Source organism: Mchenga conophoros, linkage group LG1 (genome assembly GCF_057382185.1).
Source record: "Mchenga conophoros isolate Kocher_MC1m ecotype Shallow Benthic linkage group LG1, M_conophoros_male_GT1.1, whole genome shotgun sequence".
Classification (NCBI taxonomy): Eukaryota; Metazoa; Chordata; class Actinopteri; order Cichliformes; family Cichlidae; genus Mchenga; species Mchenga conophoros.
The window spans coordinates 28,419,896-28,706,119 of NC_140526.1; the positions used below are offsets into that span (position 1 = coordinate 28,419,896).

General features: G+C 41.0%; 15 protein-coding genes and 2 long non-coding RNA genes across 27 annotated transcripts; 8 read left to right on the forward strand and 9 right to left on the reverse strand.

The window, feature by feature from the left end:
- Nucleotides 1–748: 748 nt before the first annotated feature.
- Nucleotides 749–4,601, reverse strand: LOC146583540 (RNA guanine-N7 methyltransferase-activating subunit-like protein). 2 transcript variants are annotated; one of them, XM_085273296.1, is made up of 3 exons: nt 4,463–4,601; nt 3,459–3,629; nt 749–1,843 (listed from the first exon to the last, which is right to left on the reverse strand). In XM_085273296.1, the coding sequence occupies exons 2-3, from the start codon at nt 3,626–3,628 to the stop codon at nt 1,624–1,626; spliced, it is 390 nt and encodes a 129-aa protein (XP_085129422.1). In that variant the 5' UTR covers nt 3,629; nt 4,463–4,601; the 3' UTR covers nt 749–1,623. The 2 variants fall into 2 exon arrangements, with proteins under 2 accessions (XP_085129422.1, XP_085129412.1); XM_085273286.1 differs by lacking the exon at nt 4,463–4,601 and adding an exon at nt 3,836–3,961.
- Nucleotides 3,933–43,821, forward strand: homer2 (homer scaffold protein 2). 3 transcript variants are annotated; one of them, XM_085273265.1, is made up of 9 exons: nt 3,933–4,171; nt 18,098–18,254; nt 33,520–33,651; nt 34,232–34,324; nt 35,042–35,184; nt 38,990–39,146; nt 39,654–39,764; nt 41,481–41,561; nt 43,093–43,821. In XM_085273265.1, coding segments are annotated over exons 1-9 (1,065 nt in total). In that variant the 5' UTR covers nt 3,933–4,169; the 3' UTR covers nt 43,282–43,821. The 3 variants fall into 3 exon arrangements, with proteins under 3 accessions (XP_085129391.1, XP_085129385.1, XP_085129399.1); XM_085273259.1 differs by lacking the exon at nt 3,933–4,171 and adding an exon at nt 4,701–4,840; XM_085273273.1 differs by lacking the exon at nt 3,933–4,171 and adding an exon at nt 4,701–4,840 and having other exon boundaries at nt 35,078–35,184.
- A 55-nt stretch (nt 43,822–43,876) lies between these two features.
- whamm (WASP homolog associated with actin, golgi membranes and microtubules) lies at nt 43,877–62,320 on the reverse strand. 2 transcript variants are annotated; one of them, XM_085273192.1, is made up of 11 exons: nt 61,637–62,317; nt 59,818–59,991; nt 57,988–58,138; nt 57,611–57,780; nt 56,071–56,278; nt 54,753–54,937; nt 54,153–54,239; nt 53,972–54,067; nt 51,204–51,624; nt 50,660–50,802; nt 43,877–49,369 (listed from the first exon to the last, which is right to left on the reverse strand). In XM_085273192.1, exons 1-11 carry the CDS (start codon nt 62,210–62,212, stop codon nt 49,214–49,216), a joined length of 2,367 nt encoding a protein of 788 aa, XP_085129318.1. In that variant the 5' UTR covers nt 62,213–62,317; the 3' UTR covers nt 43,877–49,213. The 2 variants fall into 2 exon arrangements, with proteins under 2 accessions (XP_085129318.1, XP_085129327.1); XM_085273201.1 differs by lacking the exons at nt 43,877–49,369; nt 50,660–50,802 and adding an exon at nt 50,814–51,039 and having other exon boundaries at nt 61,637–62,320.
- fsd2 (fibronectin type III and SPRY domain containing 2) lies at nt 61,665–70,073 on the forward strand. 2 transcript variants are annotated; one of them, XM_085273217.1, is made up of 13 exons: nt 61,665–62,823; nt 62,891–63,128; nt 63,378–63,473; nt 63,700–63,933; nt 64,096–64,118; nt 65,016–65,137; nt 65,392–65,556; nt 65,692–65,826; nt 65,975–66,128; nt 66,811–66,944; nt 67,273–67,405; nt 67,483–67,659; nt 68,565–70,073. In XM_085273217.1, exons 2-13 carry the CDS (start codon nt 62,946–62,948, stop codon nt 68,812–68,814), a joined length of 1,806 nt encoding a protein of 601 aa, XP_085129343.1. In that variant the 5' UTR covers nt 61,665–62,823; nt 62,891–62,945; the 3' UTR covers nt 68,815–70,073. The 2 variants fall into 2 exon arrangements, with proteins under 2 accessions (XP_085129343.1, XP_085129351.1); XM_085273225.1 differs by having other exon boundaries at nt 61,665–62,519; nt 62,696–63,128.
- LOC146583544 (KH homology domain-containing protein 4-like) lies at nt 69,899–79,879 on the reverse strand. Of its 2 annotated transcripts, XM_085273238.1 has the most exons (14): nt 79,698–79,878; nt 78,497–78,761; nt 78,280–78,399; nt 78,073–78,149; nt 77,803–77,855; nt 77,470–77,675; nt 76,725–76,933; nt 76,132–76,192; nt 75,809–75,866; nt 75,349–75,584; nt 74,961–75,065; nt 70,711–70,796; nt 70,512–70,630; nt 69,899–70,040 (listed from the first exon to the last, which is right to left on the reverse strand). In XM_085273238.1, the coding sequence occupies exons 1-14, from the start codon at nt 79,724–79,726 to the stop codon at nt 69,910–69,912; spliced, it is 1,755 nt and encodes a 584-aa protein (XP_085129364.1). In that variant the 5' UTR covers nt 79,727–79,878; the 3' UTR covers nt 69,899–69,909. The 2 variants fall into 2 exon arrangements, with proteins under 2 accessions (XP_085129364.1, XP_085129372.1); XM_085273246.1 differs by lacking the exon at nt 74,961–75,065 and having other exon boundaries at nt 79,698–79,879.
- A 1,228-nt stretch (nt 79,880–81,107) lies between these two features.
- Nucleotides 81,108–132,714, reverse strand: pde8a (phosphodiesterase 8A). The gene is made up of 22 exons (XM_085273309.1): nt 132,081–132,714; nt 106,878–106,934; nt 102,713–102,903; nt 101,585–101,641; nt 101,383–101,437; nt 101,124–101,212; nt 100,827–100,905; nt 96,532–96,672; nt 95,883–95,971; nt 95,693–95,744; nt 95,566–95,608; nt 94,448–94,525; nt 94,146–94,216; nt 92,520–92,684; nt 89,958–90,006; nt 89,578–89,713; nt 89,260–89,458; nt 87,164–87,381; nt 86,223–86,355; nt 85,304–85,468; nt 85,053–85,182; nt 81,108–83,467 (listed from the first exon to the last, which is right to left on the reverse strand). The coding sequence occupies exons 1-22, from the start codon at nt 132,231–132,233 to the stop codon at nt 83,361–83,363; spliced, it is 2,457 nt and encodes an 818-aa protein (XP_085129435.1). The 5' UTR covers nt 132,234–132,714; the 3' UTR covers nt 81,108–83,360.
- A 14,824-nt stretch (nt 132,715–147,538) lies between these two features.
- gatm (glycine amidinotransferase (L-arginine:glycine amidinotransferase)) lies at nt 147,539–151,823 on the reverse strand. Its single transcript, XM_085273318.1, has 9 exons — nt 151,663–151,823; nt 150,588–150,806; nt 150,290–150,485; nt 149,980–150,170; nt 149,622–149,759; nt 149,248–149,412; nt 149,086–149,149; nt 148,864–148,980; nt 147,539–148,749 (listed from the first exon to the last, which is right to left on the reverse strand). Exons 1-9 carry the CDS (start codon nt 151,729–151,731, stop codon nt 148,637–148,639), a joined length of 1,272 nt encoding a protein of 423 aa, XP_085129444.1. The 5' UTR covers nt 151,732–151,823; the 3' UTR covers nt 147,539–148,636.
- A 5,050-nt stretch (nt 151,824–156,873) lies between these two features.
- LOC146583547 (long-chain fatty acid transport protein 2) lies at nt 156,874–167,089 on the forward strand. Its single transcript, XM_085273330.1, has 10 exons — nt 156,874–157,414; nt 158,125–158,334; nt 158,418–158,576; nt 159,837–159,961; nt 163,130–163,324; nt 163,602–163,692; nt 163,830–164,028; nt 165,997–166,094; nt 166,177–166,307; nt 166,417–167,089. Exons 1-10 carry the CDS (start codon nt 156,937–156,939, stop codon nt 166,591–166,593), a joined length of 1,863 nt encoding a protein of 620 aa, XP_085129456.1. The 5' UTR covers nt 156,874–156,936; the 3' UTR covers nt 166,594–167,089.
- A 2,667-nt stretch (nt 167,090–169,756) lies between these two features.
- Nucleotides 169,757–171,661, reverse strand: LOC146583548 (uncharacterized). Its single transcript, XR_014892445.1, has 2 exons — nt 171,515–171,661; nt 169,757–170,488 (listed from the first exon to the last, which is right to left on the reverse strand). It is a non-coding gene; the product is annotated as an uncharacterized LOC146583548 (long non-coding RNA).
- Nucleotides 171,613–176,841, forward strand: LOC146583549 (long-chain fatty acid transport protein 2-like). The gene is made up of 10 exons (XM_085273346.1): nt 171,613–172,152; nt 172,455–172,664; nt 172,776–172,934; nt 173,148–173,272; nt 173,642–173,836; nt 174,653–174,743; nt 174,819–175,017; nt 175,255–175,352; nt 175,585–175,715; nt 175,805–176,841. The coding sequence occupies exons 1-10, from the start codon at nt 171,687–171,689 to the stop codon at nt 175,976–175,978; spliced, it is 1,848 nt and encodes a 615-aa protein (XP_085129472.1). The 5' UTR covers nt 171,613–171,686; the 3' UTR covers nt 175,979–176,841.
- Nucleotides 176,842–177,049: 208 nt separating this feature from the next.
- On the forward strand, nt 177,050–177,774 carry LOC146583550 (uncharacterized). Its single transcript, XR_014893156.1, has 3 exons — nt 177,050–177,071; nt 177,238–177,325; nt 177,533–177,774. It is a non-coding gene; the product is annotated as an uncharacterized LOC146583550 (long non-coding RNA).
- Nucleotides 177,775–206,580: 28,806 nt separating this feature from the next.
- Nucleotides 206,581–211,415, forward strand: LOC146583551 (uncharacterized). Its single transcript, XM_085273367.1, has one exon. The coding sequence runs from the start codon at nt 208,414–208,416 to the stop codon at nt 209,974–209,976; it is 1,563 nt and encodes a 520-aa protein (XP_085129493.1). The 5' UTR covers nt 206,581–208,413; the 3' UTR covers nt 209,977–211,415.
- A 148-nt stretch (nt 211,416–211,563) lies between these two features.
- On the forward strand, nt 211,564–218,725 carry LOC146583552 (long-chain fatty acid transport protein 2-like). Its single transcript, XM_085273380.1, has 10 exons — nt 211,564–212,036; nt 212,339–212,548; nt 214,822–214,980; nt 215,194–215,318; nt 215,474–215,668; nt 216,751–216,841; nt 216,917–217,115; nt 217,946–218,043; nt 218,276–218,406; nt 218,496–218,725. Exons 1-10 carry the CDS (start codon nt 211,571–211,573, stop codon nt 218,667–218,669), a joined length of 1,848 nt encoding a protein of 615 aa, XP_085129506.1. The 5' UTR covers nt 211,564–211,570; the 3' UTR covers nt 218,670–218,725.
- A 105-nt stretch (nt 218,726–218,830) lies between these two features.
- On the reverse strand, nt 218,831–222,698 carry hdc (histidine decarboxylase). The gene is given in 13 exon segments (XM_085273392.1): nt 218,831–219,029; nt 219,032–219,750; nt 220,022–220,122; nt 220,223–220,321; nt 220,398–220,488; nt 220,618–220,780; nt 220,887–220,953; nt 221,466–221,609; nt 221,682–221,819; nt 221,915–222,037; nt 222,115–222,228; nt 222,339–222,511; nt 222,621–222,698. Coding segments are annotated over 13 exon segments (2,013 nt in total). The 5' UTR covers nt 222,649–222,698; the 3' UTR covers nt 218,831–218,976.
- An 8,176-nt stretch (nt 222,699–230,874) lies between these two features.
- On the forward strand, nt 230,875–242,793 carry usp8 (ubiquitin specific peptidase 8). Of its 3 annotated transcripts, none has more exons than XM_085273418.1 (19): nt 230,875–231,033; nt 231,709–231,885; nt 232,040–232,184; nt 232,292–232,377; nt 232,492–232,633; nt 233,490–233,532; nt 233,623–233,794; nt 233,979–234,141; nt 234,244–234,385; nt 234,567–234,853; nt 234,948–235,421; nt 236,081–236,155; nt 236,295–236,593; nt 237,008–237,229; nt 237,318–237,531; nt 238,994–239,230; nt 239,437–239,579; nt 239,703–239,835; nt 241,155–242,793. In XM_085273418.1, exons 2-19 carry the CDS (start codon nt 231,782–231,784, stop codon nt 241,311–241,313), a joined length of 3,240 nt encoding a protein of 1,079 aa, XP_085129544.1. In that variant the 5' UTR covers nt 230,875–231,033; nt 231,709–231,781; the 3' UTR covers nt 241,314–242,793. The 3 variants fall into 3 exon arrangements, with proteins under 3 accessions (XP_085129544.1, XP_085129533.1, XP_085129553.1); XM_085273407.1 differs by having other exon boundaries at nt 230,940–231,055; XM_085273427.1 differs by having other exon boundaries at nt 230,940–231,055; nt 237,318–237,528.
- A 45-nt stretch (nt 242,794–242,838) lies between these two features.
- LOC146583555 (uncharacterized) lies at nt 242,839–250,067 on the reverse strand. Its single transcript, XM_085273440.1, has 7 exons — nt 248,488–250,067; nt 247,842–248,057; nt 245,808–246,003; nt 245,480–245,695; nt 245,233–245,375; nt 244,233–244,368; nt 242,839–243,174 (listed from the first exon to the last, which is right to left on the reverse strand). Exons 1-7 carry the CDS (start codon nt 249,699–249,701, stop codon nt 242,986–242,988), a joined length of 2,310 nt encoding a protein of 769 aa, XP_085129566.1. The 5' UTR covers nt 249,702–250,067; the 3' UTR covers nt 242,839–242,985.
- Nucleotides 250,068–262,653: 12,586 nt separating this feature from the next.
- mapk6 (mitogen-activated protein kinase 6) lies at nt 262,654–277,999 on the reverse strand. 3 transcript variants are annotated; one of them, XM_085273494.1, is made up of 8 exons: nt 277,784–277,999; nt 273,154–274,065; nt 272,711–273,028; nt 266,646–266,790; nt 266,108–266,272; nt 265,776–265,971; nt 265,481–265,598; nt 262,654–265,111 (listed from the first exon to the last, which is right to left on the reverse strand). In XM_085273494.1, the coding sequence occupies exons 2-8, from the start codon at nt 273,388–273,390 to the stop codon at nt 264,014–264,016; spliced, it is 2,277 nt and encodes a 758-aa protein (XP_085129620.1). In that variant the 5' UTR covers nt 273,391–274,065; nt 277,784–277,999; the 3' UTR covers nt 262,654–264,013. The 3 variants fall into 3 exon arrangements, with proteins under 3 accessions (XP_085129620.1, XP_085129629.1, XP_085129611.1); XM_085273503.1 differs by lacking the exon at nt 277,784–277,999 and adding an exon at nt 276,300–276,629; XM_085273485.1 differs by lacking the exon at nt 277,784–277,999 and adding an exon at nt 274,836–274,992.
- Between the last annotated feature and the right edge of the window lie 8,225 nt (nt 278,000–286,224).

Below are 286,224 nucleotides of genomic sequence, written 5' to 3' on the forward strand. Positions count from 1 at the left end.
ATGTGTTTGAATACAATAAAGATATAAGCCTGGACCACTTATTGAGGAATTTTGCAGTAAGGTTTCGCTTATTTAGTGTTAAAATGTGAGCTAATCTTTAACAAAGGTCATGAACCCAGCATGAAGCATGAACCCATTACTTTCTGATTATCCTACACTGGGTTGCTCATTTGTTTCAGAACTGATAAAAAGATTTGATTGTCCGTTGGACTATTGAAGACTGGAAGATGGTATTAAGGACTGATGAATCAAAATGTGAAATCTTTGGGTCATCATGCAGGATCTTTGTATGCTGTCGGGTAGGAGAAAGGATGTGTGTTGCATCAACTGTCAAACATGGAGAATGACGTGTGATGGCCTGGGGCTGTTTTGCTGGATCCAGGGTCAGTCACTTGTACGAAGCGAGAGGCACCCTGAACCAAAACTGCTACCATATCATTTTGCAGCACCATGCAATGCCCTGTGGTATGCACCTAGTTGGTTATGGGTTCATCCCACAGCAAGATAATGACCCAAAACATAAGTCCAAGCTACAACACAACTACCTCAGGAAAAAAGAACAAGATGGTCCTCACTAAGATAGCTGAACGGGTGTGTGCGTGTATACACACACACACACACACACACACACTCTCTATGAAAAACTACTATTTATATGGTATGTAACGCAAGGTCAGTGATTCTTTGGTGTTACAACCTGAATCAGCTTAGTGCGACTAAATGAAAGAAAGAAAATAACAAAATAGCATACGGTAGAAAAATGAAATATGTTTAATGCAAACAGACCAAAGGCCAATATCTGATCTTATCAATTTTTGAACTTTTAGACACATCCCTATAAATTATCTCCAATAAATTATTAGCAACTGTTTCTGCTGGGAACAAGACTCTTTATTAAAAAAAAATAAAAATATCAAACTACATAACTCAACCCCCCCCTCCAGAAATCTCTTGTTTTTTAAATTTAGTTTATTGACAGCAGATTAGTTCTTAAGTCTACATGTCCTTGCATAACATTCTGACACAGAAAACTGAAGCTGTGTTGCTTACACGTTTTCGCTGCAAATTCTGGTTTAGTGTTTGTTACAACACTGTACCACACAATTTTATACCAAAGCATATAAAACAGTAGCAGAAAATAAACAAAACAATGCTCCTGTGAAATTTCAGAGCAATAATGTGCTAATGAAATTATACGGCAGCCCACAAACCCGAGAGAAACAGTCATTTTCAGTGTCAGTGTGAGCTCCACTGCAGAATACTGCAAATCTATCTCCTGTTAAGACATCCAAATATGACAACAGGGCTGAGCAGTGTGAAATAACATGGGAAAACATTACTGTGGTTAGGTATGACGAGGGGGGGGGGGGGGGGGCGCTAAGTGGAAGTCCAGCAGATTCACACAGTCCCATTTACCTGCCAGGAATTTTAATTTGGAGAGTAAAAATCAGTGCATCAAAAATAAAATGATAAACACAAAAGACTTTTTTTGTTTATACATTGCTCATCTTGAATCACTGAAAGAAATATTAGTTGCACACTCCTGCATATAGTACTACAATGTGAGCTGAAAGACTACAAATACTTTAAACACTTGTAACACCTGAGAGATTACAAAAGAGATCAGTAGCGATCATGATGTGGTCTCTGATGGGAGACGTATCCCTGGTTGGAGCTTGGCCGCCCTGAATAAGACCCACTTCCATGACCCCAGTGCCGGTCTCTGTCTCGGTCTCGCTCTCTGTCTCGGTTTCTGTCGTGCCAATGTTGCTGTCCACGATCATCTCGTCTCCAACCGCGGTCTCCTCCCCATCCACGTCCTCTGTGACCACGGTCATGGTACCTTGATGATGACATAAAATTAACAAACAACAGGCAGTGATTGATAGACATTAGCTTAAGTTGTCCTCATAAACTACTATGGTATTGTGAGTCGTGCTTACTGGGTTTCTCTAATCTCTCATCACAATTTAAAAATAGATTTCTCATTTACAAGAAGGTAAAAATACCAGGAAACTCCTCCAGAAACTTCCGTGTTAATGCTGGGATTTCAGTTTTATGAAGGCAGTTCACTTCTTACTGGGGTACATCGCCATGGCAACTTATTCTACCAACCTAACCTGCAGGCTATGCTCCAGATTAGATATTAACAGGTCCAAAATTACCACCTATGGATTAATCGGTTCTCTGGAAAATAGCGTCAACATTCCTGGAAGATCCCTCTGACCTCTGTGGGCAGACTGTATTGGGGCCAAGTTTTCTTAAGAGCATAAAACACAGATTTTGAGATCTAGCCTTATTCCTTGATTTTTGTGTGTGTGCCATTTTCTACAAATATTGGAGAATTTCAGTACACAATTATTAATGGGGTCACACAACACATTTATGAACCTTACATCAAATTTGCTCACAGACAAAGCTTGCATCTGAATTACAAACGAAACTAAAACCATCTTACAGACACTACATTAATTTCATTGCATAACAATTGTAATCCATCAGATGTATTCGTTACAGCAGACTTATAATTTACAGAGCCCTCATTTTCATCAGCATTCTTTTGTGGCTCCTGGAGGAGTTTAAACAGATATGCCCAGACCTCCCTTTTTTTAAGTCACCTCCTCTAGCCCTTGTGCTGCGACACTAAGGTGTTCCCAAGCCAGCTGAGAGACAAAGTCTTGAAATGACTAAAGAAATTACTTGTCCTGGGTTGGCCCTGGAAACTCCTCTGTAGGACATGCTCTAAACACCTCACCTAGGAGGGAAACTAGTCAGATGGTTGAATCACCACAACTGGCTCCTTTTGATATGTGTGAAAGTAGCGGCTTTATTCTGTGCACCACCTGAATGATCGAGCTTTCATCCTCTCTCTCAGGATGGAGGAAGTTCTTTTTCACCACTCCACAAATCACCACCTTATAACAGGGGAGGAGTTTGTGTGCTGTCTCAAGTAATTTGCTCCAAGTTGCAAACTGGTCCTGGGTGAAGGGCAGAATAAATGAGTCTGTGTTGGTTCACAGTCACACAGATCATTGGAGTCCTGTGTGGTTGGTTGGTTGGTTGGGGGGGGCTTGCGACTGGGTAGATGCTGCCAGTGCCATGCCTTTCAAAATATATCAGCGGTATCTCGAACGTACTTCATAGTACACTGTCCAGATCAATGGTATAGTGGAATACTGATCTTTAAGGACAGTTTCACCCCTCTGACTATCTTGCTGTCATTTTTCAGTGGAAAACTGCCTTACTTAATGAGAAGTCTTTTGCATTCTTCTTTACTGGTTCAGAGCATCTAAACAGAATCTCTCATTCCTTATCCCAGCTACACGATGGTTAGGGGAATTCTCCTTAATATTTTCTAACGCTTATCACCTACATTACAGCGGTGTTTCTATCATTATCGCTTCTCTCAATCGTTAGCAGTTTCGCAATGACAAAATGAAATCAATAAGCAGCCCTACCGGTTATCTCTGCCTCTCTGGTTTCCTCCCCCACGACTCCTCCAGTCCTCCACGATGGGAGGACGGTCTGCAGGACGGTTTAAGTACTCCTGGTACTCCTGATCCTCCGAGGAGAACCTGTGTGCGAACATCTCCTCGTAGTTCTGCGGGGTTTCCGCAGTTTCGGTCATTCTGTGAGCACACAAATTATTGAAATACTTAATATCACAGAAAAGCTGCTATCGCGGCGTCGTGTTTGTATTCCCTGTTGGTCTTGCTAAACCGCGTGTTCCCAATAAGATAACTATTCTGGACAGTAATAGTAGTTATCCAACATATAAACAACGAAAAATAAAACTAGATTAAAAACAGTTACATCTCTGGCTTTGAAAAAATACCTTAATGTGACAAGTACGTCGTTAGCTTTAGCGACACTTTCCACTTCTGAAATTTCAGTGTCGTACGTCGCTGAAATCCTTCCCCCCCCGGAACAAACCTCTACAAATTTTAACGGTTCTGGGAGCGCGCGCACCTGCCAGAGATTAATGAACGTTACCTGGCAGTTAGGGGATAGAAGAAAAAAGTCCAACAACCATTATGAAAAGATTCAAGACCTATTAATTGACACAATTACATGCTAATAAGTGGCGTAGCGAAGTTTGCTTTAACAGTTATTCCGCTTAATTTGGGAGAAAGGGCAAACTGGTGGAAGCCAGCACAGTGAATGGAAACATGTAAGTGCATCAGATTTTTATTTTTTATTTAAAAAACCGTCGGGTTTAACTGAAAATTATTTTATTTCTTTTTTGTTTATGACTAAAAAACTCCAGTCTGGCCTGAAAGTCCATCTAAAACCGCAGACGCCACCACAGATATGACAGGTTTAGGAAACAGTGGGTGGCTGAAAGGAGAAAGCAGGTGGAAGCCGCCCCGTGTCGCTGCTGCTGCCGTTGATATGAAACAGCCCGTTGTGGAGGAAGAAGCTCAGCGTAGAGCAGCGAAATGCAAACATTAACTTAACTCACCAGCGCCGATTGTTTGAAGGCGGCGAGGGAGAAGCCACGCCAAGGTGGGATTCACACCCGCCCATGTGAACAGGAAAAACAAAGGAGGAGAGGAGGAAAAAACTTCCTGAATTTAACGGGCTTCTGTGAGACTGAGCTTGACAGCCCGGTGAGTCGAGTTTGCGAAGAACTGCTCTCTCTCTCCCCCATATCTCAGCTCTCTCTCAGCGGCAAGAGGACTTGTTCGGAGCTGGCACACGGGGTTATGAACTCTTTGGACCGCTAATCATCTACGGACTGCGCTTTTGAAACATTATTTTTCCTCTCAACCCAGCCAATACATAACCTTCAGATTAAAGAAAAAAATAAGGAGTTGTTCCTCAAGTCCGCGGCAATGGGGTGAGTAATCCAGAAAGCGCTGCCCTTCAGAGCGCCTCTCATGACACCTGCGCTGACTAAAAATGTGTTTGTGCGGCGAAAAGACGGCAAATATGCCCCCAGAGCTGCCCGTTTCACCTGTCAGCCCTCAAATACATTTAATTCTAAATATCGCTGATTTCAAGCGCCAGGTTGTGAGAAGATCACCTCTGTTTTATTGCCAGATTGTGTTGCAATGTGGGGAAATTAATGAGGTGACTCTTGTTGGACTGTCAGTGAGACTATTCAGATGTGTGTATATGTGTGTGTGCGGTGGGGGGTTGATGCCATATTTATAATTATGGATTTATGTTTTATTTATGAGCAGAATTTCAAAAGGATCATTCTTGAGTGCTCCGCTTCTTCCTTTTCTTCAGGATAGGAATATGGTTTGGAGAGGGTTATGATATGGAGGTGTCAGAGTCAACACTGCCCACTAATGAGGAGAGATGGTGGTACTTGTGGAAGTGTGTATTTGTACGTATGTGTGTTGTCCACAGTACTGGAAGTAGTGGCGTGTACTCCCACAGTAGTTTTACATGGTACCGTACAGTATTTTGCCTCTATACTGTGGTATGAATGTTGATTCTGTGGCTCACTGCCACAGTTATGCAATCACCATCTCTCCCTCTTTCTGCACATCTACATATATCCCTGTCTATGCTTTCCAAGCAGCTGGATTGTTTTAATTTCACACAAAAAAGGGAAAACTTTTCAGACTTAAACCTCATTCTAGATCACTTATTTATTCATTTATTTATTTTAGGAATTCTTCCACTTGTAACACACAAAACTTGGATTTATGGAAACTATGATGTGAGGCGTGAATCACTAGCTGCATAAATGCTCAATTATGTAATGAGTACCACCCCATACCAAAGTGATTGCTTTTCCTCAGTATTTTAATGCGTAAGAAACCAGTTCAACAGTCCTGACTTCTTTCGCCAGTTTGGTGTACTCACCCAGCCGGTTTCAAAGGACTCAGCTGTGTTGTGTCATGAAACTGACCCATGCAGTGGATCTGTGACAAGCATGGCAGCCAGGCCAAAGCAGGAGTTCCCACCTACTCACAGGCACAAAAGTTCCCTTTTTCTTTTCTATGTTCACTCAGTGCTAAGCAGTGGTGTCACTTGTCAGCTAAATACCTTTTTAAGAAGGAGGGCACAAATGGCTTCTATGAAATTTTATCCCACAGGACTTCCTTGAAACTACATTGGCTGCCTTTGTCATTCCAATTAGTTTCGGGGTAATCAAATGTTGCTTGTATTAAAAAAAAAAAAAAAAATCTTAAAATTCCTTTTTGCAATACCTGAGCAGCAGTGAAAAATCAAAACTATGGAAGGCTGATAAATCCAATCTCCTACACTTGATTCAGTATTGTTGCTTTGATGCATTTGAATCAGCAGCTATTACAGCAGTGATTGAATCAGCATGTTGTGACTGTGTTAGATTGTCTGACCAGGAGTCCAAATCACAACTAATGAAATTTACTCTCATAGAAGGCAAACAAAATATTTAATAATAATAGTAATAGCGAATCAAATGTGAGAACTGAAACTGGAAACTTTCTCCTTAAGAAATAACTTAATGATTGTTGCTCATTACGCTGCAACTGAATGATGGAGATTACTGATGAATCTGCAGTTTTCTTGTGTGTTTGTGTAAAACAAGACCCAAAAAACAATGCCTATCACATCTTAAACCTTGAAGTAACTGGACTAAATTAAAGAAAGGGGAGGGGAATTCTTTTGTTCGCCTTCCAATAATTAGCAGATGTGTTGCTAATTCTGCAGTGTATATATTACTACCTGAGCACACCTGCTAATGATGCAATGTGTTTTGCACGAAGCAGCAAATCAACAGATAAGAATGAGTCTGTGTTTGGTGGAGGGAGCTGTAGATCATTTGTCGTGTGTGTGTGTGTGTGTGTGTCTTTGTCCCTGAAGCTCCTGTCTCCTAAATGAAGTTATAGATTAACTATAAGTCAGACAACACACACATTAACGCCCTCGATTTCTATCTTTACGTGTCCCTTTATTACCATATTTCTTTGAGCAAATGATCTATCAGTACCCTCTTGACCCTGAGACACTTTTTGTTGTTCATGCCATTTCCACACGATTTATTGAGTATATACTGTTACATATTGGTCCAAATTGTAGCATTGTATGTGTGCATTTGTATGTGTACGTCATGTGCGGCATGTCCTAAAAAAGAATAAATCAAGCCTATGTAATTAAAGACTGGTGAATTGGAGAGGGGGAGGAAATTCAGACGGTAGCACTGGGAAAGAAAGCGATGAGAATTCTGTTTCTAAGTACAGTTTTGCAGCTTAAGGGCTGCATCTCTGGAATTATTCCAACATAAAGCCTAGATTGCCTGAAAGCCCCTACTGAATAGGCAGCCACACAGACAGCAATGCAATCAGCATATTGCTATTTAAAGTAAGCCATGCTGGGAGCAGGCCTAACACAGGGATAGATGATAATCTCCTGGCTGGCCAGAGAATGGCATATAAAGGTTTAACACTCATTGATTAGGCTCTGTGACATGTGACGTGACAGTGGGTCCTTTGGCTGCCCTGACAGGAGAGTGGACTGTAAGCTTAATCTGAGGCTATGTTCTCCATCTGTGTCCGAAGGCTGGAGGGGATGGCTGTAGAGGTGCAGTTGGGGAATAGGAGCAGGTCTTACTGTTAAAGAATCATGTGTAAATGAAAGGGGACAGGCTGATGGTGGATTGGACGTCTCATCACCAGATGGTTGAAGCCTAGGAGGCCATCTGCTGCCATGCTGTTCTTCTGTGGAGACTTCCTCACTTCCTTTTCCTTGGAGCGCTCACATTACGTTGGGCTCTGTGTCCTGCCGCCTCAGTGTGGTGGAGGGAGACCTGCTGTGGTGGCTTGTTTGATTCTGGCCTGCTGCCTGTGTTGCATGGGACACTCAGTGATGCCAGACCTGGCATTGATTATGAAGGTCATTGGTAAAATGAATAAAACAAAGTTTACCACAGTCATGCCTAAGACAGAATGTTTTCTACAAAATTAAAATATCCTGCATTAAAGCAATATGTAAAGATTATTTTACTATTTTTCCAGCTGTTTTTCCAATTTGCCAAAATGAGAAACAGCCCGATTACTAAAGTTATAATGTTTCGGCCCTCAGAGCCTGATCATGATCTGTGGAAGGAGTGGGACAAAATATTAACAAGTGTTTTATCTTGAGATCATCAATCGTCGATAGCATGGAGCCAATTATAGATACTTCTATTGAATATGTAGGTGGACTGAACTAATTTCCCTGACAAAGGTGGACTGTGTATTAAAGCAAGAGAGCTACCGTAATTAACTGATTTTAATGCTAGTAAACAAACCAAGTAGCATAACAGCAGCATTTACTACTCTTCAGTTGCACAAATGTCTTGATGTATGTTTGGATAATTGCCTCGCGACGCATCAAACGTTGTATGCCTAATTGTGGATACCGTATTGCAGTACTGAGTTACAATAGGCACGGGAGTTAAATAGTATCTCTCATGTATATCAAATTTTTACTATAGCTTTATAGAGATTGGAAATTCTGGTAATACGGGAATTTTTTTTTTAGTAAAATAGAAATGCTTGTAATTAGTCAGTTTATGAGCAGTAGTGTTGAATTTGGGCTTATTTTGCTCTTCCCTCCTAACGGTTGTTTCTTCCTGCACTGGATAGTGTAGTGCAGAAGAGATGCCATAAAATAACCTTTAACAGTGACTTAATGCGAGTGGTTTTAAGCTGAGACATCATGCTCCTGTTTTGTAAATGTCAGGAGAAAGAAAATGAAAGCATAATATAGAGCTGTAGTTCTCTGCTAACTAGACCTTGAAGTCTGTTATTGCATACAGTATATATATATATACAGTGGCCTCCTTTGACCTGTTGACATCATTAGTTGAGCAAAGTGTTTGTTGCAGGGAAAGCCCAGGTGGTTTAGTAGTAATGAACCCAGAGAGAATTTCCTCCGCTGCTTACTTTGCTCATTCACACAGACAACACGCCGTTCTCGCTAATAAGGCGGCGCCGCTCTCCATCAGGACCCGCAGATAAAATATAACACCATGCCTCAGCGGTGCTCACCTAACATGCAAAAAAAGGATAATGAGAATCCAAGTTGATGATTTCTAGTGTTTTATGCTTAGCAAATTAATACACTCATTTCTAATTTTCCATATTCATGTTGCCACATTTGAACAGTACACCTTGTGACACAGTTTTTTTTTTTTCATATGGGAAAAGATGTCCTTTTGTTACTGTGCTACACTCTAAAGCCTCTTGTAATGTGGAGTGCTACTGACAGGACCAGCAGAGAAAGTGAGGAAGGATAACTGCTCCCAGTGAGTGTTTCTGCAACTTTACCGTGGATATTTGACAAGTGAATAATGCCCCATTTGTCACTAAAGTTCTTCGAGCAGGCAGCGAAATCTGCATATATATATATTTTTTCAGACCACATAGGGACAAGGACAGCACTTTATACTTACTCTATGAGTGATATAATGAGCTTAAGTAACTGGGGTAGCCTGCTGATTGTCCTGCTTTAGTGCCCGTTTCATCAAGAAAACTTTCACTGTGGTGAAATTGTCTCTAAAGGAATAAAAAAATAAAATAATAATGGAGTAAAAGACCAAAAAAATAGTTTGACTTCCTAATGTTGGATGTTTCTTTTTATTAGTGAGATGGTTGCACAGTTTGTGTTCACATCAGGCAGCTGAGCATAATGTGGTCCAGTCTCTAGAGGATTCAAAAGGAATGAAATATGAAGTCTCACTGGCAAAGAGACTAAAGAGGTTATCTTATATTATAGGTTACTATTCTCAAACATATTGTTATGCCTCTGGAATTGCACCCATGTAAAAGTGACTACTTTATTCATCTCTTGCACTAGAGCTGGGCGATAGAACGATAACGATATGTATCGCGATATAACTTTTACTGATAGAGAAATTAAGCTATCGCGATAGACCTCGCCGCTCTTGTCCTCAAAAAAAAAAAAAAAAAAAAAAAAGGTCAGCCAATCCAAATTCAGTAGCGCAGAGCCGAACCAATCACAGCCGCAGCGTCACGTCGCGTGACTTGTTACGTACAGCACAAGTGCCAAGCCGCACGTGTGTTTGTTTGGGAAGCAGCCAGCGGGTAATGGAGCCAGCGCGTAATGGAGGAAATGAGTGTGCCGACTAGAAAAATCAACCGAGCGTGACCGAAGAGAAAACAGATGATGGTTCCAATGCCGGAGAGATTGTCAAACGGAAGAGCCATAGAAGTTCCGTAGTGTGACGGTATTTCAGCTATTTCAAGTCTGACAAAAAACAGAGTAGCGTGCACTGTAAATTGTGCCGAAAGCAAGTCTGGAAATACAATAAACTGGTGCATGCGTCACACTGCGCCACGTTATTGTTTCGGTGAAATGAATTTCTACAATACTGTTAATTGTACTCTCTGCAGTGTTTAAATGCTTACATATACACACAGTTACTGTCCGTCCACACATACGACTCGGTTCTGCTTCTATGCCCCAGCTTTGTTTACTTTTTCCCACCGAGGCTTCTAGACTTCTGATTGGCCAACATTTAGGCACGGTTAGGAATCTAGCGCCACCTGCTGCTTTGGCATGTTCATAGCAGCGTTTTCCTTCATTTCTGCCTTTATGTGTGGACGGGATTATTTTTTAAAACGAAAATGGAAAATCTCCGTTTTCAAAAATACCCGTGTACGTGTGGACGTAGCCTGAGTCTCTGACTGGAAGCGCTAATTCGTCATTCGGCTTTTGTCAGACTAAAGTAACTGTTAAAACTGTTTGAAAAGCTAAGCTATACAACAAGGAGAGATTGAGAATTTCCTTTTAGTTCTCAGTTTATTTGATATTGACAAAAGTTAGTCAGTTTTGTCTGTTCTTCTGTAAAACAAACTAAGATTTATTTTTAGAATTAATATTTTGTTTCTAAGTGGAATTGACAATTTAGTCTGTTTCGTTTGTTCTATTTTGAAACTTAAACGCTTTAGCGGCTGCCTTTTGTGTAGTTTGCAATATTTGCCTTTATTTATCTGAAAAAGTCTCATGTTCCTTAAGTACATCTACCCTGTTGAACTTATTATGGGAAATAAATATTTAAATAAAAACAAGCTGCTGATTATTTCACATTTTACTTGTGAGCAACGGCACATTTAAATCTTACAAATATAGTTATTTGGCTTATATCGTGATAGATATCGTTATCGCCTGAAATGAAAAAAACATATCGTGATATGAAAAAATCTCATATCGCCCAGCTCTATCTTGCACATTTAATGCCCGAGACATGGTGCAAACCCAGATAGCGTGTGGCGATGCCATCCCTATTTAGTGAGCGATCTGACACCTTTGTAACGGTACTGCAGGCTAGAAAAAATGACACTGAACTTTCTAAAGAATCGGGCCTTACTGTCACAAGTGATCAACCTTTCTTTTTTTAAGATGTGAAAAATTACCCAAATATGTTTTTACATAACCACCCTTGGCTCCACATTTAATTTTCAAACATTACCACCTTGTGAGGTTAAACTGTCACACAGGTTTACTGCAGTGATACGAGCTTCCTTGTGTTTAGTGAGACACATTAACTTTCTGTAGGGATGTAAAGAATGCAGTTCGCATAGCTGAAGCTGCTGACGCAGCAGATTTCTGTTAAACCAGTTTCAAAGCCTGTTTGAGTGACGTTAAATGCTTTAGCGTTTAACCTCAGATTTCTAAATCCTCTATCAGACCGAGAGCTCGATGAGCAAAGTTTGTCTGTGGGTGCGGTAAGCCCGGAGTGGATTCCTATACTCAGGAATCTGGACAAAGCTGTTTGTCTTTGTTACTGAAAGAAAAACATGCCTGATCTGCACAGATGTAGCAGCACACAAGTGCAAAGTGACTGCAAGCGCTTGCATGAAAATCACCATCCCAGGCTCCTGTTCAAAGATAGAAGCTGTCTGCTGTTTATTCACACTTCCTCTCAGAACACCATGCCATCCTGTATCATCTTAAAATGTCTTTTTTAAGCTGCATGATAATCCTCCTTAGCTGTGTATGGTGTTAGACTAATCGCTACCTACCTAAGTTATAAGTTTTTGTGAGTTATTACTCTCAAGGCAAGATTGTTTTTAACCCTTTCATGCATGAATTATGACAATCTCAATCAGGATTTTTATTCACCTTAGGCATGAAAAAATAGTTTTTTGAGCTTCATTTTTTAAAAAATGTACTTTTCAAAGAGTGTTTTTTTTACTTGTCCACTTACGTGGACAACATCACCTTTTGGAGTGGGTGGCAGGGTATGGAGTGACACATCAGTGTCCAATGTAGTGGTTTATGTGCAAGTATACCATCAACACTGACTCTGTGAAAGGCTGATACAAGAAAACAGCCTTTGAATAGCTGTCTACTCTAGTGACCACTATGTGTGAAAGGGTTAAAAATGCATGTATTTATAGGTGGGGTACTCTGAGTAGACGGATCTGTCTGTCAGCTCACTTTAAATCTTATTGCTGGTACACAACAAACACGATTGCTGCGTTATCAGTGTGTACAGTCCTGAGGTGCGTATGTAGGTGTATGTAAGCATAGACAGTGCAGTCTAACTCAGACCTGCACCCCCACATAGAAACACACACACACGCACCTGTAAATTATTCAAAGCACCAGATGGGGACAGAGAACGCCTGACAGGCAGCGGGACAAAGTATCCAGTGGTCATAGTCCCAAATGTTGTCGTCTTTTTTTCTTTTCTTTTTTTCCTCATTTATTTTTTTATATCTAGTAAAATCAATCAACCTAATGCTTTTTATCTGAGAAAAGCAGATCAGACAAATCCATTAAACAGTTGTGTGAGTGCATCCATGTGTTCAGCAGCGGCCTTTCACTCCTCCTTCCCTTGCCAGTCTGAGCTGGCTCGAGACACTGGCACTGCAAAGGTCAGCGCGTGTGGCTATGTAAAGCGACAACAGTGATCTGTATAATGGGTTTTGTTGTTCCCAAAGCAGATGAAGACCGAGATTAGGCTTAAAGGGGACAGTGAATTTATTAGGCTTTCATTTCTGTGAGAACCATAATCCCAATGGAAGTAAAAGCTTTATTAGCTCATGAATATGTGCTGCCTGCCAGCTTGTCTGTCTGACATTATTTTCACCGGCAATTCATAACAGTGCATTAAAGTATTTCTGTCCATGAGACATGTCACTTTGCCCGTTGCAGTGAAGCTTTGCAACAACAATGGGACCATCTGTACCCTGTTAATCAAACATGTGTACGCTTCTCAGCATGAAAAATTGTTTGTTCAGATTTTTAAATAAAAAAAAAAAAAAAAAAAAAAAAAAAAACTCAGATGATTTTGATTAATTTTCCTAAGCACATCCCCGTGCTTAAAATGTTCAAAATTGATTTGTTGGCATCACATTACAGCAGCTGTACCAGTGTATCTAGCTCAGAACCATTACATATGTTTAAGGAAGGAAGATACCAGCCCAAGAAAATGAATGTAATGAAACAGTAAAAAGGGTTATAACAAAGAAAATATAATGCAGTAGAAAAAATTGTGTGGTTCTGTTGCTGTGGTGGTTCAATCCCAACTGCTCCAGTTTGGTTTGGGCAAGATATTGAATTTAAGTTTTCCCCGATGCGTCCATAAGATTGTGAATGCTAGACAAAGTCTAGTCTTGTTTGAATGAATGTGTGATTGGGTGAATACAGCTTGTAATAAAAAGTGCTTTGAGTGCTCAGAGTAGAAAAGTGCCATAAAAGTCCAAGTCCAAGTGATAAGATTTTGTGGAGGCAGATAAGTGATATGTAAACAATGTTTTAGAAGCACATTTGGGATTTTACAGAGAATAAAATTATCATTAAATCATCACTAATTATCAGAGGACAGAATGACTCTCATAGATGCTTATAAGATGGAAATGGTGGTATTTTGATCATTTTTCTTCAAACTGGCCATGACTGTGTTTGGGTGAGCTAAAGCTTGTGCTGGCTAGCTAGACTAGTTATCGGGATTCAACTCTACTCATTTTGATATTAAGAGGAGATGCTAATTTAAGCTAGCAAAAACACTATATTAAATCTACTAACCAGAAAAACTAACAGCTGACTCCTTTTTGTCTTTTACTACCTGACACTGATTAAGAGAAATCCGCATGTGACTCAATGCTGCCAGTCCCACGAAGCCTCAACACAATTTAAACTGATGTGTTTTTAAAAATAAATTCACTCTGTGCAGTGGTCACAAACAGGTGGATTTACTATAGAGACAGAAAAACAGACAGCCTGAAGAGACACGTTTCGGCTGTAAAGTTGAGTATTTTAACCTGGGATTCTGTGGGGGTGGAGTGGCTTTTAGAGATATCCTGAAGTGCCCATTTGAGGAAATGACAACTTAATTTTTCTGCCCTGGAGTTTGATGTTGGCTTAAGATATGGCGTAACATACAGATCATCCTTGAGGGCTGTTCATACATCACAGCATCCAAATTTCTGACTCAAAAGGGCTGTTTTACTATCGTTGCAGTCATTACACACTGTTTGCTGCTACAACTACACATGTTTCTTTTCCAACTATTTATTTATAAGTGACTTATGTATGTATGTATGTATGTATGTATATATATGTATATATTGTACTATTCTTAGTTAGCGTATTGTCTGTCTTGTCTTAATGTTGGTTTAAAATGGAGCACTGCAACAAAAAATAATTTCCCCCAGGGATCAATAAAGTATTCTGATTCTGATTCTGATTAGAGTTCAGCGTTTAGTGCATTTTAGCCAGGTCTTAGCTTTAGATGGAGAATTGAAGGTGAAATCCAAAACAAAAGACTAGAATCTACAGTATGGGCTTGTGTAAATGTGTGGGTCCGACACACTATGGACCGCAGCAAAATACATGTAATACCAGCAAACATTTTGTTCTCCCTGTTTTCCAGGAACGTGGGAACGAACTGCACTGTGCTGTGCTTGTACTGTAGCTCACTACTCAAGGCATCAATATGCTTCCACTGAAGTGCTCTTCAGATGGCTGAACAGCATGTGAAAGCCCACTTACTCCCCGATGTCAGCACTGAGGGGGGGCTGCAATCCAACATTTTCTTTATTTTCCTAAAGCGACAGTCACAAGAACACCCATTTCATACAACTGATGATCAGCTGTAGATTTGTTTTTATTTTTTCCCCAGAGGCTTTATCCCCCTTCTTGACACAATTACTTATGTCACTTTCTGTTTCTATAACCATTTGCAATGTTTTGGATGCCTTTGAGGAAGGATTGTTCATGAGTGTGTTATGCATGTTTGCACGGTTCATTGCATTTCACTCCTCTGTGAAGGCACAGTTTTCACAATGCATTTGACTGTGCCTTGTGGGACAGAAGCACTTTTGGTGCCAGTTGGAGGTGGTTGGAGGGCCCTTGGAATTAAAGAAAGTATAACAAAATGATCAGTATGTGCTCAGAACAAGCTACTAAAATATACTGCAATCAGAATAACAAAGCATTGACAACAGTCAAGTTATTTGTACCAAGCAGTGGCATCTTTCTAATCTATATTTTGTCTCTGAAAGTATTTTTTAATTCACATTTTGATTTCCAACAAGTACTTTGAATCTGTCTCCCCACATTCTTCAGCTTGTATCCATTATTAAGTTCTTGAGGTGTCCTATGATCCCTCTCATCTCAGCCACTCCACTTAATTATTCCTCACTCTTGGAACGTTATAGAGGAGTATTTCAACCACCTGCACTCGCCTTTTGAAATGAGAACCTCCAGTGGAAATTTTAACCCTCCTGAGTCCAGTCCCTTTTAAAGCACTATCATTAAAGAGAAGGCAGACTGTTTTTTATTACTTTTTTGCTTCTAGCGGCAGTGCTCTTTCAGTCTTAGGTTTCTGCATAGTTGCCTTGAAACACTAAAAATGGATGGTCTGCTTTCAAATGGAGTTTTTTTTTTTTTTTTTTTTTTTTAATATTTATTTATTTTTAACCACAAGCTTTGAAACTGTGTAATAGTGTAGTAGATACCGATGTGTTCTTTTTACTGAACCCAGCGATCACAATGGCTTGAAATTTAATTGATTTACAGAGTCATGTCTATTTTAATACAGTGTCACCTGAAGATCACTCAGTGTCTGCATTCTTTAAATCGGGGAGTGTCAAACATACGGTCTGGGGCCCAGAATTGGCCCGCCAAAGACTTTGGAAAATGTGAAAAGGGGCATACATTTTGGACTTTTAACTAGTTTTAAAGTTTTTACATTTTTACATCTTACCGTACTGATTTAAAAACCTCTGGGTCATTCATACTACACCAAAATATTAAGTAATAGATGAACATTTAAATGACAGTTTCTGGCTCAAGAGTTGGCAGTTCGTCTTGTAATCGGAAGGTTGCCGGTTCGAGCCCCGGCTCGGACAGTCTCGGCCCTTGTGTCCTTGGGCAAGACACTTCACCCGTTGCCTACTGGTGGTGGTCAGAGGGCCCGGTGGCGCCAGTGTCCGGTAGCCTCGCCTCTGTCAGCGCGCCCCAGGGTAACTGTGGCTACAATGTAGCTTGCCATCACCAGTGTGTGAATGGGTGAATGACTGAATGTAGTGTAAAGCGCTTTGGGGTCCTTAGGGACTAAGTAAAGCGCTATACAAATACAGGCCATCAATTTTGGTTTTATTTCATGTGTTTTCTTTGTACTGTTTTTATTTCAGCGTGGGGTTCAAATTATTTGCAAAAGGTTAGGGTTTTTTTCTCTTCTTTTTCTCCTCTGTTAAAAGCTGTGAAAGCTGAAAATCCACTTCTTGTCTTACTGAGTCAGGCTATGTTTCCAGGTAACAGCAGGACTGTCATCGGAATCATAAAGGTGTGTCTGTGGATGTCATTGAGAGGAGGAGCATTTGTATTTAGTCTGCGGTCATTCAAGTTTAACAGCCGCCTTGATCCTGCTCCTCATGCTGATGCTCTTCTGAATCACAAGGGCGGTGTGCAGCTCATGGCTGAGAGGCAGATTACTTCACTCCCACGGATAGATGACATGATTTTGAACTTTTCTCCATCACATTTATTGCTGACTTGGGTTTTATACATTTTATTATTTTATTTTTTTTTAAGTCGAGTGTGGTTTCACCTTTTCACTTAAAAATGATTAAACTATAATGAGGCTGTAAGAGATTAAAAATGGAGAGAGAACTGCTTGAGTATAATGACAGAGACGTGGCAGTAAAACTGGGCTGGACAAAAGCTTAACTTGAATCAGCTTGTGAATACTTTCTAAAAGTGGACACTGAAATGAGTCAGAGACGGGCTCAGCAGAGCTTTTATCTACTTATAATTCCCGTAATGAGTGGAATCCATTTTACCGATGTTTCCCAGTACAGTCGTTTGCCGATAAATCCTAAGAATCCCCATTAGTTTACAGGTTTAATATCGGTGTTTTATGGATAACGTGCTACCATTCAAGCTAAGCGAAGTAATACAAAGCAGTTTTCTTTGATTATAAAAGATGACTCATGATGATGGCAAATGTATGCAAAATCATAATTAGGAATTAATCCAACTGATGTTTAATTCAGTGCCTTGTGCTGTGCAATATATAAACTGTTCAACAAAACAAAAACTGCTTTTGGATGTGGGTAATTGCAAATGTGACATGATAATAACATACTAAGAAAATGGGCAAGCATTATGTGCATTATCAGAGTGACATGTTGCCATTAGCACTGTGCATGTTTAGTGTAAAAACTGTTTTGACAATGTGATCACTTGGTTAGATTAACATTGCATCCAGTAGTAGGAAGCTGGTGTGAGAAAAGTCAATTATCTGACTGTGGTGCACTAGAAAAATCTTTCTCTAAACACATAAAAGTGCACAGTCCAAACATCTAGTGTGTTACTGACACCTATGAGAGGGAAGGGGGGTGTTAATGTGCTAATGGCTTTGGGTTGCCATGAGAATTAAGGGTTTGTGTTACATTATCACCTGCCTGTCCACACTAAGACTCTCAGGACTCTGCATTTCTGAACACAAAGCACACGGTCTCTGCAGACTTTATGTGATAAAGCTTTTATTCACCCTATAGCTCTGTTTGTGTGTGTTGTGTGTGAGAGAGATTTGGCTCGTTTATCAGTGGATGTTATCTTGAGCTGTAGTTCCATGTTGTGTCTTATCTCAATCGCCCTCTAATATCGTCCCTCTGCTCTGTCTTCTGCTCTTCAGGGAGCAGCCGATCTACACCACCAGGGCCCATGTCTTCCAAATCGACCCAACTACCAAGAAGAACTGGGTTCCTGCCAGCAAGCAGGCTGTCACTGTCTCCTATTTTTATGACAGCACGCGTAACAGCTACCGCATTATCAGTGTCGATGGAACCAAGGTATGTGTGTGCATATTCTGTATCTTTGTGTAACAATATCAATATCAATAACTGCCCTCGGGAGACATGGAACGAGAGAAACACTTAATAGTATTGAACAAAAGGTGCTGCCCAGCATGTCAGTATTGCATTTGCTGCTCTCACTGATTAGCGTTAGTCCAACATGGCAATGTTTAAGGTTTCCTGCAACTCCTCTGCGTTTGTCTGAATAATTTGATATTAAATTTATTGCACAATGACAAAGAAAAAGATGACATCAGCTCTATTTGAGGTCACAATATTTAGCAGTTAGAATTGTTGTATGATTAACTCTTTACACCTTGAAAGCCTACTTACTGGGAGCAGCCCTAGTAACAGGAGGCTTGAGGTCAAACTTCATCTTTATGGGGAAAGCGTCAAAGTTTAGTCTACTCATGTAGTGCTAAGCTGAAATAACTGTCTAACCGGACTGGCTGACACCTGCAGTTAGGTCCATAAGTGTCAGACAGTGACACAGTTTTTCTAGGTTTGTCTCTGTGCATCACCACGGTGGATTTTAATGATCAAATGATCAAGATGTGATTGAAGTACAGACTTTTAGCTTAAAAAAGGGGTTTGACAAAACCATTGCATTAGCTGTTCAGTAATTAGTCATTTTATGCACAGTCCCCCATTTTCAGAGTTTCAAAAGTAACAGTTGACTGACAAGTTGTTTCATGTCTTGTCAGGCTTGTTCACCATTTATTCCATGACAAATTAAGCATTCTGGAGTTGATTCAAGTATTGAACTTGCATTCAGTTCACTGGAACTGTCTATGTGAGAGTTGTTGATGCAACTGAAAGAAACCAGATTAGACCTCGCTGGAAGATCTCCAAACGTGTTGGCGTAATTCTGAAATAAAAATCTTTAGACAGATGAAGACGCGTTTAACCCGTACCCGAATGATAGGAAGGGAAATCTATGAGGTAAGGAGAGAAACATGATCTGACGCACAACACTTATTCTGTCAAACACACTGTTATAGTATGGGCATGTATGGCTGCCAGTGGAACTGGTTCAGCAGTATTTAGTAATTATCTGACTGCTGATAGAAGTAGCAGGATGAACTCTGTAGTGTACATGGCTGTACTCTCTGCTCAGATCAAAACTGATCCCACGGTGCTTCACAGTACACAAGGATAATGGCCCAAAGCATACAGTGAAAGCAACCCAAGAGTTTCTCAAGGGAAAGAAATTTGATATTTTTCAATGTGCACGTTGGTCACCTGATCTCAGACCATCAGAGCACACTTTGGAGTTACTGAAGACAAAACTGAAGGCAGAGACACCCACAAACAAGTGAGAGTCGAGACCTGGCAGAGCGCATACACAGCATGTGGTGACGAGCATGGGTTCTAGACTTCAGGTAATCATTGACTGCAAAGGATTTTCATCACCATGTTAAAGACTTTTCAAAGTTATTTTAGTTTGTCCAATTACTTTTGAGCCTGTGGAAATGAGGTCATGTAAAGGTTGGCTGTAGTTTAAATGTAATAAATAGACTACATTGAAACAGACTTTCTATACTGTCGCTGCATTTGGTACTGCTACAGTTTAAACTGTGTATACTTGTTATAGCAATGTTAATTGGAGACCTTAAAATTCAGAATTGCCCATTGAACAGTTGTACTTTCCATTAACTGTATAAACATACATCTAATAAAATATTTTTTAAAATTAATGCAGTGTTACAGTTCATAAAATAAAAATGTTCGTGTTGACTGTCCAATTAAGGGAGGAAAAAAAAGTGTGAGCTCTGCATTTTTATTTGCCAGCTGTTTCCATGGATTTAATGTATTTAAAAGCACACACAGCACATAAAAATATGAATATGGGACACACATTGATGATTTCTGTGCTTACCTAGGATCTTCTGCCTAGTTAAACTGTTTCCAGACATGGAGCTTTGCAAAACAAATATGTTAATCATAACATTAACTTGAATAACTGCCATGTAAGTTGAAATATTAGCAATCTTCCCCTCTAATAGATTAACAAGAGTATCAAAGAGCTGCCGACCTGTGGAGTCACAATTAAACTCAATTATCTGTAATTTCATGTCATCAACAAAAAGCCAACAGTCGTCATACTCTGAGGGTGGTAGAGTTTTTAAAGACTGGCCACACTGCAGGGGGAAAGTGTCAACTTTTGCTTGTGTTATAGTGATTTTTTTTTTTTTGTAGTTGTGAGCATAGTGCTAAGATTAAATAATACAAGTGATGATGGACACCACTTGAATTTGTCTACATCCCATATTCACACAGTCTTCCTCTGCTTGCTGAAAAAGTACATTATGCGTTTCCATGGCGATCAGTTTTCTGTCTGTGTAGAAAGCTAGAGGAGCCTCAGGACAGCGATATTCCTCTGTTGACACTGTTAGGCAACCACATTTCAGAGTCTTAAATCAAATAGTTTACCTGCAGAGCCACTTTAGGGTGGGTGTGTTGACAGATGTTTGGATTGGTTGATAGTTTCAATTCTCTGCTTCGGTGAAAGGATTGAGGAGTTAAGATTATCAGCAGGCGATGAGTGGCTTTCTCACAGGAAGTCAGCATATCGGTGTTGAGTTTTTTGCACAGCAAGCATGTCCTGCTGTCTTCTTAGTGCAAAGCATGTTTTTTTGTTGTTTTTGTTTTTTCTTTTTGTATGTTTTTGACCATCTGGCTCTACTGTAAAGAGCTTGTGTTCATTCTTAGAATTGTAACTCACTTTTCTGGGCAGTTTAAGCCTCACAGCACAATTTTAAGTAAAAGAAGCATCGGTTCTCTTCTCCAGCAAAGCATTGTTGAGTCAAGCTCTGCTAGCTTCAAAGCATTGAAAGCTTTCTTCCTACAGCTACAGAGGCAAGACTTTAATGTGTTATGTCATCAGCCAGCACTTATGGATCTGCAGGGATGACAACAGCTGACAATAGATTACTAAAGATAAACTATATCTACTACTTCATGTCTGTTTTATTTGTGAGAAAGATAATGGGACTATTATTTATTCATGTCTAAAAGCATCAATATTTTGTCCTCTATTTCCTCAAGGCCATGAGTGCTCTCTCTCTTCTCTCCCTCTCCTGTCATCTTTGTTGTTGTCCTCCTCCTCCTCCCTCCTCTGTAACCTTAACAGAACATTATGTGTCATAAAATCTCTGCAGGGAACCGCTGTACGCGAGGTACAGGGAAAAGGAATTTCTCAAATGTTATCGCAATTTAAAAGGAGCAGACTCCTGCTGATTTTAATTTTATCCTCCTATCCATTTAATTTAAGTGAGTCAAAGTGATGTCGATATGAGCAAAGTAACCAAAAGCGAAGAAACGTTGAGTCATGTCAAATAGATGTTAAATATAGTTTCTAGTTTGCACAGTTGCTACAAGGGAGACAGGTCTGTCTAGAAGAATTCTGTGCTGTTGCACGCACTAACTATGACAGACCATCAGCTTGTATTCATCCACCTATGATGTCTGGGCAACTGGCTGATGATGATATGGCAAGTAGAGGAGCGCATCAGCACTTTTGACTGTCGCTCAGCCTGCATCGTGCTTCTCATGCAACGATGTACCAAGTGCTGTGACAACACAGTGAGGACACATCTAGCTGTACTTTATAAATAATTCCCAGTATGATAACTTTGTGAGGTAATGCCTAAAACACTCAGTTCTTTTTAGATTTATCTTTCTGACACTTCATTAAGTATCTTCTTCTTTTTTTTTTTTCTTTTTTTTTTTTGGCACAGCCAGTTTCTAGCACTAACGTTAAAGCTCATGAGCTTATGAGTTTGGCTTGTAGGCTAAAAGACATGTCTCCGCCAGTAATAAGAATTCAAATGAGCTTTTTATTCATCAAATGCTTGTGTAATTTAGTAATTTCATTGTATTCATTCACTTTGTCTGCTTATTACAATGTCTGTTAAGCCAGGGCAATCTTCATTGCATGGCATACCCTCCTTTCTCTTCGCTGTTCCTGTCAATCGTCACTTTTGACTGTTAAATACAAAACTGTCAAACAAATATATATTCTGCTACCTAGCCAGAGCTCATTAATGTGCTGGGAAATGTTGGCATTCAGCTGCTTTGCCCATACCAAGGAAGAAAGGAGTAAAAAAATTTCCAAAACCTGAAGGTTCTGAAATAATTATTTTATTAAGTGCTAAGTATTCTACAGTGCTACCAGTGACATGTTGTTTGTGAAAGTGGAAAAATAAGGGTTAATTGTGCTGGAACATAAACAAGATGATCAGGTTTATTCATTCTTTTTAAAGTTGTTTTGGTCTTGCCTAAACAGCATAGTTTGTATCAAACTATCAAAAAGTCAAGTTTTCCTGTTATCATCAATCTGCTCATAAAGAGTACACTAAGTTTTTTTTTTTTTTTTTTCTAATTTTCCTTTTTTTTGAAGTTGTGAGCCATAAATGTTTGTTTCCATCCAAGAACAAGAAAACAAAAAACTAACACCCTCCCCGATAAACCTGGGGATCTAGGGGATATGCACACTCCACCTTTCAGTGTCTGGTACGTCAAGCTAGTCGATTGGATATTGTGCTGTATGCCCAGCTGTCATCAGAGAGAATGCACTGGGCTGTTATCAGTCCCAGCACAATTATCCATAAGGATTATGACACAGTTGCACCAACCTTTTATAGTGTGAAGTCCCAGCATCAGCAAATTCTGTATTGTAAACAAAGCTGCAGATCAGTGACTCTTTCAACAGGGGAAACAAACGAGGACAGGAAACATAAAAAAATAAATAAATCTAAAAGCACGCATTTGAACTTTTGCCAGTTAAAAAGCTGCACTTCATCAGACAACTGTCAAGACTTGAAGCATAAATACACAGAAGTGTTGTATTTATTGTGACTCAAGGTACAAATACACCCTCTATTCAGGCAACACCTGGATTTATAGGTCTGCAAAGACCTTGTGAAGGTCTTGGCTTTCTCAGAGATCAAAAGCTACATTCGGGATGTTGAACTAGCAGACTTATTAATTCAACTTTCTGCGTCATAAACATCAGCAGATGTACAAAACAAATATAATTCACACAAAAACTGTAAAAAAAAAATACATTCTGCTAAGTTGAGTTAAAAGTGGTGTTAGGTAACCAAACTTGCGTCATCACCACCGAGGAACAGTGTTTTGTTTTTTTGCAGTTCTTAATATATGGTGAGATGAAATGCATCAGGACATTAAAGCAGTTGGCAGACATACAGAAATACTGAACATTTTTTCATCTGCATCACACCTCTACCTGATGAGCAATCGCAATTTTTCCACTTTGCTTTCTGGTTTAATGACAGGACATGGCAGACTTTGTCTCACCTATCATTGGCTGTGTTTCAGATATACCACAGCATCATAATGACTATCCTCACTGCGCATTTGTCACCATAATTCAGATTTTTATTTTTTTGTATGTCCTTTTAAGAAAAAAAGATTCCTTCCTGTTCGTCCTAATTATCAGTAGATAACTTCAGCTGGTGTTTTTTTTTTTTTTTTTTTTTTTTTTTTTTTTTTTTTTTTTCCTTTCCAACCATGAAAAAGTCATCTGGTATTTGGTGCTTGATAACTGATCTCTCATGTTCTACATCTCCTTTCCTAATCACTGACTCTGCAGATTCTGTGCACTCTGCAGACACCTAATCGGCCGAGGAAGCTTTCCCTTATAACCTCCTGGCTGTCTCTGAGTTTCCAGCTGACCCTCAGGCCATTAGCTTGCCGAGCTTCACTCTGTGCCTCCTGTGCCACTTGATCCACAGCCCGGCTCACCATCCACACAGCTGCCAGCGTCACTCTGCACCCCCTCCCTTTCCTCCGTCACACCCTCCCACTCTCTCATTGGCTTGCTCACTGGGTCGTTTACATATGCGTGCCAAACATACAGTCACAGGTCTCGTGGGGGTAACTTTGTATCCCATGTTACATTACAGATGATACTGTAAATGCAATGTCTGAGCCTTTCTCTGCAGATACTTTTAGTTCAGTAGGTATAAAGTTACAGGTATGTAGTTTAATTAGTCTCAGTGTTTTTCTTTATTAATATATAGTATAAAACAGCAATGAGATGTATTCAAGATGGCAGAAAATAATGGAATAGTTTGACATTGCTCTGTTGTTTTGGTTTAACAAAAAAAAAAAAACAACAAAAAAAAAAACGGGGAGAAATAAATCCCTCTTGCCTTCAGAAATGCCTCATCATGCAATTGCTGCAGATTCCTAGGCTGCAGGTGATGATAATCTCCTGTTCCAGGACATCCCAAAAGTTCTGTGGGTTTAAGATCTGTTGATATGTCACCACACAATTACACAACCACCAGCAACCTGAACCAAGGCTGGATGGCTTTCATGTTTACACCAAATTCTCACCCTACCATCTGAACGTTGAAGCGGAAGTCAAGACTCATCAGGTTAGGTGACATTTATCGATCTATTGTCCAACTTTGCTGAGGCCAAGCAAATTATAGCCTCAGTTTCCTGTTCTTGGCTGACAGTAGTGGTATCCGGTGTAGTCTGTAGCCCATCTGCTTCAAGGGTCGATTTGTTGTACTTTCACAGATGTTTTTTTGCTTACCTTGATTAGAACAAGTGGTTATTGATATTGTCTTCACCTCAAAGCAGTCTACATTTTCACCCAGAGAACTGCCGATTACTCGCAATTTAAGAGTCCACATGCCGATTGTACGTTTAATTATGAAATAATTTTATGGTAATGAATTTTTTAAGAAAACTTAGCGGGGAGTAAAATGTTTGAGAAGCACTGACTGCGTTCAGGTCTTTGTACCTGTAGTGTGTAGCTTCAGTGGTATAAACGTCATCATGCTGTGTTTCAAATCTTATAGCAAGAGTTATCTTGCATTATGTTTTTGTTTAATAAAATTAAATTTAGTGAAAAAAAATTTTCTACCTCTTAAAAAAAACAAAACAAACAGAATTTCTCCTAATTATTTTGAGAATTATCTGAAAGCATTCATCACACACGAGATAAAAAAGAGAGGATTATTATTCCAAAGGAAATTCACATTTTATACGCCGCTGGTTGCAGACATTTACTGCGTGTTTACCTAACTCCTTCCTTTTTTCGCTTTATTCCGCAGCAGCACTCCACTTTTTCCACAATGATCATTAAAGTTTCATCTTATCTTAACACTTCTCTTTGAGCCAGAGTTATGAGCCCTGTTAAATATTCACTTCACTGCTAGAGATGAGACGTAGGAGTGTTGTTCAGGCTTTACCCAGGTTCCACTTCAGGGGAAATTGGGTCACCTTTGTTTTGAAGAAGCCTCTGAAAGAGTGATGATTTTTAAGATCAGATTAGCAGTGCCTTGGTAAATTGCCAGTCTCCTTATAAACCCTTGATGTGGGAATGATGCCTGCATCAAAGATTGCAGTTGTAATCTTTAGCTGTGTTGCCTGATGGTCGTCTTTTTTTCTTTTTTCTTTTTTTTTGTTCACCTGTTGTGATCTTTCTCCCTAGGCGCCATTAGCATTGATCTAAATAGAGGACAAACATTAATTGCGTACTAATGATCCTTATTCCGCTCGCTCAGGCTCCTCTGCTTTTTGGCTCGCTGTGTCCAGTAATGATGTGGTATAAAGAGTTTTAACACCTCAGCCACTAAAAAGATGGAGAGGGAGACAGTGGGGGCGTAGAATGGGACACGAGTCTGTCAGCAGTTTAAATCCTCAGATCCTGTATTCAGAGCCATGTTGCTATGAAACAAGGGCTGCTCTGCCATTAGACTGTCTTCTATTGTTTCTTAATCGTTGGGATAATTTGCGTGTGCTGGTTTTAAGTTCTGTTATATCTCTGTAGTGAGACTGGGTTTGTGTGCATGCAGCAATAAATCAAAGCTGCTTGTGTTTACATGCACATCTAGCATCACAGAGGATAAGAGTGGTCTATATGAACTAGAGCAGGGCGATATGGCCAAAAATATTTATCACGATATATATTTGAAAATTTGCGATAACGATATAACCGACGATATAATTGATGCGAGACAAAATACAACTCCACAACATTACTAGCGCAAAAAGACAACCTTCCATTTATTTTCACTTAAACAAGAAGCTGGTTTTTATGTACATTAAAGCTTTATAAAAATGTAACAGTGCAAATGCAAATTCCTTGCTGAAAGTTTAACCAAAAGGCACTTCCAGTAGAAATGGGCTGACATATCCTGAGCATAACCATGTATAATATCCACTGAAGTTAAAAAGAGGTGCTTTGCAACATTAAACTGCAGTGTGCGGTACGCATTTTTCGGACCATAAGGTGCACGGGATTATAAGGCACATTAAGCGAAACAAAGCAGTCAGATGAATCAAACTTTATTAAACTTATTCTTCTTGCTTCCTCCACTTCTGTACCATTGATTCATTAATGTTGAATTCTCTGGCAGCTGCTCTATTCCCATGTTGTTGCAGTATATTAATGACTAACCTCGTATTGTGGATGGATTATCTCAGTTGTTCTCCTGACTGAAGTTTGGTCCGTTTACAGCATCCTGCCATGCAATTGCATTTGTCTCTAACCATGAAGAACCTTCACGTTAACTTTTATAAGTGGAAAAGTGTTAGTGTTCGTCCTCCAGCTTCACTGTTTATGTTATGCTAACATAGCTGTGTCGCTAGCGATCACGTAGCACATCATTATATACCAGCTAGCCCAACTTCAGTAACCCTACAAACGTCAATGCTGTTTAGTTTCCTGTCTTCATTTATGTTGGAAGTGATAGCAGAGCTGCACGTTTGATTTTTTTCAGAAATCTCTCTGTCAGAACATGCTATATCATGCTTAGGTAACTAGCGAAACTAGCGAGCTAACTTCCGCTAGCTTCCTGCTAACTTCTAACTCCGTTAAATGTAATAACTTTTGTTTTCATGGATGCCTGGAAGTTAAACTTTATAGTTACACCTGGTAAAGCAGCAATGCTGATCGTTTTATTAAAGATGAAAGAATTTAGACAGTTTTTAACTCTAAGTGATGCTGCAGTGTTGTTTGACCTGAAACATACGGAGTTTAGGACCCAGATTACTCCCAGATTTAAGAGCATCTTAGTCCGACAAATATGACAATAACAACGGCCGCTTGCATGTTCTGCAAAAAAATGTGCTTTGTCGTGTATCTGACGGACAAACACCAAACCAGTTCCACATCACTGAAGTTGCACCATTTTTACAAACCAATTCTGGTTCATCTGTTTCACTCAACAATCGGCCATGTGCGTATGAAAACAAAGGCACTGCGCATGCGCGTTTTACTCCCATTCTATCGCGATATTTCATTTTCCTATCGTTGCCTAACATTATACCGGTATTACCGTGAACGGTATAATATGGCCCAGCCCTAATATGAACTGTGATGCGATATACAAATCGGTGAAGTCAGGCTGACATGGTGTTTAGATACGTGTTGCTTTCTTCACTGACACATGCACTCGTTACAATTTTAGACTGCAGCAGATGTTTTCTGGCATCGGAGTTGCGGCATGGCTACAACAGGTGAATGGATACTGTAGATCATTGGTTAAATGATCACCAAGCAATATTTGTTTGTGCGGACCTGCCATAACTGTGGGGGACTAGTCCAACCGGAATAGTATGGTGGGGGGAGTTTTGTTCTTCCGGGGCGGTCTGTGTGTTTTGTCATGTGCTGGAGTACGCATTAAAAGTTTTACAGCGGACTAACATCGAGAGTGATTATTAGCTCGTCGCATCACACGAGAGTGCTACATGGTGTCAGAAGACGGTACGGACGTCACGCCAGCGCGTATGTTTATATCCCTATGATATTTTCATCGCCGCTGCTCACTCTGACAAGCTGGCGAAGACAAGGGCTTACATTCTCCTGAATATTGCTGGACCAGACGCCATTGAACGAGAACGCTCGTTCGTTTATGCTCCTGCCGTTCGCGCAGCTGGTGCAGATGGAGAGATACTCATTGCTGCTGAGTCCAGAGAGGATCCAGAGTGTTTGAAGGCAAAATTTCGAGAAATCTGCAATCCTCAACACAACAGGACGATGGAAAGATATAGATTCCACACCAGAAATCAGAAGCCAGGTGAGACACTTGAATCATTCATCAGTGATTTAAAGATCAAGGCTAAATGTTGTCACTTTGGGGACCTCACTGACGAGATGCTCAGTGATCGTATCGTCTGTGGTGTCATTAGCGACACGTTGAGAAAGGCTCTGCTAAGAGACAGCGAGCTAACACTTGCTAAAGCTATCTCGGTGTGTCGAATACACGAAATGACTGAAAAAAACAGCAAGACACTAGCAACACAAGCTACCAGTGTCGACGCAGTAAAGCCCATTCTGAACAGCAAGCACAAGCCGAAGCCCCTTTCATTCCCACAGACTGTCACCAATTGCTCCAATTGTGGAGGCAGCCACGCGGCCAAGCGAGACAAGTGTCCAGCATTTGGACAACAGTGTCACAACTGTAAAAAACTGAATCACTACAAAAGTTGCTGCAAGTCTAAACCACGCAGCCATCACAGAGCCCCTAACAGACAGACTGCAAGGCGGCTTGTGAACGAATTAACAGTGAGTGAGCCACCACTTCAAGATGAAACGTTTTATGTGGATGGTGTAGAGCTTGACAGACAGATTGACTGCATCCACGCTAAAGCTAATAAAAAAGATGAGGGATTTGTCACAATACACATAAATGGCGTGCCCACAGAGATGAAAGTAGATACGGGAGCGAAATGCAACGTCATGTCACTCAAGACTTTCGAAACAGTGAATGGCGGAAGACAGACTGTTAAACAAGAGAATCCTGTGAGCCTTGTTGCCTATGGAGGCACGAGAATTCAGACCACTGGAACTGTTACACTCCCTTGTTGCTTAAAGAAGCAGTGTCACACGTTGCCTTTCTTTTTGGTGGATAGAGAAGTGCAACCGCTGCTAGGATTTCGAGCATGCATGGAAATGGGCATTGTGAAAATGAGCCCTGAGGTCCACCAGATCAGCACAGAAAGCAGCACAGATTTCAGCTCCCACATATTCACACAATACCATGACCTGTTCAGAGATGAACTGGGGGAACTTCCAGTCACATACTCAATGATACTAGACCCTGATGTGCAGCCTGTGGTCCGTCCAGCCCACCGCATCCCCATCGCGATGCAGGAAAGAGTCAAAGCTGAACTTGAACGCATGCAACGCATCGGCGTTGTAACACCAGTCACCGAGCCTACTGACTGGGTGTCCTCAATGGTGGCAGCACACAAGAAAGACAAGCATGAGATCAGACTGTGCATAAATCCAAAAGACCTCAACACAGCACTGAAAAGACCCCATCACCCAATGCGTAGCGTTGAGGAAGTGGCAGCACAGATGTCAGGAGCAACAGTGTTCTCAGTGCTAGATGCAAAAAACTCCTTCTGGCAAATAAAGCTCGACGAGAAATCCTCAATGCTGACCACATTCAGCACCCCATTTGGGCGATACAGGTTTCTGCGGATGCCCTTTGGTATCAACTCAGCCAGTGAGGTGTTCCAGCGCTCCATGGAACAGCTGTTTACCGGTTACCCGTGCTCTGTCATCGTGGATGGCATCATCATCGGAGGACACGGAGTGGCCGAACATGATGCCAACCTAAAAAAAGTGCTGACACGTGCTCGAGAGATCAAACTCAGGCTAAACCCTGACAAGTGCAAATTTCGCCTAGATCAAGTGTCATATGTGGGCCACATCTTCACAAGGGACGGTCTAAAAGCAGACCCCTCCAAAACCACAGCAGTAGGAGCAATGCCAGTGCCCACGGATGTCATGTCGCTACAGCGCTTCCTCGGTATGGTTAATTACCTTGGGAAATACATACCGAACCTTAGTGAGATTGCCGCACCCCTAAGGAAACTAACCCACAAAGAGACTGCGTGGTGCTGGTTCCCACAGCACCAAGAGGCTTTCGACCACCTCAAATCATGCCTCTCCAGCCCGCCAGTATTGGCGTATTACAACGTCAAGGAGCCAGTCACACTGACATGTGATGCATCATGCTATGGGCTGGGTGCCGCGTGTTTGCAAAATGGCAGACCAGTGGCCTTCGCCTCGCGTGCTCTCACTGACACAGAGACGCGATATGCTCAAATAGAGAAGGAGCTCCTCGCCGTGGTGTTTGCCTGCACGAAGTTCAAAGATTATGTCTATGGCAAAGCAACAATCATTGAAACCGACCACCAGCCGCTGGTGACCATAATGAAAAAGCCAATCCATGCCGCCCCTGCCCGGCTCCAGAGGATGTTACTGCGACTACAGAGTTACGACATCAGTCTGGTCTACAAAAAGGGGAAATACATGTATCTAGCCGACACACTTTCAAGAGCCCCGCTTGCCCCGCTATCACGCTGCCCGGTCGAACACACTGATTATGAAGTGATGACAGTGAGCTACATCTCCACTGCTCGCCTGGAGGAGCTAAGACAGCACACAGCACAAGATGATGTGCTACAAGCGCTCAGCACAGTCATTCAGCGAGGGTGGCCCAGCAGAGAGAGCCAAGTCCAGCCCGCACTGGCTCCGTTTTTTCCATATAGAGATGAGCTCAGCATGGAGGATGGGATCATCATGAAAAGCCACAAAACTGTCATTCCCCAGTCCCTGCACAAAGAGTACATCAACATCATACACAAAGGCCATCCAGGTACCGAAGCAACCAAGCGCAGAGCTAGGAGTGTAATTTTTTGGCCAGCAATGTCAAAAGACATCGCAGAAGAGCTGCTCTCTTGCACTGTGTGTAACAGCACTAAGACACATCAGCAGAGAGAACCGCTACAACTGCACCCTGTTCCAGACCTCCCATGGTCAACGGTGGCTGCTGACATTTTTACCTGGCATGGAAAACAATACCAGGTCCTTGTAGATTCCTATTCAGGATGGATTGAGATTGACCTTCTCCGTGACTTGACCACAGCAGCGGTCATTTCCAAGCTAAAGAGACACTTTTCAGTTCATGGCACACCGCACACGCTCCTCACTGACAATGGCAGACAATACACTAGTCAACAGTTTGTTGATTTCGCAAAACAGTGGGACTTCACCCATTCAACCAGCAGCCCAGAGTTTCCACAGTCAAACGGTCTTGCTGAGAGAGCGGTGCGCAGTGCAAAACAGCTCATGGAAAAATCTCACCGAGATGGAACCGATGTGTTTCTTGACCTCCTAAACCTTAGAAACATTCCCCGTGACACACAACTAGGCTCCCCTGCTGAACGCCTCATGTCTCGTCAGACACGCGCGGGCATTCCTGTGTGCAGCAAGCTGTTGGCACCCATTGCAAAAGACACAGGACAGATCCGTGACCGACTTCGCGACAAAAGACTCGGACTGAAGCGTCACTATGATAAGTCCAGTCGCACGCTACAGCCGTTGCAAGAAGGACAAGTGGTCCGCGTGCAGACAGAGAAAGGCTACGACAAGCTGGGAATTGTGGAAAGGAAGAGCAAGGAGCCACGATTATACATCATTCAGGTCGGTGGAAGAACCTACAGGAGGAATCGCCGCCACATCCTCCCAGTGGCAGAACCGCCTCCGCCACCACTCCATGACTATGACCCTGAGTGCCAGGACACTAACCATTCTACAATGGACAGTTCCACACTCACACCGCAATCACACACACGCTCAAACGAAGATTCACAAAACACATCCTCTCCTCAGCCCCAACCTGCTGTGCAGGTGCCCGGCCAGAACATTGTGAACCAGACACCATACACTACACGTGCAGGTCGCATCTGCAGACCCAACCCAAGATACACGTAAATGGAAAACACTAGGATGCCTTAGGTGTAATCAGTTTGTTGTCAGTATGTTGAAATATGATGCTTGCTATTTGCATTTTTCATAATTGCTGTTATGTTAAGGTGTGGGGTTACTCCGAGCAAAAAACATTGTTACCGGTAAGTTAAAGTTGTGTTAAGAAGCACTGTTTAGAGACTTGTGAGTGAATTAGTTTTGTTAGGTGCTACCAGCTAAATGGGGAGGATGTAGATCATTGGTTAAATGATCACCAAGCAATATTTGTTTGTGCGGACCTGCCATAACTGTGGGGGACTAGTCCAACCGGAATAGTATGGTGGGGGGAGTTTTGTTCTTCCGGGGCGGTCTGTGTGTTTTGTCATGTGCTGGAGTACGGATTAAAAGTTTTACAGCGGACTAACATCGAGAGTGATTATTAGCTCGTCGCATCACACGAGAGTGCTACAGATACCATGGCAAATATAGAGACTGTACTTCAACTGCTTAGAGGTTAGCGGGTCAGCAGTCAGTGTTTTTCCATTTGTGTGTGCTTTTTACATTTGCATGTAAATTATTTAGTGAACAAAACTTTATTTGTAACTGGGGAATGAAACGAGTGAGTTGAGAGAGGCAGCGGTCTGCAACTATTTTAGTATCACAAAGTAGTGGAGGTCTTTTGCGTGGAGCTGAATATGCAATAAAGACTTTTGCAAATAGCTCAACCTGATTGCTGGTGTATGATAAATCCTTAACCAAACCTGATGTTAATAAGCTTTAGGATAATTAATCCTGGATAAATGGTAGTGTTGCATCAGGAAGGTCATCCTGTGTGAAATCTTTGCCGAATCAAAGGTGCAAATCCATCTTCTGTTGTGACCCTTTAAACATTAAGGGAACACATGAATGTCCCACACAGGTTATTGGAGTGTATTAAAAATGGTACGTTTGATTCACGCGACAATGTCGAAACTTTAAAACTCTGGGTTGACAAAGTGTTTGCTATTCAGCATCCTAAATTATAAATGTGGAAACCTTGTATGCCCTCTGGTTTAACAATAATCAAAGATTAGTACTCTTTAAGCTGTGAACACATAACTGCTATATATTTCAGAGACATGCTTATAAATCTGCTTTTTATATGATTTATTATTTCTTTTAAAATGATCCAATATGCCGTGTGTGGGCACTGGCATACAGCCATCAGCATATTACAGGTGTAGTCTGGTGTGAATGGAGCTACAATAGAGGATTGTCCTTTATTAAATTGGTGGGCCTATTTATTATGTGAATGCAGCTGCTGGAACAGCTTCTGTAATATGTCTTGGCTGAATGAGACGCATAATTTTCCAACCTCTGTACTGCTGAAATCCAACATCAGTTATTTTTATGAGGAGTGTCAGAAAGACCTGAGAACTATGCTGGGAGGATTACACATGACTCTAACTGTACTCTGTATTGATAACAGTATGGTCTCTTATAGGCTTAGAAAATCTATGTGTTATTTCCCAACAGGTCATCATCAACAGCACAATCACACCCAACATGACGTTCACCAAGACATCACAGAAGTTTGGCCAGTGGGCCGACAGCAGGGCCAACACAGTGTTTGGATTGGGCTTCGCTTCAGAGCAGCAGCTCACAAAGGTGAGAGGTTTTTGTAGCAGATCCTTCATAAAGCTGATGGATGGCTCATTTCCCCTTTCGTTGATTCTCTTTGCTGGTTCAAAGTAAAATCCAGAATCACAGAATCAATTTAAAATGTTGTATAGTTAACCTGCTGAGCCCTTATTCTAACGGTCAGCCTCTCTGACATTATGATCAGGGGCTCTTAACTGTTTTCAAGAGGGGATCATGCTTTGGAGGTTGAAGGGCTTAAACTGAATCTGTGTTTTGTTTTTTTTTGTTTTTTTTTAAATGGTTAGCTTTTCTTTATTATTAATGTTATTGTAGTTGTTGATGTATTATTATCATTATTATTATTATTATTATTATTATTATTACTATTATTATTAATAGTAGTAGTAATAGTAGTAGAATCTGTGGTAAAATCAAAGTGTGGAAAAGTGCAGCTTTGTTATCAGTTAAAATTGGTAGAGAACTGGAACGATCAGATATATATTTAAGGGTATCGCGGATCCTCACCATCCTTAGATAATGTTTAAAAATGAACCTCGCCTTGCCACTAATAACCACAGCTTCCTGACATATCTTCTTGTACTTTCAGTTTGCTGAGAAGTTCCAGGAGGTAAAAGAACAGGCTAAGCTAGCAAGGGACAAATCTCAAGAGAAGGTGGAGACATTGAGTAATCACTCCCAGGTAAATAATATCTCTGTGCCGTATGAAAGTCTGATTCATTTCATCTCCTTGGCTTTCCACCCGTTTCATCTACAGTCAGTGTGTTGGCTTCCAGAAAGCTTACAGGGCCACAGAGAAAATGAGAAATGATTTCACAAACACCAAATGATACACTTTCTGTGTTTAGAAATGGCTTCTGGCATAATTATGTATGTAAATATGTTCAAATATTAATGGATCTCGTGTTTAAATATTACAACGGAATCGTGGAGTAGTGTGAGCCGTCATGAATAAGAGGTCAAAGATCGTCCTTACTACCTTGCAGGCACAATAGTAACTTAGAGGATAAGGAAGCTATAAACAGTGACAGTAAATTTGCTCAGATCTACATAAATGATAATGATAGTTAGTGGTTCATGCCACAGTCACCCACAACTAACATGCCTGCTTTCTACTCGCTCTGGCTCCAGGTGCTAAGGATCAGCCCTGAAGCACACAAAGCTTCTGGCCCATATGACATGATAGATACTGGCAAGCATTTACCCTCAACCCTTGGCTGTCATAGCTGACGTCTTCAGGGTGTTTTGCCAAAAGAAGCCTAGGGCCCTTTTTCAGAGAGCAGGATTTCTGAGATAGAGTTCTGTCTTTTAACCCATGAGACCCTTTTAGGTGGCTGCATGTTAACCACAGGCCTCCTTAAAACCTGCTTTGAAACAAAAGTTTCCCTCAATTTCTCAGTCGGAATCTGGTCTTGATACACCCTCAACCAACCAGGCATCCAGCATTAATGGGACAGATGATGAGAAAATCTCTCACGTCGGTCCGGAGGCTGCTCTCCTACAGAGTGAGAATGAACGTCTCAAGAGTGCAGTAGAGCAGAGGTAAGATTTTTATTTCATCAACTTAATGTGAAATCATATGTGATTAAATCCTGTTTCAAATCTACTAAATATCAGTCTCAAGATTCACATCCCGGGCTGCATCAAAGTGCTTATATTTAAATTTGTATTCACCAAATGAAAACACATTTTCCAACAATTTTCTTTTTTCAGTTTTTAAAAAAAGAATAAAAATCGAAAAATCGAATTGGAAACAGCTGGTTCAAACAAGAACTTTCATACTGTGTGATGATGCAAACCAACTAAAACACATACTTTATAACTGATTTTACTTCTCTGCAACTGTTTCATCACAACCAAATAAATAAAAAGTAATAAAAATTCACACACTGCTTGGCCTGCAGCTGCTGCTGCTGATGCAAGTGCTGTATAAACTTTTCCTGTGGCATCAAACAGAAACCACACAGGTGTTTGAAATCTGGCTGTTTGAATGTAAAATAAGCAGATTGGACACACTTCAGTGAGACAGGTACTGCATAATTATGGCATGACACTCGTCCAATCGAACAGCTTGCTCAATATTTATTATATTATACATATAAACTACTATATTACAAGCATGCAAGTGTGTAAACCCAATCCAGATCATATCAGCTCTTGATCACACTCATGCATATTAAACTGTGCTCGTATGTTCTCTCTCTTTATTTTATTGCTGTTACTTAAAGCAGTAATGACTCCAAAAGGGCTCAGAAAGCATATAATCCAAAGAGTGATGCTCCTCCAGTCCACCGTTTGGTTATTTGGGCTTTATAATCCAGATGTAGAGTGTACAAATTGGTAATTGCATGAAATGCCAGATGTGATTCCAGATGAGATTAAAATGACCCTGGGCCCCGGGCCATCAGAGTCAATTAAAACCACAGTGAGGAAATTGGGGGAAAAAATAATAATAAAATGAAATCCCATATCATATTGGATTTATTTGATCCAGATGTGCGGGTGGACTGGAGGGGATTGCAAATTTTTACTGGCAGCAACAGACCCCTAAAAAAAGTAAGAACTACATTAACATTTGCATGAGTGGTGTGGATAACAATTCATTTTTACAGATCTTGTAGTTCTCATTAATTTCCCTAGAAAGAAACTGACAAAGTTGAAAAAGTCACTGCAAGTTGGTACTAATTACACAAAGGCCACTGCAGCCTTTCCTGCTTAACCTGCCTAACCAGCTGAACTATAGCGGTGCCGTTCTTGGCATATACAGTGGGGCAAAAAAGTATTTAGTCAGCCACCGATTGTGCAAGTTCCCCCACTTAAAATGATGACAGAGGTCAGTAATTTGCACCAGAGGTACACTTCAACTGTGAGAGACAGAATGTGAAAAAAAAATTCATGAATTCACATGGTAGGATTTGTAAAGAATTTATTCGTAAATTAGGGTGGAAAATAAGTATTTGGTCACCTCAAACAAGGAAAATCTCTGGCTCTCACAGACCTGTAACGTCTTCTGTAAGAAGCTTTTCTGTCCCCCACTCGTTACCTGTATGAATGGCACCTGTTTGAACTCATCATCTGTATAAAAGACACCTGTCCACAGCCTCAAACAGTCAGACTCCAAACTCCGCCATGGCCAAGACCAAAGAGCTTTCGAAGGACACCAGGAAAAGTATTGTAGACCTGCACCAGACTGGGAAGAGTGAATCTACAATAGGCAAGCAGCTTGGTGTGAAAAAATCAACTGTGGGAGCAATCATCAGAAAATGGAAGACATACAAGACCACTGATAATCTCCCTCGATCTGGGGCTCCACGCAAGATCTCATCCCGTGGGGTCAAAATGATGATGAGAACGGTGAGCAAAGATCCCAGAACCACACGGGGGGACCTGGTGAATGACCTGCAGAGAGCTGGGACCAAAGTAACAAAGGTCACCATCAGTAACACACTACAACGGCAGGGAATCAAATCCCGCAGTGCCAGACGTGTTCCGCTGCTGAAGCCAGTGCATGTCCAGGCCCGTCTGAAGTTTTCCAGAGAGCACATGGATGATACAGCAGAGGATTGGGAGAATGTCATGTGGTCAGATGAAACCAAAGTAGAACTTTTTGGTATAAACTCAACTTGTCGTGTTTGGAGGAAGAAGAATACTGAGTTGCATCCCAAGAACACCATATCTACTGTGAAGCATGGGGATGGAAACATCATGCTATGGGGCTGTTTTTCTGCCAAGGGGACAGGACGACTGATCCGTGTTAAGGACAGAATGAATGGGGCCATGTATCGTGAGATTTTGAGCCAAAACCTCCTTCCATCAGTGAGAACTTTGAAGATGAAACGAGGCTGGGTCTTCCAACATGACAATGATCCAAAACACACCGCCCGGGCAACGAAGGAGTGGCTCCGTAAGAAGCATTTGAAAGTCCTGGAGTGGCCTAGCCAGTCTCCAGACCTCAACCCCATAGAAAATCTGTGGCGGGAGTTGAAAGTCCGTGTTGCTCGGCGACAGCCCCAAAACATCACTGCTCTCGAGAAGATCTGCATGGAGGAATGGGCCAAAATACCAGCTACTGTGTGTGCAAACCTGGTAAAGACCTATAGTAAACGTTTGACCTCTGTTATTGCCAACAAAGGTTATGTTACACAGTATTGAGTTGTATTTTTGTTATTGACCAAATACTTATTTTCCACCCTGATTTACGAATAAATTCTTTACAAATCCTACCATGTGGATTCATGGATTTTTTTTTTCACATTCTGTCTCTCACAGTTGAAGTGTACCTCTGGTGCAAATTACTGACCTCTGTCATCATTTTAGGTGGGGGAACTTGCACAATCGGTGGCTGACTAAATACTTTTTTGCCCCACTGTATGTTTGCTTTGTAACAAATGTTTGTACTTGTGCTAAATCGTTAAGATGAAACTATAAAATAATTATAAAAAACTAAAGTAAATGCATGGATTATTATTTTCTGACTTGTTTTGTTTCTTTTTAATGTTTTTTTTTTTTCTCAAAGCACCAGCTGAGAACAACAACCACACTGCATAAATGTCACTCTACAGTGCTCCCTTTGTATATCTAAAGAATCTGAGGTTATCTTGACCAGTTCACTTATTAAAATTCCTTTGGTAAACTAATAAAGTCCAAATTTTGATTGCAGAGCTCTTTTCAGGAATTATCCTAATAAACAAACCTACAAAATCAAAAAGTCATAATTGAGAATTTAATACAACACTGATATGAAACAGTTGCTGAAGGAAGCGCTTCACTTCATATAAGGGCATCTAAATATCTCTAGCTTCTGGATGTAAAATTGTCTCTCTGTGTGCATTTTCCCATGCATTCACAGAACTGTTGGATTTTGTTTTTGTTGGAGAGTGTCACAGCAGTGAAACAGCAGAGGACTGCAGAATGCTGCGATGCCAGTCTGTCCACATTTGATGATAGAGCAAAACACTTCAACCCAGCCATGCATAAGGAAGTGGGGACAGTGATGCATACTAAATATACATCACATATCTCCCCATCTTTATCGATAAGATAGGAATACACTCACTGTGATATGAAAGATAACAAATCACATGCTGGTGCCAGTTTGTTGGATTTTGGGGGAATTTTATCTACTTCTAGCTTAAATTTTTGTTTCTTTTTTTTATTGTGGTCTAAACATCTCTCAACAGCGTAATGTGCAGCAATACTAATTAAGTAGATGTGTCTGGAAGGAGTTTGTAGAAATATGTTCCGTGTTGGCACTCACAAGCTTTTCAAAACGGAGTGGTTGAAATAAAATTTTACTTCCATTAATAACTCTCCTGCTGGATCTCTTTCTGTCGCTCCTGTCTGACAGCAACACCAACGCCAAGAAGTGGGAAACAGAGCTTCAGACTTTAAGAGAAAATAATGCCAGGCTGGTGGATGCACTGCAGGAGTCTTCAGCTAATGTAGAGAGCTGGAAGAAACAGCTTAGTGCCTGCAAGGAGGAGAGTGACACGCTCAGGAACAAGGTAATACACTCATGCACTCCTACGGGGAAGTTGAACAATGTAGACTAGCCCATTGATTGAGGAAAAAGTGACAGGTTTGATAAACCGTTTCCGCTGCTTTAAAAGAAGAAAACTCTATCACAAACTGCACACACAGAGTTCTCTGCCACGGGTTTGGTCAAAATCTGTACAGAGCAAAACACTGTAGGTACTGTACATTTCATTAGCTTCTGTGTTGCCTGCAGTCTCAGTCTGCTAAAAATAGAATCATTTTAGTTTCATAATCAACGTGGGCTGTTTCTGCAGCTGGGCTGGTGTGGTACCAGTGTTATTCTCTAACCCTTCCTTTTTTTAATTGTTGGTATCAGTTTTCAAATTGCCATTATACTCTACAACAAATCCAGGCTTCCGCTTAACAAGGAGGAATATGTTAAAAAAAAAATCTGATTAGCTTAAGAAAAATGCCTAATTTTTCTTTTAACTCCCCCCCCCCCCCCCCCCCCCCCCCCCCCCCCCTCTGTATTTTAGATTGCTGAACTAGAAGCCCAGTGCAATGAAGCCAATCAAGAGAGACAGAAAAACGCCCAGCTGACCGTGAGGGTAAAGGAGCTGGAGGCTGAGCTACAGGACAAGGAGCAGGTGAGACGTGCATCACAATGGTCGGTCTGCAGAGCTGCAATGGAGAGTTTGTTTTACAAACTAGTTCTACTGCCTTTTTATTTCCCCGAGGAAGTGATTAGGCCTCAATAGGAAATGTTAGATTCTGCTTTGGGTTTTGTGTGGATTTATTTTTTTTTTATTTTTTTTTATTTTTTCCAATTTTAATCCCAGACAGCTCTTTATATTGCCCCGTTGTCTCAATTTGATTGATCAAACTGTTTTGGGTTTTTTTGTACTGTTAAAAAAATTAAAAATTAATCCACTCTAGTCAAACCTGAAAGAAACCACCTTGTGTCTCCTACATTAATCATCCATAATCCAAACTAGCCGACTGTCAGCTCAGCACGGCCTAATGGCGCTGTTCTTTCTAATGAGGATGAACTCTGTGCGACCACGCGGCATTTTAACCTTTGCTTATTGCTGGTTAGATGCCGTTTTCTGACCGCAGACAAATTAGAACTGACTTCTGCCAATCTAAGAGTCTTGCTGCCCTTTTCATCAGCGACTGCATCTCCCTGTCGATGCCAAGAAAGGGAGACGCAATCAGTAACGTGTGAAAACCATAAGTAGGATATGTATGCATTTTTATATACTTCTGGTTTGGGGTCATCTGTGCATCTGTCTCATATAGTGCAATGCCCTCTCTTTCAATTCAGTGGCAATAACAGCTTTACTGTGTCCCATTCAGATCGCCTGAGGTAAAGAGTGTCTGGGATATTCTAGTTTACCACATGGCGGCCAGAGTATTAATAGAACGTATAAATCATTCCTTCGAAGGCGGTATATATTTTACACAACAAGAGGAAGGGAAGTAGTTCAAAGAGCTGGAGCTGAATTTGAAAGATGATGAGCAAAGAATGGCATCCTTTGGGAGCTCGGCTTTGCCTTTCTTGTGTATCCTCCATAACGCTGTGAACACCGACCATGGGGTCTGCAGAGAAAGTCTCCTTGTGTGCACAACATTGCTGCCGCAGGCGGCCCACAGAGGCTCACCTGCACAGTGACTCACCCCCTCCCTGTCTAGAAATCCACATCCTCATCGCCTCAAACTTAAAAGTGTGCCTATGAATTATTAAGAGTTGACTGCTGTGACCCCTGTGCTGGCCAGCAGTGAACTAACAGAACAAAGCCACTGCAGGTAACTACAAAGACTCAAGCAATTATTACTTGGCGAAAATGTGCTCGAAGCGGTAACAGATGCCATGAAGCCGCATAGTGTTTTGCTTAAAGCAGGGAGGAGGTTTTCAGAGCAGTAACTGAGATGTTTACCTGAGAAGGAGACGGAGGCATGATCACAAGGCTATCTCTTGATCTTGATGTCCTTTTTGCCTTCTTTGTACCACTTTGACCTTTTTTCATTTTTCCTGGTTGGCTTATTTACAAAGGATGGTGCACCTTAATTAACACTGACATAAAATCATGACTGTAATTATGTTCCAGGGTTTATGCTGGGCATCACACTTTTTTTTTCTTCTTTTCTTGGCAAGCAGTTAATTACTGGCTTAAATGTCCCGTTTTATCTGGGTGCTGTTCTTGTCAGTCTATCTACATACTTTTATACAAAAAAGCAATTAAGAATGATTTATTTTAAATTTCAAAGGTCCTTCAGCTAAATAACTTAGATTGTTCCTAAGACCCTGACTGACATCGGAATCGCTGGATTTTACATTTTTTTATTATTAACATTATTCCCAGGAGCTGGAGAACTTGAGGAAGCAGGCAGAGATAATCCCTCAGCTCATGTCGGAGTGTGAGAGCATCACTTCGAAACTGCAGGTACGTTCAAAAGCACCCGGCACAAGCCCTAGTTTTTACCCCCCCTCAGGTGTGATTTACTGCAGAGTACAGAGACCAGGCTGAGAGTTGTCTAGACCTAACACACACGTGAGGACACAATGGCTATCACAGCGAGCTAACACTCGGGCTCTGAGGCGTAAGCAGCGCTTTCAGATGAAGGTAGACAATAAGAGTTGCTATTCATCATTCTGCCTGAGGGCTGGTGACACAACATTCCTATCACGTGTCTCACTAACGCACATTGTCGTCGTTACTGTATCTAATAATAAAGGTCCGTCCCCAGTACAACGCAGAGAGGATTATTGCCTCTTTGAAAAGGGTTCTTTTTTTTCTTTTTTTTTCTCCCTCTTCAGTGGAACAGAGATATGTCTCTGTCACAGCTTATTAGTTTCCTGCTGGTGCAGATTTGATCTGTTTTGCTATAAAAACAGCTGAAGTAGTTTGAGAGCTCTGCTCAAAGCTTTAATGATCAGCTCTTATAACATTTCTGTAGGTGTGTGGGTTGTGCCTGTGAGAAGCCTCACGTCTTCTTTGTAACAAAGGGCACCTGTTCTTCAAAGCTGACTCCTCGCTGAATAATATCAGACTTTCTGTAGAACTAGAAGAGCCAGGCTCTTTGGATCACCGTGTGTCCTGTTAGTGCCAAGTCTGACATGAGCTGCATTGATACTGACGCTCATGTCGCCCTGTGCTGACTGACTCAGATCGGGATTTTTATCGTCCAAGCTGTCAGTGCATGTGCTGCCATTTCAATCTGGGCATGGAGTGATGAATAAAACCAACAGTGGCATGCCTGAAGTTCTTGTGCTTTACAACGCTCGACGGCATGGTTTGTCTCTGCAGCAGCCAGCTGGGTGAAAGACAGCAAAAATGGCTCAAGCCGGAGTTTATCTAACCAGTTATCCAAACTGAGAAGAGGCATAGATGATGGGGTTTCTCCAATACCTTTTGTCCAACTATGGAGCCTAAAGCTGAATTTGACTCAATTTAGACAGAAATGCTGTAAAAAATTATCTTTGCTGGTGCAGAGTTGATGCTTTTTAAAAAAAAAAAAAAAAAAAAGTCTACCTATTCTACCCCTGTGTTTGTGGTTACGGCTGCCCTCTATTTAAAGATGACAGCCCTCATGGAGATCAGGTTTCAGGAGTCAGCTGGAACATAGTCATGCAGGCGCAACACCCTTTTAGCACTCCTATTTTAAATCCCTCCCTTCATTGCTATCTTCAGCATTATTAACATGTCACTCGTGTTGCCTGTTAGTCTGAAAGATTCACTTTCATGTCCCATTCACATATGCAAACACGTTTCTTTCACATAAATGTTTTCCCGTCCCAACCTACAGCAAGTGGATCTCTCTCTTTGTGTAGCTGCACATGCAACATGGGAAGGCTTTTGTTTGTTACTGCAAGTGAAAAAGCTCTTGCTCATTTCAGCTCAAACACACACAACAAACCAGCTGTGCTGATACATCAAATGTTAACGTTAATGTTTTCCCGACATCTTTCCACAGGCTGCAGAGACAAGAAACAAGGAGCTGGAGGGGAGAATAGAGGGTCTTCAGCTGGACATAGACGACAGCCGACAAAAGCAAGGAAACATGAAGATCGAGCTGAAGAAGTTGATGGATGTTCTAGATGGAAAGCTAGATGAGCTGCAAGAGTTCAGGCAGGGGCTGTCTAAGCTGGGTGCTGATAACTGAGGAAAAGTAGCACTGAGCTAAAAGGGTCGGAGGTCAGGTACGAAGGATTCACTACAGGGCAGAAACTGTGTGGCACCTATTCCCCCAAGGTGACGTCCACACAGACACAATTCAGCTTTGGCTTCTAATAAACACTACCTTGTGAGAAAGATGTTTTTGAGAGAGGGAGAGAGAGACTGGCAGACTAAAAGGAGGGAGGAAGGCCAGTGCACTCCACCAAATGGCTCGATTTCGTGTGCTGGCATTGCAAAACTAAATCAAGAGTCACACTTTGAGCTTACTTAACCGTTTCTGTGGGGGAAAAACAGGTTTAAAAAGCCGGTGGTGGGTTCTTAGATTCTGTCCATCTGTCTTTCTTCTGTTTTGTTTTTTTTCCTGAAGGCAGCACTTCTGCACAAGGAAGTCTGAGCTTAGAGTAGAGGAGGGGACTTAAAGGGCTAAAATGAACAACAGAGACAATGCTGCTCAGCATCACTCAAGTAATAATTGGTGTTAATCTTTGTGTCCCGCTCGAGAATTAAAGATGAAATCTTTGTACAGGCTGTCCTCGCTGTTGCCTCTCTTCTATCTCAGGTGTGTTGGAAGACAGTTTGTACTTATTAGATTATATGCACATATGTGACAAATGGCCGTGACACAAAGTGCCTCCAGGTGAGCTTAAACCTACCTGGTGAGGAGAACTGGCCAATCGATGACCATCACCATAATAACAACTTTTCTTTTTTCTTGTTGAGGAAACCTGAAGATGCATTAAAATTCTTGCTAATAAACTGAGATGAAAAAGGAGACAAGCATGCACACCCCGAGGATGTTAATGAGATGAGAAACGTAAATGATGAAAGCCATGTTTAAAAATAAATAAATAAATTAAAAATAAGAGCCCTCAACTGACTTTATCAACTTTCTTTTATGTAAACACTTTTTTGATTAGATTAAAGAAGGAAAAAACTTTTCCCAGGAGCTTTCCTTCCAGAACAGCCAGAATAATATTGGGAACCCCGTATAGCCATGAGTGTAGTGTTTAAAGGACTTTGTGTGTGCGCGCAGTAGTATTGCTCATTTGCAGAACAAAGATGTCTCCAAGGCTCTCGATGTGCTTCCTACACACTCGGTTTTTGTTATGGTGGTGGTTATTTTTGGGTGAGGGGACTCGGTACTGCTCGATGGGTGGATGATGTGAAAGTGTACTTCACTTTAGATGGCATGGGGCTTTTCACTAAAAACTTGTCAAAATTTTGTTTTGTTTTGTTTTTTTGCAAGGGGAGAGGGATGTTTTATGCATTTATTTATTTTTGGTGCCTCTCTACAACGACCATTTCTAGAACGTAAGAAGTAAATCAACCTTAACCTAATGTCTCCACAGGTGTACGATAACATATTAAAGAAGTCAGGAGGTTTTCAGGATGGTGCCACAGCTGCTTCTAGGAAGTCCATCTTGAAACTTGCTCCATTTGAAATCAAAGGCACATGTTGTAGTGACATATTTACTCTGTAATACCGGTACTAAGTTTTTATTTTTCATCAGTTTCAATCTTGTCTTAAAGTTGAGATATCGAATGAAGGGATTTTTTTTTCTCTCGCTTTTTTCTCTTTCTGTTTTGCCCTCCTGTTTGTAACTCACCTGAATCTGGATAACACGATGTATGATCCTTCCTTTTGAACCGATGCCTCTTGTGCACTTTTGTGATTCCTGTTCAATATTGTACAATAGAACTGACAATTGGTAAAATTTAGTTTAATTACACTGCTGAGTTAGTGTCTTTTCTGTAGGGGGATACATTTTTGGAAAGGGCTCCACAGAGAGAAGATGGGAAGTTTCCCTAATACCTACTTAGCTGCATATTAGTGCTGTGGGTTCTGTGTAGGAAACTTAAAAAAAAAAAAAAGAAAAGCTTACAAACACGCTGCCTGACATTTTATAAGTCTTTAGGCATTTTTCCTGGACGAGAAGCACAGAGGAGGTGGAATGAACCTACAGTGCCAGAGCTGAGTCCCGTCGAGCACAGAAGCTCCGCCACCGCACGATTTACATACCACTAAATATAGCTGTAATCCACGCATAAGCAAAGCAGATGAGGTGGGATTCAATCAGTCAATGATGTATCAATTTCTGAGATTAGAACAAATAAAGCACATAAAGATAAAAGCTGGTTTGAGGACTGATGGAAAACACCTTAAAACGTCCTCCGAGCTCAGAGAAAATAACTGCAGTAGTGGATCAGAGGACAGGTTGCCTTGGTAACTTAATCCTACTGACTTTTATTTTTCTTGTGTAAATAACTGTGTGAATGATGGACTGAGGGATGTACCAGTTTTACTTGGTTGATTTAAAAAAAACAAAAAACAAGAAAAAAAAACAATCAGACCCTTGGAAACTGGACTCCCATTTAGAGTCTAATTTGTTTCAGAGATCAGCTGGTTTACAAGGGGGAAATTAATCAATACGCAGTTTAAGCACCAATTTAGTGTTAAAATGATGGGATAATTGACCAATTAATTCAGTCAATTGGAAATTAACTGCTGTAGGAATGCAGCTATGATTTTCACTGCAAATTACTCGGACTTTTTTGATGAATCACTTTGTTTATTATATGAAATGTAAAAGGAAAAAAAAGTCAAATCTGAGACGTTTTGAAAAGACGTCTTTTGTGCAGCCAACAGTGCAGAATCCAAAGACATTTGAGTGATTCAAAAAAGAGAAAACTGCTACAACTGAATAACAACCAACAATGACATTATTTAAATGAGAGACTCCGATATGGAGACTCCTCATTTTTAGAATTGTTTTTGGTTCAGAGTTTAGTAAAGTTCAGACAGCTGTGGAAACACCGTAACAGACACGTTACCAGGTTGGACCTTCAAAACTGACTTCATTCTTCATGGAACCGATTCAACAAGGTACTGGAAACATTCCTCAGATATTTTGCTGCATATTGAGTTGACACCATCACACAGATTTGCCAGCTGCACATCCATGATGTTCCACAACATCCCAACGGTGCTCTGCTGGAGCAAAATCTGGTGACTGTGGAGGCCATTCGGGCACAGTAAACTCATTTTGTTCAAAAAAACAGTTTGAGATGATTTGCGCTTATTGATATGGCACATTATCTTGCTAGAAGTAGCCATCAGAAGATGGGTACACAATATTCATCTGGTACTGAGGGATTTACACCACTACCTTGACCCACTGATAGGAAGCGTTTGTTAAATTCGGACTCCATGAGAATTTTGCTGCAGAAATCGAGACTCATCGGAACAAGCAACATTTTTCTAATTTCCTGTCGTCAAGTTTTAGTGACCCTGTGTGAACTGTAGCCTCCGTTTCTGTTCTCAGCTGGTAGTTGTTGTGCCTGGTGTGGTCTTCAGCTGCTGAGGCATTTTTGCCAAGAGAACTGTCGCTCATGATTTCAGCACTTTGTCTTTTTTTAACACCATCCTCTGTAAACCCGAGAGATGGCCGTACAAGAGTGCTACTTTCAAAGTCACTTTCTTCTTCATTCTGAGGCTCAGGGTGAACTTCACCAGGCCGACCTGGTCATGTCTGGATGTCTAAAGGCTTTGAGCTGCTACCATGCGACTGGCCAATTAGATACAGTATTTGTAATAATGAGAAGTTGAACAGGTGTACCCAACAAAGTGGTCAGCAAATGTATATTAAGTTAAACAAAAAAATGGTGTGGTGAACATTTTTTACTATTTTACTAATTTTATGAACAATTTATTTTTTAATTAATGTCACATGAATACACATGAATGTCCTTGAGGTCAGCAGACTGTTTGCAGCCTTACTGAACACCTGAACACTGTCAGCCAGAGTAACAAACTACACAATGGACCGCCATGAAAGCAGGAAATCTGGGTAGATATTCATGCCCACCTTAGGATGAACCCTTCTCACCTAAGTCACCCTTAAGTCTTTTTGTTTGGCGCCACCAGCAGGTCGCCATTTTGACCATATATCTGACACGCATACTGATAATGATCTGCTAAATGTCAGCACTGCTTTAAAGTTTCAACTCTGGATCTCATTACACACAATTAGGGCTTAAATACCAATTTGAAAAAAAAATTGTACTTCTGCTCCTCAACTTTCAGCCTCGCTCCCAATCGATTCTGGTAGAGCAAAAACGGCCTCTCGTTCTCTCTGCTGTCATCGCTGTCTGACTCTCAGCTCTCATTGTGTGACTGGTGACAAGTGGGCGAGTTGGTGAAACATCAAGAGACTATGCTGCTCTGTACATGTGAGCGAGAGAGCGAGCAAGAGAGCGATATGGCACTGCAGGCCACTACCGCTGACACTTCTTGTTGCCATAGTAACAGGCTGCTGAAATTTCTGTTTATACTGGATGGAGGTGTTCGTCTAAATACCCCCGTGTGCGCCTTCCCTCCCACCCCGAGGTGCGTGACCCGTCTCCACCTGAATCACGTGGATGTTGCAAACAGATTGCACACAGACTGACAGCAGCCCCGCAAAAACGGTGGCTTCTCTTAAGTACGCAGAGCTGAATAAACTCAATCGCAGCTGGCTGGGGATGTCTGAGCTGTCACTGCAGGAGACCGATGTGTGAGAGCGAGCGCTGCCAGGATGGACATTACTTCGTGACTCATCACTGTGGGCTTCATCCACCAAAGCCCACTCGCCAGGGGTTCACCGGTGCAGGTCTGATGTGACTTTGTTTAAAGAATGAGGGCCTGGGCACAGGTAAGACTTTGGAGATCGGGGACCAGCGTGAGCAAAGCAAGTGGCAAAGAGCTCAGATGAATGTATTTGAATGAAAGTGGAGGGAAAAAGGAACGCCAACGTTTGATGACGACCTGATGCCTCTTAGTTTATTATTAAAACACAGCAATGCAGGTGTCGGCCTCGAACATCATTAACTCATAAAACTAAAATTGAATTCATCCTGTAAAGCATTTAATGCTGCTATCACACAGTTTAACTGTTTGACAGGTTCAGGTAAGGAACACTTGTAAAGATTGAGGAGGGAAAACCCCCCAAAACAAAGCAATGTGCTGTCACAGGTTGAAAGGTCAATTTGCCTTAAACAACAGGAACCTTTCCCCCGTTTTCCTTTTCTTTAGATCACACAGCGATTTGCAATGTTTTTTTTTTTAATCCATTACTTAAATTAAAGCCTAATATTCTCAATTTGTCTTTGTGTATTTCACTTCGAAAGTGCCCTTTGATTAATCCTAAAGCGGTCCCAAAATTCTGACATGAGAAGGGGAAAATTGCGGGCAGCGTGAAACGGCCTGCAACGCAAACAGCGACAAAGACTTCAGACACGCAGGCTTTGAATGATTAACAGCGCTGCCTTCACGTGGCTGTAGCCTTACTGGGGTTAGGTTAAATAAACAATTGTTCAAATTTAATTACATTCAAAATGATGAGATCAGACCGAGTGGTGCGAGTGAAACGACAATTTGCGTAGTGTTGTCTTCACCGCCCGCAGCACAAGCTCCCACCCCACTCCCCCCCTGCTGTGTGACACTGTCACAAAAGGCCTTCGGGCACAGATTTGGGAGAAATTCAATAATTAGAGGAGCGTTAAAAACAAAGCGGCTCATTCGCTCTCACTGGGATTTCTGAAAATTGGAAAGTGTTTTAGAGGAGAGTAAGTCCTGATTCTGCCGCTCGCTAGTTAGTTGCAGTGTTGGATGTATTACAGCGTTTCAGGGCTACAAAACAAAAGCACCCACACATACACACACACACAAAAGGGATTAAATGTGCAACAACTTCAACAAACTGCAACGTTTAAGTCTGAGGAGGCGTAATCCTGTTCTTGTCAAACAAGCAGCTTTTTTTTCTTCTTCTTGTTTTCCGATGGAAAATTGGCAACAATGAGCTGAAGCTCATAACTGTGAGGAAGACTGAGAGGAGCTAACATAAGACGGCAGCTTCATCGGCGTGAGTGCGCACGCATTCTCAGCTATCCCAGTCTGCACTGCGTCCCTCTTCGTCCCCTCTGTCGTCCTCATCCGAATCAGCCGCCACCTTCTTCATCCTCATCATGGCGGCCTTGATGCTGCGCTCCAGCTCGTTGTCTCCGCCGCTCGGGACTTCTGCTCGTGCAGGAACCACCTACGCAACGGCAAAGAAATACAGTTCACATTTTAAGTTAGCGCCTGCTGTGAAATCTGTAATCAGTACCAAAAAAGTAGCTAATAACATTATAGTAGAGAGCTACATAGCAATGACCCCGTTGGGATAACACCCGACCCTGGAACTAGAACAGCTAAATGTATTCTAGTCTGTTATAGCATAGGTTTTTACGTATGCATAACTGTGGTTCCACGGTGCAGCAGTTTAGCACATTTGTCTAATATGTGAAAGATCCCTGGGTCGAGACCAGAAGGAGACACAGATCCAGCCTCAGGGGGTCACAAGCGAGTGTACTCCCTGTGCTGGACCCAAGCCTGGATAAATGGAAGGATTGCATCAGGAAGGGCGTGTGGTCTAAAATCTGTGCCAAATCAAATATGTGGCTCCATCCGCTGTGGTGGCTCCTCGGGAAATAAGGGAAGAGCCTAAAGTATGTTGCATGTATACTTGTGAAAGCTGATTCTGTTGATCTGTATTGTAGGGTTTGCAGTGGGTGAAGCGCTGAAGAGGTCACTTGGCTAACATCATCCACAAAATCAACTTTCTGGGCTTATAAAGGAGACGTCTGCATTCTCATAAAATAAAAAAGGAATTTACACGCACAACCTGTGAACAGCTTCATCGACCATTTGTTTAAAATTAGAAGCAAAATACCCAATTTTAAATTTACTAGCACTGTTCAATAATTCACTCCTTTGCTGCGCTAAAAAAGAATCCACACGGGGGAGCTGTTTGTTGTGCACAAGAGTGCACTCAAAGTTCCCATACAGCATGTCTCCTATCAAAAATTAGGACGTGAACGGCTTTTTGTGACAGCTCCTATAGCTTAACTACCTCACGAATGTGTTCTTCACCATTAATAGTCGGTCAGTAAAAAGAAATATTGTACACTGAGAACAAACAAGGTTTAATTTATGTGATCCACGTCCACAGCAAACGGCTCATAGCAAAAATACCGGTGGTCCTTAGTGAAAATGAAACTCGTGTCACATTTACCTAAACACCGATGATCGCATATTACACAAACACAAATAAATTGTGCATTTGTTAGGTAGCATTTTCACATGCAGATTAATTCTTTAGTAAAGACTGATATTTGATATTTGGAAGTTTTTTTTGGGGGGGGGGGGGGTTGACACAAACTGAGCCACACTGGCTTTTTTTCCCCACAGGTGAATAACCAACTGTCATCACATTTTTACCAAGTGACACATGCGGTGATGCAATCGTTCTGCAGTAAGCTAGCCGATCAACGTATCAACATCTCACCTTCTTCAGGGTGACTCCCTGTCGGATGGCAGACATCAGACTGCTCCTTGCGTCCCCAGTGGGGCTCGGCGTGCTGGCCGCGGGGACCTTTCGAAGCTTAATCTGTCCACGCTGTAGCGAAGCCAACACTTCGTCCATGGTTCCTACAAAAATACCAAAGTTAAAGGAGAAACACTGTTAAAGTGTAGGGGAAGAAGCTACACTGCTGATGAGCTGGTTCTTAGCTCGCTGTAAGAAACATTATTGAAACAGTTTTGTTGAGTGTGCTCCGTTTCACATGATCTTATGAAAAAGAAGCTCTGCTGGACGTTAGAGTCTCCTTGGAGCAGACAGCGTATATAACCAGGACCACTACTGCAGGTAAAATGCCTCCTCTGGCCCTGTGAGAGAAGTTAGGAATTTAGGACAGAACACTATGTGCAGACACACACACAACCTTCCCAGCAGCCAAACAAAAATCACGTATCCTGCTCCATTCTTTTATTCTTCGTTGGTTTTGTTGGACATGAAGATCTGAATGATACTGCACGTATTTCACCCTCACCTATATTTTGTTTGAGCGTGTTCTTGGCTGGAAATGGAGGGCCCTCTTTTTCACTCAGAGGCATCGGGGCATCCTCTGATGAGGGCGACACTCGGGGGGGAGGCAGCAGTGACAGTGGCGGTGGTGGTGGTGGTGGTGGTGGTGGCGGAGGAGGAGGAGGGGGTGGGGCTGTTGGGGGAGGGGGGATGGCCGTTGGAGGAGGTGGCGCAGCGTAGATTTGGACAGGCATGTCTTTCAGCTGCTGCTTTTTGGCTGGTTTCTTGCGCCTTGGTGCGGGTCGGATGGAGGGAGGGGGTCCTTGAGAAGAGGGAGCAGGGCTGAGGCTGATGATGGACATCGGCTGCGAGGGGCACAGGCTTTCTGGAGAAGACGGCGAAGGCCTGGACTGGGGCGCTTTCAGGATGTACTGGCCCGGTCGCTTCTGGAAAAAAAAAAAAGAAGAAAAAAAAAAACCCATCAGCTGAAGCTCATGCATTAATGTTTTGTTTTAAACAGGCATCTACATGAGATTTAAAAAAGTGGCGGCAGATGTGCATCAAAGCCCCGCACAGTTAAGCACGGACGTAAAAGCTGATCGTTTAAATCAGGGATGTCAAACTCGTTTTATAATGTTGGCCACATACTTTGATCCTAAGTAGGCTGGACCTCCACTTTCTGTTAATGTAAGGTTAAACTACACATTTCATTTCTCATGTATAAGAAAACTAAGTGTAATTTCGGGGGTGCGTCAGTTTTTCTACATAATTAAGAAATACTACTGTAAATAAATGAAAGAAAACTGGCAGCATGACTCCATAGGCTTAAATGATATATAATGGGATAAAAATATGAGAAATAAATGTGTAAAATTCAATGAAAACATCTGTTAGTGCAAACTGTCCTGTGATTAGAAAACAGAACATTTTTTGTTAATTGAATGTCTTTTTTTTTTTACAGATTTTCTTAGCAGATACATTCATCTATTTCTTATTTGCCTTAGAGTCTGTATAAATGGCTATGGTGGAGGTCTTTATTAGTTTATTAGTTAGTTCTCCTTCATATTTTCCAAAGCTGTCCAATGGGCCACATTACAGTCTTTGGCAGGACGATTCTGGCCCTCGGGCCTTATGATGACACCCCTGGTTTAAACAAAATAGTCTCACCACAAAGGCTTCTCAGTTCTGGCTTAAAAAGGACCAATTTCGACTGAAATACATAATAATTGGTTTGATTTTCCTGCTCACTATGGAATATACAGATGTACTGTCAACAGTGAGCGGAGCATGTAGACGCTCATGAACAAGAGGACACAAGGGAGTGATTTTAAACACAAGAATCAGCCGTCTGAAATCTTGTGGGTGTATTTGTGTGCAGGTGGAACGACATCACAGTGTTGGACTTTCTGCATGTGTTGCAGAGAGAGAATTTCCTGGGGCCAAAAACTTGTTTCGTAGTGACCTTTGACCACCGAGATCCAACATCATTGTTACATCTGGTTGCCATGACGCCCTGACACAACCACAAATGGGATGTGAGTCTCCACCTGGAATTGAGCCAGCAACCTTTTGCTAACCATGCACATTTGTTAACCACTACACTATGGAGGCATTAAAAAAATACCAAGAGAGCGTTAATGTCGGGTGGCTGTAGCTCAGGTGGCAGAGCAGGTCAGCCACTAATCAGAAGGTCGGTGGTTCGATCCCAGGCTGCCTCCTGGCTGCATGCCAAATATCCTTGGGCAAGATACTAACCACATGTTTGCTTACTGGTGGTGGTCAGAGGGCCTGGTGGCGCCTCTGTCAGCGCGCCCCAGGGCAGCTGTGGCTACAATGTAGCTTGCCATCACCAGTGTGTGAATGGGTGAATGACTGAATGTAGTGTAAAGCGCTTTGGGGTCCTATGGACTAGAAAAGCGCTATACAAATGCAGGCCAATGTTTTGTTTTAAAGCAGGACCATTCATTCAGTCACATGAATCAATGGAATGATTTCTAGTAGTTTCTGACCACTCAAAGTGCTTTAAACTACAAGCCCCCATCTTCTTTTTCATACATATTCATCCTGTGCACATGAGCGCTGCATCTACCGATTTAGAATCATCAGTTAATCTAACATGCATGTCTTTGGACTGCTGGAGGAAGACGGATAACCCCAGGAGGTTTGAATCCTTAATCGCCCGCTCGGCCTTTTTCTCGCTGTGAGGCGACGCAATGCCAGCCACTGCACCACTGTGCCGCCAAATGATGTAGTCATCATCATTACCCAGTCATTATTACTGATGCAGGGCTCTCTTCCTGGGCTCGTAGCTATTCTAGCAGCACTGAGGTTGCTTCAGCTGAATACTAATGCCATTCTTGATTAGGTGTTGACAATGGCATCGCTAACATGCTAGTTTAAGATCAAGTCTTTTTTAGCAGTCAGCACACTGTAAAGGAGAAGCTGATAGAAATGTCATTAGTTATATTTATATTTAAAGTTAAAACAGAGTCTGACTGTCACACTGAAAATATCACTGGGTCACTGAAGTTAGAAGCCAACAAAGAGCAGTCGTCCACGCACAGTTTGAAGCTCTGGTGTAAGACAGCTCATTACTAACAAGCCCGTCCACAGCCACAGCGCGCCGTCATCAGGACTTCCTCCGACGCGAGGGGTCGAGTGGCTAATAACTGAGCTTTTATTTTTGAGGTGAACTATTACATTAAGAGGGTACGATGCAGCGTCCCCCCGGGTTTTATTAACTCGGAGAGAGCTGCAGGCGAAGGCAGAGCAGAACGAGTGAGAGCGCCTGACCTCTCTGAAGGATCGTAATCGGCTCAGAGTTTTCTCCCGCTCCTTGTCCACCCACTCTTTCCTCCTCTGCTCCTCCTCCTTCTTCTTCTCTCGTTTCTGCAGACAACAGAGGGAGACACTGAGAGGCACAGGAGAGAAACAGCGGCTTTCATTTGCGGCTCCAACAACCTGGCTGACTTACGAGGTGGACCTGGTGATGCTGGTTGAAGACTATGGAGCTCTGTTTTTCCACCAGGTGCTTCTGCTCATGTGCATCTGTGCACTGATCCTAAAGAGAGACAAAACATATCACTTAATCGCTCGAAAATACATTTTAGTCTGTCAGAAATTAGCGACTGTCTGAGCAAACGGTTAAAAAACTTTGAGAAAATGCAACTGCAACACATCCGGATTTTATTTGGAGGCCGTTATTTGTAATTTTCCAATGCCCCTATTTTTTTAACTGCATTCCCTCCCTGTGAATTACTGGAATTAACTATCGAGAGTCTTTAACCAGGCTGCCTTTGCCATTTTTTTTGCTCTGAGTAATACTTTTTTTAAAATCAAATAAGCAAGCAGCCAACAAAAGAGGAAAACATGCCAAGTGCTTCAATTACTATGTCAGCTAAAAATAAACCAATGTAGTAAAAACATTTTAAAAACCCAGCATTTGGCACACGAGGCAGGCGGAGATGTGCCTTTGAAGGATCGATACATTTTTCCTTGGACAAAAAAACCCCCAAAACGCTTGAAAGGACAACAGAATATGAAATGATTTCATGTCAGCAGCACTCGCACACACCTTTTTGTTACGCAGGTAAGCTCGGCGGGCACAGATGTTGCCCCTCTTGGTTTCCAGGGTCTGTAGGCGTCTTTTGAGCTGACTGACAGCTGGAGGGTCTGGTTGATGAATACCTGTGTGGACCATGCTCTGCAACTCCTCCGGATCCTCGCACACATCGTAGTACACCACCTCCTCCTTCAGCTCTGAAACACAAACGCAGCCCAGTCACTCCTACATGTCTTCTGTTTATATGGCATCCTCTCCAGCTGTACGTCAGCTGTCGCATCCCATCAGACAACCTAAATAACCAGTGTCATGCCCACTGCTCACGAGCAGCACAGGTAGTTGTCACAGGTAGTGCCAAGGTTACTTTTGTGCCAACTGTAGTTATGCAGCTTACGTGAAGTTAAGAAATCTGTTTACTTCCTGTTTAGGTAGCAAACTTACATCTGATTAAGAGTAAGCGGCTTAACGTTGGTAAAATTACTGCTAAATTATAAAAGCATCTCCTCAGCTGCTTATGAAACGTTCTGGGTCTCCTTGGCAACTGCACTAATTGCAGTATTTGCATTGCAGTAGCTTTCTCCTTATTTACAGAACATCATATCTTCCTCAGTCCTCCAACTTTATGTTCACGAATAACAAATGACAGAGGGCGCGCTGCTGTTTCTTAGCTAGGAAACTACACCTGAGAGCTGTAAAGGTAAATATGCCCACAGCCAAAGTCACCACAGACACAGACAGCAAGATGCACACGCAAACACCTTGGAAGCAAACATGCCCCCTCCCGCGAGGAACAATTAGAGAAACATTTACACGAACAAAATACAGCATTTCCCAGAAGGCACCTCTTTTCCACAACACACTGCCTGACAATCCAACACATTATAATGCAGCGGGGAGGGGGGCATTGTGTAATGTGTCATTTTAATCATAACTGACACAGAGTCTGAAGGGTGCTGAATCAGCGCTGTGGGAATTGTAGTGTTGGGATATATCGTAAGATGCGTTTAGAATATTGGAAAAATTCTATCCTAATATGAATATATTTGTTTAAAATTTCGATAGTACAGTGGCAGTATAATGCCCTCGTAAGTGGATATCAGGCCCTTGTAGAGCAAAATTCAGTATTTTGGTCTAGACAACTCAAAATGTGATGTCCACATATGTGGACGCCAGGTCCTAGAAGGAAGACCTTCAGAAAGCCTGGTTGCTCAAGACTGCTTCAAAAACAAGAAACTCTGTCACCGTGGAGGCTCAAGACTTTTGCAAAACACGTGTATATATACCCAAAATAAATCTGCTGTACAGCACAGCTATGTAAATGTGAGGATACCTTTAATCTGTCGTCTCAGGGTGTCTATCTGAGCCACCAGGAGCTGCTCTTCATTTTTCAGGATTTCAAACTTGGCGTCGTAGAGTTCTAGCTGGGTTTCGTAGAACTGCAGTTCCAGCTGGTCCACAGTGTCCTGCTTCTGGCCGTCCTCAAACGCAGACCTTAAATCGGCCCTCTGGCCTTGGGCTCTCACGGAGAGGTTCTCCAGCTGCAAGGCAACGACAGAAAAATGTTACATCAGCCCCGCTGAAAGGATCATAGCGGTCGTTTGTGGGGAGAAAAAAAAAACAAAAAACAGTCGTTTGTATATATACAGTGAATACTTTGTGAGGCAAGTGCTACTTTTTGACAGCTCGCTACCTGTCCTTGAACATTATGATCAAAATAGGCTTTGCTTTCAGCCACGCTACTGGCAAACACACACACACACACACACACACACACACACACACACACACACACGATAAATCTGACATAAAAAATTAAGCATTTGTGATGAACTGCCTGTCTGAAGACAGTTTAATCTCTGCAAGCTTTCATGCTGTGATGAAATGAGCTGAAACCAGCAGCTACCTGCAGCATGTGCCATGCATGAGCTTTTGCATTCAAAGCATTCAAAATACAGCCTTAAAATGCTCTTAATTATGTCGAACACAAATACACACACTGCTGGAATATGACACAGCTGCCACAGAGACTGAAGCGGTACACTCACGCAAACATCTGGGATACCCGCAGGCATACTGGCACGCTCTAAAGAGTCACCGAGCTGTGTTGCCACCACCGCAAGAGTTTGCGTAGGTGTAGCTCGCTGATCTCGTTATGAACACTCGCACACAGCTGCAGATGTAAAGGCTCGGGTTGATTTCACAGTGACGGATGACGCCAGCGTCCTCAAACCTGACTTTTTTTTTTTTATTATTTAAAAAGCTTAATGGGATGGGAATGCAGCCGTGTGAAGGTAAAGGTGTTGCGGTTGTTCTCCTTGCTCTTTTCAAGAGCTCAAACGCACAGCATGACCCCCGTGAAGCAGCAAGTGATCCGGTGCCATACCATCCCGAAAAATGCCGTGATCCTGACATGAGAAACATCCTCCTGGTGCAGTCACACATTTGTGTGTAGCTGGCATATTTTGAGTATGCATATATGCACCCAGACACACTCACTTATTCATGCGTGGAGGGGGTTTTTGTGATCGGGATGGGGGTGTATTGAGGGGATTCTCTATGTTTTCAGAGAAGCTTTATAAATAGATCAAAAGGAACAGAGCAGCCACAGACTCACATCAGACTGGAGTACCGAGTGAATGATACATGAGAGCGAGTAGGCACCGTGTCACATCTCTACTGACTTACAACCACTACAAAAGCAGCGTTGGCCTTGGCACGGAAATAAAGACATGAATGATAATGAAAGTCTTACAACTGCACCACACTCTAGTAAGATGTTACCGAATGTGCTGAGTCATTACAGAACCACTGGAAAAGCAGCTGATACTAATGGAAAAAAAGAAAGAACGAAAGATAAAATGGACACGCACCCTCTCCTTGATGCTGTCTTTCTTGCGGCTGAGGCACATCTCGGTGGCTCTCATGTGCTGCAGGGTTTCTTTGGCCAATAGGAAACGGAGTTTTTCCAGCCTGGGAGCCGCTGACGCCCAGGCAGCGGGTCCAAAACGACACTTATCCTCCTCCATCTGTTTCACCATACCTGGAAATGTGCACAAGGAGCTGTCATATATATATAACGGTTATAATTTTTTCCTTACAAGTGTGAAATGAATCCCATAGCGTAATCATGGAGGCTTTTCTTTTAAAACCATTTCCTCTGAAAACAATCTTTTTGGAGGTTTTGATCATTTACACATTTCATAATTAACCGAAACATCCACGCAGATATAAACACAGCAACTTATACCAGCCAGAGCCTTTGAAGTCTGTGCAAAGTAGGTGACAGTGATGTCCTGAATCGAGGCGACTGCATCCTCTGCTTTTTTTCTCCACTCCTCCGCCTCCTTTTCCAGAGCTGCAATTCTCTTAGGACCCAGTTCCTCAAACTCCAAAGACTTCTGCAGACAACCACAGCAAGCAAAACGGTCTTTACTCAAGGGCTTACCTGTCCGTAAGAAGTATGTATTAACTGTGCATTCATGGGAGCTTTATTCATATTTGGATGAGTGTAAAAACAAATTCTGACCTCTCTTTTCCCTCTAAGTGGACATAAATATTTTCCCTACACCACGCTCACTTTTTACATGTCATTCCCCTTGCTTTCTCCCCAATTTCCTGATACTCTTTACTGTCCTATCAAAATAAAGGCTAAAAATTCCCTTTAAAAAATAATGTTCTTTAACCTACATCACAGAGTTTGAGAACCACACTGGACATAGTGATGCAACAGGTCAGTCTATTCATGAGTGCTGTGTGTGGCTCAGCAATAACGAATGAACCAGTTAAGAGTGAAAGAGACCTTTATGTGATCACTAAAGGACGTATCGGTCAGTGCTGTGCAAAAGTCTTGAGCCAACTCTCATTTCTTTATGTGCTTCCAAGGAGTCAGACTTAGAGAAGACACCTAACAATGCCGCATGAATTACTGAAGCATGGACCAGTGTTTACACAGAAGAGACAACTTAGTAAAAAAACATTTTATTCACTGTGCTATTAGCTGAAGACTTAGCAGCAGCTCAGCATCATGTACAGTGTGTCCTTAAAAAGACTGGGTAAGTGGAGGACAAAAGAAGAAGTGGCAGGTCTAAAATCTGTCTACAGCAGGTAAACAGCATGTGGAAGTCATGTCTTTAAGAAACAGGAATACATCCAGCAAAGTCCTGACACAGGATCTGAGAGATCCTTGTGATGTTTTAGTTGATCCATCTACTGGTCAACGAAGTAAAGAAGCGATTCTTAAGGAAGGGAAACAGGGAGAAAAGGCTGAGGTGTGCCAAACTACATAAGAACTAGACTGACAAATCACTGACAACAGATCTTATGGAGTGATGAACCCAAATTTGACATTTTTGGTTCAAATCACTGTCAGTGAGTGTTTACAGCCATCTATAAAACACAGTGGAGGCTCCATCGTGGTTTGGGGCTACGTTTCATTCAGGGGCGTTGTCAAAACTGCTGGAATTATGAACACAGAAAAGTACCATCACATTTTGGTCCATGTTATCAAGAAAGCACCTAATTGGCAACGCCTTCATTTCTCATCATAACAATGATCCCAAACAAACTGTGAGTGCAGTAAAAGTATACCTGGATAGAGAAACACATAATAAAACACCATCAGCCTCCCCAGAGCCTGGACCTCAACTTTACTGAAGCAGTGCGGGATCAGCTTGACAGACAACAGAACAAAAGGCAGCAAACATCCAAAGAAAAGTTTTGAATGTCCTTAAAGAAGCCTGGAGAATTATTCCTGAAGACTACTTAAAGAAATTACGAGATTGTTCAGGCTGTGTTGAAGAAACTTTGTACAATTCTAACAAGCTTAAAAGTCAATCTCTGTTTTTGCCTCACATACTGTATATTTTAGCTATGTTTATATGTTTTGATAAATCACTGCAATATTTCACATTTTCCTAGCAAAATATAAAGAAATGAGGGGGTGGCTCAAGACTTTTGCACAGTATTGTAAAATCCTCCCTTTTTTTATTTTCATCAAAATCTTAAATTTCTGATATTAACACTAAGTACATCCCCTGCATATAATCGTGTAAAACATTCTGACAACGTGTGTATTTACAAGGATGTCCATCTTGTAAAGGCAGGCCAGCTCTCTCATGTCCCTGAAAGGCTGAAGCAGGTACTGGAAGAAAGTCGTGGCGACAGTCGCCAGGTCCTGGTAGGCCTCGTCTTCTTCCTCGTAGATGCTGAGCAGCATGACCATCCTGTCAGCACCGCTGTGACTTTGTAGCAGCTGTGGAGACAAAAAAAAACTTAAACACCATGATCTGGGTTTACCCTGAGCACACAGCTTAGTTTTGCTCTGTATGACTTTTCATACTCAGAATGAACCAATCCAATCCGTGCCAGCTAACACAAGAGTCGATAACTAGGCCTTTCAGAATACAACTTGGGTGGGCTGAAGGTAGACTTGTGAAGACACTTCAAGATGAGGTTAGTGGTTGAACACCACGGGGATTCTTGGACCTGGTTCTGCGGTGTTGACCGCTGAAGTCAAACAAATTCAGGTATTAAAAAACATTTTATGTGAGAGTGATGAAATATTTGGAACTGAGACTTTTTTTTTTTTTGGAGAGTGAGATCTTGGTTAAGAAAATGTTAAATCGCTTGGATTCAAAATATGTAAATAGTTGGAAAATCAAGTGTTATCTATGCCCTGACATCTTCCAGCATACAATGGGAACAATGTTTGCTTTAGCCATTAAAAACAATCAACGCAGCACCACAAACCTGCATCTGAGACAGCATAAGCAAAAGCTGGATAAGATGTCATAAAGGTATCATTTACAGCAGAACCGTAACAGTGGTTTATGTAGACATAATACCGGCACCGAGTACAGATTCTGATACATTTATTCTACTCGTAGCGGTGCCATCAACAGTTTTTCTTACAGGTCCACTTGCTCGTTGTTTCTGTGACCAATTCTTGATCAGAACCTTACATCTGTGTAAGGAAACAAACCAGCACAACAAGCACATTTTCAGCTCAGCGAGCTACATCATGATGTCTGTGGAAACAGGTACAGTGTGGGCATGTAAAAACTCAGCTACCATAACTCAGACCACATTATTTTGATAAAAGGACATGATAAGCTTGGAGGCATGCATTCCAGCGATCTCCAGTGGATCTCGAATGGAACTAGATTTCTGTTTTGATGTCAAGCTGACGTATTATGCTCTTCAAATGCTTCATTGGTCTATTGGCTGTCATTTGACTGCTTTTACTTCCATTTGCATGTGAAACAAACTAAACAGAGCTAAAGGGTCAGATTGCAGGTTGAAGCAGCAAACAAAGACCAGTGCTGGTGGTGTTGCAACATCTAGAGCCTTGGCTGGAACAGCAGCTGTGGTTTGCTGTGTCATGGTAGACCTGATTTAGGCTCACACCACCACTTAGAGGTGCTAATATGGCAGACTAGACCTTTAAACTTCTTGGGATTAGAGAGCATGCAGTCTTTCTCAGACTTCAGACTTCAGGGACTCATGTTTCTAAGGTGTTGTAAGACTTCTATCATAGATGGGGCACCAAACAGATACAGGGCCAGTGTTGCTGATACCGATGCCAATACTTTTGCCCTATAAAATGTAGATTACAAAGGGGAGAACAGTGTACCATGATTACTGATTGATTCATCATTAATTTACACATTCTGAACACATTTTAATGACCACTAAATCACTGTGATTTTTACTTTCCACATTAATTAATTAATTAACACAAGGTGTTTGGAAACTGATTTTCTGGAGACCTGGAATGTAAATGTGCACATTTATTTAACAAAATCCAGTGGGCATACTGCACTTAGGGAACAAAAACAGTCTCAGTCCTATCGCGTTGGTATCGATATTAGATCGATCCGCCCACCTCTACGCCTCACCTGTCTCAGGTGACCCTTGGCCCTTGACATCTCCTCCTGCAAGCTTTTCTTTTTGAACTCCTGTAAATTCTCAAAGTACTCCTCGACATCTCGGTCATCCTGTGCGAACAAGGTGTCGAGAACGATCTTCCGTCCGCAGAGGTCAATAGCGGTGCTGAAATACTTCTCGAGTTTCCTACACGGGGTGTCATAGTCCTTCTCCTCGTCATTGTCTGGACCTGATCTCCTATTCAGGAAGAGCAAGTCCCAAATGTTGCCCTCTTCAAACTCCGTCAAATCCGGGAAGCAGCCTCCCAGGACGTCGGCCACGCAGGTGAACTGCTGGTGGACGTGCTTCAGATCGCTGACGGAGAAGAGTCCTGCCCAGCTCATCTGAGGGTCGTCGGCGGCAGGCTCGGATTTGCGCTTCTGCCGCTGTAACGTCCGGTTATGGCAGGTGACGGCGAACTTACACTCGATAACGTTCCACTGTACGATGAAGCCCAGTTTAAAGGCCTCATCTTCCTCAAATATGTTGCTTTTAACGGCCACCCACCCCTCCAGACTGTCTAGCCGCTCACACTCTATGCTGTTCATCTTAAAAAGAGATATTTCACCCTGGCCGAGAAGCTGCTGGCTCTGTTTACAACGTCCGCCATTTGTGTGACGTCAGTTGCCTTCACCAGCCCCGGAAGTTATCGGTCAATATGAGCTAACGGTTTTACTAACACAGATATCTACCTTTTAAAGAATACGCTGTTTTGACAAAGAATGGTAACCACGAAAAACCTAGACTGGGTCACTAAGAGCAGGCGGGTCCCATTACAGAAATGTCTAATCCAATGCGTTTGATATGTCTTAAACTAACGTTTACGAGGAACCTTGAATGCACCATAAGCCTCTGGTACTGCCTTTAACTTTGACCTTTAAATCACATGTTCGGGGATTTCCAAATCCTAAAAATTAAAGCATTTAACTTTTAGTTGTTGTTCCTTTACAATGTCAGCATATCTCAAACCTCTGCAGACTTTCGACCACGTTTAATGAATCTATTTCATTAATAACGAACTTCCTGTGTAGATGTTTGGCATGCCTGTGAAATGTGAGCAAACACAGTCCCATCTATTTCTGTCACTGCTGTCCTGCCGGATACTGCTGCTGGCCTGAAAAGGCTGTCTAAGAACCAAACGGCTCCCTTAAATTTTCAGGTAAATTTGTTATCAGCTGCTTGCTCACTATAGCAGTTCTGCTTTGTTAAATTCTCCTCCGATGCAGTTTCAGGACACTAACAGATACTTAAGCCTCAGTCCTCGCCTGAGTCCTTGTCATCATGGACTTGTATGAGATCAGAGGAGGCAGGCTGGGTGTAATTGCAGAGGAAGCCGAGCTCCAGGAGTTAAGCAGAGAGTCTACTGCTATGGAGACCTACAATGTAGGCTCACCTCCATCTCCCACTGCAGCAGAAGATGGAAGTGATGGTGAGGAGGATGCTTTTAAGGAGGGAGAAACTGAGGTGAGGACACTAACTAACTACCTATGTTCAGCCACAGTCGTCTCATTGCATTTAATCACTTCTCTGAGAGAATGCCAACACAATACAGAAGAGTAAAATAAATAGCTGAGTGAGGGGAAACATCTGATTAAGATACACTCATAGTAAACAGCAACATAAACTCTTAACTGTTACCCCTCATTGTAGTCTGTGTTGCAGGTTTGAATTAAATGTGAAAAGAGCTCAAGCTTGCGTTATGACTGCTTTCAGGGGGAGATCATCTTGATTCGCGATCACCTGCAAGAGAAGGTTGCAGAGATGGAGAGCTTTGCTGGTCATCTGGAAGAGATCTTCCTTACAGTGGAGGTACTACTCAAACGTCTAGTCTGATCTCCTTTGTTTTGACATAACTTTACTGTTTTATTATCATATGAATATGCAGAGATGCTTTTTTCCTTTTTTTTTACTCATAGACAGTAATAAAGTCATCACAAGCCCATTTTATTACATCAAATTGTTGTTTTTTTAATTTGTTCTTTCCTGTAAAACAAATGTGTTACACTCTAACTCTCTCATATTATTGCACGTACAGGAGAATTTTGGCCGTCAAGAGCAGCACTTGGAGCAGCACTACAATGACGTGCTGCAGACACTGTCTCAGCGACAGGATGAGAGCGCGGCAAGGTTGGAGGAGGAGAAGAAGAGTAAGCTGGAAGCCCTGTACGGTCAGCTGCTGGCCTGTGGTCAGGCACTCGATGCCTCCAAGGAGCTCATCGAGACAGCGCAGGAGGTCTACCGCAGCCAGGACAAGAGGCTTCTTTTGAAGGTGATAAATGACTCCACTGGATCATATTTGCAGATGGCCCCAAAAATAAATAAATAAATAAAACATGGCCAGCTAATGCAATTGTGGATATGAAGCATTGATTAGCATTTATTCATTTATTTATTTTGCTATTGAAATTACTTCTTTGGATTTTATTGACAGACAGTTATGCCCACAATTAAAAGGTAAGCATGAGGCTGCACAGTGAGTCTGCACAGTGTGACACTGCAGGTGTGATATTAAGAGATCGAGCATCAATAACATGTGAGATTTGTCTTCCCTTTAGTTTCAGACTTTAGTTTTATTTAACTTGATATATTTTAAAATCCCAGTTGAAGGTCCACTTACTGAACTTAGCAAATAAAAACAAAAAAAGAACCTTGAACCTAGCACAAAAAGTAAAGAAATTTGTATTTGGTCAATTATTTTATTTATTTATTTATTTTTGTAAGGTTGCTTCCTGCCAATAGACCTATACGTTGGAAAGCCTGTTTATTTCCCCTTAAATGTAGCCACATTTATTAGGGAAAATGCATTTGTGGGCTGAGCAGCAGAGTTGAGTATGTGGGTCGCGCCCGTGAAACACTTGCCAAATTTCCTCTTCCAATACCAGTCAGCTTATTCTGCTACTGACTCTTGTTTGGTGTAGTTTATTGGACTGGATGATTAAAGTCTGAAGAAACAATTTATTCATTTAACAAACAGGGCCCTGAGTAGCACGTGGAAGATCCACACACAGCCACAACAGCCTGGCACCTCCTCCTCATGCTGGTCACCAGCTTGGTCACACGCTGCTGTGGGACGGCATCTCAATATGGTTGTGTTGGCTGACTTGCGACAAATGCTGTTAAACTGACAATATGTCTTGTTTCTTCAGACTTCAATCATTCATATTCATTCATGGGCACAACCCACAGACACAACTCTGCTGAACAAACTCCATCCACTGTACAAAACATGCTTGCATGCTTGATGAAAAGCACGTAAAGTATTTATTTTATGGTCAAATTTTGAACATTAGCCTGATAACGCACTGCACGTTTTTTAAAATCAGGGCTTTTTTTTGTTCTGTACCACACTAGAATCGAGGAGTTTGCCAAAGACGAGGTTGACCTCACGCTGTCTACATGTCTTGAATTCAACACACCGCTCGCTGACCTGTCGGATGTCAAAACCATGATGGACTCGATCAACGTTGTTCCAGGTCTGAATCTACAAATCGCCTCCTCTGGTTCACTTTCCGCCTCCTTCTCTGTCACTTGAAAAATACAAATCTAGCAACACGCCGTGTCTTGCGTCACTGAAAATGAGAATCCTAATAATAGGAATCACACAGAGGTGTCAGTGTTGAGCTTCAACCAGAACAGAGCTGTCTTAACATTTAGATTTTTGTACTTTAAAAAGACTTCTTGATAACTGTGCTGAATTTACAGTGAATCTCTATCAAACAACCCCCAGCTCCATCTGCCCCAGTAATCAATCCCCAGATGCCCAACTCTGCCACTCAGACATCCCTGCGCGTGTGCTGGAGCTTGTTCTCTGATGACACAGTGGAGTACTACGAGCTTTACTACAGGCCGGTGCTGGAGGATACACCAGCAGACAGCACCTTCACACCGCAGGGTATAAACCAGAGACGCTCCCTGCAGATGTGCACTGCATGATAATGTCACCATCTGCTGCTCAACTTGTATCTACTGATCTCCCTGAAAATATTGCGATCTAAAGGTGTGCTCATCTTTTTGTTTTTTATTTAAGTGAGCAAGGTAACGTTGAAGGAGACGCACTGCACTGTTGCAGATTTGCTGCCCAATGCTCAGTACGAGCTCTGGGTGACGGCTACCAATACCACAGGCATCAGCCCAGCCAGCGAGAAGGCCTTATACATGACGGGTAACAAATGTCACTCTCCAACTACGTGAGGAGTTCTTAAACTTGTGGCAGTTTAAAATAATAATAGTTCTGCCACTTTCCTCAGCTTTGCAATCACTCCAAAGTGGTGTGTTGGTGGGAATAAAAGTCTAAATCCTCTCTCCCCTAGTGCCATCACCTCCAGTGATTAAGCAGAGGGAGTGCAGTAGCTGTCCAGAGGCTGCTCTGATCCGCTGGGAGTCAGGAAACACCAACCCCGTAGACTCCTACACGGTGGAGCTCAGGGAGATGGGTGCAGACGGCACAGAGAGCAGCATTACCGAGTAAGAGGTGTTATTAACGAGACCGATTTGGCAAGCTCAAAATTTAACCGTGCCCTCTCCTTGAAATCTGTCACTTTGAAAAGGCCACGCCTAGAGTTAAAGTTAAAATAGCTCGGTAAAAATAGAAGCGCTTGGCTGGAAACGCAGAGCTTCAAAGACGCAGTACTCCGTGATATTAGGCTCCACTGGCTTTTTCCTTTGATAAGGCTTTTGCTTCAAAATAAACAAGCTGGTGTTAGTGCTTGCCTGGGAAGTTTTGTTTTTTTGAGGTCCCATGGATATAGAGCTGCTGAATCAAGATGCACTCTGTCCTAGAAAATCTATTCTTAGCTTCAGCCCTTGCAGTGCTGTTGGCCTCAGCTAGAATGCTGTGCCCACATTTGGGGTCATTTTCATTTCTTATCCAGTCGCTCTGGAGAACACTTTAAACATTTATCTGTGCAGTAAACTCTCTTTTTATTATGATTTTTTTTTCAAGCTAGACTTAAAGAAAATGTTCAATTATGAGTATATACAAATATAAGTTTCTGTTTAACCACCAGAATTTCAAGGTGATCTTTCAGTGATTTATGTTTTGGTAACCATACACAATAAAATACAGTTCACAAAGTGATCAGTGTTCTGCATTTACTATATATTTAAAGGAAGACGCGTGACCCTCATGTCTCAATTACAACCCCAGGTCTATTGTAGCAGTGCCCACCTGTCAGTGTCTGATCCAGCTGCAGCCAGGACAACGTTACCTCATCTCTGTGAGAGCGGTCAACATCGGAGGGCCCAGTGACAGGAGTGAACCAATTTCTATCACCACGACAGGTGAGAAACAATTGGGATCAGCGTTTTCATTATGTTTTTGGCTCACTCATAGGCGGTATGGACCTTATCGTTTAAAGCAGAACAGTTATGTCTGTTTGTAACTTTAAGCATCTACTTGTTGATCATCCCCATCATGTTTGAGACTCCTTTCGCTTAGAAAGAGCATATAAGTTTATTTATTGTTAGCCTTGTTTAAACAGAGGTTGCACGATTAGAATAAATCAATCTGATGTCCTGTGTTTAAGCCGTAGCTTAAATAAATATACCTTCTTACTACATACATGGATTCAGGCAGTCTTTGCAATCAAACACCCATTTACCTGTGCAGGTACGTTTTTCTATCTCCTGGAGGACACTGCCCATCCTTGCCTGTCCATCTCTGAAGATGGCTTCACAATCTTTTATGGAGATGAAGAACTTCCCATAAGTGCCATGGCCTTAGATGACAACACCTTTACCAGGTGCGAATAATGGGAACCTTGACTTATAAAGATGACTCTATACACTTGCAGATGTTTAAATGTCAGTGTCTTTACAGATGTGTAGCTGTCCTTGGGGATCTGATTCCAGTGCGAGGAAGGCATTACTGGGAAGTTGAGGTGGATGATGGGACAGAGTTCCGGATCGGAGTTGCCTATGAGGACACAGAGAGGAACTCGTATCTTGGGGCCAACAGTACCTCGTGGTGTATGAGACACATCCTGAGTCCATCCAGGTAGCAGTCAGTACCAGCCAGGGTTCTTTCATCAGCTTCACTGCTGAACACCCTGTGATGTCCTGTCAGTACTCTTTACACATTAGTACTCCTCCAAAATAACTGCACACCAGGGATCCTATAGGTAAACTATGCCTGTGAACAACGGTTTAGCAAATATACAAAAGCACAACTGCTGAACCGCAAAATACTTGTATCCGATTGCTGTAACAAAGTCCCCATATATTTCATCTTAATCATCTCAGTTTGAACAGCGTCTGCGTGTTTTCAAGACAAGTGCTGTAGTAGCTTTGGTTTTCTGCTCAGTCATTTTTCTTAAATATACTTGTTCCCTGAAAAGAAGCAGACATTTTCACAGGACTCCACAGACCTAATAGATGCAGACTTTTCCACCAATCTGATAGCAGAATTAACATGCGGATCCTCTGAGGGCCTACTATTGCAGTTCTCAGAAACTGGGCCAAGACTTTATTTTTAGCATTCAGAAATTTTCCCTTTCCTAAGCAAAAAAAAAAAAGTGCATCCGTTCTGTGTGAAACTAAGCCCATTGAAGGGAGAAAAGCCCACAGCTGAATATCTGTTACTTTATAATAGTTTCTATGGCAACTCTTCTTGGAACAAAGCAGGACAGATGAATTATCACATTTAGCGAGTCATTCGCAGCAGCATATCACACGAGCCCTGAATATGGCTCCCATTGTGGACATCTTCTTGTTGATTCTGCCTACGCACAATTTAACAAGCACATTTTTCATTTTCTTTAAGCTGCAGCCATTTGAAATCCTGCTGTTGGCTCATTATTCAGCATCTGCTTTCCTAATGGCTGACAGAGCGGGAAAATCATCAACAGTATGAATAAAATTGCTTTTTGACACACTCAATAATAATGCTTCTCCCTTTGTTAGGCATAAATACGAGTTTCTGCACAACGGCTGGAGTCCTGACTTGAGGATCACTGTGAACCCCGTACGGATTGGAGTGGCACTCGACTACGACAGAGGGACTCTGTCTTTCTTTAACGTAAATCTGGAACAACATCTGCACACCTTCCACTGTCACTTCCAAAATTACGTCCACCCCTGCTTTAGCCTGGACAACCCGGGAGCGCTTACTGTACACAACAGCATAGAAGCTCCTGAATACACATTCATCTGACATCAGAAGTATCAAGAAGAAATAAAAACCCAGGCAACAAGGACAAAACAATTATCGACTTTAATACTTACCAAAGAGCTCGGTGACATCGAACAAAACCAATGTTTGTAACGCCAATCTCCATTAAAAACTGAACTTTCTCACTAAAGACAACACACTGCTTTCAAATGTTTTTATTATAGTATTCCATGGGAACAGGCATACACCATTTTCCAAGATAAGAAAAGGTTTCACTAAATTGTACAATATTTAAACCACCTGTGATTGCAGCAGACTTGAGTGTTTAAGTCCAAAGGGGGAAATAAGGAGCTGTCTTTTCTTTGCGCTCCCACCAAAAAAAAAAAAAAAAATGCATTTGAGAAAAAAAATGAAAGGGGGAAAAAAACCAATTGAAATTATAATACAACTATATTCACATATGTAGAAGGAAAGTCCACCCAGAATACTTCCACACACTGTATAAAGTGGCTAATGATGATGTGTTTGAATTTGCAATCAGATCACTATTTCATAAAAAAATAAAATGAAAATAAAAAACCCACAAATGTAGCCCAAAGAGGTGTGACATTTTAACATAAATCCACACTGACGCTGAAATAGTTCGCATCTAGACTTCTATATTTACATTTTCTACATAGGCAGCAGAAAGTTTGAATACGCCCCCCCCCTTACTTTACTCCCCCCCAAAAAAACCTTCTATTTCCACATGTGTCCTTTTTTTAAAAGCATGTTACGAATGCTGTATGAAGACCGATGGGCTTTGAAGGTTGGCTACCTGATCTAAAAGGTATGTCAATAGTAAAAGGGGTACACAAACTTTCAAAGAACTGTCTCCAAGATCCTGACAGAGCTTAAAATTAAAAATGCATCTGTTCTGAAAAACGGAAGAATAAAAAGGACTCTCCCCTGCTTTGTGCGAAGGCAGTTGTCAGCAAATATATTTGTCTTTGTAGTAAATGTGGTGTAACATGCCAGAACAGTGTATGATACAAGGGTGGACTTTTCCTTTGATGCGGTTTGAGTTTGTGAAACTTGCTGATCTACTGAATGTGGTCTATGAATGTCCTGGACAGTGGGGATGGGACGGGGCAGAGGTTATGAGTTATCTGTCTTACTGCTACGGCTCCTCTCCTCCTCTTCATCGGAGGAATCCCCTCCATAGGGCACTAACCCTGATGTATCACTGAACAATTTAGGCTTCTTCTCGCACACCTCGTCTTGAACACCTGCAAGAGCACAATAAAGGAAAAAAAGAAAAATGGAGAGAGAGAGAGAAGTAGAAGAAAGGTGGGAGATATGAGCAAGAGAAAAAGAGAAAAGAGAAGGGGAGTAGACAAAGCAGGAGAAGAAAACAAAAAGGAAACCCATTGAGGAGCCCCATATTAGCGGTGGTTTTTGAGTTCGTTTGATCCACAGCCAGGGGGAGGGAAGATATCAAATGAAACGGCAGCAGATCACACATCCATAACAGGCAGGTCCAGGGACACATGTTGAGAGAGAAAACAAGGGAAAGACAAAAAACATATACAAGAAGAGCATGTTAGTGAGTTTCACCAGCGGAAGGTTTCACACAGGTCTCCACTCCTCCCCCATTGCTCCACGGGGGGGAGATGCCATTTCATGTAACAGACAACACCACAGAAGAAATATCTGAGTACTCAGGCTCTCAGAGTATTAGGAAATAAAGAACAGCATACCCAATGACGCGGTGCTGCTGGGCAGACTCGCTGGATCATCCGTCACGGCATCTCTTGGCCTTTTGCGTGCAACAGCGGCGGGAGCCACGCAGGGAGGTGGCGGGGGAGGCATCAGAAACCTGAACAGAGAAAAATATGAATATCTACGCTACACAAGACTCATGAAGAACAAGGGAAAAACAATGATCTATGAGCAGACCTTTCTACTTCTTTCTCCTCGCCAACACTGGGTGCAGGAAGGGTGGACTCCTGATGAGTTGGACCCTCTGGAGAGATGGCGTAGGGCTAAAAAGACAGAACATTCAAGCCTTTTTACAAACTTTCAAAAGAAAAAGCTTGTCTCAAAAGAAAATTATTTTAGCATGTGAAAACCTTGGAAGACACTCAGAGCTTCCCATTTGCTTCAAGTTATTTTGATACTCAGCTAAGGCTGCAACAAGATCCAGCAAGTTTGCTCACTTACAAAGAAATGAACAGTTGCTAATTTTTATGGTAGTTCCAATGTAATGGAGAGAAACCAGGAAAAAAAAAAAAAACTATTCAATAGACTATCCCATAAAACCCGGATCCCACAGATAGGCTGTGTGGCACAGAGATGACAAATAATTACTCCTGATCTCATTCAACTCATTATGTGTATCAAGCAAACCTGTCCAGTTACTTCAATTTAAACCTGTCCACCATCATGAGCAAGACCAAACAACAGTGCAAACATGGTGACAAACTACAAAGACACATCTTACTACTGTCAAACTATACTTTGAGATCAAATATTCATTTCACTCATCTACATGTAAATCATTTCAGAACTTTTATGCAGTTTCTAAGTGAGCCAGCTAACAAATTCAAGCAGGGGATCAAATTAATATTTCCCCCGCTGTATAACACAGACCTCTTGCATGGACTAAGGCATTAAAATCTTTAATATTCTATTTTAAAATATCTGAATTTAAAGGCAGATCTATAGTAGGGAGCAACTAGAGAGAAATCTGCTTATAAATTACAACCCAAAGTGCTTTTGATGGGAGATAATAGGCACTACAGCTTCAATAAAGTTTGTTTTTGAACTGAGCACTGATAAAACATGATCAGATTTTCATCCAAGCCAAAGTTGTGGCCAAATGCAATCAAACAAAAACAAAAAACCCCCAAAACAAACCTGTTGTACTTTTCACATCTTTACTGAACAGTAATCTAAGGTTATCTTCCTAATTGGAACATGTTGTTAGTACAATACAATTTTATTTATATAGCACATTTAAAAACCCGAAGGCACACCAAAGTGCTTCACAGTAATATGGAGAGTCAGCATAAGTCAATAACAGGGTACAAATCGGGCACAAGCACAGGCAGCATAGAGGCACTAACAGACCAGAAGAGTTAGATAAATACAAAATCTGCTAAGAAGACAAAAACAGCAGTAAAATTAATAATAAAATAATAAATTTAATAAAACTTAAAAGATTTAAAAGTGTAAAATTTAAAAGATTTAAAAGGGTATTAACTGGTCAGGAAAGCCAAGTCAAATAGATATGCTTTTAATCTTGATTTAAAGGATTGGATAGAGTCCATGGCTCGAATAGAAGCAGGGAGGCTATTCCAAAGGTTTTGTTCAGCTGAAGCAAAGGCATGATCGCCTATGGTCTTCAGTCTAAACTTAGGTTGGGCCAGGAGTAATTGACCTGATGATCTTAATGCACGACAAGGAGTGTACAGATTGAGGAGGTCAGTGAGGTAGCCGGGCGCAATGTTATTCAGGATTTTAAAAGTGAGTAGCAAGATTTTAAGCTCAATGCGATATTTGATTGGTAAGCAGTGTAGATCAACAAGACCCGGAGTAATAGGGTCAAATTTTCTAGTTCCAGTAAGAAGGCGAGCCGCAGCATTCTGAACGAGTCGCAGCCTTTGAAGAGAGAACAGTAGAGAGAATTACAGTAATCTAACCTGGAGGTCACAAAAGCGTGGATAAGTTTTTCCAGGTCCCTGTGTGGTATATAATGCTTAGCTTTAGAAATCTGGCGCAGTTGGAAAAAAAACAAAACAAAAAAAACCAAAAACAGATTTAACTACAGATGATACTTGCTTATCAAGCTTAAAGGAGCTATCCAAATAGACACCCAGGTTACGCATAGAATCAGAGAGACAGTTAGCTAGGGGCCCCAGCAGGGCAACAAGCTGGTCTCAAGGAATATGGCTGTCGAACACCGTAACTTCAGTTTTTTTCTCATTTAAAATGAGAGAATTATCTGACAGCCAATCTTTAACCTCTCTCAGGCAATCGTACAGGGAGTTCAATGATGCTGACAAATCATCAGTCAGTTGACGATAGATTTGAATGTCATCAGTGTAAAAGTGATAAGAAATATTGTATTTTTCAAATATGGAGCCCAAGGGTAGCATACACAAAGAGAATAATAGAGGGCCCAATACAGACCCCTGGGGCACACCACAACAGAGAGGGGCAACAGAGGAAGAGTATCCTCCCATCACAACAGAGAAGGATCTATCTGTGAGGTAAGAATTAAACCAGTTAAGGGCAGAACCCTTGATGCCTACAACATGCTCTAGCCTCCTCAAGAGTATATTATGATCAACCATGTGAAAGGGTGAAGACAGATCCAATAAAACTAAAACGGCAGGGCGACTAGAGTCAGCAAATACAAGAAGATCATTATAGACTCTTAGAAGGGCCATTTCAGTGCTATGGTGTGGCTTAAAGTCAGACTGGTATTTGTCAGTAATATTATTTGCAACTAAGTAAGCCTGTATTTGAAGACAGACTGCTTTCTCTAAAATTTTTGATAAAAATGGAAGTTTCGAGTTTGGCCTATAATAGGACATACTTTAACTAGGGGTGCAACGATACACAAAATTCACGGTTCGGTTCGATACTTTGGTGTCACGGTTCGATATTTTTTCAATACAAAAAAAAAAAGTTCATGCCTTTTTAATTTGTCATTTATTAAAATTATAAATATATATTTTAACTCAAAAGTACAGTTTTTAAATTTAATGTTGCTGAAACAACAAAGTAATAAAAAATTTTTTTTATCTGATCGAGAAATCACTCATCTTTGGAAAAGAGAGTTTATTACAGAGAAATGGCTCTTTCCAAAATAAAAGCTATACTATACACTTCTTCTGGGCTATACTCTCAGCAGCATATTAAACATATCAGGTCCCCATAAGGAGAATCATGTGCTAACAGCTGTCTAGGGTAAAGTTTGTAGCATGCGTGCTTGTTGTTTTTGTCTGCTTCCACTTGTCTTTGCACTAGGATGATGTCGGAGTAAATGTGCAGTCATATTCGTTGTGTTCCCCACTAGTGCTGTCAGCGTTAATCTCGTTGAAATGACGTTAACTCCACAACACCGCAAATCTCCGTTAACGAGCTACCGTGGATCGCCCCGTGCATGGGGCTGGACGGCCAACACGTTAACGAGCTAACTGCGCTAACACACTAGTTCCCACCATGTAATTGAGCATTGCGTGGCACATCCAACATACTGTTTTACTTTTGTCCATGACGTGCTGACCTTCAGGGTCATACGTCACATGAAAACCAAAATAGTTCCAAACGCCAGATCTGAATGAGGGTGGGGGAGGTTCAATTTGCCATGTTGCAACGACAGCTTAACTTCTGTCTCACTAGCTTGCCCTGCGCTCAGTGAATCTGCGTTCGACTACTCTGCCTAGGCTGCACTGTCGAGTGCAGATCCACTGAGCGCTCAACACAGACAGCATCGTCAGAAGTAAAGTTGATAAAATAAATGAAAAATTTTGTATTGTTCGATACATATGCGTACCGAACCGAAAGCACTGTATCGAACAGATCCGAGTATTGTTGCACCCCTAATTTTAACACACACTTTTTCCAGCATGGGCTCTAAATGATCATGCACATGTAGAGTGGAACTGCTGGTGTTTTATTAGCACAATAGTGATTGCCTATATTTCTGACACCATTGAAAATCCGAAAACACAAATAGCAATGGCAGAAGTCACAGATCCCCTCCCCGTATTAATCTTTTTTTTTTTTTTTTTTTTTTTAAATTAACACAGTGATACAGATGAAACTAATGTCTGTGATCAAAAAACACTGCTTAGCTCCGTTTGATGGCCATTTGTATTACAGACAATAACTTTCAGCTTAAACACTTGTGTAATTTGGTAAACAACTAACTGGGAAAACAGAAAGCAAAAGAGACGGTCAGTATTTATGCTGAACAAACTGAAACTAATATTTTCATACAATAATTTCATGAGCTATAATTATGTGTAATTCTGTCCAATGTTGGTTGTTTAGCAGTGATGCCTGAAGCTTCTCTGTTTAAAACCAGATGGACTAATCAGCTGCAATTCAGACAGGTTTATCGGTGAGTAATGGTCATGTTAAAATGGGCAGAATTATCTATTAGTGATATGTACAGATGTTACTTTTCAGCTAACCTTTTCATCCTTAGCCCCCTCCTGGAATTGATGCTTGGGACTTCCTGAGTCAGGGGGGGTATTTAAAGATCCTTCAGGCTCCACTGTCTCACTGCTGCTTGGATCCTTGGGTAGGGCAAAACCAACACATACACATTGATGCTGCCACAGGACTTTAAGAGAACTAAAACTCCTCCTAAAGACCTCGATGACTTTCATGTCTTATTGCACTTCTAGTGTAAACTTGCACTGAAACTGGAAACTGATTAATCTATTCAGTGGTTTTAGCTATATGATGTCACAGTTTTTGATGGCTCTTCCAACAAGCAATTAAAAATGTAGCACTCTAAATCAGCTGACTAATAAATGGGAACTTTAAGTAGTGGCAGCTTTAGACTTTTATAATTACCTGAACAAGATAGGGATGCGGTTTCCTAGGACACACCGGATACTGAACCATTGCCTGAGAAGATGGAGGGTTTGTCGACAAGTTAGAATGACTTGGGGGACCATTTGCCTTACTCCAATAACCAGTGGCTCCTGGATACGCTGAATAGCCGCCAGCATACCCATTTGCTGGGTAGTTATACCAGGACCCCTGGCTAGAGTAATTGCTATTAGGTGGAAATCCATGTACTGCGTATGCTGAAATGAAAGTATAGAACCCTGAGTTAATAGCACATATCACATGGATCAATAACAGGGTGTTTTGACAACTGTGACCTACTATTTCAAGCAATTGCTGAGCCACTAAAGACGTCACGGGAGGATTAATTACCACAAGGAGAACGAAGTTAGTCAGTACCTTACATTTGGTCACCCTGTTGGAATTTGCCTGTTTAGTTACAAGACTTAAGAAGAATACTCACACTGTGTCGAGCCCGTGGCTGTGTATATCGACACCATACGTGCATGCTCAGCTCTCACCTAAAGAATGAAAGAAACATTAAAATGATGTAATGAACCAGACAAAACTGCAGCTCTATAATCAGAAAGTTTTGTGGGTAGGTGCAGAGCACTCAAAACCTATCTCTGGAGATCAGGTGGTTCACACTACCACTTTCACTTTTGGAGGTGGGTATCAGTGAAAACTATACGCTTTAGTAGCTTCACTTTCTTACACCTCCTGTAAGACTTTCATGCAATACAAATCCCCTCTGACACAAATACAGTGATAACAGTGTGTACTTACGGTTTCCAGGAGACTCTCTGTGAGTTTCTTTGCCGATTCCAATCCAGCTGCATTTGGGTGGCTGTAACAAAGGTCCATTGTTAAACAGGATGTAACAGACTTAGTAAAGGACTAAAGCCACATATTATCATTACATAGACCAACTGTGAAGCCAACACTGTGCCATAACCTTTAAAACTTGTGCTTAATACGTGCTAGCTCAACTCACTGGCAAAGAAAAAACAAAAATAAGCTGCTAGACTGTTGGAATAGCAATAGGAAAGGTAATTTACAGGATTTACGTCATTAAAACTGTTTTTCCAGTTTCTACAGAAAGTTTTGTCTTTTCAAAAAGCAGAAATCTCCTTGGATGAATTCTGTGCCTCTGGATCTCTCCCACATCAATGGTCTGAAGAGACACAACTCTGGCCTACACCTGAACCATTTAGCACATGCTGCAGATGCGCAGTGTTCCTCAGGTTAGTAAAACTAGCAAAAGCCATGCAGCAAACGACCATTCATCTGCAAGCAGGGCTCTAACACTGAAACCACACAGCACATACTGAATGTGTGTATATGTCATTTAACGACTCTTCCAATTAGAATGAACATACCTGATGTAGACATAAAGAGGTTCAAAGGACTCTCGTTTCGATGCTTGTTCTATGTAGCCAGAACCTTTTCCTCTGAGGAAGACTCGAGCTCCCGTCTCTGTCTGGATGTGACTCAGGTACGAACCTGCTGGACCCTCAACCTTTTCTTTCACATTGAATGAAGGCAACGCTTGGTCCAGACCCACAAAAATCTTTGTGTGCACAAAACTCTGAAGAGAAATAAAGACATGGTTACCTTACCAATACCATGTACCTTATGGCTGTTTAGTGAAATCATGCTTGACATTAGGCAGAAGTGCTTTGTAAGCAGATGCAGTAATCCAAGGCTTTTCACTGTAGACCAGGGACGTTCTCTCTGCTCCTTAATTTTGGAGGCAGGTATCAGTGAAAGCAACATAGTCTCCACTTGCTTCACTTTCTTTACCTCCACTCCCAATAACCTAGTCTGCATAATTAATTTTATATTTCATAACCCTAACTTTATCTTAGGTTTTGAGTAATGTAGCATTGTTATACACCCAAATAAACAATCCTACTACTGTGTGTCCCTCAGTTTACTGCCTGACTACAGAATCTTTCTCACTAAGCACTGTTAGTCTTGAACCTTTGGTTACAATGTACAGCTTATCTGTCTTTGTCCAATACTTAAGGAGACATAAATAACAAAATTAAAGATCAAGTTGTTGATATTTAGGGTTTGATGAGTTCACACAAATTTGACTTTATTTTTTAATCATCTGCCTACCCCTAAATGAGGAGCTGCTGGTCGATGACCCTGGGCTGGCACTGAAGTGGTATTGGGCATCCGTGGCACAGTAGAAGGAACGACAGGTCGAGGCGGCTGAGGGTAGAGAGTGAGCGGTGGAATTACAGGCACCTGCTGTCCCCCCGAGGCTGCTGAGGTCCTCATCACATCCTCAGAGATGATCTCCTTTATCCTGATTACAGCCTCTGTTGCAAAGAAAAGTGACCAATATTTGAGCATCTGCCACATCAATTGTTACATGCTGTGACATTTGTGAATTACATTAGATGATGTCAGCCTCAGCATATTAAGCCAATAAAATGTGCTACTTACTGTTGACTTGTTCTTGGGTCTTTCCCTGAACGTGCAAATACAAAGGTCTTTGTCTAAAGGAAAGAAAATCGGTCATGGACAACATTTTACACTCTTTATCACTGCAAAACTCATTAATTCAGGTTTGTCTGTTTACTTTTATTAGATGAACTTCACTATTCTAGTAAATAATTAATGTAGATTTTCTTAAGACACAATATGCAAATGGGTGGGAAGGGGGGGGGGGGTCTACTTTTGCAGAAACAAAGTATTAAGACTTGAAACACATACCCTGCTGCTATTCCCTTTTCAGTTTCTGTCATGAAATGACCTTTTGTTGAAACGATGGCTCCACTAAACTGTCGAATCTGAAAAAGGTAAAAGATTTTAAAAAAGAAAAGAAAAAAAAAGATATTTTAAGAGACAACTTGTTTTAAAAGTTCTTAAAGTGTGACAAAAGTGTTAAATGGAACACTGCTATGGTCACTTTCCACCAACCTCCTCCTGTGTTTTGCCTTTAGTAAGAAGGTCCCTGCAGTTGAGTGGTACATCATTTATGTCGACTTCAGTGACCACCATCTCTTCTGTAACAGCTGGCACAGGCACACTTGGAGGAGTCTAAAATATATGAAATAACACAGAAAACTTAAACTCCATTAATAACGACAAAAACATACATGATACAGTTATTCAAAGCAGCTCTCTAACTGCACACCTTTGCAAGTAATGGTGGAGGAGTCAACAGCTTTCCTTTTGCCATCAACATAGCATTTATTTTAGCAGCCATTGCTGCAGCCATTTCAACTCCTCCCTGAGGAGATTTTCCTCCCGTTTCTGGTGCCTGGGAAACTGTGCTGTTTGGTCCAGAAACGACTCCTGACAATGAGATAGGGTGGGCTGCATTTTCACTGCTCTTCTGCTGCTGTATGTCTACACTCTGTTTAGGCTGGGCTGGCTTATCCCAACGGCTGGTTAGGCACCTGAAAAAAAGATATACTATAACATATAACATACTATAACTATAATACTATAACAATCCAAGTTTATCAAATTATTTATTGACAGTATTCTTATACCTAACGCTTTTTCATCTTTATTTCTTCCTAAATGTTTTCCATTATGTCTTGGGAAATACTTTGTTTTGACACGTGTTACGCAAATAAAGTTATTATTATTATTTGCCTAAAATAAATATAAACAAAAAACAACTCCGTGACGTCAAATAAAAGGGGACTAGGTATTTTAACCTAAGGACAGCCTGAGAAATACTACATGAGCACCCATATTACCACTGTCCAAACCAGTCATTGGAATTTAAAGTATCGGCACAACATTTTGTCTGTGCTATAACGATCTGTTTAGATACCGTACACTAATACATTGTGGTATCACAAGACAAATTGCCTAACACTTCGCTGATGATGCTAAACAGTAAACATGGTGAATAGCTGTTTATTTTAGCCAATCGTATTCCGCGTTACTAGACATCTGTCATACCGGTGCATTTCAATGTTTTAACAATCTTTCGTGTGTAAAATCTGTGGATTCTGGTAACGGTAGAAGCTGTTAGCTAACATATTAGCAAATAAGACGGCGTTAGTCATTGCTAAGCTATCAGACGCCGAGAGCTAAGCTAGCTAGCTATCAAGTTACGATACGGTTTCACGAGTTTTTCCAATAAAATATAATTTTGGTGTACACTGAACACATAAGCTCAGAGTAACCCATGTATGTTGTTGAATTTTTTTTAGCGTCAAATAACACCCTGCAATCTAACTTTTACTAACAGGCCATGGTAGTGCTGGCAGTTAGCAGATTAAGCTAACAAACACTAGCTTACTGTTCGGTGAACTCTGCAGTGTGGCGTTAGCTTGTGTAACGACTACTCAGTTCTAACAAACTAAACAGACACTCACGGTGTTTGCCCCGTCATTCCTGAAGACATAGCACAACTCCACTAAATAGATAGTAAATTGATACTAGTTTTCGGATACAGTACAAAAGCTACACGGCCTTAGCCATCGGTCTTCTTTCTCTCCTGCTCCGGCGATTTCTTCTGACGACTTGTCGCAAAGTCTGACTTGGCGGAAGCGGAGCTGTCCTCGTGTTCTGGAAGAGTCTCTCTCACTTTCAGTACGCTTCATAACAAATCAAGGCTCACCTGGTTAACGTAGCGTTATGCTAGCCTGTTGATTTAAAATAAAGTAAAAGAAAAGAAACACATTAAAAAGTTTATTTTTTTCTCCCCCCAGCATCTTAAACCAAGGACAGCGCGAACACAAAGCGCTTATTTTCCCATTTTGCATGCAATCTCAGGCCGAAAGCATCAAATACAACATGTCTGTCTTTTTGTACAGTTCCGCGTTTGCTCGCGTTGCGTACCTTATTGTGTCTACAAGAGAGACATTATGAAAATTTAGTGCCATATTTCTGCTGCCAATATTACCATGCACAAACCGTCCTGTCATTGTTGTGTGTATGCTTGTACCTGCAGCTCAATGTTTAGTGCCTGTATATAGTAACCAGGCAATACATCCGTCAGACAGGCTATATATGGGTCAGTTTTGTTAAACAGACAGCTAGTATAACTGTACTTTAGGCACAGACAGTAAGAACTGGCAGCCTTCATGCATTTCCTTTAAGGACTTGGAGACTATGTTCAATGTAGCCAAAAAAAAACAACCCCATCCCACACATATTCACCTGTTCACACAAACAGCATGGATTAAGTGTGTGTTATGAGCAGTTTCTATAGAAATTAACAGTTTGTAACACTGTTAAAGAGGAAGAGGATGAACTTTAAATGACCCGTGTTTATATTTAGCTGACAAGGATCTCTAGCAGCAGCAGTGTGACTTATTGACTCCCATGTGCTGGGAAAGAAGTTGGAAGTTGAACTACATTGTCTGTAAAAAGGCAAAACCTTGAAGGGAGGAGGTTGTGGTGGATATATGGGTCGGCTAAGTGATGTAAACACTGAAGACTGTTGTTTATTTTCCATTTCCTACCAACCAGCAAGACTGTGTTCTTTCTCCAATACCTCAATGAAGCAGCTTAAAAAAATAATTAAGGAGTATGTACTTTGAACCAGAGTTAAAAAGTCCCGTTTTAACCATATGTGGGAGGATCAAAAAGAAAATGAAAATAAGAATCTTACACGTGTCTTATTTTTCCTCGAGGTTTGTAGATTAAAAAGAAAGTGCTACAGAAAAAAGTAGCCTCAGTCACATGTTACTGTGTTTGTTTTTTCACCATTTTATACTATATTGAAGTGTGTCACACGGGGTGTTATCCGGCTGCCATGTAGTTTGAGATGCTTCACAAAATGTTGAAAACCTTTTATTTAAATTAAGTCAAAAGAAAAGAATAAACTAATGGAAGTAACCTGAAGAGGCAGACACAGAGTCTTACTGCAGGCATGAAATAAATGAGCAAGTCAAAAAGAAAAAAGGCATTGAATCATAGACATTAAATATATAATTGACATTATTTTATTTTTCATTGAATAGTTTCTAATTTTTTTTTCCGTGCCTTCAGACCAATGTGTATCAGAAGGAACAAACAAATCCCCTGATTGCGTGTACATTTCTGTCATTTGAGAGAAACAACGATAATCGTGGTCAGCGCATCTTGTTAACCACCATTTGCTTAGCTGTTATGGCATTTAATATACTGTTTAAAGAGGAAATATTCTTAATAAGCGACAATCTTTAACATATATTAGTATCCTAATCTGAATCCAACCTTGAACAAAAAGCTGTTCCCTGGGTCTGTGCAGAAGGATGTTGGACAAGTGGCCAAAATAGAATGATGTTTGATCCAAAAACAAAGAAGAAGAAGAAGAAAAAAGAAAATCAATACAAGGTGGCCTCCAGGAGACTGCTTAAAGACAGTGATAGACAACTCTGCGATCCACATCCTTCTTAACCATTTAGTTCTCTGTATACATGCTCTGCGTGACCATCCCATTCAAAAGTATTCAGATAGCTATAATGGTTGATCTCTTTTGCTGCAAATCCAGTGTAAAATTCATTGTCTATAAAAATATTGAGATTTCCTTGAACATAACCTTCTGACTATGTCATAATAAAAACTCCAGATGTCTGTTGCAGTTGCACAGTGGGATGTACTGTATAAATATTGTATAAAATAAGGCAGTCTTTTCAGTAGGATAAACCAGATACAAAAATTTCTGGGAGACAAAATTTTTCAAGTCCAAAATGTTTTCACATATTTCTGCTGTTGTCAAATGTCGAGCGGTTTACAGCATTAAACCAAGAGCAAGGGATTGTTGCAGCAATGAATACACCCACGCACTCGCAGCAACAACCAAAACACACCCACACGCGCATGCGCGCGCACACACACACACACACACACACACACACACACACACACACACACACGCACAAACTCCCGATGATCAACAATAACAGCTTATTCTCCAATGCAACATCCCATCCCTGGACAAATCACTGAGACGTAGACATTTCTAATATTGTTTACAGTGCAATACAAAAGTGTTCATTCAAACTGGTACTGTACTTTTGATAAAAAAAAATTTAAAAAAAAGTTTAATATGGTAATGCTTCATATGAATAATAATTGTGAATTTTCGAGAGTTATAGTAGTATTTGTCTTCATTAGCTTTGGCTTTTCTCGCTCTTCATAAATTCATTTTGTTCTCGTCAACTAATTCATTTAGGAATTTTTATATAGAAAATATGGAACATCTTAAGAAAAATGTACACACCAAATCATCTGCAGTTAGATACCTACGATTGTGATGTTGAGGTTTTTGTCTCTCAGCGGTGGCCTAAGAGAAAGGTCCACCGCCCCCAACCCATAAAGAAAGCATCTCCTCTCACATGTCTACTAAGATAGCTATGTGTCAACTTGGTTGGGTTTCTCTCGGACACGTGTGAATATTGCCCCAAAACAAAAACAAAAACAAACAAACAAAACAAAGGAAAGCAGTGGAGTGTTCTTTCATGGTGTGACCTCCAGGGGGTTGAAAGAGCAGTCCTGCCTTGCTGCGAGCACAGGAATGGAGGTCAAAAGTGATTTCACAGCCTGGTTTGAAAAGATACATTTTTTCATCCAGACCACGCTTCCATCGAGTCTTTTCAGTAAACAAGCAGTTTTTACTCAAACAACAACTTCACAGGCAGACAGGAGTGCCCACGTGGCGATCGGGGAGGGACGGGTGCTTCGCCAGAAGACCGCTCACGACCCTCTTTCAGTCATGTCACTTGACCAGCTACACTGTGATTGCCTGAGAGGCACAAGAAGTTCGTAAGGATGCTGCGTGTCCGTGTCTGTTTGTCACAGTTCGCGTACGACAGGCTCGTAAAGCCCGCAGCATTACAGCTGCAACTGCCTGTCAGGAAGGAAGTCCTTCTGTGGTTCTCTGTATGGACGGACATGTGGACGCTCGGTGTGCTACGGAAGCAGGAGAGTGAAGGCGAGGAAGCCCCTTGGCTGGCTGGGCTGGCAGGGAGAGAGACCCCCCCCAGCCAAGAGAGAGAGAGGAGGTCTGCCTCAGATTACAGAGTCCCAGGGCACAAACACTGCAGCACCTACTCGGGAGGTGGTCGCAGGCTGTGCAGCTTCCTCTCATCCAGGCCTTTCCAATACTTGAAGTTGTTGTCCAAGTGCTGCATAAGATTGGGGAGGTCTGCAAAAGCTGGGGAGAAGAAAAAGCAAGATCAAGATGAGGCTTAAAGATTACATTTTGTTTCAAAGATAGTACGACACATTTATATTTAATAAACATCTCTATCTCACTGTCACAGTATAAAAACAAGCAGCAGCATCTGGTGCTGAAAAATGAAGACAGCGGAACGTGACAAAAACTGCTGTTCCTCCGACGGCCACTTTGGTTCTACCAATGGCCGAATACCCAATAAAAGTGATGGATCAAATTAATATTATTATTATTATGAGAGTCATAATAAACTGAATCTGCCTCGCTATAGTTTCATGTCATTTCTGCACAAATAACCAATACTTGCAATACAGACGTGTGTGTGTGCACGGGCACACAGGAAAAAAAACAGAAAAGAGAATGAAACCATAATACTGACGTAATCCACCATTTTGGCTCTTCAGCTGTCATCCCTCCACTCACATGCATGCTAACTAATTACAGGGGGATAAATCAGTTAGCGTTGTATGTCGGCACTAACTTTAATTAGATAGCGCGAGTCGTAAACCAGTCGGAAGGTCGGTGGATCGATTCCCCGGCTACTTTTTGGGGTCCTTAGGGACTAGAAAAGCGCTATACAAATACAGGCCATTTACCATTTACTTTTCTCTGAACGTCAAAGCATCCTCGGGCAAGATACTGAACTCAAAGTTGCCCCTGATGCATGCACTGGAGTGTGAGTGTATGCATGAATGCACTTAGGTGGAGGGGAAAAAAAGTGCTTTTATGACAGGGTGAATGAGGCTTGTAGAAAAGCACTTTATAAGTAATAATTTACCATTACAGAAAGTGAGGAATAAACTCCATTTTTTTGTCCCCTGTATGTTTGGGGCACATTATGGAGAATTAGTAACCTCCTCTGCCCCCAATGGTGTGTCAGCTGTCGGCTTTGACACGGAGAAAAGAGCACGATTGGACTTTAGAGCAACCTAATTGCCACTTGAGAGTGGTTCTAAACAACTGAAGCATCACAGCCCACCCCAAGTGAATAACCTCTTGGTATACAAGCAGATATAGAGCACGGCTACTGCTACAGCAGCCAATGCAAGCTGTGTCACCAAGTGAAGTCACTGAACTAGTCCTCTCAACTGTGTTTGTGGTTTCGGTGCCTTTTGCAGCATTTTTTTAATGATTATCTGATAATAACATGGCTGTGTGAAAATGTAGGACTATTTTATTTGTGAGTTAGCACTAATTAGAAGACATCTATGTGCATGCGATGCTCCCTAACAGTCTACGGGCGTGCCAATCCATCCAAGCTAGACAACACTAGCAAGCTTACCAGGATGATAACATCTATAGTGTATCTGCCTACAGTATGAGCCTTTGGATTAATTTCTTTACAAGGCAACAAAAGGCCATGTTTGATGGCACCAAACACCGAGTATGCTTGCTGTGATCTAATAACACTGAGAATTTTATTATGGCAGTGAAAGACAAATGCCACCTAATCACATTACAGCGAATAACTGAACCTCCTACGAATATTGGTCCTGTGCATGCATAGGAATTGACACAAATATAGATATAAAAGTACTTTTTATGTCATGCTGTGCAGACTTACCGTCCCATGCATCAAACATGTCTGTAATGAAGTAGTCTATGAAGGAAATCTGGGACTTTGGGATGCTACAAGTGTTTCTGTCAAACACAGGCATGACCACCGGTAGACCTTGTCTCTTCTCCTCGTCAGTCTGCATCAGAGATAAGAGCGCAAGGAGTCATCAATCCCAGTAAACACATTACAGCTGCTTCCTGCTGGATCCATTTCCACACGCATTCAACACCATGTTATTTTTTGCCCCTTCTAATCACCTGTGCAAAATACTCCTCTGAGATTCGTCCAGCCCATTCTATACAGAGCTCCTGAGGCCTACATGGATTGGATATGTCTGCACATTTAATCAGCATCCGCTTGACAAGGATGCGATTCTCGGGGGATGTCAAGACGCTTTTGACAGATTCCTCATCGTTGTTTCCCTGTATATAAGGAAAGAAGAAAAGAAAAAGCAAACATTTACCACAAAATAAACTCAAATTCAAGTTTTTAGTTAAAATCAACAGCACCTTACAAGTGTACTACTTCACGAATAACCTGATATGTCTTTACAAAGAGCAGCCCTGGCAGCTGATAGGGTTTAGTCTTCTAGACGTTTAATTATGCGTTACACTTCCATCTAAATGAGCACAGCAATCTTCATGAAGTCACAACATATGGGTTGTACTTTATGTTACAAGACTGAATTCACTGAGAGTAATGTTAAACCAACCTGCAGAAGAAGATCCGTTTCCCCTAGCAGAGTTATTTTATTCCCGATCTTTGTGTTTTGTCTTACAGTCAAACGATATTATGTTTTTCCCTCAAGGCACTCTTTTATTAACCAAACCTGACCTTCATCACATTTTACATCAGACACAAACGCACAAGCCCTCTAAAAATCCTACACTTAAAAAAGCAATACAGCTTTTAAATGTCTGTGTTGAGCATTCCACACAGGGATGAGAAAGATGGTAGCAAGTTGCAAAACTCTCCCCCCACAAAGACATCTGTACCACAGCAAACACCAGTATCATCATCTCCCTAAGCCCTTAAGACACTGTGGCTCGCTTACTGTTGGTGTATCATTATCTGGTTTATTTAGGGGGGAAAGGGGAAAAAAGGGAAATTATATTTCCTCACAGGTATGAAATCTATATTAAAAATCATTTGAGAGTGTTCCAGTTTCATTCTCACCCCATTCTCCTCCAGAGCAGCCAGTGGTTTGTTGATGCTGTTGACAAACTTGTTGACATGCTCAAAGTGTTTGGTCATCTCAGTTGCGAGCACCATGTCAATGATGGCCTGTCGTAATGTTCGATATTCATTCCTTGAGAGAAAGTGTTGGCAGAAATCACGTGGGTAAGGGAGAGAAAGACGGGGAGAAGTGAAAACAGAGAGTGAGATGACAGTGTGGTAAATAGCCTGGAAACCCGTGTGAACAGTTTTCCCCTTCACTACAGTGACAGTGGCCATGAATGAATGCTTTGTTCACCTTCCCCCTTGGAGGGGACCAGCAAATGTGAGCTATTCTGTTTTGGGACTCAAATCACATTACTACCCTGCTGCTGTCAGCACACACAAACACACAGTATCACTTTCATCAGTGCATAAGGAGACTTAAGTCCTATGATACTTCAGATCATGTGCGTGTCTCAAAGTGCTTCCATATGTTAAATATAATGAGCCTGACCTTGCATGTTGCAAAATCTAAAGATTTTGTAGAGCGTGCAAAAAAAAAAAAAAAAGTAAAATAAAATACCTGGAATCATGGTTTATCTGATCAAAAGTCAGCAAATTCACTTAAACTGAAATAAATAATTAATCCCAAAATAGAAATTTAGTAATCAGTTTTCCAACTCTGTGCAAGCAAAGGCTGTGTGGCAAATATTAGTCCTTTGAGCACACAGTGACAGCAGATTATACTAGACATCAAGCTGTCTAAACGATAACTAATTTAGGCCTTGAGGCTTCAAATGTAGCTACATCCTAAAAATTCCTCCTCTTAACTCAGTTATTAGGGAAAAAGCTTAAAGTCTGGACACCTAATACATTTATGTTTGGGGAACTTGTGGTGTTTTACAGAGCTGCTGGCAGTAAAAGCAAGCGCACAGACGGCCACATCATAAATCTCCTACCTTTCTATGTTTTTGAAGATGTTGCACTTATCATCTCTCGTGGTGATCTGGAAGGCCAGTGCGGCATGGTGACTCTCTAGTACAGCTGTGTCATTATAGAGGATGGCCAGCTCGCTTCCTGCATTGCAAAGGAAGCTGTTGGTACGGCCTGGGTGGTCCACATCGTGCACGGTAGCAGCAATCAGGGCGGCCACCTCATCAATGGGATCCAGACTTTGCTGTTGGTAGAAGCCAATGAAGTTAAAGGTTGGCATTTGAATAGCCTAACCGTTATCAGGTGAATGATAAGTTATACTAACAGTTGGCACAGTATAACCTTCTACTATTATAACATTTATATAACAAACATTTCCATCTTTGTTCAGTTCTCTGTCAAGATGATCCCACACTGCTTTAACAATGTTGAGATCTGGGGTCTGGGGAGTCCAATCCATGACTGATATTGTTCCACTGTGCGTTCTTCTACCCAGGTTTGCTTTTACTGCACTGGCAGTGTGCTAAAGATGAAGCCAATGTTTCCAGCTGGTTTTGCATAGAAGATCTGAAAGCATTTTCAGATTTTATAATTCCATCAGTTTTATATTCCCAACAACATTTGTTGAGATTCAGCCCCAAACCATCAGAGAACCTCCACCGTGTTTTATAGATGGCTGCTCACACTCATTGTTGTACCTCTCTCCTGACCTCCTCCGTACACACAACAACAATTTGAACCAAAATTTTCCAATTTGGATTCATCATTTATTAAGACCTGTGGTCACTGATTTTCATTTCAGTTCTGGTGTAATTTTCTTCCCGTTTCCCTTCCTTAGGAAAAGCTTTCTTGACAGCCACCCTTCCACTGAGACCATTTCTGATGAGACTTCAGTGAGCAGGAAATGAATCAACTGAGGATTCAGATTTATCTCTCAGATCGTTTGCTGGATTGGTTCCTCTTTCCTAAAGACATGACTTTCAAAAACTGTTCATCTATATAGTGTTTTTAGGGCTGTCATTTCTTCTTTTGCCTCCCATTTGTCCAATTTCCTCACATTTTTTAAGAACATTTCAGCAAACAGTTCTTTGGGAATCATCGTGTTGGTGAGGAAAAGCTATATGTCCATCAAACTGAGTTATCTTTGATATTTTTCATAGATTCGACTGAAAAAGTGGGAAAAAATATTGTTTTTGTGACAGACTGCTTGCTGACTTGTCTATTACGTGTGGACACAATGCTGGTTCATTGCTTAAGCTAGATGCATTTTTATGCTGAGCTGATTCAAAGGTCAGTGTTAAATGGAGTAAAATATGGCTGCTGTAAAAATATAAATAAAATAATAATGATAAAAATAATAACACAAGAAAGTCTGACTCCTTGGAAGCATAACAGAAAGAAACGAGGAGTGGCTCAAGACTTTTGCACTATTCTTTTATCAATACACATTTCATGTCTAATGCTAGCCAGAAAACAAAAATCATTTAGTCTTTAAAGCACTTGGTTTTTGGGTTGTTTTTTTTTTTTTAAGCTTTGTTCTACTTTTGATTTGAGGTATATTTAACACATTTAAAGAGTATGCTATACAACAGTACATAACAGATTTTAAACCTGCTAACCCTGCAGATTTCAAGGGATTTATTAACCATGGTGATATAACTTCACAGTTTATGGGCTAAGCCAATGAAAGATCACTGCACTGAGTTCAGAAATAGACTGTTTGGTAAGCAGCTTTAGCCACTGCACATCACCCAACAGTTACTGAGCTACTGACACACATGGACAAAACCAAGACTTTTTAGGATAAAGTAGACTCAGACAAGACAAGTGACACCCAAGACCGTGCTGAGACTTCTGTCTGACTGTGTTACCTTCCAGCATTTAGTTACTTGTAGAGGTCTGGGTCCAAAAATCAGAAATGGTGAACTCTTGCAAACAAAAGTAGGGCAGGCTGCTGAAGCTTTAAAAAACTATTTTATCCATCTATAGCATCTGGTTCTGACCGAAGATCATTCAAATAAACCACAAGTGAACATTGTTTTTAATTCTAAATGATACAAGTAATTAGGAAATATGAGCTTAATTTGTAATATACTTTTTAAAACTAACATTATTAATTTACCTTGACCCTCTCTTTGCAGAGAAAATAGGCCGTTGCATGCAGGACATCAGCTGCATGGGTAGAGTTGTGGTAGGAGTTACTCGAGTGGTAGTTCGCTTCAATGACTTGTAGCCAGGAGCGCAAAGTGGCTTCAGGGCAGTTTAGGAACTCACAGACCCCAAAGCGGGAGAAGATCTTCAGGCCCAAGTAGGTCAGAGGCCTGTGGGATGATTGAACATGAAACTTTAACACAAGCTGTCATCGCGAGTCTTCTTTTTATTTCCCCCCCCCAAAAAACACACAAATCAATCCTGCAGCATTAAACAGGTTCAGCCTCACCGTTTCAGGGTCGCCGCCTCCAAGTTGAAAATGTCAAAGTCCCAAGAGTCCTCATTCTCCATGGTCTGGGCGATTCGAGGGGGGATGTCGTTTAACGACAGAGGAGTTGTCAGGTGACTGGGGAGATGGTGGGGCTCTGTGAGGAAAAGGAAGACATGACAAAGGAGGAATTCAAATGAAGAGGAAAGGGAAGAAGGGAACTGGATGTTGTTGTTTTTTTTGTTTTTTTGTTTTTTTAGAGATTCAGGCAGTTGAACAATATAAGATACAAAATACACAAAATGTACAAAAATATATAATATACACCCAAGCTGGAAAGAAAATGTAATGAAAAATCTGTACTCTGTGTCACAATTGCATTATGCATTTTGTAAACTCACGTTTGGTGGAAAAGATGTATTCATTTCCTGACAACCTGCGTAAACCATCCTGAAAACCAGAAACAAAGAGCTTTAGGGATTGCAGGTGGAGAGAAAGAGTTGAAAAAATGCATGCACAGAATGAATAAATCCATCCTTTAGCTTTCTTCAGAGCGCAACTTGAAGACTTCAGCTCATTGTCAGGAGCACCAGCATCACCTCTATAATAAATGCTGCGGCGTACTGTCAAAATTATCTGGAGAGTGAAACTCTTAGGATGCTCTGAGTTTACGCTTGCATTAGATGTTATATAAAAGTTATCTTTGAAAATTAAGCCATTTGGAACGAACACACACACACACACACACACACACACACACACACACGCTCTGACTTTAAAGAAATCTGTGCCAGATCAGCCTGAACATCTGGATTCAGCCATCACAGATGTTTTTAGCGACTCACAAAACAGCATGAATGACATGAATGAGCCACAAGTCAGGAGGAATCTCCATGCCAATAGTAAATATAAATAATAAAAAAAAAATTAAAAATGTAATATTATCTACACACAACCTATGAGTCATTTTAATTTGGTAGTTAAAGAGCCAGTAAATCATTAAACCAAAACAGCAGTCCCAGTAACCCATGTTCAAAAGATGAACGTCAGCTATCACCTGCATTTAATGTGATTTAAATAAGAAGCAGGTGGTTGGATTTTGGATTGGTCTCAACAGCTCTTTAAGGAAGTGCAAAAAAGAAAGAAGAAAAAATGACAAATGTAGAAATAGACCTGTTGTTCCTGCCTTTATGAGTGTTCTTCCATCTGTGCTGCGGTGACACAATGTTTTAAAGGCCATGTTAAGCCGACAGTTCGCACCACTTTCCCCACTCGCACAAAGAGGGATGACATGGCCAAATTGAGCTTATTAATGACACCAATACGCAGTCAAAAGAGAAACATATTTCTGAACTGACCGAGTCAGAAATAACACTGTGATAAGTTATGTTCGCAGGTCAGATAATCTGCATCGAATGATTTCATCATGACATTTGTCTTCCTCTGGGCATTGATGCATGCTGTGATAGCAAATGGAGCTTATCAGTGGGGTAACACTTCATCACCCAAATAATCAAACACGTGGTGAGAAGCGTAATGATCCGGCTCTGCTAGGACTGTGATTTGTACCAGCTGTGATGAATACACTGTGTGTTAAGAATTTGAAAGGTAATTTACAAATATTATAAATAGCTCTTGAATGGACCGCCATGACATTTTGGACACAATGCGGATCAGCTGGCTTTCCCTGCTCGTTAACAGGACAGCCATGCAACTCAAAGCAAAGCCTGAGTCGCCATAGCACCTTGAGCCCTATCTACATATAAAGCCGTTCACCTGTTGCCCATCACTTTGTAGCAGTTGGTCTGTCTCTGCTCAACTATATTTCAAATTTCCCAAGTCAGCCAAAGTCAGCATGGCCGACAAAGGCACGATCGACACATTGATGGAAAATAATAATTTAAAAAAAACAACACAAAAGAATTCATCTATAACATTATGTACATCAACTTTCAAGTTCTTTCTCCAACTCGCCAGCAATGAAAATTACTGACTTCTATCATCCAGTCATTCCCATGCTAGATATATCTACTGGGTGTTGGTGAGTCCATGGGTGTGTGTCACACAGTGAAATGTTTACTTCACAAGTGAAAAAGGAAGAGGAGACTGGCTCATCTTTGACCCCCGCATTGTCTCATGGTGGCGTTGCCTCTGCTACATGCTGGCTATTTTAAGACTTCTTCACCCAGAAAAATGACAGCTCCTCTCTTAATGTTCACTGGGCGGTTTAAGTTCAGAGCCAGCATCCCGTTCACCGTAACAAACTGGACACCTATCATTTCAGCAAAGCAGAAATTCAGCTAGGCACCTCATAAACCAGTACGATTGTGTATAAATAATCTTCTAATCACAGACACCTCATGGTTTTCGGATTCCATTAGCTTTATCACCTATGCAGAATAAATCTTTCTGGCGAAGGACCAACACCTCTATGCTTTTGTGTTTCCGCAGTGGACATATATAAGTAAAGCCATGCTTATTCATCGGATCCAAAGAACAGGATGTTTCCAGGCCTGTGGAGTCGAGAGGAAAAGGTTCATGTGTGCAGCGAGAGAGAGAGAGAGAGAGAGAGAGGGAGGGAGCGGGGGGAGAAAGAAAGGGTGGGGTGGGCTTTCCTCTCCAGCCTACAGGAGCACAAAGGACAATCTAACACTTCCTCTGGAGTTGTTGCCAAGACTGCCAACTTGGCACTCTTTCTACTTCTGTTCTTCACCATTGCTGTCTGTGAGTCGCTTTTTGCCTCCCGCTCTCTTACAGTCTCCCAAAATACGAATTGATATATTTGCAAAAATACGAGGGCCACATTCAAGGACGTTCCCAAAATGCTTGCTTTTACGTTACCACATCGTGGGCATTCATAGTGCAGGTATCCTGGCTATTCAAGAGTCGTCATATAGGAACTGATTCATTGGCAGATGGAGGAAACGGGTTGTTTCAAACTTCTTAAAGGATCTGCGACTTACCGTCATCAGCCCGCCTACAAGGTCATTTGTGTGGGGATCTTCATCCTTGGTTCCCAGCTGTGGAGAGTAGAGCTCAGTGGTCCTTAGAATCTCCAGTACCCGATCCAAGGCCTCAGCAACAGGCATAGGACTGCTTTCCTGTGCTGCATTAATGATGTTGATTACCTGTGTAATGAAATATTGTAAGTATTATCATCGTCATTATTATTATTATTATGATGTAGTATATACAGGAGAGGTAAAAAGTCCCCCTGTAAACATGATGATTATTAATGACATGTACGTTGAACCAAGTACAAATAAAATAAAGAAATTCTTTCAAAATAATCATAAATTCTCCAATAAAAGTGTGTTTCAAACAATGCACATTAAACTAGCATCACTTTATATGGGCCATTTGAAAGCCTCTGGGGCCAGACTAAAAAGGCTCTGTCCCTTGTAGTTTCAGGCATACACACGTGTAAATTGGAAAGAAAAAAGGGTCACAAATACAGCTAGATGACTCATTGGAAATGTACAAATTTTGTTTATTTGTGAAAAGTAAATGGATCCTCTGTAAAAAATAAAAACAATAAAAACCAAACAAACATCAGTTTCGCAGATTACCAGCGCACTCCTCTAGCTATAATACACAATGTAGCGTCACAGCAGCAACAATTGCTTCTCTACAATCACTGCGGATGTCTTTCATCTTTGGCACACCTGAATGCTCCAGACCAGTAAACCGCCAAAACTGGGACTTCAATCTTCCTGTGTAAGAAGTAAGCATGCATGTAGGTTTTCTTTTGTTTTGTTTTTCACATGCAACCTTCTGCATTTTGGCTTAGTTTTTGTTAAATAAATACTGCTACCATCTAATATGTCACGTTTTGTTTTCCATCTGGGGTTGTGTTTACCAAATTTCAAAACCTGCTGAGGAACAGATAATTCTTTATCTCCTGATACATAGTACACCCTCTGTCAAGGTTGTACTTTCTTTTTCATATGTCTGTATGACCTGCTCCTGCTCAGTAACTAATAACAGTACAATATCAAAATGTTTCTTTAAGTAAATTAGTATTTAAATAGGAGTTCAAAAGCAGAGATATTTTCATTTCTACTCAGAAGGTTGAGGCGGCTTTAGCAATGGGCACCTATGGGCGAGGTCAGCAAACATGTGCAAGAACAGAAGTTCCAGTTAATTCGCTTATACACACATATAAACACACACAGTACCCGCAGTTCTATCAGCGCTTTATTCTGGTGAGGATGACGCCTACAGGGACTGACTACACAGTCAAATGATACAGCAGAGGAACAGCAGTGTGTCATATGACCCATCCCTGGGGACTTTTTCTGTTCCGACTATCCAGCCTGCAAACGGCATAAACCAGTAAAACAGCAGGTCATTCCCGTCCAACATGTTTTAGTGTCTTGTGCATAAAATCTGGTATTTTATCAGCTTGTCTACTCTTAACATAGTGTGTGTGACCTCTACACTCAGTGCTGGTAGCTCTTCGAAAAGTGCTCATGGCAGTCAAGGCAATTTTTATAATCTAAGAGTTCAGTCATGAGATCCAAAACATCAAAACAAAGTGCTAATCATATGATGGAGGCTGACAGGGACAAGGAAGGAAATGTACCCACCTTAGTGATGGGAGCCTCTATAGTCATGGAGTGGATACGAGCCATTGACGAGTGCCTTCGCTGTGAGCTCCCTGGAAGAAGAAGAGAGAAAAAAAAAAAATCACATTGATTTTCAGCAAACTGTGAAAGTTGTGTAGTTCAAGCACAAGTTAGGTAGGCAGCAGTTTTCCCCAACCACTTTCTAATTAGTGTGTTTGTGTGTGTATCCAATCAACAATTGATGTAAACAGACAATAGGGAATGTTTCATAAGCTGACACGAAACGCCCAGAGTTTCCATCATCTGTCTCCTTTCACGCTCACCATCGCTCCCTCGAGATGTTGTGGATCTTACATCCAGAGAGCCTTTCCTCCGGTCTTTGTGCTTACTGGATTGTATGTCTGGGGAGAAGAAAACACCTTTCATTAGCAAATGCAGGCAGACAAAATTGAGATGTGGCAGGAATATGACTGATCTTTGGTTAGAGGAAGAAATTTCTCAGTATGTAGAAATCTGTACTTTTATCCATTTTAAAAAAAGATATAATTTTATTTCAAACATGCAAATATAATTGAAATAACAACAGAAAAAAGAAGTGTGTGTTTTTAAGGCAATGAAGAAAATGGTGTAGCTTGTTGATGGGGTTGTAAACTGTTTTAGATCAACAGTAGTCTATCAGGGGAAAAGATCTCATCATGTTTTAGCTACACAGAAAGTGCTTTTGGATAACACCCTCTTGTTTGTTTATTTCATTAATTATCATTGAATTTTATTTGAATTTATCAACAGTAGGAACTTTCCCCCCGTTTGTCTGTATGCTAAATGTCACTTGCACTTTCCAGTAATCTGAAAGAGTTCACCAACTTTTACTTGTAGCTGTAAGGCTTCCCAGACAAGAAGGAAGATTTTCAAAATCAATTTTTCGCAGTGAGCTGGTGACGCCAGCACAGGAACGATATGATCCCCGTTTTGTTTGCCTGTCAGAAGTCAAGCTGCTGCATTTTGATATCGGTTGCAGCTGTGAATTGGCCTTACACTTCAGTCCACAATACAATGAGGAACAATAGTCCAGTTGAGAGAAAGTGAAAATATGAATGACCTTTTCAAGGTAAACAATCATTCCTCGTGAGATATTTCTCAGCTAGATAAAGCAGGACTGCACACTCTGTTAATCTAAGGTTTAAAGTTTGGGTTGTGATTATAGAAAGCAATAATTTTTGCTGGCATGGTGCAATATATTTGCTAAAATATTTCCAAAGTAAGACTTCACAAAACTCCCAAATGCATGTATTCTTATAAAAAAAAAAAAAAAAAAAAAAAGCACTGTATGTTGATCTTTCTAATGACCAGCAGCTTGGCCATCAAATCTTCGAACCTTGTGTGACTTCTGGCACAAATTTTAACTGAACAGAGGATATGGTCAGCATTTAATGGACCTCACCTGTCTGAGACTCTGCCTGCACACGTTCACTGGATTTATCAGTCTGCATGGACAGAGTGGAAAAGCAACATGATGAAAAGCAAAAAGCTCACATCATTCTTCATTAACAACTAGAAACACATCTCACCTTATTATTATCATTTAAAGGCCTGTTGATAGACACATAGTGTCTGATTTTTCTGTGAAAGACAAAAGCATATTAACACAAAAGAGAAACCTAAACTCAATAATCATTACAGTGTAATCATTCTGTTGCTGAACAGGTCATTTACATTAAATCAGACTACAGGAGCAAGATTTCCAAAACATCCACTCACCCTCCCTGCCCAATTACAGGTGTGATCTTCACATTTTGCTGAATGCTGTCTCCATTCTTCTTTTTGGCATAGTAGATCCCCTGCCATTCCTGGAAAACATAAAAATAAGTCATGTGACCAATTATTTAACCATTTATCACAAAAACTGAAAATATAAGACTTGAAAACATCCGATAAATAGGTGTGGAGCTCGGTTGGTGTTTGCGCTGCAGATTAGGGGGGGAGGTGGGTCAGTGTATGTCAGATGGCAGCCACTTGCTTTAATGGGGAAGGGGCACGCTCCTGGAGTCCAGTGCTCTTGTTTCATGTCACCCCCCCACACAGACTACCTTAGTAGCTTGAAAAGACCCTTCCTGCTGTTAGCCTGTCTGCGACTGACCTTCGCTCTCTGTGTAGTGAGATTACAGCACAGGCATCAACCGCTGCTCTTATGCACATGAAACGGAGGTACTGGATGACCGGTGGTGCAGACTTACAGCACACACATGACATGCCAAAACTGTATATGTATAACCAATCAGAAATAAAGCTCCTCACATATTGCCTGATGAAATTAAGTCTGTGATGAAGTAAACTACATTTAAAAAAAATGTGTATGACCTGAAATGTGAGATGCGAACGTTAAAACGATTTGATAAATGCACTTTACCTTTCCTTTGCGTATGCAGGAGTTTATCGTTTCAAGGAGATCAGGCTTATTCTTCTCACTTTTAGGCACTTCTATTATTTCCTTCCCTATTAGCTCGCCTTGTTGGTAGCCCATAATGGACTCGTAGGCAGGATTCACATACTGTCAAGGAGAGGCAACAAGAGACTGTTGTCTGCTGTTTAAAAGATGGACCATGAGTTAAGACCACTACCTCTACTGATACAAGATACAAAAGTCTTGAGCAACCCCAATTTCTTTATATTTTGCCAGGAAAAAAGTGAAACAGGTGGAGCAATTTATTGAAACCTGTGCAAACATACATGGAAACACAGTATATAAAGGGAAAAACAGAGTTTATACAGTTCTAATGAGGCTGAAAGTCAATATTTGGTATGACCACCTTTTATCCTTCAACACAATCTGAACTCTTAAGGCAAGGCAAGGCAAGGCAAGTTTATTTGTATAGCACAATTCAACAACAAGGTGATTCAAAGTGCTTTACAGAGACATTAGAAACAAGAACAAATAAAAAGCATGATTTAAAATTGATTAAAACAAGCAAATAAACTAACTAACTAATTAACAAACAAACAACAAACAACAGTATATAAAATCAAAACAGATAAAATCAGAACAGTAGATAAAATCAGTAGTTAAATGTAAGTTTTGAAATTTAAGCTTAAAAGTGTGGATTTGGTGCTTTATTCAAATGCAGCTGAGAACAGGTGAGTCTTCAACCTGGATTTAAATAAACTGAGCGTTTCAGCTGATCTGAGGCTTTCTGGGAGTTTGTTCCAGATATAAGGAGCATAAAAGCTGAATGCAGCTTCTCCGTGTCTGGTTCTGACTCTGGGAACTGATAAAAGACCGGATCCAGATGACCTGAGGGATCTGGATGGTTCATACTGGGTCAGGAGGTCATTGATGTATTTTGGTCCTAAACCATTCAGAGCTTTATAGGCCAGCATCAGAACTTTAAAGTCTATCCTCTGACGGACAGGCAGCCAGTGTAAAGACCTCAGAGCTGGACTGATGTGGTCCACTTTTTTGGTCTTAGTGAGGACTCGAGCAGCAGAGTTCTGAATGAGCTGTAGTTGTCTGACTGATTTTTTAGGTAGACCTGTAAAGATGCTGTTACAGTAATCAAGCCTACTAAAGATGAATGCATGGACTAGTTTTTCCAGGTCCTGTTGAGACATCAGATCTTTTATCCTTGATATATTCTTGAGGTGATAGTAAGCTGACTTTGTTATTGTCTTAATGTGTTTTTCTAAGTTTAGGTCTGCATCCATCACTACACCCAAATTTCTCGCCTGGTTTGTGGTTTTTAGATGTATAGATTGAAGTTCTCTGGTGACCTGTAATCGTTTTTCTTTGGCGCCAAAGACTATTACCTCAGTTTTGTTTTTGTTTAGCTGGAGAAAATTGTGGCACAACCAGTCATTGATTTCCTCAATGCATTTACCAAGAGCCTGTACAGGGCCTCGGTCTCCTGGTGACATTGTGATATATATTTGTGTGTCATCTGCATAGCTGTGATAGTTTATTTTGTTGTCGTTTATAATCTGTGCCAGTGGGAGCATGTAGATGTTAAACAGAAGGGGTCCCAAGATGGAACCTTGGGGAACTCCACATGTGATACTTGTCTGCTCAGATGTGAAGTTACCTATTGATACAAAGTATTTCCTGTTTTCTACGTATGTTTTGAACCAGTTTAGTACAGTTCCTGAAAGACCTGCCCAGTTCTCCAGTCGTTTGAGTAATATGTTGTGGTCAACTGTATCAAATGCTGCACTGAGATCCAGTAAAACTAAGACTGACATTTTTCCACTGTCTGTATTCAGACATATGTCATTAAACACTTTGGTCAGAGCGGTTTCAGTGCTGTGGTTCTGTCTAAAACCTGACTGGAAGGCATCGTAGCAATTATTCTGTTTTAAGAAGTAACTGAGCTGTTGAGAAACTGCTTTTTCAATGATCTTACTTAAAAACGGGAGATTTGAGATCGGCCTGTAGTTGTTCATTTGTGTCTTGTCAAGATTGTCCTTTTTCAGTATAGGTTTGATTACAGCAGTTTTTAGTGATTCTGGAAACACACCTGATAATAAAGAAAAGTTGACGATCTGTAACAGGTCTGACTCTAAAGTCTTTGAGACCTTTTTGAAAAAACTTGTTGGCAGGACATCTAAACAGCAGGAGGAGGAGTTCAGTTGACCTAAGATGTCCTCCAGGTCTTTGCTGTTAATAGGTTGAAACTGTTTCATGGTGTTTAAACAGTTTTTTGGTGGACACAGTACATATCCTGGATCTGCTGTTGATGTACCAATTGCTTGTCTAATTTTTTGGATTTTTTCAGTGAAGAATTTGGCAAAGTCATTGCAGGCCATGGTCGAATGAAGTTCAGCTGCCACTGACACAGGAGGGTTTGTTAGCCTGTCAACTGTAGAAAATAAGACCCGAGCATTATGGCTGTTTTTAGTGATGATGTCAGAGAAGTAGGACCTCCTTGCATTCCTCAGTTGTAAATTATAATTGTGAAGTTTCTCTTTATAAATGTCATAATGAACCTGGAGGTTTGTTTTTCTCCATCTGCGCTCAGCTTTCCTACACTCTTTTTTCATTTTTCACCAGTGTGGAGTTTCTCCATGGAGACTTTTTCCTTCCAGAGATAACCTTCACCTTAATGGGAGCAATAGTGTCCATTACATTTAACATGTTAGCATTGAAGCTATTGACGAGCTCATTGACTGACCCTCTGGGCAGGTCAGGTGTTAATGGGAAGACCTGGTTAAAAATTGCACTACTGTGTTCAGTTATACACCGTTTTGTGATCACTGTTGTTGATATATTTGTGTGGGCTGAGATTTTACTTTCAAAGAAAACACAGTAATGATCAGACAGGCCCACATCAGACACAGTAACCTTTGAAATGCTCAGGCCTTTGGAGATCAGTAGGTCAAGAGTGTGTCCTCTATTATGTGTGGCCTCTGTTACATGCTGAGTCAGCCCAAAGTTGCCCAGAGTGTTACTCAGGTCTTTAGTCCCTTTGTCCTGAGGGTTGTCCACATGAATGTTAAAATCCCCAGCAATAATTACACAGTCAAAATCAACACAGATCACAGACAGCAGTTCACTAAGGTCATTAAAAAAGTCTGTGCAGTATTTGGGAGGCCTGTAAACATTAAGAAACACAACTTTGGATGGGGCCTTCAGCTGTAAAGCCACATATTCAAAAGACTGAAAACTTCCAGGAGATAGCTGCTTACATTGAAATGATTCATTAAATAAGACAGCAACCCCTCCTCCTCTCCTGCTCGCCCTGACCTCACTGATAAAACTGTAGTTAGGAGGGGTCGTCTCGATGAGAACAGCTCCACTGTTACTTTGGTCCAACCAAGTTTCAGTTAAAAACATAAAATCAAGGCTGTGCTCAGTGATTAAATCATTAATTAAAATGAATCAAAGATGTCAAAATTTGATTGATCACTCTATAAACACTGATTTTCAGTCCAGTTCTTGGTTAATTTTTTTCCCTCCCATTTCCCTCCTTTAAGAATGGCCTTTTATAATCATAATTATAATAGGTTTATTTATGACTTATTATTACCCTCTTGAAAAATAGATTTCGTCTTTGCCTTTTCTAAAGGACATGACCTTTAGATACTGTCCATCTGCTGTAGCCTTTTCTTTTAGGCCTTCTTCTTTCTTTCTCCTCTACTTATTGAGTTTCCTCAACTTTTCTAAGGAAACACTGCACACCATGCCAAGGTAAGCCAAATCTTTGGTTTATAGGTCTTTGGGAATCACCCTGTTAGTGCAAAAATAATATGTCTGTCAAATGATGTAATCTTTAGCATTTTTCATAGATTAATTTAAAGAAACTGGAACAAATTATCTATTTTTTGCAACAGGCTGCAAGTAACAAAGTTCCTATAGACATAATTTCAATTTTTTAGATGTTGAGTTGTCCAGTATGTGTATCCACAACTTTCAAAAACCCTGGAGAATTACTGTGCTCAAGAGCACTTAAAAAAAATACAAGAAAGTCTGGATTCTTGGAATTAAAATATAAACAAATGAGGGGTAGCTCGAGACCTTCGCACATACTACACATACTACTGTATATGTAAATATGAGAACACAGGCTATAGTATTATGGGTCATTCAGATGACAGGAATGAAAACAGGATCTTAAACAGGAGAGATTGTGAAAGGAAGAAACCGGAAGGGAAGTTCAGGAAAAGAGAGAGAGAGACAAAAATTGAGCTAGAAGCAAAAGTTTATCAAAAGCCCACCTGAATAACTTGATCTTCAGAAGTGATCTCTATGGCCTCTTGGCTTTGTTCTAGAGCTGTGAAAATAGCATTGCCAGCCCTTGTGTAGAGACACAACAGCACCAGAATTATTGTTAAGAAATGCAAAAGTAGCTTAACATTTACCAACTTTCAAGAAAAATGTAGCAGGAGTTAAAACTGGGATTGAAAGTCAGCATGTTCTTTCCGATGCCTTGCTCTCAGTGCATGAGCATTTAAATAAGGGCACTGTGTATTTAACTACAGCACAGGACATCACACCGATATGGCGTGACTCACCTCAATTTGAACTGTGCCCGCACCTCTCCATGCTCCAACTGTAGCAGCTCATTGTAGCAGGCCATCATATTGGCATTTTCCACATATCTCTGAGAGTCAGAGCAACACAGGTAAAAGGCAAAAAAAGAAATCCCACTTGCAATTCATGCACAGTCCAAATCTGGACTCCGGCCTTATATACCGATAGATTAAAACGCATCAGTACATCAATACGCACGCATTTGGTAGAAGACACACATTTAAAGACAGAGTCACTCACCCTATTAAAGCCAGCATTGATCAGTGGCATCACAGAGGCTTCCTCTCTGTCTGGCCTTAAAAGGAGAGCACGTGTAAGCACCGAAACATCGACAAGACAAACAGTTGTTTAAAGAACATCAGAGGGTTACACGGACCTGCTCCAAGCCAAGCATTTTCAATCATTTCAAACAGTGACGAAAAGGAAGAAAGAGATTACATACCTTTTCACAACGGCGACTATCACAGTGTTTTCTGAAGAGTTTACTGCTCTAATTGACCTGAATGTAAACAGAGGGAGCCTTTTAGCTGGTAAGCAGGCTGGTGGAAAAGCCCATGGCATCAAATCAATGTATTTTTCAGTTTTTCACGCTCCGATTCTCGCAGGCAGGCAGAGCCCACTGGTGGAGCTCTATGAGCGGGCAGAGGCCTCTGAAAGAATGCAGTGTACAGGGCCACTCATCCGCCTGTGGTTTTCCCCAGCCAGTGGTCATAAAGGCCCTTTAGTTCCCGTGTACACCGAACATATGGATCGGCCAAAATGAATAGGGTTAACATACACGCTGGGCAGGGCAAATGAATGTTTGTCAATGTGTTTTTGGTTTGAGCAGAGGCTAAAGATAGAGAGTGGTATAGGCAGTCACTGCTCATTTCTCAGTGACATGACTCCACTAGGTAGCACGCAGTGGTAGCCGGGGAACCCAAAGTGAGCTGGCCATTTACCCCCACATAGAGTCATAATCACCAGTGCTGTACCAAATGCACTGTAACACATGAAAAGTAGTTCCATAATTGTTCAGTCACAGCCCTTAGAGGACAGCCACTAACAAATTCACTTCAGCTGTGCTGGTTAAAACAAAAATCACAGCGTGATTAAGTAAATTTATATGCACAACTTTATCTCAGTCCTACGATCTAGAGTGCATAAAAACAATTTACAAAGCATGTCTAAACAGTCTGCAAAAAAGTAATGGAAAAAGTTGATAAAAAAAAGAGGTGTAAATGATGTGAAGCTAGTGGAAACTGGGTATAAACAGCTAAAATAGCAATAAGTCAGTGGCTCAGTAAGTAATGGCCCGAACAAATGGTCACAGTTTACGAGGTAGTGATATTTGAATGCAAACTCAACTCCTGACTGGTCAATCACTGATAGCTCAGCTTAAAAGTATCAATGTTCATATCACCAATAATGCTAAATGACATCTAGCTTTAAAAAATAAAAAAAAGAAATGGCAAGAGGAATAGATACTTGACCATCTGCAAAGAGCTGTGCGGGTATACTGGACAAAACAAAGCTGCAGATCACTACACCGCATCACTCAAAGAAACAGATGATGGGAGAGCTTGCTTACCGGCATAGTGCTTCAGCGTCAAAGTGTCTGGAATGTCTGTGGTCAATGATGACGAGGTCATGATGCTTCTCCAAGAAGCATTCAAGAGCCGACTCCGGCGTTCGCGCCATGCTGCACCTGAAGTTGGCCTTCTCGCATGCCCAGCAGAAGCCATTACTCTGACTATCCTCTTTGGCAAAAACTAAAAGTACCTGCAAAAGAGACACGGGTAAGCACATATGGTAATATAAAAGACATCTAATAGTACCACAGTTAATATTCCAGTGTAATAATAAATGAGGAGGGGTAAAAACGAACACATTAAAAGAGTCTCCTAAGTAAGAAATGATGTATGCAAACAGATTTTACACTCTGTTTGCTAGCATGGACAACAAAGACAAAAGCACGCAAGTGGCAACCTTCGGTGGGTAAATGATAAGTCTACATTAAAGTGCCGGACACTTATTAAACATCTCTGCTGTGTAAAATTCATCGTGGCTTATATTTACGAAACATTAAGGACCGAGAAGTGGCTGTCAGTCCTGGTTCTAAAAGTAAGGTGGTGCCAGCCATAGTGCCACCCTCAAGGTTTTGGAACAGAACTTCAAAAACCATTGAGTGACGCCATGATGGATTCAAATATTATTGGGGTTTTTTGGGTTTTGTTTTTTTTTACTAGTAATTGATATTATCCAAATAGTAAGGGAGTAATTAGGACAATACCATTATATAAAGTCTATGGACTAAATCTACTGTGGCACTCAAACATCTGACCTAAAGAATTGTGATAATGATTCTGTTGATTCATATAATCAGTCTCTTTTTTTTTTTTTTTTTTTTTAACAAAGTGAGTCTATGAAATTATGCTCTACTGGTTGGATGTGTGACAACTACAGAGTAGCTGCATTATTAAAAGGAATCTGAAAAGATTTATTGCACAACCCTGGAGAAGTCCCGTGCAAATCGTCATGAAGTTGTGATTCCATTAAGGAAATTAGATTAATCACAAATGATGTACCCTGGCCCTATATCATCAGTTCTGTAGCAAAAAAATAAAAAAATAAAAAAAATAAAAATGGCTACAGGGATTTGGGATCCGAATTGTCAAAACATCACTGTCACATTTGAATGACACATGCAAATGACCACAATCAGCCTGCAGTGTGACCTCAGGTCTCCAGTGGGTAGGCCCTGATTGATCAGCTTGTACTCAGATGCATGAGATTTTCTTGTCTGCTGCCATGAGCTATAGCACAATTAATCCCGGTGGCCTTCACTGGCTGTGGGCCCCTCCACCAGTCTGCCAAGGCTGTGGCCCAACGAGCTGCTGCTGCTATCGTCAAACCTGAGAATAGGCTCTCTCTCTCTCTGCCACCGTACTTTCAAATAACCCCATTACATGCGCAAATACTGGACCAGAGCATTAGGCCTGCCTCCAAGAGCAGTGCCGCACTAAGAGTAGATTCATGAGTCACCCTCTCAAACAGACGTCATCTCCAACTGTTGGCAGGGAGCAGTGTGAACGTAAAGAAAAGAAAGCTTGTTCTGCAGTTTTAAGTTTGCATCACACCTGTAAGGTTGAGTTAGGATACAAAGACCTGATTTTGCTGAGAAAAGTAGAAGCTCTGTCCTCCACACAATGAGGGGATAGAGGATTGGCTGTTTGGACAGTTGTCTTTCTCATTCATGCTGACAATTGGCATGGCATTATTTAAGTAGCAAAACATAGCCTCAGGCTCGAAGCACTGAGTCCTTATGTCTGAGAGAGGTGTTGCCAATCCAAGCCATATTTCTCATGTGAGCATTTTTCCTACAAGCGGCATTAAGTGTCCGGGTCATAAATACATCACCTCTGAATCCTAGAGCTATGTTCGGTACGCACAGGGAATTAGATCAGAATTCCACATTGGGATGTTGGTAGAAAAGTCAACATTCCTGCAGAGCTGGAAGAACGGGGCAATATAGGCCACGATAAGGTCTGCTTAGGGGATTCTTCCTGGGCCTAGACAGATATGCCTTGCTTATAATAACAAAACCAGTTACAGCTGATAGGGAAAAATAAAATCTATAATCTTAAAGGACATTTAAAGAAATTTTTTTTCTGAAAATCAGGATACCCTGCTCATGCTCCAAAGAGTCAGATGTACCAGAAAGAGAAAGTAGCAGACAGACAATGACATCCAGAGGGGAAAAAATAGTTTGAAGGGGGTAGTGAGCGGTTTGGCAGAGTCTGATCACTCAGTCTAGAAAACATCATTGTTGAAAACAGAGGGCCCGGCCAGATCCTGTGGACCGCGAGAAAAGAGGAGGAGCAGAGAGGAGGAGGGAATGACAGGATCAGCTGTGAGTGACAAAAACAGGAAGGGGATATCTCTCTACCTCGCTTTCCTACTGTGGTCACTGTGGAGCGCATCAGACAATGAAGCAGTCTGTGCACTTATATGTGTCATTACAATGCACGACTTCTAATATATCCAGCACCTTCAAACCATCACTGTTATGAGAATTTGTTGCAATTTTATTTTTGTAAAAATGCACCATGTTACATGCTATGCCCCAGCTGTGCAACTAGTCTATTTTCATTCATGCGGTATGTCTGAGGCTTCGACATGAGTCCTTTAGTCATCTCCATTTTGGCCTTTTAAAAGAGGGTGTGACAAGCACAGGGTGACTCTGACTAAGAAGCCTGGGGACAATGCAGGTTCACTCTGATCTTGTAGCCACACCCTAAAGCATACATAGCTTAACCTTGTATTCTTTTGTATGCAGAGCCATGATTTACTAGCAACTGAGAATATCATTTCATTATTTCATCAATACATTTGAGCGCTTTCTTATAGAGATTTCCTGCATGGCGTCATTGCAACCAACAGTTACAGGGGTTTCCTTAAATGTTGCTAGGTAAACTTAGTTGCACCTTAGGTGCAGCACCAAAAACCTCAATCTTATTGCTTTGGCTGTTAGCAGATTTCTGTGATCACCTGTAGTTTGCATAAGAAATGCAGACTTATTTGCAAACACTTGCTAACCACTAGCAGAGCAGTAGCAAAAAATAGAAACCCGAAATGGGAAATGTTTGCCTTCACATTAAAAACAGTGCCTCAGCACTGCAGCAAACATGTTTCAAGGTTTGTGTCACACTTTTCAGTTTCACTACTGCCTGAAGAGTAGTTGGCAAGTGTTTGCAGACAAATCAGTGTCTTCCATGCAAACTATTGCAACATGCTAGCAACCAAAGCAATCATAGGTGGTTCTTCGCCAACTGGCAAACATAAATTATTCCCTAGCTTTCCGCCATCAGGGGGTCACGATCAGTCTCTAGGCCCATGTGGCTGGAGATCCTACACTGTCATACGTCCAAGATGGCGGACAGATATACATCATGCGACTGTAAAACCTTCTATACAACTGGACAATTACTTTTTGGGACCAGATGAGTTGCCCCCTGCTAGCTACTAGCAAAAATGCAGTTTTAAGGCATTTCTGCAGCCACTTCACTTTATCCTCTTTTCATAATCCGTGTATGTTCTACTGGGTAGAACGACAGTAAATTCTTATTTCTGCTTAAACAAATCTAATAAAAACAATAAAATAAATGTCAAAACCCCTGAAGAAACAAAAACAAACAAAAAGACCACACCACACTGCGTAAATGGCTGAAAGCTTGACGTTTCTGAGGTTTTATACAACAGCAGCGACATATGGCGAGGGAACGCACACGAACTGTATAATGACCCACTGAACATCTGAGAATGTCGGCAGCGATGAAACCGGTCCATGGACCCTCTGTGCAGCTGTTCCATAATGTGCATTGTTCATTATGGTATGCTCTTCGTCACAAATGTTTGGCCTTGTTGCCTTGACAACCCAGGGGTGTACTGCACACAATAGGCCCATTAACAGTTTTAATGCCCATCTCTCCTCTTTTCGAATCTTTGCATGGGACATGCTGTGGGGTCTTTAAGAATTTCCACCAAACTCCAAGCAAAAGTTTTTAAATACTAAAATGCAAAAAACAACTCCACCAAATATTCACAGTCACACCAAGTTTTGCTTTACAACTTAGCTAAAAGCTTCTTAATGAATGGACATGAATATTTTCCTGGAGCACTCGTGTTGTTCGCGGAAGGCCTTCAAACACTCAAGCACAGGAGCGTCAGTCATGTTAGTTATTGTTTTACGATACCTGAAGTGGGTCTTTAAATAACTTCATTGGTCCGAATTGCACCTCTGTTAATGTGGTCTGAAAGATAACAAAAAGAATACAGGCATTAGAAGAATATCAGAAAAAAAGCATTTCACTCATTCAGTTTAAAATGGTTCCATAGATCCCAGTAATTTCCCAGAAATAAGAAAGTTAAGCAAAATGTCACACCTTTATCTTTTCTTCTGGCCTTAATATTGCAGGAAAGCACTGACATAAATAACTATATTCATTGTTACAAGCTGACCATGCATACTTAACCAAGAAAAAAAAAATTGCTGTAATGCCAAAGGAATGTATCACATATTATATGTAAATATTATTGTTTATTGATTCACAGACAAAGAAATACACTGCAAGTGATCCTAAATGGTGATTTCACTTATATTTTGCTCATGAATAAAAAATAAATCAATCATTCACTGATACTGTTTCATATGAAAACAACAGATCAGGAGCTTAGCCTGTTTAAAAAACAAAACAACAGTAACTCATTTTTCTGAAACACATTCTCATCAGTTTAAAATTTTTATAAGGAAATCTAACAAAATTTCTAAAAGGTATTAAAGTATGAGCTATTAAATATAACAGATATGGCAACATGTTGAAATGTACTTATCTGACATCTCATTAAAGACAGCAGTGAAATATAAACAAGTATTTTCTCAAGTAATATTTTCAGTTGACGCTACATTTTACTTCTGTTCAACTAGAAATATAACACTACCTCTAACCCTCTTTAACATTCACACTATATCTTTTAACCAATTTTGATTTTTCTTAATTAATAATCAAGATACTTTTTAAAAGAAAAAAAAAAGATTTGCAAAATTTGGAGTGCAAAACCTTTGCATAACCTTGTATTGTGTTTCTATATAATTGGTATTACATACCTGCATACTTCTCTCATCACCAACTCAATTAAAACAAATGTTTGAAATTTAGTCATCCAATTTCTCCTAAACAGGAGACTTGAAAGAACTTTTTTTTAAAGGGCAAATATCACACTGACAGGTTTTTCACTCATTACACTTTCCTTACATGAGCTTTCTCATTTCTGTCTGCAAATAATTTAGCTTCCTTCCTGCTAAATGGAACCCAGCTCAGGGGTTAGTAACCATAGCAACCAAGCCCCTTGCGGACCGCCATCCCTCTAGAATTCCTCTTCTCCGTAAACAATCTACACATGTGAGGAGGAATACAGAGAGGAATTTCAGAGTGTGCTGGGCTGCAGTAAATCACTTCTTGCTAAATTGTAAGCCTTCTGAAAGCTCCATGAAACAACAAAGAGGGGGGGAAGCTGATTAGCCCTGGGTTGTAGCCAAACTGACATCATCATGACACTAGGCTGTTTGTTGTAGCTGACCACAAACAAGAAGTATGGGACCAGAAAGGCTACAAGCTCTGTGATGCTCTGTGATCATCTGATCTTTCACATGAACTAGGATCTGGTAGCAAAATAGCCTGATGTGGTATGCGCACACATAAAGAAGTGTCCAGCTACATTTTTGCACAGTCATATAGAAACATCATAAACCCATGCTCTTCTAGAAGGGTTTAGCTCAACAACATCTAGTTTATTTTGTTGCTAGATTTCTTTGCCCTCATGCCAGAGCAAATAACATCTTCTGCTTCAATCATTTCATTTTGCCATGAGAATGAACCAGAACTCTCTCTCTTGTTTTGATTGCAGCTGGGTAAATGACACCGAGATGCATGTAAAGTACACAGTACAGCGCAAAAATTACCCCTCATTTCTTTACATTTTGTTTTTAAGAAGCCAGATTTTCTTGTAATTTTTTAAAAGTGGTCTCGAGCAACAGTTCTCAAGACTTTCTGAAGGTCTTTCAAAGTTTTTCTTTGGACACTAGCAGCTTTTTCACTTATTTCCAGTCCAGTCTTTGTACCTGACCATTTTCAGGGGAATGGTTTTTTTTGTGTTTTTGAAGCAGTTTAGCACTGGTCTATGAATTATTCAATCATTAAAAAGGCATCTAACTCAAGCAATAAAGCAGTGCTGGGTCTACACATAACAGGCAACCTAGGTTAGAAATAATATACATAATTTGTTCCCATTCCTTTAGTTGAATCTGTCAAAAATTTGACAGCCATAAAATACAATTTTTCAACAACAAGTGAGTGATTAGCTGAAAACATGGTGTGTATTATAGCTGTAAAAGAGGAAACTGGGAAACTGGACAAGTCTCATCAGAAATGGTCTCAGTGGAGGGATGGCTGTCAAGAAGTAATTCTCAAGGAAGGGAAACATGGAGTCTGAAAAGTCTCAGGTATGCCAAATTACACAAGAACTGAAAATAAGTGCCAACAGTTCTTATAGAGTGGTGAATCCACATTAGAAATTTTTGGTTCAAATTGACATCAGCATGTCAGGAGAGAGGAATAACAGTACATGAGTGTACACTGTAAATATAGTTTGAGGCCACATTTCAGTCAGTGGTGTTGGAGATTTTGTCAAAACTGATTGAATGTTCTTCATTCATAATTCAGATTTTGATCCAACACCCAATAGTATATGGAAAGCTTTTGATTGGCAACATTTTAACTTTTCAGCATGACACTGATCCCTAAAACACTGCCAATACAGTAAAAGTATACCTGGATAGAAAAATACAATTTAACACTGTCAGTCATGGATAGGCCTACCCAGGGCGCGGACCTCAACATTATTGAAGCAGTGTGGGATCATCTTGACAGACAAGAGAACAAAAGGCAGCCAACATCCAAAGAAGAGCTTTGAATGTCCTTCAGAAAGTGTGGAGAACTATTCCTGACAACTACTTAGAGAAATGACAAGAAAGCTCCCTAAGAGAGTTCAGGCTGACTTTCAATCTCATAAGAATTGTACAAACTAAATTTCTGCCTCATATGCTATCTTTCAATAAATCATACAGTACTATATACAACTCATTTAGTGTGTAGCATTTGGCTATAAAGTATCCAGCTAGCTGAGGCGTAGCACCATCCCGGAGAGACTTGTCTACAACTGACAATGATACAACAAATACAACTGCAGCTGAGATTGTGTAACTCACAAAGCCAGCCCTAGTCTCTCTCTCTCTCTCTCTCTCTCTCTCTCTCTCACACACACACACACACACACACACACACACACACACACACACACACACACACACACACACACACACACACACACACACCTGAACCAGTCTGCCAGCCTCTTCAGGCAACATACTTCTCCTGTACAGTACACAAACGCACACACTGCAATGAATCATTCAGACAAGCATTTGCATCCCGCAGACATCATGTTGGCCCTCAACCAGGAGCAAACAAAACAGGGGAAGTGAGTGAGCATATAGGCCAGGCAGCCTGGCAGTACAGACACAGTGTGCGCACCCAGGTAAGCAATGTCCCGCCCTATATGCTGCCGCGTTATACCAGTCACACTGGGAAATCTGTGTTTGTGTCAGAGTCTGTGCCTGCATGTGTGTGCGCGCATGCATGCATGTGTACACGGGGCCTTCATGATGATATTATCATGTCATCTCTCTACAAATCTTAATACAAATTCCTGCTGACTGATTCAGAGACACAGTTATTAGACAAAAAAAAACAAAACCTAAGTGAATGGTTCAAGTGTTTCTTTCACATAAATATTGTTTATTAATATAAAAAAGTTTTCATTATAATCAAATGTTAGAGAATATTTTTTAAAAAGCTGGCGGGTTATTTTAATTACCAATAAGTAATTATTTTGCAGTAATCTGAGAAAATTCTATTTAGGATTTACACTGGGTAAGCATTAAATAAGGGATGTTATATTAAAGAATAGGTAATGGGTTTACCTATTCTTTACCTATCCTTGAAAGCTGTCACGATTTGTGCTTTATTGAAGTATAAACCACAACTAAATAAACACATAAATAAGCCGTTATTTTAGTTTTAAGCACCATGATCAAATCTTATCCCTCAATATTTTCAGTATGTATGGCAATCTGTAAAGTTATTGGAGTAATTTTTCAGCCAGACACGCAGTGGTACCAAACACTGAGTCAGCAGCACACAGTGACTAAAGCAGCTCAGTACAGATGCTGAATTAATGTAGATCAGTAACATCATGGCCAAAATCTGATACACTCAGCCCGGGTCACATTATGTCGATATACGAGCATGAGCAAAATCAAATTACAACACACCAGTTGGCACATGGTGAACTTGGAATCTTCAGGCCCTCTAACCCACTTTGACAAGTTCCTAAAAAAATTTTTCACTAAAATTCACAGAACTGCGTCTGTTTTTTCATTCACTGAGAGGCCATTTTGCAGGCTGGCCACTTCAAAGAAAGTTATATCGTGTGATATCACACCTTTTTGTTCGTTTGGGCCAATATGACCAAACATGACAGCTACTAGGCATCTGCAGTCATCTAGAGAAGTATTTAAGACAGTCTGCAGTACCCCTGATTTTTTCTTTGTTTTAATCTATGGGTAAACCTACATTGCAAGAAAATATACAATGAATAAAACACATTTTCAAAAACCACCCCACCACTGTGACCATTTATACCCAAATCCTTTCAAACTGACTTCAGATCAGTGTATACACAAGCACCTACTGTGAGTTGTTTTAATAACCGTTCAGCTGTCAACCATAGACAGCTACTCAGCTACCATGATTTCACCCACTGGCACCCGAAATCCTGTTTTGAAGCTTTGAAGTCATAGGTATATAAAAGTAGGGTCTGAAAAATTATGCCATAGCATAAAGAGAAACGCATAAGTGCCTTAAACTTATATTTTATCTGAAGACCACCAGATGGCTGTAGCTGTGGTTGCTTAAAGAAATCTACGGAAAACTGGCTTTCTGTCTCAACTTGTGCCAAACATTTCCTGATGAGTTTATGGGCTCAGGTTCTTGGTAAAAGGTAAAATAAATAAAATCATACTTATTTTGACAATCTTGGTCGCACTAAAAATGAGGATCATCCATGCTATAAGTTGTTAGCCAATGAGCAAACAATTTTCACAGTCACACATATTTACTGATTCTTTTAATGTGAAAACCTACACATTTCCTGATTTAATAGCATTTAATGGACTACAAAGTGAAACCACAGGAAGCTGTTGTTTTACCAGAGCTAAAAAAAGAACCTGTAGGTGGTCATGATGGGTATAAAACAGAATATCCATCACATGATTAGATAAACCATCTGTCTCATAATATGTAACACATGGCTAACCCTATTGGCCAGTAGTTCCTAATAGCTCACCAACTTATCTCACCGAGTGCCTACCAGAGCATAGCATGAAGCCTGGCATGGACCCGCTCATGATTGTGATCTTGAAATATTACAAGAATCTAGCTATTGCACAAGGCAAGTCCTGCTGCCACTTTCTTTTGATACACCTAATGTATTTACGTAGTGGGGCTGCTTCTGACCCTATATCCTGCTTCCAGTGTATCCGGCCCTATAGATCTCCTCCTCCTCTCCTCCAGACCACCAGCTCTTCTGTCTCAGACACACACACACACACACACACACTCACACAGACTAGACCATACACACTGGGAGAGTGGCTTTCCACTAAAGTGAAAAACAGGAAATTGGATGACATTGTTCGGTGCGCCGACGTCAGCAGTGAGAGATACTGTAGAAAGAGTAAACAGCTTCCTCCACCCCAGAGCTGGGACCAGGATGCAGGGAATCTTGGGATGCCTGCCCTGCTCGTACTTCTTAGAAAAACGGCTACTCCATATTCTCCAGATCCTTCGCTTTGACAAGCCCTCTCCAGTTAACGTGCAGCTAACACTCTCTCTTCGTTTCACCGCTCCCTCAAACCACTTCATCAGTTCAGGAGTTTATTCCTTTTAAAAACTTCTCTACATGTGGTTAAGTAGAATATGATATGCCTAGCTGATGGCACAGTAACATAGGATGAGATCAGATTTCTTCCTTAGAAGTGTTGGGCCTCACAACCAGTGGTGGGGTGTCATGCGTGTGTTTGTGTATGTGTACGTGCATGTTCCTGTCTAAAAGTGTGAATCAAATGGAGATGAATCAATGTACTTGATTAGGACTGATTAAGGGCAGCAGTCCCAGCCACAGGTGTGGATGCACACTATGTACCAGACAGACACACCAACCCTGACACACACTCAGCTAAGTGATGGGCTAAATGGCACCGCCTGACACATCAACCTCACCACATGCTGAGCCACTCAGATAGTATTGCTAGCTGCCCATGCTGGGTGTGTTACCTCAAAGAGAATAATTCACTTTCATGTGTGGCCACTGCCTATAGATCTGCCCCGAAACCAAGAGTAACAGAGAAGTTTCAAACTTGTGACCATATCCAGCTGAGATGAATCGACTACCAAGCCGATATTTAAAACCTTTAACAAATTCAGCTGAACTAAATCGAAATTTCTTTAAGTAAAGTACCAATGCACAAAATATGTAATAACAACCAGCCTGGTCTTAAGGAAAAGGGCGTAAAACACATTAGTTTATCTCATTCCAGCAGCATATCCTTTATTAAGAATGGTGGTCGACCAATCTAAGGTAACTAGGGTCTCTTAAATAAATAATGAGTGATTTATCACCACATCCTGTCTCCTGCTCCACACTTTGTTACGCTGTCAAAATAAAAGTGGTACAATTCGTATTATTTTTCAGTAATGAATAGATACAGTTTCATCACTATTTCACAAGCTGTCATATAAAATTTTATGAGAAATTCACCTAATGCCTTCAGTGTGTGGCTCAGTGTAATTGGTCTCCATGAACACAAATTCACTTATTTTGTGACTATTTCAAAGACTTTCTTGAGACTGACATGTTAGGCAAATTAATAGCTTTACTTATTCGTGTACTTTAACAGTATCCATCCATATAGTTCCCACTGATAAGACATCTGAGGCCTATCAGTCACACAGGTCTAAATACCGGTCAGCAACCGCAAACGTGTAATCTCCAGCTGTTTGATGAGTGCTTGATAGCTGAAATCAGTTGCAAAAAGGGTACTGGACCAAAAACCTCCTTTTCATTGTTTATGAGCGTACAAAATTAGAGAAATGCTTTCAAAGTAAAAGTTCTGCTGCACCCAAAACATTGTAAAGTAAAAACCTTTACTTTGAAGACAAACGGTCTTGTGTTGCACTTTTTTTACAGTTTCACTGCAGCTCGGGGAGTACTGCGTGAGTGTTCGTAGCCAAATTGGCGCCTTGTGAACAAACTACAAACGACAGATCAGAAAAGTGTCAGATGACTCATCAATGCTTTTCTCACAACCAACAAACCCGAATACACAACCACAGCCATAAACAATAAACTTCCACAACAAGCTGCACCTATAGTACTTCAGAAAACTGGGAAACACCGTGGTGGAGAAAAAAAAAAAAAAAGAAAATTATGATATATAATCTTCAAAATTCGTCAAAAGCCTTCAGTACTGGTATGATATTATAACTTCCACTCTTTCTTTAATTTTTCTGAAAACATAGTGTCTTCATCTACAGTGCAGTGAAAACAAAAAAAGAAAAAATTGCTCCCGTCCCAATTTTTTGGTGTTTTGCACATTTGTCACACTTAAAAATTTCAGAGCAAACAAATTTTAATATTAGACAAATGTAACCCAAGTAAATGCAAAACGCATTTTTAAGTAATGTTTTCAAATTTATCCAAACCTACCTGGCCCTGTGTGAAAAAGTAACTACCCCCCAAAACCTGATAACTGGTGGTTCTGCCCTTGGCAGAAAGAACTGCAGTCAAGCGTTTGCGATAACTGGCAGTGAGTCTTTCACATCACGTTGGAGGAATTTTGTCCCACTCTTCTTTGCAGAACTTGCTTTTATTGAGACATTCAGAGGTGGGTTTGCTGGTATGCTTTTGAAGTTCTTTAGATGTTGTTTTGAGTCGATGAGCTCTTAGAGGTTAATCAGTTAATTCATGATTCATGGGCACGATTACTTTTCACGTAAACCCAGGGGAATTTGGTAAACCCCCCCCCCCCCATAATAAATGAAATCAAAATTTATAAATGCATTTTATATTTATATTTATATTTACTCAGGTTATCATTGTCTAAAAAAAATTGTTGTATGATCTGAAACAGTTGAGTGTGACATATTTCATAGAAATTAAGAAGGAGGCAAATACTTTTTGTACATGCAGAGGTTAACAGATAAAAACTGTCCACAGTGTGAATTCTTTTGTTGCCTTATTTATGGCACATGGATCCATCCCTTTGCACTCTAGGATAAAATCGTGTGTTAAAAGCATTTTGGAAATCAGTCTAGCTTAATCCGACATTACATCTCAAATAAAAGACAAATTAATTTTTCAATTCATCCATCAGGTCCTTCATTGCCTTATTATGCTCAAAAAGTAATAAAATAACCACTGAATAAGATAAAAAAAGGACAAATAATAAAATCACAAATGCAATTAATGTGCTAATGTAATTACAGTCCATCCTTTCTGAAAAATAACTACGCCAATGTGTAGTCTGGCTCTGTCCACATGTTTTATCCACAGTGACCAACCCCACAGTCAGCCAGGCAGAAGACTTTAGTTGAGTCGCTGGCATGAGTGAGGGAAACTAGGCCACTGTGGATCGGTTTGTCCCAGAACATCCATGCTTTCTCTCTGTCTCTTTCTCAGTCTGGCAGAACACACACGGAGGAAAGACCAATTGCCTGAAACAAAAACTATGTCCAGCAAAGTACACACACACACACACACACACACACACACACACACACACACACACACACACTACATGAAATGAATAATCACATTCAACTAATTTTCTTTCCATTCTTTAGATATATGACGGTGTGACTCACATGCAATGTTGAGATTAACAATGCAAGCATCTTGCATTTACTATGCAAATTGTTCAGTTATGTGTTCATGACAGGGCAGAATAAGCTGCCACAGTGAATGAATATAAATTTTACATTAACCGATTAATTTTTTTATCTCTCTTTTTTTAATTCTTCTCTAGCCTGGCTACGAAACTGATGATAGTTCTCACTATTCCTACCTTTGAATGGAAACCAATTTAAGGTCATCCTCCAACTAATAATTAGTATTCATTAATTGGCTCTTGGTGAATTTTAAGAATAAATCTGTTTGCAGGAAAATAAAGAAAAACAGAGAAAAAAAAAAGGGTTCACATTTACATCACAGTGAGATGTAATGCAAGTCAAACCATGCTATTTGGACAAACGGGTAACTATTAAACATCTTTCCATTTAAAAAAAAAAAAATTCATTACTTTAATAGGTTATCATAAACAGATTAATGTAGTTCTTTCAACTGCAAACTGTTTAAAAATCTTAATTACACCATCTTATTTTCCTAAAATAATCAAAATCTCATATTAAGTGATAAGAGATGGTCTCCAACTATCCAAAATAGTGAAGATATCTTTGTGAAATTATGTGCAACTCACAAAGAGCTTTACAAAAAAGTTCCTAAGGACCCCATAAATCTTAAAAACTAGATATCATTTAAGGCTCTGGAAATGAGGTCACTGTTTGAATACCACTGTGTGAGTACCATTACATTCAAGATTATAAAAAATGAGAAAAAGACAAATTACAGAAGCTTGTGGTTAAGCTAACAATAGAATTGTACCCTTAGAGTAGATATGTAAATTAAAAACACGACATGATGTTAAAATCACTGGTGGACCAAGTAAATTACATTGATATTCTCATTAAAATGCAAAGTTCTGCTGGGAAATCTTGGATCCTTGGGTTGATATGGATGTTACTTTGACATCAACCTAAATGTTACTGCAGGCCAAGCGCACCCTCCATCTCAGTGGCCTTCCCAGTGGCTGCTCAGTGATCTGCACCACATTAAACCAGAGCTTCAGTGACGTAGCAGCTTATTTGCCTCACAATCTATCACAATTCACAGACTGCAAAACCACAATTTTGCAGAATTTGGGTGATGACCCATTAGATGATCAATATCAATGATCAATATAACAGGGAGATTAGCTGTTCTTGTGAATTGTGGGCAGGTATGACTTCACTGTCTTTTTTGGCCAGACGAGCTAAAGACAACTTAGCAACTACAACTTTTACCCAGCCTCCAAACTCTCAGGATCTTTAAGTACTCAAGGGATAGGCCTGATCCACAGAACCCAAATGAAGCTGCCGATGTCTTGGGTCAGGACCCCAGAGAAACCCTCAAATGATTCTCTCTCAGAGAATACTGCCTTTCCTCACCAACGGTTATTGAATCGTGATTGCTACAAGTCACCAAATATCAACAGTAGAGTTGGATGTCTCGAGACCACTTTTACGTGGTCTTGGTCTTGTCTTGGTCTCGCTGTCTCGGTCTTGCTGTCTCAGATCGACATAGTGGTCAGGAGATTTGGAGCCAGCAGTATGACACACAAAGTAACGTTCCATAATGTGTCCTGCGCAAAAGCATCAGCTCTAAGAGCCGTGCTTAGAGAGTGCTTTGTAGTGAATCAGAAGAGTCGACTCCCATTGAGCGAGAGCCAGCTCCTCACTTAATTTCCTTTCGCTGCTCAGCTCTCACATAGTGGCTCAGCTATGCTCCAATCCCTCCACATTGTGGCCAATCACATGCGAGGATATAGGATAATATCATTATGTGAAAAACAGAGAGGGTAAGAGACGCAACAGTCAAGTGGAGCGTGCGTCTGTCCTCTCAGTAAGTGAGTAGTAGAGTAGTAGTAGACAGCGGTGAGGAGGGCTGTGCGAGTGCATCGCAAAAACACATAAATATGCCTGACATCCGCAAACGAAGCAGCATCTGGCTGCAGTTTAAAGACTTTTTTTGTCTCGGTCTCGTCTCGACTTTGGTCTTGGTCTTGTTCTCGATACCCTCTGGTCTTGGTATTGTCTTGGTTTAGGCGGTCTTGACTACAAGTCTAATCGACAGTAATCCACAGCTCTGGTCACCACATCACTGTCAGAGTCGACAATTATGATAACAGCGTATAGTATAACAGGAAGCATATGAGCCAAGGTTGCAACTCTTCTGGATATTAAGGGTGCAGCTTAAGCCTACAAGTGGTCTAATCTATCCTTACATGCTAAATAACCACAAGCAAAGGAAAAACAACTGCTGCCTTCCATTTGAAGCAGAAGCTTTGATTTCCAACTTTGAAAGGTCACACTGTGTCACAAGGGTGTCACAGTGCCCATAAAACTGTAAAACCTGGAACCTGTGCTTTTGTGCATGTGTGACTCATTAAATAAGCCATACACAGAAATGACCATTGCATTGGACTGCTAGTGACCGATGAATGGCTCTACCTAGCTAGGAGTAAAATAGATCTTGTATTTCTTGATATTCTGTTTTTACTACTGGAACTGCGTCAGCTCGAGAATGACGTGGCTTCCATCTCTGAATCCGACTCATGATTTAAATGTAATGGAGCATACATGTGGAAGATGCCACCCTGACTCATTGATGAGAAGGGAGATGAATTGACTGATTAGCGATTTCCAAAAAAGCGATATTAAAAAAAATGCTATTATGCTTTTCAGACCAAGGGAGGAATGTTTCTAATTCAGCGACACACCTGAAAGACCGGCATCCAGACCTGTTCAAAGGGGTGAAGGAGTTTCAGTTTGACATCACAGTATTATCCTTCCTAAATGTTACCATTTTGTTTGAGACAGCTGACACTGCTGTTGTGAAATCAACTATTTTCTGTAAGTTCAGATGCATCAATAGGTTACCCAGCAAGCATCCTCACAATTTAGTCTGCGTCCTGTCAACAAAATATAATGGTTAAGATTTTAAATAAGCGGTCTGCGACCACCATTCTAGTAATTTTTTCATTTACTTAAAATTACTTTCCCATCCATCCATCCATCCATCCATTTTCATCCGCTTTGTCCGGGGCCGGGTCGCGGGGGCAGCAGCCTAAGCAAAGAGGCCCAGACCTCCCTCTCCCCAGCCACCTCCTCCAGCTTATCCGGGGGAATACCAAGGCGTTCCCAGGCCAGCCGAGAGATATAATCTCTCCAGCGTGTCCTGGGTCTGCCCCGGGGCCTCCTCCCGGTGGGACATGCCTGGAACACCTCACCCAGGAGGCGCCCAGGGGGCATCCTTGTCAGATGCCCGAACCACCTCAGCTGGCTCCTTTCGATGTGGAGCAGCAGCTGCTCTACTCTGAGCCCCTCCCGGATGGCCGAACTTCTCACCCTATCTCTAAGGGAGAGGCCAGCCACCCTTCGGAGGAAGCTCATTTCTGCCGCTTGTATCCGCGATCTCGTTCTTTCGGTCACTACCCACAGCTCGTGGCCATAGGTGAGGGTAGGGATGTAGATCGACCGGTAAATTGAGAGCTTCGCTTTTACACTCAGCTCCCTCTTCACCACGACGGACCGGTGCAGCGTCCGCATTACTGCAGCTGCAGCCCCAATCCGTCTGTCGATCTCCGGCTCCCTTCTCCCATCACTCGCGAACAAGACCCCGAGATACTTGAACTCCTCCACTTGGGGCAGGAACTCATCCCCGACCCGGAGTGGGCACTCCACCCTTTTCCGGCTGAGAACCATGGCCTCAGATTTGGAGGTGCTGATCCTCATTCCCGCTGCTTCACACTCGGCTGCGAACTACTGGGCTATTACTTTCCCATAAATGTTATTATTTTTTAGATTTACATGTTTGAAATGACCCCCCCAGTTTAAAATGATCTAATCCTGTCCATCGTAATACTATTTAATAATAAAGGAGTAAAGTAATAATGGAATTTATAATAAAGTATTTCATGTTTAAGTACGTGAGATAAATCCCTTAGTATTGGGAGGGACAGTCATGTAGTTCTAATGATATTGATACAAACGACTACATTTCTGGTGTTATGAGATTCCTCGTGCACACCTCCTACATATTAGGGCCACTCTTCCCATATTTTATGTCAATAATTTGCCATCTAGCATCATATCTGTCAGCGCATCACTTCTGTTATGCAGCAATCACAATACAAAACAGATTTTTTCACACCCCTTCAAATACTCGAAATTTTGTACCCTTGTCCACTTCAGTATTTCCCCCGTTGCTACCATCTTATTAAAAAGTGGTGAAATTACTCAGTTGAATAATTTGACAGGAGAGAGTGAGAATAGCTTTTCTTCCTGATCTGTAGTGTTAGCTAAGGAAGCTAGCAGCAGCTAGATAATTTCTTTGGTACATTTACAGTAAGTAAAGGTAAGTATTTGCTCTGTGGAGGGAATTCATGATGGCATGAATTTAAAGACTGTGGTCTAAATAAATTCTGAAAATGCTGCTTGACGTCAAGTTTTAAAAACCTGACACCTGAAATGCTTTTCCTGCAGTGTTGTGAATTACTGCTTACACGTGCTGTCCAAAAAAACTGAAACTTCTAATCACACACGCACACACATTCATTGTTTTTCGAGCGGGTGCTTTCAGAATACACCCTGACCTTTATTCTGTCTGCAGTGAAATCTCTCCTACCTCACCAGATAGTGCGGAAACTCAAGCATACGGGAATGTGCACACAGACACGCACACAAAGGGAAGACACTGAGAAACACACAAGAGACTGAACTTGTCCTGGAATTCAGTCCCAAACGCCTTTGAGTGACGTCTGTGGTTTAAAAATACAGAGTTTGCAGAAAACGGATAGGTTACTGCATCCTTGGTGACCTGTCCCTGTTTCTAACTGGTGTTAGCAAGCAATGCTTCAGATTTCCCAGAACCCACCGGGGTTGTGTGAACTGCTGGTCTAGTGCGATGTCTGTCATTTACAGTGTCTTTGCAAAGTCAAAGTGAATGCTGCATTCCCTCATTTCACGACGTGCCCAGGACTGCCTGCATGCATGCATTCGCTGTATCCATCAGAGTTTGTATGTGATCTGTGCAACACAGCGCCAAGGAGAGTAACTGAGGCTTGGCTGAGCAGCAGCTCATTCCGTCAGGCCAAGTGATGAGGGTTGTATGAGGAGCAGAAAAGAGTCGCATTCATGAAACTTGGAGAGAAACACTTCTCATGGATGTTTACTATACTACTGCATGCCAGCAAAGACAGATCACATCGACACAGGTCGACTTTTATGCATCTCCTGTGGCTGGACTTTTCTAAATATGTCCATTTTCCAATCATGTTCCATCATTTCAAATCACCCGAATACACGTAAGTTCAAAGTGTGCTCACACTATAACCACACACCATCTGTTTTTTTTAGGATCCTACAGAACCACAAGCACAATCCAACTTTAAAAAGTTCTGATCTTTAAAGGCAGCATCGACAAACTAAAGAGGAGAAAGTGTATAAGATCAAAGAGTGAACGTGGTCATTTATTTATATAGGAGATATTTAAAAATAATAATACTTTTTTTTTAAAAAACAAAACAAAACTTCAGTACTTGAAATATTTCAGGTTGTAAAACACCATATCTCACACAATGGCATATTTGATTACACCTTCCCTGCCTCATAAATAACTGCTTCTTTCAAACTGCACAACTCCTGTTAATGTTTTCCAAACATGTTAAATATTGTGTTTTTGTATATCTACCACCAGTGCGTGACAATTAATTAAAGACAGACCCACAAGAAGCTGAGCACTTTCTCCTGCGTTCACCTTCAAGGTATTTCTGTCCTTATCCAGATTACCATGAAATCCCTGTAAGACCTGGTCAATCCTAAGCTATCCAGGGCTCTGGGGCAACCAAAACCTCCCCTTCTTCCAGTGGCCTACTTCAACACTAGTACAACTACACCGCAGGCCTGTTTTACCTTCCCTTATGTTCACATCTACTCTTCCTAAATAACCCCTCAATTTTATTACACGTTCTTCCTTTCACCCCCACTATCATTTATCAACTGTAAATCCTCTACTTACAGCACCTGTCATCAGTGTGTTATCTTTACTGTGAACCATGTGTGACTATTGATCAGGTGTGTGTTATTTTTATTCCTCCCTCTCAGTCCAGGTAAAGCCAAAGGCCAGTGAAGCAGAAGGACAGTCTAAGTTGGACGCTGCCCGGTCCAGCGACACTACAGCGTGCTGTAATCTTATCGGGAACCTTTCCATAGCAGTCAGCCCCCCCTCCTTCTGAGTCCAGCCAAATACATGACAACAAGTCCAAACAACAGGCACCACAAATAAGAATCGGGAATCATTAGTGTACAGTAACTTTCGTGCCAGATCCATACCCAACAGTGCAATCTTAATTACCACACCGGCCCCATGGCCTAAAGAGCGGATTAGAATTTGAAAAAAAAAAATGCACTCCTGCTCCGTCTGTAACTCTGCCTGACTCTAGCCCTCCAAAACAGCTTATATGTTAGTAAAAATATCAGAAGTGGTTCTCCTGGGCTCCTCAGATAGCTGGGAGAGCATTAGATAATCACCAGACCCCCCTCCGTCTTCTTCGCCTGCTAAAACAGGACCACTGATGTCACTGTTGCATGAGGGATTAGTGAGCGACACGGGGTGGGGCTTGGCACACAAACTATACTGGAATCACAGACAAACATACACACAGAGACACGAAACGCTGAATAAGGATGACTGCACGCCAACAGAAACATTAAAGGGAGTTTGTAAGAAACACAAAGACATGCGGCCCAGTGTACCCTTAGAAAATATGCAAATACAGAAATGGGGAAAAAAGTTTAACTAGACCGACAGCAACTTCCCGTCTGAAGAAAACTAATATTGTTATTGAATTATTTTAGAAATCACGTTTCCCTTTGTGCATATTTTAATTACCACTGTAAGGACCATTAAAAGAAGCTTTACTCCTAATAAAAGTCTAAATTATTTGGGTTTCACGCAGGGGCGTAATTTCCAGGGGGGTTAGAGGGGTTATGACCCCCTCAATAATCAGACCCCACCAATATAACCCCCCCAATAAAATTATGAATTATCTTGCATAAATAGGCTGTTGATTTTCTTTACTCATTTCAGGTATTACCAGCAAAATAGTTGCATGTTTAATCATCTGGGAATTTACCCAGATTTATTTATTTAGACAGAGATATTGACCCCCCCAATGTTTAGTACAAAGTTACACTGATGGTTTTATGACCACATCCCTGGAAACACTTTCAACTGGTTAATTCTCAAAATTCAGACCTAATCAGTTCTGGTGGATGTCAGATATTTCACTGCACCTTTCAGCTGCTTGTATCACTGAAACCTGAGCAGGTTTTTTCTTCTTGCGTACTAACGCTGGCGTTTCAACTGCTTTCTTTAGGAGGCCATTATAAAAGGAAAGATTTTAAAATGTTTATACTTACATACGCTCAATACTGATTTAAATGGAGAACTGGAGATTGCAATTTAATCTCCAGCATGTCATGATGTCATTTACATTTAGAGAGGATTTAGTACATCTAATACACCCTTTTCCATCTTGAAAGTGCATTCTGCACAAAACCCATTTCACCTCATCCAATATTGCTGGTAAATAAATAAATAAATTTATTTGCAAATGCATCGTATCATTAAACAGAAACTGTTTAAGACAACACATGTGTACAGAGAAAATTCTTTCTAGCGATTAGCAGGTATTTCTAGGGCTTGCCATTTTCCTACGCACCCAAGATGCCTGATAGTAGGTAATGAGTGATGTGACGCAATATTGTTAGGTAACCAGTCAAAAAGGTAACACAAAATCTCTCTTAACTTTATGTGACTGATTATTCTTCCCTACACGTTAAGCAGAAATTGGTTTCTTGTATACAGATTGTTGCTACTTAAGGTAGAAAGGCAGCCTTGCAGCTCTTCAACCTTCCTGACTTTGTTGAAGCAGAAGTATCTAGAACAATATTTCACAACTATAAGCAGCTGTTCTTGTTGCAATGCACACAGTAATACAGGCAGTCTGTGGAGGAATGTCATTAGGCAGGTGCAACAGGTATGATAAATGGCACGGGTTCTCGTGAACATCACGCAGGAATGTTTCACTTGTGTCACTCCTATTAGAACCATGCAAACATGCTCCACTGTCATCAATGACTTTATTAGGGTGTGTCCTTTCATAGTTTCCACTGAATCATTTTCTACTCTCCTAAAGTGTCCAACAGGCAGTCTTAGAGGTAGTTTCAGTGACTGTTTTCAAATGCTGTTTTTATGAAACCGAACTGGTATGCGCCTGGAGTAATACAGTCTATCTTGAATCAACCTTATCACCTCAAAGCAAAATAATATGAAGCATAAAACCACTGTCAAGTGTTCTAGCAAAGGTTGTGCCAAAGTGTCCTTCTCTGACATGCAAAATTAGATCAACTCGATAGGAGAATCAGAATGGAAAAATTACTTTAATATTTGGGTATATTCATCTTGACCTTTAGGAAGAAAAGGCTGTTTTGACATATCAAAGTTTCCACAACTTAAACTTGAATTTCTCTGGGGTGGGGGTGTTACGGTGGAGCTAACCAATAGTGACTGGCTCACTCCATGTTTTTGAAACTTAGCTACAAATTTTATTTGCATGTCACGGTCGAACGGTTTGGATTACTACAGCTCTGTTACAATCAAGTAAGACTTTGACGGGATCAGTTAGTCAAAAGAGATGATTTGAACTTGCCTATAAAAATCAAAAAGTTAGTCGGGCGTTCTCACTGAATTTCTGCACCAGCCTACATGTGTTGTTACAAGCACGCAATGGACACTGCAAAAACAATGTGCACCATCTACACTCCGCCCCACCGACACTGTTAGGGCTATTTCAACTGAGGGTACAGTGCATCTCAAGAGCAAAAGACAGAATAGACTCCAGAGAGCTCTGCATCAGAGTTAATGTCCCTTTAAACAAAGGAGGAGGAGAGCAGCGCTACTTTAATGGGGTGCACAGCAGGTGAATGAGTGTCTTGTGTGTTTACAATAAGCTGAAGGCCTTTTTGCCTTAAAGCTAGTCAGCTCAGCAATTATTTAGTGAAAAAAGGCAGCAGAAAGAAATCAGTGCCTCTGGAGCACTTTGATTGTAAAATTATTTTTATATCAATTGCCAGGTTTTTGCAATAAAATACCCATCAGGTTTACAATTCAACACTAAATCTAATAATTTTTGGTGCTTTGTATATCCTTCCCCAGAAGGAAACCTTCCAACAGGCAACATTCCTTCAGTTTCTTCAGTATATTCTGGCAGCGAAGACAGCGGTGTGATGAAGCGTGAAAATGTCCAAAGTACTCCAGTAACCAGTTGCTATTAACATGGCTGTTAGCTTTGTTAAGATGATGTGCTGTGTGTGGTTACATCAGGACACAATCACTACGAAAGGCTCCATTCCAGAGCAGATTCACTCCTGTGGACACGGACGCTGTCCAAGACTGATGACACTGGGGTGAACTTTTCCTTTGGAAGAACAATGATGCTGTGTTTTTACACTATGTGCTTTTCATAATCGCTCATAGGTGTGGGAGTGGGACTTCAAGAGATTAATGTGTAATATAGAGGGTCACATGTGACAGTAGTGTAGTATCCTAAACATTCATTCACATGAAGAAAAAAAACAAAAAAAGGTGGTCTAAGCAGAAAATGGTGATAATACTACCAAGCCAACAAATAAACTAGGCAAGATAAGGTTAAAGAAGAGAGATGGCGCAGAACCTTAAATATACACAAGAGCATTTCTAATACTGTGACTTTTTAAGGAATCTTTATGGACTAGCTGTTGATGGCTGTAATCAGTCCTCTCACAAACAGCTATTTAGTCTAACATAACATAAAGACAGGCTCTAGCCAGAAGTAGCCCGTCTTCTGGCCGCCCCTCTAAAGCTCAACAGTTAACATGTTGCATTTCAAATAAATGGTAAAGTTGTGTCAATGATCAAAGCCAAGAAATACTCCATCACACAGTCCACAGAACCACAGCTCACAGGTTTGACCCTTTGGTTTTGAATCAAATAAGCAAACAGCGTATAATGTGTTAATTTGTAACCTTTAAGGGCGCCGCTAGAGGTTTCTAAAGTGTCAAACCTGTCCTTTAAATCCTTGTAAATGGTTTTCTGTTTGAAAATGTGTCACAAGTTAAAATGCAGCACTCCAATCATTAGGCTCACGTTTGCCACAACATGCAGAAACTATTTCACCTGCCCTGCCATGCCTCAGTGAGGACGAGCATAGATACTTTGTGCATTCAGTATACTGCTATTTTATGTACAGGCGGGAGTGTACTTCACTGAGAATATCACATTATTGTGATTTTTAACATTTTACAATAACGTATACTATAGTTGGTCATTATCAGTTTTATCCAATAAGATAACATTATCTCACTTCTGCTTTTTTTTTTGTCTTTGCTGCAAAATTAAATTGCCAGGCATATTAACATTGTCGCTAAATCCTGATGGAACTTCTGCCACATGACAAAGTCAGTCTGCTAGCAGTCGGATATCAGTCTGCAACTGAATGGGGTCAAATTGGTGATTTGCAGTGTAAATGGTCAGAAATCTTCCATTTATTGCCCATCTACATAGACAAAAATTTACAAAGAGAAATTTAGCAGAAATTCAAATTGAACTATCATATTTGTGCTCAGCAGCCTTCCTGTTCAATAAAAATATATCCAGAAGACAACCAGCTACCGGAAGTCCTTTCGAGTTGTGCTCACTGATAAAAACTGATTCTGATGGAAGGATGTTGGAAACCTGCCTGCATTTAAAAATTAAACAACAATTATTTGCACACCTTCAACAATCTCTCTGAGAGTGACTGCAGTCAGTCCAAGTCAGATTGCAACTGTTTTGCAGAAAGGTTGCCTCATACCAGGCCAGATGAGCAATAGCCTTGGACTCAAAAGCAGTCATGAGTGCACAACACCCTCAATCTGCGGACAACCATGGTTGCGGAATGTGAAAAAAAAAAATTCAACGCAATAAACAGACAGTCACCGATTTTTTTTTTTTGTAGATGCAAACAGGCTGCTGTCCCATTTCTACTCGTGTGATGGAGCCGTTAACTTTCTCTGAGTTAGGAAGTAGTTTTGTCAAGCTAAGTGTTTCCAGTGTTGGATAGTTTTTCAACAGAGCCGATTTGATCAAAATTTGCTCGGCTAACAACATCTCAGGATGATGACACATAAGATAAGCCCTGTTGTTCATAGTATTCCCAGAGTATTTTAATTTCCTTAATAAATATCTACGGTATATTTGATTTACGTGTATCAATGTGATATTGCCACGCAAAATATACTGCATCAATTTGTTTCCCCACACCCTTGTCTGACCGCGCAATTATTGTCAAATAACTGTGATTCTGCTGCACTACGAATATTGGAAAGTTAAGTGTGAAGTGAAAAAGAAATGATGACGCCTCATTCTGCTCCATCCCCATGAATAAATATGATCGACCCTTAGGACAAATGACATCAGTGATAGTTGACACCTAAACAGTCAACAGACCAAAGCAATCCTAAAATAATCTGTTTCCAGCCCAGCCAGGCCTAAAAGTCTGGATGCTTGGAGAACAAGTGGCATGACTGCATAGCCAGAGCAGATGCTCAGACCTTAGAAAGCCCAGAAGCTGGGAGAGGCGCATTCAAGGAAGAGCATGAAAGGCCACCAGCGGACCAGGGCCCACTCACAGCTACATTCCTGTGAGCTCCTGGAAGAGCGAACAGAGAGCGCTGCAGCAACATAAACACTTGTAGCGCCTCGTTTTGGAAGAATACCATTTCAGTAATCTCATGAAACTGTCACATGCCGACCTTATGATACTAAATTCTAAACCTGGAGGGGGAGCAGAACAAGCTTTGAATGTGGCCTTGCTTGTTAAGACCAGTTTAAAAAAAACAACAAAACAAGAAAAACAATGGGAGGGTCTGTTTCACAAGTACACGTAACCCGGTATACACCCCACAAGTAAGGAAGTCCTGTGAGATGAAGAGACCGACTGTAGCTACACCTAAGGTGACAAAGAGATTTATCATTTTATCTTAATTTAATTTAACACTCAGGGTGACACTATATGAAGTGTTGTGAGCTGCTTAATGTTCAAGAACAGAGTGGTTGTGGGAATTAAAATGTATGAATACTGTAGTACATTTGGCCCTGAACTCTTGGATATCTAACGCTATGCAAACATGGCTGATAAGCACTAGAGCGCCCTATATATCAACCAGAGGAGTGTGGTTGTGCCATGTGCCCCATCTTGCCTCCTCTGAGCTCCTTCTGCTCATGTGCTAGTGGAGATAAATGACATAGCAAAAAAACCAAAAAAAAAAAAAAAAAAAAAAAAATCCCCCCCTTGCTGCCCCCTTACTGCCCTTGCAGGCACTCCAGACAGGAAGGGAAACACAGGGACACTGCAGCTGACATTTTGTTTGAATAAAAGATAAAATAAACTTATTAAAGAAGCTTGCAATTTTCCTTTTTCATGCCAAAGTTTAAAAGAAAAATTACTGCAGAAAAAGAAACGTTAGCTTGACATGTGGGGGAAATACGTATGCGTCCTCGCCTGCCAAGAGCTCAGTTTCATATCGGTCAGTTAAATGTGAAACTACGGTCACAGGCTGGTTGGCTTATCTTGACACAGGGACTGGAAACAGGGAGAAACTGCTCATCCAACTCTGTCCAGATGTAACCAAACCCATTTACCAGCACCTCTAAATCTAACTGATCACCGAGTTTGTTTTGTTTTTGTTTGTTTAAATAATGCTTTATAGCACAGGAACTTTGCCCCAGTGGGATTCAAACGGCCAGCTGTGGCAGCACGCCAGGGGGGAGTGCCATGCTCTGGGCTATAAAAGACCACTGTACATATACGCATGACATCTTTGATAGACACGGATAAACACAATCCATCATTTGATCCATACAGCAGCTGTAAAGACAAAGAAAACAGCGTGAATGCTGAAGTCAACTGAACATAGATGCTTCTGAGGCTGCTCAGAGGGAGACCAGCAACTATTGTGCATTCAGTCGTGTGCGATTGTGGCAATGAAGGCAGTCAGAGAGAATTTGAAGAGTATCACCTAAGAAGTAAAAGGTATATAATTTAAAAAAAAAAGAAAAAAAAAAAGGTCCATGTCTGATAGCCAAAATGAAAGACAGAGAGAAGGAGCCCATATCAGTCTCTTTCCTCTCAGGCAGCAGAAAAAGCACAGTGGATTAATTCATCACCATGCGAAGCCTTTGCCCTCCTCTGGAATAAATTACCCAATGACTCTCAACTTGGACTAAACACACACAAACTTGGCCATAGAGAGCTCGCACGGAAACGACAGGAGCGAATACTGACAAATGCAGACAGTGTGCTCAGGTCGGCGGTGGATCAGGTTGGTGTTTCAGATAAGCAGCAGTTAAATGTTTCTCAGCCGACAGGAAAGAAAACCTCATGTGCCCGGTCGCCCGCGGGGATGGGAGGGTTAAATGACGAGGGGGGAGTCTGAGGTATAGCCTGAGTGATACCACTTATGCTAATGCACGCAGAGGCTGGAATCAGGCAGTAAGCAAGATGGCATTGCTTTCCACACACTTGTAAGCTTAGCACCCTTTACTGCCCTTTTTCATTCATACTAAGAGGTAACCGTGAAGCTGATTTTACATTTGCTGATCTGGGAGTGGGGGCTACTTGATTTCCTTGTGTGGGGGGCAATCAGACTGGAAAAATCAAGGCCAGATAAATGATGTTGTGTTTGGCTAAGGCCTCTCTTTCTCTCTGTTTAGGCCAACACACACACACACACACACACACACACACACACACACACACACACACACACACACACACACACACACACAGCCTACTATCACAGGACCTTGTACTTGAGCCTTATCATCACTAGAGCAGCCCAGATGGTAACGTACCCTTGACAATAACTCACATCACACTCCCAAACTTCTATTGAGTCCTTCTCACGCTGTAGATGCCTGCACATGTTCTGATCCTGCCTCCCTCACTCATATGTAGATATAAAACAAAGTAAGCAGAGGTACAGCGCAGATTTCACATTTGCCTAACACAGTTTTGCAATGAGCTAAACGTGTACACTGCTGTACTTACTGCCAGTTGTGTGTTTATTTGAAAGAATATTATTATCCTTCAGGGCACGAATGCGTGTGTTCTGTTCAGAATCACAGTGATTCAAAGCCGAAGCCCAGAACATATAATAATAAAACAGAAGAAGTATTTGACATTAAATTGTAGTGATTTATATGTCAATCCAATGTACTTATAAAAAAATAAATAAAATAGGGCTGTGTCACATGAAATGATATGAAACATTCATCATCTCAGGGATCTATTTTACAGTGTAAATGCTTTCTTGCTCATTAGGTCTATTCTTCCAAATATTTTCTGAATGAAATGCAAGAAATGAGTGCTTTTCAATGATATTGCCTGAAAAACTGCTTTATTAAATCAAAGTGCTGCAGGTGTCTGTTATTGGTCTTTTTTTTTTTTTTTAAGAGACTCCCCCCCCTTTAAAAAAAAAAGAAAAAAGCTACAACAATCAGAAGTGGTGTGGATTCCCGAGGCTTGAATGCATCATGGCGAGCTAACGCATGTGTGGTTCTTAATGAAAAGCAACCATAAAAATACTTTTTCTGTCCATTGTGGTAAAAATAAATCCGGCCGCTCTCTCAGAAAATGCGTGGCGGATCTCGGCAATGACACCTTACAGAGCAGGAATTAACATTTCCAGCACAAGAAGATTTGTATACCATTAGTCTAACTCAATCAGGGAACTAATTCAATCAGAGTCACAGTGGGCGTTTTGACGTGGGGGCATCTGTCACACAGACTTCTCACTGCATCCTGGGGTGACATTTGGCCACAAAATTCAGCTTGACAGAGGCCCTCAGATAGCCCGCGGCCTGTCGGACAAGCGCACACTTTCCCATAAACACACAGATACACTGCTGCACTACTAAATTCACAACATCCCACCTTCTTCTTCTTTAAACCAACGCTTTGTGCTTACAGACGCCTGCAGATCTACACCAAAACAATACAGTACAGACCAGCTTTGACTGCATCATAAATGTGCCACCAATGGACTCTTCAGAGACACGATGACAGCTCCCAACGCTATATTGCTCAAGTTTTTATGCTGACGAGATTACGCTTTTAACCAGCACAAAAACATAAAAAAAATGGATCTTTATGTTTCAGTTTGCTGCAGATAGTTACACCTATCTGACCCCAAAACGCACGTCTTAATCTGAATAACAGAAATTGTTATGTGCATGTGTAATCTCTTACACAACAAAAAGGCCAAAAACAATCATCCTGATTAGAAACACCTATTTAGTCCCTGAGTGGAAGCAGGCACGGCCTGTTTTGTTATATTTAGTGTAATTATTATTGGTCCAATACACAAATGGGACTGTTACTTTTTTTTGCCAGTGATGAAGCACTTTCAATGAGAGACTTTCTGGTGTAATCCTACCGCCATCCTTCTCATTACCCACTTTCCCCACTTGTAGCGCAAAGATCCCTCTGCACGGTCAAAGTGGGTACTGATAGCTGTTTGTGTAGGTTTTTGTGCATGAAGTTTAGACAGCAATAAGATTTCGCAAGAGAGGACATCCTACTGAAAAGCATAACTGGTGGAAAGGTGAAACAGAGGCCAGAGCTAAGTCAGCTGAAAACAGCTGAAAGAAGCACGTTTGACAACATGTTGCTGCCTTGTGCGTAGATTTTTTAGATCTGTCAAGTCCAGCACTTCACAGAGTAGATATTTAAGGACTCACACACACACACACACACACACACACACACACACACACACACACACACACACACACACAAAAAAGAGTGCAACAAATATTTGCGTCATCCTGAAACCTCAAAGAGAACAACACCTCAGGGTAGCGCGAAGGGCTTTCGACCCTATGACCTTCCACTGAGCGTGGCCTATTTCCTCTGAATTCAGAAAAGCAGCAAAATTGCAATGCTCTGCATGGAAATGTGTATTTGCAACAGGTCATATATTGTAGTGACTGTGCCTGTTGGTCTGAAGAGTCAGATTTCTAATGGCTTTGGAGTCATCCCCTCTCCCGTCTCCATGGATTTGTGTGTATTCCTTCTTTAATATTTCTATTCAATAACCTTTTTTAAGTAAATAGACTGTAGTTTATAGAGCAGAGGTTTTTTGTTGAACAGCTTTAGACATGCATATACACAAGCAACTGACTCTCTCACACACATAGATACACACATGCATACATAGTGGATCTGTGTCTGTGTAAATGTAAATGAATGTAGAGTCCCTCACCTTGCAGCTAGGGGGTTTTAGGGGTAGTCCAGAGGCAGGATTTCCTTGATGCTGAGTGGTATTAGTCTGCTGGGGTGAGTGGGAATCCTCGGACTCTTTTCCACTGTGGTAGACCACCCTATCAGAGATATGAATACTTGAAGCACAGCCCATGCTTCAACCCACTTCAGCCTTTTTTTTTTTTCCTTTTTGCGCAAGTGCTTTACTTTGAGGCTACAAGAGTGTCATTCGCCCTCTTTTTGTAATCTTAAAGTCCACTCTTCCTCCTAAGGTTCATACTTTTTCTTTGTTGTTTAAATATAGGCTACATATATATAAATATATATGTAAATATCATCTAGGCCACAGCAAAGCCGGTTCTGCAATTGCTCTAACACAAGGCATGAATAATATATTTTTCTAACCCCCACCCCCGACCAGGAAGCTGATTTCCTCCCTCTGTTTTTCACATGAAGTTAATTGGAGAGTTTCAATCAAAGCAGCTGTCTTGTCCTCGAAAACTTGGATTCCGTTATTCTTCCGCTGCTGAGATCCCCATGGACGATTTATTTTATTTTTTATTATTATTATCCCTCACTCCGGCTCCTCTTCTCGCCTTCCTCGTACCACATCATCATTTTCTCATTTTTCTCTCCCCCCCCCCTCCCCCCTTCAACTTCAGTGTTATCAAGTAGGCCTAAGACACACCATGCAGTTCCCCCCTCCCCGGCCAGCTTTCATGCAATAGTTTTATCCATTTTTTGCGGCCAAGGTTTCATGTGTAGTCGTCCTCCACCACCTCGGAGCCATCAAAAACGATGCCTTCTCTCTCTCTCCCCCCCCTGTCCTCTCCTCTCCTTCTCTTCAACAATCCGGTTGCCCACTTCAGCTCAAGACACGGGCCCATAAACCGGTTCTCACGACACTTTGCTCCAGTCCTGAGCGGTTCATCATCAACAGGCTGAAATATTCACACTGCAGAGCGTTATTCTGGCCAGTGGCTCCGGTGTCAAACAAGCTTCGTGAAGCATACTGCCCGACACAACACTCCATTTATAAGCCCCAAATCACCAATTTTAGGACGCGGAGAAATCTTGGTGAATGGCTCGCAATCTCCATTCAGGCATCCGCTGGCCGGCTGAGGATGATCCGACTGATATAAGAGCTCCAAACCCGGGTGCAGTAAAGAGTGTTAGCAGGCTCCGCGATTTTCTGTCATTCTGGAGGAGGAGGGAGAGAAGAAAAAAGGATGTAAAGGCTGTCAGAGAGTAATGTTGTGAGGTACCACCTCTGGAGAATGCGATCGCTCTGAGAGAGAGACACAGAGAGGGAGAGAGAGAGAAAAAATCTTCCCCCCCCCAAAAAAAAAAAAAAAAAGGACCGCTCCGTGTCCACAAGTTTCAGATCCGAAATCGGGCACGGCAGGATTATTTGAGGTTGTCGAGAGCGGAAGTAAGGCAAGATCGAGCTACATAATGCTGATTTAATGTTTGTCTTTTCTCTGCCTTTTCTGGCGTTTGCCCTTCCAATTCTTCAGCACTGCTTGACAGCGGCACATCCAATAAAAGCACCCGCAAGGATTGACCTACAGCCTTTACTGACGTTAATGCAAATGAGCTGCGCGCAGCCAATCAGAGGCGCGCTCGGCGCCGCTGGGCGGTCCTCTGCTTTCTGTGGGAACTTTGAAAAGAGGAAAAAAGAGCCCTGGCCAACCAACGCTGAGCTGGCTGCAGGTAGCCTTACCTTTATTTATTTATTTATTTATTTCATTTCTTTATTCAAAGCACGTAGCACATGCAAACCGCAGATACTGTGGCTGTGGATGAGTATGTCGCCCTGCTGAATCTGGGAAAACACATTTACAATTTTTAATACACAGGAAAACGCTTGAATGCACATAATGAAGTTGAAGTCTATGCAAATATGTCTGAAAACACACACAAAACACACTAATGTATATCTAAATCCATTAAAAGGCTCTGTAATGAGAGATTATCACACTGACGTTGTTGCTGATAATGAAATGTTAAGCGACCATGGGGCGATTTTTTTACATTTTTGGTTAATATGATACACATTGTGCCACATAGTTTATAATAATTTTTTAAAAAGTAAGACCAACTATCACAACTTTAAAGAATTTATTGCGTTGCTTAAAAAAAAAAATCCAAATATGGTTTTATATTTATTCTTTTATTCTCACATTTTACACTTTTGGCAATGTTTGTTCCTGATGAGCTGTTTTATTTTGTGAAACTCATTCGCTCACCTCTTTGGCAAGCTTCACTAACTCCGCAGCACTCCACAAAGCATATTTAGGGACTAAAAAACAAAAACAAAAAAAATGCAACAAATGTCTGCTTCATCCTGAAACCTCAAAGAGAACAATACCTCAGGTTAGCGCGAAAGGCCAGTGACCCCACGACCTCCCACTGAGCGTGGCCTAGTTCCTTTGAATTCAGAAAAGCAGCAAAATTGCAATGCTCTGCATGGAAATGTGTATTTGCAACAGGTCATATATTGTAGTGACTGTGCCCGTTGGTCTGAAGAGTCAGATTTCTAATGGCTTTCAAATCATTCCCTCTTCTGTCTCTTAGGCTTTGTGTGTATTCCTTCTTTAATATTTCTATTAGATAACTTTAAAATACTCAAGTACTTAAAGGCACCCGACACAAGAATATCATGACCATAATATGGTCTGGTACTTGTGTAGGACTTTTTCTACTCAATTTTAGCATTTCATTCACCAAAGTGCTTTTTTCGATGCCTAATTATGTTGCCGACATGGTGTATCTGATGCCCTCGTGTTGGCTTTGTTCCTACATCATCGTAATAATGTTGGTCCAGGATCAACATCGCAACTTTACTGACCAATCATGTTGTTGTGATGTCATAACTTTGCAGTGTGTGTGGGGTGTGTGTGTGTGGGAGGGGGAGTATTTACGTGTTTTCTTTATTAAAAAAAAAAAAAAAAAAAAAAAAAAAAAAATATATATATATATATATATATATATATATATATATATATATATATATATACTCAACAAAAATATAAACGCAACACCTTTGTTACTGCTCCCATTCCCCATGGGATGGACGTAGAGACCTAAAATTCATTCCAGATACACAATATAACCATCCCTCCCAAACAGTGGTCACAAATCAGTCCAAATGTGTGGTAGTGGGCACATCTGCCATATTGAGATAATCCATCCCACCTCACAGGTGTGCCACATCAGGATGCTGATCTGACATCATGAGTAGTGCACAGGTGTACCTCAGACTGCCCACAACAAAAGGCCATCCTGGAATGTGCAGTTTTGTCTCACAGCAAAATGCCACAGATGCCACAAGCAATGAGGGAGCGTGCAATTGGCATGCTGACAGCAGGAATGTCAACCAGATCTGTCGCCCGTGCATTGAATGTTCATTTCTCAACCATAAGCCGTCTCCACAGGCGTTTCAGAGAATATGGCAGCACATCCAACCGGCCTCACAACCGCAGACCTCGTGTAACCACACCAGCCCAGGACCTCCACATCCAAGATCGTCTGAGACCAGCCACCCAGACAGCTGCTGGAACAATTGGTTTGCACAACCAAACAATTTCTGCACAAACTGTCAGAAACCGTCTCAGGGACGCTCAACTGCATGCCTGTCGTCCTCATCGGGGTCTTGACCTGACTCCAGCTCGTCGCCGTAACAGACTTGTGTGGGCAAATGCTCACATTCGATGGCGTCTGGCACGTTGGAGAGGTGTGCGCTTCACGGATGAATCATGGTTCACATTGTTCAGGGCAGATGGCAGCTGAGAATGTCCCAGTTCTTGCATGGCCAGCATACTCACCGGACATGTCACCCATTGAGCATGTTCGGGATGTGCTTGACCGGCGTATACGACAGCGTGTACCAGTTCCCACGAATATCCAACTACCTCGCACAGCCATTGAAGTGGAGTGGACCAACATTCCACAGGCCACAATTGACAATCTGATAGACTCCATGCGACAATGTGTTGCACTGCATGAGGCAAATGGTGGTCACACCAGATACTGACTGGTTCTGGGTCCCCAGACCCCCAATAGCGCAAAAAACTGCACATTCCAGGGTGGCCTTTTGTTGTGGGCAGTCTGAGGTACACCTGTGCACTACTCATGATGTCAGATCAGCATCCTGATGTGGCACACCTGTGAGGTGGGATGGATTATCTCAATATGGCAGATGTGCCCACTACCACACATTTGGACTGATTTGTGACCACTGTTTGGGAGGGATGGTTATATTGTGTATCTGGAATGAATTTTAGGTCTCTACGTCCATCCCATGGGGAATGGGAGCAGTAACAAAGGTGTTGCGTTTATATTTTTGTTGAGTGTATATATATATACACTCAACAAAAATATAAAAAAAAAAAAAAAAAAAAAAAAAAAAAAAAAAAAAAAAAAAAAAAATATATATATATATATATATATATATATATATAGCAGCTGGATAGCGTAGTGGTTAAACTACACGCCTTTGGAACAGAGGATCGCAAGTTCGATTCCTGCCTGGGGCATCTGTATCCAGTAAGGGTCCTAAGGCTAGACCCCCTATGCTAAGCAAGCCTACCGCAGACATGAGCGAGACAGATAAATATGAAGGCATGCCGGCTCGGACGTCGCCCGGATCAACAAGGTCCCCCAAGTGCGATAGGAGAAGGATCGTTGAGTGTGAGAGGAACTGACCTGAAAAATAGGATCATGGCCAAGCTTGAAACCTGGATACCCCGTAGCCGGTTACCAAGATTACGTGAAGTACCCTCAGAAGGTCTGCTAGATGATGTTAATGCAGCACAACCTACAACCACGATTACCGACACTAACAAGCTACAATATGGCAGCAGTGATCAGTGAGATGCTTGGCTACAAGTTGAACAGCCACAAGGGGCAGTACCCTCCATGGAGAAGGAGGCTAGAGGGCAAGATCAAAGTAGCACGGAGGGAGGTTAGCCAACTAACAGAGTTGCAGAAAGGTGCGACAAATAAGGTGCCTAAGAAATACAGCAAGCTGTCCATACCTGAGGCCTTGGAAACTGCCAAGCCTTGGAAACTGCCAAGCCAGCCGCTTGAGGAGGTACACCAGAGAGATAGAAGGCAGGAGAATAAACCAGCTGTTCTCCACAGAACCAGCAAAGGTGTACTCTCAGTGGCAAGGGAACAATAAGAGAACAGTACCACCAAGGCTGGAGACGGAGCAATACTGGAAGAGCATATGGGAGAAGGATGCAACCCATAACGGCAATGCTCAGTGGCTAGTGGATCTGAGGGCAGACCACAGCGACCTCCCTGAACAGGGTCCAGTAACCATCACAGTGGCAGATATCCAAGAAAGGGTCTCCAGTATGAAGAGTTGGACAGCACCAGGGCCCGACATGGTTCACGCCTACTGGCTGAAGAAGCTGACTGCACTCCACGAGCGTCTGGCAGCACAAATGAACCAGCTGCTAGTTAACGAGAGACACCCGGAATGGCTAACCGAAGGCGAGGAACCATCATGGAAGGACAGGCCCCTGCACGGTATGTACCACCGGCAGATAGAGGAGGTGGCTGATATCCAGAAATCCTACCAGTGGCTGGACAAAGCTGGACTGAAAGACAGCACAGAGGCACTAATCATGGCAGCACAAGAACAAGCTCTGAGTACAAGATCCATAGAGGCTGGGGTCTATCACACCAGGCAAGACCCCAGGTGCAGGCTGTGTAAAGATGCCCCAGAGACAATCCAGCACATAACAGCAGGGTGCAAGATGCTAGCAGGCAAGGCATACATGGAACGCCATAACCAAGTGGCCGGCATAGTGTACAGGAACATCTGTGCCGAGTATAACCTAGAAGTCCCGAGGTCAAAATGGGAGATGCCCCCAAGGGTGGTGGAGAATGACCGAGCTAAGATCCTGTGGGACTTCCAGATACAGACGGACAAAATGGTGGTGGCTAACCAACCGGACATAGTGGTGGTAGACAAACAGAAGAAGACGGCCGTAGTGATCGATGTAGCGGTTCCGAATGACAGCAATATCAGGAAGAAGGAACACGAGAAGCTGGAGAAATACCAAGGGCTCAGAGAAGAGCTCGAGAGGATGTGGAGGGTGAAGGTAACGGTGGTCCCCGTGGTAATCGGAGCACTAGGTGCGGTGACTCCCAAGCTAGGCGAGTGGCTCCAGCAGATCCCAGGAACAACATCGGAGATCTCTGTCCAGAAGAGCGCAGTCCTGGGAACAGCTAAGATACTGCGCAGGACCCTCAAGCTCCCAGGCCTCTGGTAGAGGACCCGAGCTTGAAGGATAAACCGCCCGCAGGGGCGTGCTGGGTGTTTTATATATATATATATATATATATATATATATATATAAAATCTGGTTTGCTAGTGATCATTTTTTGAGAGCATTAGCTAACCTCTTGGCTGATGCTAACCAAATGCTAAGACAATGTCACTGGTCAGTTACAATGTTGGTAACTAACACTAAGACAGGGATATCAGATGCACTGGGGGCAACTCGTGATACAGTATCTTACCCAAGGATACTGTGAAACATAGGCTAAAGAAGACGGGGATCAAACTATCGACCTTTTAATTAGCAGACAAGCCCCTTTCCTATGTTGCCCCTGCAAATCCTAATAATAGCATAAACCCATGATGTTTAATGTTTTTCATCATTATTCAGCTACTGAATAAGGGTATGATATAAAACAGTAAACAGTCTGCCTTGTGTCATAAGCTTTGACTTCAGCTTTTGAACAGCTCTGAACGTACAGCTGGCCAAAAACAGACCTCAGTGCATGCTGGGTGCTCTTCATCAGAGAGATGAGCAGCTAGGGGCTTCTTATAGAATCCGCACAGCCTTACTGTTAATCCAGAGTACAGAGTTCTTTACACCCTTTTTATTATTATTTACGTGTTCTGACTCAGTTTTATCATAGCATATGTTTAAACTAATTTTGTCTCAGTTTCAAGGTTTAGCCTTTCTCTTTTATTTTGAAATTCCCTCATCTTTCATCCATATTGTTTTACTTCCTGCCTTTGTGTTTTTCCCTTCAGCTTTGCTTGTTACATGTGTCTTTTATCTAATCAACCCCTTTGTGTATTCATAGTCCCGCTTCTTGCCCTTTGAACTATCTGATCGTCTTTGTGCTTCTGGTGACGACTTTCAGCGCTTCCAGTCTGTGGTATGTTTAGATTTATTTATTTATCTTTTGTTGTACTTTAGTTTCTTTTTGAACTGGAGGCAACCTACTGCTAGCAGCACAAATATGTCCGAAAATACTCTTAAGGCAAGGCAAGGCAAGGCAAGTTTATTTGTATAGCACAATTCAACAAGGTGATTCAAAGTGCTTTACAGAGACATTAGAAACAAGAACAAATAAAAAACATGATTTAAAATTGATTAAAACAAGCAAATAAACTAACTAACTAATTAACAAACAAACAAACAAACAAACAAACAAACAAACAAACAAACAAACAAACAAACAAACAAACAAACAAAACAGTATATAAAATCAAAACAGATAAAATCAGAACAGTAGATAAAATCAGTAGTTAAATGTAAGTTTTGAAATTTAAGCTTAAAAGTGTGGATTTGGTGCTTTATTCAAATGCAGCTGAGAACAGGTGAGTCTTCAACCTGGATTTAAATAAACTGAGTGTTTCAGCTGATCTGAGGCTTTCTGGGAGTTTGTTCCAGATATAAGGAGCATAAAAGCTGAATGCAGCTTCTCCGTGTCTGGTTCTGACTCTGGGAACTGATAAAAGACCGGATCCAGATGACCTGAGGGATCTGGATGGTTCATACTGGGTCAGGAGGTCATTGATGTATTTTGGTCCTAAACCATTCAGAGCTTTATCGACCAGCATCAGAACTTTAAATGGGTACATGGACAGATGGATAAATATGGAACATGTACAATAAAAAGTGGCACTTTCAAAAATCACTTTTCAGGTGATTGGATGATTGAATGAATATATCTCATTGCCGGCTTTTACATCAAACTCTTGCTGAAGTTCGTCAGTAAAAGAGTGAAGACATCTTTTAAGAAAGTGCAAATATACGTTCTTCTGTGATTGAACAAATACTCACCATTTCTAGTAACTACTACAGCAGTATTAAAGGAACGTTTCTGCCATCTGCATGAAAATGATAACTAAAAGAGGAAGAAGAATGAGGAGGAAGAGCTGTCAGTGTGTTAGTCTGTCCTCAAAAGCTGAAACATTTTTATATTTAGTTTCTTTGCATTTAATCACCACTGACAACCTCTTGCTTCAGACGGAGGGCCTGCAAAAAAGAAGAAGAAAAATCATTGTTTACTTATGTGCAGTGTTTATAAGTGGATAGCTAAATTTAGACGAGATGTGCTGCTCTAAATAACAAATGTTTCAGTGGAGATTTGTTGCACGTGAAGAATAAGAAGGAGGGCAGTAGCCAGAGTCCAATGAACTGACACTGTTCAGCTGAAAATGAGCAAGATGCAGACAATAAAAGTATTAGCAGTTGTGCTAAGTTGGTGGGCTCGCAGTACATCATAAGAAGAAGACATTTCCTATAAACCACCAATAGCATCCTTTCAGTAGAAACATTTCCCTATACACACCCATCATTTAAACTGGGTGCCTTTGAGTGTGCCGACTGCAGACTTTATTAAAAAATACTCTCAGATAAACTTGGCTTCACACGTGTTTTCTTAGCCTTAGGAAAGGCCCTGACACATACTCATAATAGTCCTCCCCATGACAAGTAAATTGCGTTCTATGTGTAAAATTGGCAGCGTTCCCCTTTAACATAGTTCAGTCTGTGTCTGTGTTGCCTTTGATGACAGTGAGCTTCAACAGGCTAAAAGCTGTCCCAGAGCCACAAAATGCTATAATGCTAGAACATGGCTGTATTGCACTCTATCACAGATTCAATATTAAAACCATCAATTGCTTTTTGGAGCTTTTTTTTTGTGCAGCATATTATAAGAGTTTGCTCAGTTTCCTTAAGGCATGGCCCACAAACAAAACCCAGCCTCAAATGGTTTACAGCCTCAATAAAAAAAGGAGAAAAAAAAGCAATGTGAAGAATGTAAGTGTTATATAAATCTACGTCAGAGATTTGACAGATGAGAGCACATAAATGAATCCGGTGACAGATCATGCTCAGTTCTTTATAAGCTGTCAGTAACAGTGGCTGCATTATTCATGAAGAGATGACATGTTTACTTTACCTTATTTACACTTCTCTTATTTATGCATGTTTGGCTCTCAGTTATCACCATTGTACTTTGTGCTGCCACATGCTTTAGCCGGGACATCGTAGGACAGTGAGGCTGTCATTTCTTTACGTTTGCTTCACTGTTAAACTGCGTGTTTTGTCTACATGCTAAAGTCCTGAGGTTGTCAGCGACTGTGCGTTGCTCAAGGAGCAAAATTCCTTTTTGCATTTTATATCTGTCGAGTTAACTCATCTTAGACATCATGTGATTCCATTCAGCGTGGTAGCACACTCACTGGCCACTTTATTAGGCACACCTTGCTAATACCACAGCTCCCTTTTGGGGTCAGAGGTGCTTTCATTCTTCACGTCCGAGGTGCTTTCATTCTTCATGCTACAGATTTAACAAAGTGCTGAAAACATTCCTCAGAAATATTAGTCCACATTAGCATGATAGCATCTCACGGTTGCTGCTGATTGAGATCTGGTGACTGTGGAGGCCGTTTGAGCGCAGAGAACTCCTTGTCATATTTAAGAAACGAGATGATTTGACCTTGGCGACATGGTGTGTTATCCTGCTGGAAGCAGCCATCAGAACATGGTGGTGTATAATACTGGCTATACAGTAAAAATGGCGCTATATGTTACTAACAGGGCCAAGGTGTAGCAAGCAGCAATCCCCGACACCATTACACCACCACCACAATGCCATCAGACCAGGCAACATTTTTCCAATCTTCAGTTGTCCAGTTCGTAGCTTCAGTTTACTGTTTTCATCTGACAGAAGAGGCCGATGTGGTCTTCTGCTGCTGTAGCCCATCTGCTTCAAGGTTTGAGGTGCTGCATGTTCAGAGATGCTCTTCTGCGTACCTCGACTGAAACGATTGCTTATTTTCTTGTTCCTGTCTGTACAAAACAGTCTGGCCATTCTCCTCTGACCTCTGGGATCAACAAGGCATTTTTTTTTCTCTTTTTAAGACCATGTAGATGTGTAGATGGCCTTGTGGGAAAATCCCAGCAGATCAACAGTTTCTCTACCATGCCACATTCAGTCACTTAAATAACCTCTCTTCCTCATTTTGATTCTCAGTTTGTACTTAAGCATGTTATCATGACCATGTCTGCATGCCTGGGGGAACTGATTTGCTGCCAAGAGATTGGCTGATTACATATTTTCATTAACAAGCACTTGAACAAGTGTACCTAATGAAGTGGCCAGCGAGTCAGGCAGTAACACCAAGGAAACCTCTGTTACTCTAACCTTATTGATATTTTGCAGCTTTTTAAAACTGATATATCCATGTTATATTCAAGGATTGAGACACTAAGGTGCATTAAGTAAATTAAAACAACAACAATAACACAGAGTTAATAATCACTTAAATCAATCACCGGTTTCTGAATAATAGACCAGCTAGCAAAATTGTTGTGAAATTTTATTTCATAATTCATTTCATTAGTTTTCATAACGGCATTACATACTTACACGCCCCTCAAGCAATGATTTATCTCACAGTGACGACACTAAAGCGACAACACACCATAACATTAGAGGCGGCTCCTGTAAGCAAAAGAAAACAGGCTAAAAAAAAAATATGTTAAAAACATAGTCTGACATTTATGTTTATCTTTCGAGATAAGTTTAAAGTTGGTCTAGAATACCGATGAATGAAAATGAATTTCTGCCCAGTCATGTCAGTGATTTGATTATTATGACATAACATTTATCATTTCAAATGGGAAGTGTAGCCTTGCAGAGGTTACTTTTTGGAGGCTTTGTAAAGTGTGTAAAAGATGTTAAATAAGAACTGAGAATTGCTCCACTTGGGCCATATGGGTTTACTGCAACTGATTTCATGCTCGACATTACTTTGTGTAAGTGCCTGATATCTGCTGAAAGGCTGTGCGTTTGACTCTAAAGATTTATTCCACGATTCTTCCACTAGGAGGCGCCAAAATGATTAATTTTCCAGGATAATGTTCATGTTTTCTTAACAAACTATTTTAGTTTTTAGGACATCAAATCAGAATAGGAAGTGAGAATCTCTCCAGACCAGTTATTATGTCACTTTGGGAGTGTAGCCCAAATATTTAGATAACGTATTTCAGTTGGCCAACTTTTTACCACAAGTGAAACATTTTTAGGGATCTTTTGGTTGTCTAGAGATTGGAAAGTGCGCTCTGTTGCTCTCTACTGGCAGCTCCTGTAAAATAAGCATTTAAATGAAACTGGTTACGTTTTGACCCATGCAAGTTTCCAAACAAAGCATGAATATTATCAGGCAATAATATTAAAAAGGCAGAGGAATAATGCTCAGCTGCATCATGCCTCAGGTGATTCTGAGACAGCTCGGCGGCTGCGTCTCAGGATGTTCAGATGCTGAGAAAACTGCTTTATCATTTATTGTCTTCACGTGTTGTACTCGCAGAATCTTTGTGGTGAAAGTGAAAGAAGTTGTTAAAGCACACCTTTAAAGCAAAAAATCTTTTCTTCTCCAGGTTAAGGACAGTTTTCTGAATGAATCCTGTTCTTTATAGTCCATTTTATAAATTCTCCAGCATATCAAGCAAACCAACTTCCTATATAAAAGAAAACGCAGAGCGATCACAGCTGGCATCCTGAACCATGGCTTAATGATTTACATTATGGGGGACTTCATTTACGTCCCCCAAAAATGGACACGGCCTGACGAAACATAATCAGGCTCACTGAACAACATGCTTATGTAGTTACAGCCGGTTCACTGGTGCGAGCGCTTTAAGACATTGTTTTGACTTCTTTTCATGTGCAACCTTGAGCCTATATTTAGACTGTGCAACCAAGGGCTGCTCCTAAAGTGCTTCAGCTTCTCATGGTCACATTTGTCATTCACACGTGAAATTGGGTATAATTCTCTATATTAACATGTTCATCCACGCATTAGTGTTTGGTTGTGTCGGGGCCATCGGATGATGAGAAAAAGTTAAAAGAAGGTAAAGTTAACTAAAAAGGTGAAAACAGGAGAGTATGCAACCTTCTTAGCAAGCTTTACAACCTTCTCGGTTTGTGCATTAGACAAATAAGGGCCCCTCAGAGCTGAAAACACATTGGAAAAAAAAAAAGCTGTGCTGGCTGCCACAGAAGTGGGTTTCCTTGCAATGCTGTTGTTTTGGTTTTCATCTTTCCTCTTGTCTTCATCGGGTAACGTGTCATGTGAGCCTGATTAAATGCTTTCACAATAAGGTTGTCCAATACACCACTACTACGTGTTGCTGGAGTTTTGACCTTTTTAGACTTTCTCCAGTCTGCAGACGCCTTAGAAGCATGTAATCGATGTGTGTGCGTGTTTTCCTGAGCGTGCACGGCCACCTGAAAAAGTTACTTTTTACTCAGCCTGACCTCTGCAGTGTTGCCATCCATTATAAGTAAGAGTTATGCATAGTATTTATGGTGATGCAAATGCAAAAAAGTACTTTAACCTGTTAAACCTGCTATCGGCAGAGACAAGACGCTTAAACCACCACTCAAGTGACATGAGATTTGCTGCCTCCCTGTGTTATTTAAGACTACTTTTTTCTCACATTTTACTTTAAAGTCGCTGTTCAGATGTAATAGTGTTAATACTTATATCTATCCTGATGGACCAGAGACCATTAGAATATGTCATATATTCCTGATATTTTGTACTATTTACACCACTGTGGATACCCCCCCTCCCCCCCATGCTCCTGAGATATCTTACATTTTCACTGCTTTATGTATTTGACGAGTATAAACTGAGCAGCCGGTTGTTTCTGAGCCTAAACTCGTCCTCAGATAAGAGGAATTGAGGAGGTGAGTGTTGTGCTCCTGCTTACAGTGAAGCCTGATCATTACAACATCCCAATCAATTCTCCTGTTTGGAGACAGTGGCAGTGGCAGCTGCACTGTTGCTCAATTAGGCAGCTGTACAAACAAGCAGCCCATCTGCACGGGTCTACATAGGATCAGAAAAAAAGACACACAGTTGAGCAGCTGCATAGAAAAGTGACTTGGCTCGAAGTAAACCTCTCCTGTTATAAAATATGTGTGTGTCTCACCACAGGCACCAGGTCCAGCCTGATAGTTTGATCCAAACCACATTGAGACAAAGGTGAATCAGTTACGAATCCAACATGATTGACAAATTAGTAAAGTCAGAAAGCTGGACATGGTCAGGATATGTCTGTGGATGGTAAACAAACTGTTTTTTGTCTTGTCTTTGTTGTCAAACGCAGCGGTTCCTAAAAATGTTAACTAGATTGAGGAAATTGAGGATTTAGCCTCCTAACAGCACAATTACAGCAACTGCCAAACATCAAAGGAGATTACTTGAAGATCTTTAATGGTGTTCAGGGTCAGCATCAAATGACTTCAGATTGAGGTGGTCCTGCCATCTTGCACGAGGTGGGAAGAGCACAGACATGGTAAAGGCTGCACATGCCGTGCTGAAACAAAGACTGAACAGTCTTAAAGTTCGAGAGTAATAAATGTACTTAGATTGAAAGTGAGGGTGTTTTAATCACGAACAGCAGTTGACGACCTGGAAATGTGATCCTGCTGCCGCAGGCTGTTAGAGCCAAGCACCTGATGTTCTTTGTCACTATGTCATCTTCTCAGTGTAAAAGTAATGCCTTAAATATCTTGCATGCTGAGGAAAACAATTTCATTTGCTGAAATTGGCCATTACATATTTAATTCATGACTTGTTCTACTTTGCATGCAGTGCTATCCATTTAGCTAAGATCTAAAACTTCTTACACAGTAACAGCATTGTTCAGTCCCATAAGAAGAGCGCGGAGAGGTGAACACATTTTAAAACACCGGCTTTTTATTTGAACCCGAGCGAAAAAAGAATAAAAGAAAGGAATGAGTTAATTACAAAGTTTATGCAATATTAAAAGACAAAACTGCAGTTAACAGAAGACAGTGCCAATGTCCACAAACTACAATGTTAATCTAACATGCTCATGGTTATATTCCAAGATTCTGCCTTTTAAATTAAGGTAAATGAATAAATGACTAAAGCAGATATTATCATGTTTTTTTCCTTTACAGTAGTTTCTATTGGCAGTAGTCAGGTTTACATAATAATATATGATGCAATGTTCCACTCACTGACAAATCAGCCTGGTTAATGTTTACAGACTTAAAGGTGTTACAGTAAATGTGGTGCCACATGCACTGGAAACTGCGGTGCCATTTATCAAACAGATGAAGGGGTCCCAGGTTCACGGGTTTGTGTTACCCTTAGTGGCCCTCTTTGCTCAAGCTAATGTGTGATATCAGCAGTAACAAAGTACGCATGTGCTCCAGTACTGCATGTAACTACAGTACAGTTAAAAGTTTGTTTTTGGAGTTTTCAGTTTTAAGTCACTTTATGCTCCAACTATGTTTGAGAATCTAACCGGTTAAAGTTTCAACTCAAAACACAAGAGCACTTTTTAAACTGCTTGTGTGTTTTGTAACATCGTTCAGGACCCTGATGGCATTAAAGCCGCTAACACATTAATCCGTGGTGAACATGTAAAAGGGACCCATAGTACGGTACAAGGAGTACTCCATGCTGAGAATAGTCCTATAAATTCACTTATGTAAAAAGATTTTTTGCAGAACTTTTATTTGCAGTGAGGCATCTTTAACTTGTATTACCAAAATACCAGTCAGCTTTTACAGCATGGGCTCTTGACACTGGTGCAGTGGACGGTTGATTAAGATATGCAATACTGCAATGCTCTCCAGTTTATAATCGGAGGTACCGGTATATCAAATAAAATATAATGTATAATTAAAATGGAGTTTGCATGCTCTCCCTGTGCCTGCGTGGGATTTTTCTCCCACAGTCCAAAAAATATGCTCAAGTTATCTTAATTTGTTATTATCTAAACTGCAGGTGTGAAGTTGTATTTTTACTCAGGTGTAAATAGAATTTGTATTCTATTTTTATCCTATTGTATATTTTATTCTATTTTATTCTACTGTATATAGTATTTTATTTTATTTTTATTCTATTCTATTCTGTACAGTATTTTATTCTTATTGTATTCTAATTTTTGCTATATAACTTTTGCACTGTCCACTTCCTGCTGTGACAAAACAAATTTCCCACGTGTGGGACTAATAAAATATCTTTTTTTTATCTTATGTGAGAGCGAATGGTTGTCCAGCTCTCTGTGTTAGCCCTGTGACAGACTGTACCCTCATGATGGATGGATGGATGGATGGATGGAAACACAAATACAGAATCACAGCTGTGTCACACAACTTGCTTTAATTTATTAACATTGCACATTACAAAACACCACTAGCATTCCTCTGCTGAGCCACAATGTCCCTTTAATTTATTGTTTCACAATAAATATCAAGACAGGCTAATGCCTTACATCCCACCCTGTCAGCGGCAAAGGAATAAAAAAACAGAAATCTTCACAAGAAAACATCTTCCATCCTGAAGACACAAAAAGCAGCCAAGCAGTTTTAGTGAGAATGACTACTAGCATATAGCTGGCCCAGATTTGCAATAGGAGAAAACAGCAGAGGAAAAAGGTATACAAAATCTGATATGGATCACATACTTTCATGCATTTGGGAATTGTTGGGAAAATCCAATAAAGAATATGGAAAATATAAACAGAACATTTTTCCCCTCTTTCAATAAACTGAAGTTAATATTGTTTAATGACCTACGTAAAAGTTGTGTATATTTATTTAAATAAAAAAATGTTTTGGTTTCTTCTTTTTGAAAAAGGTAGGATTGTGGTTTTGAGGTTTCATGAGGAGGCTTCCCTCCTCCTGTGCCCTAGTCTGATGACATTCACATACCAAATTGTACCTTGTCCTCAAAGCTTTGGCGTTTGATGTAAAAGCCATAAAAACTTCAACTTCACAACAGCCAGGCCAGAAATGCAGTTATTATTGAGATCACTGATTCAAGTGATGTTCATTTTTTTGCTATTGAGATTATCCAGTATATTCTAATTGTCTCCAAACAAAGCTGTCTGCAAAGGCACTGTGATGTGCAGCAATGTCAAATCAAAACAATCCATAAATATTCGTTTACTATATAAAGACACAATCCGGTAAAGGCTTCGGTGCCACCTGTCTTCGTTATTATTATCCATCATTTGTTTTTGCCAGTTTAAAGAATTAAAACTTTGAGTTTCAGCAGGCGACACCTGAATACACATTTAGAAAAAGATAGGTTTAAAGATCGCCTTTTTGTTTAGGAAAGTTTCAGCCTTTGTTGACTGATGGTTAAAACTGACTGATAATAAAAAATGGATTATTGCAGTGATTCCGGACTGAGGCTTTATATTCAAAGCTCAATAAAACTGCCTGTTTCTGGCAAGGCTAGTGAAAGTAGGACTGCAGGGTACCACGGCGGCGGACATCAGTTGTCCAGCAGTGGAAGCCACCACCCAAGGAGTTGGCATGGCGAATGTTCACCTTTATGGTCTTGATACCTGCATTTAAACACACACACACAGTTATGGAGCATTTTTTCTTATTTTTTGCTGAAATTGAGTTTACTAAAAATAAATAAGGTGGTGAAGGTGGGGGTGCTTATAGAGGCTCACCGAGGTTCTCAAACATTTTCTGAATGCTGGTTTCATTGGCGTCAACCATGACACGCTTCTCATCCAGCATCAGGACATTCATGGACAGCCATTTGGAGGACATCCACAGTGGGTGGTCTGCTCAGCAAGAGAGTGGGGTTTTTTTCAGTAAAAAATAAATAAATCTAAATATCATCTTTTTTTTGTGAGTGAAAGAAAATAATTTTTACTTTGAGTACCCACCATCGGGAATCAAAGGTATTGGTGGTTTTACAACTGTCCAGCCAGCCTTCTTGAACATGTCTACCTGAGGGAAAAGACAAAGAGCACTGGTAAGTTTGGGCCACTCTGTGGTGGTGGTGTGTACAAGTGTACCCAGAAGAGGGCAGCACAGCACTTCAGTACCTGGCGACATGGGCGATCAGGGTTTGACAGCACGAGTCCTGGCCCGATGATGTTAAACGTGGCATCAATGTGCATGGGGTTAGGGTCTTTGAAGGAGATTATGTGGACCTTGTAGGTTGGTGCCAGATGACGGCGCATCCACTCAATTCCCATGTAGTTTGTAACCTGAATAAAAAGCAGTGTGAAAGAAGTTTCAGGAGCTTATCCAAGCTTCACATTCATATTCAGAGAAACATTCTTTTTTTCTGTAAGTGCAATGGATAAAAGAGAGATCTATATATGCGTGTGTGGGGGTTTGTTGTGCATTTTACTACCATTTCAGCAGAAGATATCACCCATAGGATGTCATAAAATAAGCAAAATATCCTTCATACCTGGCTCCTCTGAACAAAGAGGTCCGTCCCAGCTCGAATAAAGTCAGCAGCATCGAAGCAGGGCTCGTGCTCCGTGGTCACAAACTTCCCCTGAGCAGCTAATTTGTGCCTGTCTTCCACTGTGCGGATGGGATAATCCTGAAAGGCACACATAAAAAGGATTTACACCCGTTTTGAGATATAGGAATAGCCTGCTGTCACACTATCATGTACAAAGCAATAAAGTTGATGCAAAGAGGTTTGGTTTGCTATAAAGAACATAGACAAGCTGTTTAGGTGTTAATGCAACTTTGACTTAAGTCCTTGCCTTGAGAAATGACCACCTGGCTATGTTATAGCTCCCAAACTAAGGCCTCACCTGATCATACAGATCGTCGGCCATGGTTGGTTTAGGAGCAGTGGTCCACTTTGCACCTTTTCTGAAGTACTCCTTGATTAAAGGTCTGTAGGCTCGGTACTCAAAGAAACGAGCCCTCCACGCCATAGGAGCCTCGATGATCTCGTTTCCCACCACTAAAAGGATGTCTCTGGGCATGGCCGCATACATTCCTACAAGAGGGTCAACAGCAGAGAATTACTTTACAATGACTCATTTATAAACTGCAGTGTGATGCATTAACACCTTTATGTCACACATATTTGTCAAACACATATTTCTGTCTTTTTACCTGATGAGGTGAAGTCTGGTGTTTTGTATTCCACAGACCAGTCGACGGGTTCTGGCCTCTTCACAACGACGCCCTCGTGACGCAGAATATTGCACATTTCTTCGATCTCAGCAACTGCTTTTTTCAAGTGGTCCGCAGGAAAAGACCAGCCCCCATACTTCTGGTAGAAGGGCCAGTACTTCTCATATGTGTTAGCCTGATGAGAGGTTTGTAGCATAACAACATGGAGTCAATCTGACAGCTGAGAGAAATGACAAGGATGCTTTGAGTCAAAGCATCTTCTGACAGCATTGCTTACTTTCACTTCCACAGTGAAGGGAGGCACGTGGGCATTTTCAGCTCGCCCCACAATCACCTCCTCCAGAGGGTCCCATTCATTGTAGCTGCAGACTGGGCATTCCTGAGGAACCGGCTCAGTAACATGTTCCTCTTCAACTACATGCTGTGGCTGTGCAGCTGCTGCACTTGAAGTGCTTTGCAGGGTCTTCTGCACCCATCCGTTCAACGCCCGGCCAAGCTGATGGAAGTGAAAACACATTAAGATTTTTTTTTTGTATATATATTTTGCTGAACAAAAATTTCATGTACTTTTGCATAAAATCTTTGGATTTAATAGATCTTGTTTTCCCCTTTTGGATCAGTTCAGTACATATTTACACTATGTGCAGTAACAGATCGGTCTACATGAAGTTCCTATTTAGTGGTGTTTATTTTTATTTTTATTTCAATGCCCCCAGCTCGCGTAGAAAGCGGCTGATCTGTGTGTTAACCGATAACACATTCAGGCTCCTTGGGTTTCAAAGCGAAAAAGCTTCCGTGAGGTTGATTGGTTTGGTGCCAAAGTACACGTTTTATTAAGAAGCCTTATCTCCACCGATAGCCTCTACAGTGTGGCCTCCGCTGGCTCGGGAACAGCTTCAGTGTCACTGAGTTTGAGAGCGCATCTGTGCCAAACAGCTGTTCACTGTCACTCAGGCAACCAGAAAAAAAGCTTTGTCAGCAGTTAAGAAAATCACGCCAGTCACTGGAGGAAGATTTCTTGGAAATAATCGGTGCAATTACGATTTATGCACTGGATTTAAAAAAAAAAAAAAAAAATCCCCTCAGCTTCATTTCTGCAACACAGTCTCCTCCAAACGGGGTCATTATGACTGCTTCGGCGCTTCTAGTGTTAATTAGACAAATAACAAATTAACAAAGCAATGAAGTGCAGCGGCAGATGTGAAGAGAAATGCCAAATTTAATCATATTTTCACAGTTTATTCGCTTTGACTGACTTGTGCTTTATAACAAAAACGCTGCTTAAGAGAAAAGAGAGAGTGAGCGAGCGCGAGAGAAAGACACAGAAGACATTAAACCACCGTAATACCAACCATTGCTCCGATCAGATGGGCAGCCTCGGCCCCCCTGCTACCTCCTCTCAGGCATCTTACTCGCAGCATTGTCCAACGTAATAGTGAGTGTGTCAGTGGAATCAAACGGCAGCGCAGGATCCACTTCTCAGTATGCTCATGAATGAAGACTCCTCAGCTCAAAGCCAACTTTATAGCTGTGGGACTACGTGCCTCTTAGGCCATTGGTCGCTTTTGTGTTGTGGGGCAACGTGACTTGAGGAAAAACGCGTTTCTGAAACACAATCCCTTACGCCAGCACATTCTTATCAGGTGGACCAGCGCCGTTAAAAGTTTCCGCGAACATCTGAAAAGCGCTATTTTGACTACAGGCTTGTAGCGGGTTTGTGCATGATGCAAACTTGTTATCTGTAAAAATATAGATTCTCATGTGTGAGCATTATTATGATTTTAAAAAAGAAATGAAAACGATTTTTGGTACTGCAGTGCAGTGGGGTGCATCTTCTTTGCTTCGGCACACAATGCCTCAAAAAACAAATAAAGCAAGCAGCCCACCACTGATTTAAGATTTTATTCAGCTATTAAACGAGGGTTAAAATGATTCTCCTTTTAAAGATCTTTTAACCCCGCTTATTGTTCCAATTACAAAATAAAGGCACGAATAGTGAAAAGTGTTTTAAATTAAACAAAGTGAAACTAGTACGTTGTTGCCAGCTCTTGAGAGCAGTCCTACTCTTAGCGGCTAAGAGGATTAAGTTTGTCGCGCATGCTCTATAAACAGGGGTGCACATAAGTGGGCCGCAGGTGCGCATTCGCTGTCCAAATAAAAGACGCGCACCAGATAAGTTGCAACGCGCGTTTGCGTACATATAAAAGGCACTGTTTTTGTCCGCTAGAGTGGGATTTTCAAGGCATATTCTGCACCACATCATTTGTTTGAAGCCAGCTTACCCCCTGCAACTTTTCCGAGAACACGCGCTTCTTTTGCGGTTCGGACTCTAACTGCGTGGAGTGTGAATAGTGGACCCAGGTGCAGACATTCTAAAACTCAAACTTAACTGATGATGAGCTGTTTATTAAGGCAGACAGAACAGTACAAAATAAAAGGGCAAAAACAATGCAAACTAAGCAATAACCTAAACTGGGTAAACTAGAAAGGAAGCACGAACTATGAAAAACCCTGGCAAACAGAAAAACAAAACTCTAAACATGGCAATGATAATGAGCGCATATATATGAAAACCTGAACGCAGGACTTGGCATGAGAACAACACAGACGATCCGACAAAGACTGAATGAGAACGCACAGACTAAATACACACAGGAGGCTAATGAGAGAAGTGGGAACACATGGGGTAAACAGCTGACACACATGAACATAACGACGTCCCAGTGGAAGAGTAACATTAGACACGATGAACAAAGGAACACAAGACCTCTTCAAAATAAAACAGGAAACATAAGACGCAGACATGACAACCTGAACTTGACAACGTAAGACAGAGACATGAAACACACGAAGGGCAAGGGAGACTTAACAGGGGTGGAAGACACAAGGGGAATCTAATAACAAAGAACTAGAACAACCTAGGCGTGATAAAAAATGAACTTAGAAAACCTGAAGGGCTTAAACATAAACTAAAACTCAAAACGCTGGGTCAAAAGACCCAGGATCGTGACGCAAACGCACGTACACTCCTGTCTATAAAAGCAATAAAATTGCAAGATGCCTGTTGAGATCAGTATCAATCAGTCATTCACAAAGCTCCTAAAAGTGTGAAAACAGGAGATGGCATAATCAAAGAGGTTGGCTGGGTCACCACATGCTTCCCTGGACTGTGCTCACACGAGTTTCACAACCTGGAGAACTCAGTGACCCCGGATATTACCTCGCTCTCTAAAAAAAAAATGAAAATCTCTGGCTGATGCCCAAAGGATATGCTAAGATGATGCCTTCAGATACCCACCCCAATCCCCTCTATCCCTTTGAGACAGCATCATCTACCAGTCTAAAAAAGTCACAGACAATTTTGTGACAAGGTATTAGAAATGCATTGGCATGTCAGGCTCCATTCATGCATTCATTATCAAAAAGGTGAGGGAAAGCACTGAACGAAGCAGATAAATACACAGCTGGTGTACAAAGTACAGCGAGTCCCTGAAGTCTGCCTTATGGTAAAGGAGAGGTAGTCTAGCACGTACAAACTCAGGAACCTCAGTATGGTCTTTTTAAAGCATGCCGGTTATCTTTAGAAGGCTTTTGTACCTTTGGACAGACCAGCCCGCACACTAGCGTAATACATACCAATCAAGTATTTCTTTTTCTTTTTCCCTGACCTCATTACCCCTTTGTGGTTGTCAGATGTCTGTCTGACCTTGGTACCTTCATGTACACATAATCCCATCATTGATTGCTATTGTACATACTGTCTGTATCTTTGAACTCCTCCAGTAAACACCCCACCTCGACAAACTTCAGAACAGGACTTTGGTTTAGTTGCCAAAAGTATACAGAAATGTTTCTTTACCAGACTCCTTAAAAATGTAGCAATCCTTAATATCAATCCACATTTTCTCTGTGCAGATAAATTGATATGATTGTGATAAAAAGACGATTGCAGACTGTAGCCAGCCTAACTAAACAATGACTGGATTGAGTTTTACCAAAGTTCTTCTTCAAGAAAGTCATCTTGGGGAACATATTTTGAATACCCTATTTAAACAAACTGTAATCCTCTGAGGTCGAGGGTTGAGGTTGACGTTTAGGCAAACTGTAAACAGTTTCTAATGTGTTGCCATTTTTTCATCTCCCATGATTGATGATGATGATGATGAGCCCATGAAAACTTTGGAAAACAAGTTTCAAAAGGCAAAAATTCCATTAGTTATTAGGGCTTAGGGTACTTTTTATCATTAAAGATGCCAATGAAATAAATAAATGTCATATAAGTTATTAAAAATATTTTTTAACATCTTCTTTGGCATGAAAACATTTCCCTTAAAATCTTTACTCATCTTTTACATGTTCACAAATCTGCACAATAGAGCCAAATAAGAGTAACCAGCAGCATAAGAGTGTGAACATTATTTAATATTCAGTTGTGATTTCAATGTTTATGATGTTTATGAAGTTAGGGGGAAAGTAGAGTTATTCCCTACCCAGTTCTCTTTTATATTTTTCTATCTTAAACAAGATGCTGGAAAGTGAAAGCTGAGGCAGCAGCAGACTGATGACAATGAATGAAATTTGAATGCCAATAAAGAAAAGAGCGCCACCTGCAGGAATTTTACAACAGTTTGCAAAAATGTTCAGACTAAATAAAGAAAAATCCACAACAGTTACAACACAGACCGACAGAGAGCTGAGTGTTTAAACTTTATGTGCATGTGTGTGAGTATTTTTGTATGAATATGCAACCATTAGCATGCAGCATGTTGGCCACAGGACCAGAGGCAAAGATTAACAAAGTATCAAATATCAGGTCACATAAGATAAAGATTCAGATAAGCAATATACCTAATTTTATAATAATACAGCAACTATAAAAGACTAGACTAGTCGTTCCCCAAACGTTTTTCTTTTAGCAATGAGCAGTAAATGAGTGTTCCTGTCACAGGCTGTAATAAAAAAGGACGTAGTCACCTGGACTGGAAGTTCAACCAAATACAGGAGTAATTTATACTTGTATTGTTTCTGAAGTATGGAGGATTGTTGGGAAATTAATGCATGTATTTACAAAAATTACAATTTTTTTTTTCAGTTAGGAGTACCACCTGGAAATTTCAGAATTTTGAGTTTTTGGTTTAGACCATATACGGGGAGAAACAGATACTTTGTGTTTTGGTGCAGCTTTTATGCTCAATCCAGCATAAAAGCTGGTTTTTCATGACATATAAATGTTCAAACATTGCCATGAATCAGAGATGGCGAAGGAGAAGTCCTGTGTTGATTTGAGATGGAATGACCCAATATTCTGTGAGCAGAACAAGGATTGTGTCACTCATATACTCACTGGCCACTTTATTAGGTCCATTTTGATAGTAAAAGGCTGAACCCCCTTTTTTGCCTTCAGAACTAACTTAATTCTTCGTGACATAAACGAAGGTGCTGGAAACATTCCTGAGATATCCTCATCCATGTTGACATGATAGCGTGACATAGTTGCTGCAGATTTGTCAGCTACACATCCATGATACATATCCCATACCATAACACCACCAGCCTGAACTGTTGATACAGGCAAGATCCATGCTTTTATTTCATTTAATCTAAATTCTGATCCTACAGATTGACTGCAGCAGCACTCATCGGACCAGGGAACATCACTCCAGTCTCTGCTGACTTCTGCTGCTGTAACCCATCTGCTTCAAGATTCAATGTGTTGTGCATTCAGATGTATTATTCTGCGTACTTTGGTTGTAATAAGAGTTTGTTTGATTTCCTGTTGCCTTACGATCAGCATGAAGCAGTCTGGAAAGTTTTGTCTGACCTTTGACAAGGGTAAGGTATTTTGGGCCAGAGAACTCATTATGTAGTTCATCTTTTTGAACTATTGGTGTAAACCCTATAGAGAGTTGCATGGGGAAATCTCAGTAAATCGGCAACTTCTGAAATACTCAGATCAGCCTATTTGACACCAACAATCATGACACATTACTTTTCTTCACTATGCTGATTCTGAGCTTGAACTTCAGCTGTCTATATGCCTAAATGCACTGAATTGCAGCCACGTGATTGGCTGATTAGATATTTGCTGGTGGGCGTACATTCATCATGTGACTCCATGGATGGCGCTTAAGCCTTCATTGATAACTCGAGTTTAACCACCAAACTGAAGGCTATATAAACAAGTGGTATAACTTTATTTGACTCCTTGACTAATGATGAAGCTTCAGTCAGGATACAAACCTTAAACTTGACATCTACCCAGTGAACACCATCCGCTCAAACAAGATGTTATGTTGTGTAGCACGTACCCACTTCACCCCTCACATGCCTCGTTAGAAACGCACATAAGACTTTGTTATTCTCCAAAAGTTGCTGTCAGTTGTCTGTCAGCTACAATCTAGAGAGCACGTCCTACTTCGCGCGTTTCATTGGCGTCTCTTACAGTAGCTGCTGCTGCCGCTCTCACTGACGTGATTCCAAGTACTTGTTTTTCATATGAATCTTCGCATTCTTTGAAACAAACGCTCCGCCCCACTCAGCAAAACCCTCATCTGCAACACTCCCCATTTTGCAGCAGGGCTTCACATTTTTCTGTCCAAGCTTTAAAAAGAGAGAGAGAGGTCACGATGGAAATCTATATTTCAATCATTTTAGCAAGTCTGCTCATCATACCGTTTGCACTCAAAACCTTTTCCCCCTATGTCTGGATGGACATTGTGTATTTCGGGGATCTAGTGCGTATTTTGGTAAAGTTTGTAGCGAGGCGCAGAAGGAGACCTCTCTTCTTTGTTTTGGACCGTTTTTTGGAGCAGACCGAGGCGCATCCTGACAACACGTTCATAGTGTTTGAAAATGAAAGCTACACATACGCTTGCACAGATAAGAGGAGTAACAAAATTGCAAACGCGCTACAGTCTCACGCTGGGTATAAAGGTGGCGACACCGTCGCGCTTTTTATGGGGAACGAACCCACCTTCTTGTTTACCTGGCTGGCTTTGGCTAAACTGGGCTCCCCTGTAGCTCTCCTCAATCATAACATCCGCACCAAGTCTTTGTTGCACTGCTTTAATTGCTGCAAGGCTAAAGTGTTGATAGCAGCCGCAGGTATGCCTCCATGTGCTTGCTTCAAAGCTGTTTTTGTTGTTGTTGTTTTTTTTATTTCTGCTTTTTCAGAAGCTCAAATAGTGTAAACCAACCTTTTATCTTTTGATCCACATAATTAGGTATTCAGTACAGATTTTGATTAAACCTAGCTGTAACTTTGAACTTGTGGAGTTGGCTTGGTTTTCCTTGCCTCCAACAAGGCTTTGCAGTAGAGGTGAGATCAATTCATATATTAATAGTACTGATACCAACGCTGATATTGGTCTCTGATCGATACTAGTGCAATAGGATTGATGCTTTGTTTCTATCCACTTCAGCCCTGAATTATGTGAAATGAAGAAAAATATGCATCAAATGTGCTGGAAAACCTGGCTATTTTATTTGTAACCTACAGCACTTTTAAACAGAAGCTGACTTGAAATGCTTTAGAGACAGGCATGTTTACAGTCCAGGGCTAAAAAAACCCCAGTTTCAAAACACGTGGAAAGCTGAAAGGTCTGTTTTGTTGTGTTAACTTATTATTGTGAAAATTAGAACCATTGAAATTTGTTCAAAATTTGCTAAATTAAAAGTTGATATCAGTATTGGTATCAGGATTACTGGCCCTGTGTTTGCTTGGAATCAGATCGATACCAAAGTTTGCATTATTGCACGACACTGCTTTGCTTGTCCTGCTTTGCCTTATGAATGTGCTTTATGTGCCTTTCCAGAACTAAAGGAGGCCGTGGAAGACGTGCTGCCCTCCCTGATAGAGCAGGGTGTCACTGTCCTCCTGATGTCCAAAAACAGTGACACGCCTGGAATCCAGAGCTTCTCTGATGAAGTCGAGAAGGCATCGGATGACCCCATCCCTCGATCCTTCAGGTCACACATCACATTCAAAAGTCCTGCAGTTTATATTTACACTTCTGGAACCACAGGTACGTGGCAGGACTTTGTCCTGTTGATCCCATTAAAAGTGTCGTTCAGTTTCAGAATTTTGCGGCTTGTTGTGTTTCTGTAGGTCTTCCTAAGGCAGCTGTGGTCAACCAGAACCGCATCTTAACAGCTCTGGCTGTGTTGTCATCAAACGGGGTGGTATCTAGTGATGTCTTCTATCTCAACCTTCCTCTGTATCACACAGCTGGATTTGTTGTTGGGTTCATTGGCACGATTGAGACAGGTGAGGTGACTGAGCAGTAGCTGTGAGTTAAAGTTAAAAATAAGACTTTGTGAGAGCTGGGTTCATCCTCTACTGAGATAACAAGCGCTGTTTAGTTACATACATTTCAGAGTTTGTCAAACAACAGAGACATCTGCTATGTACAGAGGTCAACGTCACTTCTATTATTGACCTCAGGAAATTCCTATGCTGTCAGGGGAAGAAAGATATAGTAAAAAAGCTGTTGTGCATTCAAATTCAAACTGGAGCACAGCAAGAGAAATTGAATCTGCACTAAGGGCTGCACCCCTGTACGACTGTGAGTCCATGAAGTGGACTGCATTTGGGCTCCAGATGTAAGCCAGTAGTTTTTAATGCAAACAAGTCCAACAATCCAGATTGGTTTGCAAGAAAACTGGTTGCAGGTAAGGCATTTTGTATGTTAAAATCAAGAAAAATGAAGCAAAACCTGGTTTTATTGTACAAAAATGATTGGATTCATCTATAATTAGAGCAGGCCTTCACACAAACTTAGTGCATAAATGTAATGGACAGTTTTTCGTCAGATTCAGGTTCACATTGCTGCCATAAAGTACTGACACACAGTAGAATCTTTGTCTCCATGTCTGATGATTTTATAGTTTTAATCCATGGATTAAGTGATTAAGAACATTCTCTTACTTGTGCTGTAAAGCTAAATAAACCACCCAAATCCCAAATGGATTAGCTAAAACAAATGCATCATCACAAGCAGTTGATTTCTCTTGAACCACAAGTAGACACTGACTGCGCTCCCTGAAGATCATGCAGATCCATGAAAGCTCCTCACGTGAGCTGAGAGTACACAGCAAAAAAATATATATATATAAAAGTATAAGTGAACTAATTTCTACTGAAATAGAAGTGATCTCCCTGCGCCATCTCTCTTTCTTGTTACCCTGGTAGAATCCAAGTGAAAGAGTCTTTTGTCACTGTGAACCTGTAATCTGAACAGATCCTATGAAACAGCTTTTTTTCCTAAATAGGCTAAAGTTCACAAAGCTCTTATATGTTTGACTAAGCAGCCACGTTGCACACTTATTAGTAAAGATTCAGCACTGCCCCGGGCAGTCACTGTTTTGTTATTTAGCACACGCAGTTATGCGGCACTGAATTTAATCCTATTGGATTAGATGGAGTCACTATTTCCATAATGACTTAATTGCCTCTCATTTCTAGATGAATTTGCATATGCATGTATTTATTTATTCAAGTGTAATAATGTAAATTTCTGTCTTGAAGGATCAACTATAATTCTGAAGAGGAAGTTTTCTGCCTCTCAGTTCTGGGATGACTGCAGGAAACACAACGTGACTGTTATCCAGTACATTGGAGAGGTGATGCGTTACCTCTGTTGTGCACCAAAGGTAAAATGATTCTAATAGGCGCCCACTTGTAACAGTTAGAATGTAACCGTGCGTTTGCAGTCAAAGCATTTTGAAGACTTACAGTATTGTGTAACTAGGACACAGACAGAGTCCTTGTGATCGTTTTTGTTTTCTTCCTGTGCAAAAGTCTCAAGCCACCAAAATGATTAGGTGCTGCTGAATAGGTGTATTTCTGATTTTTGCGGTGATGATTTTCTGTTGGCTTCATCGGGTGAGGGCCTCCAGCTCGCACTGGAAGGGTTCGCAGCCGAGTGTGAAGCAGCGGGAATGAGGATCAGCACCTCCAAATCTGAGGCCATGGTTCTCAGCTGGAAAAGGGTGGAGTGCCCACTCCGGGTCGGGGATGAGTTCCTGCCCCAAGTGGAGGAGTATCTCGGGGTCTTGTTCGCGAGTGATGGGAGAAGGGAGCCGGAGATCGACAGACGGATTGGGGCTGCAACTGCAGTAATGCAGACGCTGCTCCGGTCCGTCGTGGTGAAGAGGGAGCTGAGTGTAAAAGCGAAGCTCTCGATTTACCGGTCGATCTACGTCCCTACCCTCACCTATGGCCACGAGCTGTGGGTAGTGACCGAAAGAACGAGATCGCGGATACAAGCGGCAGAAATGAGCTTCCTCCGAAGGGTGGCTGGCCTCTCCCTTAGAGATAGGGTGAGAAGTTCGGCCATCCGGGAGGGGCTCAGAGTAGAGCAGCTGCTGCTCCACATCGAAAGGAGCCAGCTGAGGTGGTTCGGGCATCTGACAAGGATGCCCCCTGGGTGAGGCACTGCTGTCATCAAAGCAGAGGGAATCTAAAATATAAGACATATTTAGAGTTATGTATCAATTATTTCTTTGCTATATAATTCCATATATCTTCCTTCATATATTTGATGTCCTCATTAAGTAGCTACAATGTAGAAAGTAGTAAAAATAAAGAAAAAACATTAAATGAGAAGGCGTGTCCAAACTTTTGACAGGTAGGTCCCATGTTAGGTTTTTTGGTGGATTTTCTTTCTTGTTTCTCATGGGCATCATTTTCAGATAGTTCTGTTGACCTTCATTTGTCCAGTTCCCTCAGATTTTTTTTTTAAGAACACACTGCACACCATCCTCAGATATGCCAAGATTTTAGCTAATAGCTCTTTGGGAATCCCGTTTTGGTTCAACTAAATAAATGGGAACAAACTGTGTTTTGTTTTTGTTTGTTTTTTTGACAGACTGCGAGTAACAAAGTACCTAAAGTTAGAAGTTATTAGTTAGGTTGTTTTGTCTACTCTGTGTAGAGATGATACTGCTTCATCCCTCGTGCTAGGTGTCCTTTTATGCTTGAATGATTCCTATGTCAACAAAAAAACCAAAAGAAAAACAAACAAAAGGAAAAAAAGAGAAAATGGTCAGGTATGAGGACTGGCCTGAAAATAAGTAGAAAAAGCAGCCAACGTCCAAACAAACTATACAAAAATGAGGGGTAGCTCGAGACTTTTGCATAGTACTGTATTCCAGTTTCTCCCGTGTTGTAGAAAAGCCTCCGCAGCACTGTTTTGATAATGTGATCGCTGAAAGTGGCAGAACTCGGCTTCTTAACTGAAACCTTATGAGGGATTTAAGGTGGACTTCTTCGTACTCAGGGGTGTTGAAACGTGAATAGATAAGGCCTTTAAAGTAATATTATCTTGGACAGCATTTATCTGGACTGTACCTGCTTTTAACATTTATATTTGATGCAATAACTTCAATATCTGCTGCTGAAAGTCACATTTGCAATCATTCTAGCGTCTGCAGCTCAAATAAACTCGCAGGAGTCGCTGGCTGGGATGCTTACGGGCACCACGCCTCGTCTCTCTCAGATACTGTAAAACTTGCTCTTCAAGACAGCTGCAGAGGCAGAATACTGGGAACTAGTTGCAGCAAGTTGCTGCTGAGGCCTATCCAGTCAGAGATAACTTTCCAAATCTGTACATTCCCAAAGCTCAGCACAGCTGGCTTACCAAAATAGAAATCGTTAAATCTCAACTATCGGGTTCCAGGTTTCTGCGCCAGTATCTGCGGGGTTCTGAACTGCAGAACAAGAATCAAGCTGTTGTTTAAAATATCACCACTAACTGCATGTGTTTCTGATATTTTCAATATGTATTTGTATTTATTTAGATCTACTGTAAACAGTCGTGTATGCCATTCAGAGTATCCAGTTGCATCACATGAGGCACAGTCTCATTTTACTGCGTGACCCTGCACGAGCCCGATGAGGTGGTTTGTCTTTATCTGGTCACCTCTAGGAATAGATGCTGGCCTTTACTTAAGACGGCCATATCAAGTAACTTTGCATACCGAATCTTCTTGTATCTAATTTAAGGGTCAATTTTATTTCAGCAAATGATATTTCTTAGAAATTACATGTACAGTACTTAAAGTGCCGAGTACTGTTGAATCCAACTGAAATTTTTTTGTTGTGAGTCGGATTCTCACATACTTAGAGATTAGGAATTAAAGGGCTTATTAGATGTCTGATGTCTTTTTAATACAAGACATCAGTGTGCTCATAAAGTGTGCAGTCTTCATTTCTATTCTAAAAGCCCTTAAAAATGTTTTTGATTAGTTTCTTTTGTTTTAGAGTGAGCTGGTACTAGTGCTGCTCTGTGGTTGATACATACATGGTGTATTTATCTTTTTGTATTAAGGGCGAAAGATCATCAAAGATGGCGATTTGCTGAGTGCCCATGGATACACACATTTCTCGGCTAGTTGTTATCTTACCCGTGGGGGGCGACCGTGGCTCAGGGGGCTCTCTGTCCTGGTCGTTGTGTCCTTGGGCAAGACACTTCACCTACAGCCTACTGGTGTTGGCCAGAGGGGCTGATGGCGCGATATGGCAGCCTCGCTTCTGTCAGTCTGCCCCAGGGCAGCTGTGGCTACAACCGTAGCTGCCTCCACCAATGTGTGAATGTGAGAGTGAATGAATAGTGGCATTGTAAAGCGCTTTGGGTGCCTTGAAAAGCGCTATAGAAATCCAATCCATTATTATTATCCAAAATGGCAACTTTAAAAACAAATTAACTAAGCTCATGGATAGCTTCTTGTATTTTGGATGTTTTCTTGAATTGGACACTATGTATTTCTACTGTGCTTGCAAAAAGACTCACATTCTTTATTTCTTATTTCAAACTACAGAAAGACAATGACAAGGACCACAAAGTAAGACTGGCCATTGGCAACGGCATCAGGGCAGAGATATGGAAAGAGTTTCTTAACCGCTTTGGGAACATTCAGATTCGAGAGTTTTACGCCTCCACTGAAGGAAATGTGGGATTTTTGAACTATGTGGGGAAAATTGGAGCTATTGGACGAGTCCACTTTTTTCATCAGGTAAAAAAAAATCCCAACAGCAATCATTCTTTAATGTTATATGTATGGAACGTTTTCAGATTTACTAAATATTTAACAGATTGTCTATTAAAATAATTAATCTTTGAAAAGTGTGCAAGCAAACCTGACAGATTAGCACGTGTTATAAATTATCTTGATTTTATGAACTATTGAAAGTATTTTCTTTATTGCAAAAAGAGATATTATGTGCGTAGATAGTACTTTTTATGTTGGTTTAATATTGTATTGAACACATATTATCATGTTCGTCCTGTAGAAGCTGTTCCCTTATACCCTTGTTAAGTATGACACAGAGCGAGATGAGCCAGTACGAGATGCTAACGGCCTCTGCATTGAGTCGCGCAAAGGTAAAGAATAACTGCAGTTCTTCTTTCGAATGGCACATCCATCCATTAATTCATCCGCAATGGAGCCTGGACTCTGTCCCAGCAGACACAAACTCTCTGCAAGTTACGTGCATCTTCTTCACTTTTCTTTTTTAAAGGTGAACCAGGACTGCTGGTGTCAAAGATTACAAACTTGGCCCCATTTTCTGGCTACGCGCAGAATGAAGAACAAACTGAGCGGAAGAGACTTCACAATGTTCTCAAGAAGGGCGATCTTTATTTCAACACGGGAGACCTGATGAGGATCGACAAAGATAACTTTATTTACTTCCAGGATCGAGTAGGTGACACATTCAGGTACTGAACCCACCATGATTTCATTTGGAAAATTATTTTTGTTTACAGAACTAATTTTCAGGTTCATGCTGAAGCATTAGCCTTATTATTTAATTACAAATGAGACTTCAACAAATGGATGAAACCTGAAGAGGTGGCTGACTTTCCACTGCTAAAAGCATAAAATGCTTAATTCTAACGGGCTTTATTAGACACAGTGAGTGAAATAATTATTTGATTCTTTGCTAAATTTGTTAAGTTGGCTCGTTTAAAAGAAGAAAAAAAAAGAGAAATAGAAGAGTCTCAATTTTTTCATGGTATTTTCATTTTAATGGAGAAACCAGAATACCAGGCAACTATTTAGGGAAAAAAAAAAAAGGTAAAAATTGATTTTCATGTCATTAAGTGAATAAGTATTTCATCCCCAAGCAAAGCATGCCTTATGCCTGAGTTATGCTTCAGCACGTAGTCTACGTCATAATGCCATAACCTTCCATGTAACCTGGCGTGCACCTGCAGTCTTCAGCTTGTAGGGTTTCTGATTACGTCATAAATTACGATGTACTTTTCCTGCAAAAGTCTAAATTGGGCTTTAGTATTTGGTGGAGTAACCCTAGTTGCCAACCTACAGTGAGATGTTTCATGGATGATGAGATCTAGATTTTGTGGCACATGGCCCTGTACATTTGCCCTTCAGTGTGGTGAAGTTAGCAGCAAAACTGTCCTAAAGCATAATGTATCCACCTTCCCTGCTTGACTGTGGGGATGGTGTTCTTTGGCTCAGATTCAGTGTTTCTCTTCCGTCAAACATAACTGGTCAAGTTCATGCCAAAGAGTTCAATATTGGTTTTATCGGCTCACAGAACATTCACCCAAGCCTTCTCCTAGTCATTTAGTCATTGTTTACTGGAAAACCTAAAATGGTCCTGTACATGTGCCTTCTTGAGCGGGCACTGTAGGATGTCAGTCTATTATGGTGCAGTGTGTGACTGTGTTCCCAGATGTCTTCAGATCATTAAGAAGCTCCTCCTGTGCAGTTTTGGACTAATCCTCCACCTTTCTCAGGACCGTCCTCATCCCACAAGGCATAATCTTGCATGGTGCTGCAAATCAAGGACGACAGATGATCATTTCATGTTTCTTCCATTTCTGAATAATTGCAGCAGCAGTTGTCACCTTCTCACCAAGCGTCTTGCTAATGGTCTTGTAGCCCATACCAGCTCTGTGCAGGTCTGAATGATGTCCTTGTCCAAGATGTCATTTAACAGTTCTTTGGTTTTGCTCATGGTGGTGGACAGGTTTAAATGGAAGAATTAGATTCTCTGGACTAGTGTGCTCACACACATAGAACGAGTTGAGATCAGGCGTATGTGGAATTGATAGAATCAGTGTGTTCACTCAATGATGTTCAAATCAATTTCTAACTATTATGTAATGTGTTTTTTTTTTTTGTTGCTTTTTTGTTTACATTTTGTCTCTCTACATGAAGCTCAAACTAACATTAAAGATTAGAGACTGATGTTTTTTTGTAATAGAGCAAACTTACAAATTCAGCATGGCATCGATTAATTATTTCCCCCCACAGTATATATGAATATGAATGCTGCAAATGATGTTTATTTAAAAAGGAAAAAAGTTGAAACGAAACAATTTATTATCCTGGTTACGTGTTTTATAATCAGCCTTTTGCTGTGAAAACACAACCCATGATTCTTACACAGCACTCTTTTCAAACTAGATTTCTTTTTTTTGTGTTTATTTTAATTACACAACCCGACCGTTAACAGTAATACAGCAGTTTTGTGTTGACAGCAGATTTACAATTGGTACAGTAATTGTTTTATGGGACATTTACTTGTTGAGAAGGTTTGTTCACAATACTTGTCAGGACTTTTTTTTCTACATGGATGAACTTGCACATTTTAGTTTCGCCTCTGGTATAAAGAGCCCTGCAATAGACATGAAGTTGCAACTTGTGTGAGCCCACAGGTGGAAAGGTGAGAATGTTGCCACGACCGAGGTGTCTGACATCTTGACGATCTGTGATTGTCTCAAAGAAGCCAACGTTTACGGAGTCCAAGTGCCAGGTGATTGTTACTTTCTCTGTATTTTTTCAGCTCACCATGATTTCTATAAGAATATCATCACCACCTTTGTTTTGCTATGTAGGCCATGAGGGGCGGATAGGGATGGCAGCTGTCACTCTGAAGAAAGAAGTCCAGTTTGACGGACGTAAAATATACAACCATGTGGTCAGCTGCCTGCCCTCATATGCACGTCCTCGCTTTATAAGGATGCAGGTAATTTAATTTTCTGTTTCAGTTTAGGATGAAACACCAGGCATATTTTAATTTTTGAAAAGAAACAGAGTAATCATTGATCCAATATTGATGATTTCTTTCTGTGTAGAGCACTGTGGAAGTAACTGGGACTTTCAAACAGATGAAGGTAAAATTAGTGGAGATGGGATTTGATCCAGGACGTATCCAGGACCCTCTTTACATCCTTGATGATAATGCCAAGAGCTACGTACCACTGACAGCTCAGATCTATCATGCCATCATATCAGGAAGCACGAAACTATGAGCGGGCTCTCAGTTTTCACCAGATGTGCAAGCTTTTTGGGTAATTGGTATTTTTAATGAATTAACTTCCAGCTCAGGGAAGAAACACACACTTTTCAATAATGCTCTAGTTGGTTAAATCACATTTTTTAAGGCAGCACGTGGGACTCTGTGTACAAGGGGCGGGGTTTGTCACACTATAAATGTGTATTTACTCGCACGCTGACTTCTGTTTATGCATGTACTTTTTTTTCAGTGTTGTGTTCATGTGTTATGGTACGACAATTGTGGTGAAGAAACACTATGGATAGACGGTGTAGTTTACATACTTTATTTCATACTTATTTTTTATGTACTTCACAAGAATTATTTGCTTTTCTTCAAGTGATGAGTACCTCATGATCATTTAATACTTACAAAATTATATATTAAGGGGAATGATATTAATGCATTTTATAATAATGTGTCAGTAACTGTAAATGTGCGTTGCTTTCTTCAGAATTAAAGTTAAGCCAGAAGCAGTTTTCGTGCTTGTGCTTGCTCTGATTTTGCTCACTACAAAAATTTCAGATGTGACATGTGACGTGGAACAGTCACTAGGTGGAGACAAACACTGCCTGAGCTTCACTCCTCAGTGTGGTTGAAACAGAGTAGCAAATCAGCAGTCAGTAAATTAACTTCAACATCTAGAATTTACTCCCTTTCCTGACTGTGTGGGAACCACAGATCCTGGGTTATCCTCACGTTCAGCCACAAAATGTGGCTTGGGTTTACCAAATCATGAAAATCAGCACCAGACTAAATGTGGGGGAGGGAAGGAGGGAGGTTGTCTATACACATACATGCATTTCTGCACATTTTTTCTGAAAATGGAGAAGTACCATTTTCAAGGACAGGATGGGTGAAAAAGCAGCCAATGCTTTATTACTGTGTAACTGTTGTGTAATGTTTTTTCTGCCTTATCTGCTTTTATGTTTTTATGATCAGTTGGTTGTGTTAAAGGAAGGTGGCTGGAGAGCCGCACAGGAATCTTTGATGTAAATCCTCTGTTAATGTTTTCAGCTCATTATTTGGCAGCCACTGGACAAAACCCACTTGACCTACCTGTCTTTGCCAAGTGTGAAAATTGCAGAAAAACAAGACCATAATTATTCCACTGTTCATGTTACTTTTGGAAGCACTGGAGTGCAACTCATGGAGATCAGATAGTCCCGAGCTTGAAAGTGTTGAAAGGGGTGTTACACTTTCAGCTCATCCAGCAAAACGAGCTGTGGTGAGGCATCTAACTGTCTGTCCATTTGTAGTTCACAAGAATCACAAATATCACAACTAGTGGTCAGAATTTAACCAAACTTGCTCACATTAATCACCTAATGGGTTCTCATGGACACTGTGCTGAAGCTCAAGGTCACATTTATAATCTGACAATCTGATTACTTTGATCCGAGCCAGAGTCATCGAGAGTTTTACAGGCTTCATACTGACAAAGGTGTTATCCAACATCTGCCACACACACTAAAAGTAACATGGTTCAGACAAGGAGCCTTCCTGACACCTTTCTTTGAGTTACGACAGTAGCATTCCCTGTAAAGCCATTAGATTGACCAGTAATTAACAGATATTGTTAAATAACAGTGCACATAAGCATGTTTTCCGATGTTTACACTTTACACGTTCTATACCTGGCCCAGGTTTCAAAAATCCCTATTGTTTATGCATCAACTTGGTATTCTATTTGAATCATGGGTGGAAGTTTGCATTTGGTGGAGCGCCATTAGAATAGAACCAATGTTTTCAGGAACTCGGGAGTTCCCTGACAATATCATGTTTACTCGTTTTCTAAACCCAGAAAGCACACTCAGGCAACAGTGTGTGAGATGCAAGTGTTTATTTAGAAAGTGCTGAGAGGAACTGAGAATCTCGGAAAAGGCAACACAGTGTTAGTTTGTTCACGGAGATGGACTCATCTTACATCCGGAGAGGGAATATGCTGGTGTGCAGACTAGGTGAAGAATGACCAGGCCATTGAACTTTCAGTTGGTACTGAGTTCTGCAGATAATTGTAAGGCTGAGGTGTTTAGGCACAATACCGGCTGGGACCTGGAAGAGCCATGAGGCTGAACTGGTAAACCCTTCAGGTGAGTGAACATGGTGTGTGTCTGTGTGCTGTAGTGAAATCAAAAACAGTGAGAATACTGAAGAAATACAAAGGCACAGATGGAGCAAATCTACCATCATAGTGGACTGTACGATCTGACTGGGAATCACAACCACAGCCTAATGGTAGATAGGGGTGGGCAGATGGACTGGACTGGCCGCTTTTCTACTCTTCTGAGCACTCAAAGCGCTTTACACAACTTGTGCATTCACACCAGCACATTGTTCTAAGCGCTTTCTAAGTAGCATTCACACACACTCATACTCCGATGGATGCATCGGAGAGCAATTTGTAAGACTGACCTGATCAGATATCACTGGACTTCTCCACTACTATGAAATAAAACATGTTAAGTAAAAAGTGAATTCTAACAGTTTGAAAGTCCATCCATCCATCCGCTTCCGCTTATCCTTTTCAGGGTCGCGGGGGGCGCTGGAGCCTATCCCAGCTGTCATAGGGCGAAAGGCAGGGTACACCCTGGACAGGTCGCCAGTCTGTCGCAGGGCTAACACACAGGGACAGACAACCATTCACACTCACATTCACACCTAGTGACAATTTGGATTAATCAATTAACCTATCCCCACAAGCTGCATGTCTTTGGACGGTGGGAGGAAGCCGGAGTACCCGGAGAGAACCCACGCAAACACGGGGAGAACATGCAAACTCCACACAGAAAGACCCCGGCCTGATGGTGGAATTGAACTCAGGACCTTCTTGCTGTGCGGCAACAGTGCTAACCACCGTGCCACCGTGCTGCCCCAGTTTGAAAGTCATAGGGTTATTTTGATAATGCATTTTATTGGCTTATTAACAGATAACACCAGCTAGTTTGTGAAGAACACTATCTCTACTTAAAATGCTTGATATCATCCTATAAAATTATTATTTGAAATGATAATGTAACGGAGCGGAAAGGCTGATTATGCTTCCAAGATGGTTTGTGTTTTTTAAAAGGAAGGAAACCTTCCTCAAAGCGGGCAGAGCAGTGGAGCCGCCGAGGGAAAAGCACACGATACAAAAACTGTAGAATTAAAAATATAATTTATTATATTTAAATAGTTAAAAATATAAAATGAATTAAAACAACCTTGGCCAAGGGAAGACACAATAAAAATCAATAACACACAACATTAAAAGTCCAGTGGAATCCACCACGGCCTAAAAGTCACAGAAAACTAAGAGGTCCAGCGTAGTATTAAACCCAGCGGAGTCCTCGCCTTCCTCCCCGCATTCCACGTCCTGGTGCACTGAAGAAAGGGAGGGAGCGGCAGTCACCATTCCTTTGGCAGTTTACTTTATAAAAAGGATAAGTCAAAGACTTACCCGGGTGGGCAGAGCTCTCAACTCCGCCCGCCGCTTCCTCAAACTGCAATCGGCACCGCGGTCTCACTGCTTCTGTTCTCCCACAGTGCACGAGCTGGCTCTTGTCGTTATTGCCACCAGACTGCCGCTACGCGTCCCTAGTCGCTGGTCATCTGCCTTTTTTCCTCTGATCGTTTCCCCTTTCCAGTCGCTGGTAATCTCTCTTCCCAGTCGCTGGTCGTCTGCTCCATCTGATCATCTCTACTCTCTGATCGTCTGTGTCTTTCCTCTGTCTGTCTCGCATTCTCCGTGTTCCATTTGCGTTGAACACCGGCTCCAAACCTCTTATGTGTCCTTGAGCACTCTGTAAATTACCTTTTCTTTTCTCTCAGGTGTGTCCAATTAGTAAAAACGGGGGGAAAGGCGGAGTCTCTCCAGGACAATTTGCCGGCAACTAAAACATGCAAACTAAATAAAACACTGCACAAAAATATAACCAATGCATGCAATATAAAAAATAAATATGTACACTTCACATTAAAATACAGCACAGCAAAACAACGTCCGTCCTTCCCTGGATGACATCAACAGCATCTTTTTTATTTTAAAATTGAAAGAAAATTATAATTTGCCCCATTTAGATGTTTTAAAGATGGATTGCTCTAATACTTTGACCACCTTTTTTCCCTCGTTCACCACACTGTGCAAACGGTACATGCATCCCTGTGCTTAGCTCGCTTGCTACCAGTGTTGGTCAAGTTACTTGAAAAAAGTAATCAGTAACTAATTACTGATTACGTCCCCAAAAAAGTAATCCCATTACTTTACTGATTACTTATTTTCAAAAGTAATTAATTACTTAGTTACTTTTTAAAAACACGATTTACAACCTGAAGAGGTGATAAAGCGATAGATCTTTCAGCCCAATTCTACTTTTTCTACATAATCCATCATACAAAATGTAATCAAATGGAAAAGTCTCTTTTTTTTAAACTTGTTTTATTAGTTTTAATCTTTTAACTTTATGCATCAAGCAAAAATTTAATTATATGCAACATTCTCTGACTTGAATAAATTAGTTTAACATTTAAACCTATTTTCTGCACATTCCAGCACATAAAATAAAATATTTTTTGTGTTTACACTCACTCTTTCAAATAGATGCAAGTAAAACACAACAGAAAATAAATAAAGTCAAAGACTCAGCAGTCCTGTTGCTCTATTTTCACATGTAAAGCAGGACTACGGTAGGCGGAGGTTTACCCTGGTGCAGGTGTGCCGAGGTCAGTTGATATATCTATCTATCTATATATATATATATATATATAAAATTAAGAAAAATATGTATTTAAAAATTCTATTCCTCAGTTTTTTTAAATACTTTACTACTGCTACATCGAGTTCATGTGATTCCTCCCCAGCCAAAAAAAGAAGAAGAAAAAAAGAAAGAAAAAGGAAAAACGTTAAGAAAGAGACTCACAAATCACAGCAGGCAAAGGGGGGTGTCGTCCCATTTTAACCCCTCGAACTCTCAAACTCGTTCAAAGTTCAGGAGGCGTAAACGGAAATGATCCAAGGGCTGGAGTCCGTTGAAAGGTGATGTATGAATCCAGCAGCAGGTCTGACATATTCGTCTTTTTTAAAAAACAAAAATGCTTGCATATATTTTGTGCACCGCGTTGGCAGTCTTGCCCTTACTGATTTACTTCCGGAATCCTTATTTTTTGAAAGATTTAACATACACATTTATTTCCATTTATGTCGGTATACGCATGAGTAGAATCAAGAAAAAGTTTTACAGTATTTTAGATCGTTTTCTGGACAAAGTGGCGGAGCATCCGCATAAGAAGTTCATAGTTTACGAGGAAAGCTCCTACACGTACAGCCAAGCCGACAGAGAAAGCAACAAAGTGGCCAGGGCTCTGTTAACGCATGCCCACCTCAAGCAGGGGGACACGGTAGCCCTCTTCTTGGGCAACGAGCCGTGGTTTGTATGGATGTGGCTCGCACTGTCCAAGCTGGGATGCACAGCGTCCTTCCTCAACGTCAACATAAGATCCAAATCCCTGCTGCACTGTTTCTCCTGCTGTGAAGCCAAAGTCCTGATCGCTGGCGCTGGTAAGCTGCGTAAATACTGCAGTAAGCTGTTGGGGTTTGTTTTAATGAAATTAACTTTAAACGTGCGCATATCTTTCGTTTTTTAATATCACGTGATCATATTGTCTAATTCATTTAAAAAGATCTTTTTGTATCTCTGACTATTTTTTTTTAATCTGGGAGGTTTGGACTGCACTAAAGTTGCATGGGTATATCTTATTAATTTCACCATCAAATAGATCGACTGTTTATTAAACACACATTTATGTAACCCTGTAATGACTGATCAGCACCTCTTTTCTTTTTACCTCCCTGGCTCTCAGACCTTCAAGGAGCAATAGAGGAGGTGCTGCCCACTTTGAAGCAGCAGGGTATCCTTGTGTTTATCCTCCGTGAGCACTGTCATGTGGACGGCATCGAAAGCCTCTCTGACAAAATTCAGATGGAGTCAGACGAGCCCCTGTCCCGTCAGCTCAGGGCCAGCATTAACATCAAGAGTCCTGCGGTGTACATCTACACATCAGGAACCACAGGTAACCTCGAGGGCTTATCTGGCCTTGACTTCTAATCTATGTTCATACAATTATCATGCAGAGGTTGAGTAAAAGGATGACAATAAAACTGTACTACATCTGCTCTTATAGGGCTTCCAAAAGCAGCTGTGATTAACCATGAGAGGGTATGGATGCCAGCTTTTGCCCTGACCTTTGCTGGTGTGCGCTCAGACGATATTGTCTACATATATCTGCCTCTGTACCACACTGCTGGCTTTCTTATGGGACTTTGTGGAGCTATAGAAAAAGGTAACACATAAAATATTACCAAAAAATAAAACCACAAATCAAGATTTCACCTGAATTTATTGCAGGTTAAACCAACATATACATGACCTCAAACTACACCCGCTTCCATTGTTTGTACTTTGAAGTCCTAAAGTTCGCCTTGCAGAGTTTACAACACTGAACTCTTAGCATGAAGCGGCATATTTGCTGAACTCTGTATCTTTCCATTTTTAGGCACCACTGTTGTTTTGAGAAGCAAGTTCTCTGCCTCCAACTTTTGGAATGACTGTAGAAAGTACAATGTGACTGTCATCCAGTACATAGGCGAGGTCATGCGCTACCTCTGCAACACACCGAAGGTAAACACAAGTTTAAGGTGTCTGTGAAGGTTCTCAGTCATCCAGGTCATCGTAGTCAAAGGAGCTTGCAAAGAAAAGCGTCTGGACTTCTTTAAGTTACTTGAAGACGTTTCACCTCTCATCCGAGAAGAACTGAAGAAGCTTCTCGGATGAGAGGTGAAACGTCTTCAAGTAACTTAAAGAAGTCCAGACGCTTTTCTTTGCAAGCTCCTTTGACGAGTTTAAGGTCATAATTTACTAATGACGATATTGGGATATGCATTAGAAGCTCAAACTGTTTTAATGATTTCTACCAACCTGCTTCAGTCAGGAGCATTGTTTCTTATGGTCATTGTTTATGTTCTCACCTCTCCTTTGGCCTTCTTTTAGAGAGACAATGACAAGGATCATAAGGTCCGACTGGCCGTAGGGAACGGAATAAGGGAAGACACCTGGGTTGAGTTCCTGGAGCGATTTGGGAACATTTGTATCCGTGAATGCTACGGAGCAACTGAAGGGAATGTTGGCTTTATTAACTATGGTGGGAAAATTGGAGCTATGGGCAGAGAACATTTTCTCTACAAAGTAAGATGTAGATTGGGAGATATAACCATGTGAAAAAGAAAGCACACCCTCTTTCAATTCTAAAGATAATTAGTCCACTCTTTTTTACAACGTCATTCTAGGCTGTTGAGGTTTGGGAGCATTCATTTATGCATTGATCTATTAGGGTCCAATCACATCATTTCAGTGAAGTTCAGGTCTGGATTTTGACTTGGCCATTCCAACTTTTTTTTTTCTGTAGTTGCTCTAAACATTAAGTCTGAGCTTGAGGTGATTTTACTTAAACGTCTACTCCTGGGAAGACTGAAAACTGTTTTGATCTTTTGCCACTTGTGAATAATCTTCTTACTGCAGAATGATGGATTTCCGATTTTTGGGAAGTTGCCTTGTAACCCTTCCCAGACTGATGTGCAACCAAAATTGCTTCTATAAGATCACTGCTGATGTCTTTCCTAATGGCATCCTGTTAACACAACACTTAAGTGCTCCAGACCAGCAAACTGCAGAAATGTCTGCTTCCTTTTTCCACACACTGCTTCCGCATTTTGGCTGAATCTTTGTTAAAAAGATAATGACAATGTAACATCTTGTGTGTTGTTACTCGTCTGATGTTGTATTTACTTGATTGTAAAACCTATTCCAAACCAGATTAATATATTTTATTTTGTCTTGATGCATAAAATCTTTGAAGTGAAGAGTGGGTGAAATTTCTTTTTCACATGACTTTTCTTGTTTTTGTTTTTTTCAAATGTTTGCTGGTGTATACAGCCTATATAGTATATGCAAATTATATGACTAACTCCTTTTTCTCTTCAATGTATCTGTAAACTGTTTCAGATGGCATGCAAATATACCCTCATAAGGTTTGACACAGAAAAAGAGGAGCCAGTCAGAGACTCTAGAGGATTTTGTATTGAAGTCCCAAGAGGTGAGCCTGTTTCCTAAAGTGCCGTCTTGACTTTTAAGCTACTACTTAAACGTATGCTGTTACTTTTACTCGCAGGAGAAACTGGTCTGCTTGTGGCAAAGATTGGAAAAAGAACACCCTTCAGTGGCTATGCCAAGGACAAGCAGCAGACAGACAAGAAGAAGCTAAGAGATGTGTTCGAGAAGGGCGACATGTACTTTAACAGTGGCGACCTTCTAAAGATTGACGACGAGGGATTTCTCTTCTTTCAAGACCGCATTGGAGACACTTTCAGGTCTGTGAAACATAATAAATGAATTTGACAATCTGGGTGAAAGGTCAGGACAAGGAGTACCAGAGAGTGTTTTTGCCTTAAAGTAGACATGAAACACTTTATTCTGCAATAAAAAACTGACATAGATGTAACACTGTCTGTGAAGCTAGATTTAAAAAAATAAGTAAAGCATTAAAACCTTATTTTGAGATATATCATTTCAGAATTACAGACATTGTGGTATTATATCTGTTACAGGTGGAAAGGAGAAAATGTGGCAACCACGGAGGTGGCTGACCACCTGCTCGCAGTTGACTTTGTTGAAGAGGCTAATGTCTATGGTGTGAAGGTGCCAGGTAATAATGACACTAAAAGCAAGATTATTGTGATGTATGTCTCATAAATATTACAAACATCTTTTTTTTCCAGAATTCTAAGAAAAAAACTCAGAATTCAGAAGTTTTTTCTTGGAATTCTGAGATTAATCGCATATTTCTGACATACTGAGGAAAAACTCTGAGTGTTTGGATTAATGTCTGGATTCTGAGGGTATTTTTTCTTCTTTTTACTTTGACCTTCACTGAATAGGACATGAGGGAAGAATTGGAATGGCAGCGCTAAAACTGAAAGAAAATATGGACTTTGATGGCAAAGCTTTATATCAGCATGTCAAAAACTACTTGCCCAGCTACGCAAGACCACGCTTCGTTCGCATACAGGTAAATAAAGTTCAATGAATGATCACATTAAGATATATCTGCATACATCTTAGCAATAATCCCGTAACCATTTCATTTTTCTCTGGCAGGATGCATTGGTAGTGACGAGCACCTTTAAGCAGATGAAGGTGAAGCTGGCAGAGGAAGGTTTTAACCCTGCTCTCATCAAGGATCCTCTGTTTTACCTGGAAGACAATAAGGGCTACATACCCATGACTCAGGAGTTATTCAACTGCATTGCAGAAGGAAGACTCAGGCTTTAAACGAGTTCAGCGCTGATTTTTTTATTGTCAGTCTCAAAAACATTAGTGTTTACATTAATCTTTACATTGTGGATATACAAACATATAATGGCATGCATTTCATTTTTTTATATTTCAACTGTTTAGTCTGAAATACTTTCTTTTTTTTAAAATGATTTTTATATGAGTAAATCCCATATCGCCGACACTGTTATTTGGTGACTGTGTTGGTTGACTGTGTGCTGAAGTAAACTGCTTATCAATCAATAGGTGAATTATTAATAATAATAATAATGGATACTTTATTGATCCCCATGGGGAAATTACTTGTTTTTCTCTGCATTTGACCCATTCACTCAGTGAAGCAGTGGGCAGCCCACTAAGCAGGCGCCCGGGGAGCAGTGTGTAGGGACGGTACCTTGCTCAGGGGTACCTCAGGGTAGCCATTAAGTGGATTCGAACCGCCGACCTTCCGATCATGGGGCGACCACTTTACCTACTGAGCTATCCCTGCCCCCATTATTGTGTGGATGTGAGGTACACTTTGTGCTGGTTTTGGGCTCGTCAGAGGAGTTTAGGAGCAGTGGAAGTTTCCAGTGGCGTAGGAGGGGGGGCTGTGTTTGTTACAGCAGAGGAAGACATACAGTTCACTCTTCTGCAGGTGGAGGGTAAGTGCTTTTGAGCTGCTGGAGAAACCTTCAGAGGGCAGCAGAGCTGGTGCCGACCACACTGCACCCACTGGTTACAGAAGCTGGGAATGTATGAAAGTATTGTTGCAAAATATGAGAAGTTGTAGAATAAAAAGGAACAATTTGTAGAAAAAATGTGAACGTGTACTTTGAAATTTCCACCTGTACATATTCTTCTCTACACACTGCACATGTGTTTTAAATGTAGTTACAGAAAAAAATATTCACAAATGTGTTGACTGATAGACTGATACTTTTGCAACACTGTTTGCGAGGAATGTGTTGCAAAACTTGTAACTGAAGGGTGGTCGGGGTTATAGGGGATTGGGGGCGGAGGGACCGGGAGTGGAGGTCAGCCAATGAGAAGGCAGGAGACAAAGAGGCCTCATTCTCTGCTCTGCCACGCTGGATTTACAACCACATAAGTGAGTAAATCAACATACACAGAAATCCCTCATTCCTTATTAGCAGCGGCAGCAAAAACTGGAGTAAAGACAATTTTAGCTTATTGTAACGGTGCTAAGTAGTTTAAATAAATACCAGTATAAATTACCTGATCAGTGTTCTTCCTTGACATTAGCGTTTGTGCAGTTTTTTGACAGACATTCCGACCACGTTCCAGAAGTGTCTTTAGAATGTCACCATCATCACCTTTCTCAGGTCCATTTGGGATTTAAAGGTAACTTAACTCACTCTAACAATAACAAAAACTTTGCACTGAGTCATTATGTGACGTATACGAGTAAAATCAGAACATCTGTCCTCTTTAACTCATAATAAGAATTGAAATGAAGAGAAGATATATAGATATGTATCATTCACAACTCTTCAACTTGTGTTTTATTACAATCTTCTTAATCCTTTGACATCTGGATGTGTCCTTTAGGTCAGTGGCTCTCAAACTAGTGGCATGTAAATACATGTGCGTCATCAAGGGTTGAGCTATGGACAAATATTTAAGTCGGTCCACTTCATCAAGAAATGCAAAAGCCAAATCGGCTAACATTAGAACATATGACATACATCAGTTTTTGTGAAGACATGTGTGTGCCAACTAAGACCTTTTGCACATACAACAACAATAAACCGTGGTTCACTCCTAAACTCCAACATCTTCGTAAGGCCAAGGAGGACGCCTACAGAAGTGGTGACAGGGCCCTGTACAAGCAAGCCAGGATCACACTGACCAAAGAGATCAAAGCAGCTAAAAGGATCTACTCCCAGAAGCTGGAAGAACGGCTCTCAGCCAACAACCCTTCGTCAGTGTGGAGGGGCCTGCAGGAAATCACCAGTTACAGACACCCCCCACCCACTGTTGAAGTAAACAAAGACCTGGCCAACGAGTTAAACACTTTCTACTGCAGGTTTAAGATGGACAGACTCCCACGCCTCACCCTCCCCTCCCCAGAGACATTGCTTCAGACATTGACCACCAACACACCTTCCACCTCTCCCCCCTTCACCCTCCCCATTCCAGACTCAACGACCTCCATCACACCTCTCACCCCCCTTTCCTTCTCCCTGAAACTCAGAATACACACTGAGGATATGAGCCGACTATTTCAGAAACAGAAGCCCAGGAAAGCCCCCGGACCAGACACCTCACCCTCCTGCCTCATAACCTGTGGTGAACAGCTGGCTCCCATCTTTACTCGCATCTTCAACAGATCCCTGGAGCTGTGTGAAATTCCCTCCTGCTTCAAACGCTCCACCATCATCCCTGTTCCCAAGAAACCCACCATCACAAGACTGAATGACTACAGACCTGTCGCCTTGACGTCTGTGGTCATGAAATCCTTCGAACGACTGGTGTTAGTCCATCTGAAGGATATTACAGGCCACCAGTTGGACTCTCTGCAGTTTGCCTACTGGGCAAACAGGTCGGCAGTGAACATGGGGCTGCATTACATCCTGTAACACCTCGACCCCCCGGGAACTTATGCCAGGGTCCTGTTTGTGGACTTTAGTTCGGCTTTTAACACCATCGTGCCTGAACTTATCTCTTCAAAACTCTCTCAGCTCAGTGTGTCACCAGCTACCCGAGTCTGTCCTGTGCTCCTCCATCACAGTCTGGTATAGTGCAGCCACTAAACAGGACAAGAGCAGACTGCAGCGGACTGTACGGGCAGCAGAAAGAATCATCGGCGCCCCCCTGCCCTCCATCCAGGATCTGTACCTCTCAAGAACCAGGAAACGGGGCGGAGGGAGATGGCTGACAGCGGACGAGAGTAGACGTGTATTCGTGAGCTCCCTGCGGTAGGCCCAGGAATCTATCTTTATCCTGACTTGCCCTCATACAATTCCGGACCATAGCAAGAGGCAAAGTTACTAAGGAAACTTCTGTATGGCAAGTTATAATTTGCGACACTCAAAACGAAAGAAAACGGATAAAACTTCAGGACACCTGCACACATTGGCAACAAGAAATATGGCGGATGGGGAGGAGGAATTGCCAATTAGCAAATTACTCAATGCTATCAAGGAAACTAAAGAGGACCTCACGAAACATATTGACAAAAAAACGGCCGATATACAAGCAACCCTGACGAAAATTGAATCCTCTCTTAATGCGCTTTCCGAGCAGGTTGAGGAGATGGAGGCGCGAGTGAGCGCAAACGAAGACGACATTAAAGATGCACACAACCGTGTCGATAAAATGGAGAAATTGACAATGCAACTCAAAGACAAAATTGACGACTTGGAGAACCGCAGTAGAAGGTCCAACCTGAGGATACTGAACATCCCTGAGCAAGCAGAAGGCTGCGACGCTGTGGGATTTTTGGAGAAATTTATACCATAAATCCTGGGGAATGATAACTTCACCTCACACATTACCCTTGAAAGAGTACACCACGTCAGGAAGAAGTCTGACAGACCACGGCCCCTCATTGCTAAGTTTCTGAACTTCAGAGGCAAAGAGAAAGTCCTCCGACTGGCTAGAAGTAGGGGAGAGATGACGTATGAGAATAAGAAAATATCTTTTTTCCCGGATTACAGCGTAGACCTGCAACGCAGAAGAGACGAGTTCCGTGACGTGAAACAGAGGCTGCGAGAGAAGGAGATTGAATATGCTCTGATGTACCCAGCGCAACTTCGCATCAGGCACCAGGGATCTATCAAAATTTTCCCCACTCCTGCTGAAGCACAACGTTATCTGAAAGATCTTCCGAGTGAGTAGACTAAAGTGATCTAATTTGATTTCAACAAAGCAATTCGCTCTTGTACTCTCAGATGAGAAGCCCTCCACTGTTAACTTTGGGGGTGGGGGCGAAATGAAGGGAAAAAAGACTATAACATCAAGCATTGACATAGAAACTCTCCATCCTCCACTTTTCAGACGAATTGGAGATATGATTTATAGTAATCCAGTATTTGATAACTAATATAAATATTTGCTCGTTTCTCAGTTAAAATAATGTGTACGAATTCATAAAAGTACAGATTTTGTGTGCATTTATGATCATGATATCAACCCCCTACTGGATGAGTGTGATTACATCTTGATCAACCAGTTTATTTGTCCCTTACACAGTTATGTTCTGTATCCGACTGTAAAAATTTAGTACTTTGCTGTAAATATCTCACCAAGAGTGGCTAAAGTTTCAACCTTAACAGCTGCCTGGGCCACCACTATTGTTTGGCTGAATTACCTACCTAATGTGGTTTTGTTATAGGGGTTTTATGAGGCAGGTTTTTATTTTAACGTTTTGGGGTTATGTATGGTCTCTTACCAAAAATTTTACTCATACTTATGTAACCCACATAAAAATAAAAAGAACTGCGTCTATAACTAAATTGGAATCTTAAATTCCAACCGGAGCGTGTCCGTGAAGGCATCGTGCGTCATGACGCACGCCACGCCGCGAGGCTGCACATGCCTGTTGTGACCAATCACATTCGCGAGGCACTGATATATGCCTTCCGGGTTGTCGCCTCGAAACGACGCGGGGGAGAGGCGTTAGCGGATGGAAGCAACATTTTTTTTTTTTTTTTTAAATACTTTAATTAAATTTATGCACATATTACAATCTCTCGTTGGGAGACAACATTTGTGCAACAACATCTTGAAAAGGTTGAATAAGAAATCAAACGAAAAAAAACAAAACAAACAAAACAAACAAAAAAAAAACAAAACAAAAAAAACCACATATATACATATACATAAATATATGAAGGCCATTTTTATGACATATAACAGTTTCCTTTCTGCGAACACTTTAACATACATGTGGCTTACTTAGTACACCAAAAACACAATCATTAAAAGGATAGAGATTGAGTCCCATTGTCGCATATCAAAGCAGCCTCTTTACATGAATCACTCAGTAATTCTAAAGATGACAAAAAAGATTTTAATTCAATTTTCAATACAGTTAGGGAAGGTCTTTTACTTTTCCATTTGCATTTGTGTAAGTGGTATTTGCCCATAATTATCACCACCTTGTGTAGCATGGACAGTTCCTTAGATGGATCACCATTATTATATAAAACTTGTGTTAGAGTCAGTGGGGTCATCCCATCTATTCTTATACTCAACCAGTCTACTAGATCTTGCCAAAAGTCAGTTGTTACTGAGCAGGAAAAAAACAAATGATCAATACTTTCCGCATTTTGTGAACAAAATCCACATGGCTCTACCTCAAACCCAAACCTTTTTTTAAGCATTTCAGCTGCTGGGTAATATCCATTAATTATTTTAAATTGCATTTCTTTGACTTTGGGGGGGATAGGCCATTTTAAAAAGTGCGTATATTTGTTCGTTATTTTAATATTACTCCCTTTTAGTTTTGTGTTACTGTTAAAGTCGTGAAATAATTTGTTTTTAAATATCTTGTTCATGGTTTTATTATTACAGTTTTTATCCGTCAAAGGAATCTGGTTTAGATGTAAAGAAGGTAGACTAATTTGTGCCTTAGAGTAATACAAATAACCTTGAATCAAACTCAACAGAGGTAAGGGGATTGCCTTACAAACCTTGTCATATTCTCTAAGGGAACACTGAATGTTAAACTTCGTATTAAAAACACCCACTGAGAGAAACTGACCCCTTTCATCAAGTAAGTCTGTTATAAAGATTATGTTTTTTTCAAACCACTCTTTAATAAACAACGACTTCTTATTAATTGTAATTGTTCTGTTATTCCACAAGGTGGAGCAATGTGGTGAAAAGTTATGGGCAAACACCATCTTCCAATAAGATAAGACCTGCTTATGATATTCTGACAGTTTCACAGGCAACTTCAATATATCAAAATCACATTTCAGGAGAAAATCCAACCCTCCCACCTTTTTGAAAATATTTTTTGGGATATGGAACCATATGGAGTCAGGTTTCAAGAGGAAGGCTTTTATCCAGTTTATTTTAAATACTCCAACCATTGATTGAAAATCAATTGACTTTATACCACCTTTAGCGTAATCTTTGACAAGTTGTGATTTTTTAATGTAATGTGTTTTATTGCGCCAAATGAATTGATAGATTATAGAGTTAATCTTTTTAATGCTTTTCGGGGTAATGTATAGTGAGTATGCTGGATAAACCATCTTTGAGACGCCCTCTGATTTGGATAATAGATTGCGTCCAAAAATTGTAATATCTCTCGTCAACCAATGATTTAGTGTTTTGGACATGCCATCAATTTTGTCTTTTAGGTTTTTTGATTCTCTAGTGTTGATGTCTTTGTCTAAATAGATGCCTAGATACTTAACTTCATTTTTCACTGGAATCGTCCTCATGCTATTTTCCAAACAATCATAAAGTGGCAAAAGTTCACACTTCTTTAGGTTCAGACACAAGCCTGAAGCTTTAGAAAAAATTGAAATGACATTCAATGCTTTCTCGAGTATTGATTTATCCTTTAAAAATATTACTGTGTCATCTGCAAACTGACTTATTTTCAGTTCAATATCAAAAATGTTTATTCCTTCGATGTCTGAATGGTTCACAATGAGGTAAGCCATTAATTGAGTGCAAAGAATAAATAATTTTGGAGAAATTGGGCAACCCTGTCGAATTCCACAGAATATGTCTATCCTAGATGCTATGCCTGGATTGAGTGAAACATAACTATAAATTTGCTTGTAGAACAGTTTGATCACTTTGCAAAATTTGTTTCCAAATCCAAAAAGTTCTAAAGATCTAAATAAAAAATTATGGTCTATTGAATCAAATGCTTTAAAAAAGTCAATAAATAGTATCAGTGTTACGAACAGCTGATAGGAACGGCAAAGCGTGTTTCTGGAATATTATGTTTTTGTTCCTGCAAGCGCTTTTTATGCAGTTTTTGCAAAGCTTTATGTGGAAGGAAACTGTGACCGAGGACAAGCTGATGGCATAAGATGTAAGTACAACTCCTCCGGTTTCATATGCAAAACAAATTATTGCGCTAGCTTACACGGTTCCGGTTCTACAGGGATTTAAAAATAGTTACACAACACGGAGCGTGCTGCTCTGACCGGCTTTAAAGGGTTAACAATGACTTTGAAAAAGAATATAAAATAGTGTGCAACACCACTGAAGTTTTTTTTACCTCTCTTTTCAACCAGCGGCAGTCACTCTCCTCTCCAAATAACTTCTGCTTAGCTTTCCGGGCTTCCCTCGGGTCCTCTTAATCAGCGGTCTCCAACCTTTTTTGCGCCCGACAATATTTTCACGGACCGGCCTTTAAGGTGTCGCGGATAAATGAGGGCGGGGCTAATAATCGGCTCAGTCATTTTTAATGATCGTTGAAAGCCCAGATCGTAATCGTGATTAAAATTCGATTAATTGAGCAGCCCTATCTTTAATCATATCAAAAAAGATATCTGCATTTTCTTTTTCAGTTCTTGATTTATACAGATTACTATAGAACATGTTAATTTCCTCACTTATTTTGTTTGGTTCCTCAATTATAGTACCATCCTTACTCAATTTAGTTATTTTTTTCTTTGTTTGTCTACGCTTCTCTAGACTATAGAAATAAGATGAATTTTTTTCTCCATGTTCAATCCACTTGGCTCTAGACCTTACATATGCTCCTTTAGCTTTAATCAAGTACACCTCATCTAGCTTATTTTGTAAAGATTGTAAGCGTTCTGACTCTTCCGCAGTCATACAGGGTTTACCACATAATAAATGAATTTGTTCAATTAGATTTTTCTGTTCACATACGCGTAGGGCAGACACTTTCTTTCCCGTTTCTATAGCTAATTGTTTCACATTATATTTAAACCATTCCCATTTACTGACATTAGTCATGCTCATATTGTTAATTTCTGATTTAAGTTCTTTAACTTGTTTACAGAAGTCTTCGTTTTGTAATAAACTATTGTTAAATTTCCATATGTTGTCAGATCTTTGTTGTTTACGTAGAGATAATAAGAGACTTATCAGACAATGATCAGTAAGTGGGGTTGACTGGGTCTCACATTTCGTAACATATGATGATACTGTTTGGGAGACAAGCCAATAATCTAATCTTGAACATACGTTTTTATTTGATGGACTAAACCAAGTATATTTCTTCATATTTGGGTTTGTCATCCTCCAATAATCGATCATATTGGTTGTCGTACAAAAGTCACAAATAATGCTATCGTGTTCTGGTTGATTTCCTCTTTGTGGTTGTCTGTCAAGCCATGAGTTAGGAGCCAGGTTAAAATCGCCTCCAGTTATCACCTGGGTAGAACCATATGTAGTACTCCACTTTGCAATTAATTTACTTAAGTTAGACATCATATTTCTATTTAGCGACCTGTTATTGTATCCATACACGTTAATAAGAATAATTTTCTGTTCACAGACTTCTACCAACACCATGATCCAATGCCCCATTCCGTCGCTTTTATGATCAATAACTCTCCCTGCAAATTTGTTGAATAAGATCATAACTCCTGCTGAGTGAGTAGTACCATGTGAATAAAGAATACTATCTCCCCATTGATGTTTCCAAAATGTTTCCTCTTCCTTACCAGAATGTGTTTCTTGTAAAAACAAAATGTTTGCCTTAATTTCCTTGCAGAATAAGAACATGGCCTTACGTTTGACATTGTTTTTTAAGCCTCGAACATTTAAGGAACTTAATAGAACAGCCATCTATAAGATAAAGAAAAAACAAAAACAAAAAACGCAAGAACAAAATACAAAACAAGAACAGTAACGGCTTCCTTGGCACTTACTAGAAGAAAAAAAAAGTGCTTGAAGCAGGAATAAGCCTAGTGTCCTACCTATGTAATCATAACAGTACTCCGACCCTAACACAGTACTACCCCTTTATATATGCGGCAATTTTAGCTCTGGATAGCCCACGTTTAACTACGGCTTTGCTTTTTGACCCTCTCCTATTTTTTATTTGTGTATTTTTAACAGATATGTATATATAAACATATATATACACACATACATACCCACATTTTATGGTTAACTTGTAGTGACTTCTTCAAGTGCATCTCACAGATCGATCCTTTTACCGTCTATTATTGCATAACCCTCCTTTAGGAATGCTCTTTTGCCGTTGTTTCGAGCTTCCTGCACCTTGGGCCACAGCTTGATCCGAGCTTCACGGTCTTCTTTGGAGAAGTCTTCTTTAAATTTTATGTTCAGTTCTTTGCAGACCCTGGCCTCTTTGGATTTCCTCCATACTTCATCCCTTGCCGTCCTCATGCTGAACTGTATGATGATTGGTCTTGGCACCTTGTTGCTCACTGCATTGTCTTTCTTCCCCAGTCGGTGTACTGTATCAACCATGAGCTGCAGTTTTTCCACTGATACAGGAACTACTCTTGTTAGAATGCCGATCACTGTTTCACGTGTATTCTCGTTGTCCTTCTCTGTCAGACCCAAAATTCTGAGGTCCCATCTTCTGCGGTAACGTGCACTCTCCCGACAGCTCTCCTTTAATTCTTTGTTTTCCTTCATCAGCGACTCTACCTTCGTCGTCAGCTTGTCAATTTCCTCTCTGTTTTTTTGGGTCGCCTGTGTATTTACTTCAATGCGTTGTTCGAAGGCTTCCAACTTCTTTTCAAGCGAATCAAACCTTTCCTCGCATCTCTTTGTGAAGCCAAGTAAAACTTCATATACATTCTCGATGCTCACCTGCTTCTCAGTTATTTTGCTTTTCATTTTTTTGGGATTGGGACTTGGTAACGGAGTGTGGTCACCTATGGGTCTTCCGATCTCTTTCTGAAGTTCCATCTCTTCTATATCTTCATCCTCACATGCTTCCCGCATAGCAGCAAGGTTGTAATCATGGTCGGAGAGGCTACCTGTTAGCTTGGGGTTAGCCATTTTTATCACTCTAAGTTTATCTTTGTGTCTGCCTGAAGGTCTGTCAAAGTAACTTCCAGGGGGTTTTGCTTGCGTTCTACTTCCTTTGGAGTAACAGTTTGTCAGTAAAGTATTTTACAGGACATCAAAATCACGTTTCTTAATCAGACCCGCAGATTGTACAACCGCTTATTCCGCCATCTTTCTCTCCCCTCGCGGATGGAAGCAACAGGTACGTGGGGCGAGCGCTTTTCGCTGTTTACTATCTTGACTTGTTTTGAATTAATTGTGGATTGCGTTCAACAGTATTTTGATACCGCCGTGGGTAGATGCGTGGGGCTCGTATGTGACATCGCACGTAGTGAATGGTGAGTGAGTCTGAATGTTTGTTTGTATTTGTAACCTGTATCAGTATGCCAGTGCTATTAGCTGATGGGATGGCTGAGGCTTACTGCATTACTACTGCTCTCACTTTATGTGGCTGTAGTTTTGTTATTTGAGATTGTCATTTATTTTGATTCATTACAATGGTTGGATATGTATTTGTTGTATTTTCTCATGGATTTTATGTGTACACTGGAACTAAAGCTAGCTTGGGAAGTTTAGATGAATTTTGCTAATAGTGGTCTTGTGATTATAGTGCAGGCTAGTGGTGCCCTGGAGAGACCACAGCGACACCACTACTTTGGATGGCGAGCTAGGCCCAACGAGCCAGAACCCCAGCTACAACTTCCTGCGGTCTGGTAGGAGGCTGCTGCGGCCTACACTCTCCCCTCTTGGTTTTCAGTCCCCTAAATCTCACTTCTGAGATTTCAGCTTTGGAATCTTAGTGCTGATCATCATACTTCAAATTTCAACCTGTCTAGACTGTCATACGCGTTGGACTTATATCACTCATGAAATAAACTTTATGGACATTGTTGCCAGAGGTTGGACGAGGTTCCTGCACTGCTGTGCAGCGGATATTTTACAAGCTTGAATTGTTTTATTTTTTCCTTGTCTGCAGATTTTGTAAATATTGGTGTTTGGTAATTGCACTTTATTTTCACTATAAATAACAATTGTAATCACAATATCTGTGGTTGTACGTTTATTGTACTTCACTCACCTCCTAGAGCCGAATCTGATATCTTCTGAATTAGCCCAACTACTCATAACCAACTTAAATTATTTTAGCTTATGTACTTGCTACACTTACGCAACTGTTCAGATAGCTCCCTGGTCTAGGCTGTATCTTACTATTATACCCATGGACAGAGCTTCACCACATCGAAACTCAGAAAAGCAGGAATGTGTTCAGAAATCCCCAGAGTTGAATACCATGACACGTACCTGTCCAAGACATTCATATTAAAAAAAAAAACTTAAATTAAGGGTCATCTAACTTGTATATCTTGGAATATTAGAGGGATTAATTCACCTATTAAGAGGGAAAAAATGCTGACATACTTAAAGAGGCAGCGTGTAGATGTCGCTTTTATCCAGGAGAGTCACCTCACAGACGCTGAACATTTAAAATTACGAAGAGATTGGGTAGGCAATGTTTTTTACTCGTCATATACTTCCAAAGCAAGAGGAGTCACCCTGCTTATTAATAAACACCTGAACTTTCAACTAAATTCAGTTGAAAAGGACAAAAATGGCAGATTCTTACTTGTAGCTTGTGAAATAAATAGAAATAAGATAACTTTGATAAATATATATGGGCCCAACTACGACGACCCTTTATTCTTTAACAACTTAATAATGAAAGTGGCTACAATTGAGGGCCAGTATATTGTGGGTGGAGACTTTAATTTGGTCCTAAATCCCTCTTTGGATTGGTCCTCACCCAAAACAGCTTCACTATCCAAGGCAGCAACAGCACTGAACCAAGGTATGAAGGATATAGGCATAATTGATGTGAGGCGAAACCTTCATCCAGGCCAGAGGGACTTCTCCTTTTTTTCACCAGTACATAATACACACTCTAGAATTGATATGTTTCTTGTACCACAAAATATGACGGCAACAGTGATAGATTGCTCCTACTTAGCAACTACTTTTTCAGACCATAATCCCATTAAACTTTCCTGGGCTACCAATATGTCGCAAAGTGCAACCCACAGGTGGAGGTTTAAAAATTATATGCTAGGAGACTCTGATTTTATTTCATATATGAACACTAATATTGAAATTTTCCTAGATGCCAATTCAAACTCCTCTTCACATGCCAATATTTGGGAAGCTCTCAAAGCCTATATGAGAGGTATGGTTATGTCATATGGTGCCAATAAGGTTAAAAAGGTTAGAGAGAAGATAACTAAATTGGAGATTGACATTAAAAACTTGGAGCAGGAATATATTGCTACCAAAAAGGAAGAATACCTCAATATATTAACAAAAACAAGGTTGCAATATGATAATTTATGCACCAGCAGAGCAGAAGCAGCCATGGCCAGAACTAGATATCACTACTACGAATTTGGAAACAAAACAAGTAAACTACTGGCCTGGCAAATTAAGAAAGAAACATCTGATAAATTTATACGGACAATATTAACGGAAGATGATAAACTTCTTGATGAATCAGCACTCATAAATGCCGAGTTTAAACGGTTCTATGAAGATCTGTATAAGGAGCAAGGGATCGACAGTACTGCTGCAAAAAGATTTATAGATGGAATAACCCTTCCTAAATTACATAATGAGGACAAAGAACTGCTTGATGCAGATATATCTGAGATGGAGGTTCTTCGAGCCCTCAAGTGTTTACAAAATAATAAGACCCCTGGACCAGATGGATTCCCAGTTGATTATTAGGCTTTTTCTAATAAATTATTGACACCACTTACAAATATGATTAAAGAAGCTTTAGAAAAAAATAAATTACCAGAATCATTGGAAATTGCAACAATCACATTACTGCCAAAACCGGGCAAGGACAAACAGAGATGTGACTCTTACAGACCCCTCAGCCTCTTAAATGCAGATTTTAAAATATTATCTAAAATAATTGCACTCAGATTGGAGGACATTATGCCTAAGATAATAAATACCGACCAAACAGGCTTCATTAAAAACAGACATGGAGCAGATAATGTGCGACGTTTGCTCCATATACTGAACACTGCTCAAAAAAACCAAGACCCACTGCTAATAATCTCCATGGACGCTAATAAAGCATTTGACAGGATTGAGCCAAACTTTCTATTTCAGGCAATGGAAGCCATGGGCTTCGGAGAAAAGTTCACCCGCTATGTTAGGACACTTTTTAATGCCCCCAGAGCCAATATCATAACAAATAATGTGCTCTCAGGCACTTTCTCTTAAACTAGAGGTTGCAGACAAGGTTGTCCAAGCTCCCCCTTGCTCTTCGCGATTGCGATCGAACCACTAGCAGTTGCCATCCGTACTAATATCTGGAATCAAATTTGGCACAAGTGAACGTAAACTTTCTCTATACGCAGATGACCTCCTACTGTATATAACGGACCCTCTTAAATCAATTCCCTCTTTAATGAAGTGTCTTAAAGAATACAGTGCAGCCTCAGGATACAAGTTAAACTATACCAAAAGTGAGATTATGTTATTAAATATACAAGATAGCCGTATTAGAGCTCTTACTGACCCATTACAGTGGTGTAATAATGGATTTACGTATTTGGGTATACAAATTGGTAAATCCGAGGATCAAATATTCAAACTAAATTATATCAAACTGTTGGAGCAAACCAAACTTAATATTCAGAGATGGATGGATTTTCCATTATCTCTTATAGGGAGAATTAATGTTATTAAAATGAACACTTTGCCTAAGTTTATCTACTTATTTCAATGTCTCCCTACAAATGTTCCTAAAAGTTTCTTCAAAGAGCTTAATAAACTCATAACTTCTTTCATATGGCAAAAGAAAAATCCAAGAGTCAAACTCTCCTCACTACAGGCCCCATATTCAAGGGGAGGACTTAATTTACCAAACTTTAGGAACTATTATCTTGCCTCCCAGTACCGATCAATTTGGATCTGGCTACATGCAGAGAGGAGTGAGGTTCGATGGGTTCCAATAGAACAACATGAGGTGAACCCCATACCATTAAAAGATGTTCCATTTTTAGGTACAAAAAAATGTCTATCCAAGCTCACAAACAATTTGATAATATTAAACACCTTCTGTGCCTGGCAGGAATCCCACTCACTTCTGAAAATAAATATCTCATTTCTTAGAAGGACACCCTTATGGGGCAACCCTGATCTCTCTCATCATATTGCTGACCCAATATTGCGGGGATGGAAGGACAGAAATATTCGAACTGTTGCCGACTTATACAATAATGATACATTTATTGACTTTCAACAACTAAAGGAAAAATTCAAACTCCCAGGACAAAGTTTCTTCAAATTCCTACAAATAAGAGATTGGGTCAAAGAGAAATCCAAAGGATTATTCCCCGAGATACCTAAAGAAACTCCTCTTGAAACGCATCTTTGCACCAAACCATGGAAGTCAATAAAAGGAATAGCATCTTCTATATATACTATTATCAATGAAAAGTTACCTGACCATAATAAAGCGTCTATAAAAAGAAAATGGGAGACAGACCTGGGCTATGTCTATGAAGAGGTAGAATGGCACCATTTATTGGAACAGGCACAGACCATGTTAATTTCTACAAATCACAGGCAAATGCAATTTAATATATTTCATAGGATATATTACACCCCTTATAGGTTACATAAAATTGATACTAATTATTCCCCCAAATGTTTGAGATGTAAGGTGACAGATGGTGATCTCCTGCACATGCTGTGGAATTGCCCAGTGATAGAAGAGTTCTGGAGACGGGCCATTGAAATAATCTCAAGAGTAATGGGGATCCAAATTGAACTGGACCCAAAACTATGGATTCTAGGTGACACAGGTTCTATAAATGTGAATTATCATAAGAAATATTTTATTTTACTTGCGAGTACTGCAATGAAAAAATGTATTTTGCTACATTGGAAATCTGAAAACGCTCCAACACTGAGACACTGGATTAATGAGCTAGCGTCCTACTGCACACCTGAGAAGATATTGCATAGTGTAAAAGGGAAATATGGAACCTTCGAAAAAATTTGGGGCCCCTTCCTGTCAGTACTACCGTCTTTGGACCTAACAGATTATAGAGATGACGCAAATCCCCCTGGGTCTGCCTTGAGTTGATCCCCGGTTAGGCCCTCCTGACTCGATTTCCTGAATGCTGCAGTTTTATCTTGTGGGATGTTGATTCCTGTGCATGAGAGTTTCTATAGATAGGTGTAAATATGGGCTGTCTGGATACACGAATGTGATGAGGTTGAGAGCCATACAGGGGTAAAAGGGTGGGGGGATGGTGGGAGGGGTTCACATGATGTGTTTTCTGTTTTGCTCACTTTTTTTTTTAATTCTTTGTTTTTTGTTTGTTTGTGTTTGTTTTAAATTTCTGTAATTATCAATATTGTTATTATTATTATTATTATTATTATTATTATTATTATGCCTGTATTTTCTGTGTTTGGTTTTCAGATGTTTGAGGTTATCCTTGAAAGGCATAGATACAAGAGTGTGCACCTGGGAGTGCTTCTGTGGTCACAATGGCCTGCCATGCTGTGGTTATTTGATGATACTTGCTCTGTCCCATAGTTGTGAGTTTTCTGTTTGTTTGTTTGTTTGTTTGTTTGTTTGTTTGTTTTTGGGTTTTTTTTTTTTTTGTTTGTTTGTTTTTTGCTTTGTGTGTCTGTTTGTTTTTGTTCGTTTTCCAATTTAAAAATGAAAATAAAGCTTAGAGAAGAACCAGGAAACGGGCAGGGAAAATAATCACAGACCCCTCACACCCTGGACACAGACTTTTTGATCTGCTGCCCTCTGGCAGACGGTACAGAAGCCTGCAGACCAGGACCACCCGACACAGGAACAGTTTCTTTCCCCTCGCCATCTCCCTTCTAAACAGTTGTAGTATTCATTCCACCTCATTTCATTTCTGTATTTTATGTATATAAGTTTAGATTTACACAGCTTTGTGTATGTATGTGTGTGGCGGAGGTGTGGTCCCGGGCGCGGCTGCAGGGGAGGAGTGGTGCAGTGAGCTCAACGGGGCGGTGCTGGAGATGCTGGTGAGAACAGCTGATGGCGATTTGGACTGATGGTGGTTTCCTTCCCTTTTTATAGTGAGATGGAGAGGAGCGGAGGGAGAGGGAAATCAGCTGGGACCGACAGCTGTCAGACTGTGTTCAGTCATAAACCAGGGAAAACTATAAATAAATGTGATAAAGACCTGTGTGTGTGTGTGTGTGTGTGTGTACCTGTGTGTAGTGCATTTCACAATGTGTATGCATGTATAATGTATATATAGACACGTGTGTGTGTGTGTGTGTGTGTGTGTGATTTAAATTGCTGTGCTTGAGAGTCATCATCTACCGGAACCAAATTCCTTGTATGTGTCTGCACATATACTTGGCCAATAAACACAATTTTGATTCTGATTCTGGTATGACAGTTACCTGGAGTTTGTGTTTATTGAGAATGATGAAGGAGGAGTGAGGGGACTTCCGGTGTCATGGTGGCGAGAGTAGCAGCATAAACAGGAGCTCCTGCATCGATAGCTAAAATAATCCGCAATTCAAGAATATAATCCATTAAAAGCGATTTTCCTCTCAAGAATAATGAGCGGAGATAAAAATAAGAAGGGACGAGCCCCAGGCCGAAGCTTAGAAACGCGACTTGAGAGTAAGACAAATGAGGTTACCGCCGCCACAAGCAGGATCGAGGAGGTGGGGAAACGTCTGGAAAAAATGGAAAGAAACATGGTAGGGAAGGAGAAATGGGACATTGGAGTGAGGGATGCCATTGTTCAGCTGCTGGATAACCAGAGGCAGCTCCAAGAGAAGGTTACGGATTTGGAGGGGCGCTCACGCCGTAATAACATATGGCATCCCTGAGAACATAGAAGGCACCTCCATGCTAAGGTATGTGGAAAGCATGATGATAAAGGAGTTGGGGGACGGCGTGGACTTGGGCAGCGAGAAGAACCTAGGGATAGAGAGAGCTCACCCCGGCAGTGGCGTGTCCAGCGGGGTGGCCTGGGGGTGCACAGGCCACCCCCCCAACCAGACTGGCCACCCCAGGTGCCACCCCGAAGCTAAAACAATAAAATTTAATGAAATATCAAATGTATGATTATGGTTTCACAGTGAAGCTCAGATATCCGAGGGTAAGTGAATGCAGCACCGGATTCTGCACTATGAGCATCATGTTAGCAAAGGTAGGAGAGCCAAGCACGAAAGACAGCACCGCAGAAAACATTTTTTCGGCGAAAGATTAACAAGTTAACATAGCTGGACTAGCCATCGGACATTTGCACGGTGGGCTGATGACTTATTATTATTTTTTTTTTTGTAATGGCATGAACAATGAGAGGTGGTGGATTGGCCAGATGCTGGCCGATGTGTAAAAATAACTCAGTTGTTTGGTGGTGGCTATGATGGAGCTTCCACAGAAGCAACAGGTGGATGAGGGAAGGTGAGGCAGGAGGAGAGACCCGAGGTGGCTGCCGGTCCAAGTGTCAGGTGAAGTTATGACCTGCAGTCTATCTGGGTCCGATATAAACCAAGTTTAGGTGCAGTTTATTTTCGTTGTGCTGACTTTTTACAGTCAGTTACAATACCTCATACTGCGTGAGCTAGCATGAGGAGTTTCTATACAGCTGTTCGGTTTCTATGATGTTACTGATAGTGAACTTTGTTTTATTCATAAGGTTAGTTAGTAGAGTTGCCAACAGCTCCTTAAAAAATGGAATGGTCCCTCATTCAGAGAAAATATTATGTGTTTCGTATTGAGCTGAGAAGAGACGCAGTTTGTCCCGTACTTCAGCTAGGATGGAAAAAGACACAAAGCTGGAGTTATTCTGTCTTTACAGCTGCCTCTTCTATTGCTACTTCAATCATGAAACTGATCAATGATCAGCTGATCGTCTCTCTTGTTTGTTTATCGCCCACTTTGCGCCAGAAACAGGAAACCAGCGGATGTCGCGCTAAACAACAGCAGCACGTTTAAGCTTGATCAGCTGTTGTTAGAATTTATTTAATATTAATTTCTACTATCAGCTGATGTTTGCTGGAGCCACAGCTGTAAAAGCTGCTGGTCATGATGTCGGTTTGGTTATCTGGTGAGAGGGAAACATGAGGATGAAACCAGGAGATGTCCTTACTGAATCATCAGAGCTGAACAGGTGATGGAGAAATAGGTTTACCCTTTAGGCGACATGAATGAGTTGAAGGGAAGTTATGAACTGTTTCTGAGAGACAAATAACACCAGGATCCTTTTCTAAGTAGCTGACAGCTGGTAACTGTGCAGGGGCGGATCTAGCAAAGTGTTGCCAACACAAATTCCCACCTGAATTTGTGTTGCCACCGACCGTATACGGTCGGGTGGGAATTTGTGTTTCATGTGTTGAAGAGATTTGGGCTATGTGACAGGTTTATTCAGTGTATAAGAATGATTTATATGTCTCCAACAGCAAGGATCAAAGTTAATGGAAGCCTCTCAAATCGGATAACACTACAACGTGGCTGTAGGCAGGGCTGCCCGTTGAGCCCGCTGCTCTTTAACCTTTTCATTGAACCGTTGGCTCAATGCATCAGGGAAGAGACTCGATTGGAGGGGGTTACAACGGGGAATGTGGAAAATAAAATTTTCTTGTATGCAGACGATGTGCTGGTAGCGCTAGGAAACCCGGAAGAGGGAATTTCTCTGCTTATGGAAATACTGGAAGAATATGGCAGACTGTCTGGTTATAGACTAAACATTCAAAAAACTCAAAGCTTGACATTCTTCTTTAACCCCTCAAGACAATTGGTAGCAAGATATAGATTCGGATGGCATCAATCTCAAATGGAGTATTTGGGGATCCTGCTGACAAAAGACCTTGCATTGTTATATGAAGTTAATTATAACCAGGTGAACAAGAAGATATATGAAGATCTGGAGAGGTGGGGTCTGCTCCTCCTCGATCTGGGCAGCAGATTTAGAGCAATAAAGATAACAATTTAGGGAGTGGGATATCCATTGCTCAAGATTTGTATGGGGAAATAAAAGGTCGAGAGTGAAATATGCAACAATGCAGCTGCCTGGTGAGCGCGGGGGGGCATGGCTCTACTGTGCTTTGAGGATTACTATCTGGCTGCCCAGATCAGACCTCTAGTGTGCTGGTGTAACTCTAAGTTTGAGGCAAAATGGAAGGACATTGAGCTTTCTTTGATGGATTTCCCAATACAGTCTGTTCTGGGGTCTCTTGAGAGTTTACCACAGGCATATCAGATGCAAAATTTATGTGTAAGTTTTTCCCTGAAAAAATGGGCAGATGTGATTAAAATTTTTGGTCTTAATAGGGAAATAGGGTTGCTGGGATGGCCAGCGTATCTCCCACGCTTCCTTCCAGCATTGTTAGACCATAAATTCAGGGAGTGGTCCAGGCATGGAATCACTGCGATCTGTCAGATAGTGAAGCATGGGGAGCTGATAAATTTTGAGGACGTGTCAGATTTACGAGATCGGCAGGGAAGATTTTTATCGTTACCTACAGGTTCGGAGCTTCTTCCAGAAGGAAATTAGAATGCTTGACGCAGATGCTAGTGGTGTGATCCAAATATTTATGGATGCTTATGGTGAGAACATTATAAGAGGTACTATAGGCAAAATGTACAGAAGTTTTACAGTTATGAAAAAGACCTCAACAAGATATGTCAGTCATCGATGGGAAAAAGAAGCAGGTATAACTATCTCAGAGGAAGATTGGTTGCGGATGTGGAAGAATGTGTTATCTACCACAAATTCTTTAACATGGCGAGATTTTGGATGGAAGAATTTAATTAGATTCTTCATCACACCAAAGTGGAAATCCAAAATAAGTGGTTCAGGCGCTTCATGCTGGAGGGAGTGCGGGGAGGTCGCTGCAGGTTGCTTCCATGTCTTCTGGTCATGCCCTAAACTGAAGACCTTTTGGGAGGAGACTAAACAAATGGTGATGGATGTGCTAGAAGTAACACTGGACTTCTCCTTTAGTACCATGTACCTTGGGAATATCCCTGAGGATATAAATAACAGAGACTCATACTTACTGAAAATAATTATGGTTGCATGCAAAAAGGCAATTACTAAGTGTTGGTTATAGACAAACTGATACCTCTGTAATGCAGAGAGACAGCTGCGAATTTGTTTGAATGGAACATGCACCTGTGTAATATGTAATTTGTGTAAGTAAAACAAGGCGTTGTGTATTTTGGAATATGTGAACATATGTGAATGTGTTGGTTTCCCTTGCCCTCTTTAGTTCTGTATGTAAAATAAGATGAAAATCAATAAAGAGAAAGTGTTAAAAAAAAAAGAGAGAGAATGATGATGGAAAACCAAAATGTGCTGTGTGCCCTTAAGTGCTAGCAAATGAAGTAATGAAGCCAGCAAAGCTAAAGTTGCATCTCATTACAAAGCACCCAGAGTTTTATCAGCATGAAGTTTACAAGGGGCTCCTCGGAAAAATTTTACCCAGTGTAAGATTCCCTGGTCCCCCCCCCAAAAACGAGAACCCCTCCTTTAAGTTATTGACTCATCTCTCAAAGCACAAAGGCAAAACTGTAATGTCTTCAGCAAAAGTTAAGAGAATATCTTTAAATAGTCATTCAAATAACAATGTAGAAGCTGGCAAAAAAACAACAACATTGTGTATAAATATAGAGCTGTATATGAAATGTGTCTGTGAGTACTTCAAAGTAGTCCAAATACTCAGTGGTCCAAAAGTGTCATGGTCCTGGGTCGTGCGACCCAGTGTTTTGTGTTTAGTCTATTTTGATGTTTATTGATTGTTTAGGTTAATTTAGTTATTCCAGCTCATTTGTAATTATATTACCCTTGTATATAGCCTCCCTTGCCCTTCATGTGTTTATGTCCGTGTGTCTTGTGTTGTCAAGTTCATGCTGTCGCTTCTGTCATCTTCCCCTGTACTGAGTCTCCCTGGTTCGTGCGTCTATCTGTCATGAGTCATGTCTGCATGGTTATGTTTAGTTCATGTCATGTCTAATCTCCATGTTTCCTGTTTTACTTTGAAAGTCTGTATTGAATGTCAGTGTATTCAGTTTCACTCCTCCTGTCCTGTCGTTAAGTTCATGTATATCAGCTGCGTTCCCATGTGTGGCCACTTCCCCTGATCATCCCTCATGTGTATTTAGTCTCTGTGTTTCTTACAGTCTGTGTCGCGTCGTCTGTGTTCTCACCCTCCATGTTTCCATGCCCGGTCTGTTGTATTCCAAGTCATAGCCTTACCTTAGTTCATTCCCAGTTTAGGTTTCTGTTTAGTTATTGCTTTTGTGCTGCCCTTATTCTTGTTTGTTTCTCTTGCGTTACCAGCCACAATAAAAGGCTCGCTTTTGTTTAAAGTTCACTCCCGTCTGCTCACTTGTGTTCGCACCTGGGTCCACCACACACACCACCGCACGGTCTGTCACAGCGGATCGTGACACAAAAGTACACTTAGCAGATGCTGCTTGCTCTTCTCAATGGCACCAGCAGGACCCGGAAGGAAAAGTTTCCTCACTAACAGAAGGATGAATAACAATGACTTAAAGGCTACCACCTGCAAAAAATGTAATTGCAAGAGCAACACACACAATGATATCACATCTAGACATAAATACAAATAAGATGGCTTGAGGAAGGTTGCAGATGAGAGCGGCAATGGATCCAAAGCAGAAGCGTCGGATTATGCCTTCAGGATCAAGGGTGCAGACATCGAAGTCCAGCAGCAGCAGTCAGCATACAGCATTAAGGCAAAAGGCCTGCTGGTGGGCACCTGGGATACCTCACACATCATTAACGACATAGCCAAGTTCAAGAGCTCAAACCAGAGACGCACAGGAGCTGGAAGATGGTACCCTGTACAGAGGCATCGCCCAACAGAGAGGGGGACGCAGAGATGTTACTGATTGACGATACAGGCCAGTGATGCAAAGCAATGCTGAAAGATGCGCTGTTTATTCCATCATACCCCCAAGACATTTTCTTAGTAAAGTCAGCCACTATATTAGCAACAGTCAACTTTAAACAAGGGCAGGACATGTTGACCCACAAGGACGAAACATTCAAACATTCAGTTGTATGGCAAATTATACATATATTTGCAAACTGAAGTTGAGAGTAATGATAAATGTAATGCTTGTCATGACGAACAGGGATGGCATGAGATATTAGGTCATTGCAACTATGAAGATATACTAAGATTTCAGAGTGTTAACGGTATGCAAATTACATGAAAAACTGACAGACCTGATCAGGAATGTGAAGTGTGTATCCAGGGAAATCACAAACCCGGAACAGAAATCCCAATACAAGAGCAAAAGCTCCTTCACAAATGGTACACACAGATTTAGCAGGTCTGATGGCCACTAAATCTATTGATGGGTACAAATATGTGCAGTCATTCACTGATGATTATTCAAACTCAGTGTTTGTATATTTCCTGAAGACAAAAAACTGATACACTGCAAGAAACAGAGAAATTTCTAGCAGATGTTGCCCCATATGGCAATGTAAAATGCATCAGATCGGACAATGGTACAGAGTTCACCTGCAGAGATTTCCAAACCCTGCTAAGGAAAAATGGCATTAAGCATGAGACATCAGCGCTGTACTTACCCCATCAAAATGGTACAGCCGCGAGGGGGTAGTGTACTCTTTTTGAAATGGGCAAGTGCATGTTAATTGAGAGTCACTACCAAAATGCCTGTGGAACTATTCCTATCCAAACAGCAGCTGTAACACAGAACAGATGCTGTAATAAGCGAACAGTTATGGATTTATCAAAAAGGGAGAGAAGAAAACTTAGTCATCTAAATGACTTTGTAACTGACAACAGTGGTAGCAACCATACACTACCATAGACTACTGATAACAGGGCAGTGTGTGCTGTCCCACACACATTTAGAATCATCTAACTCAAAGAACTGGATTAAAACTATGGATGAAGAAATCCAATCATTAAGGGAAACGACACTTTCACCCAAACCACTTCACCAAAGAGGAAGAAAACAGTGCGGGGAAAGTCGGTTTATTCCGTTAAGAGTGACATTGAAGGAAATGACTAATACAAAGCGAGATTCATAGCCAAGGGCTACAGCCAGAAGATGGGGATAGATTATGGAGAGACATTCTCACCAGCAGCTAACTTAACAAGCATAAGAGTTCTGTTACAGAAAGCAGCGCAGGACTGTTACTCCATCAAATGGATGTGAAGACAGCATGTTTACACGCTTCCATCGATTATGAAATCTACATTGATCAGCCAGAAGGTTATGAAGAGGGGTGAGGTAAAAATCCTTGTATGAGTTAATCTGGTTGTAACCGGCCCTCGAGGCCATGAGTTCGACACCCCTAAAACGCAGCCGTGAAGAGAGGATGTAATGTGTGTTAGTGTGTAATAAAATTTCCAAAGACCTTCCGGATATTTTGCCTCTGTTGTCATTTTCCTTCGAGTTGATCGCTGTTGATGCTGCGTTGCTCAACAGCAACGATATCCTAATACTTTAAGGTAATTGTTGTGCATATTGCATAGAACTGAATGTAACTGTATATTATACATTAGATGTCAGATAACTAAATAATTCTGGTTAAATCATTCCGTCAGTGAGACACTTTGATAAGTTTTCACATATCGAGCACCAAAACCTCTGAACTGGTGGACAGAACCAAAGATCATGGATGTAATTGTCAGGTGCATTGCCTTGACAGTGTGAGCAGTTGTTAGAAGACGTAAAACCCATCCTGAACATCCATTGACATTTACTGTGCAATCAATGTAGTGTTTTGTATACAAAACACTACATTGATTGCATTTAAAATTAATGCATGCATTAAAATTAATGCATAAATTAATGCAATATATTGCATTAATTTTAGATTGGGATTTCTAATCAATTTAAAGGTTTGCAAGCATATTTGAGACCAGATGACTGATAGATCCGCTTCCCATTTTGCAATAGGGAGGGATATTGGCTCATCTATTTTAGAGAGTGTCTTATGTATTTTAGACAGTAATTTGGGGGGTTTGAGATTAAGGAATTGTACCACACTTGGTGGTGTTTGTAATTCGACTTGATTAGGTTTCAATTTCTTTTTTACTATAGATTTTATTTTTTGATACACTCTAAAAACTATTGTTTAAGCTCAACAAAAAAAATTAACGCAACAGTTTCCATTAGTCTTTTTGAGTTATGATAACTTATGTTGAAATTAGATTGAACCAACAAACTATATTGAGTTACGGGAATTAAATTATCCTCCATAATCAAAGGTGATTTGAATTACCATTTACGTAATATTTGGTAGCTTAAAAACATATTTTTAAGTTGTTTACTCATAAAAATTATGTTCCTCCAATTACTTTTTCCACATTATTTGAAATGATTTTTAAGTGTTATGTAATTAATTACAGCAATTACAAAAACAATTTTTTAAAGTTCATTATTTAAAATATTAAGTTGCTGATTTTCATCATTATTATCATCATTTTAGCTTTCTCTTATTTTTTTTATTTATTGTAATAGCTTTTAAGAAAGGAATTCATTCAACATTTTTTTTTATCAAATAACTTTTTTATTTTTTTAACAGTAGGCATTTCAACACTTTGTATTTAAAAAGTGAAAATAAACCAGAAATTTAGATTTATACCATCACAGCCAAGTTATAGAATATGCCTTTATGTATTTAACACCACAGAAACAAATGTGTTCAATTGGTAAAAAATCTACTTAGAAAACATTTTGTTGCAGTAATACTTCCATGCAAGTGTTCAGTAAATGTTAACTTTCAATGCCTACCAAACTTTACAAGATCTTGCATCTTTCTATTACACAATGTAGCAAACACCTTTAAGATCAATTTTACACATACAGGATTCAAAACAGTTAACAATTTTTGAAACAGAGTCAACATCTTTAACATAATGATGGTTCCATCAAGGTCAAGGAACAGCTTCTGAACAACTTCAAAAGTATATTTGCATTAGCTCAGATTGAGAGCATATATTATGCCCATGAGCAAAACACAGCACCTTGGGAAATTCTGGCCCTCCATTATTTTTGTTTCCTCCACCACAATGGTTGCAGTCTTATGGTTAGATCCAGGGGTGTACCGGTCACTGATGATGGCAGTTTTCATCACCTGCCTTAAGTTCTTTGGTGTCCTTGTAAAGCAAATTTTAAAAAATAGGTTAGTGAATTATAGATTAGACTTTTATACTTACTGAATCTTAATGAATTCAGATGATCAATGGAACACACACACACACACACACACACACACACACACACACACACACACACACACACACACACACACACACACACACACACAATGCTGAATTACTTACACCAAACTCCATGAAAAGGTCCTCGTCCTTCTCTCCAAGGAAAGTGATAAGGCAGCAGATGGCTACTTCTCTGCGTGTTTCAATTGTATTGTGCTATTTAAGAAAAAATAAAGTGTGAGTATAAAATACATGGGTGACTGACAACAAAGTGCATTTCAAAGCTACCCAAAGTCTAAATAGTTGTCCTACCTCAAGAAGCATGTCCTTGATCTGCCTGATTCTCATTCCCTTAGCTCCTCCCCTTGATAAAATGACATCCATCAGTTTTGGGGTGCAATGGTCAAGTGTAGCCATTCAAGGCTTACAGTGGTTATTCTCTTGAACTCCTCCTTTATCTGTAGACCACACAAACAGAAGAATTAAACCTTGCAGACTATTAGCTATACTGCATTAATGAATGCTGTAATACATTATTTAAAGAGGATAGAAGTGATCTAAGGCTACCCCAAGTTTTGAGGGAACAAAAACAATCTTGGTGAAGACAAGGGAGACTTCCCCACCATAACCGTGGTGTAATCTCTAATGTTTTAGCAACCCTGTTTTTGCAGAGGTTTCGAATTTACACATTGTTCACTCCCAGCCCATTTTGTAAAAAATGTGTCCCAACTTAACAAAGCACTAATGACCCTACATTATCACACTATACTAACTGCTTACATAAAGTCTTAATATTAAGTAGATTCACATTGTTAATGCCAGAATAATGCTATTTGAATGACATTAACAATATTTCACACAATCTGATTTAAAAAAAAAAAAAAACCCCAAAAAAACAAAACAAAGATAGCTACAGCTCTTAAGATCAAGAACAATACTTACTTTAAGCTGTATCACAATACTAACCAAAATCATTTACAATGTAATATTACGTATAGGTCATGCAAGTTTTATAAAGACATAAAATAGGTGAGCCAGATGGAAAAAAGAAGCCTCTAGGTTATCCCTCTGACAAAACTATTCACAGTTTAAGGCTTCCAATTTTGGTAAAAAGAAAAACAAAATCAGCCTAAGATCGAAATTAGATTGCACTGTGTAGCAAAACTTTAACCACGCTTTTCCTAGCCACAGTTGCACTCTCTAGCTGAAGACTTTTGTCAAATGAAACTTTATAAGTCTTATCCTCTGCTGTGCTAAAGTTTAGAATGGCTAGCATTAGCTACATGTGGTAGTGCAAAGTATTTCCTTATCTGTATGAGCATCACATCATACACAAATCCACTACAGGTGACTAGCACAAATGCTTTGCTTTGGTAGAACTGTTATTTGTAAATGAAATGTTACTTACCTTGAAATGTCTTTTACAAAAGCTTGCACCATGCAACTCAACATGTGTGAATTTGCCCAGCTAGTTAAGTCGGTAGGGGAGGGAATTTGAAATCAGAAGTTACAGTGGAAAAAAATAAGTTATGTATTAAATTTCTTTAAGTAATTACAACTTGAATTTTATTTTGAACCCACTAACATTGGGATTTAATTTCAAATTACATATAAAATTAATTTAATGTAATTACCAACATTATTATTTCAACACAACCCAAAAAAATAAAGTTTGCAACTTAGAAGGTCTATCTTAATCAATAAATTAGAATTTTTATGTTGCAGCCATGGATTTAATCAAGTGGTGGTAAAAGGCCTGATGAATTACTTTTTAGAGTGATTCTGGAAATCTATTCTTTTAGATCCCATACTTTATATCTAATCTGTCAAACGGAATTAGTTAAAGAATATGGTAACACCTTTAAGATATTTCTGAAAATGATGATATACATTTTTTAAGTGGATCTTCTTTAGTAATTAAAATTCAGAAACAACACCGAATTATAAGTCTCATGTTTGTTTTTAGTATCTGTCTCAGTACTATCCAATGAAAAAGATAAACCCTCTTGTTACAGGAAAAATGATTCTATGTTTCTTTACCTTCTTTTAAATGTACAAAGATGCCTTTTGTCTGCCCTTTGCCTATGGTTAGATTAGTTTAGAATTATCTTTTTAGACTTTCCCAGCAAAGACATACTGTTTTGGGACATATTGTTTTAGATTGTTTTATCTCTCACAGCCTTCTCCCAGCTCTCTGCTGACGAGACTAGCGCCACATATGGAGTTGTTTATTTTATTTGTTTTGTATTTTCTTATCCTGTTCTCACTGTCTTTCCTATAAAAATTACCAAGCCACTGTGCATGGTGTGAGTTGTTCTTAGCAGCTCACCCGTGTACACGTTTGATAAAGAAAGTAACTTTGTCTCATTGTGTCTTTATTTCTCCTGGGTCTTTTACAGAGTTTTCCCCCAACATTTCTTGGTCCTTCGGAGCCGGAGCGCCTCCATCGTGTCCCATCTCCGTGACCAGTCCACGTTGCTCGCCTGTCGACAGCTCACATACTAGGTGTGTGATAAAAGACCAAGAGCGTTAAATTCGAGTCTTGGCCAACGTTCTTAGAAAGCGACCCACGGTGGTGGGGCCCGATCGAGGTGGACCAGACCCGGCGACACTGACCAGGTAGATACAGACACACTGACACAATCTTGCGTAAAAGCGCATTTTGAATTCAGGGAATTTAAAATAGCGGAAGTAGCTCGTCGACTGGTAGCTTTGGAAGCTCGTCGACTGGTAGCTCTGGGAGCTCGTCGACTGGTAGCTTTGGAGCTCTGGGTAGCTCCCCCAGCTGGGTCTAGACTGGGTCTAGGGAGTAAGTAGCTCTGGGAGCTCCCCTTATTATAAGGGTTCCGGTCGCGCGCGTCGAAGCTGTGAATGTGAATGTGTGTGTGTGTATTGTTTTAATTAATGGAGCAAGCTGAATTTTCACGGTCCAATAAGAGACTGAGCTGCTCCTACTGTGTTTTTCTTTTACTGCTATTCACTGACGTGCTGGTGAGTTGAGAGAACGGTCGAGTTCCGTCTCGTAAAGTTCACACCGCTTTTGGAAATAGTCCGAAAGTAGAAGGGCGTGTGAGCAACCACTCTCGTCTCTAATACCAGCGAAGGTGATAGCAGCTGTATCGTGTATATATTACTTAAACAAAAATAAGTAAATACATAAATAAGATGGGTAATCAAGCAAGTGAAATTAAAACTCACTCCTGCTGACGAGCAGTGGTGAGAAAAGAAAAGTCCAGGGGCCGGACAAAAACAGTGTCTGTAAACTGAGAGATTCAAGAAAACAAAATATAAACAGTCAGAAGAACAGAACTCAACTGCCAGTTTAGTAAAACCAGAAGACGAGACACTGTGCAGTTCCCACAACCCTTTTAGTAAACCATCACTCACTGCAGCCGCATCTGCAGCAGCACCCATATCAGGAAGAACTTAATAATCCCTTATTAAGTGAAAACTAGAGATCACAGTAGTTTGAAGTAGTTTAAAAGGGTTGAAAACAGACCCCACTGAGTAGATATAAATATAAAAAGTACGAAATAAAGATGAACAAAGGGAAAATTACAGTAGAAATTATCTTTAGAGTATTTGAAATTAATAATAGCAAGGATAACAACCTGTAAAGTGATATTAACAATGAAACACAGTTGGCATGATGACCATGCCCAGCATGTATAAAATGAATATAAAGCAAATAATTCAGACGAAAATATTTTAATAAAATAAATAAGGTATATTAAGGCTGTGTCACTGTTCAGCCAAGGACAGTGTGTGAAAAGGTAACTGTCTCCACCTTGGGAAAAGGATGATTCTGCAGGTCATCTGAAGCCCTTGATGGATACAAAATAAAATATAAATAATATATTATAATAGAACTGCCTGGTCCGCCATGCAACAGAGAGAACAAATGTGACCGCAGATTGGATGAATTCAAAATTATCTGTTTGCTGAATAAGATGATCCTAACTATCAAATTGGCTCAGGAGTAGTATAGTGGTACACACTGATAAAATATTATAATATGCTATTGCTGTTATATAAGACAAAGAGGATAATATTAACAATGACATAGTAATATGAAGAGGCACCTTAATCGGTTATGATGTGAGGTGAATAATTGTTAAGCAGTAGTCTGCATCAAGCTTAAGGTTTGCTGAAACTCAGTGTAATGACATGTGAGATGAAGACAATACGGAGAATAACTAAACTAATGAAGTGCATAGAGGCACTTGACCAGCTTGAAACTTATCATTCTAGAATGACACATTGCTGAGATAGAGCACACCTATAATAACAACCAATAAGCAAAACCCTGTAGACAACAGCTACAACTACAGGATTGAGAAGCTGAATTAAATATGTAGACACTGCTAAGCTGATGAGCATGTTCCACATTTTCTTTTCTTTTTATTTATTTGTTTCTTTTAGAGCAGAAGCTGCTGTAACACACCCAAAGAAAGACTCTAGGTCTGACCAACCGTCTCAGTCATGGGCAAAAAGATGTCAGTCAATAAAATTCTAAAAGATAATTTATTGACAAAAAATATATCAAGAGATAAAAGAATTGTATAAAAACACACAGTCCCAAGGCCAGAGCCAGCTATGCCACACAGCCAAGTTGCACCCCACATGTTGCCTTTAACAGGGTTAGAAGTTGTCCTTGGAGACCCACCACCCTGCAAGCATATAGTCAGTGGTCACTCAAGCCTCTGCAACTCTGCTGCCTTTAGGCTGTGGCATATAATAGGCCCTGGGCTGCACAGAGAGACAAAACGACACACTTAATATAAAATTCATAGGGCAAAACCCGTCCATCCCAAACATATCTGATTTCATCACATTACATACCTGCACAGAGAGACAAAACAACACAGCAGTGTTTGTAGTGTGGGCTATAAGAAGACCAGTGTATCAGTGCAATCAAGTACACCTGCCTCTAATTACTCCAACCTCATTCCAGCCATTGGCTCACCAAAAATGTGACACACACAAAACCACTCCCAACCCAGTGCAACTTCACACAATAATATGGAGCTGAATTAACACAGGCACATTAGTCTACCATGTTACAAGATGCATGCTATTACAAGCCAACATATGCAGACTTCTGCCTTGTTCGGGTGGCAGCATTTTTCTTTTTCTTTTGTGTCCTGAGACGTTTATGTTTTTGTTTTTGTTTGATTATTTTGTTGGTTTTGGAAACGAATTTAAACGAACTTGTGACAATACTTGAGAGTCACAGTGACACATAGTGATTAGGCATATGATTGAAAAATGCCTAGGTTTAGAGCTGTGAGCTATGCAAAGTTAAATATATATATATATATATATATATATATATATATATATATATATATATATATATATATATATATATAAATGGGAAACAACCCTAACTTGAAAGTTTGAAATGTGTGAGTTGTGATCCATGAATTGTTTGAAAAACTAGAAATTATTCAAAACTGCCTTAAGTGAAAATGTAGTGTTGCATCTATTCTCCCAAACCAAGACAAACAAAAAAGAAGAAGCTTTCTGTAACTTCAAAATAAGGCTGACTGTTGACAATAGACTAAAACACTAATCCACAGGTGGCTATCAGGAACAGAGAGGCGAGCAAAGTCACAAACACTAAGGCTGCAGACAGCCACGCAGAAACAGCAGATAACATAGAGACAACGCCTGCTAGAACCGTGGAGAGGAAGGTCACTTCCCACGAGATTGTAGGAGTAGAGGACAAATTAGTTGTAAAGTCAGCTTCAGGCCACACAACTGTACAACAATTAACTGCCCTTTCAGAACTAGTACACACAGCAAGTGGCCGCAGGTGCTTTATTAAATGCATATATGACCCGTCGTGTCCAGTAAATTTGCTAGGTAGAGACGCTCTGACAAAACTTAAGATAGCAGTCATGCCATTCTTTTCTGGTATTACACCTGAGTGCCAGAAACCGACCGAGTATCACAACATTCTGAGATTTAAACAAACTCCAGGCCCAGATCCACCTTATGATCAGCAAGTGTGGAAGCTAGGAGAACAGCATTTGACCTTACAGCACAGGCCGAAATTGTGTAGGTTACGCAGTAACCACAGATAGTAAAATAATAGAAGCAAAACCACTTTCTTCTTCATGTCCTGCACAGAGCGCTGAGCTGATAGCTGTGATACGCGAAAGCTAAATACACAAAGACAAACTAATAAACATACATACAGACAGCCAGTATGTTTTCTCTGCTGTGCATCATTTTGCAAAAAATTTGGCATAACAGAGGAATGATTACACCAACTGGCAAACCAGCATGCCAACCTCTTACAACGCCTACTGACTCTTTCATTACTACAGGCAACAATTTTGCTGACAGAGCTGCAAAATAGGCGGCACAACAGGCAAACATCACATTGATGGCAGTAAACACACATCAGATTCCACTGGATGTGTTGAAAAATGAACAAAAAGCAGCAAGCACAGCAGAGCAGGCAAAATGGCTAAAACACGGTGCAGTTCTGACAAACGATTTAATGATGTGTTATGGCAAGCCAGTGTTGCCAAAAAATTCCTCCACAAAATGGCGGCATTAGTGACTCATGGCTGTACGCATTTGTCAACGGGGGGACTGACCAGTATTGTCAACTCTCATTTCTACACTGTAAATTCTACACTGTAAATTTTGAAACCTCAGCAAAACAATTTGTCAGAACGTGCATGACGTGTCAAAAATATAATGCTCAGGGAAACCCGAGACCACACAATCCATATGGACTTTAGTGAGCTAAATGAATGCCAAGGGTAAAAATACACCCTAGTGGTTATAGATGTATTCTCAAAGTGGCCAGAAATCTACCCAGTGAAAAAGGCAGATACAATTTCAGTAGCAAAATGTATGTCTAAGTTGTAGGAAAATAAAGAGATGATTGTAAATGACGAAGAATGTAATGATGTCTATCAAGTGTCTTGCAGATCACAGCCCGGTGACTGGGTTCTGATCAAGGTGCTCCAAAGGAAAAAACTGGAGCACACCCAGGTGGGAGGGGCCATACCAAGTCCTCCTCACTACACCGACCGCTTGCAAAATTGCGGAACGACCATCCTGGATCCATCAGAGTCACTGCAGGCGAGTCAGTGAAGCCATCTAAACACAGCTGACGGCAGGCTTGCCCGCTTGTTGTGATCTCGCCCGGTGGAGGGGTCAGCTTTCCTGGCCGGGGGTCTACTCGCGACAGGAGGGTGTGTTCCGTCGTCATGACGTGGTGGCTCTTATCAACTGCAGCGGCCCTGACCATGGCCGGGCTCCTCACCTTTGCTTCCGTGAGGGACAACAAGTCACGCTATGTGGAGAAAAGGCAGACACTGTATGACAAAGGAAAGTACACCAAGTTTCCCCATGGCTACGCCACTAACTTCTGGTGGCAGTTTATGAACACTACAGCTCACTTGAATAACAAAACTGACTGCTATGCATGTACCCATATGCCCCTATCCTCGCAGACGTCTGGCCTGTGGCCGTACAGCATACCTGAAGATCGCAGTTGGTGCCTGTTGGGCCTGGCAACACATCCAGGCTACGGTACTCTTTGGTCCAAAGCCAACTACAGCATCCCAGCGAAAGCAACCTGGAGGTCATCATCACTCACAAATGTGAACTGTTCCGGACAGACATACCTACTGACCTGGCCCCAAGTCTCAGACCCACTGCCTGATGTAATTCTACTGAACAAACTGAACGCATCACAACTGCCAGTATGTGTGATGAACAATGGCTCGCGGGCAGTGGGGGAGCTGCCTACTCACCTATGTAAGCACATATACACTTTCTGCCCACCAAGGAACGAGAGGAAGTGTATGACCTGTTCAATCAACGCCACCTGTGCCAGTAACACGACGCTGATGGGCCTAAACTGTCGCTCCGACTACAGCTACCGAATGCCACTACAAACAAAGACTCAGTACCAGACAGGATGTGCACGGACGGCACCCAGCAGCAGAGGAACCAGAGTTTTGGCTGACTGGTACTTCCTATGTGGCAACAAGGCTTATCTGTCACTCCCTGAAGGTTGGGGAGGTCTGTGCGCCCTGGTGGAATTATCAGATCACGTTTTCTTCATGCAAAGTGTTGCACATCACCCAAGCAGCCGGCAGAGACGTGAAGTGGACATCGCCTCCCCCAATTCTTTCGGCATTACAGTGGACACTGGAGTGCCGGGAGAGTTTCGCATCTGGGGAGGAGGAGTGAAATTCTTACAGAGCTTGATCCCCGGCATTGGAGTTGCCGAGGTGCGGGATCATGTGGAAATCAACCGATATGCTCTGCTACGACACATCAACTTGACTGAGACCCTGGGAACCGCCTTAGCAGGAGAACAGCAGGCCATCAGAACGATGGTGCTGCAGAACAGACTGACACTAGACCTGCTAACAGCATCACAAGGAGGAGTTTGCAAGCTGATCGGGGAAACATGTTGCACTTTTATCCCTGATGGATACGAAACTGGAGGAGACATTTATGAAGCTTTGCAGAATTTGACCGCTCTGCAAAAATATGTCACTGACCACACACCTGGAGCAGCTACAGCACAAGGCTGGCTTGACTGGCTGTTCAGCGGTTCATGGCTGGCTGCTGTAGCAAAGCCATTTTTTCTTCTAGGTCTCATCATGATAGCACTGCTCATATTAGTGTTATGTGTGTTGCCATGCCTAAGAGTAATGATTTCAAAGATGATAACAACTACAATGACTGCTTATGTTGCCGTGCCTCAAGAAGAACAACATCCCGTTGCAATTCTGTTAGAGGAGAACTTGTACTAACTGCTAATAAATGACGTGGTGATTAAAAATGACTTGTCAAGTGATCACGCACTGATTAAAACATTAGTAGGTTATGCGGGTTTTCATCCTTTTATTTTTTTTTTTTTGAAGTTCTCAGTTTTAAACATAAAGTTTTTCATTTCAAATATAAAGTTTTCATTCTTTCATTTTTTGAAGTTTTCATTTTAAATATGAAGTTTTCATTATTTTACATATAAAGTTTTCAATTTAAGGTTTGCATCATTTTAAATATAAGGTTTTCATCCTTGTATTTTTTGAAGTTTTCATTTTACATATTAGGTTTTCATCATTTTTTAAATACAAAGTTTTCATTTTAGTTTTCATCCTTTTCTTTTTTTTTGGAGTTTTAGTTTTATTATTTTTTCTTGTTTATTCCACTTGTTATTTCATTTACTATGATTTTCATTTACTATGTTTTTCTTTTTATTATTTTCTTTTGTTTTATTCTTTAGACCAAATGACTGCCATTTCTGCTATGCTGACATTTTGAAAATTTTGGAAATTAAAAAAATTGCCTAAGATACTTAATAAATAACCTTCATAGACAATTGTTGTATACATTTAAAATAAGTTAAAACAGGAGGGAATGTTACAGGAAAAATGATTCTATGTTTCTTTACCTTCTTTTAAATGTACAAAGATGCCTTTTGTCTGCCCTTTGCCTATGGTTAGATTAGTTTAGAATTATCTTTTTAGACTTTCCCAGCAAAGACATACTGTTTTGGGACATATTGTTTTAGATTGTTTTATCTCTCACAGCCTTCTCCCAGCTCTCTGCTGACGAGACTAGCGCCACATATGGAGTTGTTTATTTTATTTGTTTTGTATTTTCTTATCCTGTTCTCACTGTCTTTCCTATAAAAATTACCAAGCCACTGTGCATGGTGTGAGTTGTTCTTAGCAGCTCACCCGTGTACACGTTTGATAAAGAAAGTAACTTTGTCTCATTGTGTCTTTATTTCTCCTGGGTCTTTTACAGAGTTTTCCCCCAACACCTCTATAAATTAATAATTTGTTTTTCTCTTCAACAGGTCCAGTGATGGTGGAAGATGGTTTAATATATATTAAAAAAAATAGACCAAGAAAGGAACCTGTTTTCTGCAAACAAAGTTTTTCTATGACATGTGGCAAATATTTCTTTAAAGTGTGAATAGAAAGTGTAAATAAAATAAAAATAAATGTCTACGAGTGTGTGCCGTGTGTAGTGTAGTAACAAAATCCAGTCTTGGTTTGAAGTAACTATGGGTCATATGAGACATAAGCTATCAATACCTCAGAATGGCCCCTGAATGCCCTAATGTGAACTTGTTGTTAGGAGTAACCAGGTGAATAACATTAAAGAAAAAAAATCAGGCGATATATAGGCCTATGTTTAAAAAATATAATTCCTCGGTTTTTAAATGATTACTACTTCATCAAATTCCCATGACTCCTCACCAGTAAAGAAAAGAGGAAAAGGGGAGAGAAAGTTAAGGAGGAGTAAACGGAAATGATCCAACAGGTGCTGGAGGCTCCTGAAAGTCGATCGTTTGGATCCAGCAGCAGGTCTGACATATTCCTCTTGATTAAAGAAATGCTTGCATATATTTTGTGCACCGCGTTGGCGGTTTTACCCATACTAATTTACTTTCGGAATCCTTATTTTTTGAAAGATTTATATTGCACATTTATTTCCATTTATGTCGGTATACGCTTGAGCAGAATTGAGAAAAAGTTTTACAGTATTTTAGATCGTTTTATAGACAAAGTGGCGGAGCATCCGCATAAGAAGTTCATAGTTTACGAGGAAAGCTCCTACACGTACAGCCAAGCCGACAGAGAAAGCAACAAAGTGGCCAGGGCTCTGTTAACGCATGCCCACCTCAAGCAGGGGGACACGGTAGCCCTCTTCTTGGGCAACGAGCCGTGGTTTGTATGGATGTGGCTCGCACTGTCCAAGCTGGGATGCACAGCGTCCTTCCTCAACGTCAACATAAGATCCAAATCCCTGCTGCACTGTTTCTCCTGCTGTGAAGCCAAAGTCCTGATCGCTGGCGCTGGTAAGCTGCGTAAATACTGCAGTAAGCTGTTGGGGTTTGTTTTAATGAAATTAACTTTAAACGTGCGCATATCTTTCGTTTTTTAATATCACGTGATCATATTGTCTAATTCATTTAAAAAGATCTTTTTGTATCTCTGACTATTTTTTTTTAATCTGGGAGGTTTGGACTGCACTAAAGTTGCATGGGTATATCTTATTAATTTCACCATCAAATAGATCGACTGTTTATTAAACACACATTTATGTAACCCTGTAATGACTGATCAGCACCTCTTTTCTTTTTACCTCCCTGGCTCTCAGACCTTCAAGGAGCAATAGAGGAGGTGCTGCCCACTTTGAAGCAGCAGGGTATCCTTGTGTTTATCCTCCGTGAGCACTGTCATGTGGACGGCATCGAAAGCCTCTCTGACAAAATTCAGATGGAGTCAGACGAGCCCCTGTCCCGTCAGCTCAGGGCCAGCATTAACATCAAGAGTCCTGCGGTGTACATCTACACATCAGGAACCACAGGTAACCTCGAGGGCTTATCTGGCCTCGTGCAGAGGTTGAGTAATTGAAGGAGCAGTGGGGAGAAAAGTGATGACGATTCTAATGACTGACAGGATCCCATGAAAACAGCACAATAGTCATTTAGCTTTTTTCATGAAAATTATTAACCTATCACCATAAAAAACCCCTCATTATTTCATCATTTGGTTTGGTCCAGGTGCACGCGCTCCTAATTGACGTCAGAGCGGGATGTAGGATGGATCCGTTAAGAGGGATGTCTGGGATTTTAAAAAGAAAAGAGAGACAGCTGGAAATTAAACTCAAAGCGACGCTCACATGAAAGAAACTGTCTGACTTTCCTTGTTTTAGTTAGCTTACTTCATTTAGAAGAGTAAATAATATGTTTGCATTATTTTAGCCAACGTGTAAGGATACAACCAAACTCCTTGTACATAGGTATACGGTGTAGATAAGAAGTGAAATTCGTGTATATCCAAAAAGGTAAAATATATTTTATTTGTATCGGGTGTAAGGCAGCGGTCCCCAACCCCCGGCCTCGGACCGTTACCGGTCCGTGAGTCATTTGGTACCGGTGTTGTGTCAAAAAGTGATTGTCTGCCAAAAACTGATTGCTCGTATTTAAACTGCTATAAGTAACTTGTTGGGCTATAATATGTGAAACATATGTCAAATGCATCCCTTATGGATGACATAAAGTCATCTTGAGCCACAAACAACATTCGTGTAACAAGGTAGAAGCCGCAATCAGTTTTTGGCAGTGACTTTTATATAACCTTTATTTATGCAGTTAAAAAATCTCATTAACATTAAAAATGTCTTTTGTAAGAGTAAGTTGGCCAAGAGCACAGCAGAAATGGTAGCAAATATTACAATTGAAGGAAACGGTTTCCAGGGCCTAATCCGTGGATCGACTTCCTTCGAGGCGTGGACGTCTATCAGCAGAGAATGTACCTTCACCTATCAGCAGAGAATGTCCCTTAGTCTGTAACACAGTCAAATATATTCTCAAGTAATATTCAAGCATGCCATTCAGCGTGTTAGTACGAGCTCGGGAGCAGCTTGGGAGAACAAGAAAACAGAGACTGCTTTAGATTGTCTTCCCAAAGTGACTCAACTTTATTCACAAGTACAACAGTTTATATAGAGGGTAAAATTCATGAGACAGCAGATTTATCAGTTTAAACCAAGATAAGGCAGCGTCTTCCTGCCCTTGGGTGAAGAAGCATCCTTTGTGTAGTGTATCAGTTCAGCTACAATTGTGATTATCTCAGCGACATATTTTCAAGGCACAAAACGAAGAGTTCTTACATTAGTGAAATCTGAAACAAACCATTTGGCCTTCAACAGGCGTCTAAAAGATTAAGAAACTAATGTAGCTGAGGGAGTGATCTCTGTGGTATTTCAACCTTGTACCAGCCTGTGATTCTCACACATCAATTCTTGGGTCAAAGAGAAAAATAACTAAAACAAAGGGGCCTTATTGAATGACAGAGTTTTCCTGCATAATGTCACTATAAAACAATATCCAGTAAATGCTACCATGGTACTAAAATACCTAACAACAATAGTTCTGTAAAAATATTTAAGTGGGGATAAAGGGCCAGATTGGTTATAAAGTAACACAGAGTTGTAAAGATACGTGAAAAACGGATAATTTTTTAATTCTCTATATAACCCCTTTGTAAACCCTGTTCACCGAAGTCTATTTACGAACATATGTAAAGATATTACACATAAAAAATACACAGAAACATTGGAAATCACTTTTTGGCACAACACCGGCCGCGAGAGTTGAGGCTCAGGTGTGAAATGTATGGTTTTCAGGGTTTTTATCGGTTTTCAGCGTTACTTTGTTATCGTTTTTATCGTTAACTCGGTTTTCCTGGGTCTTTTCACGTGTTTTATGAATAAATCTTTTTTTTTCGGTACCGGTACTAGTTTTATTTTGTTGTATTTATCCGCGACAACTTAAAGGCCGGTCCGTGAAAATATTGTCGGGCATAAACCGGTCCGTACGTGGCGCAAAAAGGGTTGGGGACCGCTGGTGTAAGGTACCAGTTAGTGTACAAAAACAAAAACCCAAACTAAATAAAAAGAAATTAATGAAATAATCCTATAATGAAAAATATTACAAATAAAAAATCTATTTATCTAAGCAGAATATTGACCCATGTCTGCACAGTGTTATATTTTAGGAGTTTTCACAGTTCACAGTATTAAATTGGTGGGACACCTGAGAATGAGGACTAACTGTGTTACATCTGTTTTTACAGGGCTTCCAAAAGCAGCTGTGCTTAAACACAAGAGGGTTTGGAGGGGAAGTTTTCTCCTGACCTTTGCTGGTGTGCGCTCAGATGATGTCATCTACATAAATCTCCCTCTGTATCACAGTGCTGCTTTTCTTATGGGACTTTGTGGAACTATAGAAAGAGGTAATACATGAAACATTACCTAAAAATAAAACCACAAATCAAGATTTCCACTGAATTTATTGCAGGTTAAACCAACATATACATGACCTCAAACTACACCCGCTTCCATTGTTTGTACTTTGAAGTCCTAAAGTTCGCCTTGCAGAGTTTACAACACTGAACTCTTAGCATGAAGCGGCATATTTGCTGAACTCTGTATCTTTCCATTTTTAGGCACCACTGTTGTTTTGAGAAGCAAGTTCTCTGCCTCCAACTTTTGGAATGACTGTAGAAAGTACAATGTGACTGTCATCCAGTACATAGGCGAGGTTATGCGCTACCTCTGCAACACACCAAAGGTAAACACAAATTTAAGGTCATAGTGATGACGATATTGGGATATGCATTAGAAGCTCAAACTGTTTTAATGATTTCTACCAACCTGCTTCAGTCAGGAGCATTGTTTCTTATGGTCATTGTTTATGTTCTCACCTCTCCTTTGGCCTTCTTTTAGAGAGACAATGACAAGGATCATAAGGTCCGACTGGCCGTAGGGAACGGAATAAGGGAAGACACCTGGGTTGAGTTCCTGGAGCGATTTGGGAACATTTGTATCCGTGAATGCTACGGAGCAACTGAAGGGAATGTTGGCTTTATCAACTATGGTGGGAAAGTTGGAGCTGTTGGCAGAGAACATTTTCTCTACAAAGTAAGATGTAATAATAATAATAATAATACATTATATTTATAGGCACCTTTAAGACCCTCAAGGTCACAAAAAAGTAGCAACAATGCAACAATACAACAAATATTGCAAAATAAACTTTAAACATAAGGTAAATGAGGGGAAAAAAGCCAGCATGAAAGTATGAAAAGTAAGCAAGGTAAAAATAGACCGAGACGGAATCAAGGGTATGCAATTCTGAATAGATGGGTTTTGAGACGTGATTTCTAATTAATGAGAGAGTTTGTAGTCCAGAGATCTGGTGGAAGTGCATTCCAAAGTCTCGGGGCAGAATAACTAAAGACTCTGAGTCCCATGGTAGTCAGGCGAGCAGGTGGAAGAGACCGAAGGGAAGCTGAAGAAGAGCGGGGTGTACGAGGGGATGAGTATGTATGGAAAGATCGGATAAATATGGAGGCGCAAGGTTGTGAAGATGGATAGATGTGAAAAAGAAAAGCACACCCTTTTTCAATTCTAAAGTTACATAATTATAAAACGATAACATTAGTCCACCTTTCTTTATAATGTCACTTCAAGTTGCTTCAGTTGTCAGACAGATGGTCTCACATTTGACTCTAGAATACTTTGGTATACGGAGGAGTTCATGGTCAACTTAATGACTGCAAGATGATCAGGTCCTTTGGCTGCAAAACTAGTCCAGACCATCTCCTCTTCACCATCCTGCTTCACAGTTTTTATGCTGTGCTTGCTTTTCACAAAATATGTCACTGTGTACAGTTCATTTTCCCAAAGGTCTTGTGGTTTGTTCAGATGAATTTTGCAAACCTAAGCCATGCTTAGAAGAACCATGGCTTAAGTCATAGCTTTTTTAGAGAAACCTTTTTTTCACTCAAGTAACTTCAGTCTCAGCTGAATGCAACAACCTTATAAAGAGTACATTTGCATAATGGCTGAAACTAGTGCCACTGGTGGACAATTGGCTGTGAGTCTCTGTGAGGCCAGTGAGCCTTTTTTCAGAGGTTAACTTGACCTCTGTATATGGAGATGTGGCATGATTTATATGACTAACTGCTTATTCTCTTCAATGTATCTGTAAACTGTTTCAGATGGCATGCAAATATGCCCTCATAAGGTTTGACACAGAAAAAGAGGAGCCAGTCAGAGACTCCAGAGGATTTTGTGTTGAAGTCCCAAGAGGTGAGCCTGTCTCTTAAGGTGCCGCCTTGCCTTTTAAGCTGCTATTTAAACGTATACTGTTACTTTTACTCGCAGGAGAAACTGGTCTGCTTGTGGCAAAGATTGGAAAAAGAACACCCTTCAGTGGCTATGCCAAGGACAAGCAGCAGACAGACAAGAAGAAGCTAAGAGATGTGTTCGAGAAGGGCGACATGTACTTTAACAGTGGCGACCTTCTAAAGATTGACGACGAGGGATTTCTCTTCTTTCAAGACCGCATTGGAGACACTTTCAGGTCTGTGAAACATAATAAATGAATTTGACAATCTGGGTGAAAGGTCAGGACAAGGAGTACCAGAGAGTGTTTTTTGTCTTAAAAGCACAACTTAGTGTGACCCCCAAAAAGTTGATTCTGTTAATCTGGATGTAGCGTTTTCAGTGGGAGAAACGTTATGTCACTCATCCAAGTGACTGCACTCAAACCAGCGTTCCTCCCCGTCCAGGATGTGTACATCGTCATCATTGAAAGAGTGTCCACTGCCCTGCAAATGTATAAATCCTGGCAATCCTCCTGGCACTTTACAGCATACACTATATTACTCTGTTTGTGTTGGGGAAACCGATCCGTGGGGTGGACCAATTTTTGGTGCAGCGTGTTTTGGGGTTTAAAAGCCACAGAGACTCAGTGTTTAGAAAAAATGCATCTCAACTGATCCAATACTACTGACACATACGGGATCAATACAGGTTTGCGCTTAGGCAGCAGTTGTCCTTCTGTCTGGAACAGCTGGATGAATGTTTAACAGATTGCTTACAATCTGGGGTTATAGTTGTAAAATAAGGCCAGAAAGTTTACTTCTTCACTTGAAATAGAATTTAAGCTATGGAAAAAACAGTAAAACCCTCAAGTTTAGGATATATCATATATAATTTCAGAATTACGGACACTGTGGTGAGTCTAATCTAATTGCTTTCAGTATTTTATTCTTTATAGTTAAACCTAAACATCTTTGATGAACTATTATCTCAGTGTTTTAGGGAAGTTTGTTACTTTTGTGTGTCCCTGCTGAAAAAAGATACACTGCAGCTGAGTTCTGCAAATACTCTGTATTATATCTGTTACAGGTGGAAAGGAGAAAATGTGGCAACCACGGAGGTGGCTGACCACCTGCTCGCAGTTGACTTTGTTGAAGAGGCTAATGTCTATGGTGTGAAGGTGCCAGGTAATAATGACACTAAAAGCAAGATTATTGTGATGTATGTCTCATAAATATTACAAACATCTTTTTTTTCCAGAATTCTAAGAAAAAAACTCAGAATTCAGAAGTTTTTTCTTGGAATTCTGAGATTAATCGCATATTTCTGACATACTGAGGAAAAACTCTGAGTGTTTGGATTAATGTCTGGATTCTGAGGGTATTTTTTCTTCTTTTTACTTTGACCTTCACTGAATAGGACATGAGGGAAGAATTGGAATGGCAGCGCTAAAACTGAAAGAAAATATGGACTTTGATGGCAAAGCTTTATATCAGCATGTCAAAAACTACTTGCCCAGCTACGCAAGACCACGCTTCGTTCGCATACAGGTAAATAAAGTTCAATGAATGATCACATTAAGATATATCTGCATACATCTTAGCAATAATCCCGTAACCATTTCATTTTTCTCTGGCAGGATGCATTGGTAGTGACGAGCACCTTTAAGCAGATGAAGGTGAAGCTGGCAGAGGAAGGTTTTAACCCTGCTCTCATCAAGGATCCTCTGTTTTACCTGGAAGACAATAAGGGCTACATACCCATGACTCAGGAGTTATTCAACTGCATTGCAGAAGGAAGACTCAGGCTTTAAACGAGTTCAGCGCTGATTTTTTTATTGTCAGTCTCAAAAACATTAGTGTTTACATTAATCTTTACATTGTGGATATACAAACATATAATGGCATGCATTTCATTTTTTTATATTTCAACTGTTTAGTCTGAAATACTTTCTTGTTTTTAATGATTTTTATATGAGTAAATCCCATATTGCCGACACTGTTATTTGGTGACTGTGTTGGTTGACTGTGTGCTGAAGTAAACTGCTTATCAATCAATAGGTGAATTATTGTGTGGATGTGAGGTACACTTTGTGCTGGTTTTGGGCTCGTCAGAGGAGTTTAGGAGCAGTGGAAGTTTCCAGTGGCGTAGGAGGGGGGGCTGTGTTTGTTACGGCAGAGGAAGACATACAGTTCACTCTTCTGCAGGTGGAGGGTAAGTGCTTTTGAGCTGCTGGAGAAACCTTCAGAGGGCAGCAGAGCTGGTGCCGACCACACTGCACCCACTGGTTACAGAAGCTGGGAACGCTGTAGAACTTTGTCAGCTTTTTCAGGACCTGTTTTCCCAGATCATTTGAAGGCATCTCCTCAATATTTATTGTCGCACCAGATCCTGTTGTTGAAGGCACAGGAAGGCCACCAGCAGCATCTTCGACTATAGGCCTCGTTTCAAAATCATAGCCACACAGGGACCTGATATAAGTGTAAGGCAGGGGCTCGCTGCTGCAGCTAAGAGATCGCATTGGTCTTCTAGACCGATTCCAAGCTTTGTCAATCCACAACTCCACTTGAGCTTTTTCCAGCCTGGCAACAGCATCCTCTTTCTCATCAGACCCGGTGTCTAAGACCGGGTCTTGGTATTCTTCATCACCTATTACATCATCTTCCCCTGATTGTGACTGGTCTGCATAATTCAAAGCCTGTGTCTCAGCCAGGAGAGTGGAAGCTGTTTTACAGATAATGCCCCAGTCCCTGAGGATGTCATCGGCAGTAGTGTACTGTGAGGTCACCGTAAACCGGATGATGCGTTTGGTATAAATATCTGCAGGAATGAGGTACATGGTGCCTGACCGGGTCAGTCTCCTCAGCAGCTCCTGGGTCAAAGTGTTCCCTCCCAACAAAAAGAAGATACAATAAAATGTTTATAAGTCTTTGTGTAAAGCTACAAAACCCTTACTAAGACATCTGTGTTTACCCTTTTCGTACTATTTTTGCCATTTCATCTGGGAACTAGCTGACCACATTCAGGTATATAACAAACCACCATTGAACAAGGCGTAATCGGGACTTCTTAGCACATGTCAGTAATGATTTTCTGGTGAAAACTATAAGGTCAACATATTTATAGTTTACTGCACAATTCAGGTACAAGGACAAGTTGCATACTTTCAGGCAGAAGACCACCAGGCCGAGGTGCCTCTTAGCAGGAACCTCAAAATCTGTGTTGCTCCTAATATGAGACTCCAAGAGTTTTGCCATCTCAATCCCCTAAAAAAAACCCAAAGCAAACAAACAAAACTTCACATTAAATACACTTTCTATAATGGAAGTCTAATATTGATATCTATTTTAGAAGAATGCCACTTACATGTCTGATATGAGCCTGGAGGTTTTTCAATCCAAAGGAGCGCAGAACAAACCAGAGCTTCAGAGCACGGAAGCGTCGACTGAGAGGTATTTGCCAGTGCTGAACCAAAGAAAAAAAGTAGTGTTCAGATGAGACTGTAACATTTTGAACTGGTGAATAAGTAATGATGACGAACCATAAAGTCAGTGGCTGCCAGTGAGTTTTCATGTCTGAGGTAAACAGGATCAACACTGAAGGTCTGCTGGAGCTTGTATTTATCCTTTACCCTGAGATCAACAGTTAATTAAATCACCAGCTTAAAAGCATTCTTCTGTTTAAATTTGCACTTTGTCAGATGTAATTTTGCAGATATTATAGAGACAGAGTTGAGGTATGGCTTAAGTGTCTCTACTCACCAGAATGCTGTGCAGTCAAAATGGACCATCATCCACTTAGAAGGGTTGAAAACAAAAGAGTGTGCAAATTCAATGCCCTTCATTGACCAGCGGAGCTCCGGACAAAAGTAGGCAGAGCCAGCATACGCGGCATCAACATGGAGCCAGAGTCCCTCTTCCTCACCTGCAAAAAGATTTCAATTTCACTTCTAACTTCATCTTATGTATGCAAAGAAAAAAAATAAGTCTGACTCTGCAGTATGATTTGGAAGTAAAATTAAAAGACACACAGACTGGTCCCAGTTCCGATAGCTTATCGAAGGCACACGCTCCAGTAGTTCCCAGAGTTGAACACAGCTGAAAATGACAGAATGGGTCAGATGAGATCCAACATGCAACACGGGTTTGTTGTGTACTTTTGAAGCTAAAAATCACAGTTTCCTCATGATATGAGATGATATACAAGTGTCCTGATTAATGATGTACAACGTTTTGCTACTTATTTTCATATTTTTTTCCAAGTTTAAAAAGAAATTATTCGGACAACTTTTCAGTTTTATAAGAAATGAAGCTGAACTTCAACTTCCAGACATTTGATTTTCTTTAAATGCACCATCAAAAAATAGATTGTAAAACAGTTTCTGCATGCATCTGTGTTTGCCATGCAGCAGAAAAATCAAACAAAGGCACTGATTGGCTGATGCTACAGTCTGCCGATTCTGATTTTTATATACTGCAGCGTTAGTATATGCTTTTAAAAATGTGATGGGTATTGTGGCACATATTAGGTAAGCTACTAGATTCAAAACAATATGGGGATTCTTAAATTCTCTGCAGAAATGTCCCATTGAGGTTTCAAACACACATACCAGGAAGGGGACAAGTCCTCTTGCCCTGTCTTCTTGTATGGCTTGTTTCAAAGTGTCTCCTCTCAGAGACAACTCGTCATCGGTCGGCAGAAACCTGATCTTCACCAGTGAGATCAGTCCTGCCTTTTCAACTGATGAATGAGCCTATAAAAGCAACATCTGATCAGTTTTACGGTTCAGTTTATCAGGCTGATAGGAAGCTCCTGTGCAGCTTACCTGATCCGAAGCGTAGGCCACTAGTCTTGAGTTTATGACGGAGTCGTCCACGTCCTGGTCAAGCTCGGCCCGCAGCTGCAGGATTTTATCTTTCCTGGCTGCCAGCAGAGCAACCAGTGTGCTCTCACTGACTGTACTCTGACGAGAGAGCCAAGTAGGTCAGAAACACAATGAGGCCCCGAAAGACTGTAAACTTCGTGGCTCTAGAGCAAACAGATTAGGATGTTGCACACCTGCAGGATGCCTCCACCTCTGCTGTCAGGATGGTAGTGAAGAAAGAAAGAGGGGAGCTCTAGTGCTTTACACAGCCAGTCCATCACATTCATTTCCAGCTCTGTGCATGCTGGGCTTGAGGCCTGAAAAAACAAGAAAATAAGACATCACTGAAGCAGATGGTAGCATGTGATTGATTGTCTTTTTGGTCATTGCGTACCCAAGTGAACCCAACACAGTTGATTGCATCTGCCAGCATATCCCCGAGCATAGAGGGCCATGAAGTCAGACTGGGATAGTAGGCGTGCATGTGAGGGCTCTGCCAGTGAACCACCTGGGCAGAGAGATAGGAAAACACTCGCTTGCCATAAATGTATTTCATGATCATTTCAGTGAACTGAACAAGCAAGGTGAATTTAAATTGGGTTTTGCTGCGACACTTACCCCTGGCATGATGACCTTCTCAATGTCATTGAAGATATTCTCCCAGTCCTCCGGCTCCGTAGGTGCAGCCTCAGGAAGAAGCTGCCTCATGTAGCCAGGTTTCACATCAGGAATGACCCTCCTCTCCCTGATGGAGCCCAGGTACTTTGTGATGTAGTCCACCATCTCCTTACCTGATCAATAAGAGATCACTGCAAGTTATTCATATTCATTTTCTTTATTATGTGCTTGTTGGCATTTGAAGTTAAATATCAACATCATCCAAAATGAGTCCATGATTACCTCTGCGATTGTATTCCTCAGCTTGCATTTTCGGAGATGAGACCTCTTCGAGTTACTTTGTCGTGTGTAACAGGTGACTGCAGTGAGGCTTTGTGTATTTGGGAGCAGAGATTACACCACTATATAGATCCTGTTGTGAAGAACACGCCCCAAATTGGTGACGCATTTGAACCACAAGGCAAATGTCTTTCATGTATTTTTTCCATCACTGGCTTCACATTTGCACTAAATATTTACTTTCCTCTTGCAGCCGGAGATTTCATTTTTTTTCATATCCACGTGAAATGATACAGGATTAGAACAATATAATCAATAGTGTAATAGGTTATATAAAAGTTATGAAGAATTCTTTTTCACCATTACACCTGAATCCCTCTGTAATGCAGAAAAATAATTTATGTGTCAAATCAGATTATACAGAGACCCTTATATTTTCAAACTGGTGTTCAGGCCCCCTCACAAGGTTTCTGTTTTTTTTTTTGTGTGCGTGTGTGTAAATTATATATTTGGTGACATCTCTCTGACCCTTAATCTTTAGGGAAACACAATTCGATACAATTAACCTCCAGTCTCATTTCCTCCCCTCTTCTTACTCCAACAGGTTATGAATGATGATGGATCGTGATGAGCGATATTTTCAATGTATGATGACTCTTCACAAAGTAATAAAAGTAAAAAAAAAATAAACAAACAATAAATGTAAACACAGTAAAAGGTACTGGGATGATGAGGGAAAACCATTTATGTCATTAGCTTATTGCAGCCTTTTAAACCCTGACAAAAGCCTGAGCAGCACCTGGACTGTTCGCACACTGCACTGTTTACTATGCATTGTGCTCAGCATGTGATAGCTCTCATGTGGTGCTCTGGGGAAACCAGTCGCTGGATGACAATCGAGCCACAATTCAAACCTACAAAGCACGCATTATTGGTAAGTCACCGAGAGAGAGCAAGCACACTGAAATTAATAACATGTTTATCTAAGACATATGTAAACATATCTAATCAATCAATGAATTCATGAATCAAAAATGAATAACTGGCAAGCAACAACGGAAGATTTATTTTTTTACTCTTTCATTTATTTTAATTCATTTGTAGTTATTTTTTGTAACACACTGTGCACGCTTGTACTTGATTAAACTTTACCATTAACCATTTACTGCTCTCTAATAATAGTATAATTCTTTCATTTAAAATGTCATTAGTTTTGTCACATAAGATGAAAAGAACCACACAAAGTTAAAGAAATCCATAAATGCACTTGCATCAGTGTTTATTCTATCATTTCCTTCATTAAAGCTGCGAACAAGCAACTTCGCATGGAAGCTTCTAATCAAATGTGCCTGGTTTGAGAGCAAGAAAAGGCTTCATCACTGAACTTCTCCACATTCCCAGCGTGGTTCCAGAGATACACACAGGCTGTTCTTTGCTGCAGGTACTGTGACACACTTTTAGTGGCAAAGGTGAGGTGGATCTTCCTAATTCTTACATACAACTGTCTGCTTGTGAATGCAAGTATCTAATGAGCCAGTCACACAGCAACAACTCCATTTGACATTAGCATGACAGCATCTAATGGGAAAGAAAAGTGATTTAAATGACTGTGTGAGGGTTGACAGAGAAATGGTCTGAAAGAGGAAAATATCCAGTGAGGAGCACTTCTCTGGGAAAAGTTTCTTCACATCAAAAACTTGAAGCAGATGTGCTACAGCAGCAGAAGACCACACTGATACCCACTCCTGTCAGCTAAGCACAGGACATTGAGGCTACAGTTTGTACTGGATCACCAAAACTAGACAGCAGAAAATGTGAAAAGTGTTGCCGGGTCTGATGAGTAGATTTCTCCTGCCACATTCAGATGGTGGAGTCAGAACTGGGTGTAAACAACATGAAATCATGGCTCCTTGTGCACAACACGGAGCCTTTGGGGTCACATTTAAGTAGGTACTAGTAGGTACGCAGTGTTGGGAAGGTTACTTTTGAAATGTATTCCACTACAGATTACAGAATACATGGCCCAAAATGTATTTTGTAACGTATTCCGTTACGTTACTCAATGAGAGTAACGTATTCTGAATACTTTGGATTACTTAATATATTATCATGCTTTTTTACAACTAATGAATGTCCTGTTCCTGTGTGATTCATTACTATTACTGAAGGCTACTCAATAGCAACTAGATTTTTAAATCTTAATATAAAATGAGTAACAGTAGGGTGGACATTAGGTGAGGCTGCACTTTTTGCAGCGATCTCATATAGAAAACTATTCCGCGCGTATATAAAATAGGTCCGCAGCTCCAAACCGTAGTAAAGGGACCTCTGGCTAACACGTCGGTTTCCCTGTCGGGCTCGTAGCCGAAAACTAGCTTTACTTTGTTGTCTTGGTCAACTTTGCTGGCGAGAGACAGAGAGAGGCGTTGAAAGGCTGCTCCAGCGGAACTTATTGTTTCGGAGGAAAACAGGAACACAGTGTATACTCGAGTCTTAACAGCTTACTTACATCTGGGCTCGTCAGACACTCTTTTTTGGCTGCAGTGGTTATTATTATATTTACATGCTTCCAGCTCCCGTTTCTGCTCAGTGACAAGTCGTACTTTTCCACTCACCTTTTTTCTCCCTCCCTCGCTCATAGATACATAACGGGTATGGCAGTCCATTCTCCCTGCAGCACGGACTACACTGCCCATGAGGCTACATTCTTTAGGGCTATGCCTGTAACACTCTGCTATTGCCTTCATATTAAATCATTTTAAAAAATATTTCTTCACGTCATTATGAGACTCGAGATTGAGACACGGGCATTTGAGCCTCTTAATGCTGTTTTGTTTGGGTTTCCACCTGTGTGGAATTACAAAAAATAGAGAGGGCATAGCCTTACATATGAAACAGGAAAAGACCGCCGCGTAATCCCTTTATTTCAACAAAGTAACTGTATTCTAAATACCACCCTTTTAAACGGTAACTAACGGAATACAGTTACTCATATTTTGTATTTTAAATACGTAACGGCGGTACATGTATTCCGTTACTCCCCAACACTGTAGGTACGTACCTTTTCCAGTCTGCAGGGTTAATTTTGAGAATGGGTCTAGTTTAACCAAAATCATAATCTTTTCATGAGCTCAACCAATCTGAGAGTGACACAGGACATGAAACATGGTCTCTGGACTGGCTGCCTTGTGATCTACGTCACTGCAACACTATCTGCCCAATCTTTAAGTAACTGTTTATTAAAACATACATTTTTAAAAACGATCCATATGGTGTTACTAGATGAATTACAGTGTTTCTTAACCTCAGTTGCGAAGAAATGTTCATGGACAGTTTATAAGCCATTTATTAACAATTTTGTAAGTATCGTTTATTACTGTTAAAATGGTTAAAGAGTTTATGTAGATATATTTACATCTGACATCTGGTCTCCAAACTGTCACATAGGTTAACGATTCTTCTAAACTAGCCAAACTGGTTATTTAAATTTGATCAAGAACAAAGAGTTTTGATTTTATGTAGGAAAACTGGTAGCATGCAATGACTAATGGCAGGAGTGGGTGTGTTACTATACACAGAAATAAGTGTTATGTGATATGGAGCATAGTACACTGTGACTATTGTGCTCCTTGTGTGCTTTTAAATTTGAGAGGCTGAGCCTGATGAAAGCGGGTTTAAGCATTATTGTGCAATGAAGCCTGATCGCTGCCTTGTGACATCAAAGTGAGAGTGCTTCTTATTTGGTCTGATTCTGCTGCTTTTATTCAAATAAGCTGAAAATAGCTGTGCAACATAAGCCCGTCACAAAGAAAACTTTGAGCTTGATAATGCAAACCAAAAAAAGCAAAACAACAGCATGAAGAGCAGAGAGGAAAAACTAACGACTAATGATGAGACTGGCTGTGACTGAAGGTTAAAAAAAAAATTGGAAAAGCAACTAAGTGTCAGTTTAAACATGTTCCCCTTGCATAGGAGGAATGTTGGAGGTAGAAAATAATGAACCAAATAAAAAATGTAATGCAGAAAGTCACTTATCTAATAACAGCTTTGCTTTTTTATTGTTTTGTTTCACTTTTTTAAAATCACTTTAATGTAAAACTCACAACTTAACAGGTGATTTATTAAATCATGGTATGAATGTGACAAAAGCAGCACTTATCCGTTCCATTTGAACCATTGTGTGTACAACAGATCAGACTGGTTTAACTGCAGACCAGTCTGGCATGGCTGTAAGCTACTGTTAATAGGGCAGTCCTAAGAAAATACAAGTACGCTCTGCTTTCAAAAAGAAAGATTCATTTTCAGTTTCAAAACTGACCATTACTACAGTACAGTACAATACATGATATACAATGTCCTTGATGTAAAAGGGAATTACATACTGTATATAGATGTGAATATATTCCTTTGTATGGGAAGCCCATCACAGTAGAAGAAAGAAAAGAAGCTGAAGGTCAGAGCCAACTTAGAAACAAGCTTTCTTTGTGTTGACTTCAACAGCTCATCATTTTCCTCTCAGCTGTCCATTTGAAGAGCAGGTAGAGTCTCTATGCAGCCTTGTGAAAACTCATTAGACCCCATGATTCAGCAGCTTGCAGAGCCCCCTTTAGCAGGAATATCTATTTTCTGTATGACTTTATTGGTCTCTCAGGAATTTTGACCCATTTTTCTTTACAGCATTGCTTCAGGTCATTTATGTTTGCGGACAAATATTTATTTTCGGGCTCTTAAAGTTCCTCCAGAGTATTTCAATCAAGTTGAGGTCTGGACTTTGACTGAGCCCCTGTAACACCAACAATTCTTCTAATCTGTGAACCAGTTTCAGCCAAGCTTGAGCTGTTTAGAAAGATTGTTAACTCATCATAATCCAGAGGTGTGGACTCGAGTCACATGACTTGGACTCGAGTCAGACTCGAGTCATTAATTTTATGACTTTAGACTTGACTTGAAAAAATGTTCTAAGACTTGTGACTTGACTTGGACTTTTACACCAATGACTTGGGACTTGAATTGGACTTGAACCGGTTTACTTGAAAAGACTTGATATTTTACCCCAAATATAAAATTTAACATGCATATTATATGGAGATTGAAAATGTGACGTCATTCACGGGTAGAACCGCAAAGGATTCTGGGAACTCGTGGCAAGCGGTACTAGCGCACGCAGGCTTTCAATTAAAATCAGTTATACAGCGATAAAAAGAAACACAAAAATGTCAAGAAGCTGTTGTATTATTAACTGCAATAGCCGGTCGCATGACAGCCACGGGAAGCCGACGGGTAAAGAGATCGGTTGTTATCGGATTACGTCGTTGAAGAGAAATTGTTCGAGCCATGTTTCCGAAGTAACAAAGAGGCGACTGGATTGCAGCCATTCAAAGATCAAATATAACGTCCTAGAACACTCCAGCTCACAGGTTAGTCTGCTCCAAGCATTTACACAAAGGTCAGTCTGCTGTTGTAGTTAATGCGTCATTTTTCTTAACATAATTGGTGATATAGGTTACAAGCAAGTCTGGCGCTGAACAGAAATTGTCGCGCTATGCTCCTTTATTTATTGTGCATAAATAGTGAATTGTCCTGACACAATATTGCGTTTCGCTTCTGTTATTATGGTACATTGACAAAAACACATACTTTTATTCACAGGATAAAACAGGTTTTTTGTATCACTAATTGCCCAGTACGATTACAGCATACAATATTATTGTCACTGCTACATTTCTGTGATGCTACCAGAAATTATTTCCACTACTAATTAATTACCGTTGAGCTCAAAGGTTATATTAATAAACGGTTAACGAATGTGTATTTATGAAGACGATTTGTGAGACTGGTAAACTTATGATACGTACGATGGTCTTTCGTTCTACACGGTGCATTTCAAGGTCCTGCACCCATCCGTCGGTAAACTGTACCTGGGCTTGTTGCAGTGACCGGAAGTTACTAAACTTCATGAGTGTATGCACTCACTCCAAGAACCGTATAATTATAAATATGCATATAAATATGCTAAGATGAGATAGCTGACTTCATCTAACTAGCAAATGTTTTCCAGGCTACGTTGGTGATACAGTTTTTTTTAAATGTGTATGATATTTTTGTCATGCGATTTTAAAGCCGGTCCTACAACCGCATCCAAGAATAACATGCAGCGTATCTCAGAACTGTCGGTGAAAATTATTCTTGGAGCTAAGTTTAATTGAGCTGCATTTTAAAGAGGTGCAATTTCACAATTTGTGTATATTTTCTAAGTTCACTATTTTGTATGTGTTGAGAAAAACACAGATTTTAAAATTACATGGTCTAATATTTACATTTAGCATAACTGCAACATTATCTTTTCCTTTTTTTTATTTAAAGACTCGAAAGGACTTGAAATTCAAAGTTTCAGACTTGTGACTTGACTCGGACTTTTACACCAGTGACTTGAGACTCGACTCTGACTTGCCTGACATTACTTGAGACTTGACTTGAGACTTGAGGATAAAGACTTGAGACTTACTTGAGACTTGCAAAACAATGACTTGGTCCCACCTCTGTCATAATCTCATTATTAACTCCACAACACTTTGTATATGGAGTTCATGATTGATTAGTGAATGCAACATGCCCATGTCCTGTGGCTGAAAGTATGTCCAAATAATCACCTTTCTACCGCTACACTGACAGTTGGTATGAGGTGCTTGTGGTGTTGTACATTATGGGCAAACATCTCAACTTTGTTTTTGTCTGTCCAAAGGTTTGTCCTGATGCAACTTTGTGAACCTAATCCTTACTGCTGTGTCCTTTTTTAGAGAGAAGCAGCTTTCAACATTTAACAAGCCAATGGAACCTGACATGTAGCCCTTGGTTTGTCTGTGCATTGCATGATCTGACCTTGAGTGAATTTACTGGGATGGTACTCCTCAGAATATGTCAGTGTAGCTTCTCAGTCATCCAGGTAATGGATCTTAAAAAGAAAAGAGACTGGACTTTATTAAGTCTCTTCGAGCCCTTTCGCCTTTCAACTGAGAAGCTTTTTCAGTTCTAAAACCAAATGGTGGGGAGTCCCAGGTATTTAAACCTTAGTGGGAGTTGTCCCTTAAGAGGGCTGTTGACCCACTAGTGATCACGTGCCTCATCGAACAAACCAAAGTGTGAAAAGGGGTGTGGATCATTATCAGCAGAGGTTTTGGGTGAAACCATCATGTGACTCATTGAGATTAACTGACACAAGGCTTGAGTGGGTGTTAAGGTGCCTGGGAAGGGTTCTCAAATCTGCACAGTAGGTTACATACAGTTGGTATCATTAACCACCCCCTGTAGTCAAAGATGGTGGTGCACAGTAGACATAGACGGCCTCTTTCACTCCTCTTTCAAACCATCTGTCCTGTCTGTCCAAAATGTGAACACTGGCATCCTCAAAAGAGTGAGCTGAGTCTCATCCTGCTGAGGTGGAGTAGCTGTAGTTTCTAGAATGTAGAGGTCTGAGTACTCCTGCTGCACTGCAAACAAATACTACGTGGTTTCGTTTCTGTTTGGGAGTTTTGTCATTGGGACAAACCAGTTTTTGTCTGACGGCGTGGCTGGGTCTGAAGTGCACTTTTTCACACGGCTCTATATATAAACAAAAGAACCAAAAACATATTAATCACTGGGCAGAATAAAACTGTTTTAACTATACAGAGTTATGGCAGTAGTATAGGATAGGATTCAACTTTATTGTCATTAAACATGTATAAATACAGGGTAACAAAATATAGTTTGCATCTAATCAGAAGTGCAAGGTGCATTAAGTGCATTAAGAGCAGATTATATACAGATAAGGGTAGCATGAAAGGTGGGAATAGTTATGTACAGATTATGTACAAATAAATGAAGTATACAGATGTTTATATAACTATACAGAGAGCAAATATACAGATGTACTGCGGACAAATGTATAGATGTACTGATGTATACATATGTACAGACATACAGATGAGGTGTATAGAATACAGATATTCTATATTGCTATACAGACGGGCAGATATACAGATGTAATATGAACTAATATACAGATATGCTACATATGTACATATGTACCAATTTGTGGTAAACAGATCTACAGAGTGCTATGAATATATCTACAGCAGTTGAAGAGTAGCGCTATAAACTATAGTAGTGAACAATGTAAGTACGTGCACTTAAATGTCACAGAGCAATACAGATAAAATACAGGAGTCATCACAAAATATGTGGTTTGGCAGCAAAGATGTGGGAAACGGGTATCAGGAAAGAAAAAAATGACTCCAGAAGGTGGCGGTAGTGTGATAGTAAGGATGCCAACGTCTAAGAATTAGCTGAAGAAGAAGAAGAAGAAGAGAACGGGTTGGGGAAAAAAGGAGGAAGCGGAACAAGAAATCAGAATCAGCTGTCAAAAAGTGGCTAAAATGTAAGCAACGGATCATAAAGAGGTATTTTTTAAAACTAAATGTATATTGTCAAACTGTCAGACAGTAATATAGACCTCAGTGATATGGGGGGTGTTATGTACTCGACTGTCTCTGTTGTAGGGAAATAGTTCTCATAAGCTAACCTTAACGCTTAACTACGTGCGCTCCAAGCGCGGCTTGCTAACTGACGTAGCTAGCAGGCTAACGAGGAAGGTAACAACGCCAGGTGCACATTTAAGGGGCTAAATAGGTTTTTTATCAGCCAAGTAGTAGGTTTAAGGTTTAAACCGAATGCTGTCAGTTTAGTTGACCTTTAGCTGCTTCGTAAAAGCATCCAGCCGAGTAGTGGTTAGCGGCTAACATTAGCGAGAAAACTATGTTGTTGTCGTCAGTGTTGACATGCCCTGGGTCTGTTGACTACAGCCAAGCGCCGTGTCATAGCCAATAAGTGATTTATCTGCGAAGTGTCATCGTTTCGGCTTAGCCTGTCCTAATTCTAGACATTTCTAAATACTACACAACCGCCGACGGCACGGGAAAACTTTTTGAGACGTTTTTGCTAACCGTGGCTTAAATGTTCTTTTGCAGATTGAACTGTTCTATGAAACTAGAACAGCTGTTCTAGTATAAACGGCGTGTGTTTGTGTTTTTCTCTTTCACAAACATTTATCTAGAGATGTTCGGAGCTTGTCTACACCACTGACCCTTTTGCCTGCCAGTGACCTCTGACTCAACACATTCGCCAAGATGCCTGCAGTTTCCACCGGGGTCAAAGAGCTGTATTTGTCCACCTCTCTGGGGGACCTCAATAAAAAAGCTGAAATTAAGCCAGACAAGACAAGCACTAGAAAGTAATGTTACTATATTTTTTTTGGGCAGAAATTATTACCTAATAAAAAGACATTTGTCACTGATCTCAATTTTCTGGCTTCTGTGACTGAAGCACATTGCAGTCATGTGGAGATGAAAATCTTTAACTTACATATACTTTTTTCGTGTTTGTAGTTATGTCCAGAGTGCCTGCAAAATATTCAAGGCGGCAGAGGAGTGCCGTCTGGACAGAGATGAGGAGAAAGCTTATGTACTGTACATGAAGTATTTGACAGTATATGACATCATCAAGAAGAGACCAGAGTTCAAGCAGCAACCGGTATACCTAATATTTATAAGTTTGTTCATTCTTTTTGTATTGCTAACCTAATGTTTTTTTCACATGAAGGCAGATTATTTACTTGAAGTGTTCTCTGATGTGCACAGGAGTATTACGTGACTATGCTTGGGACAAACAGCTTTAAGAAAGCCATTGAAGAAGCTGAAAAGCTGTCTGAAAGTCTTAAACTCAGGTTAGAGGTTTCAGCTGTCATGATTATGCTCACTTTCTTAATTCAGACACTGTAAAATAGGATATTGATTTTGTTTCACTTAACTGATCTTTATTTCCTACCTATTTTGAACAGGTACGAAGAGGTAGAGGTGAGAAAAAAACTAGAGGAAAAGGAGAGACAAGAGGAGAAGAAGAGGAGGGAGGAAATGACAGAAAAAGATGGCGATCGGGGCTCTCCAAAAACGTCATTCACAAACAGGAAGGACAGCAAAAAGGTGAAGGTTTGAAATGAGTATACACACTGCTGCCAGTGTGTATACTCTTTGCAAAGTATATTGCTGGTTTTGGAATGATTTTTGAGGGCCCCATTTACGTAAGATATATAGGCTTTGCAATGGATTATTCTTCCATCCAGATGACATAGATGTGTCACCTTCTGGACATTCTGCACACATCACAAAAGGAATACTCAGATAATAGAGTTTGTCAAACTGGTCTGCCTGCATTCAAGACCTGTCCCCCATTGAAAACACTTGGACAACAAAACAGGCCAAAGAAGACTCTGAACTGTATGAAGCTGAACTCAGATAGTGACTGGAAAGCACTTTCCCACAGTAGCTGATCTCCTCAGTTCTTATTAGTTTTTTAAACATGAAATGTGATGCAAGAAAGTGGTGAATCTGCCACTATCCCAACTTTTTTTAGAAATATGTTGCAAATCAAAAAGAGTATTTTACTGTCTTATATGTAACTTTCCGATAGTTTACCAAATTTACGCTTACATAAAAACTGCATCGATCAATAACCCTCCCAAAAGGATCTAAACTAAAGCACAGTATAAGAGTTGAATTTTGCAGGTGGTTACAGGTATTGAGATATTTACTGCACACAGCATTTCTGTGCCTTTGAAAAATAAAGTGAGATATAAAGACTTCGAATGTTTTCTTTGCCCTACTGGGCATTACAGTGGATTTTAATAATAATAATAATGCAAACACCCGTAGCTTAATTAATATTTGAATGCCTGTATTGAAATCGTAATGATTCTTTTTTGTACCTTTAGTATAAGGGGAAAAATCCAGTTTATGTCAACATGCTAATGAGATGAGTCTTTGTGGATGTGTGTCGCAGGTGAAAGCTGAACAGAATGAACTGAAGAATGCAACCTCAAAAGGTAAAGTGGAAAACCTCAAAGCAGTCACTTTGTTTTTATCTTTGAATTTAGTTGATTTATTAGTGCTGAGTTATGAATTTTGTCTGACAGCTGCGCTGCCTGCTGGTGGGATCACGGCTGAGAAACTTTTCAACATGATGAAGGACCAGACTATCGCAATAATTGTTATGGATGCACGCAGCCATCGAGATTTTGAGGAGTCTCACATTCAGGTCCCGGCTCAAACCTGCATCAGCGTGCCTGAGGAGGCCATTAGCCCAGGGTGAGAAGCGAAGCTTCAAACTTGATTGAAGTTTGTTCTAACACACCATGTGTGATTCATTATCAAATAATAATATGAATGGACTGATCTTTCTACCTTCAGTTTGTTTTTGTGTCTGTGTTTTTTTTTGGGGGGGGGGGGGGTTTGGTCAACCTGTGGATAATGAAATGTTTTGACTTTTCAGAATCACTGTGAATCAGATTGAGGCAAAGCTGCCAGAAGAGTCCAAAGAGCACTGGAAACGGCGGGGATTTGTAGATTATGTCATCCTCTTGGATTGGTTCAGTTCTGTCACTGACCTTAAACTGGGGACCACCTTGCAGAGCCTCAAAGATGCTCTTTTTAAGGTAACTGTGTCTGGCGGGTGGTTGACTTTATGCAGTAGCTTGTAAATATCAATACCTGTGTTTTCATGTAAAATTACAATGTTGTGTTTGATAACTGCACAGTGGGACAGCATCACCATCCTGCGTAGTGAGCCGCTGGTGCTGGAGGGTGGCTATGAGAACTGGCTGTTGTTTTACCCCATGTATACGACCAATGCTAAAATTAGACCACCTCGACAGACCATTACCAACACCCTTCCTCAGTGTGAGTATGAGTAGTACAGTTTATTTAAAAAATGGCCCTTTAATGCTATGTTTTCTCATTTTATGAGATAGAAAATAAAAACCACAATATACTTTATATAATTTTGTATTACTCACTTACTTCCTAATTGTGACTGGACTCTTGTCTTACATGTAGACATTTTCTTTGATGTTTTCAACAGTGAACTTTAGCTACCCATCCCTTGAGGAACCAAAACCTCCAACCCCACCTCCACCCGAGCCTGAAGTTTCACTTGAGCCTCAGGAACCATCAGCTCCTGTGCTGGTGAATGGGATCACACCAGCAGAACCTCCAACATCTAAAACTTCCATAGTCGCTGATAGGTTGCCCGACAGTGTTGATTTCTCTGTCACCGGCTCCACAAATTCAGGTCAGGACTTGGGTAAGAAGGCCCCTGCTGCAAGCACATCCAGCCAGTCACCTGCAACACCCAAAGCATTCCCTCAGGTATTGTTTGCCCTGATAACTGTTAAACCTTTAGAGAATGCAAAGCATTAAAGGACTCCAAATGTGTCTAAACATGACTCTTCTCCTGTCCCAGTTTGACCGTACCAAGAAACCTGAACCTAAGCCCAGCCAAAACGGGTCAGCAAAGGATTCTACCCAGAATGGCCCAGTTGTCCCAGACCGTTCAGTTAAACCACCCTTTGCTCCTAATGCTTCTCTTTCTAAAGAAGAACAAAGTCAGATACACTCCGAAGCAGTGGCATTGATGGAGAAAGCAAAGCAGGAGCAGGAGAAACGCATGCAGCAGCGTCGTTTAGAGGAGGAGAAACAGGAGTCGAAAGAAAGGCTAGAAAAGGAAGAAAGTGAGAAGAGAAAGAAGGAAGAGGAGGAGAGAAGACATCAGGAGAAGAAGAAACTGGAAAGGCAAAAAGCAGAAGATGAGGAAAATAAAATAAACAAAGCATGGGATGAAAAAGACAGGAGAGGAAAAGAGCAGAACTCTGACACACCCTCTAAGAGTATGTCTCTGGATTCCCCGGCTCCCAACCATATTGTTAGTGAGATTAAGGTGAGTCCTCTTCTCTGTCAGAGATAATTACTGTCACAAACAAATGAAAGTTTAAGGTCATCCCACAAGGTCCTAGTGTCTTAAATCATTGGTTAAAAGAAGATGTTAAAAATTCTTCGTCATAATTGCACATCCTAAACAATGTACTTTTTTTTTTTTTTTAAACACACAATCCACTAAACTGTTTTAATGAGTTAAAGGATTAGAACCTAGTTTGGCTCCTAGAGCTAAAGTATAACAATTAGAGCCCAAATAACAATTATTTGTAAAGATAAAACTTCAAATAGTGTAATGCTCCTCATATAAAGGTGGCATGTGTAGGTTGAAACTTTAGATTCTAACCCCCCCATTTTTACTAACTAGTCCTGTTTAGGCTGATCGCTTCCTTCAGTTTAACCTGTCACTGTCAAAATGGAGGAACAGTTTGATAGAGAAGTGAAGCCACTGCTAAACAATTGTAGTTTGTCCTTTATTAAATTTGAAGTCCTGGACACTTGGGGTTAGTGTTGTCTGTCAAACTTAATGCGTTTGTTAGATTTCCGCAGGGCTGTGAGAGACTGTGACTCTCACAGCCCTGCTGTGACTGTGAAAGCCTTTACAATAATTTTTTTGTATGATCTTATTAAATAAAGTGTGTTTGTGTGTGTGTGTCTTCACAGAGGGAGCCTCTGACCCGAGCAAGGAGTGAAGAGATGGGTAGGAGTGTACCGGGTCTTCCTGATGGTTGGATGAAGGTACCAGATAACCAAACCTGAAATAAGTGATTCATTTGAAATAACTGAGGGTGAAAGTTCAAAGGAAAAAAAGTTTAAAGGTTTATGGTTAAATTTTACCAAATGCTTTTCTTTTCTTCCGCTTAATTTTCTTGGCTAGTTCCTTGACACAGTGACGGGGACCTACCGATACTACCATTCGCCAACCAATCGTGTCCACCTGTACCCTCCTGAAGTCACTGTTCCCCAGACCCCACCATCGACACCACCAACAGTCAAACAGAAAACACCACGACCAGCTGAGCCAGACACAAACCGTGAACAAGAGCAGGAGCAGTCTAAACTGAAACGCTCCTACTCTTCCCCTGACATCAGTCAGGACCTGAGAGAGGAGGCACAGAAAAAGGCCACTGCCCCGACCGCTACTGCTGTCATACCCACAATCAACAGAGAAACCAAGTAAGACACGCTGTGCACCTATAAATATGTTTTAAGTGAACAGATAATAGCTGCATATTATAAAGGACAATAGAAGCCTGCAAAATACTTCTTCTGGTATGAAGATGATGTGTTGGAGTGTCATAAAGGTGATTCAGATTGTGTTTGTGTGGATAGAAGAGTAGCTTTTGATAGTATTTCCTCAGGCTGTTTAGTTAAATGAGCAGAAAATGTGTGATAAGGTAGTAATTTCAGTGACTGTTCATGTTTAGTTTGAACCTGTTTTACAATTAAATATTATGCTTTTTGTGCTGTTAAAGCAACAATGGTATGTATGACCTGTATTCTTTGTATATATTACACTGTGGTACTTCCTTTGATGATTCATCTGTAGTAACTAGTCTGGCTCTCTTATTTTACTCTTTTCTCTTTCAGACCTGCACCTGCCAAAGTCTATTCTAAAGTGGAGATTGCGCGTCCTTCAGCAGCCAAAATTCGCAACCTCAATCCCACATTTGGGGGTTTGGGCGCATCACTGACTGGCCTTCGTAACCTGGGCAACACATGTTATATGAACTCAATCTTACAGTCTCTTTGCAACACTCCTGCCTTGGCTGAATACTTCAACAACAATTGCTACCTAGAGGATATAAACAGGTTAGATCCGAGATAAGTGGAATTGCTGGTCATAATGAGGTCTGTATGCGGGGGAATGTATAACACCGGAGCCTCTGTTCTCTTTCAGGCACAATATTCTTGGCCACAAAGGGGAGGTGGCCGAGGAGTTTGGTGTAATCATGAAGGCCTTGTGGGCTGGTCTGTACAAGTGCATCAGTCCACGTGACTTCAAGATCACCATAGGCAAGATCAATGAGCAGTTTGCTGGTTATGACCAGCAAGACTCCCAGGAGCTGCTGCTGTTCCTCATGGATGGGCTTCATGAGGACCTCAACAAGGTAGTGTGAAAACTTAATAAGGGGTATTCCACAGCCACCAGTGAGGCATAAACAAAGTCTTACAATGGTTACATGAAAAGAGAACCATTAACATCTAAATATTCTCACTCTTATTTAAATATTGACTAAATTAACAGTGCATCCTTTATTCTGTTGAACCACAGCTTTCTCAGGTTTCCTTTTAGTATCCCTGTATGTTGTTGCACACTTGCCTGTTAACAATGAAGTCCTAGTCTTTTTTATCATTTTCCTTCTTTCTGTTTTTTTCACTGGGTTTCATTTTGATGGCAAATTAGAGAGTAAGTAAATAGCTGTGTGTCTTTGGTCCTCCTGCAGCAGTGTGCGTGTGACGTGTCTGCATCTGTCTGGTCTGATGCTCTGTCAGAACCTCTGTGCATGTTGACCCAAGACATGCTCATTGCCTGTATCAACAGATGTCTTTCCTTTCGTTTATTTTGTTTTTACTGGCTTCATGTGCATTTAGATCAGGGGGGGGATGACGACAAAGCAATTGTGTGATTGTATGTTTTTTTTACAACTCAGCTGTAAGAGGCTGATATTGTGGTCACCTACATTTGTGAAGCAATAGATTGAGAACGAGGTGATGTAAGACCTTAAAAATGATGCTGTATGTGTATGTACTAATAATCTTGGATACATTTGAATCTCAGTGACCTTGACCTCAAGGTTAGAGTACTTCTGATAACTGTATTTCTGAAAATCTTGTGACTGCAATGACTTTTTGAAATTGATACCCTAGGTGTGTCTACTAGGAGGCTGAGGAGTCACCAGTATTTTATATTTTTAAACTTACTATAACCACAAAGGTAGTAGGGGTTTTTTTTCTGAGTTATTTTTCCTATTGAAGGTCTTTTATTTATACTGTTAGAGTATCAGCTGAGTGATACAGTGACAATTGTCTCCACCTGGGGTTAAGTTGCAGAAGTACATCAACCCATTTTCTTTTTGAGCATAGGATGCCGATTCGATTGTAGCAGCTGGTGATGTGCATTTGTCATCACGCACGCCATCTCATCATGTCCCTTTTGTGTGATCTTCTGACCTGTGTGCCATCATGCTGGCCCAGTCCCAGTCCACTCTGTCTCTCTGGGATAATTGATTTTTTTTTTTTTTTTTTTTGTAAATCATACTAATTAATAAGGTATTAATTAGCAAGTGTTAACCTGCCATATCTTCCTGCCTGTCATACTGAGAGTGAACTGGCTGAACTGCATGCTAATAAGCTGAACAATACTCGAGAGATGAATACAGAGATTATGGCTTGAAAATTCTTCATGTAGTTTTTAGTGAGTTTTCACTTCTCCCTGCAACGTGATATCGATAGGTGGTATAGTGAACATCTGCCATTATTCATTGATTTTTAATTGAATCACAAAGGCAGGTGTCTCTAGCCGTTAATTTAGGCTTGTGTCATTTTAAATTATTTTCTTTCACTTCTGGTCAGGCGGACAACAGGAAGCGGTACAAGGAAGAAGAAAATGACCATCTGGATGATCAAACGGGTGCTGACCTGGCCTGGAGCAAACACAAGCTTCTGAACGAGTCCATCATCGTAGCACTGTTCCAGGGGCAGTTCAAGTCCACTGTGCAATGTCTGACTTGCCATCGCAAGTCACGGACATTTGAGACCTTCATGTACCTGTCGCTGCCTCTGGCCTCCACCAGCAAGTGCTCCCTACAGGTCAGGGCATATCAAAGCATGTTTTTGCTCTCGTGTCAAGCACACATATTGTTATCTAACATATTCACATCGTGACAGCATTTGTTTCTCTGAATTCATTCGGACAAACTAGCCAATTAAATGTATTGTGGTTGTGTAGATCATATTACTCTTGATTAAATGCATAACTATGGTTAATAATTAGTGATTTTTCTACTTCCGGGTAGGACTGTCTGAGGCTATTCTCCAAGGAAGAGAAGCTGACTGACAACAACAAGGTGTTCTGCAGACACTGCAAAGCCCACAGAGACTCCACCAAGAAACTGGAGATCTGGAAGGTCCCACCCATCCTCCTGGTGCACTTGAAACGGTCTGTAATCAAAGCAGTAAAACAGTTTTTATCTGTCTATTTTCACTCCTCACTTTATAAGCTTTACAGGAGTGCTATTTTTGACATTAACATTATTTCCTGTTGTGGGGGTTCTTCCTGCAGGTTCTCCTATGAGGGTAGATGGAAGCAGAAACTGCAGACATCTGTAGACTTCCCTTTAGATAGTCTGGACCTGGCCCAGTACGTCATTGGACCCAAACAGAGCCTGAAGAGATACAACCTTTACGGAGTGTCTGTAAGTGAAACTGAAATGACTGCTGCTGTTTTTACTGCTCTGGTGTAAAAGATTGATGAAGTATTGTTGTCACCCCGCCAGGCAGGCGGGCTTCATGGACACCTAAATTTGTGAATGCAATAACTCGAGAATGTAGCTGTGAGTAGTGAGCAGTAGCTTCAAATTGATAACATGGGAACATGTACAAAAAAATCTCTTCTAATCTCAGTGACCTCAAACTAAATGTCAGAGGTCACATATTCTGAACATCTTTGCACCTGCAATAACTTGAGAAGTAAGTCACCTAGGGTTTTCAAACTGATACCATTGTGGTGTCTACTAAAAATCTTTGATCACTTTCAATCTCAGTAACCTTGACCTCAAGGTCAAATCACTGGCCTTTGCCAATATTTTTAAATTTATGCACTAAACAAAATTTTAACATAAACATTTTATTCTGAAATAACAGTCTGCTCAGGAACCCTCTGAGCCGATCTATATAAATATGATTTCCTGAACTGTATTAAGTTGAGGCATAATGCCAACGGGTCCTGTGACCTGGGCAGTAAATTCAGCAGGTACCACCATGATACCATTTCTCTATTTTGGTGAGAAAGAAGTGTTTGTATGTAGTTTGGTCTCGGTATAGCTGCTTCTACTGACAGACACAGGATTCGTTAAAGGTCTGGCTGAATGACCAAATTATTTATATATACCAATTCTGATATCTTCATAGTCAAAATCTCAAGTTGTATATGGTATCATCTGTGGTAAGATCAGCAGATGAGCAATGATTACAAACTGCTACATGCAAAGTTTAAGGTCTGCTTACTGAACAAAACTGGTGAATTTTTAAAATTATTTTGACATGGTGCAATATCTTTGGTCCCACTCAGGCTTCAGTAAACGTTAAATCGATAGATCTAGCATGGGCCATTTAGTTTTGTATGATCAATCTGTGAAAACCTGGGCTTTCTAAGAACACTTTTTTTTTTTTTTTTTTTTAAATGAGTTGTTTGGTTTCCCAAATATAACAAATGTAGGGAGCAAGGTGGATGTACAGTTTATCAAAGTAACATCAACAATTGTCTAAATGATAAAACAATGAGTTGGATCTGCTTGGGGACTACAGCCAGTCTTTTGGCAAATAGGCAACACAAGAGCTGTACTGGCTCAGTAGCTTTGGTACATAAATGTGTTTGGTCCCTAAACAGCAAGACAGGATAGTAAAATATTTATACAGGCAAGATTGGAAAGAAAAAACCTGGTTTAAAACATTGAAAACAGCAGCCTGTAATGCTTAAGTAACAGTTGATTGTCATCTGCTTTTCCACTACCAGAACCACTATGGGGGTTTAGATGGTGGCCATTACACAGCCTACTGTAAGAATGCCGCCAAACAGCGCTGGTACAAGTTCGACGACCATGAGGTGTCTGACATTTCCACCTCCTCCGTCAAGTCCTCTGCAGCCTATATCCTGTTTTACTCCACCCTGTGATGGTGCTGTGGGACATAAAGGAGGCACACTAATACACCAGAGCAGCAATGCTTTTTTCTTTTTAGAATCACAGCTCTGAGGACCTGGTGCACAAAGCTGCAGTTAACTTGTCGGGGAGTTACTCGAGCGAGTGGCCATGAGATCTCGTCTGTCCCAGAAAGGAGAACGGTGCAGGCACACTGTGCAACGCTTCAGCTACTAGAGGAGCCATAGCTGTTTAAAATATGCCATCTGTTCACGTTACTGATCATCTAGAGACTAAATGGATCCTCCTTTAAATCTGACTTCTCTACCATAGTTGTGCTGTAGGGCTGACCGCTGGTCCAGACGCTCTTCACTCGCATTTCTTTCACACTCGGTGTGGACAGCGCTATCGCAGAACTGATTTTCAGCTTTCTTGTACTGTGCATACACAGGATTAACAGTTAGGTGGCATGTACATACCTACCTACGCTGATGTTGCACATTACAAATGTAAATACTTTAGGGCAAAATATTTATCTGTTAAGTGACCAAATTATTATTATTTTTTTCGTGAAAGTAGCAGCCATTATATTATCTCCATATTCATAAAGGCAAACCATATGTTTTAGGGGTTTACCTGTAGAGCCTTCTCTTGTTTATTAACGAGGGGTGTTGAAGAGACTGTGACTGATTTTTAGCATTCTTCCTGAGGTAAAGGACGGAGTTTTGCTTGTTCATATTAGCCACATTCTTGCACTTATCCACTTATGCAATCACATTAAGTTGTTTATGTAGAACATATTTGTTTAACAGCCGATTTCAGCGCTCTACTCAGAATGCTTTAAACTGATGCTGATATCTTCTCTGTCTTGCTCGGTTCAGCTAATGAAAGGAAACCCTACAGTCTTCTGTAAAGGTTATTGTCAGTTAAACATACTTACTCTTTACATGATTATACTCAAACACTATTTAGAGGCAAATGTATCAGGATAGATTGACATCCTGTTTGGTTCATACTAGTGATTTTTGGTCTTTATTTGTTTGAGGCTTGGTTAGATTTCTTTTTTTTTTTTCAGGAATTACTTTAATGTTTAGTATTGAGCTGGAGAATGTGAAGACGTGAGAAATTGACCTTAGCCACTTACACGAGTGTGATAGGGTCAACGCACTCTGCCTGACTGACCAGCCGACTGACAAGGGCAAGCACAAAGTAAGCTGATTATTTTTTTAGAATGGACCAGAGCTCTTAAGGGGTAGGATTAGACTCTGAACTTCCTGACTGTTTTTATTGCCTCGCATGAGATCATGTGCTATTTTCTTTTCACTTGTACTCCCCCCCCCCCCCCCTCAATGTTCTGAAAGTGTTTCAGATATAACGATTATATTAATCTCAAACAACTCATATGTCTATTTATTAAAACTGCTTCAAATTAGTTTCTGTGTGTGTTTGTGAACAAATGTTCCAAGATATCTTCAGCATGTATTAAGTACTGTCATAAAGCCCTTATCAACCTGATGTCCCTGTCTTCCTGTGGTTTGGAGATAGTGTGATAGTTAAACATTATACATTAACACTGAACTCACAATTTATTTCTAATTGTTATGGAGATGCTAACAGTACAAAGAGCAGCAGAGATGTTGAACCAAATGCAGATGATAAGAAACATTTTCAAGAGGGAAACTGATTTTGGTCTTCTATTTGCAAAGCTCACAGTCCTTGGATCTTTGGCTTCTGGAAAGGCTTGCGGCTGTAGAGCAGCATGTAGGCGTTGGGAGATTGCACCAGGGTGTCCTGTACCTCTCTGACAAGCGAGTCGTCAAACAAGTGCCAGGTCTGGGCTGAGGCGTTGTGGCACAGAGCCGTATAGTGACCCATGTTCAGATGACCTGTGTGGTTCTGTTAAAAAATATGAAATGAATACATTAAAAAAACAGATGTGGTGAAAACTCCATGGTTTTCCACACAGTTTGTCATTTCATGTAAATATTATAGTTTTAATTACATAACAGGTGCCAAGTCCTAAACATTAAACCCTTTGTGTTGCCTGGGTGATCTTAAAATGATGCAAAGCACATTGTGGCAATGCCAAAAGTTTTTCTGTAATGTTACAGATTTGTGTTTTACTATTTAAGCCCAAAAAAGTTGGGTTTGTTTCATTAACTGCAGCAGCATTTCTTTATCACGTATTAAAACTGGGACAGTTTATTGAAGCTGCACTTCATTTTCCTCATACTGAGTTATCTCACATTAAATTATTAAACTACTTTACACTGTTAGAAGGGGGATTGGTTCACTGCTCCAGCCCACATAAGATCAAATTGGCCCAGGATGAAAAATGAGTTTTGCGCCCCTGCCTAAGAAAAAGTCTGGCACCAGGGGTGTTCCTAGGAATTTTAAAATGGTCTCTTTAATATTGCAGCTGTTGATTATTTTAATTATATAATAATGTAATTTATCAGGAAATTAATAACCAAAGATTTAAAAAGCTGCAAAATAAATAGTATAAATACAGTAATTGCATCCAAAATATAGTGGAGTAACAGAAGAAAGCAACAACACGTCCAAATAAGTCTCAGTAAATCACTGGAGTAAATGTACTCCGTTACATTCCTACTGGTAGTATTCATGCTCTTATATAACAGTGTTGGGGACTGTAAGATTAACAGTACTCTAGTCCAACCTGCCAAAGATGACTGTCCTCAAGGGCCGAGGGCAGTCATCTTTCAGAAGGGGCTGTTGCCACCCCATGCCCCCCTTCTGGACATACCCCTGACTGCCAAAGTGGCGTCATGCATTTCATTTACAGCCCTGAGCCTTCGCGGTCTCGGCAGTCATGCATCCCCAAGTCTTTGAATCTACGAGTGTGGATGTTTGCAGTGCGCTCAAATATCTTTCGGCAAAACACAAACATGACCTCACAAATTCATATTACGATCTTCTTCATGTTCACTCACCACAACAGCATAAAGATGGTATGAAGAATCTGAGACATTATGCACTGAGCTCGACAGAAATGGGGTCAAGTCGAGCTTCATGGGGAACGCGACATTAGTCCTCAGTTTCACCTGCTTCTTCCCCTTACAGCCAAACCTGCGGCGGAGGAAATAAGTTTAGTTTGAAACACTGACTCTTAAAAAACAGTGGGGGTTATTGATTTATCTTAGCCTTCCTGTATCTCCGGGGTATTTGGAAGCAGAAACACTTCATAATAGAATGCATAACGAGTATTAAGTATTCATGATGCCTGCTGAATTAATGCATGCATGAATACATGTTATTTGTAGCAAAGGTCGGTTACTCAATACTGATAAATGGCGCTATTCGTGTTTTTGTACTTACAAGCAAAAAGACCATTATTGGAAATCAGTTAATTAATTTTTTGAGTCTTTATTGTCTAATAATTTAACAAACTCAGTCCTTGAATTATTCAAATGCATATTGTTGCTTCTCTGTTACTGTCATGACCTTTGTTGCTGTAATTCAAATAGACCAAAAACAGACTGAAATTGGTCACTAAAAAAATGAATGTCTCCAGAGCAGTGGCGGATCTAGAAAATTGTACATGGGGAAGAACCGATTTATTTAAGCATCTGTTTTTTTCCCCCTCAAGCCTATAAAGCCTTCTTGGTTTTGCTCAATTTTGGTCATGATGATATTAATTGTATCATGTGACGTGAATGTGAAAGTTTTGTGCACTGCCGTTTTCACGATCAACACTGAATCTAGGCAACATCGACTAAGTCCTTTAATTGCTTTCAAACAGCACCCTGCTGAAGTTCATCTCCTTCTAAAGATCAAAGATCTCAGAGCAGCTACACTCCTGAGTGGACCTTAAAGTGAGATTATGCTCTGCTAAATGTTACACATCCATTCATAAAATTTAAAGATTTTATCGACTGAACATATACTCTGTAAATAAAGTATCTTAAGAGATGACGATCCATTCCTTCTCACCGTTTTAGGTGTAACATGAGGATCTCTGGAGGTTTGTCCAAACTAGTGATGACCGCCGTTTCTCTCCTCATCCTGCACACTGAACACAGCAGCTGCTCTCCCCCAGTTAGGACAGTCTGCTCGAAGAACAGCGACAGACAGTCCTGCACAACATGAAACGAGAATAAAAGACAAGCACAGAACTGCAGGGATGAGACCGTCAGTATATCAAATGCAAACAGTCTGAATGGTGTTTAAAAAAACCTGCCTGAATGGAGCACTTAAGGATGCCGGCAGGAATCGGAAGTGACAGCACAGTAAACGTTTGTGTGCTGTACGCCTGCTGATCGCAGTGCATGCAGAGGGTTATGTAGCTCAGCTGGCCCTCAAACAGCTGTGACACAATGGTGCTTTCAGTGGTGCAGTACCTATTGTGTTCTTGCCTTTGCTGTCGTATTGAACAGTGCATCTGGTCCTTTGCAACCTTGTAAACAATCACATACGCACAAAAACACACTCAGTTATGGTTTCCGTAGGTTTATATTACAGAGAGGAACAGGCTATGTGATGGTGCAGATGCGCAGGTGTCTCTGCACCTTTTTCAGGTCGTCGTGTAGCGTGTTAAGGAGAAAGAGGAGCAGTTCCTGGGCGTCCTGCTGGGAGTAGTTGTTGAACTGGGGAAAGATGGAGCACAGCACCGACCTGGCCTCTACGGGGGCACAGCTGGAGTTCGTCCCCAGCCACATCTCCTCTAGCAGGCGGACAAACACCTCAGCGACAAGGCACTTGGACCTGCATGAAAAGAGGTTAAACTACTGGAAAAAAACATGACTGCCAACCCTCAGGTGAGTCCGAGAATAAAACGAAGATGCTCAGTCTTAGTCTGTGAAGGTTCTCAGTCATCCAGGTCATGGTAGTCAAAGGAGCTTGCAAAGAAAAGCGTCTGGACTTCTTTAAGTTGCTTGAAGACATTTCACCTCTCATCCAAGAACTTCTTCAGTTCTAAGGTCAAATGGTGGAGAGTCCCAGATTTAAACCCAGTGGGAGTTTCCCCCCAAAGAGGGACAAAAGGACCCCCTGATGATCCTCTACCTAATCACATGAGCCAAGGTGTGAAAACGGGTGTGGGTCACAATCAGCCAGGGTTTCGGGTGAGCTCATTGTGAAATCTGGCCCCACCCTATCATGCGATTTCCTGAGGTCAGATGGCCCAGGATGTGAGTGGGCGTTAAGGCGTCTGGGAAGGGATCTCAAAACTGGATTATAGATGGCAGACAGTTGGTGTCGTAAACCACCGCCTCTGTTCAAAGACGGTCGCTCACAGTGGACATAAATGGCTTCTTTCACTCCTCTTTCAAACCATCTGTCCTCTCTGTCCAAAATGTGAACATTGGCATCCTCAAAAGAGTGACCTTTGTCCTTTAGATGCAGATGGACTGCTGAGTCTTGTCCTGTGGAGGTGGCTCTTCTGTGTTGTGCCATGCGCTTGTGAAGTGGCTGTTTGGTCTCTCCAATGTAGAGGTCTGAGCATTCCTCGCTGCACTGTACAGCATACACCACATTGTTAAGTTTGTGTTTTGGAGTTTTGTCTTTCGGGTGAACCAGTTTTTGTCTGAGTGTGTTGCTGGGTCTGAAGTACACTGGGATGTCGTGCTTGGAGAAAACTCCTGAGTTTTTCTGATACACCGGCTACATAGGGGATGACAATGTTGTTGCGTCTGTCTTTCTTATCCTCCCTCGCTGGTGTCTGATCTTCTTTTCTGTGTCTCTTTGCTGACTTTATAAACGCCCAAATAGGATAACCACATGTTTTGAGTGCTTCCTTTACATGTATGTCCCTTATGTAGCCGGTGTATCAGAAAAACTCAGGAGTTTTCTCCAAGCACGACATCCCAGTGTACTTCAGACCCAGCAACACACTCAGACAAAAACTGGTTCATCCGAAAGACAAAACGCCAAAACACAAACTTAACAATGTGGTGTATGCTGTACAGTGTAGCGAGGAATGCCCAGACCTCTACATTGGAGAGACCAAACAGCCACTTCACAAGCGCATGGCACAACACAGAAGAGCCACCTCCACAGGACAAGACTCAGCTGTCCATCTGCATCTAAAGGACAAAGGTCACTCTTTTGAGGATGCCAATGTTCACATTTTGGACAGAGAGGACAGATGGTTTGAAAGAGGAGCGAAAGAAGCCATTTATGTCCACTGTGAGCGACCATCTTTGAACAGAGGCGGTGGTTTACGACACCGTCTGCCATCTATAATCCAGTTTTGAGTTCCCTTCCCAGATGCCTTAACGCCCACTCACATCCTGGGCCATCTGACCTCAGGAAATCGCATGATAGGGTGGGGCCAGATTTCACAATGAGCTCACCCGAAACCCTGGCTGATTGTGACCCACACCCGTTTTCACACCTTGGCTCATGTGATTAGGTAGAGGATCATCAGGGGGTCCTTTGTCCCTCTTTCGGGGGAAACTCCCACTGGGTTTAAATCTGAGACTCTCCACCATTTGACCTTAGAACTGAAGAAGCTTCTTGGATGAGAGGTGAAACGTCTTCAAGCAACTTAAAGAAGTCCAGACGCTTTTCTTTCCAAGATCCTTAGACATGCTCAGTCTTACTTTTCCAGTTCTCTGCGTGTTTCCTGATCCAGGAGGTGCTCTACGAGGGGCACGGTGGAGCACAGGCACTGTAACACTGCATTTAAGTAGCAAGAGTTGCCAGAATTGTCTAACCCACACACTCCTGGTCTGTTCCAGTTGTTCTGCAGCCTCACTGCAGAGCTGCACCTGTGTTTTCCTTTCACCGTCACCTGACCACAGATGTTGGTGTTTGTCCTGCAGGAAAATTTAGTCAAGCAAAAATATCAAATATATCAATGACAGGATTTATTTGTTCAAATCTTCACATTAAAAGGTCACAATATTAAAAACCCTGGTTATCACATTAGAATGTGGTGTGTCAAGTGGTGGGATAGATAACACAGGAAATTAAAAATCAGCTACAAGTAGCAATAAGGCTCTATGGCAGGTTATGTGGGGTGATGAGCAAGGAAGGAAGACAAAGTCAGAATCGGGTTATGGGTGCTCAAGGCTCAGTGATAAGTGTGGGGATCAAAGATCTAAAACACACACTTATAAATTAAATACTAAGCTAAATATAAAGTTTTCAGAATTTCATTTTTTTCTGTTTGGCTTATTTCATTCATCAAACATTGCAGCAGCCATAAGACGTTGCAGAAGATCTGTGACAAAAAGCGGGACTAACCTTTGCTTACAAATATTTGAGACATTTTTCTCTTGGTATGAGCTGCTGTTCAGTCGTGGCAGAACGGGCACGGCGGTGCTGCTGTTCATGGCCAGCTGAGAGGCCAGAGTCCTGGTGAACTGTGTCAGGTTGACCTTCTTTCCTGAGCTCTGGCTCTGCAGAGTGTGGAGCACAAATGTGTTGATGCAGATCACATGCAGCGTCACCCAAAGGCCTGGGAGGAATACATCCACCCCTGTTCCTTTTGGATCAGACAGGGGAACGAGGGCAGGTCCTGTCCAACCCTGCAGGTGGGCAATGAGTTCAGACATCATGGAGCCCTCAGGTGGTGAAGATGGTGGCCTCTTAACAGCGGGAACAAAATGAATGGTGAACCCTAATCTAGACAAGATGTGTGTGAGCCTTTCCTCCATCCAGGCAGAGCTATCCAGCTGAACCACACACCTGTGGTTGCAGAAAGGTCTCAGCAGGTGTCTGACCACCTGCTCGACAACAGATTTCTTACTCTGCCTCTGGAGCTGCTCTGGACAGTACAGATACATGTTACAGATGAACCCCGAGCTTGGGTCACAGAGGAGAGCGAGATAAACAGAGTAGTGCTCCTGCTGAGAGGACAGTCTGTATTTCTTTACAGCCAGGTTTGGCCCCGGCGTATGGAGGGCCTGGTAGCGCTGGGTTATGTGGCCACAGAAAGCAGAGAGGACTTCCAGCTTTTCTCCATCCTCCAGTCTGGTCAGAGACAGCAGGTCGGCCTGGATGCTGTTTCTCTTTAGCACGCCCTGCCATCCGTCTAGTTTCACATTTAGATCATGCCCAAAGTTGCAGTTCTCCCCCAAAGACAGGCCGCTCTGCAGGACCACAGAAAACCACGTCACTGCATCAGCATACCCCTCCTCAGACACATCTGTGCTCTGCTCCCTGCTCTGGCAGTGTGACTGCCGATTTGGCCCTGCCTTCACACCGGCAGCTCTCCTGATCAGCTCCCGGATCGCTTCTCTGTCCAGCACCTCCAGCAGAAGCTCCCTGGCTGTGTAGTAAACCTGGCAATTGGGGCTGGGCCGAGTCTTTGTCAGAGGCTTCACCTTTTTGGACTTTTGGAAGATATTCGGTAAGCAAAGGGTGTCCCTCTGGGTAGCTTCACGCGGTATGTCCACCAGGTGGCAGTCCTCGGACATCCAGGCGCACTCCTTCACTGACAGAGCTTTGGCCTTCATCGTTCAACCTGTGCGCGCTAAGAAAAAGCCATCTCAAAATATGTATTTGTTTGGGAGCAAAAGGAGGAGATAGCCTCAGACGGCGGTATTTTTAATATCCTGTGTGCTATCCGGAAAACTGTGTGTGCTGTTCATGTTCATCTGATCCTCAGGTGAATCCAGCGCTCAGGAGAATCCGCTTTTAGGTAAATCACCTGGGATCCGCAGTAGCCAGACAACTGTGTCCTGGCAACGTAAACACAGCGCTCGTGACGCGCTTCTGGCTTGTGGTGCGCGTGACTCCAGGATTTAACTTGTCATTTAGCAAAACACTAAGAAGAACTAACTCACGGAGAATGTGTTTACTGTGTATCTGTCGGGTATCGTTTGAGCTACATGCAGTTCTTCAGAGTCTCCACTAGATGGTGCTCTGTGGTGAACCAGTGCGGCTTATGGGAACCTACCAGGGACGTTAAACTGTGTGTTTTCAAAACAAAACAGGAACTTTTCTGTAATTGTTATTGTTTATCTATTACTTAATTACTTTGGTGTAGTTTGAATGGCAGTGATTGAGGTCTTTATCAGTAGGAAATGTTGTAAAACCTTTGAAACTACAGTTCAAAGTCCAAATTCAATGCCCTCTGTTACATTTTCCAAAGCTGCCCTGTGGGCCAGATTGGGGTCTTTGATGGGCCGATTCTGGACCACGGGTATTGTGTTTGACACCCCTGCTCTAATCTGTTTTTAATAATTAATTTTTTTAAAACACCTGACCAGGTGTGGCAGTTTCTCTTCCGCTGAAGTGTCCTCACTGGTATTGCGTACTGGTGATGGCATCCAACACGTCCCTAACTCCACCCTATATCATAACCTCCTGAAACAACCCCTATACTGCCGGTAAAACGTCTATAATGGGGCAGGGGTCTGGAAGAGACCCCAGAAGGTGCAAGAAAAGAGCAGGAGTCCCTCCTTCAGGTAAAAATGTTGAGGATCTGTTTTGAACAAAGCCATGTAGCATATTAAAAGTAAAGACTGTCAACCTGTATGCACAAAGGCAAAGGGATCAGCATCCAGGATTGTACCCAGATCTCTGCAGTAAAGGTGCAGTTGAATCCATTTTAAGTATTGAGTTGGCCCATTCATTTTGTGTGCTGGTAATTGTTGCTTTGTTTTGCGGTTGGAGTTGCAAAGGTATGATCTTAGGTCTGGATTACTGTTGCAAAACAGTGAAAGGGCCAGTGATGGAAGCAGATACCGGTAAAGCTTTGTGGTTTTGATGGATCATATGGGTGGGGTGTTCAACCAAAATGCTTTTTTTTTAAACCTGAGACAAACTATGAGTGTAAATATGTGTTAATTTACCTGTGATTAAAACTCAATTACTGGGCTCTTAAAAGAACAAATGGTAGCCGAGCTCTGTTTGGTTGCCTTTTTTATTAGTTATTTTGTGGCTCCAAGCAATAGGAAAAAAATACATATTTAAAGTGAATGGCTGTGGAAGCTAGTCGTATGATTTCAGTTTTTTTCTTATCCACACAGCAGCCTGGAGAAACAGACCTGAAAGCTGCAAATAGCTTGATCTGTTTCCCAACAAGCAGAACAGCTCAAGTTCATGTGCCTTGCTCAAGGGTCACAACTTGCATCAATAACAGCAGGAATTGGGAAAGTTGGGTAAAGGTGACACCACTTTGGATTAGAAGGAATTGAGGAAAAGTGTGGGGGTTAGCACTGCTGCTTCAGAGCAAGAAGGTCTTGGGTTCAAATCCACCATGTAGTTAGGGCCTTCCTGTGTGGAGTTTTCATGTTTTCCCTGTGCCTGTTTGGGTTCTCTCCGGGTGCTTCGGTTTCCTCACACAGTCCAAAGACATGCAGTTAGTGGGTTAACTGGTGATTCTAAATTGCCCATAGGTGTGAACGTGAGTGTGAATGGTCATCTCTCTGTGTTAGCCCTGTGAGAGACCGGTGACCTGTCCAGTGCGTATCCACCTCTTGTCCTAAGACAGACAGGATCGATTCCATGCTCTGTGACCCTAAATTAGATGGATGGCATTTCTTACGGGCAAAGAAATCAAATATAGCTCCCTCAACTGTGACATTTGTTGAGGGAGCACACACACACACACACACACACACACACACAAAAGGGTGTGACCTTGACCCAGTTTTCACCCAAATTAAGTCAGCTTGAGGTGTTACTGGTGTCTACCATTCCACAAAATTTTAAAATGACATCTTGAAGTCTGTGGCTGCTAGACTCCTAACAAACAGATAAAGAAACCACAACTGATCGTATACTCCCTCCCTTGTGGGAGAGAAAAATGTTACTCCAAATAGTTTTTTGTTCTCCACATAGTAAGCAGCCATAAAGTCTACAGTTACCAATTCTGGGTAAGTCATTGAAAAAGCTTAAAGGTTTTTCAGGATTGAGTTTTGGTAAAACATTAAATGGACTGCTCATATTATCCAAAAAGCAAACCATCAAGCGGGAGACCTTGTGTATCTGTCTCCAGGATGGCAGACATGCAGGCAGGCGCATTTCTGTTGAATATGTCCCCGATCAAACAAAGATTTAATATTTAACATATAAGTCCCTCAAGAGCAACTAGAAAAAGATTAACTGCATCACAAGTGGCAGTGATTGTCCTGGTGAATTATCTAAAACATAACAAGTTCCACATGAGTGGTGAATTAAAGGAAAAACAAAACAAAGAACAATGTGAAGTTTCTTGGGAAGTGCTCCAATGTGCCACTAGGACAACTTTACTGCACCTTGGCACGATGCTGTGACTGAGTTTCTAGTAATGTATTTGATGAATGGAACACCTTTTTACAAATGATGTTCCCTTATTATTTATTTTGACGATTCTGCACTACAGATGGGGGCATTTCCATCCTAGAAGAAACAGCTCCCATTAGGATAGAAGGGTTTTATCACAGGATGAAGATGATTTGCTCTTTTTTTTTTTGCCACCAGATCCCTTTTCCATAGTGATTTAATGGTTCAGGTTTTTCCTTTAATTTGTCACCCATCTGTGCATTTGTGTAAACTGTCTCTACTGCTGCTTTTCTTATCAGTAGGTGGTGCGAGGTTGGATCCAGAGGTGCAGACGTGAACCGGTGTGAACCTGTGAGTTCCAGTGTCATGGATTTGAGTTCACCATCCTCAGTGACACTGGTGCTGTTGTTTCACAGAGCTGCTCGCAACAGCACCAGATCAGTTCAAGAAATTAAGTCTGCTCACTTCCAGCCAAATTACTCAGCCAACATTTTGTGTTTTGACAAAACACGTATTTGCCTTCGTTAGAGCTGATCCAACATATGTGAACAGATAATCTGCTCGAAACCCTAATCACAGATAATATCACAAGCGATCTGGCTGTGAAATGCAGATAAATTTGGCAGAGAGGACGAAAACGAAGAGGGTGTCGCATCTCTATCTAAATTGCAAACACGAGCCTCACGAATGCCCGCGTTCATTTCACGGCAATCCTGCTTTCTGATTAAAGCTCGCCTGATTTTTTTACCTGTAGCCTCTGTAAAATTATAATGACGTCATTCTTTCTGAGAAAGTGGCACATTTCTTTTTTTTTTTGTAGGAAAACTGCATAATTCTAACTCATGAGATGAATTTTAAAGGTGTTTTTCCACAGCGGATCTAAAGTATATGCCGAGTGTCGTGATAATACCCTGCCTTCTGTCACCGGGGGTGGAAGAATCGCACAATTACCTCGAGGGCTCGGGAAGCTCTCTTGCATAAATCACATCCACTTTACGCTTAAAATATGTTAATCCATTAATATCAAAGGGCATCGTCTCTCCTTCAGCACACTCTTTGAGCTTTGTCTAATTTCTAATTCATTTAGACCCAAAGAAACATAATCAAATAACCACTGTTTACAAAATGTGTTTCAGTCTGAAGTGTCCACTTCAAGTCTCCCACACACCGAGTAGAAAATACTCCCCCAAAAGGTGATGATTTTATTTCATGTAGGAGTTTGAAGATAGGCAATAGTTTGCATCGTAATACCACTCAAATCCTTAAATTATCTTCTGAAGACATTATTCCTGCCCCCATTCTGCTTCTCCTTTGTTCTGTTTGTGATTGAAGACAGGTCAGAAAATCAGCTACCCTGCACATCGTGTTTCTGGAAACTCTTCTGTTGTCTGCAAAATACATGAACACAGATTTTAAACCAAGTAAATATGATCCAGAGTTGTCTCTTCATTTGAAAATGACAGGCTAGTTCTCTTTCACACATGCCCATGTCCAACATCACTTATACTGTAGATTCATTTTGAGATCTTTTAATTTCTAGTTACATGAGTTAAATATTTGTAGGAATCAAATCCCTGCTTGCACCTGACTCATTTTAGATTAGACTAGAAAAAGAGAAAATGTATTCTTTGTTTTTGAGTTTGAGTTTGTACAATCTTGAAAGTCAATAATTGGTAGGGCTCCATCTTTTTTGGATTTTAACTGCCTTTTGTTCTACTTTCTCTCAACACGATCACACACTGCTTCAGTAATGTCGAGGTCCAGGCTCTGGGGAGGCCAGTCCACAACTGATAGTGTTTACTGTGTGATTTTTCTACTGCATGGTGGATCTGGGATCATCTGACAGCACTTTTCTGTGATCATAATTCCATCAGTTTTCTGTCATACCTCTCTCCTGACCTCCAGACATCCCCCAATAAGACCTGTTGCCACCACATTTTCAGTCAGTTCATGTGTAATTTGCCATAACTCCAACTTTTCTTCCTGTTTCCCTTCTTTAGGAATGACATGATGATTTCTGGCGAGGCTTCAGTGAACAGTAGACGGATCAGCTGAAGAGCCAGATGCATCTCTCACATCCTGGTGAGATATCTGGTGTTTCCCACATTTTCTCTATTTAATAAGGACATGATTTTCAGTTCTTCTGCTGCAGATAGTTCTCAGTACTTCCTCAGATTTTTTTAGGATGCCATGCTAACACTTGCCAAGTTTTCGGCAAATTTCATGTCTGCCAGACTGTGTTATCTTTGACATTCCTCATGGACTAAAATAGAAGAATGAGAGCAAAATATCTGTTTTTTGAGGGGGTTTTGGCAACAAGCTGTTGGTAACAAACTGTCTAAAGATAATCTAAAAGATTACATGTATTTATCTGTGGCTACTCTCGCCCGTGTTTTTCTTAATTGCTGTTGTGTCATTTTAACATGTGTTCGTCTCACTTTTTCAGTTTTTTGTAAACAGCTCTCTTTGGAAAAAAAGACATCTTGATTTCATTGAGAATACCTGTTTAAATGAAAGATTTATTAATAATTATAATAATAATTACAGAAATAGTTAGGCACAGTCCTTTGACGTTGTTATGAAAGAAGATGTGTTTATGCCTCAGTCAATAAGAAGGCAGTAAAACTGATGATGATGATCCTCGGTCTAATTTAAGAAAACTGGCGTGAGAACGACTCAGGTCACGATCGGATGGAAATATTTACCAGAAGCAAAATTACGTAAACACTGGAGGTGAAACATAATTTGTGATGCTTCCTCATTTTTTTCTTTTCTGTCTTTCTTTTTTCTGGATGAATCAGCAGAGAACATTGCATCGCTACGTTTTTCTGTAAAGTGCAGGTGTACCCTGGTAGGTTTTATAACATGCACACACACACAGACACACACACACGGACGCGTAAGCGTGTATGCATGTTTAAGTAGTACTCTTTTGTGCCTTCTGTGGTGGAAAATGCATTATGCTGAGCTTCAGTCAGACAATACAGTGTAATGTGCGTGGCAGTCTGCTGCCGAGATACGCATCAGCTGTGTACCTCTGTTGTAAACTGAGCTCTCTGTGTGTCTGTAATGACACCGCAGTGGAAAAAAGTCCACTTCCTGGACAAGGTCAACATTGTTTTGGAAAAAATAAGGACTCATTATTATGGCAGGAATGTGTGCAGGTTTTTGGGGTTTTTTTCTTTAGCCCTGCTTGGAAAACTGGCCACTGTGTGGAAAATGAGGACTGATAAGACTCTCTCTCCCCCTCTTTCTCTGACTCACTCTTTCACTTTCATTTTTTTTCTCAGTCATGCTCAGCCACATAAATACAGATCTGCCATTACTGGTCAAAGGCTTGGGATCACTTCAAAAGATCCTTTTTTGATAGAAAAGCACATTTATTGTTGTCTAATGGAACAATATATTGATTAGAAATTGTTTAAATAACAATGAATTCCTAATGGAGTCACAATATTAAAACCATTGACAGATGACTTGAATAACAGTCATTATCCTCTTACAGTGCAATGTTCTTCTGGGGAACTTTGGGCCCTGTCTCTTTGACTGAGTGTGCAGTGTTTTGGTAATCATGCTCCCTGATGGCAGCGGCCTTGCCCAGCTGGACAGCGTTGACCCAGCTTCCAAACATCTCAGATGTCAATGCAAAGCATCAGTGGGATGCTTTGGAATAAACCCAATCCATGGAGTCCCCAGACCACAACGCCCCAAAGCTGGACACCACAGAACAACCCAACGGGTCATGTGTACATGGGTGAGAGCACGAGGGAGGCCTGCACAATATTTATGTTTTCAACAGAACGGCAGTCAGAGAGTCAGCAGAGACAGAGCTGCAAAAACCAGTGCCATGTCTGAGGCTGACAAATAAAAGGAAAAGTTCTTAGCACTCTAAGGCCACGTTCACACTGCAGGCGAAAGCGCATCAAATCTGACTTTTTTGACCCTATGCGACTCATATCCGATCATGGTATGACAGTGTGAACAGCAAAAAATCCAATATTTTCAAATCCGACCTGGGTCACTTTCGTATGTGGTACTGAATCTGATACATATCTGATGTTTTAGAAAGCGACTGCTGTGTGAATGGTCATGTCGCATTAAATCCGTCTTTTACGTCACTGACACAAGACAGACGCCTATTATCAGCGCCCGAGAAGACATCGTGAACGCTTCCTGGCCATCCAGTCTAGATGTTAGTGAAACTGTTGGAAAGACAGCGTTGTGGAAACGTGAACATTTTATTTGTACTGTATAATCTGCAGATTCTGACAGAAATCTGCAACTATCCTTTGAAGCACCGCTCCTCTAAAACAGCAATAAGGATCATTATTAGGCCAAATGTAAATAACAACATAACTTTATAACTTAAAGCAAAATTGGAAAACGTAAAGTCTGAAACAAGTGTTTCATATTAAGGCCATCAGTCAAACAATAGTGTTTGGTCTGGGTCTAAACAGAGCGCGTTGTGTGTGACGTCTTCTTTTGCGCATGCAGGCCGCTTTGAGGGTTCACGCTAGAGCGCGTTTGCTGTCACATTTTATTTGTAGTGTGAACAAGCAAACAAAAAAATCGGATTTGATCAAAAAATCGGAATTGAGCATTAAGACCTGCAGTGTGAACAGAAGGAGGTAGTTTTGCGGCTATTCGGAGACTGTAATCATAAACCATTCAGCCCAATGGTTTAATGATCAACTAGCCATCTAACATTATGTACTTGCATAACACAATGTGCCATTGAAACACAGGAGTGCAATATTCCATTAAATATCATAAACAGTTTATAATTAGTGATTGTGTAATTAATCAGAATTGTTTATTCTTTACACAATTCTAAGAAAGAAAAAACATACCAAGAGCGCTGTGCTAACACTGCTCCATAACAGTGGTCTAAATTTCATAGGTACCTTAAAGTAGCACCAGCCAGAAGAGGGTGTGCATATAACACAAACGTTGCATCTATGACTCAGCGTACCTCATCTAAAGCATCGCCGTAATAATTGATTATGAACGAACAGTCGACACAGTGAGAATCTGTAGACTTTCTGAGACCTGAACCTTTAGTCCTGCACACAGCAGGTGATTCCTTCTCAGGGACTCTTTTTGTTTTCCTTGCAGACACGCTGAGAGGGAAGTGAGGAAACTCTCCCCAGAATGCATGTCAGAGATATTATAACAAAGAGAGGGAGGGAGAGAGCATGATGGCACCTAAAGAATCCAACACTGGGATCTCTGCTTTCAATACGATACTCCCGGACAGACTAATAGATAAACTGCTGGAAATTGGACTTCCTTCCACCACCTGCCGCTGGATCAGAGACTTCCTCTCAGACCGTGTACAGAGAGTTAGAGTGGGGCCTCATCTTTCCTCAGCCCTCAGCCTCAACACCGGCTCTCCACAAGGCTGTGTACTGAGTCCCCTACTGTACACTCTGTACACACATGACTGTGTTAGTTCCCACCCAGACAACACAGTCATCAAGTTTGCAGATGATACCACTGTGGTGGGGCTCATCTCAGGGGGAGATGAGACTGCATACAGAGCTGAAGTTCAGAGGCTGTCAGATTGGTGTGCAGACAACAACCTGGACCTCAATACCACCAAAACAAAAGAACTGGTAGTTGACTTCAGAAGGAGGAAGTCCGAGCTGCAGCCTGTCAGCATCAACGGGGAGTGCGTGGAAAGGGTCTCCAGTTTCAAGTTTCTGGGTGTGCACATAGACACAGACCTCCAATGGAGCTCTAACACCTCTGCGGTCTTAAAGAAGGCCCAACAGCGTCTCCACTTTCTGAGAATCCTCAGAAAAATGGACCTGAAGAAGGAGCTGCTGACCGTCTTCTACCGCTGCTCCATTGAAAGTGTGCTGACATATTGCATCGGTGTGTGGTTCTCCAGCTGCACCACAGCACACAGAAAGGCACTCCAGAGGGTCATCAACATGGCCCAAAAAATCATTGGACATCCTCTTCCCTCCCTGAAGGACCTGTACAGCACTCGCTGTCTCAAGAGGGCACGCAGCATCCTACGGGACTGCACACACCCAGGACACCGGTTGTTTAAGCTGCTGCCGTCTGGCAGGAGGTTCAGGCTGCTGAGGTCCCGAACAAATAGACTCAAGGACAGCTTTTACAACAGGGCAATAGCCCTGATCAATGTAAATAGCTGACCTGACTGGATACCTCCCTGGACTTTTTAGGGGGAGGTAACAATGTTTAAAACGATAACAATAATATTTATATTTATAACAAGGTGCAATAATAATTAATGTGCAATAATAACAGTGTGCAATACACATACACTTATTCTTCTTTTTTATACTAAGTTAATATACTGTGTTGTGTTGTTTGTTACGTTGTGATGTGTCATATCGTGTCGTGTTGTGTTATATGTAGTGCCGACGTAGGACAGTTTTTCCAATTTCATTGTACTACTGTACTATGTATGACTGTGCAATGACAATAAAGAGTTATCTTATCTTATCTTATCTTATCTTATCTTATCTTATGGGAGAACTGTGCAACAGTAAAGATGGTCTCCAAAAAGAACACGGATATATTTAAAACCTTATTTGTGGGCCAAAGTCTGCAAACCTGTTTAAGCTGTTTCTACTCAGAATACATGCTTGAAATTAAAGTTCATTTAGATCAAGCTTCAGCATAATTGCCCAAGTAAGTGTTGGGAAGCATTTCAGTAGTGGCAGACTAGTTTCAAGAAGCACTTTGGTCCTAATAAATCACTTTATTACTACAATCTAACTTAGTAAAATGGAACATGTTGATTGTATAACACCACAAAATGTCATATTTTTGTCCTTTCCGTTGCTTATGCACACACACATGCACACAAAAGAAAATTGTTTCATAATGGACCCTCTTCAGCTAAATTGGTCGTCTCTGTGTAATAAATGGGCTTCACTGGGAACAGCTGTTGCTACTCTGCAGGCACAGGGAACATTTTGTGACGAGGACTCTGTGAATATCAACGGGTTTTTAGATTGTTTTTCTCTGATTAAGGGCACATTATTATGATGTTAGCTGCTGTTGTTTATCACAGCGGCCCCAAAAGTGCTTCGAGTCCTAAAGTGAGTGCCGGCGCGTTTTCGTTCTCTTCTTAAAACGACGAGTATGAAAACGACTTTTATTTTGCGTACTGTGACTTTTTCTACAGTTTGGATTTCAAGTTTTAAACAACACTGAAAGATTGGCTGCTGTGCATCCAGCAGTCTCTCCAGCACGTTTCTCCTTTAGGAGGCCAGAAAAGGGTTCGTGTCTCCCCCCCTGCCCTCCCAGCCACACAATGACTGCTTTAATTTCCATTACTGGAGAAGCAGCCAAGCTGGAATGTATTAATATAAAGTGCATGATTCAAGTCAGAAGTACTGCAAATATTCGTTCCCCTCCACTATACAGTGTCTCCCAGTTTGAGGAGAATCTGTAACTGTGATGTCAAAGCTTAGAAACGACACATTGATATCAGTGGTCGGGACAGGCTGTAATTTTGGCCAGAGTCGAAGCTTTCAAAGTGGCGACGTCTATATTTATAAAGGCACTTTGTGTTCTAACTTTAGTGACCGGTGCTCAGCACAGCTCTGGTCTGAATATGGACACACATCCTGACACCGTGCAGCCATAATGAGCAGTCTCGATTTGTGGCAGATAACTGCCGGAAGCTTTGTCCCCACGTTTGTTCAGCCCGAGTGCAAAACCTGCAGCCAGTGCCAAGCAGGTCACCGCTTTTACACGAGGTATTTTAGGGCTCGCCGTTGAAGGAAATTCTGTGGAAGCTTAAGCAGTTCCTCATCTAGGAGTTTTAATTGGCTTCCCAGGAAAGAGAATAGCATTCATAACCTTGAATTAGGAGGCGATGTGGTAAGCTACTGTCAGCTGATTGATGGTGAGTTGAGCTGCTTATCCTGGTGCTGCTGGATTTTATTTTTAACCTGGTGGCACCTGACAGGCCCAGGGCATGAGGAAGACCTCGGGTGGGGAATGACAACAGAGAGGATCGACACATAAATCTAGGCAAATATGAAGCTGCAGTAAAAAGAAAAAAAAATACTGCAGAGGGAAGATGTGGAATACGTGCTGTTGTGGTGGAAAGAGTGCTTTCTTCAGAGTGTTTGGCCTACATTTGGTTGTTGGGCACGCCTCTTACTCTTGCACTTGATGCAAATCAGGTGTTGGCTTTCATCTCAGTATTCAAGCAGGGTTTAATCACAGTGTCGTTACTAGGAAGGCAGAAAAACAAGACAGAGCTGGCCTAATTTTTTCGCAGCACGAAGTAGCTGCGGTGAAAAATCCAAGCCCAGCTGTAGCTGATTACTGAGGGACAACGGGTTCCAACCTTTGTACCACGATTCCCCCCCCTCACTCTCTAATATTACTTTAAATTACTTTAAAATAAAGACTCTTGCCTGCTCAGAGGACTGTGCACACTGTAAGGCAGTATTAAAGCAGTTTGCCCTCAATGGGCAAACAGTAACATATTAAGAGAAGCCTTGCCACTCAAAACAAACGCATTCTAGCCAAGAGTCAGCCAGAGGCTCGTGAGCTCTGGGTTAGAGACGTGCTTAACTGGGTAAAACAGCTTCTGCGTGACCAGACTTTATATGCTTCACTTCACTTTGTGGATCACATTTAAAAATGTTCAAGTGGGGATTTCAAGTTTTATAAAGAGAAAGAGCATTGGTGTGTACTGTGACCTGGGAGGGGCTCTTTTACCCTCTAAGGGTGACTCAGTACTGTAAACTAGCAACACAAGCACTGCACATAACTTATATAGACCACGAACATCAAAAACACACACTTTGAGAACAAACCACAGGGATTATGTGTGTGCAATAGTGTATTACAGTAACGTAACAGTGCCGGGTATCACGGGACAGCCTGTCACTCAATCAGCCTCACACCCAGTGCTGTCCCTCTGCAGTGTAACGGAGGAAGAACCGCCGTTTACGCAGCATCCCTCGCGTCGGTTATCTGTCCTTCGCTACACCACCACACTCCTCTTCCCCTATCACAGACAGGCTGTTTCCCTGTGATATGTTCATCCAACTGTTGCGCTCAAGTTCTATAAATGTTTTTTACAATGTTCACGTTCATGACTTGGCACGGAGTGGCATTGGCAGATTTTGACAACTAGATAAACTGTTCTGCATGTGATGACATACACAGTGGATTAATGCTGCCATGTTTTGGAGAACAAAGCGTTTCTACTGCCAGAGAATAAATGAATAAAAACTGGGAGGCGCTGTCACAGCAAGAGGATCTCCAGGCGGGGTCCGGAGTTTCTCCCAGTCCCCGTGCCTACACAGAATCTCTCCAGGTAGTTTAATTAAGATGTGAATCGTCTCCGTTTTCAGCTCTTCGATAAACTGGAAGTACCCTGCCTTTTGCGCCATGTAGCTGGGATAGGCCTCAGCTCCACTGTGATCCTGGACATCATAAGCAGTTAAGAAAATGGATGACTACAAACTGTAGACAACCGTGTTTAGCGACTAAAACATTTTCCAATGCTAAAAGAGAAATGCCCATTCTCGTGCACAAGTACTAACTTGTTTAGAAAGATTTGGCTTTAAGACAAAATCATGCCATCCAAGAATATGAACCAAAGCATCCCAATCAGCCCACTGGTTGATTAAAACTGGCTCTACCTCACTTAGAATCACTGCCTTTAATGTGAGCCAGACAAGCTTGTCTTTGCACATTTTAGTACACCCACCCCCCAAAAATCCAAACAACCCTACGATCCTGCACGATTGATGTGAAAATGAACTGTCAGAGTGACTTTGACAATGTCACCACACCCTACAAAAACCTATTATTTCTCCACAGTCCGATTTCATCTCGTGAAGTTGTTCCCTAACAGGAAGTTTGGAAATGTAGTTATGCTGCGTCGGTGTTAGAGAACAGGACTGTAGAATGGAAAAGTACTTGTCGTGTAATCCTGCTCGCTTCTCTGTAGCATTTTATATGAGAAGCAGGTGGAAACCAAGTTGGCAGCTTTGAAATATGGTGGTCTCAACCAGAGCTACATTTAGCTGGTGATTCAAATCCCGTGTCCCCAGCACTTCCAGTGAAATCCAGTCTGCTTACTTGGACTTTAAAAGTGGCACGTAGATTTGGCGGCACGTCTTCTCCAAGGACCAGGTTTATGACGGGGCCAATCCCCGATCAAGAACAAGGAAGAGGAGGCTAAACTCTCTGCCAATAATTTTTATTGAGATATTTTGTAGAACAGGGGAACCAATGATTACAAAAAAAGTCCGTAAGTGTTCTACATGCTACACCTTAACCTAATTTCATCATGCTTGCCTGGAAAAAGTACATAGAAATTTAACAAACAAAAAACAAAAAAGTACAATTAAAACTGACGTACATTATACTCACCATTAACTGTACCTTTCTCCTGCCTCCATGCACGCAACTTTAATTTTATTTTATTTTTTTACATTTGGATAAAAAAAAAAAATTAAGACTTTTAGGCGCTTCTTTAAACCATAAAATAATTTTTTTCTCCACTAAAGACAAAACGCACCCATTTTTTAAAAAAAAGAAAAAAAAAAGATATCCATTAGAACAGTATTGATGGAAAATGGAAAGCCTCGACTTCAACATAACACATGAATATGCATCCTACCTTAAAACAAAAGAACACTTGCACGCCCGTATAGTGCCAAAAATGAAAATGGAAGTCTGCCCAACTCCTCAAATCTTCAATAATCACATTGAAATAACACATTTTGATAAAATAAATAGCGCACATTTTGCTAGAAATAAATAAATGATTACTGAAACACCTCACTATGTTAATTGCTAAAGTGAGACAGATTTCATCTACGCGACCACTTCATTTCATGGTATGAGGATGGTCATGTGTGTAAAGCACTAGTGCGGCTTCGAGTGTCTCTCGCGGCTGTTACCTTGAGGTAGATAACACATTTACATTAACGCCTACGATAATGGTTGCTGCTGGCATCATGTGTCAGATTTACAGTATGAAAGGGTTTTCAAGGAAGCTTTCTTCAGGGAAAAAAAAAATGTCAGAAGGTCAAAGAATATTTTAAAAAGAAGGAAAAACAAAAAAAAACATGACAAACAAGACACCCCACCCCAGGAAAGGCTGTTTGAGAGCACTTTAAAACCCCACAGCAATGTTAGCGTCTACCTTCCTTCTTTATGTCACACCCAGAACGGCCAAACTTCATCTCTTAAATCCTCTCTACCTCATCCTCCCTCCTCTAGATACTTCTTTCCCGCTCCTCTTTCATCTACAGTACTTAAATGTGCGACTGACATGCCAGTATAGCAATGAGGGTGTAGACATTAACCCATGAAGGCCTGGTGATCAAGGCTCAGAGTGATGATCAAAACTCTTTAAATAAAATCACCCTTTTCGACTCTTTAAAAAAAACAAACAAACAAACAAACAAACATAATAATAACAAAAAAAAAGGTATGAAATGATTCAAGTACAGTATACCATATTATTTAAAAAAAAAAAAGCAACATAAAAACAAAACTGCCTAGATTTTGCACTGTGAGGAAGATATACATTTCCTTAATTAAGATGTTTGAAGATGCTGCTGTACGTTTTGTGGGCAATTTGTGGGGAGCATTTGACAGCGCAGGGGGTGAGGGACGCCTGGATGGATTTTAGAGGCAGTTCATCAGTGCTGTCAAAGCCAGGAAGGGCCAGAGAGTCCAGCTGCATATTGAGCACAATCTCCGTGCTTCTGTCAAGGAAGCTCTCGTCTAGCTCTCTCACCACCGGGGACCCAATCTGCGGGCTGGCAGTCTCGGAGACTACTTCTTCCCTCCTGCTGAACAGGTGGTCCAGGTAGCTGGTGTAAGGGCTTTCCTTCTGGAGGTGGTCCTCTTTGCCAATGTCCCAGCACGCTTCGTCTATCAAAATGTCATTCTCTCCGACCGTGTCCCCAGAGCTCTCCCAGGGGCGAGCAGGCCAGACGCAGTCCCCGCCGACCACTCCCAGCCCTCCGCCACCTAGCTGGGCGAGATTTACCAGGCACTTCTCCTCCTTCTCCTGACTTATGGACTTGGACATAGAGGTTGAGCGAGGAGCCTCGAGCTGGGAGACAGAAAAGTTGAGCTCGTTCAGGAGGCCCACCTCATTCAGGAGCCCCACATCGTTGAGCAGGGTCACCTCCTGACAGGGCTCCGGCTGCAGGCTCAGCTTGATGGTGCTGGCAATGAAGGAGTCAAAGTCAAAGCCTTGGTTCTGCTGGCTCTGAGGCTTTTCCGTCTGGTGTTTCTCTTGCACTTTGTCCTTCTCTACAGGGCTCTTCTCTGCCTCCTTTAATGCGATCTGAGCCTTTACCAGCCCGTTCTTCTCGCATTTGCTCTTGGACTTGCGGTCTGCCTTCTCCTTGCTCTGCTGCTCCTTCCAGTTGGAGAGGTCGATGATAAGCTTGGGTTCGTAGTAGTGGTTGACTTCACTGTCTCTCCAGATGAGGTTGTCCAGGTAGGAGGGCGACACAGCCTTGTAGTTACAGGTGTGGCTACACTGCAAGTCACAGTATTTGTTCTCGTGGTGGTCATCCTGCCAAGATCTCTCTAGTGGGAATGGGGTTGAGTAGTCGAAGGACGGCTCGTCCAGGAACTTCTCTCGATCTCCATCAGCATATTTACGAGGATCCACCTAGAAAAAGACAACAGCTACCTTTCAGAATCTGATCATTTAAGTCAGTACTGATTTAAATCCAATTTATATTAGTAAGGAATGAGCTCTCTTGCACCTAGCTTTTTTCAGACATGGATTAAGCCTATCCAAACAAAAATACATGTAAAATTCAAGGAAGGCCGCCTCTGAAATAATGTTTATTTATGTTAGCAATAAAGCTCAATCTATGAATGGGAACCCGGCCTTAAGGCTTTTATTGATGTATACCACTTTAAGATCAATCCAATACTTGCTTCCTTGCCCAGAATTAATCACCCTTAAGGTTCTGAAAAAGCAGTGAAAATAGTTTTGATAGTAGGTTTGAAGCGTTTGTCAAAAATAACTCACCTGGACGACCTCTTCGTCCGTTACATCGGAGAGTGCCCTTGGGTCAACCTGAACTTCGTCTGGGTCATGGGTGCTGTGCAAGTGCCAGTCAGCTTCTGAGAACTGGCTCTCATGATACCTAATGGATAAAGAAATAGAAAGACTTCATTAGCAACAGTCATATACAGACTAAGTTTGCAAATAAACTCTAGTCAAACAGTGAGAGCTGCTCACTTGCAGCAAGCACAGCAAAACAAATTCCGCTGAAGTTAATCCCAAGAGAATATGTGAGAGGGAAATAAGTGAGAAGGCACACCTGTCACAAGTGTGGCTGTGGCTCTGGTCCATGAGCAGGATATCATCTACCTCATCCTCAATGTGAAAGGGGTGCAGAGACACAGGCTCATCCAGGGGGAAGGAGTAGTCAGCCATATAGGGGTGTGCCAGGGCCTCTTCCGCAGTCAGACGATCCATGGGGTTAAAGGTCAGGATCTTCTCCAGGAAATCAAGGGCTGTAAAGGAGAAGGACAATGAGATTATCAAGCTGGAAATACGAGATGTGATCTATGAAGTACACGACCATGACCCTGGGTTCACAAGCACTTCATAAGGCTCCAAGTACTTCTGATTAATTAAAGTGGTACTTACCCTGCGGACTGACATCAGGCAGCAGTTTGGCCAATGGTGTGTGAGGCTTGGTCATGTCATTGCGGATAAAGACGGGAATTACGCTATGGAGCTCCTGGCGGTCTTCGTCTCGTAGTACAGGGATTGACTCCAGGATCAGCTGCATCTGTTCCAGTTCGTGAGCTCCTGAAACAGCAAACAGAAATATTATGGAGTTTTTTAGAGGAGAACCCATGACTCAACTTCTGCATGACTGAGGGAGTTTGAGTGAGGCAGCCTCGATTCCCATGATCTGCTTCAGATCATGGGAATTGAGATTTCATTTGCCTTGTGGTCAGCTCAAGGCTGTTTTAACAAGAACAGTCTCTCCCTGCACCGGCCGAATACGCAAAGTCAAACCAGACTGTCTGGTTTACCATGTGTTTAACAAACAAAATTAGCATATGTGTCATCACACCTATACTTGACATTTAACTCTGTCACTTGAGCCACCTTAAAGACTGATTTTACACAAGGTGTGAGGAGTGAGTCTGACATAACAAACTGAGTCAACATTTACCTGCAAACAGGGTTTTCCCTGTGAGCATCTCAGCAAAGATGCAGCCAGCAGCCCACATGTCGATGGCTTTGGTGTAGTTGTTAGGAGAGAGCAGCAGGCGAGGAGATCTGTACCACTTTGTGACAAGACCTTCAGAGAGATGGCCCTGTCGTGGTGGGAAACCAGACATTAATTGTAACCCTCTAAAAAATACATTACAGTACTGGAAATAGTGCAGCATTATCATTATTATTATTGTTATTATTATTTTTTTATGAGTGACAAGTTACTTTCAGTTTGTTTTCATTCAGTGGTAAGATGCTCATAAGTCTGCAGTGATTCACAATAAAAGCTATGTAGAGCTGGGCGATAGAACGATAACGACATGTATCGCGATATAACTTTTACTCGATAGAGAAATTAAGCTATCGCGATAGACCTCGCCGCTCTTGTCCTCAAAAAAAAAAAAATAAATAAAAGGTCAGCCAATCCAAATTAAGTAGCGCAGAGCCGAACCAATCACAGCCGCAGCGTCACGTCGCGTGACTTGTTACGTACAGCACAAGTGCCAAGCCGCACGTGTGTTTGTTTGGGAAGCAGCCAGCGGGTAATGGAGCCAGCGCGTAATGGAGGAAATGAGTGTGCTGACTAGAAAAATCAACCGAGCGTGACCGAAGAGAAAACAGATGATGGTTCCAATGCCGGAGAGATTGTCAAACGGAAGAGCCATAGAAGTTCCGTAGTGTGAAGGTATTTCGGCTATTTCAAGTCTGACAAAAAACAGAGTAGCGTGCACTGTAAATTGTGCCGAAAGCAAGTCTGGAAATACAATAAACTGGTGCATGCGTCACACTGCGCCACGTTATTGTTTCGGTGAAATGAATTTCTACAATACTGTTACTGTTAATTCTACTCTCTGCAGTGTTTAAATGCTTACATATACACACAGTTACTGTCCCTCCACACATACGACTCTGTTCTGCTTCTATGCCCCAGCTTTGTTTACTTTTTCCCACCGAGGCTTCTAGACTTCTGATTGGCCAACATTTCGGCACGGTTAGGAATCTAGCGCCACCTGCTGCTTTGGCATGTTCATAGCAGCGTTTTCCTTCATTTCTGCCTTTATGTGTGGACGTGATTATTTTTTAAAACGAAAACGGAAAATCTCCGTTTTCAAAAATACCCGTGTACGTGTGGACGTAGCCTCAGTCTCTGACTGGAAGCGCCAATTCGTCATTCGGCTTTTGTCAGACTAAAGTAACTGTTAACACTGTTTGAAAAGCTAAGATATACAACAAGGAGAGATTGAGAATTTCCTTTTAGTTCTCAGTTTATTTGATATTGACAAAAGTTAGTCAGTTTTGTCTGTTCTTCTGTAAAACAAACTAAGATTTATTTTTAGAATTAATATTTTGTTTCTAAGTGGAATTGACAATTTAGTCTGTTTCGTTTGTTCTATTTTGAAACTTAAACGCTTTAGCGGCTGCCTTTTGTGTAGTTTGCAATATTTGCCTTTATTTATCTGAAAAAGTCTCATGTTCCTTAAGTACATCTACCCTGTTGAACTTATTATGGGAAATAAATATTTAAATAAAAACAAGCTGCTGATTATTTCACATTTTACTTGTGAGCAACGGCACATTTAAATCTTACAAATATAGTTATTTGGCTTATATCGTGATAGATATCATTATCGCCTGAAATGAAAAAAAAAAAAAAACATATCGTGATATGAAAAAATCTCATATCGCCGAGCTCTAAAGCTATGATTACCCTTGTTTCATGTACCTCCACGTTTGCCACACAATACAGGTAACAGGAGATGTGACACTATCCTGCAAGTCTGTGCTAAACATTCAGAGCCCTGTGCCATCTCCTTAACAGCCGTACTCTGTGCTGGTCACGTACACCACACAGCATACAAAGACCCCCCGCCCAAAAAAGAAGAGACCAATGAAAAGAGGGGAGAGCAGGCCATGTCAGCAGTCTGAGCAGGATAATACCCCACTGCCACTAACCTGCACTCAAACAGTGCCTGACTAGTCACAAGGCCAGGAGGGCACCAAGCATAAAGGAAGCTGACCTCTGTATGTGTGTCTACACACTCAATGGGGGGAGGGGGAGTGGTAAAACAACACCCTTGCTGCGCTCTTTTTTCCCCCCCACATGGAGTGGTAGTTTGTGGGACCAAAATGGACTGCTCACCACTGTGGGAGGCTCCCATTTCTGCCCAAATTTAGCCACAAATACTTGATGTCATCCTATCCTTAAGTGCCTGCAAGCCCTTGTTTTGATGGGACCTATAAAGATTGTAAAGAGGTGGGGGGAATTAAGAGATAGTCTGGCACATAGACAGGTCATACCTAGTGACTGGGACCAGAACCCATTCTGAGAAGCAGCTGGTAAAGCCGACCTGTGAGATTGTGTTTACGGGGGAGAAACACACACAACCAGCTTAACAGAGAATGTAAATTAGGTTAGCTTGAAAGAGTCATTGCAGAGAGTAAGGACAATGCGTAATGGACTCTGAACTAAAAGGAACAGATTAAAGTTTGCCTACCAGCTAAGTGCATAAAGTGCATTAGGTGAACCTTCCAGCTCAATTCTTTTACAGATTTTCAAGCGGACCATTCACCATAAAGCTTTAAAGCATTAACAATGTCAGTACCTCCAGCAGCAGCTGGTGAATAACTTCACTACTGGATCTACAACAGCTCAGGCTGACATTTAATGATTCACAACTAGGCCTCTCCATGTGACAGGCTGTGGTTAGTCAGAGCAACCTCAAGCAGGTTTAACCAGATGTCAGTAAAGGTGGCTTCTGGAGAATCAGAAAGATCCTCCCCCACCTCCCAATCCAGGATAAAGCTGTTGACCGAAAAATAAGTAATCAATTTTGTTGCCAATACAGATTCACTTCCGAGTTCAACTGTCAAGTACTAAATGAGGAGGATGTGCGCCTAATAAATAAGAAAAAAAAAAACATTTCCATCTGGATCTTTGGCTTCTCTGAATAATTTGTGATACATCTGCTTGCTGCAGAACAAGATTAAACTACTGTTTAAAATCAAGAAAGTACAGGGTGGAATAATCAAAACCAGCTCTCTAAAACTCATTGAGCCTGAAGTCAACTTTGCTGCATTTATTCTGAATCTTGTAAAGTCTGGCACCAGACAGGCCCAGTGGTAGCTAAATAACTGGGTCAAGTATGCTTTTTATTGCAGCTGTGGCTTAGAATTGTTCACTTTGATGAATGTGTGGCAGAAACAAACCTTGTGAAGGTCTTTTATAACATTCCTAACAACGTCACGGCTATCACCTCTATAGCATCTCAAATTACTGAAAATTATACCAAACCACAGGCAAGCACAAGATCACACTTTTTCAATATTCAATAGTCTGACAGGCAACATGCAAACAACCGTTTCCACAGCACAAAATTATGCGAATGTCTGACAAGTTTGCCACTTTTTTCTAGGCGTCATAAAAAGACAAACCTTTAAATGGTTTGCCAAGCCAAACGATCTCTCAGTGATAAATCACAAGAATAGCGAAGACTAGACTGGATGTCACTTCTAGAGAATGTATTTTTGACACACTCAAACTGCTTAACTTAGACACACAGTAAAAATTGTTAAAGCCTCAGCAATTCTTGTTTAAAACTGTTAAAAGCTTCTTTGACTGACTTTTGGTTCAGCTTAGTCTCTAGCTAAAGTTTGGGACAAGACTGAAAGCGAACGCAGGCTTTAGATCAGCTTCAAATAAGGCTCTGAGCAAGGCTCCCACAATGAGACAAAGGGCTGGCTGGGAAAAGGAGGGGAACTGGGGTTGGAAAAGTTGGATGAGTACACGTGAATTTTTGTCATTCTTGAGTATGAGCCACTATTAGGCGAGACCTCAAAGCTCACAGAGACAGAAACTGTTTCCCCACAGAAACAGGTAGTTGTGCTTAAAACAAAGCTATGCAGGATTATTAAAAGCCTAAAGGGAACCATGAGCTGTTGATGTCTTTTAGCCAAGGCATTATAAGAAAGAAAAAGCGTGGGAGGAAAGGATTAAACAAATGCCTGGTGAATGCACCACTGATGCATGAATCCAAGATCACATTACCGAAGCTAAACTAGAAACTGAAGTTCACTTGAAAAATAGCTGTTTTTTTTTTTAGAAATGATGTTATTCAAATACATTGCACTCCAGCACTGCGTCTCGGACCCTATGCTCTAAGTAGAGGGTGGTCGTGAAAGAGCATTTGCCCCCCAGTGAATGTGGCATGTGGTCAACAGTAAAACCAACTGTTTTTTTAACACCTTCACGCTGTGCCACTGGTGTGTTATCTGGGGGTGCCAAGTTCATTTTTAAACACGCCTCATTTGTTCTTAGACACTCACTTTAAATGAGTCTAGGAGCCATAAAAAGGTGGTTGGTAAAGATACTAGCTTAACTTTGCCCCTTGGTACAGCTATTATCACAAAAACAATGAAAAACCCCAAAACAAAAACAAAACAAACAAAAACACAGTAAGGAGAGCTTCATGGAAAACCAGTTAGTCAATCTGACTATAGCGTTTCCATCTTTGAGCAGCAGTAATCTGCTGCAGTACATCTTTGAGCTCTGACCCCAGGCAAGCAGCTTAAGGAGGGAAAAAATAAAAACTTCTCTAAAGCATCTGGCCTGCTACAGACACTAAACTGTGAAGCTCTCATTCCTTCCCAGCAACTATTACCTTACTCTTCCTAGTGCGCAGTGACATACTGTCTCAAAAGACATGACTCATATGAAAACAGTCAGAGCTGAAAATGTGACTACATGACCAAAACGCAGTTTTCGTATTTAACTGGCAATTAAGCCAGTTATGGTAAACAAGGGTGCGTAAGTCTATTTCGAGGGATGCATTGTGTGGCAGGAGCCTGGATGAGTAATGGATATGAATGAGACAGTACCATCCAGTGAGATCACCCATCACTTGAGCCCCATTTCCCTTCTGTGACTAATCCGAGACACATGCAAGCATCTGACCACCTTAGCGCCTCAAGAAGATCCGGGCAGAGACACAGAGGGAGGGACAGGCTTCCCAACCTAGATTTCCTCACATTACACCACCATATGGCCATCAACTGGAATTTCCTCATCCCTTTATAAAGGTGACAGCAACACACAAGAGCTACACAGGCCTCCCACGTGGCTGCAATTACACAGGCTGATCTATACTCTTCTCACACTGAAGACAGAAACAGCTTCTTTAATGCTACAATTACATTGCTTCACAGAACAAAGGTGGTTTTATAGAAAGCATTAAAATGTGTGCATTCAACAGATGGCGTGCCAGCATTTGGCTTTCTAAGCACGTGTTTACAGTAAGCATCTTTCAGAAACCAGTGAAAAGCCATGAACAAAGAAAACAGCAAGGGACACAAATGTCTTCACTTCTAAAAGTCTCATGCATGAGAATTTGCTTATTGGAGCAATGACCTCATGCAAAGAGAACTCATGCAAAGCATCCTCCTTTCAGATGTAACAAATCCTCAATTTTTATTTTTTAAGAGCAGGATGTCCACAACAAATTTTTGCAGCCTCAAGCCTTCGTCAGTTTTCTCTAAAAGCTGATGGAGGCGCAACGTTGAACTCTTCCGGTTTTGTGTCATTGTGAAAACATTACTACACCCCCCCCCCCAAACACACACACACACACACCCTCCGCTGGAGATCCTATTGTAGCACGTCTTAATTAAGCCACATTATCACAAACTAATCTCCAATTCTTATCGTCTATACTTTTACATAATGGAAAAAAATGTTTCCCACGGCTTTGTTTTCAACCCTCACTTATGAGAAGGGAAGGCGAGGCCTTACCTCAAGGAACCACATCCTTTCTAGCTCACTTCCTGCTCAAAAAACTGAGTCACCCTGGGGAGTACCACATTACTGGGCAATAAACATCTCGTGTCAGAGCAGCAGAGCACTCGTATATGGGCAAAGAGTTCACCAGCGCTGCTATATTTGTTCTGCTTTGCGCTGTAGCCTGTGCTGCATTATAACCACCCATCATAAACCACAGCAGACCAGCAAAACTCTGCAATTGGTCTTACCTTGTGAGAGTAGTGAGGGTCCATAATGCGTGCCAGTCCAAAGTCCCCGATTTTAAGTACCAGGTCCTCCGTGTTGACAAACAGGTTGGCAGGCTTGAGGTCACGGTGCAGCACATTGGCAGAGTGGATGTATTTAAGGCCCCTGAGGAGCTGGTACATGAAGAGCCGGGCGTGATCCTCTGAGAGAAGGCCCCTCTCCAGTAGCTGACACAAATCAGTCTCCATGTACTCTTGCACAATGTAGACCGAGTTGACCTCCGTAAGAGACACCACATCCTCTGTTAGCCTGCGACCGCTGGGGCCCAACGTCTCAAACACCTAGTTCCATAAAAAGGAGGGTATGTGTTGATCATGAAGTCTTTTCATTTTCTGTCACAGCCAGATAAAAAAAAGATAGCAACGTTTTCTTTTCTTTTTTTTAAACTTTGAACCTCCCAACATACCTTGACAATGTTGTCATGGTCGAGGCGTCTGATAATCTTGATTTCCCGGAGGGCGTGCTTGACGCTCTGGGGGTCAGTCAAGATAATTTTCTTCACGGCTACACGCTTGTCACAGTCAGTGTCAACTGCTGAGAACACGAGGCCATTCCCTCCATAGCCCAGAGGCTTCAAGTCCATGTAGCGAGAACCCAGGTCAAAGCCGTGGATGTTCATCAATGACTCAAACTTCTCTGCCATGACTTTTTGTTTTTGTGGGCTTCTACACCAAGCTTCTGCTATCTCTAATGTTAATCCTCTGGCCCGTTTCAAGCCCAATTTTCGCACTTAACAGAGGAATCCCCGCCCCCCCTTGCTTCAGAGGTTCCGCTGACCCCTGTACAGACGACTACCAAGTCACCCCCTCTAGCTGTCACTGTCAGATGCAAGGTTTTAATGTGTAGTCAAAGTTTCCTTCCATTTTGAGTAAGGAGAGAAAATTTTAAAGTTGAATTCATCCTCCAATCCTGAATGTGTGGATATATTTAAATGAACAGCTCTAAGTAAACTAGTGTTTGCAGACGGCAAATGGAATGGTCTTTGAGGCAAATTAAAGCGCACTGGCACGATCTTAAACTATAAAAGCACGTAATTGCATCCTCACAGTGCAAATACATTCAGTGTATGACTGGTCCTGAGCAGCTTCATGTGAGTAAACGCACTGCTAATTCTTTTCTTTCTTTCTTTCTTTTTTTCCTTTGTAAATATATGTATAGATCTGTCTGTGTAGTTTTCCTGTCAATTCACGTCGTCTATAAAAATTGAAATGAGTCTGGCCTTTAAGTCTCTAAAGTAATTCCTCAGCCTCAATGATCAGGTGGCTCTAGCTCGCCACAGTCGCAATCAAAACTATCCTCCATTTTACTTGGATATAACCTGAAAGACAAAGAAAAACAAAACAAAAAATAAGTGTGAGAACACATGTATTGTGCCAGAGCAAACTGGGTTTGAGCCCATCATTTGACACATTGTTTCCGTCTTCTATGAAGATGTCTCACTCTGTAAGGCTGACATGTGTTAGGGATTTCCATTAAGCAACAAGCTGCCTCGCTCGGCCGGCTTTTGAACGCGGTGACATTACGAGAAGCTAACCCCTCCCCCGCTCCAGTGACGCGCCTGCTAGTCCGGTTTTCTAGGTATCGTTAAAATTAAAGAGATAACATTTAGAAGCTTCACGAAGATCAGTATCCACGAGAGTACACGAATACTACACATTAAAGACGAATAACCGTGTTCACAGCGCCTACTTTTGGCCCTCGCCCGGTCTCTGTTGACTAGCTCGCGGGGGAGAAAAAAAAAAAGCGAAGAATGGCAGAGTAACGGCAAGCAAGCGAGAGACCGCCGTTGATCTAATTTAGAACATAACCACGACCACCCTTTGACGTTAACATGAGCTAAATTATATGTGGAAAACATATCTCACTACATCACTCATTTTATATACTTAAAAAAAACATCAAGCCAGCGAGAAATGTGCCGACAGCGCGAACAAAGGGGTCGTTGTTGGCGGAGGCTTCTGACTACGTGGTACAGCTTTCCTAGCGCTAAGCAGCACAAAGCCGACGTCGATTAAACGGCTCGAATAACAGCGAATCCAACATAACATGTACATAATAATCAGAATCTATATATAACATGTTACTCACGGTCCTTGTTTGTTGCATTAGGCGGGCTATAGTTTTAATCAAACCCAGACGAGGTTTGACTGCGATCCGCTCCCGGTGCTATGCGGATCTGTTGCAATCGCCATTTAGGCTAGGTAGAGAAAGGCAGCAGCGACGTCACAAGGCCACCTTCACTGACTGTCGGAAAGATGTCTACTACGACTACGAGTCTTCAACAAACAATTTATTTTTACTTATTTGTTGTTTTCCCCAGCTTTTAGTTGCATACTAGCAGTTATTTACAAATAAATATTCCTGATTTATTTTTAAAATTATTATCAACCCACTATTACATTGATAGAGTACTGTAATTATCTCTAGTTCTAATACCCTAACCCCACTCTGGGTTCACTGGGTTCATTATTCAGACAACAGCATGCAGTGAGTTGGCACTGCTTCATAAATAATGAAGTTTAACTTAGATCATTTGCATTATTTCTAAAAATCATGAATTAATCACCTCATGTTTCTGATCATTTTTATTATCACAGAAACACAACTGTGTCATATTACTCATAATACATGTATTGATATTTTAGCAGTGTAATGAACAATTAAGTTGGTAAGCAGCTGAAATGTCAGCAACTGGTGATTGAATTGGTTAAAAAGAAATAAAAATAAAAACACAAAAAATAATCTATTGTTTCCAGCCCAGAACTTTGACAGTCAGATATATCTGTATCTATATTTATAGGTGGAGCTGTATGCTTCGAGCAGTACTTGAATACAGCAGGAATCATTCAAAACATTTGAAGTTGGAGTTCATTCCAACTCAGTGTTTGTGTTTATAGTCCAAGTGATAGCAGCACTGTACCACAGGCAACCTCACCATCACTTACCTCATTATCACCTCTTGATGCATGCAAAGTTCAACCAGCCGTAACTGCAGGCCATTTTATAATAGACCAACCCCCAGAAGTAACAAACCTCTAGAAAGAGTTTTTTGTTTTGTTTTGTTTTTTGTCACTTGCTCTATTATGCAACGTAAAATGAGGATGCCACAAGATAATGGACCAGGAAGAACATTCTTTACCCAGCCTATTTGATCTCCTATCTGGAAATCTGGGGGGTGGAAATACTGCATTATAACCTGCAGAGCAGATACAGCTGTTCATTTTAGTTGAAACACCTCAGTGCATCATTTGCTTACACTTTGCTCTTTAGTATTTTACATTTAAAATTTGAGTTGTCCTCCAAATAGAAAATCATTGCCTATTTATTGCCTCTCAGAATTTCTGTTGAGAAAGCGTCATCCCTCTATTTTCCAACCATTGTTAAATTTTACTCAAGGCAGCATCAATAGTACGAATGGTATTATTTGTCTTTTCTTTGCAAAACGAAGCTGTTTTCTAGCTTTTTGTTTCATTTTATTTATTTATTTTTAGTGACGCGCAGTAGTGGTCTTGTCAGTGACTTAAAAAAAAAAAACCCGGACAGGTCACTCACATGCGCCATGCGGATTTACTCCCTTTGGCACCGACAGGGTGTTTCTCTTTTAGCGGCCCGACATCACGTCACATCAGATCTCCGCGAGGATTACACATCCCGAGGAAAAGAAGTGAAGAAATCAAATACGGCACTGATTTGATTCCCTCATTCTACGGATGGTCCCGCGGAGCGCCCGGTCCTCCCTCTCTGTGGATGCTGTGAATGGAGGGATGGAGAGGGAACGGGTGGGTGTGCAGGAAGGAGCATCATAGCCGCAGAAGTCTACATCAGCATCCGCATGCAGACCATGTGAGTGCCCATGTGTCCGACAATGCGGCTGGCTCTTACGGGCCGGGGTGGGCTCTGCGATGGAGAGAGAAACTACATGCTGCCGGAACGTGATGCGACTGAGAGAGAGAAATGTTGGGAAAAGACATGATATAGTTCACCGCTGCTCTGAACATCAGATTACGATTGGGCTATATGTTACCCCGTCCATTAATGCTCCCAAAGACGTAGAGCTATGTAATTACGTACTTTTATCAGCTATATTTTAAAAGCATAAAGACCTAGCTGAGGTGTATTTATTTATTTATTATTTGTTGGTTTGGTAAATCTATTATTTATAAGCGGCTTTTCTAGAAAAGATGAATGAAACTGCCTTTAGAAATTGCATTGAGTGTGCTTGTAAAAAGTGATGCAAATGTTCAGGTAGCAGCTTCACTGTCTTTGCTCCAAGTCACTTCCTTTGAGCTGATCAGGTAGAAATCAGAAAGAGAGAACTTCTCTTTACTGACATCTAGTCCTTTTGCACTTAACTCACTGATTGTGTGCGATATGTTGTCCCTCACCCCCACGAGTGCTCTTTTCTCTGTTGTATAGAGCCAAGAATGGAGGTCAGAAGATAAAGTCACATATTGTGTCTTTCATGAGACCCTGCCCTCACGTTTTGATCACGTTGGAGACAGAAGATCCGGACTTCTGTTACTTACATTTCAGTTATTACTGATATATCTCCGCAGGGTCATTACACTCTGTGCTCCGGGCTTCCTCTCTTTTATCATGAGATATAAGAGAACTGTTTCTCCAAGTCTTACACCGAAACGTCCGACTGAGATGTTTTTAATTTACTTCTGTTTCTGCCAGTCTTTTAATCATTGGCCCAACACAAACACAGCACTATTGCAGTCCATCAGTGTTGTTTGCTGCGCACAGAGTGTTTCATGTATGGAAAATGAGTGTGTGCACATGCTGTCAACCTGCTTGCAACAGTGGTAAGAGTCTCTTACTAAAACACACACTTTCACCTTTAAAGAGTATCTGAGTTTATCTCAGCTCCATTTCTGGACATTGCTATCCTCCTGCATGCATCCCCTGTTTTCTTATGTTGAACCTGTTCTTCATTTATACAAAGTCTGCACAAAAACTAAAATGTCCTCAGCTCTTGTCACTCTCAAGCTTGCTCATTCCTTTATGAAAGAAAAAATCTTCTGATCTCTTACCATGGCTGAAATTCTCCAGTGACGAATGGAGCAACATGGTGCCTGAGTCAATAGTCCATTCAGAAGAGTATGTTTTATGTCCGTCACTCCTAGTCCGAAAGGCAGAAAGCTTGAAAGACCCAGTGCACTCCACCGTCCGTTTATATGTGTGTGAATGTATTCTCAGAGCCTTGGCGGTGTGTTATCCTACTCCATGTGCCTCTGGTTGTGAGGTGGAGCTCCATGGAAAGTTAATATAGGCCAAGCCGGAGAGGGGAGGAGACTGCACTGTGTATGGCTTGGCCTTAGACAGAGCAGTGTGTCAGACACACCGAATCCACCTTTCTCTGTCTCTCTCTCTCTGCCACTTTTCTTACTCTTTTCTCATTCTTAAAAAAAATCCCTGTTATTTTCAGACCTGCTCACTTGTATTTTGTAAAAAGAAAAAGAGTTAATTATCTGTAGCCTGTCCTGAAATAAACTGTTGCTTCTAAGCAAGACACTCAGGAGTTATTTGTCTTTTTTTTTCTTAAAAAAAAAAATCTATTTGCTTAAATGGGAGAAAACAGTTTTTGGTCACACATTTCAAACCTTGACTATCAAGTCATTGTTTGCAGACAACCAGACTAGATACATCTGCACAAAGAGACCCTTTTATGTGTGGGCATGTGGTGCATCCTTGGATGTCCTCTGGGTTTATTGCTCTCTTTCATTGTCTGTTTCAGTAAGGGTGTTCGTGAACTTGTGAATTTACAAATGCCAGACATCAGTCTCTGCTGATTCTACAGGAAAAATCATTTCCAGTTTTTCTCTTGCCCCACAAATCTGGTTTTGCCTTCCCTGAAACCTGTGTCTGTTCTCTGCCTAATCACAGCATCTCCCCAGGTCTGCTACCTTTTGGCGGTGCTCCTTCCTCTGTCCTGTCTACTTGTCGTGCAGCACGTCCTGGTGTCTTGACAGGCTGGTATGTTTGGACTGTAAGGAAATACGTGCATGCACATTTGTTTGATATCCAAACCAGACCGTTGCAGAGTCTGGACCAGCTGTATGTTATCAAAAATATGCATGTGAGAGCATGAGGTCAAGCTGTGGGTTAGGGGTTGTTTGCCTATATTTTGCTTTCTAAATCGTCACTTGTTTGCGAGGAATTAATCAATGGAGTGTAGTGCTTATGCTGCAAACTTGTGCGCTGCCATGAGCATTGCCTGCGCGAGCAATGCTGCGCTCACTTGATAAACAGCATTGATTAATTAATCACTGATTACCCTGCCTGAGTGCAGTGAAAAACCGTTACATAGCGCAGCTTACAGAAGCAATAAGTCCTGCTCTCGGTAGACTGACCAGCACTAATCTCTGATGCTTTTCACTACAGTGTCCTCTGTTATATAACAGTCTGCCTCACCGGAGCTCAAACTAAGGTGCAGAACGGCTCACAAAGGAGTTTCAACTCCCGCACCCTTGTAAATGACCATATGACCACAGGACGTGTACAGCAGCTATATAATCCATACACTGTCTAACGCTGCGATAGTCTGGTATTTCACAGTGTTGTGAAAGAGGCTGTGAAGTGTTTGTCATTGTGTCTCCAGTGCAAGGGGCAAATGTGTTTATGCAATGGCATGACTTGCATATCTTGACAGAACAGGTAGTTCTGTGTTTTAAAACCTTTTTTTTTCCTTTCGTGTATGATCACTTTATTTCCAAAGCTTGTTGTGTTTAAATTGAACTGAACTTCACTGCTGCACTGCTGCTCAAAGGTAAAGCAGCCAGCTGTATTGAAAAAGCACATTTCATGCATACAGGTAGTTTTGGGGTGCTGTAAAAAAAACAAAACAACACAGAACAAGTCAACAAATGCACTTTTTTGAATTTAAAAGGAAAAAACTTCAACTTAAAACCACATGAGGGCACAATAAAAAAAGTATGTTTATATAAAACTGAACAATAAAAATAATAATCCACTGACGCTAGAAAATCCAAGTGTTTGTGAACTGTCGGTCTGTCTTCAGTCTGGATTAAAGGAGCATATTTAACGACACTTAAGTTCATGTCAAGGACAGATGAGTTCTCATCCAGCTGTTCAAACGATTTACTCCAGCCGGAGATTGTTAGTGGGATGTGACAGTACGATTACGCAAGACACAATAGTGCCACCACCACTAGCATGAAAATCAGGCTGTTCTTTTTATTTCGTGGTTCAATTCTAAGATGAGGCCACACCATGTGAAGCGTGTCTTCAGTATCAAATCAGCTTTGAAATTAAAAGATTGCAGAATGATATCTCTAGTGATTTTTAAATTAACACAAATTTCATTCATCGTATCAACCGCATGACCAAAAAGTGTGTCAGAATGAAATCTCTGCTTTCCACAAAAGATAGATTTTAAATAAGTCAGAAACTAGAACTGCGTGTCTGCAGATCATAAATGTGTAATCGTTTTGTTTTTTTTATCAGCATCTTTTCAGTGCTGTATTTTTGGAAGCAAAAAGTGCGATGAAATGCGAGGAGAGGAAAAGACCATCTGCCTTTCCTTTTCTTTTTCTCTCACCATCTGTGAGTGGAGAATCCTCACACGCAGGATTGCTGGGGGTATGAGCCGTCCGTTCTCTGATGTGATATAACCTGTTTTGTCTGCTCCTCGCCCGCCAGAGAAATGACAAATAGTACATTCTTGGGATACTCTGAAGTGAAATGATTAAGTGATCTGGCAGGTACACTGTGCGTATTGTGTGTTCTGTGTGCTTGATGTGATTGGATTTGTTTGTTATGGGGTCAGAGATAAAACTGGGTGTTTGGCGGTGATGTAAGAGGATCAGAGGCCCTGGAATCTGGAAGTTTCTTAACAGCACTAATGCAGAAAGCATTCACTGCTTATGTGTTTGAATGTATTCAACAGGTTCAGGTGAGACAGATTATTAAAAGCCACTGTCCAAACATCTGAAGCCGTATGGCAGGATATTATTGCATAATAGTAATCAAAAGCAAATAAAAGAGTAACCGCTGTATTGAGCAAGAGCATGTTGATTATTAATAGATTAAAATAATTCCTCTAAATGAGCCGGGATTCTGAGTACACCATAAACCTGAGACGAGGTTCATTTCAAGGTAAGTTGCTAAATGTTTGATGACACTTGAGTGGAAAGTTTGTTTTTTTTTTCTTTTCATGGCAATAAAAGCGTAAAGATTAGCAAACAAGGTCAAAGTCAGATGCTGACCATGTTTTACGCCACAGCAGTGCCAGAACAAATCCTGAAGGAGATCATAAAGCCGAGATAAGAGCATGCTGTCCACAGAAGACTGAGGGAGAGCTGGACTATGATAACCATATGAAGTATGACACACCTGCAAATGAAAAAGCTGCGTTTAATATCAGACATCTCGATGTGTGATAATGATACAACCACACACCTTTGTCCCGTCACTGTCTTTTTACTGTCTACAAGGTCTTATTACTCATAATATTTGGGTTTAAAATAAGACCAAGGACATCCTGTGCCATCAGTAACTCTCTCCTGTCTCGAACTTCTGCATTCATCTCCTTCAGTGTGATTTTTTTCACGTTTACAAGCTGAATCAGATGATTTTCTAAACTCGTCTATCTTATCTTATCTTGTCTTGTCTTGTCTTGTCTTGTCTTATCTTATCTAAAATGTGTTTATGCTTATTTATGCCCAAAGGGGTTATGGTGCAGTTAGAAGACTTAATTTTGAATAATTACATAAGATCATCCTCATCTTTCCTCTCTGACTTTCCATCACACACACATTTCCATTGTCTGACTTTAGCAGCTCTCTCAAATCCTCGGCAGCCGCAGCATCAAGCTTCTTATCACACATCGGGGTCACAGCAGCGATGGGCATGGGATTAATTGGCTTCCTCTGTCACACCAGCATTCTTTAAAGACTGATCCCAGATGAGCCTGAATCTCACTTCAGCTTTCCCATCAACTAAACCCTCTCTTATAATATCTCAAAATTCAGGGGCATGGCAGAGTGGCTGGTGTGTTGTTGAGAAGCAATACTGGGCTATGAAGCCAACCAAAGCGTTGAGATTACTAGCATATAATCACACCTCGCTGTCAGTGAATAACGCTGCAGCTGCTCTTACCGCCCCGCTTTCTGAGCCCCCCTGCTTTGGCTCTGTGTGTCTGTCACTGCGGATCTGCGGATCGATGTAGCATTGGGGGGGGGGGGGGGCAGGGTTAATGGGAAGCCCGTCTGGCCAATCTTGGCCTCACCTAGCTAGGCTGTCACTGGCATCATCCCACCTTCGAATACAAATTATTGGATAAAAGGGTTTCACATTCCTCTGCTGGGATTGGCCAATCGCATCGCTGGGATGACATCACAGGCCCAGTGCTGCAAGAAAATGCTTAGGGGTCCTTGTCTGAGACAAATCCTCCAAGGATATGCTGGGGTTTGAAAGTCAATATGAGCTTGTTCTCCAGTGACCGTAAACACAGGCTTGAAAGGGTAAGGGTTAGCCACAACAGGCACGTCTGTGACATCTGATTGATTGGCCTGTGTAAATCATCAATTATTAACTTGCTCTACTATGGCACGATGTGACCGGAAGGTGGAAAAACACCTTGCTGTTGTTTCAGGTCGATTGCACTTCATCCCTCTCTATCAGAGGACACTGAACTCGGGTTTGTTTTGCAATAACATGTAATCCTGTACCATGGAATGCCACAGCTCTTGGACCAACTGAGGTGTGTGCTCATTGGGTAATTTAGAGCCTTGAGAGTGTGCTTTACATGCGTATATATTTTCTTAGCTGCACTACATGCTCCACAGTACACCCTAGTGTGGGCTGAAAGCTTGGTGCAAGGTTTTTCAGTGGATAGGTCATTGCAGTTCAGTTCATCTCTGTTCCTCTGCACTGCTGAGGAATATATTGCATAATTAAAGAAATACAAGTGAAAAAGGATTAGGGTTCTTCTGTTGGACCCTTGTCTGCCTTATTCTTATCAGGGAGGATTACATGAGGCCATCAGGCAGTGCAGACTTCACCCAAAAATCCATTTAAAAGCTCATATGAGTTTGCAGTAGATTTGGGTTAGATGGGCTATAGGATAGTCCAGTAGTTACATAATGCCAGACGACAGCGAGTGCCCTGCCTACCCTGCAGTGCTCCCCTCTATTCACCAGAACCATTTCTCTTTCTGTTGAAATGAGCGAACCTCCACTGACGTAAATGCCCCGGTAATGACGGACAGATCAATAGAGAGGCTTTTGCTATGTGAATGTGCGGTATGCAGTCATGCATGCCTGGATGTGTTCTATATATAGCTGCTAATGAATGGGTGACTGTGTGGATAAATCAAGTGCCACAGACAAATCAAATGCTGAAGTGGCAAGTGAGGACTGATTCCATCATCCGTGGTAAATCCATCCACAGACCCTCAGGCAATGCAGACACATTATAAATACTTTCTCTCTATTTGTCCACATTTAAATTGTGAGGTTTTGCGTACCTGCAAAGAAGCTCAGGTGGTTTTATAGAAAAAAATTAATAAATAAGGAAATCCTGCCTTTCCAAGGGCATCAAGTCTTTTTAAAAAAATATTTTTTCTAGCGTTAGATAAGAAGATCAGTATCACTCAAATCATTGTGGTTATAGTGTGAGGCTCATGCCAGCAGTTTGATAGCTTAGCTAAGCAGAGATGCAGAGGAACACAGCTAGTCTGGTTCTCCCCAAGGGTTAAATAAATTAGTAAACGAATAGAAAGCTATTAAAGCTACTAATTACCTCCAGCAAGGAGTTTATGTGTTATATTTTTAAAGAAAGTATTGTCAGGATAATACAAGCTACCTGGTTAGTTAGAAACCTGCTGTAGGATAATACTATAGAATAAGACCAAGATAGTTATATCCAGTTACCTACAAATCAGTAATTATTCATCACTTACTCCTACATGGCAAACTGCTTTAAAAACAATAAAGAAAGCAAAATGAATACATAAAAATTACAATACTATTGGCTTAAAAGTAAACACTGCCCAGACAGTGAGCAGGTTTGTGCTCTCAAAATGCTCCTTGTTAACATTTAAATCTTGTTGGTATAATCTGTGTAAAATAACAATAATAACAATTGTTGTATAAAAATGATAGTAATGATAGCAATGAAAAAGGCAACCCGGGCAACATCATTGTATTTTCTGGTGGGAAGTACTGTTATGTAAACTTTAGTTATCAGACAGAGGTAACATCACATTTGTTCTAGGATAGGATTTTATTAAGTAATCCAAATCCAATATTTTATTTTTTTTGCCATCAGTACAATGATTTTGGGTTTTTTTGTTGTTTTTTTTAATCCAGTTGGGGGTCAGAGGATATCCCTTCTGACATTGGGCATAGTGGGGCACGTCCTGCACATTTCTTTATAGCACAGAGAAGCACATGGCCACTGCTAAGCAATTTTAGATCAATTTTAGATTGTAATTGATAATTGCAAGTTAGCTAACATGGATGCGTTTAATGTGTGGGAAGCTGAAATCTAAAGAAAACCCACTCAGGCACAAGGACAACATGCAAACTCCACACAGAAAGGTAAAAACCCCAACCAAGTGCACGAAATCCATCCATCTTTGTTTCATTGCATAACTGGCCTTAATCATGCATGAGCAGCTGAATTCTGTAGGCTGTGCAGAGGAGAGGAAGGCAACAAAAGTATGTGATGTAAGGTGGCAGCAGCGTTTTGTGTAGAAAGCTGAAACAGACACAGACGAGAAATCCAAGAAGGGAACGATCATCACTTTCTACACTTTGAGGTACACATGCAAATTGCATCGGGTGATGCGTTGAGATTCAGTCTTTCATCAAAAGGCCGATGACAGCCTGTCTTTAGGTTTATGTGAAGGCCTGAGACTTCTTTAGCACAGCTCTGCTTCTCTGCTCTTGCAAACAACTATTACCTTGCTATAATGCTTGTGTGGGAGGAGAGTGTGAGAGTCTGTGACCTAGAGACAGACTTCATTACTATGCACAGAAAAGAAATGAGGAACTGGCCCTTTTTTCACCATCTTTGAGCATCTTTTTCATGTCTGCTCTAACAAAACGTCATGTTAATTAACATATTTTGCAGGAAACTGTTTGCATAAAGCAAAAGCAAAGAAAATATTTTAAATGAATAGGAAGACCATTACAACACATTTCTTTAGCCCAACACGTCCACAATACTTGAACATACATGAGGTACAAGTGGGATTTTGGCTGCATCTGTTATTTAACAATAACACCAGCAGATTACGCAGTGTAACGAGACCATTTACCAGAGTGTTAAGCAAACATATCCTCAGGAGTACTAATGAGGGCCTGAGGGAGCGAATGATGAGAGACAACAGAGACTGATGTGAGCACACCATGTCTGTGCGCTGCTCTTTGCTTGTAGACAAACATCCTCGTTCTTACAGAATGTCCAGTTTGTCGATTTAGCTGGAAACAGAGCTAAAAGCTGTAAGCAGTCTACTTTACCAACAACATCTAAGTCCTCACCATCATGTCTAATGCAAAGTGTATTATACCTACACACTGACCTTTACAGAGAAAGCACTATACACTATACATCCCCACACAAACTTATATTAAACTCATATCCTGTTAAAGAAGTTAAAAAAGCACTTTCAGAACAGGCAGGACAGCATTTCATTTCCTGCTTTTTTGTCTTTGATGCTTTTTTTGTGTTAGTCAGTGTTCCAGTTCATTTTTTAACCAATCAGCATTCAGCTTTCAGAATTCACATTCATCAGGCTATGCATTTCCCCATAATCCTTCATTTTGTGTAGCCAAATACCCACAGAAATGCACACAAATTCACTACCATGAATTCCACTTTACAGTCATTGCTGTTCTTACGTGGTAAGTCATATATTTGCATTGGCACCCTGCTTGAATCATCTTTTTGTCACGGTTTGCCGGGGCAAGCCGTGTGGAATATGAAATAGGACCCAAAATGCGGCAGCTCTGGTGCAGATGAGTGTTTATTTACAGGGGTGTGAGTACAAACAGCGGTGGCGACAAAACATGAAACCGGAAACCTAAACTGGGTAAACTAATAAGACAAACCAGAATGAGGATGCAGGGAGGTCCGGAGAAATACATACGGGGAGACGCGGGGAGACCGAGGGGAAACAACACAGACGAACCAGCGATTACCAAGACAGAAAATACAACTTAAATACACTCAGAGAACACAGGGAGATTACACACAGGTGGGAGACACAGCTGGGAGTGATTAACATGACGAGACCAGGGAGGCAAACTGAAAACACTCACATAAGACGCAGACCTTCACAATAAAACAGGAACACACGGGGGGGAACAGGGTTTTTAGCCAAGGAGACATGTCATTGCTGGCAAGAATGTGGTCTGTCTGATTAATCTGGTAACCAGCCAAGAGAAAGAAGTGCTGACACAGGAGTTGCTGGGTAGTACTGGCACTTTTAGTGAGCAAACACGAC

What these genes read in the sequence shown, in the direction of transcription:
- LOC146583547 (XM_085273330.1), top strand. Translation starts at nt 156,937, where the DNA reads ATGGAAATCTATATTTCAATCATTTTAGCAAGTCTGCTCATCATACCG. An exon ending in AGTGTTGATAGCAGCCGCAG is followed by an intron (nt 157,415 to 158,124) that starts GTATGCCTCCAT and finishes GTGCCTTTCCAG; the next exon opens with AACTAAAGGAGGCCGTGGAA. An exon ending in GAGTCCACTTTTTTCATCAG is followed by an intron (nt 163,325 to 163,601) that starts GTAAAAAAAAAT and finishes TTCGTCCTGTAG; the next exon opens with AAGCTGTTCCCTTATACCCT.
- pde8a (XM_085273309.1), bottom strand. Translation starts at nt 132,233, where the DNA reads ATGGGCTGTGCTTCAAGTATTCATATCTCTGATAGGGTGGTCTACCAC. An exon ending in CGGGCACAGTTCAAATTGAG is followed by an intron (nt 100,906 to 101,123) that starts GTGAGTCACGCC and finishes TCTCTACACAAG; the next exon opens with GGCTGGCAATGCTATTTTCA. An exon ending in CCTGCATACGCAAAGGAAAG is followed by an intron (nt 95,972 to 96,531) that starts GTAAAGTGCATT and finishes TATGTTTTCCAG; the next exon opens with GAATGGCAGGGGATCTACTA.
- LOC146583555 (XM_085273440.1), bottom strand. Translation starts at nt 249,701, where the DNA reads ATGAAGGCCAAAGCTCTGTCAGTGAAGGAGTGCGCCTGGATGTCCGAG. An exon ending in TCAAATATTTGTAAGCAAAG is followed by an intron (nt 248,058 to 248,487) that starts GTTAGTCCCGCT and finishes ATTTTCCTGCAG; the next exon opens with GACAAACACCAACATCTGTG. An exon ending in TACACGACGACCTGAAAAAG is followed by an intron (nt 245,696 to 245,807) that starts GTGCAGAGACAC and finishes ATTGTTTACAAG; the next exon opens with GTTGCAAAGGACCAGATGCA.
- LOC146583549 (XM_085273346.1), top strand. Translation starts at nt 171,687, where the DNA reads ATGCTTGCATATATTTTGTGCACCGCGTTGGCAGTCTTGCCCTTACTG. An exon ending in CGCATTGGAGACACTTTCAG is followed by an intron (nt 175,018 to 175,254) that starts GTCTGTGAAACA and finishes TATCTGTTACAG; the next exon opens with GTGGAAAGGAGAAAATGTGG. An exon ending in CACGCTTCGTTCGCATACAG is followed by an intron (nt 175,716 to 175,804) that starts GTAAATAAAGTT and finishes TTTCTCTGGCAG; the next exon opens with GATGCATTGGTAGTGACGAG.
- homer2 (XM_085273259.1), top strand. An exon ending in TCAGTGTCGATGGAACCAAG is followed by an intron (nt 18,255 to 33,519) that starts GTATGTGTGTGC and finishes ATTTCCCAACAG; the next exon opens with GTCATCATCAACAGCACAAT. An exon ending in AAGAGTGCAGTAGAGCAGAG is followed by an intron (nt 35,185 to 38,989) that starts GTAAGATTTTTA and finishes CCTGTCTGACAG; the next exon opens with CAACACCAACGCCAAGAAGT.
- LOC146583544 (XM_085273238.1), bottom strand. Translation starts at nt 79,726, where the DNA reads ATGTCTTCAGGAATGACGGGGCAAACACC. An exon ending in AAGGCAAAACACAGGAGGAG is followed by an intron (nt 78,150 to 78,279) that starts GTTGGTGGAAAG and finishes TACCTTTTTCAG; the next exon opens with ATTCGACAGTTTAGTGGAGC. An exon ending in CAGAGAGTCTCCTGGAAACC is followed by an intron (nt 75,867 to 76,131) that starts GTAAGTACACAC and finishes TTCATTCTTTAG; the next exon opens with GTGAGAGCTGAGCATGCACG.
- fsd2 (XM_085273217.1), top strand. Translation starts at nt 62,946, where the DNA reads ATGGACTTGTATGAGATCAGAGGAGGCAGGCTGGGTGTAATTGCAGAG. An exon ending in CTCGATCAACGTTGTTCCAG is followed by an intron (nt 65,138 to 65,391) that starts GTCTGAATCTAC and finishes AACAACCCCCAG; the next exon opens with CTCCATCTGCCCCAGTAATC. An exon ending in GAAGGCCTTATACATGACGG is followed by an intron (nt 65,827 to 65,974) that starts GTAACAAATGTC and finishes TCTCTCCCCTAG; the next exon opens with TGCCATCACCTCCAGTGATT.
- LOC146583551 (XM_085273367.1), top strand. Translation starts at nt 208,414, where the DNA reads ATGACGTGGTGGCTCTTATCAACTGCAGCGGCCCTGACCATGGCCGGG.
- mapk6 (XM_085273494.1), bottom strand. Translation starts at nt 273,390, where the DNA reads ATGGCAGAGAAGTTTGAGTCATTGATGAACATCCACGGCTTTGACCTG. An exon ending in CACAGCCACACTTGTGACAG is followed by an intron (nt 265,599 to 265,775) that starts GTGTGCCTTCTC and finishes TTTATCCATTAG; the next exon opens with GTATCATGAGAGCCAGTTCT. An exon ending in CGGACGAAGAGGTCGTCCAG is followed by an intron (nt 265,112 to 265,480) that starts GTGAGTTATTTT and finishes GTCTTTTTCTAG; the next exon opens with GTGGATCCTCGTAAATATGC.
- LOC146583540 (XM_085273296.1), bottom strand. Translation starts at nt 3,628, where the DNA reads ATGACCGAAACTGCGGAAACCCCGCAGAACTACGAGGAGATGTTCGCA. An exon ending in CAGAGAGGCAGAGATAACCG is followed by an intron (nt 1,844 to 3,458) that starts GTAGGGCTGCTT and finishes GTCATCATCAAG; the next exon opens with GTACCATGACCGTGGTCACA.
- gatm (XM_085273318.1), bottom strand. Translation starts at nt 151,731, where the DNA reads ATGCTGCGAGTAAGATGCCTGAGAGGAGGTAGCAGGGGGGCCGAGGCT. An exon ending in CCGACGATCTGTATGATCAG is followed by an intron (nt 149,760 to 149,979) that starts GTGAGGCCTTAG and finishes TGTGCCTTTCAG; the next exon opens with GATTATCCCATCCGCACAGT. An exon ending in GAAAATGTTTGAGAACCTCG is followed by an intron (nt 148,750 to 148,863) that starts GTGAGCCTCTAT and finishes GTTTAAATGCAG; the next exon opens with GTATCAAGACCATAAAGGTG.
- usp8 (XM_085273418.1), top strand. Translation starts at nt 231,782, where the DNA reads ATGCCTGCAGTTTCCACCGGGGTCAAAGAGCTGTATTTGTCCACCTCT. An exon ending in ACAGGAAGGACAGCAAAAAG is followed by an intron (nt 232,634 to 233,489) that starts GTGAAGGTTTGA and finishes TGTGTGTCGCAG; the next exon opens with GTGAAAGCTGAACAGAATGA. An exon ending in ACAATCAACAGAGAAACCAA is followed by an intron (nt 236,594 to 237,007) that starts GTAAGACACGCT and finishes TTTCTCTTTCAG; the next exon opens with ACCTGCACCTGCCAAAGTCT.
- LOC146583552 (XM_085273380.1), top strand. Translation starts at nt 211,571, where the DNA reads ATGCTTGCATATATTTTGTGCACCGCGTTGGCGGTTTTACCCATACTA. An exon ending in ACCTCTGCAACACACCAAAG is followed by an intron (nt 215,319 to 215,473) that starts GTAAACACAAAT and finishes GCCTTCTTTTAG; the next exon opens with AGAGACAATGACAAGGATCA. An exon ending in TTGTGTTGAAGTCCCAAGAG is followed by an intron (nt 216,842 to 216,916) that starts GTGAGCCTGTCT and finishes TTTTACTCGCAG; the next exon opens with GAGAAACTGGTCTGCTTGTG.
- whamm (XM_085273192.1), bottom strand. Translation starts at nt 62,212, where the DNA reads ATGAACAGCATAGAGTGTGAGCGGCTAGACAGTCTGGAGGGGTGGGTG. An exon ending in CCAAGGGTCACCTGAGACAG is followed by an intron (nt 59,992 to 61,636) that starts GTGAGGCGTAGA and finishes TTGTCTCCACAG; the next exon opens with CTGCTACAAAGTCACAGCGG. An exon ending in GACTTCAAAGGCTCTGGCTG is followed by an intron (nt 57,781 to 57,987) that starts GTATAAGTTGCT and finishes GCACATTTCCAG; the next exon opens with GTATGGTGAAACAGATGGAG.